Raw genomic sequence first — 288,358 nt, 5'->3', positions numbered from 1 at the left:
GGGTTTCAGTGCATCTCAGGACTTTATTGCCCTGGGAAGAGGTGGTAATGTTTCCTTTCCCTGCCTGCCTGTTTGCTTCCAAACCAAGAAGATTAAGTTTTAGAAATTGGATAGTTTGAGGCCTGCAGTGCCTTTCCTCACAAATCACAGTTTTTCTTTATTATGAAAAATACTGAGGCCGGAGAGATAGCATGGAGGTAAGGCGTTTGCCTTTCATGCAGGAGGTCATCGGTTTGAATCCTGGCATCACATATGGTCCCCCATGCCTGCCAGGAGCAATTTCTGAGCGTGGAGCCAGAAATAACCCCTGAGCACTGCCGGGTGTGACCCCAAAACCACACACACACACACACACACAAAATAATACTATGAACTTATGTTTGAAAACTTATAGAATTCCGTTTAGCATTCAGGTGAGACTAACAGGCGACTTCTCCCCACACTGGACTCTGGATCCTCCCAGCAGTGCATACACCATAGAAGGGGTGATGGGTCTGGAACCCAAGCCCACATTTTACAAATCCAATGTGATTGTGGCACTGAGCAATTCAACTACCACAATAATAATATGGACTTGGAAATCTTACCAGCTCACTCCTATTTGGAAATCCTATTCCAAAAGCAACTAGTTGAAATGTCAAATCCTGAAGTTGAAGTCTGCATTCTAAAATCATGTCTCTGTAGAGCTTTCTCTGAGAGGCATCCAGGCATGGCCACTCATCCAGGGAGAAGCTGACAGCCATGTCAGGGAAGATCATCGCATCCTGCGCCAGCACACGTAAGAGAGGGTCAGGGCCCAGGCCTACCAGGAGTCTACAAGTGAAAATGGGACCCACCAGTGCCCTAAAAAAGGCTAAGTTCTTTTTCCCTCTGTCCTTGAGAGAAACAACCATGATGACATTTTCTCCACAGTTAATCACTGGGGACAACCCAGACATGACTCTAATAAAGTCAGATCAGCCCAACATGTGGACACTAGTTTTATTTTTGTTGGTTTTTTGTTTGTTTTGTTTTGGTTTTGGTTTGGTTTTGGTTTTTGGGTCACAGCTGGAGGCACTCAGGGGTTACTCCTGGCTCTGCACTCAGAAATCGCACCTGGCAGGCTCAGAGGACCATGTGGGATGCCGGGGATTGAACCCGAGTCTATCCTGGGTCGGCTGCGTGCAAGGCAAATGCCCTACTGCTATGCTATCACTCCAGCCCCATGTGGACAGTATTTTTGAAGATTCTTAATGGTGTCAACATTGCATGCAGGCTGCCCTGAGTACATTCCAGAGCACAGAGCCAGAAGAATCTGAAAAAGCATCTCTGGGCATGGCCCACTATTTTGCATATACACTATACCATCCTGTTCCAAAATCAGACTGCTACGAGCCTAAGGAGAGAGAAGGAAAATTCAGGGTCCAATGAGTGACTCAAAGCTGTGCTTGGCATTACCAGCGTTCAAGATTCATTCCCAAATAATTCCCTCCTGGTGCAGCTAAAAATGTCTCGACTCCCAATGCCTATGCTTTCCTGAAAGATTCTTTTCTCTCCTTTCCCTCTTAGAGACACAAAGCCAAGAAGACTGCATACCAGGAGGCCTTGAAAGTGCAACTGATTTACTGAGAAGAATGTGGCTGCAGGGAGGCGGGACTCTGCAGAGTGAAGGACAAAAGAGCTGACCTGCTTGTGGGGAGGGTCTAAGCAAGAATCACTTCCAGGCATAAATTTCAGATCCCATGTGTTATCAGGAATTCCTCTTGAGTGCAAGCTCAGAATAAACCCAGAGCACCACCGATGCAAAACAAAACAACCTGAGATAACACAGCACAAAGAAACCAAATCTAAAACAAACAAAATCCGGGCCGGAGAGATAGCACAGCGGCGTTTGCCTTGCAATCAGCCAAGTTGGTTCGAATCCGGGTGTCCTATATGGTCCCCTCCACCCCTCCACCCCCACCCCCCCCCACCCCGCCCCCGTGCCTGCCAGGAGCTATTTCTGAGCAGACAGCCAGGAGTAACCCCTGGGCACTGCTGGATGTGGCCCAAAAACCAAAAAACAAAATCCACAGGAAAATGTACATGCAGAAAATAACCCTACAGGGGCTGGAGCGGTGGCGCTAAAGGTAAGGCGCGCTAGCCTAGGACAGATCACAGTTCAATCCCCTGGTGTCCCATATGGTATCCCCAAGCCAGGAGCGATTTCTGAGCGCAGATCCTCCCCTGAGCATCCCCCTGACCCCATCAAATGGGTGTGGCCCCAAGAAACAAAAAAGACAAACAAAAAAGCATAAAAAAAAACAAAGTATGGAGGCTGGAGATATAGCATGGAGGTAGGGCATTTGCCTTGTATGCAGAAGAATGGTGGTTCGAATCCCGGCATCCCAGGGTCCCCTCCTGCCAGGAGCGATTTCTGAGCTGGGGCCAAGAGTAACCCCCTGAGCACAGCCAGAAATGACCGGAAGACAAAAAAAAGACCCTACAGTGTTCTTTTCAATAAGGCAGAAAATTCTTCACTCAAAGCCCACGCTAGAGGACCTCAGGTGGAGTGTGCCAGACCCACATGGAGGTTCCTGATGGGAAGATGGGAAGGAGACATGGACATGGGAATTGCTTGGCATCTAGGAGATAAAATAAAAATAGGAGATAAAAATAAATTTGGGGGGGCCGGGTGGTGGCGCTAGAGGTAAGGTGCCTGCCTTGCCTGCACTAGCCTTGGATGGACCACGGTTCGATCCCCCAGCGTCCCATATAGTCCCCCAAGCCAGGAGCAACTTCTGAGCACATAGCCAGGAGTAACCCCTAAGCGTTACCGGGTGTGGCCCAAAAACCAAAAAAAAAAAAAAATTGGGGGGGCAGAGTGGTGGCACAAGCAGTAGGGTATCTGCCTTGCACAAGTGTCACTGGGTGTCGCCCCAAAAACAAAACAAAACCAAAACAAAGTTTGTGTGGGACAGAGGACAGTGGGCAGGGCACTTGCCTTGAACACAACTGTGACCAGATGAATTCCCTACTCTCTATCTTGTCCCCAGGAGAGACACCTGAAGCAGAGCCAGGAGTATGCAGTATGCAGAAACTTTGTGAATGAGTTGCAAAAAAGGAGAATAAATCAAAGCTCTTTCCCCCAAGTGAGGTGGAAATGATGCTTCATGGCAGAAATCCTGAGATCAAGGTCTGATTTTTCACCACCATCAGGGCCCATATTAATAAGAGCTCAAAACTCCACAGGGTCTGAGACTTGCCAGAGTGACCCAACAGTACTGAGTCAGGATGTGGCCTGAACACCAGGGAGTTTGGCCTCAAAACCAAAGACAACAAACAAGGACAAAAGTGACTTCAGGGGCCGGGCGGTGGCGCTAAAGGTAAGGTGCCTGCCTTGCCTGCGCTAACCTTGGACGGACCGCGGTTCGATCCCCCGGTGTCCCATATGGTCCCCCAAGCCAGGAGCAACTTCTGAGCACATAGCCAGGAGTAACCCCTGAGCGTTACTGGGTGTGGCCCAAAAACCAAAAAAAAAAAAAAAAAAAAAAGTGACTTCAGGGGCCGGAGAGATAGCATGGAGGTAAGGCATTTGCCTTGCATGCAGAAGGACGGTGGTTCGAATCCTGGCATCCCAATCCTGGCATCCCATATGATCCCCTGAGCCTGCCAGGAGCGATTTCTGAGTGTAGAGCCAGGAGTAACCCCTGAGTGCTGCTGGGTGTGGCCCAAAAAAAAAAATTAGTGGCTTCAAATAGCAGAATCCTGAGGCCAGTGTGTAGCACTGGAAGAAATATATCTGCCTTGTATGTGGTCAACCCAGATTCAATCCAAGGCTTAACGAATTGTCCCTGTGAGCTTTCCAGGCATAATTTCTGAGCACAGAATCAGGAGGAACCCCTGAGCACTGCTGGATGTGGCCCTCACACACACACAAAAAGAAAACACAGCAGAGTCTAGCACCCACCCCAAGGTGCAACATGGTGACCCATGATTCCTTCCATCCTTTCTTTTTTTTTTTTTTTTTTTTTTTTGTTGTTGGTATTTTTGGGTCACACCCAGCAGCGCTCAGGGGTTCCTCCTGGCTCTACACTTAGAAATCGCTCCTGGCAGGCTCAGGGGACCATATGGGATGCGGGGATTCGAACCAGTGACCTTCTGCATGCAAGGCAAATGCCTTGCCTTCATGCTATCTCTCCGGCCCCTCATGATTCCTTTCTTTTGGAGGGCTGTACTCTCCTCTGTCCCCCCCCATCTCTGAGCCCACACTCTGGCCCCTACCTGGTGGCAAGACATCAGATGGTGAGGCTTCATCTTCTCACAAATAAATTATCCTTGAAGAGCTACAGCAAGCCCTTTTTCAGGAATCCCAACAGGAAAGTCACAACTGTGAGCACCAAAGATGAGCACAACCCTCCATCCTGACCATAATTGCCTGCACTGGGTCAGGAAATGCCCAGATGGTTTACATCACCAGGCAGACCCACATGGGAAGATGTGGCCAGAGGCTCCTTCTTCTCTTGGTGATGTAGATGTGTCAGGATCTGGGTTGAGATCTGGGCTGTGAAGGGGGACAGGAGTGCTGGCCTTAATCCATATGGGATGCCAGGATTCAAACTACCATCTGTCTTGGGTCTGCTGCATGCAAGGCAAATGCCCTACCGCTGTGCTATCTCTCTAGCCCCAATCTGTTGGCACAAAAGAGAGTGCAGCTATAAGTTATGGAACTTTTTTTTTGGGGGGTCACGCCCAGCGGTGCTCAGGGGTTACTCCTGGCTGTCTGCTCAGAAATAGCTCCTGGCAGGCACGGGGGACCATATGGGACACCGGGATTCGAACCAACCACCTTTGGTCCTGGATCGGCTGCTTGCAAGGCAAACGCCACTGTGCTATCTCTCAGGGCCCAAGTTATGGAACTTTTAGCAGCATAGATGACCTTATTGTAGCTGCCTCCTTGGAAATACTAAAGATTGCCCTTTGGCGTATGTGGTGGGAAGAAAAAATCAGAACACAGAAAACTGTCAGATTTTATAATTTACACACTCTTAATGATTTCCAAAAGGTATCAGATGATATTAATTGGCTGCAACCCATTCTGGGCCTTCCAAATTATGCATCTCCCTATTTCAATGAATACTTTTGAATCTGCCTTACAGTTTAGCTTTCTTATGCAGGTATAAAACCTTGAGTGGGGGCCAGAGAGATAGCACAGCAGTAGGGCGTTTGCCTTGCAAGCGGCTGACCTAGGATCAACAGTGGTTCGAATCCCAGCATTCCATATGGTCCCTGTGCCTGCCAGGGGCAATTTCTGAGCAGAGAGCCAGGAGTAACCCATGAGCGCCTCGAGTGTGGCCCAAAAACCAAAAACAAAAAAAAACTTTGAATGATTGGCAGCCAGAAATCTTCCGATTTCTAGACAAAAGTTATGATGTTGTTATTTCAGAAAATGGCCACGAGATCTGGACTTCTTCCTGATGTGTCTGACGATGTGATATCAACCAACTTGGGCCATCTACCACCACCACCACCACAGTGTCCTCTTGTAGCTCCAGTGATTAAGAAAATGGCCAAGATGTCCCTGAGCAGTAAGTCCCAGAGGGAGCAAACCTATATCCCACCTGGACTCAAATGAAGAGATTGACTCATCAAACTGAACAAACCTTACAGCAATCAGGGATGCCAGCTACTCCAGAAAAACTGTTGGTTGTGTTCTTGTTTGTTTGTTTGTTTGTTTTTTGGTCATGCCCAGCAGCAATTAGGGGTTACTCCTGGCTCTGCACTGAAATCACTCCTGGCAGGCTAGAGGGACCATATAGGATGCCAGGGATCAAACAAACCTGGGTCAGCGGCATGCAAGGCAAATGCCCTTACCTGCTGTGCTATCACTCTGGCCCATAAAAACTGTTGTTACGTCTGATGGTGTACATTCACTGGCCTTTGGAGTGATCGGCACCTATTTTTATATTAGACATATATTCCAAATTCTCCACTGTATTAGTACTTGACTGAACTATGCTCTCATGATTCTGAGAGCTTTCCTCCGACTGGCAAGATGGATGAAACAGCATTCCCTGAGAAGAGAGGCTGTAAACATCTCATGTGGCTTCTCCACTTTGCCTATTTGCTTTAGTGGGCATGCATTCTGTCTGCAATTGTATCCACCATGGTGGGGATATAATATAGCTAAAGGGTCAGGTTTCTAATGGGACTGTTTGCTACTGTTACTTTTATATTTCCAGTATTCTGCTTATAAGCAATAAAAGAGAAACTTTGGGAGCATGGCCATAAAAGAAGACTGTGAGAATACTGCCAAGAAGCAGGAAGGAGGAGGAAGTCCTCCATGAACAAAGCAAAGCGAAAGTCTTTTTCAAAACATTCCTACTGAGGCCTGCATGAAAACTCCCTCCAAGGCTGTTTCCTGCTTACCTACCTTATTACCGCACATAGTTTTTAGATGCTCTCCTCCCCTGCACTCAGGCTTCAGCTTCAGGCTGCATTCACCCTAGAAGAGGCATCTTCGGAGAGGGAGTGTGTCTAATGGCATGAAAAATATGGTACTCTACTAGAAATATTTTGTTCTTACCTTATTTCATTTTGTGCCAGATGACCTTGCTAATTGCTTGGGATTATTTAGCTTATGATGTTCCCAGAGAGATGAAAGCTTTTCATGTATAAAATAACCTCGGCCAATAATAAAGTTGGTCTCTTGCACTATAAATGACTGTCTGTGTCCTTTATTTAGGGGGTCATTTCTCTTTTCTTTTCTTTTCTTTTTTTTTTTGGTTTTTCAGGCCACGCCCATTTGATGCTCAGGGGTTACTCCTGGCTAAGCGCTCAGAAATTGCCCCTGGCTTGGGGGACCATATGGGATGCTGGGGATCGAACCATGGTCCTTCCTTGGCTAGCGCTTGCAAGGCAGAGACACCTTACCTCTAGCGCCACCTGCTGGCTCCTAGGGGGTCATTTCTAAATCTTAGAAGACAACTCCCACACATTCAGCCCAGGGCTATCCTGGGTTCTGCTTTACTTTGATCCTAATCAGCACGACTGAACCTGGGCAGGCAGTGTCCCTGCAAAGTTTCTGATTCCCGGAAAATCTCACCGTGCTCAGGAATTACTGATGCAGGTCCAGTGATCAGAGTGTTTGCCTTCCAAGCAGGCGGCCAGGGTTCGATCTCTGCATCCCATAGAGTCCCTAAATGCTACCAGGAGTGGTTCCTGAGCAGAATCAGGAATGAGGCCCCAGCACATATGGGTGAGACTCAAAAACAGCAAACAAAAGAAGGAATTCCCAACTCTCCTCCTTACCCCATTCTCCATCAGATCTTCTGGGAAACTGAGGCTCCTGTGTGGTTCTGGGACAAGGCTTTGAGCTGCAGCCCTCATGGTGCTTGCATCAACCTATCCAGCTTCTAAAACTCTATCTTCTTGAAGCAATAGAACAGCACATAGGGCTGTGTCTTGCACAAGGACGAGCAGGGTTTGATCACCAGCATCCCATAAGGAACTCCGAGCACAGAGCCAGGAGTAACCCCTGAATGTAGCTGGGTTTGGTCCAAACACCAAAACCAAACAAAACTTTGTCTTTTGGGTTTGGAAGCAAACAGGCAGGCAGGGCAGAGACCCCCAAGGATATAAAATCTTGGGTGCACTATGAGGCCGGAGTGGTGGCACAGGTGGTAGGGTGTTTTCCCTGCATGTGCTAGCCTAAGACAGACCACGATTCGATCTCCTGGCATCCCATATGATCCCCCAAGCCAGGGGTGATTTCTGAGCACATAACCAGGAGTAATTCCTGAGCATCACCATCACCGGGTGTGGCCCAAAAACCAAAAAAAGAGTGGCTGGAGAGATAGCCTGGAGGTAAGGCATTTGTCTTGCATGCAGAAGGACGGTGGTTTGAATCCCCGGCATCCCATATGGTCCTGTGAGCGTGCCAGGAGCGATTTCTGAGCATATGAGCCAAGAGTAACCCCTGAGTGCTGCCGGGTGTCCCCCTTCCCCGCCCCCCCAAATAAAGAAAGAAAATCTTGGGTGCACTAAAACCTAGAGACAGGAGTCAAGACAAGACCTTGACCTGGGACCACTGCAGGCCCAGAGAAGACTGGAAACTCTCCTCCCCTCCTAGAGAGGCTCCAACAGAAACAGAGGGCAGAAGAGGAATATCAGAGACCAACAATTATCCCCAAACCCTGCCCCTGGCAACCACCCTAGCAACAAGACTCTTACCCTGGTGGAAAGCTTCAGCAGCCAAGTTGGGAGAAACCCTAGAAAAGCCAACTTGGAACAAAGGACTCCTATTGCCTGAGCTCTGGTGACAGCATTTCCCTTCTGACCTGGGGACTTTCAAGCTGTCAAGCTTTTAACTCTGCTATGTATATTGGAGAAGCCTGAGCACTGTCTCTGTTTCTGTCTCTCTCTAGGTGTGTCTCTATCTCTCTGTATCTCTGTCTCTGTCCTCACTGTCTCTGTCTGTCTCTCTAGTTTTGGAGCTAAACCAGATGGTGTTCAGGGCCTACTCCTGTCTCTACACTCAGGATTCACTCTATGCAACCTCAGGGGAACCTTTGAGATGTTGGGGATTGACTCAAGCTCTTTCCCCTCAATCCAGGCTTGACTTTCCTGCACTTCTCAAGTCCTGGATCTTCCCTGCGATCTCTAATCTAACTGGAGACCGAGAGAGCAAAGGGCCGACTCTCTGGGGGTATTAAGGGCTCTTCCCCATGCCAGCCAGAAACTCACCTGTGCTGGTTGGTAGGTTCTTTTGTCCGTTGTTCCTGAAACTTCCCGCATGAGATTGTTCCAGCCCGTGTCCTCCCTCCATTCCCTGCTTCCCTTAATTTTGGGGTATCAGCACCAAACTTCCATGAGGCCTTGGGGCAACCGCTCTCAAGCTGCCCCAGAATCGCCTTTTTCTAAGTTACTTCTGTCTAGTAAATAGGATTTTGGTTTTGTTTGGTTTGCTTTTTGAGTCACACCCGTTGGCGCTCAGGGGTTACTCCTGGCTGGCTGGGGGGACCCTATGGGATGCCGGGAATCGAACCCGGGCCTGTCCTGGGTTGGCAAGGCAAATGGCCTACTGCTGTGCTATCTCTCCGGGGCCCCAATACAATGTTGCTTCGTCCCCAGGAATCAAGGCAACAAGACCAAACTGTCCCGAGCTCTGTCCGTCCGGGCTGTCACCCCAGAACCTTCCCGGGGCGCCCCAGCCACTCACCTGGCCCAGACCCTGGAGTTCTGGGGTGCTCAGAGCGGTCCCTCGACCGACAGAACGAAAATCATCCCCTCCAGACTCCCCTGCGCCCGCTGGGACCCCCGACTCGCTCGCTGGTCCGCAGCGAGGGTGGTAGTTGGGACCAAACCAGAAAAAAATTCGGGGGTTCCATGACGTCACTGAGACATCTGGCCGAAGTCTTAAAGGGCCAAACGCCAGCTATGTACAAGGCAATTCCTGATGGAAGGTGAATTTTTGCTGCTTTTTTTTGTTTGTTTTTGTTTGTTTGTTTGTTTTTGGGTCACACTCGGCAGCACTCAGGGGTTGCTCCTGGCTCTGCGCGCAAAAATAGCTCCTAGCAGGCTCGGGGGACCATATGGGATGCCGGGATTTGAACCACTGTCCTTCTGCATGCAAGGCAAACGCCTTACCTTCTTGCTATCTCTCCGGCTTCTTTTGCTTCTTCTTGAGGAGGATCAGGTGATGTAAAATCCTGCGGGTCTCCGGGTCATGTTTGATGTTGTTGTTATTGGGGGGTACTCGTGGCTCCAAGTTCAGAAATTACTCCTGGGAATTTTTTTTAATAGAGGGGAGAATTTGGGGGTACACCCAGTGATGCTCAGGAGTTATTCCTGGCTCTGAGCTCAGAAAGCGCTCCTGGCAGGCTGGGGGAACCATATGGGATGCCAGAGATCGAACATGGGTCAGCAGCATACAAGACCAACACCCTTTAGGCCTGAGAAAGTATTTGGGGGGGGGACATACCCGGCGGTGCTCAGGGGTTGGTTACTCCTGGCTGTCTGCTCAGAAGTAGCTCCTGGCAGGCACGGGGGACCATGTGGGACACCGGGATTCGAACCAACCACCTTTGGTCCTGGATTGGCTGCTTGCAAGGCAAACGCCTCTGTGCTATCTCTCCGGGCCCCTGAGAAAGTATTTTTATAATTTTGTTTTTGTGCCACACCTAGCGATGCTTAGAAATTAATCCTAGCAAGATCAGGGGATTATATAGGATGCTGGGGATTGAATCCAGGTACTCAGGTCCCTGTATACTATTGCTTCACCAGGCCACAGTACTCTCTAAGTTCCAGGGATACCACAGAGAGAGTTTACCATTGAGCAAAGGCAGGAGAAAGTCTGTCAAATATAATTTTTCCTTTACATAGTAAAGATTGAGGATTAAGTGAAGGCCTTCATTCATTGCTGAAATATATAAATCATCTGTGTTGTAGAATTGTGCTAATACAGTTTAAGGGGGACGTGAAAGTCTTTCCACATTCCATACACATACAAGGTTTTACTGCAGAATGATAGCTTTGAGCTATATACAAAATCTTAAATAGAAAGTGAAGGCCTTCCGAAAAGCCTTACATTTATAAGGTTTCTCACAAGTATGACTTTTCCTATGTTGAGAAATGTTATGACAAGAACTTAAAAGACTTTCACAAAATGTGTATTGATCCGGTATGAAATTTCATATGTATGATAATGTAAGGATTTAGTGAAGGCCTTGACACTCTCATATATATAGTTTATACACACATATATGGTTTCTCTCTAGTATGCAATTTTTGTTTTGTTTTTGGGCCACACCCAATAGCATCATGTTACACATCAATCTCTGTACTCAGTCATAACACCTGGCAGACTCAGGGGATCATATGGAATACCAGGAATCAAACCAGGGTTGGTCGTTTGCAAGATAAATGTCTTACCCACTGTGCTATCACTCTGGCCTCAAATATGCATTTTTTTATGCATAGAAAATATTCAGTAGTAAATAAGGCCTTCCCACATTCCTTACATGACAGGATTCTCTCCAGTATAAAATTTCTTTTTCTTACTTTTAATAATAACTTTATTTAAGCACCAGATTACAAACATGTTTGTAGTTGAGTTTCAGTTATAAAAAAAAAGAACACACATGGGGCTGGAGAGAAAGCATGGAGTTAAGGTGTTGCCTTGCATGCAGAAGGATGGTGGTTCGAATTCCAACGTCCCATATGGCTCCCCCAAGCCTGCCAGGAGCGATTTCTGAGTGTAGAGACAGGAGTAACCCCTAAGCGCTGCCCAGTGTGACCCAAAAACCAAAAAAAAAAAAAAACACCACACACCCATTACCAATCAACCTTTCCACCACCAATACCCCCATGTCCCTCCTCCTCCACCCCCTGCCTGTATGTCTGTATTCAAGACAGACTTTCTATTTCTATTTTTCCCCTCCCTCAGGCATTCTATATTTTACTCACTACCATTCTCATGATAGTTGTTAGTGTAGTTATTTCTTTTTTTTTTTTTTGGTTTTTGGGCCACACCCGGTAACGGTCAGGGGTTACTCCTGGCTATGCGCTCAGAAGTTCCTCCTGGCTTGGGGGACCATATGGGACACCGGGGGATCGAACCACGGTCCGTCCAAGGCTAGCGCAGGCAAGGCAGGCACCTTACCTCTAGCGCCACCGCCCGGCCCCAGTGTAGTTATTTCTTAAATTTCACTCACTTTACACTTTGTGGTAAGCTTCATATCGTGGACCAGTCCTTCCAACTGTCATCTCTGTTGTCTCTGGGTATTATTACAATACTGTCTTTTATTTTTCTTAAATCCCACAGATGCATGAAACTGTTCTGTGTCTATCTCTCTCCCTCTGACTTATTTCACTCAGCATAATAGTTTCCATGTTCATCCATGTATAAGAAAATTTCATGACTTTATTTATCCTGATGGCTACATAGTATTCCATTGTGTATATGTACCACAGTTTCTTGAACCACTCATCTGTTATTGGGCATCTGGGTTGTTTCCAGATTCTAGCTATTGTAAATAGTGCTGCAAAGAATATAGGTGTTCAGAAGGCATTTTTCTATTCTGTTTTTGTATTCCTAGGAGTGGTGTCTGTAGGAGTGGTATAGCTGGATCATGTGGGAGCTCAATTTCCAGTTTTTGAGGAATTTCCATATTGTTTTCTATAAAGGCTGGACTAGATGACATTTCCACCAGCAGTGAATGAAAGTTCCTTTTTCCTCACATCTCTGCCAGCACTGATTGTTCTTGTGCTGTGTGTGTGTACGCGTGTGTGTGTGTGTGTGCGCGCGCGCGCGCGCGCGTGTGTGTGTGTGTGTGTGTGTGTGTGTGTATGTGTGCCAGTCACTATGGCATGAAATGTACCAAAATGTTGTTTTGATTTGCATCTCCCTGCTGATTAATGACATGAAGCATTTTTTCATGTGCCTTTTGCCCATTTGTATTTCTTCTTTGAGGAAGTGTCTGTTTATGTCTCCCCTCCCCTTTTTTTCATTTTTGAGCCACACCAGATGATGCTGACTATGCACTTCTGGCTCAGAAATCGCTCAGAAATCACTCAGAAATAGCTCCTGGCTTAGGGAACTATATGGGATGCCGGGGATCGAACCAAGGTCCATCCTGGATCGGCCACATGCAAGGCAAACGCCCTACCACTGTGCTATTGCTCCAGCCTCATCTTCTCTCCATTTTTTGGAGCAGCTCGGGGAATTGCAGAGTGCCAAGATCAATGCATGTCAGCCATGTGCAAACCTAGTCTTGTACTATTGCTCCCCCTGCTGTAATATCCAGTTCCCTCGGTTGGACTCTGTCTTTGAAAATTGGTTTCAGGGGCCGGGAAGGTGGCGCTAGAGGTAAGGTGTCTGCCTTGCAAGCGCTAGCGTAGGACGGACCGCGGTTCGATCCCCCGGCGTCCCATATGGTCCCCCCAAGCCAGGAGTGACTTCTGAGCGCATAGCCAGGAGTAACCCCTGAGCATCAAACGGGTGTGGCCCAAAAACCAAAAAAAAAAAAAAATTGGTTTCATCTGTGATAACCAATGTACATAAGGAAGCAGAGATTCAGAGATTTCATTCTTCATCTGTTCCATGATTTGGCCACTTTCATTAGGGACCCAATTTTATGGGGGTGCTGTTCCCTTTTCAGTGTCTCTAATTATGAATCATCTCTCTGGGGGAGGGCATTGTGGGGTGAAGCCTGCACTGATCTTCTGGTTGGAAAGAGGAACCCTGTGGAGGCTGCAAAGAGGTGTGTTTGCAGGTGCCTGTGGCAAGAACCCCTTCCCAGGCTCAGACCTGTGGTGGGTATGCAGCAGCAGGGACAGGTGAGAAATGTAGGTGCTGGGCACACTATGTGGGTCTCATATCAGGGGTGTGGGGCCTCTCCCACTCCCATTCTGTGCCCTTGATGCTGAATGCCAGAATGGAAATCACACATGTAGGACTGGATTTGAACATGGAAACTCGTGAAGAGACTAGTTATTGGACTAACCCTTTGCTGTTCCACAGGGAAACATCCAGCACTGGTGGGATGGGTGTGATCCTTCATATTGTGAAACAATTTTGAGGTCACAACATTTCCCTTAGAAAAGAAAATGTGGGGCCGGCGAGATGGTGCTAGAGGTAAGGTGTCTGCCTGTAGGGAGCCAGATTCTCTCTCACAGTCTTGGCATAAGCACAACCATCTTGTAGCAAACTGCCATTTTCTAACAGGCCTGTCCTTTAGTTGAGCTATACATTGTGTACGTGCCAACTGGCCATGAGTTGACGCAGATCAAAAGAACCATAAGGTCACACTCTTCTGGCTCAGGAAACTCAGACCTATAGATAGAGCATTTGGTGTGATAATAGGATATTCCTCAGGAAACTTGTATTAAATTAACAGGCACATGCCAAATCTTTTGAACTGAAAGATGACAAAAGTATGCTTGACAAATGATTGCATTGTCCCCTCCTCCCTTTGTGTAAAAACTATATAAGTCATGGCATTTCAAAAATAAATCGACGCCATAATCAGAATCCTTGGTGGTCCCCTTTTTCTACCCAGTTCCTTTTCAGGTGCAGACCCTTTCCACGACCATGAATAAACTGAAGCTGCTGGCCGGCACATCTGCCTTGCAAGCGCTAGCCCAGGATCAGGACCGTAGTTCCATCCCCCGGCATCCCACATGGTCCCCCCAAGCCAGGGGCAATTTCTGAGCGCTTAGCCAGGAGTAACCCCTGAGCATCAAAAGGGTGTGGCCTGAAAAACCATAAAAAAAAAGAAAGAAAGAAAGAGAGAGGGAGAGAGAGAAAGAAAGAAGAAAAGAAAAGAAAAGAAAAGAAAAGAAAAGAAAAGAAAAGAAAAGAAAAGAAAAGAAAATGTATTGTCCAGGGGCCCGAGAGATAGCATAGCAGTAAGGCGTTTGCCTTAAATGCAGAAGGACGGTGGTTCGAATCACGGCATCCCATATCCCTCCCCCCACCCCCCCAGCCTGCCAGGAGCGATTTCTGAGCGTAGAGCCAGGAGTAATCCCTGAGCGCTGCCGGGTGTGACCCGAAAACCAAAAATAAAATAAAATAAAATGTATTTTCCTAATGGGGTTATATGATTGTAGCCAAGGGAACCTGAGCAGTAGGACAGTGAGCAAGGTATTTGCCCTGCATGAACCAAACCTAGTTTTTTGTTTGTTTGTTTGTTTGTTTTTGGTTTTTGGGCCACACCCGGCGGTGCTCAGGGGTGACTCCTGGCTGGCTGTCTGCTCAGAAATAGCTCCTGGCAGGCACGGGGGACCATATGGGACACCGGGATTCGAACCAACCACCTTTGGTCCTGGATCGGCTGCTTGCAAGGCAAACGCCGCTGTGCTATCTCTCCGGGCCCGAACCAGACCTAGTTTGAATCTCAGCATCTCCATATGGTTCTTCTAGCCAGAGCCAAAAGGCAAGGCTCCAGCTCCACACCAAGCACTGCCTGGTCTGTAAAGTGAATTTTAGCTTATATTTGACCTGGATCTTAGCTCCAAATTGCTGAGTTCTCCAGGTCATGGAGAGATGGAGAGTGGAGAATTCAGCAGTTTGGAGCTAAGATCCAGGTCAAATAAAGGCCTTGCTTTTTGACTCTGGCTACAAGTCCTAGTGACATCACAGAATCCAAAGCTTTTTCCAAGGCTCCATTTCCAGGTTTGGTCCCATAAGCCAATGTTGCTGTGGATCTGAGAGTAGGGGGAGGGGGGGTCCCTGAGGGCACAGGAGGGTCCAGAGGGACAAATGTTTTTCTTGATCTCCAGGGGCCACTATGAGTGACCTGGACCTTAGAGGTTTAGGCCAGGCGAAAGGTGGGGATGGCCTGGGGAAGTTAGGGGGTGGCGACCCCAGAGATGAGACAGAGTGAGCATGTGGACTGTTTGATATTGTTGCCTTTATTCATGTGTATGAAACATGTGTGAAACAGAAGTGACTGAGAAACTGGCAAGTTGGACCAGGGTAGGGCAGCCCAAGGGATTTTTTTTTTTTTTGACACACCTGTCAGCACTAAGGGGTTACTCTGGCACAGTGATCAGAAATCCCTCCTGGCAGCCGTGGGGAACCATATGGGATGCCAGGAATGAACCTGGGTTGGCCGTGTGCAAAGCAAACACCCTACCTGTAGTGCTATTGCTTTGGCCAAAGAGAAAGAAAAATTATGTGTCTGGAGAAAATTATCCCATAGTCTGGACACAATAATAGGAGTATGATGAGGGTACCTGAGTTGGTCCCCAGCTCCCTATAGGGCCCCTCGAGCCTGCTGAGAGTATTTTCTCAATGTGAGCCAGGCATTAGCCCTGAGCCTCACAAGATACCCCAGACATGAACTATAGAAAAAAATCTATTCTTTCCAGGGTGCAGTAATAGAGGGGAGAATCACAGGTGTGCAGGCAAGTGCCATCGGGCACCCTATGTGATTCTAAAGATGTAATTGGCTCAGCTACTTGCTTTTTTTTTTTTGTTTGTTTGTTTGTTTTGGATTTTGGGCCACAGCCGGTGGTGCTCAGGGGTTACTCCTGGCTGTCTGCTTAGAAATAGCTCCTGGCAGGCACAGGGGACCACATGGGACACCGGGATTCGAACCAACCACCTTTGGTCTTGGATTGGCTGTGCTATCTCTCCGGGCCGGCTCAGCTACTTGCAAGTCAAAAGTCTTCACACTTGGGGCCGGGCGGTGGCGCTGGAGGTAAGGTGCCTGCCTTACCTGCGCTAGCCTAGGAGACGGACCGCGGTTCGATCCCCCGGCGTCCCATATGGTCCCCCAAGCCAGGAGCGACTTCTGAGCGCATAGCCAGGAGTAACCCCTGAGCGTTACCGGGTGTGGCCCAAAAACCAAAAAAAAAAAAAAAGTCTTCACACTGGAGCCGGAGAGATAGCATGGAGGTAGGGTGTTTGCCTTGCATGCAGAAAGACAGTGATTCGAATCCCAGCATCCCATATGTTCCCTCGAGCCTGCCAGGAGCAATTTCTGAGCGTAGAGCCAGGAGTAACCCCTGAGTGCTGCCGGGTGTGACCCAAAAACCAAAAAAAAGAAAAAAAGAAAGAAAAGAAAAGTCTTCACACTATATACATATCTGTGTACTTGGCATTGAACTTGCAATGGTATTTGTAGAATCAACTGCTTATGATCTCATGGTTACATGAGAGAACTGGATTCCTACATAAGACACATGGCTCAGAATGGGGCTCGGGGATTGTGGAGAAGGCTGAAGTCTTCAAAGTGAGAGAAATATTTGAGGATAATGTGAGGGCACAGCTGTTGGTGCTCATAATTTCCTCCCATATGTGTGCTCAGATGTTGATTCTTTCAGTGCTTGGGAAACAGAGCAGTGCTACAAAAAGGGACATAGTCTGGGCCCGGAGAGATAACACAGTGGTGTTTGCCTTGCAAGCAGCCGATCCAGGACCAAAGGTGGTTGGCTCGAATCCCGGTGTCCCAGATGGTCCCCCGTGCTTGTGTCAGGAGCTATTTCTGAGCAGACAGCCAGGAGTAACCCCTGAGCACCGCCGGGTGTGACCCCCCCCCAAAAAAAAGGACATAGTCATGAAAGGAAAGTGCCTTAGCCCCCTGTAAGACTGAGCTTAGTAGCTTAGTTGATGGATTCAATTATTCAAAAATTGAATGAATGGGCCAGAAGGATAGCACAAATATGGCATGTTCCATGCAATCAAATGACACTGGCTCCCCCATATGGCCACTGAACACCACGGGGATAATGCCTGAACATTAAAGCACTGAGCACCTCTCAGTGTGTTCCTTAAATGAATAAATAGAAAAATTAACCTAGAGATATTTCATTCGATTGTGCGTGCCACTCGGGGACAAGCTTCACTTCAGGAGGGCCAGGATGAAAATAACCACAGCCCCAGCTCCATCTACTAAGACTTGAGAATTGAGCAGAAGTCGTCCCACACTCCTGCCAGGTATAAGGCTTCTCTCCTGTATAAAATTTTTTTGTTTTTGTTTTTGTTTTTGGGCCACACCCGGTAATGCTCAGGGGTTACTCCTGGCTATGCGCTCAGAAGTTGCTCCTGGCTTGGGGGACCATATGGGACGCCAGGGGATCGAACCATGGTCCGTCCAAGGCTAGCGCAGGCAAGGCAGACACCTTACCTCTAGCGCCACCGCCTGGCCCCTCCTGTATAAATTTTATTGTGCATATTTAGGTATGAGGATTGTGAGAAGTTTTCCCACAATCCCATTATCCTGACATGTATGAAGTTTGGTTCCTGTATGAATTCCCCTGAACACACCAAGGCTTGAGAATTGATTGAAGGCCTTTCCACATTCCTGACAAGTATAAAGCTTCATTCCAGTATGCTTTGTTTGTTGGTTTGGTTTTTTTGTTTGTTTGTTTGTTTTTGGGTCACACTACTGCTCTGCACTCAGAAGTCGCTCCTGGCAGGCACAGGAGATACCAGGTTTCGAACCACCATCCGTCCTGAATCGGCTGTGTGCAAGGCAAATGCCCTATAGCTGTGTTATCTCTTTGGCCCCACCAGTATGAATTTTTTTGTGTACATCTACGTGTGTGGCTCAATCGAAGTCCTTCACACAATCCTGACATGTACAAAGTTTCTTTGTGCCTGTCCTGCCTGTGTGATTTGTCACAGAAACACTATTCTCCACATGTGTGCATGTCTGTGGAAAAAGGCCAATATCCAACAAATATATGTGCTTTAGATAATATTATGAGCAGAGGGGCAGGAAAAACGATATGGAGATGGGGCCGGGCGGTGGCGCTGGAGGTAAGGTGCCTGTCTTGCCTGCGCTAGCCTAGGACGGACCCTGGTTCGATCCCCCAGCGTCCCATATGGTCCCCCAAGAAGCCAGGAGCAACTTCTGAGCGCATAGCCAGGAGTAACCCCTGAGCGTCACAGGGTGTGGCCCAAAAACAAAAACAAAAACAAACAAACAAAAAAAACGATATGGAGATTCCTCCAAAAACTGGAAATCGAGCTCCCATATGATCCAGCTATACCACTCCTAGGAATATACCCTACGAACACAAAAATACAATACAAAAACCCCTTCCTTACACCTATATTCATTGCAGCACTATTTACCATAGCAAGACTCTGGAAACAGCCAAGATACCTTTCAACAGATGAATGGCTAAAGAAACTGTGGTACATATACACAATGGAATACTATGCAGCTGTCAGGAGATATGAAGTCATGAAATTTTCCTATACATGGATGTACATGGAATCTTTTATGCTGAGTGAAATAAGTCAGAGAGAGAAAGACACAGAATGGTCTCACTCATTTATGGGTTTTAAGAAAAATGGAAGACGTTTTTGCAATAATAATTTTCAGGCACAAAAGAGAAAAAAGCTGGAAGTTACAGCTCACCTCATGAAGCTCACCACAAAGAGTGATGAGTTTAGTTAGAGAAATGACTACGTTTTGAACTATCCTAATAATGAGAATGTACGAGGGAAATAGAAAGCCTGTCTAGAGTACAAGTGGGGGGTTGGGTGGGGAGGAGGGAGATTTGGGACATTGGTGATGGGAATGTTGCACTGGTGATGGGTGGTGTTCTTTACATGACTGAAACCCTAATACAATCATGTATGTAATAAAGTTGGTTAAATAAAAAAAAAATAAAGAAAAGAAAAAAATTAAAAAAAAAAAGAAAAGATAAGGCCTCCCAATTCTTTTTTTTTTTTTTTTTTTTTTTTTTTTCTTTTTTTTTTTTTTGTTTTGTTTTTGGGCCACACCCTGTGACTCTCAGGGGTTACTCCTGGCTATGCGCTCAGAAGTTGCTCCTGGCTTCTTGGGGGACCATATGGGACGCCGGGGGATCGAACCGCGGTCCGTCCTAGGCTAGCGCAGGCAAGGCAGGCACCTTACCTCCAGCGCCACCGCCCGGCCCCATAATGAATTTAACTTCTTTTTTTTTTTTTTTTTTTTTTTGGTTTTTGGGCCACACCCAGTAACGCTCAGGGGTTACTCCTGGCTATGTGCTCAGAAGTTGCTCCTGGCTTGGGGACCATATGGGACACCGGGGGATCGAACCGCGGTCCGTCCAAGGTTAGCACAGGCAAGGCAGGCACCTTACCTTTAGCGCCACCGCCCGGCCCCTCCAATTCTTTTTTTTTTTTTTGTTTTGTTTTTGGTTTTTGGTTTATGGGCCACACCCGGCAGTGCTCAGGGGTTACTCCTGGCTATCTGCTCAGAAATATCTCCTGGCAGGCACGGGGGACCATATGGGACACCGGGATTCGAACCAACCACCTTTGGTCCTGGATCGGCTGCTTGCAAGGCAAAAGCCGCTGTGCTATCTCTCTGGGTCCCTACATTTTTTTGTGTGTGTTTGTTTTTGGGGGGGCACACCCGGTGATGCTCAGGGGTTACTCCTGGCTATGCGCTCAGAAGTCGCTCCTGGCTTGGGGACCATATGGGACGCCAGGGGATCGAACCGCTGTCCGTCCTAGGCTAGTGCAGGCAAGGCAGGCACCTTACCTCTAGTGCCACCGCCTGGCCCCTGGCCTCCCAATTCTTACCAACAGGCTGTGTTCTTTACACTGACTGTATAGAAAAAGGAGGTACAGTAAATGCACCCCATATACACCTCAACCCAGGCTCTTTGCCTGGTCTGTATTGTGAATTGGAGGACCCCCCCAAAAAACCAATAATAATTAAATAAAATAACAGAAAAATAATCTCTACTTCACATGTGATCTGATCAGCCCCCACTTTCTCCATTTCTCCCTGACCTGGAGACCACAGTGGTTTGGAACACCTGATCCAAGTCAAGCAGAAGCAAAAAATTCAACTTCTGGGCCAGGAAGTGCTGGGTGCAGAGCTGGAATCTGGCCCTTTAAGACTCTAGCCAGGTGTCTCTGTGACGTCACAGAACCCCAGGCTTTTAGCAGGTCCTTATCCAACTCAGTCCCCACCGTCGCACCTCGAGTGGTGAGGGGGTCCACTCGAGCGCAGGGGAGTCTGGAGGGACGTCGAGGGGCCGCTCTGAGCGCCCCGGAGCTGCTGGGTCTCGTTCAGGTGAGCGCCCCGGGAAGGTTTGGGGGTGACAGCCCAAGAAATGACAGTTGGATCTTGTTGGTTGATTCCTGGGGATGAACTAGGACCATCTCGATGGACAGAAGAGACGGAAGAAGAGGCGAATAGGGCACGGTTCTCTTGCACGTGGGTCAGCGGGCCCGACGCCCCAAAATGAATAGGATGCGGGGTGCGAAGGGGAAGAAATATGTGATCGAGATAACACCAGGGCTTGAACAAATCTTTTGAAGAAAATTTATTTATTTATTTGCTTGTTCTTTTGGGGTTTTTTGCTAATGTCTTCGGAGGATGTGCCAGTTTGAATCTTAAGTTAGTTTTGTCTTTTTTTTTTTTTTTTTTTTTTGGTTTCTAGCTTTTTTTTATTTTTTTTATTTGTTTTTGGGCCACACCCGGCGGTGCTCAGGGGTTACTCCTGGCTATCTGCTCAGAAATAGCACCTGGCAGGCACCGAGGACCATATGGGACGCCTGGATTCGAACCAACCACCTTAGGTCCTGGATCGGCTGCTTGCAAGGCAAACGCCACTGTGCTATCTCTCCGGGCCCAAATTTTATTTTTTAAATATATTTATTTAAGCACCATGCTTATAAACTTGTTTGTAGTAGGATTTGTTATATATATAAAAAAAAAAAAGAACATCCCTTTATCTGTGCAACCTTCCCACCACCAATGTCCCATATTTCCCTCTGCCACCCCCCAGAAAAAATTTATTTATCTCAATTTATTAAATTTTTTTTTAGGCCTTTGGGCCACACCCGGCGGTACTCAGGGGTTACTCCTGGCTCTCTGCTCAGAAATCTGTCAGGTTTGGGGGAACCATATGGGATGCCGGGATGGAACTTGGACCGCCCCAAGTTGGCCAAGTGCAAAGCAAACGCCCTAGTGCTGTACCATCACTCTAACACCTTGCTGGAATTTTTAGAAGGTGGCTCCTATAAACTGGAGCTAGAAGCTGCAGCCCCCAGAGGGCAATCTGCCCCTTTCACCCTATCCAGGTCTGTTTCCCCAGAAGTGCCTGGGAGGTCCTGGACTTAATGCTCTGCAAAAGTCAGGCCTGGAGGGAGCTGGAGACCCAGGGTTCAATCCTCTGCAAACCACAATGTTCCCTGAACATTTTTTTTTTTTTTTTTTTTTTGGTGGCCACACCGGTGAAGCTCAGGGGTTTCTCCTGGGGTTACGTGCTCAGAAGTGGCTCCTGGCTTGGGGATTATATGGGCCGCCAGGGAATCTAACCATGGTCTGTCCTAGGCTAGCTCGGGCAAGGCAGATGCCTTACAGCTTGTGCCACTGCTCCACTGCTCCGGTCCCTCCCTGAACACCCTTAAGAGAGTCTGAGCTCAAGCCTTGAACATAGCAGGATGTGGCTCAAAAATAACGAGAGGGAGAGGGAGACAGACAGAGTGACACAGAGACAGAGATGGGACAACGTGTGTACTCTAGACAGACCTCTGGTCTATCCAAAGGCAGAACTCACCCGAATACACATCCCAGAGTGAAAGCTTAAGAGTCCTCAAGACTGAGGGGAAATGCTGCCACCCTGGCCCCAGGCACCTTGTGACCTTTACACCCCCCTCCCTTTTCACCTGCTTGAGTCCCCCATTGGGACTGGGTTGGGAGGTAGTTGATGGTCTTTGATATTCCTTTATTCCTGCTGGAGTCTCTGAAAGCAGGGAGGGTCCAGCATTCTCTGGGCCAGCAGTGATCCCAGGTCAAGGTCTTGTTTTCAATGTTTTCCTGGGTTTTAGACTTTATTGCCTGGGGGCTCTTCCCTGTCTGTGCTTCCAAACCTTGATTAGGTACTTGAAGTCGCTTCCTTCCATTTCATTCATATGAAAATTGTTTTTGGATGGGTTTTATCATACCAGGTTGGGGGGTGGAGAGTGTTTTCCTTGTATAGGACTGACTCAGCTAAATTCCTGACTTTGTATAGGAGTGATTTTTTTTTTTGTTTTGTTTTTGGGTCACACCCAGCAGTGAGCACTCAGGGGCTACCCCTGGCTCTACGCTCAGAAATCATTCCTGGCAGGCTCGGGGAACCATATGGGATGCTGGGATTCGAACCACTGTCCTGCAAGCAAAGCCAATGCTCTACCTCCATATTTCTCTGGCCCCTAGGAGTGATTTTCATATACTGAGCCAGGAATAACCTCTTTGAGCACCACAGGGTGTGGTTCACCCAAAAATGAAATGAAAGAAAATGCAAAGTAGAGAGAATCCTTCTATGTGCAGGGGATGTGGAAAGGCCTCCATTCACTCCTCACACTTTATTCATAGAAAAGTTCATATTGAATAAAAACCTTATATGTGTAAGGCTTGTGGAAAGCCTGAATTTAACTCCTTAAGAAATCAAATCAGAGAGAGAGAGAGATCTTACTGATCTCACGGAAAGATTGTAACATCTTATTTTTATTTATTTATTTTGGTTTTTGGGCCACACCCGGTGACGCTCTGTGTTACTCCTGGCTATGCGCTCAGAAGTCACTCCTGGCTTGGGGGACCATATGGGACACCGGGGGATCGAACCGAGGTCCGTCCTAGGCTAGCGCTGGCAAGGCAGACACCTTACCTGTAGCGCCACTTCGCCGGCCCCAGATTGTAACATCTTATTTGAAATTCCTCAGTTCCGTTACTCCTTCACTGTTTTGGGTGTGAGCTGGTGCCCAAGGTATGGCACATCAGGGGGTTTCCGGTCCAAATGCAGGCTGGGATTGTGCTTTTCTCTGGTGCACACTGCTTTATCTTTCTTCTAGAGCTTTCTGCAAAGGACCTTGCAGCTGCTCTTCAAGAATAATCCAGACTGTAGAAGATGGGGACTCATTGCCTGACGTCTTATCCCTAGGTAGGGGAGAGTGAGATTAATAAGGCAGAGATGTGGGGGATAAGTGTGCATAGCCCCCCCCCCCCAGGATTTGGTGTGACTTCTGGTAGCAGCACTGGACTGTTTCGTTGGTTTTTCTTTTTTGGTCACACTCTGGCTCTGTCACTAGGGTCATTCCTGGCAGTGCTCAGGGATCATATGGGATGCTAGGGCTCGAACCAGAACCAGGATAGGCTCTGCATAAGGCAAATGCCCTCCCTGCTGTGCTATTGCTTTGGCCCCTGGTCTGTTTTATTTATTTATTTTTTTTTGAGTCACACCCAGCGGTCCTCAAGGGTTATTCCTGGCTTTGTTGCTCCTGGCGACTATATGGGATTCGGACCACCATCTGCACCATCTGTTCTGAATCAGCTGCATGTAAGGCTAACACCCTACCGATGTGCTATCTCTCTGGACCCCATGGTTTCTCTCTCTCTCTCTCTCTCTCTCTCTCTCTCTCTCTCTCTCTCTCTCTCTCTTAGCCACTTTTCCTAGTCTTTTGGGTTTGGTTGTGGACCACACCCAGTGTTCCTCTAGCCTTTCTCCTGACTCAGTGATCTTAAGTTACCCAGGGTCCCAGACCTTATGGGGTGTCTGTGTGACCCTGATGATCCTGATCAAATCCTGATCCCCGGATTTCTACCCTCTAGCATTTTTCTTGCTTCTCCTGGGGAAAGCTCTTTTATTGAATTGTACGTTCTAGCACCTCACCCGAAAGGGGATTCTCCTGGCACTGCTCTCAGGTGTCATGGAAGCATATGGAACAGCCAAGTGCAAGATAAGTGGGGGCTGGGAAGGTGGCACTAGAGGTAAGGTGTCTGTCTTGCAAGCGCTAGCGATCCCCCGGCGTCCCATATGGTCCCCTTAAGCCAGGAGCGACTTCTGAGCGAATAGCCAGGAGTAACACCTGAGCCTCAAACGGGTGTGGCCCAAAAACCAAAAAAAAAAAAAAAAAGTTCCCTCCTGGCTGTTCTTTACATTCACCACAAAGTTCTTTTTTTTTTTTTTTTTTTTTTTGGTTTTTGGGCCACACCCGGCGGTGCTCAGGGGTTACTCCTGGCTGTCTGCTCAGAAATAGCTCCTGGCAGGCACAGGGGACCATATGGGACTCCGGGATTCGAACCAAGCACCTTTGGTCCTGGATCGGCTGCTTGCAAGGCAAACACCGCTGTGCTATCTCTCCAGGCCCAGTTCTTTTGTATTTTGCTGCCGCTGACAGGTGCCACACCAATACCAAGCCATGTCGTCTTGTCTTCACTCAGACCCTCCAAGTGGGTCAGCACACACCCTGGGTCCTTAACTTTGAACTCTGGGGTGAAGAAATTTCTGTGTTACTGGAAAGAACCCTGCAAGGGCCTTTCCTGGGTCCAATCCCTGTGGTGTTTAGTTTGTTTTACTTTTGGTTGGTGGTTTTTGTTTTTTGTTTTTGTTTGTTTTTTGTGCTGTGCTATCTGAGATAGGTTGTGGGTTTTTTGTTTTTTGTTTTTGTTTTGATTTTAGTTTTGGTTTTTGGGTCACACCCGACAGCGCTGACAGGTTACTCCTGGCTCTATGCTCAGAAATCGCCCCTGGCAGGCACAGGGAGACCATATGGGATGCCGGAATTCGAACCACCGTCCTTCTGAATGCTAGGCAAACGCCTTACCTCCAAGCTATCTCTCTGCCCCCCTTTTTTTAATGGGCCACACCTTTTGGCACTCAGTGTTTATTCCTGGCTCTGTGTTACAAAATCACTCTTAGCAGGATTGGGGGACCATATGGGATGCCGGGGATCAAACCCGAATCAGCCGCATGCAAGGCAAACATCCTACCGCTGTACTATTGCTCTGTCCCTATTTGTTTTATATTGAATTATTTGCAACATTGGCAGTTCTCAGGACTTATTCTTGGCACTGCATATAGGATTTACTCTTAGAAACATAAGGGAACCCTAATGTGTACCTGTGATTGACCCCAGTTTGGCCCTGTCTTCGCCCTCTCTAGTACTGTTGCTATGGTCCCAGGACATGCAGTTCAGCTGTTTTCTCCTTCACTCTGCAATCTTGCCTCCTTCCTGTAGCCACATTTCTCCTCAGAAAACTAGTTGCTTTTTTTTTTGTTTTTGGGCCACACTCAGGGATGCTCGGGGTTACTCCTGGCTATGCGCTCAAAAATTGCCCTTGGTTTGGTGGACCACATAGGACACCGGGAAATCAAACCACCGTCTGTCCTGGGTCAGTGGCATGCAAGGCAAATGCCCTACTGTTGCGCCATCGCTCCAGCCCCCACTAGTTGCATTTTCAAAGTCCCTTGTCTGCAGTCCTGGCTTTGAGACTCTGAGAGGGAAAAGTGCGTAAAGGATCTTTCAGAACTTTTTTTTTTTTGGGGGGCCACACCCGGTGACACTCAGGGGTTACTCCTGGCTATGCGCACAGAAGTTGCTCGTGGCTTCTTGGGGGACCATATGGGATGCCGGGGGATCGAACCAGGTCCATCCTAGGCTAGCGCAGGCAAGGCAGGTACCTTACCTCCAGCGCCACCGCCCGGCCCCCGTAAAGGATCTTTCAAGAAGGCCCAGGGGATTGAGAGTCCGGTCCTTTTATCTGCTCCAGAAGGGATTTGGTTTTTGTTTGTTTGTTTGTTTGTTTTTGGGTTTTGGGTCACATCCGGCAGCGCTCAGGGGTTACTCCTGGCTCTACTCTCAGAAATCACTCCTGGCAGGCTCGGAGGACCATATGGGATGCCGATATTCAGACCACCATCCTTCTGCATGCAAGGCAAACACCCTACCTCCATGCTCTCTTTCTATCCCCAAGCCAAGAGGGATTTGTTCTTTTTGTTTGTTTGTTTTTGGGCCACACCCAGCAGTGCTCAGGGGTTCCTCCTGGCTGTCTGCTCAGAAATAGCTCCTGGCAGGCACGGGGGACCATATGGGACACCGGATTCAAACCAGCCACCTTTGGTCCTGGATTGGCTGCATGCAAGGCAAACACCGCTGTGCTCTCTCTCTGCCCAAGAGGGATTTGTTTGGGTATATCATGAGTGCTGATTTGGACAAGTGCAAAGGGGTGACTCCTGGCTCCACACTCAGAAATCATTCCTAGCAGGCTCGGGGACTTTATGGGGTGCCGGGATCCGGTTTAGCATTTTGGGCCACACTTACAGAGGTTTTTTGTTTGGTTTGGTTTGGTTTGGTTTTTGGGTCACACCCGGCAGTGCTCAGGGGTTACTCCTGGTTCCACACTCAGAAATCATTCCTGGCAGGCTCGGGGACTATATGGGGTGCCGGGATCCGAACCACAGTCCTTCTGCAAGCAAGGCAAACACCCTACCTCCATGCTATCTCTCTGGTCCCACCCACAGAGATTTTTAGCACCTCTGCCTCTCTGCTCTGGAGTTGCTCCCTGCAGTACTCAATGAATCTAGTGGTACTGGGCATTGGCCCAGGTCTGTTTCTGTGCATGCCACTATCTCCAAGTAGAACAGTGCTCACTCATGTTGACTGATCTATTGGTATCTCAGGGGTGCCCATCAAGAGATTGATTTTGAGGCTCCCCTCCTGAGTGAAGAGGAGAGTCCTTGACTCCCTTTAGGGTGGTACAAGGTTCCCTCCTCTTCCTGGGCTCTGATCCCTCTTGTTTGTGCTGCTCAGGACAAGGTGCCATTACCTTCCTTGACATGGCCATGAACCCCCCGGGGGAGTGGCCGTGCATGGACGCCTCTCAGAGGATGCTCTACAGAGACTTAGGTAGGTGAGAGACGCCTTGGGGCTGCCTGTATGGAACACAACATTGGGGGGGGGGGAACACCATAGGATAGGAATCCAGGTTCAACCGAGAACATGACTTTGCAGATCTCCAAGGTCAAGCCCCTCCCCTTTATTCTAATACACCAGTCCCTGACTGTATTTCTTTTTTTTTTTTTTTTTTTTGGTTTTTGGGCCACACCCGGTGATGCTCAGGGGTTACTCCTGGCTATGTGCTCAGAAGTCGCTCCTGGCTTGGGGGACCATATGGGACGCCGGGGGATCGAACCGCGGTCCGTCCGAGGCTAGCGCAGGCAAGGCAGGCACCTTACCTTTAGCGCCACCGCCCGGCCCCCTGACTGTATTTCTTTTTTTTATTTTGGTTTTTGGGCCACACCTGTTGACAGTTAGGGGTTTCTCCTGGCTCTGTGCTTAGAAATCGCTCCTGGTTTAGGGGACCATATGGGATGCTGGGGGATCGAACCATGGTCGCTTTAGATTAGCACATGCAAGGCAAACACCCTCCCGCCTGCGCCACCGCTCCAGGCCCTGACTGTATTTCTTAGATGAGTCCAACTTTATAATAGTTTTAAATGTCATTTCATAGTCCTGAGAAATAGTACAGTGTCTCAGGAATTTGCCTTCACTTGTGTGACCTGGTTTGATCCCAGCTCCACTTTGATACTCCAAGCCACTAGGGGTCATCCCTGAGCACAAAGCTAGGATTCAGCTCTAACCACTGGGGGTCCATCCTCAAATTCTCCCAAATATAAGTCATTTAATTTTGGGGGTGGGTTTGGGTCATACCCAGTGGTGCTCAGGGGTTACTTCTGGCTCTACACTCAGAAATCGCTCCTCGCAGGTCCGGGGACCATATGGGATGCCGGGATTCGAACCACAGTCCTTCCGTATGCAAGGCAAATGCCCTACCTCCATGCTATCTCTTCGGCCCCAAGTCATTTAATTTTTGTAGGTTTGGGGAAAATCTTGGTCACACATGAGACTACTCAGAACTTACTCTAGCCACTGAGTTTAGAGACTCCTTGCACTGTTGTGTCAAACGTGGACCAAGGGGCCAAAGTGATGGCTCAGTGGTAGGGCGTTTGCCTTACATGCCGCTGACCCAAGACAGATTGTGGTTTGATCCCCTCTCATCCCATATGGTCCCCAAGCCAGGAGCAATTTCTGAGCGTATAACCGGGAGTAACCCCTAAGCATCACCAGGTGTGGCTCAAAAATCAAACAAACAAAAAAAGTGGATCAGCCTTGTACAAGGTGAGGCCCTCTGCTCTGTCCTAATATCCCAACCTGAATTTGAGCAAATTTGACTTAAGTTTTGCTCATAATTTGTTAAGGGCCACAAAGCATCCTTATCTTTTGGGGGGATGGTATAGTGTGGGGATCAAACCTAAGGCTCCCGAATGCAAAGCATGTTTCCCAATCTGTTGTGCTGTGTCCCCCGTTGCACTTTGACTTTTTTTTTGGGGGGGCACACCCGTTTGATGCTCAGGGGCTACTCCTGAGCTTGCAAGGCAGACACCTTACCTCTAACGCCACCTCACCGGCCCGCACTTTGACTTTTGTTTGTTTCTTTTGGGGCTACACCCAACAGAACTGGGGCTGACATCTGGCTCTGCACTCAGGAGTCAATTCTGGCAGGGATTAGTGGCTTGGGGTTTTTTTTGTTTGTTTGTTTGTTTGTTTTTGTTTTTGGCCATACCCATTTGACGCTCAGGGGTTACTCCTGGCTATGTGCTCAGAAGTCGCTCCTGGCTTGGGGGACTCTATGGGACGCCGGGGGATCGAACCTCGGTCTGTCCTAGGCTAGCGCAGGCAAGGCAGGCACCTTACCTCTAGTGCCACCACCCGGCCCCGTGGCTTGGGGTGTTAAGCTAGGGGTGCCCCTGTGCAAGGCATGTGCCCTCCCAAGTGTACTATCACTCCAGCCCCGAGGTTATATCTGGGGGCTAGAGAGACCTAGGACGGACCACGGTTCAATCTCTGGCATGGCATCCCATATGGTCCCCCAAGATAGGAGTATTTCTGAGCACATAGCCAGGAGTAACCCCTGAATGTCACTGGGTGTGGCCCCCCCAAAACAAAAAACAAACAAAAAAAAAGAAAACTAAATATATGTTTTATTCCCCCTATTTGAGGCCTGCCTGTTGCCCAGGGGGTTCAGAGAGAGAGAGAGAGAGAGGGAGGATGAGGGAAAGAGGGAGAGAGAGGGGGAGAGGGAGAGAGAGAGAGAGAGAGAGAGAGAGAGAGAGAGAGAGAGAGAGAGAGAGAGAGAGAGAGAGAGAGAGAGAGAGAGAGAATTCATTGGCCAGAGGAGGTTGGGGGAGGCCCAAGTTCAAAGAGGATTGGACAGAAAATAGCTACAAAGCAGGCAGCATTTCTCTGATGCTTTATCTCTGTTCCCCAACCCTGTGAGCAACAGGCACTGCTCTGGTTACAATTCTGGGCTCCCCTATAATAGCCCAATTTTTTGTTTTTATACCAGCATGACAAGGGGGCATTTCCTAGGATTGTGTCCAGGTTCTACAGTTATTCCATTGAGGGTATACAAGTACAACTTGCCATAACCCATGGTGGTGTTTTTGGTTACTCCTAGCTTCTACACTCAGCGCTCACCTCTGGAGCAACTTAAAACTACTGATATATCGATTCATGTTGGCTGTGTATAAATCCAGAGCTGTCCTATTGCTCCCCTCACTGTATTATCCAGGCCCCTCAATTGGGGTCATTCATTGAAACCTGGGCTCATCTGTGTGATAACCAACATGCATATGGACAGCAGAAATTCTGTTTCTCTGCTCCTTGATTCAGTCTCTTTCATTAGGGACCCCGACTTATGCACGGGGTGTATTGCCCCCTTCCCTGTCTTCTAACCCAAGAATTATCCCACTGGTTTAGGACAATATGGACTCACACCCCCCTTGATCCCTTGGTCAGAAAGAGGAGCCCCAGGGGTGCTGCAGAGAGGTGTTTTTGCAGGTGAGTTTGGGAAGAGCTTCCCTAGCTCAAACCCTGTGGGATGTGTGTTGAGCATATATGAATTGTGGGTGCTGAAGAGTGTGCGTTAGACTCCTGGATCAGGGGGTGGGGGTTCTCCTGCCAGTCCTGTTCACTACCCTTGATGCTGAGTTCCAGAATGATCAACAGCTTTGCGATCTTGGCTTTGCTCATTTTGGTTCTGGGGGCATTTAGGGCAGATCCGCAAGGATTTTGAGCCTTGCCCCATGTCTTCTCTCAGCCTGGCTTCATAGCCCTATGTCAAGTGCTCTTTTCAGGGGCAGTTGGCCACAGCTCTGCCCTGTATGTTTCCATGTTTGGGTCATTACCGGGGAGCAATTTTTTTTCTCTAACTTTTGAGGCCAGCTTGGTGGCAGGGTCACTTCTGGCCCATTCCTTCTGCAACAAATGCTGGTATGCTCAGGGAACGTTATGTGATGTGATGTGATTCGATATAGGTGATCGAATCTGTGTCCACTATTTGCTACACTATGGATCTGACTCGATTCTTGAAAATACTAAGAAATTTTTAGTTTGTGTTTCTTTTTTTTTTTTTTTTTTTTTTTTGGTTTTTGGTTTTTGGGCCACATCTGGCGGTGCTCAGGGGTTACTCCTGGCTGTCTGCTCAGAAATAGCTCCTGGCAGGCACGGGGGACCATATGGGACACCGAGATTCGAACCAATCACCTTTGGTCCTAGATTGGCTGCTTGCAAGGCAAACGCCGCTATCTCTCCAGGCCCTAGTTTGTGTTTCTTTTAGGAGCAACTCAGTGATTTTTTTCAGGGATTACTCTTGTTCTACACTTCAGAAATAGCTCTGGGCAGTTGTTTGGGGAGTATTTAAGATGCCAGGAGTTTACCTTAAGTCAACTACTTGCAAGAAAAATACCTTTCCTGCTGAACTTTCTCTTTGTCAGCCCACTCAGAAATATTTTTTGGTTTAGCTAGTTAAATCCTTCAGCAAGTAAGCCCAGCACACTCTTACTATGCATTTTGCTAAGCTCCTTATTACCATCCTCCAAATTTATCTTCCCTTTATTGTCATGTTTTAGTACCTAAAAACAACATATAGTCAGTGTTGCCTTTTCAACCAGGTTTCATTCAACTAGTTTTTGTTTGATTTTTGGTCCACACCTGGCAAGACTCAAAGGTTCCTCTTGGCTCTAGGCTCAGAAATTACTTCTGGGATCTGGAGCAATAGCACAGAAGTAAGGTGTTTCCCTAGCATGCAGCCAGCCCCAGACGAACACCAGTTTAGTTCCAGGCCTCCCATATGGTCCCCCGAGCCTGCCAGAAGTGACTTCTGAGCACAAAGCCAGGAGTAACCCCCGAGTGCTGCTGGGTGTGGCCAAAAAAACAAAACAAAATAAAAAAATAAAAAAAAACAAAATTAAAAAAGTTTATTCTGGCATGCTCATGGGATCATATGAGACACTATGGATCAAGCCAGGGTTGGCCATAAGCAAAGCAAATGCCCAACCCGGTTGTACTATCACTCCAGCCAATCACTGAACTGATTTTTTTTTGTATGTTTGTTTGTTTTTGGTTCATACCTGTCTTTGTTCAGGGATTACTCCTGACAGGCTAGGGGACCTTATGGAATGTCAGGGATTGAATTTGAGTCAGCGTCATGCAAGGCAAATTCCCTACCATATGTGCTATTGTTGTATCCTCTCAACAGGTTCTTAAAGTGCATATTTGATTTGATTTTAGAATACAGACCACCGTTTCAGAATTTGGCCTTTCAGCAATATACTTTTAGAATGGAATCTCCAAATAGGAGTGAAATGGTAAGTTGTGCATGTTCTAAGTTAATTTTTTTTTTTTTTTTTTTTTTTTTGGTTTTTGGGCCACACCCGGCAGTGCTCAGGGGATACTCCTCGCTGTCTGCTGAGAAATAGCTCCTGGCAGGCATGGGGGACCATATGGGACACCGGGATTCGAACCAACCACCTTTGGTCCTGGATCGGCTGCTTGCAAGGCAAACACAGCTGTGCTATCTCTCCGGGCCCCTCAGTTAATATTTTCATTGTGGTGATGGGATAGCTCAGTGCCCAAGCACATAGGATTTTTAAAGTGGGGTCCTTTATCTCAGCCCTGTCATCCCATCTGTGATCTTTGCACTACTGAATGGGTCCAGAGCCCAGTGCTGGGAGAAGCTGCCTATTGGTCTAATCTATATACTAAAACCAATTTAATAAGTTTTATTTAATAAATATTTATGCAATATAAATATAAATAACATAAATATAAACATATAATGTAAATATAAAAATAACTAATATATAAATAAATAATCAATATTTATTTAATAAAACCTAAAGATATAAATACTATTTTCCAACCAAAGAAATTCTGTGTAAGGAAAAGGTCTTTGGGATTGATGGAAGACTATGATTTTGGTTTGATAAAATGTTAGGTCAAGGGGCTAGAGAGAGAGCACAGCGGTAGGGTGTTTGCCTTGCACCCCATCATCCCATATGGTCCCCCAAGCCTGCCAGGAACGATTTGATTTTTTTTTTGTTTTGTTTTGTTTTTTTTGTTTTTGGGCCACACCCGTTTGACACTCAGGGGTACTCCTGGCTATGCGCTCAGAAATCGCCCCTGGCTTGGGGGGACCATATGGGACGCTGGGTAATGAACCGCGGTCTGTCCTACGCTAGCGCCACCTTCCCGGCCCCCAGGAACAATTTCTGAGGGCAGAAAAAGTTAGGTTGAGTGTTTAAACTCACTCATTTTTCAGCCGGATCCAGTGATGTGTGGGGATAGAAGTTGGGTTCATCCTCACCACTATATGCTGATCTAGAGCCCTACCTAATACGATCTGGTAGCACAAAGCTAGAGTAAACATAAACCGTGCCACTAGGGGACCCACATATATATGACAATAAATAAAAAGGGAAAGTGAAGTCATTGATCTTTGGGTGGAATATGCCTATAGTGGGATTTTGTTCTGTTTTGGAGCCACACATGGCGATGTTTAGGGGTTCTTCTGGCAAGGGACCCTATGTATTCCAGGGATTGAAATTCAGCTGGCCAACTGCAATGCATGTGCTGTCTATATTATATTATACTATACAATACTATACTATACTATATTATACTTATTATATTATAGTATTTTATATAGTATATTAGTATAAGTATAGTATACTTATTATATTATACTTGTGGCCCTACTGAGGTTTTCTCGTTTTTGTTTTTGTACCATATACAGTGATGCTCAGGTGTTACTCCTGGCTATGCGCTCGGAAATTGCTCCTGGCTCCTGACCATATGGGATTGTCAGGGATTGAACTGAGGTTTGTCTTAGTCTTGTGCAAGGCAAACACCCTGCCTCTGTGCTATTGCTCCAGTCCCCCTACTGAAGTATTGTTTTGTTTTTTTTTGGGTCACACCCGGCAGTCTTCAGGGGTTACTCGTGGCTCCACGCTCAGAAATCGCTCCTGGCAGGCACGGGGTGGGGGTGGGGGGATCACGGGACTATATGGGATGCCAGGATTTGAACCAATGACCTTCTGCATGAGAGGCAAACTCTTACCTCCATGCTATCTCTCCAGCCTTCCTACTGAAATATTTTAATGACAGATGTGGGGATTCTGCCTGGCATTCTCTCATGTGTTCAAGGCCCCACACTGAGCTCTAACCACACCACATGTGATGATGTGTTTTATGTTTGTTTCAACTTGGTGCTCAAGGTTCTGCAGAGGGATAGATTTACACTTCTGTGTTTTGTTCACTGAATTGGTAAAATAGAGATATTCTCACAACTCTGACCACTCCATATCCACGTAAGGTCATCTTGTCCTACTAGCAAGAATAAAATATGAGCAATAGCATGGAATGTAGGACATTTGCCTAGCACTTGGCCAACTCAAGTTCAATCCTTGGTATCCCAAATGGTCTCCCCAGTACCACTATGAATGACCAGTGAGCTGAGACAGGAATAACCATGAGCACCAGTGGGTGTGGTTCAAAAATTTAAAAAAAAGAGAGAAAGAAAGTAGATGTGACCAAGGAGCTGATACTGCAGAAAGTGCAGGTGCCTTGTACTCAGTTGACCCCATTTAATCTCTAACTCTTTACCATAGTTACCCTAAGTAATGCCAGGACTGGTCCCTGAGTGAAAAGCAATGAATAGCTGCTTGCCATTGCTGGCTGTGACCCAAAGACTTATAAAAGAAATGAAGTCATGATATACATGAAAGAAAAGAGCCTGGGGTCAGGGGTCTCACAGCCTTGTGCAGTCAGTCCTGACCAGGAAGTACTGTATTTAATGTTAGAGCCAGGAACCACACAGAATAAAATGGGGAACAGAACATATATATGCTGAAGTGCTGGCTAGGCTTTTCCCTATCAATTGGGATCTGTAGCAGCTACTGAAAACAGTCAGGAATAACTTCTGGGCAGGGACAGATGCCAGAATAAACACGGAACTCCCACCAAAAGGGATTTCCTGTGGGTATCCAGTAATTGGTCATTTTGGTTCTAGAAATCACCTTTCCTACCCTTCTACTCAACCACATTTCTGTAGTGGATGTTTGCCTGTCTCACCAGACATCCTCAAAAGTGAAGAATTTTTTTTTTTATGGTTGAAATTACTCTTGGGGGCTTGGTTTTAAACAAGCAGACTGTCGAAAGAGAGAGACAGACAGATAAATATCATTGGACTAACCCTCTGCTTTTTGACAGGGAAGCAGCCAGCCCCCATGGGACAGGGGTGATCCTGTACTGTTGGATACAGCAAGGAGGGAACCATCTGGCCCATACCCAGATGGTAGTGGGTACTCAGCGGGCCTCTATTCTGGACAAAGGCAGAGTAAAGAGAGCTTAGCTGTGGAACCACCGACCATTGGGTACATCACCCCTGGGACTGCTCCCTACAGCTCCTGGACACAGACCCCTGTAATGGGACCACCCTGGACAGAGCAAGCAGCATTGTTTGGTACAAGCCCCTCAAGGCAACAGATTCAAAAGCAAATTCCCCATGAAGTGGAGCCCACCGAGCGCGAACAATGTATTAGGGCCTTCCCATGTGCTCAGAATGGTGATGTGCCCTCTGACACGACCACTGGTGCACAAAATTCTTCTGACAGTCAGCAAGGTGGGCCTGTTTTGAGTCAACCTTCACAGCTGGGAGACACTAAGAAAGTCCAGAAAAAAAAGAAACGTCATACATGTCCAGAGTGTGGGAAGGCCTTTGCTTTTCCCTCGCTACTTACTATACACAGGCATATTCATACAGGAGAGAGGCCTCATAAATGTCAGGAGTGTGGCAAGGCCTTCATTCAATCCTCTCAACTTAATAGGCACGTGAATATTCATTCCAGAGAGAAGTCTTATAAATGTCAGGAATGTGGGAAGTCTTTTACTCAATCCTCAAGCCTTTTTAAGCACAAGAAAATCCATACTGGAGAGAAACCTCATTCATGCCATGTATGTGGGAAGTCGTTCGCTCGCCATGCAGGTCTTGCTGTCCACTTGAATATTCATACTAGAGAGAAGCCTTATACATGTCAGGAGTGTGGGAAGGTCTTCTCTCAGTCCTCCAATCTTTGGCATCACAAGAGAATTCATACAGGAGAGAAGCCTTATACATGTCAGGAGTGTGGGAAGGCCTTTTCTCAATCCTCAAATCTTTATCAGCACAAGAAAATTCATACAGGAGAAAAGCCTCATAAGTGTCAGGAGTGCGGAAAGGCCTTTACTAAAGCCTCAAAACTTAATAGGCATTTGAAGATTCATACTAGAGAGAAGGCTTATACCTGTCAGGAGTGTGGGAAGGCCTTTGCTCACTTGTCATACCTAAATAGGCACAAACAAATTCATGTTGGAGAGAATCCTCCTTCAGATATGAATTAGGCAAATGATGGAGAGATGCTTTAAACATGTCCAGAATGTTGGAAAACCTTCACTCACTCCTCAAAACTTTGTAGACACAAGACAATTTATACAGAAGAGAAACTTTATTCATGTCAGGCATGTTGGACATTTTGTAGACACAAGACAATTTATATAGAAGAAAAACTTTATTCATGTCAGGCACCTTTCTGTGCACAAGAAAATTCATAGAGTGAGAAGCTTTATTCATGTAGGCTTGTGGAAAGGCTTTTGCTTCCCCTCATGCCTTTGTAAACAAAAGACAATTTATTCTAGAGACACATGAGATGCGTTATGCGTGTGGGAAGGCCGTCACTCAATTTCAAACTGTTAAGTCCAGGAGAATGATGCGCCGTTCAAAGACACCAAGACCACAGTCTCATGCAATAGCAGGGGGTTTATTTTCTTACAAGCATGCAGGGGCTGCACTAGAATCCAGCATTAGCCAGAAACTGCCAGCCCTGAGCCATGAGCTTACAAGCTGTATATAGTATTTCAAACAATAGAAAGGTACAGTAGATTGATTGGCTTTAGGAAGTACATGACATCTGGCATTTGCTCAATCACATTTTTGCAAGGTACAGGTGCAAGCTTACAGGGTTAACATGACCAGATTAAAACCATGTAGGAACAGAAAGAAAGTTAAACTATAACTGGGTCTATACGTTCCCACAATTGTGAAGGGAGGTGAATGATCAGGAAACTTAGGGGAAACTTAAGTTCCCAGAATTGTGAAGGGGGGTAGGTGATTAGGGCAGTTAGCAAATCCAGGGGAAACTTTTCCTTTACAAAACATTTTCATAGATATGAAAATGGTATCTGGAGGGTCTGAGTGATCATACAGCATGTTTCTCAATGGTCTAGCACACCACTGGTTCACTTTTGCTCCCTCAAATGATTGTAGGCTCACCCAATCCCACCAGGAGGGATTTTTATTGTAGAGCCAGATGTCAAGTTGGAGTACCACAGGGTTTTGGCCACAAAAGAGATTTAAAAGAACTTTTTTTGGGGGGAGGAGGGGAGAAAAAAAAAGTTTCTTTTTTTTTTTTCTTTTGGGTCACACCCGGCAGTGCTCAAAGACTACTCCTAGCTCAAAACTCAGAGATCGCCCCCGACAGGCTCTGGGGACCATATGGGATGCCGGGATTCGAACCAATGACCTTCTGCATGAAAGGCAAACACCTTACCTTCATGCTATCTCTCCGGCCCCATAAAGGAACTTTTTTTTTAACTGGCGAGAATACTGTCATATCTAAGGAATGTGGAACTGCCTTGTTTACTTCGCATGAAAATGCATATTCAAGGCCAGAGTGATAGCACGTGTGTACAAGCAGCGAAACTGAATTAATCCCTGAGTTTCTCCATAGAAATGGCAATGTATAAAGATGGGAGTTTCACCTAAGTGCTCTCTGATGTGGACCAAAAACAAAGAAAAAGACTCCATACTAGAAAGAAAACGATTATTTTAGAGGAGAGTGAGAGGCCTTCACTAAATCATCACTATTTTTTTATTTTGGATTTTGGGTCATACCCAGCCACGCTCAGGGGTGACTCCTGACTATGCTTCAAAATCACTTCTGGCAGGCTCCGGGGACCATATGGGATGCCGGGTGTCGAACCACTGATCTTCATGCAAGGCAAATGCCCCACTTCCATGCTATCTCTCCGGCCACAATGCTCACATTTCTATGCATATAAAATTTTATAATGATATGTTAAAGATTTCCAGTTCTCTTCATAACTTAAGAAAAATCATACTAGTAAGAAACTTAATGAATGTAAAGCTTTTGTTAAGGCCTTCACTGGATCCTTGAGTATTTCTATATAGGTTAAAATTATTCTGCAATAAATCTTTGTATGTGTATGAATTGGAAAGTCCTTTATTTCCTCCTCAAATATGAGCACAATTCTGCAGCAGAGAAGCCTTTACATGTAAGGAAGGAAGGAAGGCCTTCACTTGCTTCTCAATCCTTACTATGTAAAGGAAAATTAATATTTGACATATATATGTAAGGAATGTGAACAGAATTCTCAAGCTTGACTGTTCATAAGAATGTTAAGGTATCTGCCTTGGGCCTGGAGAGATAGCACAGCGGCGTTTGCCTTGCAAGCAGCCGATCCAGGACCTAAGGTGGTTGGTTCGAATCCCATCACCTGCCAGGAGCTATTTCTGAGCAGACAGCCAGGAGTAACCCCTGAGCAACGCCGGTGTGACCCAAAAACCAAAAAAAAAAAAAAAAAAAAAAAAAAGGTATCTGCCTTGCAAGCACTAGCCAAGGAAGGACCGAGGTTCGATCTCCCGGCGTCCCATCTGGTCCCCCCAAGCCAGGGGCAATTTCTGAGCGCTTAGCCAGGAATAACCCCTGAACATCAAATGGGTGTGGCCCGAAAAAAAACAAAACAAAACAAATTTTGGGCCCAAATCTAGACTCCAGTTAGTTGGGACATTGATGTACAGCATTCCTTATGGTCTCCCTTGCACCACCAGGAGTGATTCCTGAGTGGGGAGCAAAGAGTACCTCCTGAGTATTGCCAAGTGCAGACATAAAACAAATATACTGGAGAGAAACCTTAGTCAGTATAGGAGAAATATGGGGAGGCTTCTGCTCAACACTTAAATCTTTATAGTTATGGGGGAATTCACACTGGCGTGAAGCCCCACACATGTTTGGAATAGTGGAATTCCTTGGACATTTTTTTTTTTTTTTTGGTATTTTGGGTCACACTTGGCAGCTCTCAGGTGTTACTCCTGGCTCTACGCTCAGAAATCGCTCCTGGCAGGCACTGGGATGCCGGGATTCAAATTACCGACCTTCTACATGAAAGGCAAACGCCTAACCTCCATGGTATCTCTCCGGCCCCCCTTTGGACATTTGCTTGTTGGGTTTTTGTTTTTTGTTTTTGTTTTTTTGGGCCACACCTGGTAGTGCTCAGGGGTTACTCCTGGCTGTCTGCTCAGAAATAGCTCCTGGCAGGCACGGGGGACCATATGGGACACCGGGATTCGAACCAACCACCTTTGGTGCTGGATCGGCTGCTTGCGAGGCAAACACCGCTGTGCTATCTCTCCGGGCCCACCCCTTGGACATTTGTTAAACACTCATTGATCATAGGGATCCCTGTTCCATAGGGAAGTAGCCAGCCCCAGGGGGGACGGGGTTGATCCTTTGCTATGGGACAGAGTCTGGAGGGATTGAGGACTTGAGGGACATCTGTTGTAGAGGAGTACAGAGTGAAGAGAGTTTCCTCACTACAGAGCCACCGAACACTGGGGACAGTGTGCCTGTGCTTTGCCTAGTCTAACACAGACCCCCACATTTGGGTGGAAGAGCAGCAGTATTTGCTCTGAGCTCTTCATGGGCTTATCTGTGTCAGGGATGTGGGATGGGCTTCACTTATGTTCAATCCTTTCTAGACATGTTGAATTTATACAGTTGAAGCCCCATGCATGTTGGGATGTGGGACATGCTTTATTAGATCCTTATCACAGAGCAGAGCAGAGATCAGATTGGTAAGAAACCCCTGGCATAGAAGTAGCGAGAAGGTTTTCACAGAGCCTCAACCTCTTCTCTACATGAGTTTCTATCCTGGCATATTCCTCCCTATGAAAAAATTCTGAGGTTACAACACTCCCCTAACAAAATAAAGTTTAGGGTTTTTTTTTGTTTTGTTTTGTTTTGGTTTGGTTTGGTTTTTGGGTCACACCCGGCAGCACTCAGGGGTTACTCCTGGCTCTATGCTCAGAAATTGTGAAATCACTCCTGATAAGCTCAGGATACCATATGGGATGCCGGAATTCAAACCATCATCCTCCTGCTTGCAATGCAAATGCCCTACCTCCATGCTATCTCTCCAGCCCCAAGTTCTTAATGGAGTTCTGTAACTGCAGCCATCAGGGCCTGAGCAGTAGGACAGTGGAGAATGTTTGCCTACATGCAGCAAACCCAATTTGAATCTCAGCATCCCTATATGGTCCTGAGTGCAGTCAGGAGTAACTCCTGAGCATAGCCAGGCTTGACCCCTCTAGCTCCCCAAATGAGAAATTTGCAGCCCAGCAGGATAGATGCTGTGTGAGATGATTACTCTGGCCTTGTCTTCTAACATCCCAGCCTTTGGCTTTCTTTTGTGTTAGCATGTAAGGAACTTGCACAGTTGGGATCACAATGGGACATTGGAAGAGGGTAAAGGACACTGGTGATGAGATTAATGTTCCAACATTGTCCACCTGAAACTCCATCCAGAGTGTTATTTTAACTCAGTGATTCAATGAAAAATACATGGCTGATAAGAAAGCACAGTGGTGAGAACACAGGATGTGCAAACATTTTTAGTTTCAAATCCCAGTATCCCATATTGTCCTTTATGCACTGCCAGGTATAATTCTTGAATTGCCGAGAGTCACTAGGTTGACCACCAAACTAAAATTAAGAAAAAGTAGAAAAAAAGAGGATGCTTCACATCCTGACTTCAATGTAGGATATGCAGATTCCAGGATCTTTAATACAGAAACATGATACCAACAACAGAGACTGTGTGAAAAATAAAAGTGTTGGGCCCGGAGAGATAGCACAGCAGCGTTTGCCTTGCAAGCAGCCGATCCAGGACCAAAGGTGGTTGGTTCGAATCCCGGTGTCCCATATGGTCCCCCGTGCCTGCCAGGAGCTATTTCTGAGCAGACAGCCAGGAGTAACCCCTGAGCACTGCCGAGTGTGGCCCAAAAACCAAAAAAAAAAAAAAAAAAGAAAAAGAAAAATAAAAGTGTTGGCACTACAGACAATGTCTTGGATTGGACGATCTAGCTTGCCTGGAGCCTAGAGTTGGTCTTGTGCCAGGAAACTTCAGGGGTCGGGTTTCTTTGTATTTAGGCCAAGGTTATTCCTTTCCATGTCCCTCATATTTTGGTGGGCCTATGCAAACAACAATTGCCACTCTAACACCATTTTTACTGTGCTCCTTTGACTCTAATCCTTAAAAAGCACCCACTTAAAATTTGAGGTTAACTTAAGCTAATATGCATGTACATGGAAACATAGAAAAATACTATGCCTGTAATGTTTAAGGAGTTACGTAAGTTTTATGGCTTTAGATTGCCTTGTGTGCTGTTAAGAAATATTATAATGTTGGGCCCGGAGAGATAGCACAGCGGCGTTTGCCTTGCAAGCAGCCGATCCAGGACCAAAGGTGGTTGGTTCAAATCCCGGTGTCCCATATGGTCCCCCGTGCCTGCCAGGAGCTATTTCTGAGCAGACAGCCAGGAGTAACCCCTGAGCACCGCCGGGTGTGTCCCAAAAAAAATTATAATGTGTTACAATCTGGGGACTTGAGGGACAAAGTAATTGTACATGGATTCTGTCTTATTTATCTTAATGTTCTTTGGCTGAAATTTCAAAGTTAAGATATCAGCAAGGGAACTTCTGAGAATTATGTTATGAGTGATTGTCCTTCCACTGTAACTTTACCTTGTCCTCTTTCTTTGCATCTTTGTTCTCATAATTAAAAATAAAAAATTAAAAAAAAAAGAAAGAAAAAGTAGAACAGAGTCTTTGATGTTGCTAGGAGAATGTTGGTGTTAATGGAAATAAAGAAGCAAAGAAAATCCCAGTGTTTTAAATAAGGGTCGGTGTAATTGCACAGTGAGCAGGGCATTTTCCTTGCACATAGCCAACCCAGGTTTATCCCTGGCACTCACATGGATTTCTGAGTATTGCAGGGTGTAGCACAAAAACAAAACTAAAAACAATTTCTCTCTTTAACACAGCTGATAAGCCATTTGCCTTGCATAAGGTTAACCCAGTTCAATCCCCAGCATCTTATTTGTTCCTCCAGTCCTGCCAGCGATAATTTCTGGCCACAGAGCCTGGAGTAATCCTCAAGCACTGCTAGGTGAGAAATATAACACTGTTTTTCCCTTTTCTCTGGTAAATAACAGCATAGTCCCTTAGCAACCAAGAGGATTCCCTGAGTCCATCTGGAAGTGATTTTTAGAACAATGACACAAGAATAAATCTGAGCACACTCTGCATGTGGCCCCGGAAAAACAAATGCATGAACAAAAAACATCATGCACATTGGAAAATGTATTTCCGTTATTTTCTGAGCACTTGGTTTTGTTTGGTGAGTGGGGCTTGGCATAGGCCAGGTGTTCCATTGAGTTTGTGATTTCATTTTGTTTTGCACATTCTGAAGTAGTCAGGGATTACTTCAAGGCTCGTCACAGAGGAATAGTTCCTGGCAATGTCCTGGACCCTATGGGTTGCTGAGGATCAAACCCAGGTGATCCATTTGCAAAGCAAATGCCCTCCCCACTGTACTATTGCATAGGCCCTTGAAGTATGCAGATTTTTTTTTTGTCAAACCAGACAGTGCTCAAGAATTACTTCTGGCTCTGCACTCATAAATCATTCCTGGCAGCTATAGGATGCTGAGGCTCAAACTGGGTCAGCCATGTGCAAGTAATGCACTCTCTACCTGCTGTTATAGCTCCTGGGTCTGGAGTAGGCAGGTTTTATTTAAAAATTCTCTATTAAAAAAATTGAAAAAAAATCTCTATTCATGTAGTCACAGCAATCGCATAGCAGATAGGACATTTGCTTTACATGTGGCTGACCAGGGTTTGACACCAGACATCCCATAGAGTCTGACCATCACCAGGAGTAATTCCTGAGATTGAGGCAGGAATATCCTCTGAAACACCCCCCCCCCCCGGTTGTGGCCTAAATGATCTAAGTAAATAAATACAGGTAAAAACAACAAAAACACCACAAAATCTCTACTGCACATGTCATCTGATCAGTCCCACTCTCCATCTCTTCATGACCTGGAGAATGCAGCGGTTTGGATCTATGATTCAGATTTAAGAAAAGCAAAAATTTGGGGGCCGGAGAGATATGGAAGTAGGGCGTTTGTTTTCTTTGCATGCAGAAGGATGGTGGTTCTAATCATGGTATCTCACATGGTCCCACGAGCCTACTAGGAGCGATTTCTGAGCGTAGAGCCAGGAGTGACCCCTGAGCGCTGCCAGGTGTAACCCCTAAAAAAAAAGGCAAAATTTTGCCTTCCAGGCCAGGAAGTGCCTGGTACAGAGCTGGAACCTGGCTCTTTAAGACTCTGGATGGAATTCCTAGTGATGTCACAGAACCCATTTGGTCTCTTAAACCTTTATCTCTGGGCCCGGAGAAATAGCACAGCGGCGTTTGCCTTGCAAGCAGCTGATCCAGGACCAAAGGTGGTTGGTTCAAATCCCGGTGTCCCATATGGTCCCCCGTGCCTGTCAGGAACTATTTCTGAGCAGACAGCCAGGAGTAACCCCTGAGCACCGCCGGGTGCGCCCCCCCCCCCCAAAAAAAAAACCACCTTTGTCTCTGAGAATGGGGGAGGGGGGTCCTCAAGGGCACAGTGGGTGGTGGTTCTGGAGTGATGATTTTCTCTCAGGTTGTTGAGGGGCTGCTATGAGAGCCCTGGATATACAGGGTCTTGCTTGGCCAGGTGAGTGATGGGGGGTGCCCCAGGCAGTTTTTTTTTCTTTTTTGGGGGGCACACCCAGCATTGCTCAGGGGTTACTCCTGGCTCTGCTCTCAAATCACTCATGGCAGGCTTGGGGGACCATATGGGATGCTGGGGATTGAACCTAGGTCTGTCCCAGGTAGACCTCGTTCAAGGCAAATGCCCTACCACTGTGCCATCGCTCTGCTCTCCCCCAGAGAGGTTTGGGGCTGGTGGTCCCCAGAGATGGGACAGACCGCACACGTGGACAGTTTGATATTGTTGAGCTTATTCCTGTGGATGAGCAAGGATCATTCAGTGGTCCTCAAACTATCGCCCGCGGGCCACATATTGTATTTGTAGCTGTTTTGTTTCTTCATTGCAAAATAAGATATATGCAGTGTGCATAAGAATTCGTTCATAAATTTTGTTTTAACTATAGTCAGACCCTCCAATGGTCTGAGGGACAGTGAACTGGCCCCCTGTTTAAAAAGTTTGAGGACCCCTGATTGGACAAAAGTGACTCAGAAAGAGGCGAATAGGGCCAAGATAGGGAAGTCCTAGGCTCATTGTTTGTTTTAGGACCACACCTGGAGGTGCTCAAGGGTTACCGCTGGCTCTGAGCTCAGAAATCTTCTGACAGGCTTCTGGGACCATGTGGGATAATGCCGGGGATCAAACCCAGGTCAGCCACGGGCAAGGCAAATTCCCTAAACATTGATGCTATTGCTATTTCTGACCCCTCAGAAATTCTTTTTGTTTGTATGATTAAACTATATACGAGTCCATTAGAAAGCTATTATAGGGGGTCGGCAAGGTAGCGCTAGCCAAGGAAGGACAAGGTTCAATCCCCCAGCAAGGTTGGCAAGCGATATCCAAGGAAGGACCTTGGTTCAATCCCCCAGCATCCCATATGGTCCCCCCAAGACAGGGGCAATTTCTGAGCGCTTAGCCAGGAGTAACCCCTGAGCATCAAACGGGTGTGGCCCGAAAAACCAAAAAAAAAAAAAAGCTAATATGGATTTTACCAGGCTCCTCTCAACTTATCTTCCCTTTTCTTTAGCTGATTTAGTACATGAAAACATGTATTCACTCCACTTATGTTGCTATGTTCAACCAGGTTTCATTCAAGTAGTTGTTAAGTTGCATATTTGGATTGATTTTAAAATGCAGACCACAAGTTCAAGATTTGGCATTTCAGCAATTTGTTTTTGTTTGTTTGTTTGTTTGTTTTGGAAGAGGATCTCCAAATAGCAATGAGGTGGTAAGATATGTGACTTCAAAAATCAATATTATTATTTTGAGGGGGCCAGAGAGATAGCACAGCGTAGGGTGTTTGCCTTGCATGTAGACAATCCAGGATGGACAGTGGTTCAAATCACAGCATCCCATATGGTCCCCCGTGCCTGCCAGGACTGATTTCTGAGTGCAGAGCCAGGAGTAACCCCTGAGCACTGCTGGGTGTGACCCAACTCCCCCCCCCAAAAAAAAACCCCAAAATCAATATTATTATTGTCGTGGTGGGATAGGTCAGTACCACAATCCATTGGATCTGTAAAGTGGGACCTGGGCTCCAACCATCATCCCCTCTATGATCACTGAACTACTAGGAAGATCCAGAGCCCTGTGTGGGGAGAAGTCGACTGTTATCACCTGAGTGATAGGATGATTTCTTTAAGTTTTCTGACCTAAAGTATTTCATAGTGGTTTTTCACAGAAAAGACATACTGTTATTTTTGGGGAAGTGGTGGAGAGGGAAGAAATACTGTGATTTTGATTGGATAAAATGTAAGCCTGAGTTTTGTTCAAACTCACTCATTTCTCTGCTGGATCCGTATTTCAGTGGGAAGATCTCTTGCTGTGCAAAGGGGATGGCATTCTGGGTTTCGTTCCTGCTACTATATGTAGGACGCTAAGCCTTACCAAGTGTGAGTAGCAAGTACAAGCCAAAGTAAACAAGAGCACCACTTGATGAGGATGATAGTGCCCATCCAGGAAGGATAGTGGTTCAAATTCCGGCATCCCATATGGTCCCCCGAGCCTGCCAGGAATGATTTCTGAGTGCAGAGCCAGGAGTAACCCCTGAGCATTGCTGGGTGTGACCCAAAAACCAAATGGCAATGTTTAGGGGTTCTTCCTGGCTCTGCACTCAAGAATTACTTCTGGCTGCCTCAGGGACCCTATGGGATGCCATGACTTAAATTCGGGCTGTCACCTGCAGTGCATGAGCCTTCCCTGCTGCCCTATCACTCTGGTCCCAATTTTTCTTTCAGTTTTCTGGGATTCCTCCTCCTGTTCTCCACACATGTGCTCTTTGTCTACACATAGACAGGCCACCAAACATTTGTTGTTTTATGATTTTTTTGTTTTGTTTTTGGGTCACACCCGGCAGTGCTCAGGGATTCCTCCTGGTTCTATGCTCAGAAATGCTTCTGACAGGCTTGGGACCATACGTGATGCCGGGATTCGAACCACCATCCTCTTGCATGCAAGGCAAATGCCTTACCTCCATGCTATCTCTCCTCCCCCCAAAGTGATTTCTGAGCTCCTGAGCGTCACCGAGTGTGGCCCAAAAACAAAATAAACAAACAAAAAATTTATCTTCCATGCCAAGAAGTGTCTGGTGTGCAGATGGAACCTGGCCCTTTAATAATTGGACAGAATCCCAGTGATGTCACAAAACCAAGTGCAAGGCAAATGCCCTCCTGGCTGTTCTGTAAGTTCACCACAGAGTTATTTTTTTGTATTTTGCTGCCATTCCCAGATGCCAGGCCAATACCCAGGCCCATGTCTCCTTCTTGTCTTCACTCAGGACCCTCCTAGCAGGTTTTGCACATTCCTTGGGCTCCCTCACTCTGAACATTGGGTGAAGAACTTTCTGTCTTACTGGAAAGAACACTGCTACGTCCTTTCCTGAATCCATTCCCTGTGATGTGTAGTTTAGTTTTAGTTTTGGGTTTTTTGTTCTGTGCTACCTCAGATTGTTTTGTTTTGAATTGCATTTTTTTGCAACTTTGGCCTTATTCTGGAGAGAGGATTTACTCTTGGCAACATAGGGGAGAGGCCTTTGGATTGGTCCTCATATTGCCTTCTAATTAGATGCCTCTCATTTGGTTCCTTTGGTTTTCCTGTTAAAAGATGTTTCCCCCGTGGCCGGAGAGATAGCATGGAGGTAAGGCGTTTGCCTTTCATGTAGAAGGTCATCAGTTCGAATCCCAGCATCCCATATGGTCCCCGAGCCTGCCAGGAGCGACTTCTGAGCGCATAGCCAGGAGTAACCCCTGAGCGCTGCCGGGTGTGACCCGAAAACCAAAAAAAAAAAAGAAGAAAAAAAAGATTTTCCCCATTGCCTCTTTATCTGGCTTTTTCCCTTGGGGTTGGCTTTGTATTTTTCCTTTTTGTTGTTGTTGTTGTTGTTGTTGTTGTTTTTTGGGCCACACCCGGTGACGCTCAGGGGTTACTCCTGGCTATGCGCTCAGAAGTCGCTCCTGGCTTGGGGGACCATATGGGACGCCGGGGGATCAAACCGCGGTCCGTCCTAGGCTAGTGCAGGCAAGGCAGGCACCTTACCTCTAGCGCCACCACCCGGCCCCTGTATTTTTCCTAATAAAGGCTACTCAGGTGACCTGGGAGGCGGTTGACATAATGGAGTGACTGGTTTTTGGGTGAACAACTTGCACTTAGTTTTATGTCCTGCTTTCTCTTCCCAACTTTATATGGATTATTTCTTGCGCTAGAGTTGCTTCCGGGCCTGCGTCTCTTGTCTTACCCGGACAGGGGGCATAGGAATCCCTTTCCCTCTCTGAGAATTTTGGAATGCACAACAGGGATCCTCTTGTGTGCCTGTGATTGACCCCCATTTCTCAGTCTTTCTTTTTCATAAGAGACAGCACAGTGCAGAGGACCACCTGGAATGGGGGAAAGGTTCTCACCAGATCCTCACATCCTCCTTACCCATGGAATCCACACTATAGGAAAAAAATTTCTCTACTGTGTGATGGGGCACATTTTTCACTGCTGAGGACTTTCTTCTGGCGCTGCACAACAGTGTATACACTCCCTGGGGTACTCCTGGATTTACGGGAGCTGAAGATAGATAGGCTCATATTTCATGCCATTGCATTATCTGGTACATTTTTTTTCTGTAGCCCCGATTTAAAATTTTTGTTTGTTTGTTTGTTTTTGGTTTTGGGGCCACACCCGGTGGTGCTCAGGGGTTACTCCTGGCTGTCTGCTCAGAAATAGCTCCTGGCAGGCACGGGGGACCATATGGGACACCGGGATTCGAACCAACCACCTTTGGTCCTGGATCGGCTGCTTGCAAGGCAAACGCCGCTGTGCTGTCTCTCCGGGCCCGATTTAAAATTTTTGTTTTGTTTTTATGCCACATGTGGCTTCAGTTCAGGGTTTATTCCTGGCTCTACACTCAGGGAACATTCCTAGCCAACTGTTCTACTGGGATTTGATCCCGCACTGCCTGGTGCAATCAAGTGCCCTCCCTGTGTGCAAAAAAAGGGCCTTTCTTGGGCCCGAAGAGATAGCACAGGGTGTTTGCCTTGCAAGTAGCCAATCCAGGACCTAAGGTGGTTGGTTCGAATCCCGGTGTCCCATAAGGTCCCCCATGCCTGCCAGGAGCTATTTCTGAGCAGACAGCCAGGAGTAACCCCTGAGCACCGCCGGGTGTGGCCCAAAAACAAAAACAAAAACAAAAAAGGGCCTTTCTTGTTGTACTGCAGCTCCAGCCCCATCCAGTATTCACTTTTGTTGTTGTTGTTGTTGTTTTTATTGGACCACACCAGGCAGCACTCAGGGGTTACTCCTGGCTCTGCTCCTGGCAGGCTTGGGGGACCATATGGGATGCCAGAAATTGAACCTGTGTCTGTCCTGGGTCAGTTGTATGCAATGCAAATGCTCTACCACTGTGATATCACTCTGGCCCCCAGTATTCACTTTTTTATAACATTCACATCAGCACAAAGGATATTTAGGCAACGTGTCCTTTGAGAGGAATATTCTTCCAGGTGGGTTTCTGAATATATTTGATGTGGAGAGAGTCTCAATGATTTTGGGGAAATGTATATCAGTTCATGGGAAGGATGGAAGAAACCTCTGGAATGAAATGTTTTATAAATGAGCCTGCCCCAAGTCCCCTCAAGTTTCTACAGGCTATCACCTTTATCTCTAATTAATCAAGAAAATTGAAATTGGGCCTGGAGAGATAGCACAGCGGCGTTTGCCTTGCAAGCAGCCAATCCAGGACCTAAGGTGGTTGGTTCGAATCCCGGTGTCCCATATGGTCCCCCATGCCTGCCAGGAGCTATTTCTGAGCAGACAGCCAGGAGTAACCCCTGAGCACCGCCGGGTGTGGCCCAAAAATCAAAAGAAAAAAAGAAAAAAAATTGAAATTGCTTCATGCTTTTATGAGTAAATTCCTAGTGTTTTCAAGTTGGAAAATCTCAGTAAGGATTACCTAATAGTCTTGCCTATCTTTATATCTATTAAGAAAGATTGTGCCACCTAGGGTGATGCTCAGGGATATGGGATATGCATACTGTGAAATGAGCTTGGGTCAGCATTGTGCAAGACAAGTAATTTCTGAACACTTGTTTTTTTTTTTTTGTTTTGTTTTGTTTTTTGGTTGTTGGGGTAGGGTTGAAGAAATGAGCCCACAGCAGGTAGTGTTCTTGCCTTACAAGCAATATATCTAGGTTCTTCCCTGTCTTCTCCATGGTGCAGAGCCCATGAGCCCTGAGTATCACCATGTGTGGCCCCAAAGACAAACTAGATGATAAATAAATAAGGATTAAAAACAACCAATGAGGGCTGGAGTGATAACACAATGGGTAAGGCATTTGCCTTGAACGTGGTCGACTAGGATTTGATCTCCTGGCATCCCATATGGTCCCCTGAGCCTACCAGGAGTAATTTCTCATTGTAGAGCCAGAATAACCACTTAGCACTGCTGGGCATGACCCTGGTAGGTTTAGGGAACCATATGGGATACTGGGGCTCAAACCTGGGTTAATCCCAGTTTGGCCACATGCAAAGCAAACATCCTACCCACTGTGCTATATCACTCTGGCTCTATTTTTTTTTCATTTAGTTCTATTGATTCACAAAGATCATTGACTTTTAGCATATCATATCCTACACCAATCCTACATCGGTGTTAATTCCCATCATCAGTGCTCCCATACTCCCTCATGCACCATCAACCCATTCCCTACAAGCCACTTTGACAGGCACATGGCAGAGTTCAGTGGTTCCAGCTAAGATTGTATGGTCTTTTTTCTTTGGGGGGGGGGGTTTGGGTCACACCCGGCAGTGCTCAGGGGTTACTCCTGGCTCTATGCTCAGAAAGCGCTCCTGGCAGGCTCAGGGGACCATATGGATGCCAGGATTTGAACCACCTACCTTCTGCATGCAAGCTAGATGCCTTACCTCCGTGCGATCTCTTTAGCCTCAGATTGCATGGTCTTAGTGTTGTTAGGTCTGTGCTTTGATGTAAAGCTAGACTCCTCTTTAAATCACCAGTATAATAGCTGCAACCCAGCTTCCCCATTACTTCCCTTTTTTTTAAATTTTTATTTTGATCATATTGGCTTACATATCTTTCACAGTAGTATTTTTTTTTTCTTTTTGGGTTTTTGGGCTACACTCGGCAGTGCTCAGGGGTTACTTCAGGCTATCTGCTCAGAAATAACCTCTGGCAGGCACGGGGGACAATATGGGACTCCGGGATTCGAACCAACCACCTTAGGTCCTGGGTCAGCTGCTTGCAAAGCAAACACCGCTGTGCTATCTCTCCAGCCCCTACTTCCCTTTCTTAACTTCATCCCCTCTAGATTTCTTTCTTTTTCTGTACTACTTCTTATCTTTGGGGTCTACGGTAAGCTTGGCATTCCTCTTTGATTACATTGTTTCCTCATCCAGTGATTTCTCCATATCATCTATACTACAGAGAAGTGAGATCATCCTGTTTTGTCTTTCTTCTTTTGGTTCATTTATTTTTTTTGTTTTTAGGCCACACTCAGTGATGCTCAAAGGTTACTCCTGGCTATGCACTCAGAAATGGCTCTGGCTTGGGGACCATATAGGATGCCAGGGGATCGAACTGCAGTCTGTCCTGGTTCAGCTGAATGCAAGGCAAATGCCCTACCGCAACACCACGGCTCCGGCCACTTCTTTTGGTTCATTTTACTCAACAAGAGATCTTTCCTGTGTCTGTGCTCAGGCATTACTCCTGGTGGTAGTTCTGGGGGCTATCTGGACTACTGAAGATAGAACTCGTATTAACAGCTTCCAAGAAAATTGACCTAGTCACTGTATTGTCATTTTTGCGCACTGATTCCATTTTTAAATAATTTAATTTGTCTACAACTAAACTACTAATCTCAGCCAGACAGGAAGGTTTAGGCATTTTCCTTTCATGATGCCGCACACATATTCCTGTCCCAGCACTGCTCTATCCCTCCAAACACTGCAAGAAACAACTCCTGAGCACAGAGACAGGAGAAGATGGAGAGCACCAATGGCTATGCCCACAGACATGCTGAAATACTACTTAGAAGACCCTTTACCACCAATCCTTGAGCCCCCTTCTGAGCCATGTGTCTTATGTAGGAGTCTCCAGTTCACTCATGTAACCAGAACATGAATAATTGATGTTCTAGCTGCAAATTCAATGTGATGTACACATCATTAGAACCTTCATTCAGGGGCCAAAGCTAAGTAGCACAGCGGGGAATGCTTTTGCCTTGCATGCAGTAGGCCTGGATTCAATCTCCAGCATCCTATAAGGTCCCCTGATCCCACTATGAGTAATTCCTGAACATAGCTGGGTGTGGCACAAAACCAAAACAAAAATATTTCTCTCTTGGGGGCCAGGGCTATATCACAGTGGGTGAGCCATTTGCCTTGTACATCACTGAACTGAGTTTAATCCCCGGCATTCCATTTGGTCACTGGGCATTCCATTTGGTCACTGGGCATTCCATTTGATCACTGGGCCTTAATGCAGGAGTAAGCCCTCAGCACTGCTAGGTGGGGCCTCAAAACAATCACTAAAACAAAACAACGCAAAAAGCCATAAAAAGGAAACTTTATACAGTGTGGAATGTTTTTGCCTTTCAAGTAGCTGAGCCAGGCCCATCCTAGTACCCCAGAAGGTCTCCTGAGGCAGGATTAAGTCTGAGCACTTTTGCATGTGGTACCAGAAATGCACATGCATGAATGCAAAACATACACACCTCAGAAAATGAGTGTGAATGGGGCCCGGAGAGATAGCACAGCGGCGTTTGCCTTGCAAGCAGCCGATCCAGGACCAAAGGTGGTTGGTTCGAATCCCGGTGTCCCATATGGTCCCCCGTGCCTGCCGGGAGCTATTTCTGAGCAGACAGCCAGGAGGAACCCCTGAGCAATGCCAGGTGTGGCCCAAAACCAAAAAAAAAAAAAAAATAAAAATCAGAAAATGAGTGTCCAGGGGCCGAGAGATAGCATGGAGGTAGGGCATTTGCCTTTCATGCAAAAGATCATTGGTTCGAATCCCGGCATCCGATATGGTCCCCCGAGCCTGCCAGGAGCGATTTCTGAGCATAGAGCCAGGAGTAACCCCTGAGAGCTGCCGGGTGTGACCCCCCCCAAAAAAAATAAGAAAAGAAAAAGAAAATGAGTGTCCAGTGATTTCTAAGTACTTGGTGTATGTCTGGTGGGTGGGGCTAGGGATAGGCCACATGGTCTGTGGAGATTGTGATTCTATGTTGGTTTATTTGTTTTACCACACTGATGGTACTCCAGTTTCATCATAGAGGAACTGTGCAAAGCTTCTGGACATATGTGATATTGAGGACCAAAACCGGATAGCAAGTTGCAAGGCAAGTGCCTTTCCCACAGTACAATTGCACATGCCTCGGATTTGTAATTTTTTTTTTTTGCAGGGGCACCCTAGCAGTGATTAAAGTTACTCCTGGCTCTGTGCTCTGAAATCACTCCTGGAAGGCTCAGGGAACTCTATGGGATACCAGATTTAACCAGGTTAGCCACGTGAAAGTAAATGCCCTACCCACTGTGTTATGGTTCCAACACCTGGAGTATGCAATTTTTATTTAAAAAAAATTCTCTACTTTGGGGCCAGAGCGGTGGCACAGCAGTAGGGCGATTGCCTTGCACATGGCTGACCTAGGATGGACCATGGTTCGATCCCCCGGCATTCCATATGGTCCCCCATGCCATAAGCAATGTCTGAGTGCAGAGCCAGGAGTAGCCCCTGAGCGTCACCGTGTGTGGCTCCCAAACCAAAAATAAATAAATAAAACCAAAACTATTTTAGGGCTGGAGAGATAGCACAGCGGTAGGGCCTTTGCCTTGCATGCAGTTGACACAGGACAGAAGGTGGTTCGAATCCCAGCATTCCATATGGTCCCCGTGCCTGTCAGGAACAATTTCTGAGTGCAGAACCAGGAGTAACCCCTGAATGCCACTGGGTGTGACCCAAACCCCCCCCAAATTTAAAAATCTCTACTTTTGTGGGCAGAGCAAATAAGACGTTTGCCTTGCAAGTGGCCAAATGGGCTTCGATGCCCAAAATCCAGAGTCTGCAAACCATCATCAGGAGTAATTCCTGCGCACAGAGTCAAGAGAAACATCTGAGGCCCCATGGTTGTGACCCCCCCCAAATCAAAATAAATAAATAACAAAAAAAGAAAAAACTCTATCTCAAATGTCATCTGATCAGCTCCTCGCCCCCCCAAATCAAAATAAATGGAGAAAAACAATAACAAAAAAAAAAAAAGAAAAAGAAAAAATCTACTTCAAATGTCATCTGATCAACCCCTCCTCGCCCCCCCAAATCAAAATAAATAGAGAAAAACAATAACAAAAAAAAAAGAAAAAGAAAAAAATCTCTACTTAATGTCATCTGATCAACCCCTCCTCGACCACCCCAAATCAAAATAAATAAATGGAGAAAAACAGTAACAACAACAACAAAAAAATCTCTACTTCAAAAGTCATCTGATCAGCCCCTCCTCACCCCCAAAATCAAAATAAATAAATGGAAAAAAATAACAAAAGAAAAAAATCTGTACTTCAATGTCATCTCTTCAGCCCCTCTGCGCCCCACCCACCCCAACCCCGTCTCTCCCAGACCTGGAGACCACAGTGGTTTGTATGAATGACCTATTCCAAGTCAAAAAGAAGGGGAAAAAACCACATTCCCTCTCCTGGCCAGCAAGAGCCTGGCCCTTTAAGAGTCCGGCCGGAAGTGGCTGTGACGTCACAGAGCCGGCCGCTATCATCTCGGTCCACTTCCGGGTTTGATCCGCTCAGCCGCCATGGAGCACCGGGGAGCGGGTGAGGGGTCCCCTAGGGCGCAGGGGTGTCTGGACCGGCGGTTTTTTCCCTCTCCGGCCATCGCGGGGCCGCTCTGAGCGCCCCGGAAGCCCCAGGGTCTGAGCCAGGTGAGCGGCGGGGGCGCCCGGGGAGGTTCGGGAGTGGCGGCCAGGAAGGACCGAGCGCGGACCGCTGCGTCTTGCCGCGTTGATTCCTGGGAAACCGTATTTACTGGACTAAAACGACCTCGGAAAAGGCGATTCTGGGGCCCGGAGAGGTAGCATGGTGGTAAGGCTTTTGCCTTGCATGCAGAAGGACGGGGGTTCGAATCCCAACATCCCATATGGTCCCCTGAGCCTGCCAAGAGTGGTTTCTGAGTGTCGAGCCAGGAGGAACCCCTGAGCGCTGCAGGATGTGACCCCAAAACAAAAACAAACAAACAAAAAAAGAATTGACCGATCTGATTGATGCCTGTGGGATTCGGGTGGCTCAGGTAAATTGGGGGGAAAGAGGCAGCAGCTCAGAGTGGGGAATCTGCTCTTTTCCTTCTTTGCAGCTGTGCTTCTGGGGAAAAACCTGGGAGATCTAGGACTTGGCTTTCTTTGCAGGAAAGGAAACTCAGGCCTGGATTGCAGGGTGGAGGCAAACCTTACTTTGGATTGCAGGGAGGAGGCCAGCCTTACTTTGGATTGCAGGGAGGAGGCTAGCCTTATTTAAACAAAGGGGGACCCTTATAAGGTCCCCTGAGCACCACAGAGCATAACTCAGAAAACAGAGAGCTCAAAAACATTCTAGAGTTCTTCCAAGACAGACCACAGCAGCCCAATACATATTCAAAGACTAACTTTGTAAGCTTCAAAAGTCTCCAGATCAGGGCCCGGAGAGAGATAGCACAGCGGCGTTTGCCTTGCAAGCAGCCCATCCAGGACCAAAGGTGGTTGGTTCGAATCCAAGTGTCCCATATGGTCCCCCGTGCCTGCCAGGAGCTATTTCTGAGCAGACAGCCAGGAGGAACCCCTGAGCACCGCTGAGAGTGGCCCAAAAACCAACCAAACAAACAAACAAAAAAAGTCTCCAGATCAGAGGGTCCAGGCAGCACATATCAGAGTTTTTCCCAACCTGTCCTCCCTGTGGCTCTCCACTAGGTGAGAGTCCTGTTGTTGCTTTTTAGGGTGGTTGCCAGGGGCAGGGTTGGAAGTTGTGGATGGTCTTTGATGTTCCTGTTCCTCTCCTGGCCTCTGTTCCTTCTGGAGCCTCTCTGGAGAGTCCAGACTTTTCTGGGCCTGCAGTGACCCCCAGGACAAGGTCTTGTCTTTAGTCCCATCTCGGGGTTTTGGTGTTACCCAAGATTTCATTGCCTCGGCTCCCTGCCCGGCCTGTTTGCTTCAAAACCAAGAAGATAAAGTTTGTTTTTGGTTTTTGGCCAATCCCAGCTACAAACAGGGGTTACTTATATCTCTGTGCTTAGGAATAACTCCTGGTAAGGTCCTGGCACCATATGGGATTGAACTCTGGTCTTCAGGGCAGCAGTTTCCTCCCTGTAGAGCAAAGCCAACACTCCTGACTGCTTTACAGCCAGGATCCCAACACACTTCTGCATCCCTGGAGAGAAAGAACTTCTACCTAAGTCTCTCCATGTGGGTCTTAGCTGGTGTCCAGGGGTGCAGCCCATCAGGGCATTTCAGGCTACAGTCCAGGCTCTTCTGGTCCGGGTAGGGGGTTGACTCATCTCTGGTGCTCATAGCTATGACTTTTTTTTCCAGGGCATCCAGCAAAGAGCCTTGCTGCTGCTCTTCAGGAAGAATCCTGAAGATTGAGGGAGAAGATTGTAACACACCCTCTGAAGTCCTTTCCCCAGGTAGGGTCTAGTGTCAGCTCTGAGAGGGACAGGGTTAGGGTATGTTCCTGGCAGGGGCGCTGAACTCTGTTGTTTGAAGTCACTTTTGTCCTTTGTTGTGTTGGTTTGTGGGCTGCTGCTCCCAGTAGTGCTCAGGCCTTTCTCCTGACTCAGTGCTCTTGGGTCACCCCTGGCTGGTCTCACACCCTATAGAATGCTGAGATCCAGTAATATGGAACCTGATACTGCTGAAAAATGAGACCTTGATCCCAGGATTTCTACCATGAAGCATCACGCCTGCCTTACCTAAAGAAACACTCTTTGATTTTTAGTTTCTGTCATTACACCCGAAAGAGGATTCTTTTGGCTCTGCACTCAGGTGTCACTCCTACTGGGCTCAAGGGACCATATGGGGTTCTGGGTTTCTATCTGATGTAGCCAAGTGCAAGGCCCTGCATTTCTGTAAGTTCCTCACAAAGTTCTTTTTTTTTGTTTGTTTGTTTGTTTGTTTTTTGTGGTTTTTGGGTCACACCCGGCAGTGCTCAGGGGTTATTTCTGGCTCCAGGCTCAGAAATTGCTCCTGGCAGGCACGGGCGACCATATGGACGCTGGGATTCAAACCGATGACCTCCTGCATGAAAGGCAAACACCTTACCTCCATGCTATCTCTCCGGCCCCACAAAGTTCTTTTGTATTATGCTGTTGCTCCCAGATGTTGAGAGGATGACCACACCCATGTCTCCTCCCTGTCAGAACCCTCCATGGGGGTCTGGCACACACCCCAGAGTCCCTAACTCTCTCTGAACTCTGGGTTGAGAATTGTTTGCCTTACTGGAAACTGTTGCTGGGTCTTTTCCTGGACATGCACTTCCCTATATGTCAGAGGTCTCAAACTCGAGGGCCGCAACGGCCCTCCATATAACATTTTGTGGCCCTGCCCTCGAGGAATCTTTTTTTGTTTTGTTTTGTTTTAGTTGTTTGGGTCACAACCCCTAATGTTCAAGGCTTACTACTGACTTTGCACTCAAGGATCACCCCGACTTTGCCTCCTGCGGCCCCCAGGTAAATTGAGTTTGAGACCCCTGCTGTATGTTTTAGTTTGGTTTTGGTTTTGGTTTCTTTGTGTTATCTATCTGACACTTCTTTTGTATTTAATTTTTTGCCTCACTGGTGGTACTTAGGGCTTATTATTGGATATCTGCACAGAGGATTTACTCCTGGCAACATCAGAGAACCCTAGTGTATGCCAGGGATTGACCCTGGGTTGGACCTATCTGTGCCCTCTCTGGCACTGTTGCTCCAATCTCTGTTGCTCAGGACTTGCAGTTCAGCTCTTTTGTTCTTCACCCTGCAGGGTCTTGCCTCCTCCCTGCAGCCACTTTTCTCCTAGTAAACCAGTTGCACTTTCTTTGTGACTCAGAGGGAAAAGTGAGCAAAGTATCTTTCGAGAAGGCGTAGGATTTGGGAGTCTGATCATTTTTAGCTGCTCAAGGGTGGACTTGTTTGAGGTAAACCCCGAGTGCTGATTCAGACAAGCACAGGTTTGACTCACTCACTGGCCCTTGAATTTTCCTTCTTTCTCTCATACCAAGGGAAGAGATGGACTTTTGGGGTTTGGGCTGGTGTGTGTTTAGCTATTTAGGTGACACCCAGAGGGCTTTTTTTTGGGGGGGGGGGGGTTTGTGCCACACCCGGCAGTGCTCAGGGGTTACTCCTGGCTATCTGTTCAGAAATAGCTCCTGGCAGGCACGGGGGACCATATGGGACACCGGGATTCGAACCAACCACCTTTGGTCCTGGATCGGCTGCTTGCAGGCACACGCCGCTGTGCTATCTCTCTGGGCCCCAGAGGGCTTTTTTTTTTTTTTTAGCTTCTTCTGGCTCTATGCCCTGGAGTTAGGCCTGGCAATGCTTCATGGACTAGTGGTCCTGGGCATTGTGCACAGTATGTTTGTGTGCATGCCACTATCTCCAAGAACCTTCTAGAACAGTGTTTTCACATTATTGTGGCTAGACTGGGGAATTTCTGGTGCCTGTCCTCCTGGAATGCCCATTGAGAGATTAACTTTGAAGCTGGTTCCTCCTGCATGGAGAGATGAGAGAACCTGAATCCCTTTTGGGACCTGGGACGTCCCTTCCTCAATCCTAAGGCCCATGGTGAGCCTAAACTCTGTCTCCCTCCTATGTTTGCTCTTCAGGACATGGTGACCTTCGCCGAAGTGGCTGTGAGCTTCTCTCCAGAGGAGTGGCTGTACCTGGACGCCTCTCAGAGGAAGCTCTACAGAGATGTGATGCTAGAGACCTACCAGCACCTGCAAGCCATAGGTGAGAGCAGCCCTGAGGCCACTTCTGCGGGATATACCCATTGGGGATCACGTAACCAGAGATCTGGGTATAACCTAGGGACGTGACTTTACAGATCCCAATGTCAAGGCCCTCATTGTTTTAACCCTCAGCCCCTGACTTTGTTTCTTAGATGATTCCAGTTTTATAGTTTTAAATGTCATTTCACTGTCCTGAGAGATATTACACTGTATCTATTTTTTCTTTTTCTTTTTTTTTTTTTTTTTTTGAGGGGGGAGGGTTTGGGTCAAACCCAGCAACACTCAGGGTTTACTCCTGGCTCTACGCTCAGAAATTGCTCCTGTCAGGCTCAGGGGACCACATGTGATACCGGGATTCGAACCACGTCCTTCTGTACGCAAGGCAAACACCCTACTTCCATGCTATCTCTACAGCCCCATGTACCCATTGTTTGCCTTGGACTTTGTGAAAAGGTTTGAGTCAGGTTTCACATTAATCCTCTAAGTTTCCAGGGGTCTTCTTTGAGCACAAAACTAGGAGTCAGTCCTGACACTGAAGGGTGCATCCACAAATTCTTCCAAATACAAGTCATTTAATTTTTGTAAGTTTGGGGAAACTCTTGGTCTCACCTGGGAGTGCTCAGAGCTTATTCTGGACACTGAACTTAGGGACTACTATTGGAATTATTCAGGGGTCACTTGGGGTGCTATTTTATTTTTTGGGCCACACCTGTTTGATGCTCAGGGGTTACTCCTGACTAAGTGCTCAGAAATCGCCCCTGGCTTGGGGAGACCATATGGGACGCCAGGGGATTGAACTGAGGTCCTTCATTGGCTAGCGCTTGCAAGGCAGACACCTTACCTCTAGCGCCACCTCGCTGGCCCCTTGGGGTGCTATTGATCAAACTTGGGTCAGCCTTGTGCAAGGTGAGGGCCTTCTGTACCAATGTCCTATACTGGGGATGGAACCCAGTCCTTTGCCCTCCCTACTGTGCTAATGATCTAGCCCCACAATTTTGGGGGTGGGACTTGATCAAACATGGATCAGTCTTGTACAAGGGGATTTCTCTGCTCTATACTAAGGTCCCAAACCCCCAACAAAACCAAATTGACTGTGAGCAAGTGTGACTTAATGATTTGTTTACAATATATGTATACTCACACACATATGTGTTGGCCATAAACCCAGCAGCACTCAAGGATGACTCCTGGTTCTGGGCTCCAAAATCACTCCTGACAGGCTTGAGGGACCATGTGGGATGATCAAGATCCAACTTTGGTTGGCCACATGCAAGGCAAATGCCCTACCTGGTGAGCTATCACTCTGGCCCCGTGTTCAATATTTTTTTAGAGTCCCATGGCATCAGCGCTTCCCATTCTCGTGGGGGATCAAACCTGAGGCTCCTTCATGAAAAGCATACTTCCCATTCATTATGTTGCATCCTGGGCCACACTTTGACTTTTGTTTGTTTTGGGGAGTGTCTATATCCAACAGAACTGCTGGGGCCGGAGAGATAGCATGGAGGTAAGGCGTTTGCCTTTCATGCAGGAGGTCATCGGTTCGAATCCCGGCGCCCCATATGGTCCCCTGTGCCTGCCAGGAGCAATTTCTGAGCCTGGAGCCAGGAATAACCCCTGAGCATTGCCAGGTGTGACCCAAAAACCAAAAAAAAAAAAAAAAAAAAAAAGAACTGGGGCTGATACTGGCTCTGCACTCAGGAGTCAACCCTGACAGGTCTTGGTAGTAGTGGGGATTAATCAGGGGTGCCCCATGCAAGGAAAGTGCCCTCCACACTGTATTATCATTCTAGTTTCTCTCTTTTTGTTTGTTTGTTTGTTTTGGGGAACTTCCAGAAGTACTCTAAGGTTACTCCTAGTTCTGTGTTCAGAAATTATTCCAGCATCCTTAGGGTACCATCTGGGACATGGGGATGGAAATAGGACTGCCATGCTAGGCAAACATTCTTCCTGCTGTGCTTTTGCTACAGCCCTCGCCTGCCCCCTCATTTTTGGGGGGATTGGAGTCACACCGGTAGGGCGAAAGGATAGATTTAGGGGACCATATGAAATGTGGGGGTCATCCACGTGTAAAGCAAACACCCTACCCGCTGTACTGTCACTCCAGTTCCAACACCTAAATTTAAAATTTTTGTTTTGAAGAGGGAAGGGGGTGTCGGGAAAAAGTTTTGTTTTGTTTATGGGTCACACCTGGTGCTGCTCAGGGGATACTCCTGGCTCTTCACTCAGAAATTTCTCCTGGCGGGCTCAGAGGACCATATGGAATGTCGGGGATGGAACCCAGGTCCGTCCCGGGTTGGCTGCCTGCAAGGCAAACACCCTATCGCTGTGCTACCACTGCAGCCCCATTTAAGATATTTCTGGACCTTGGGGCCGGAGAGATAGCATGGAGGTAAGGCGTTTGCCTTTCATGCAGAAGGACAGTGGTTCGAATCCCAGCATCCCATATGGTCCCTCGAGCCTGCCAGGAGCGATTTCTGAGTATAGAGCCAGGAGTAACCCCTGAGCACTTCCGGGTGTGACACAAAAAACAAAACAAAACAAAAAAGATATTTCTGAACCTTGCCATCCTTGGCAGTATTTGCAGTTACTCCAGATTCTGCACTCAGTATTCAGTACTCACCTCTAGAGTGGCTTAGAGAACTAGAGAGGGTGCCAAGATCGATGCATGTTGGCTGTGTTCAAATTCAGTGTTGTATTATTGCTTCCCCATTGTACTATCCTGCCCCTCAGTTGGACTCTCTAATTAAAACAGGGCCTCATTTGTGCAATAGCCAACGTGCATAAGGAGATCAGAGATTCTGTTCTTCATCTTTTCAGTGATTCGGATGCTTCCATTAGGGACCCAGAATCATGCACAGAGGTGTTGTCCTCTTCCCTATCTCTAACCCAAGAATCATCTCCTTGGGACAGGACATTGCCAGGTGAAGCCTGAATTGATCTCTTGGCTGGAAACTGAAGGCCTGGGGAGGCTGCACAGAGAAGTGTTTGTAGGTAAGTGTTTGAAGAATCCCCAGACTCAGAATCTGGGGTGTGTGTGGACCATCTTGAGTACATGTGAAATGTGATTGCTGAGAAGTGTGTGTCAGACTCCTGGCTCAGGAGTGGGGGGCCTCCCAGATCCTATTCACTATCCTTGATGCTGAGTCAGAATGAGCTGGAGCTTTGCTCTCTTGGCTTGCTCTTTCTGGTTCCTTGTCTGTGGGCATTTAGTTCAGATCCTGAGATTCCGAGCCATCGCCTGTACTCTGTGCTGTCAACATAGCTACACAGCCCCATTCCAGCTAAGAAGTACCCTTCTTAGCTGGATGCACCCTTGCCCTGTCTGTATCCATGCTTGCCTTTGCCATTGTATAGTTACCAAGGGTTTTTAGCTCCCCCATGAATTTTTTTTTTCTCTCATCTTTTGAGGCCTCATTAGTGGTGGTGCTCAGGGTCACCCATAGCCCCATGCTTCTCCAACCAGTCCTGGTGCACTCGGGGACCATATGTGAGGCTGGTGATCAAGCCTGAGTCCACAGTTTGTAAAGTAAACACCCTTCCCACTATACTGTGTATCTAGCCCGATTATTTTTGTTTTTGGGGGTTACTCCTGGCTCTGCACTCAGAAATCGCCCCTGGCAGGCACGGGGGACCATATGGAATGCTAGAATTTGAACCACACACAGTCCTGGATATAAGGCAAACGCCCTACCTCCATGCTATCTCTGGCCCCCTAGCCCGATTCTTGAGACAACTAAGACATTTTTTTTGTTTTTCTTTTAGGAACAACCCAGTGATTTTCAGGGATTACGATTACCTCTACTCTCAGAAATTTTTCTTGATGCTGCTTTGGGGATTGTATGGGATGCCAGAAATTAAACTTGGGTCAGCTACATGCAAAGCAGATACCTTCCCTGCTGTGTCTTTTCTCTCACCCTTTCAGAAATGTATATATTATTTATTTTTGGATTTTGGGCCATATCTGGTGACACTCAGGGATTACTACTGGTTTTACACTCAGAAAGCTTCTGGCAGGCTGAGGGGACCATATGGGATGCTGGGGATTGAACCCAGATTGGCTGTGTGCTAGGCAAATGCCTTACCTGCTGTGCTATTGCTCTGCCCCAGAAATTAATTTTTCTGGTGTGTATGGTTTACCCAGTTCACAAGTGAGCCCAGCACAAAGCTACTGTGTTCTTTGGCAAGCTCCCCATTGTGATTCTTCTAAACTCTCTTTCCTTTTCTATAAGCTTATTTTAGTACATGAGAAAGCATATGATCCCTATGTTGCCTATTCAGCTAGGTATTTTGTTCAACTAATTTATTTTTCTTTTTTTTTTTTTTGTTTGTTTGTTTGTTTTTGGGTCACACCTGGCGGTGCTCAGGGGTTACTCCTGGCTGTCTGCTCAGAAATAGCTCCTGGCAGGCACGGGGGACCATATGGGACACCGGGATTCGAACCAACCACCTTAGGTTCTGGATCGGCTGCTTACAAGGCAAGCACCGCTCTGCTATCTCTCCAGGCCCACTAATTTATTTTTCGATTTTTGGTACGCCTTACAGAGCTCAGAGGTTACTCCTAGTTCTTTGCTCAGAAATTACTCCTGTCAGACAAGGGGGCCAGAAATTGGGATTCCAGGGACCGAACCTGGGTCAGCGACATGCAATGCAAGCTCTCTCCTCCCTATGCTATTGTTCTGGCCTCTCAACAGATTCTTACATCGCATATTTGGTTTCATTTTAGAATGCAGACCTCAAGTTCAGGATTTCGCCTTCCAGCAAATTACTTGTGGAACAGAATCGCCAAGTTGGAGTGAGATGGTAAGATTTTTAAATTCTAAATCAATATTTTCAATGTTGTAGAGGGATAGCTCAGTGCCACAAACATTTGCCTTTTTTTTTTTTTTTTGGTTTTTGGGCCACACCTGGCAGTGCTCAGGGATTACTCCTGGCTGTCTGCTCAGAAATAGCTCCTGGCAGGCACGGGGGACCTTATGGGACACCGGGATTCAAACCAATCACCTTTGGTCCTGGATCAGCTGCTTGCTACGCAAGCTGTGCTATCTCTCCGGCCCTTTGTTTTGTTTTGTTTTGTTTTTGTTTTTTGGGTCACACCCGGCAGTGCTCAGGGGTTACTCCTGGCTCCAGGCTCAGAAATCGCTCCTGGCAGGCTCGGGGGACCTTATGGGATGCCGGGATTCGAACCAATGACCTTCTGCATGAAAGGCAAACGCTCTACCTCCATGCTATCACTCTAGCCCCAAACATTTACTCTTTGTAAAGTGGGGCCATGGGTTCCAACCCTGTCATCCCATCTGTGGTCTCTGCACAACTGAGAGGCTCCAGAGCCCAGTAGGGGGAGAAGTCACCTTTTAGTCTCACCTGAGTGCTAAAGTCAACTCAGTACGTTTTTTAACTTAAAAATATTGGGGCCGGGCGGTGGCGCTAAAGGTAAGGTGCCTGCCTTGCCTGTGCTAACCTTGGACAGACTGCTGTTCGATCCCCCGGTGTCCCATATGGTCCCCCAAGCCAGGAGCAACTTCTGAGCACATAGCCAGGAGTAACCCCTGAGCGTTACCGGGTGTGGCCCAAAAACCAAAAAAAAAAAAAATATATATATATATTAATAATATATCTCAGACTAACGAATTCTGTGATTTGTGGAGAAAAGGTCTTTGGAGGGAAGGAATACTGTGATTTTGATAAGGTGTTAGTGTATATTATTTATTTATCTTGGGTTTTGGGCCACACTTGCTGGCGCTCATGGGTAACTCCTGGCTCTGCATTCAGAAATCACTCTCGTCAGGTTCAGGGACCATATGGGATGTTGGGATCAAACCTGGGTCTCTAAGGCAAATGTGCTAATTTTGTACTATCACTCCAGCCCTCATAGTTCTAATGTTTAAACTTGCTTATTTGTCAGCTGGATCCTTATTCTAGTGGGAGGTCGCTTCCCACTGTGTGTTGGGATGGGAAACTGGGTTTCGTCTTGCCATTGTATGTGGGTCCATGCACCCCTCCAAGTATGATCAGGGAGTACAGAGCCAGAGTAAACATAAGCACTGTCTGGTGAAGACTCCCATAGGATATAAAAAAAAATTAAAAAGAGGGGCTGGAGCGATAGCACAGTGGTATGGTGTTTGCCTTACACGCGGCTGAACCAGGACGGACCTAGTTCAATCCCCAGCATCCCATCTGGTTCCCCAAGCCAGGAGTGATTTCTGATTGCAAGCCAGGAGTAACCCCTGAGCGTCACTGGATATGGCTGAAAACCAAACAAAATTAGAAAAAGAAAGTGAATTCTTTGATGTTTGGGAGGTATATGTTTATAGTGGGTCTTTTGTTTTTGTTTTGGCCCACACCTGCAACACTCAGGGGGTTGCTCCTGGCAGGTTCGGGGAACCATATGGTATGCCCGGGATCAAACCCAGGTCAGCCACACGCAAGACAAATGCCCTCCCTGCTGTGCTATAACTTAGGCCCCTATAGTGGGTCTTTTGTTATGTTTTGGGACCACACCAGGTGATGTTCAGCATTTCCACTGGTGCAAGATCCATTGGGATGTTAGGGATTGAAATAATTGGCCAATTGCACTGCATATGCTTCTTCTGTCCTATCACTTTGGCCCTACTAGATATTTTCTTTCTTCCTATTTATTTATTTATTTATTTATTTATTTATTTATTTATTTATTTTGAGTTTTTGAACCACACCAGCTGTGCTCAGGGGTCACTCCTGGCAGATTCAGGGGACCACGTTTTATTTTATTTTATTTATTTATTTTTTTGTGGGGGTCACACTTGGCAGCGTTTAGGGGTTACTCCTGGCTCTATGCTCAGAAATCGCTCCTGACAGGCTCAGGGGACCATATGGGATGCCAGGATTTGAACCACTATCCTTCTGAGATATACAAAGGAGATACATGTGTCCCTTTTATGTTTTAGAAATAGTCAAGAGGGAGGGTGTTGTTTCTGAGACACAACTTTGGTCTGTGATTTGGACAAGCGAAGAGCACATGGAGCCATGTCCTCCCCTTGTTGCCTGCTGAAGCTTCCGACTCCCCGAGAGGCGTTTGCTTCCTAACTGCTGGAAGTTGGAAGTTCACCAGTCCCCTCCCAGCCCCTTACAGGAACAAGGAAGCCTGGGGTCTCTTTTAAATTGCACTTCGCCAGAACCCACTTGCTGGGACCCTGAGCAGGTGTCCAGGAATAACCCTGGGGACCGGGAGGAAGGAGAGAGAAGGCTGTGGGGGCAGCCGAGGCTGCATCTTCCCCTTATGTTAGCCAAAAAGCCTATAGCTTGGAACCTTGCCGTAATGTGTTGCCTGCTGAAGCTTCAGACTCCAACCAAAAAATTACTGTAAAAGATATGTAATCCACCTTGGCCAAAACAAAAATCATTAGTACAAAAAAATGGTTAAATGTGGGGTAACAGGAGATAGGAGTGAGGGAATAAAGGAATAAAACGAGCTCCTGGACGGCTTTCAGATTATGACAAACAGATGAAACACAATGATATCCAAATATTTGTCAATATGTTCCCCGTGCGGTTTCACAATGGACAGGTTTAGTAAGGAAACTTCCCTGGTAAGTCCTATTGTGCTGCTATTCCCACCTCGTTGGCTTGCCCAGCCATGTGGCCAGGAGAAGCCCTGGAGTTCCGGAGGAAGGAGGTAGAGGGGTGCTTGGGTGACCCATGTCCCGCACCCCTTCCTAGGCCTGGTTAAAGAGGCCTTTGGCATGGCGGAGGGCTGCCAAATCCCATGCTGGCAGAACCTCCCGGCTCCCAGGAAGGAAGGAGATCCTTCGAGAGCTGGAAGGCCGGAAGGTCAGAGCCCCCACCCCAAATCCTCCCTTTGGAGCCATCTTGGAACTATTGCCAACCTGTCAGGAATAACTTTGGGCTGGGTAGATGCCAGAGAACTGGAACCCCCACCTGGGGGAACCTGGTAATTGGTCATTAAAGGTCCAGAAATCAACTTTCCTTCCCCTTTGCTCAGACTATTACCTAATGAAGCACATTTCTTTACTGGATATCTGAGTTTTTGTGGTTGAAATCATATTTGGGGGGCCTTGTTTTAAACAAGGAGACTGTCAAGGGAGATAAATCATTGGAATAACCCTCTTCTGTTCCACAGGGAAGCATCCAGCCTCAGTGGGACTGGGGTGATCCTTTGCTGTGGGACACAGACTGGAGGGAACCATCCTGGTCGCATCCTGATGGGAGTGAGGACTCTGGGGGTTTCTCTTCTGGAGAGGGGCAGAGTGAAGAGAGCATCCTCAATATGGAGCCCCAATCCTCTGGGGAAAGCACCCCTAAATCTGTTCCTCACAGTCATTGGATAAGGACCACTGTGGCTGAACCAATCTGGGATAAGAAAGCAGCAGTTTTTGCTCCAAGCTCCTCACTGCAACATGCTCTCAAGCACATTCCCCATGGCGTGGAGCCACTCGAGTGTAAGAAATGTCGGGGGAGCTTCCCATGTGTTCAGCACCTTAATGTACCCTCAGATACTCCCTGTGCACAGGATCATACTGACTGTCAACGAGACGGTCTTGCTCTGAGACAACTGTCACATCGGAGTTCCCCTAAGGAAGTCTGGACACAAAAGAAGCATCATAAATGTCGGAAGTGTGGCAAGGCCTTCCCTTCCCCCTCAGCCCTTACAGTACACAAGAAAATTCATATAGGAGAGAAGTGTTATGCGTGTCAGGAGTGTGGGAAGGCCTTTGCTCGATCCTCACATCTTATTACGCACATGACTGTTCATACTGGAGAAAAGCTTTATTCATGCCAGGAATGTGGGAAGGCCTTCTCTCGGTACTCAAACCTTACTGGACATATGACTATTCATACTGGAGAGAAGCCTTATTCATGTCAGGTGTGTGGAAAGGCCTTTGCACGCTCTTCAAACCTTACTATGCACATAAAAGTTCATACAGGTGAGAAGCCTTATTCATGTCAGGAGTGTGGAAAGGCCTTTTCTCGATCCTCACACCTTACTGCGCACATGAATATTCATACAGGCGAGAAGCCTTATACTTGTCAGGAGTGTGGGAAGGCTTTCGCTCAATTCTCACAACTTACTAGGCACATATATATTCATACAGGAGAGAAGCCTTATTCATGTCAGGAGTGTGGTATGGCCTTTGCTCGATCCTCAAACCTTACTGGACACATGACTATTCATACTGGAGAGAAGCCTTATTCATGTCAGGACTGTGGGAAGTCCTTTGCTCGATCTTCAAACCTTACTACGCACATGAATGTTCATACAGGAGAGAAGCCTTATACTTGTCAGGAATGTGGGAAGGCTTTTGCTTTCCCCTCATGCCTTTGTAAACATAAAAGAATTCATTCTGGAGATACATATGAGGTACATAAAATGTGTAGAAAGGCTTTTAATCCTGTTCAAACCTTTTCATATATATGAAAATTATATCCAGAGCCTCTGAACTGTCATACAGCCTTGCATACCACGTAACCCTCTCATCTTGTGGGGTTGCTCAAGCCTACCAGTAGACATTCCTGATTGCAGAACCAGGAATAACCTTTGAGCACCATAAGGTGTGGCCCCACAAAAAATAAATTTTGGACTGGAGAGGCGGCATGGAGGTAGAGCGTTTACCTTGCATGCAGAAGGATGGTGATTCGAAATCGGCATCCTATATGGTCCCCTGAGCCTGCCAGGAGCTGTTTCTGAGTATAGAGCTAGGAGTAACCCCTGAGCTCTGTGACCCAAAAACCAAAAAAAAATTTTTTTTTTAATTGGAGAGCATCCTGACATGTAGGGAATGTTTGAAGGCCTTGTTTTGTTTTGTTTGGTTTGGTTTGGTTTTTGGGCCACACCCGGCGGTGCTCAGGGATTACTCCTGGCTGTCTGCTCAGAAATAGCTCCTGGCAGGCACGGGGGACCATATGGGACACCTGGATTCGAACCAACCACCTTTGGTCCTGGATCAGAAGCTTGCAAGGCAAACACCGCTGTGCTATCTCTCCGGGCCCTGAAGGCCTTGTTTACTTCTGAATGTTTTCTCCACATAAGAAAATACATATTCAGAACTAGAGCAATAGCACAGCAAGTAGGGTATTTGCCTTGTTAGCAGCCAATTCAGGTTCAATCCTTGGTATCCTGTATGGTACTCCCGTCAGCCAGCAGTAATTTTTTTTATATAAAAAATAAAAATATATTTGAATTTACATACAAATTCCAGTAATAGACAATATTCAAAAATAAAAATTGGGATGCTTACTCCAGTGAAGGCAAAGACTGCAAAAGTTCGTATGAGAATAATTGTGTGTGTGTATGTGTGAGAGAGAGATTTGGGCAATTAATATTTATTATCTGTTCCAGAGACTTATTTAACTTTGTATATAGATTGGATCTAAAGCCTTGAGGATCAAAGATAAATTTATATAGGTTGTGTAAAACAATTTTTGACAACTTGGGCTTTGTGTTTTTCTTCCTTTATACTCATTTTTTATATCAATTGGAAATACTGGTCTAGGGAGATAGATACTTCAAAGCCTTGAGCTTTTATATTCATGTCTGTTCCTCAGAACGTGAAACTCCGAATACGAGATGTGAGGTTTGCATCTTAAAATTACTGGGAGGTCAGGTAATCAGAAACCTTTTGGGTTCTTCATCTTCTGGATCTATTGTATTCATCAGACAATAAACGCCAAGGCACATACATTTTTGCCCCTCTAATAAGACACAAAATATGTCTTGAAATAATTCTTTGGTCATTATTTTTGCAAAAGCATCACTTTCTAAGAACAGGAGCTTGAACCTCATTCTTCCAGTGTGTATTGATTTATCGGACATTTGCTTATTTTTGTCAATAAATAATTGCATATGAAAACTTATTCATCCTCTTATAAACATCTCGAGTAATTCAAGAACACGGAAAAAAAAAAAAAAAAACAATTGGGGCCGGGCGGTGGTGCTGGAGGTAAGGTGCCTGCCTTGCCTGCGCTAGCCTAGGATGGACCGCGGTTCGATCCCCCGGCGTCCCATATGGTCCCCCAAGCCAGGAGCGACTTCTGAGCGCATAGCCAGGAGTAACCCCTGAGCGTCAAATGGGTGTGGCCCAAAAACCAAAAAAAAAAAAAAAAAACCACAATTATTGTATAAGTCTGTGGCCAGGCAGGAGTGCAAGAAGTCGCCAGAGAAGACAGTGCCTGTTGCAAAGGCCATTTCATTGAGATTTTTCTATCAATCTAATATTTTTAGGGTTTTTCAGGTCTATGAAGGTGGGGACTCTTGGGAATTTGCACTGTGATAATGTTCAGGGACCAGCTCCTCCAGCCCCAGGGGACGAACTCAAGCGACCTCTTTGGCCCCAGTGGCAGCTCAGCAGGGCCTGGCTTTGGCTCCCTGTCTGTGTCCTCCCTCGGCTAGGAGGCCTCGGCAGCCGTGAGCACTTCTAGCAGTAATTTCTTAGTGCAGAGACAGGCATTTTGCCTGTTTACTGTTGGTTGTGGACAAAAAAAAAAAAAAAATGAATACTAGAAAGTATGTAAAATGAGGGTGGAAAGCCCTTCACTAAATTCACATTAAGCATATATGTTTCAGACTGGACAAAGATATGTTTTCTGAAGGCCTTCAGGTTTTTTTTATTTTTTGGTTTTTGGGCCACACCCGGCAGTGCTCAGGGGTTACTCCTGGCTGTCTGCTCAGAAATAGCTCCTGGCAGGCACGGGGGACCATATGGGACACCGGGATTCGAACCAACCACCTTAGGTCCTGGATCAGAAGCTTGCAAGGCAAACACCGCTGTGCTATCTCTCCGGGCCCCAGGTTTTTTTTTTTTTATAACTCAACATACGAAAAGTTCTATTTGTAAGAAACCTTATAAATTTAACAACAATGTTGGCAAGGCCTTTCTTTACTTGAAAGACTTGCATAGGTCTCCATTATCATTCTGCAATAAAACCTTGTGTGTGTATGGAATGTGGGAAGGCCTTCAATTTCTCAAACTCTCTGTATTAGAATGGTTCTACAATAGAGAAGCCTTACATATGTAAGGAATGAAGGTACACCTTCACTCGATCCTCAACCTTTACAATGTAAAGGAAAACTTATATTTTTCTTTATTATTTATTTATTTATTTATTTATTTTGGGTTTTTGGTTTTTGGGCCACACCCAGCGGTGCTCAGGGGTTACTCCTGGCTGTCTGCTCAGAAATAGCTCCTGGCAGGCACGGGGGACCACATGGGACACGGGGATTCAAACCACCTTTGGTCCTGGATTGACTGCTTGCAAGGCAAACACCGCTGTGCTATCTCTCCAGGCCCCATTTTTTTTCTTTATGTTTTATGTATTACATTTTCCTTTCCTTATGTAAAGGAAATTTTATATTTCTTACTGACATGTAAGGAATGTGGGACCAACATAGTTCAGTCCTTAAGCCAGTGCAGATACCTGCTGCATTTTCTGTCTCCTGAAACTGCCCACATGAGATTGCCAGTAGAAGTGATGAAGGAGGGCCCAGAGAGATAGCACAGCGGTGTTTGCCTTGCAAGCAGCCGATCCAGGACCAAAGGTGGTTGGTTCAAATCCCGGTGTCCCATATGGTCCCCCATGCCTGCCAGGAGCTATTTCTGAGCAGACAGCCAGGAGTAACCCCTGAGCACCACTGGGTGTGACCCAAAAAGCTAAAAAAAAAAAAAAAAAAAAAAAAGAAGTGATGAAGGAATTAAAAAAGAGCAATCACTTGTCTAGGCCCAGTCCCCCATTCCATTAGGAGATGCAGGCAGAATGGTCCAGTACGGAGGTGTAGATTCCTTATGATTGTACTTGGTTGCTAGAACCTTCCTTTCCACAGAACAGCATATGCAGTGGGGAACAGAGTTCACAGAGAAAGCACACAGATTAGGCAGGGAAAAATAGATCAAGATCTAATTGCAGGGACTGCAAAAGCCAGAGCTATACAAGCCCCAATGACCACAGAACTCATCTGACTGACTCAGACCAGAGCAGAGGGTTGGAAAGGAAGGGGTCAGTCCCAGTTACCTGAAGGTACTCCACAGAAATAACGAATTTATATGACCTTTGTCTACCTACTAGAAGAGGCCATTCAAAGGCAGGTTAGGGAGGATGACCTGAGGGAGAGACTCTTACAGTCCTGCTGATGCTGATTGTCAGATAGCCATCTGGGTAAAGGAAGACAGTCACATAGATTATTTTCGGGTGTGCTGAGAAATGGGCAATCCCCAGCACAAAGTGGTGATAACTGTCTTCCCCGCAGAAAAAAATAAAAGAAGAAAAATGTAATGTTTCAGATGCAGAGGCCAGAGCAAAACACATCGAGGAGGTATTTGTCTTACATCGAGGAGGTATTTGCCTTGCATGAAGCTGAACTGGGATTGATCCCTGGCATCCCATATAGTTCTCTGAGCTTGCAGGAGTAATTTCTGAGTTCAGAGCCTGGAGTAACTCCTGAGTGCCTCTGGGTGTGGCCAAAACAACAACAACAACAACAACAAAATATGCTTCTCAGCTCTCAGCCCTCTCAATCTGTTCTGATTCTTTTGATAACTCGGCAAGAGTGGATTATGACTACAAGAAGAATCCCTTCAGGGGGGCCAAAGAGATAGCATGGAGATAAGGCATTTGCCTTGCATGCAGAAGAACTGTGGTTCGAATCCCAGCATCCCATATGGCCCCCTGAGCCTGTCAGGAGTGATTTTTGAGCATAGAGCCAGGAGTAACCCCTGAGCGCTTCCAGGTGTGACACCCCAAAAATAAACAAAAACTAAAAAAGAGGTCTCCCTCCAAGGTATTTCCCCATATGTAGATGAGACCAGATCTATGAAAGGTTGGTTATCAAAGATTGAATGAATTCACGTGCCCTATGGGCGGCTTTGATTCTGCCCCCATTCCCTTTCCTTTGACCTTAACTTGGTTCTAGACAGTTTTCCCGTTGTCAGTATTTCTGCAATTGGCCCTTCCTGTGGCTCCACTGACATTCACCATCCGAAAGGGAAACTTGAGAGTGTCCCTATTTCTTTGCTTTTTTCTTTTGTTTCTGTTTTTGGCCACACCCAGTGGTGTTTAGGGATTACATAAACAAATGATCAATAACTGGCCCAGAGAAATCCAAAAAAAGTGTCTCTAGAGGAGTTGGGGTTGGAGGGATAACGCAGCAGGTATGGTGTTGGCCTTGCACATGACTGACCTGGGTTTGATCCCTTGCATCCCATATAATCCCCCAAGCCTGCCAGGGGCGATTTCTGAGTGCAGAACCAGGAGTAATTACTGAGCCCTGCTGGGTGTGGTCCAAAAGAACAGAACAAAACAAAACTCCTGGTAGGCCCAGTGGACCATATGGTTGCTAAGGATCAAACCCAGCTCAGGTATGCACAAGGCAAATGGCCTACCTGCTGTGCTATAGCTTTGGCCTCCAAAAGAGAAATATTTTTGTTTATTTTTGTTTTTGTGCTACACCCAGAGATGCTCAGAAACTACTCCTAGTAGGATATGGGAACCATATGGGATGTTGGGGATCGAATCTAGTTCTGCTGCATGCAAGGCAAAAGTATTCCCCACGATACTATTGCTCCAGCCTGTGTTTGAAATTTCTGGGTTTTTTTGTTTGGGTCACACCCGGCAGTGCTCAGGAGTTACTCCTGGCTCTATACTCAGAAATTGCTCCTGGCCCGCTTGGGGACCATATGGGATGCTGGGATTCGAACCACCGTCTTTCTGGATGCAAGGCAAACGCCTTACCTCCATGCTATCTCTCTGCCCCCCCTGTATGAAATTTCTGACGCAGGATGTCTGGATATCACATTGAATTTGCAGCTGTCGTATCAACTGTTCATACTTTCCTGGTTTTATGAGTGAACTGGAGACACCCACGTAAGACATGTGGCTCAGAGACTGGTGGTGAAGGATCTTCTAAGTGATATTTCAGCATGTGTGTTGGTATAGCCTTGGTGCTCTCCATCTTTTCCTATGTCAGTGCTCAGGAGTTGTCTCTTGCAGTTCTTGGGAGATAGATAGGGCGTTGCAGGGACAAAGATATAATAAGGTTCAGCATCATGACAGGAAAGTGCCTAACCGCCCTGCAAATCTGAGTTTATAGTTTAATGGATGGATTAAATTATTCAAAAACTGTAACAGTTGGGCCCAGAGAGATAGCATGGAGGTAGGGCATTTGCCTTGTATGCAGAAGGATGGTGGTTCGAATCCCGGCATTCCATATGGTCCCCGGAGCCTGCCAGGAGCAATTTCTGAGTTCAGAGCCAGGAGTAACCCCTGAGCCCCGCCAGGTATGACTCCCCCCAAATAAATAAATAAATAAATAAAATTTGAAACAGTTGGCATGAGGTTAATCTTCAGCACCTCAGATGGCCCCTGAATATCACCGGAAGTGATGCCTGAGCATAGAAACCTGAGCACTTCTCAGTGAGGCTCACAAATAAATTCATTAATAAATAACATGAGAAACTTTTGTTTGGTTGCCAGTTGCTGCACAAAATAGAGGACCCAGTGGAGAGTATAAGTATAGATTTTTTTTTTTTTTTGGTTTTTGGGCCACACCCGTTTGACGTTCAGGGGTTACTCCTGGCTATGTGCTCAGAAATCGCCCCTGGCTTGGGGGGACCATATGGGACGCCGGGGGATCGAACCGCGGTCCGTTCCTTGGCTAGCGCTTGTAAGGCAGACACCTTACCTCTAGCGCCACCTTCCCGGCCCCATAAGTATAAATTTAAGGCTCAGCACTGAAGGCCCACAGGTCAGAGAGAATGGGAGGCCAGAGCATGGGGTAGACACACAATTTATAATTTTCAACCCCTGCACTAAAGGACATATCCTTATTTCTAAACCTCATCTAAGCAAAGCAGATGTTAGATTATGCCACGATCTGGTTTTAAGAGCCCTGTTTGCTTGTTCTAGTCTATTCTGTCCTCCAAGAGACCCCTGGTGGGGGTGGGTTTCCTAATCTCATTCCCAGTACTGGACTGGATTGATCTCACTATGGGGGCCAGACAGTAGCATGGAGATAGGGTGTTTGCCTTGCGTGCAGTTTCAAATCCTGGCATCCCATATGGTTCCCTGAGCCTGCCAAGAGTGATTTCTGAGCATAGAGCCAGGAGTAAACCGTGAGCACTGCCAGGTGGGACCCAAAAACAAGCAAACAAAATAAAAGGATCAGATCTGAACTGTGTAATTGGACCTATTGTTCTGGGTCACAAATTGACCCAGTGATGTTGTGAACTTGGGCACACCGTCCCATGCACTGGGGCCTGGTGAACATGGACACCACCTCAGCTCTGTCTCACTGGCTCAGGATTCCACTGACCCTGCTCAAGATGATTGAACCTAGGAAGCCAGTGTTCCTGCAAAGATGCTGATTGTTTGGAACTCACATTGCACCAGGCCCTGGAATCCCAGATGCAGGTCTAGAATGATAGTGCAATGGGGATTTTAGGGCATTTGACTTGTATGTTGGGGGCTCAATAGATCTCAGCATTCTATTTTTTTTTGGGGGGGGGTTTGGGTCACACCCGGCAGTGCTCAGGGGTTACTCCTGCCTGTCTGTTCAGAAATAGCTCCTGGCAGGCACAGGGGACCATATGGGACACCGGGATTGGAACCAACCACCTTTGGTCCTGGATCTGCTGCTTGCAAGGCAAACACCGCTGTGCTATCTCTCCGGGCCCGATCTCAGCATTCTAAAGGGTCCTTTTGTGGCCACCTAGAGTTATTTCAGATACCAAACTCAGGAGTTAGCCTCCAGCATGAAACAAGCCAACAAAGGCATTCCTTACTGTTCTCTCCCTCTTGCTACTGCTCTCACTTCCCATCACCCATGAGATTTTAAGGTGAACTGTGGCTCCTGCCTGTCCAGGCCTGGCTCTGGAGCTCAAGCCACACTGGGCCAATCAATTCCCTTCTAAAACATTCTCTTCTCTGTTTGGAAGGTGGCAGGGAAGGATTCCCAAGGCACTGAATTTTTGCTGTTGTTGTTTTTCTGGGGGGGGGGGTCACACCCACACTCCTGGCTCTTCGCTCAGAAATTGCCCCTACCAGGCACAGGGGACCATATGCGATGCTAGGATTCGAACCACTGTCCTTCTGTATGCAAGGCAAATGCCTTATCTCCATGCTATCTCTCTGGCCCCAAGGCATTGAATTCTTGTGAAGCATTAAAATCCAGAGATGTGGGCTGGAGAGATAGCACAGGGCGTTTGCCTGGCAAGCAGCGGATCCAGGACCTAAGGTGGTTGGTTTGAATCCCGGTGTCCCATATGGTCCCCCGTGCCTGCCAGGAGCTGTTTCTGAGCAGACAGCCAGGAGTAACTCCTGAGCACCGCCGGGTGTGGCCCCAAAACAAAACAAAAAACACAGAGATGCAGGCTCAGAGAAGGCTGGACCCTCCCCCCTCCAAAGAGCTCCAGCTGGAACAGAGACTAAGAGAGGAAGACCTTTAACTAGCCCCCACCCTGCCCTTGGCAACCACCCTAGCAACCCAGGAGCGCAGTTGGGGAGAAACCCTAGGAAAGCCAACTTGGAACAAAGGACATGGTGGCAGCATCTCAACTCTGACCTGGGGACTCTCTCTCTCTCTCTCTCTCTCTCTCTCTCTCTCTCTCTCTCTCTCTCTCTCTCTCTCTCTCTCTCTCTCTCTCTCTCTCTCTCTCTCTCTCTCTCTCTCTCTCTTTTATTTATTTTTTTTTTTGGTTTTTGGTTTTTGGGTCACACCCAGCGGTGCTCAGGGGTTACTCCTGGCTGTCTGCTCAGAAATAGCTCCTGGCAGGCACGGGGGACCATATGGGACACCGGGATTCGAACCAACCACCTTTGGTCCTGGATCAGCTGCTTGCAAGGCAAACGCCGCTGTGCTATCTCTCAGGGCCCTCTCTCTGTCTTTTTCTATCTCTCTGTCTCTCTTTCTGTCTCTGTTTCTTTTTCTATCTCTCTGTCTCTGTCTCTGTCTCTCTCCTCTCTCCAGGAGAGAGCAAAGTGGTCCCTTAGGGAGAGGAAATGAGAAAATCATCCCTCCAGAATCCCAGATACCCACAGGGACCCTCTAAGCTGATGTCAGGGTCTGCAGCTATAGCAGCTGATTGGTGGGACCCCAATGCTGAGACCCAAATAAAAGAACTGGATGCTGTGACAGCGCAGGGAGTTCTGGTTCAAAGACAAAACAAAAATTGAATATTGGGCACAGAGAAAAATGCAGCGGGTCTGGTGCTGGTTTGGACGCTGACCCATTGCATTCTGCGCACCTGTACATTCCAGGGGGTACCCTCAGCAGCACAATAAAAGGAAGCTCCCCCCCCCCCACTACCACCAAGTTTGGCTTTCCTGCTAATAGGAGGGTGTGAGGATCCAGTGAAGACATTCTTCCCACTACTTGGAGCTTTCTCACATGAACAAAAAGAACTGAGAAAAGGGGGTTATGTACTTTTTTCATCACAGACACATATTCCTCCACATGTGTGATGTCTGTGGAGGTAAGCTGACACCCAGCCAATTTTTGTGTCACATTGGCGTTGTTCAGGGCTTCTTCTGGACTGTGCACTCAGGAGTCACTACTGGCCACATTAGGGGACCCTAGTGTGTACCTGGGGTTGAGCCCGAATTGGCCTGTCTTCACCCTCCCTGGCACTGCTGGCATACCTTCAGGCATCATACCTTTTGGGGCTGGGGAACCATATGGAGGTTTGAGATTAAACCTGTGACAGTCCAGTCCAAGGCAAACGCCCACCCCATTGCCTTAATGGTACATCACAAATTTATTTATTTATTTATTTATTTATTTATTTATTTATTGGTTTTTGGGCCACACCCAGCAGTGCTCAGGGGTTACTCCTGGCTGTCTGCTCAGAAATAGGTCCTGGCAGGCATGGGGGACCATATGGGACACCGGGATTTGAACCAACCACCTTTGGTCCTGGATTGGCTGCTTGCAAGGCAAATGCCGCTGTGCTCTCTCTCCGGGCCCCACAAATTTCTTTTGTATTTTCTTTTTTTTTTCCTTTATTTTTATCTTTATTTTATTTTATTTTATTTTTTTGGTTTTTGGGTCATCCCCGGCAGCGCTCAGTGGTTACTCCTGGCTCTACACTCAGAAATCGCCCCCAGCAGGCTTGGGGACCATATGGGATGCCAGGATTCGAACCAATGTCATTCTGCATGCAAGGTAAAAGCCTTACAGCTGTGCTATCTCTCCAGCCCCTCTTTTGTATTTTCTACTGCTCCCAAATAAAGACTGATGCCCACGCCTATGCCTCCTCCCTGTCTTCACTCTGGACACCCCATGAGAATCCGGCATACTCCCCCTCATCCCAAAGAATGCTGCTGGATCCTTCCCTGGCCATGCACTTTTCTGTGGGTTTTTATTTCATTTTAGTTTTAGTGACTCTGCTGTATCTCTGATTTATTTTGTATTGAATTTTTGGCCCTATTGGCACTGCTCAGGGCTTCTTTGGGGCTGATCACTCAGGAGTCACTCCTGCTCACAACAGGGGACCCTCTTTGTTCCTGGGATTGACCCCTGTTGGCCCTGTCTGTGCCTTCCCTGGCACTGTTGCTGTGAAAATGCAGTTCAGCTCTTTTGTCCTTCACTCTGCAAAGTCTCACCTCCTCCCCGCAGCCACATTTCTCTTGGAGGGCGGGGGGGAAGCTACACTTTCAAAGCCTCCTTGTCTGCAGATGGAAGCTGTTTGTTTATATTTACAGTGTTGAAAAAAAAATTCTACTCCTTGGGCCCGGAGAGATAGCACAGCGGCGTTTGCCTTGCAAGCAGCCGATCCAGGACCAAAGGTGGTTGGTTTGAATCCCGGTGTCCCATATGGTCCCCCGTGCCTGCCAGGAGCTACTTCTGAGCAGACAGCCAGGAGGAACCCCTGAGCAACGCTGGGTGTGGCCCAAAAACAAAACAAAAGAAAACAAAAAAATTCTACTCCTCATCTCTGTAGCTTTTCAGTCTCCCTCTAACTTTTTTGGGTTTTTTTATTTTGGTTTTGGATCAGACCAGAAATCACTCCTGGCAGGCTCGAGGGACCACATGGGATGCCAGGATTCAAACCACCTTCCTTCTGCATGCAAGGCAAACACCCTACCTCCATGCTATCTCTCTGGCTCTCCCTCTAACTTTAACAGGGGACACCCAGCGGTTCCTATCAATTGATTCTAGCCAGAAAGGGAGAAAAAGAAAAAAAAATCACTTCCAAGCCAGGAAGTGCCTGCTAAATAGCTGGAGCTTGGCCCTTTAAGACTGCGGGCCGAGGCCGTTTGACGTCATAGAACTGGCTTTTATTTTTTTCCCCTTCTAGAGCTGGAAGCGCCAAACAGTCTCTGCAGGACCGACAGTTTTTTGGGGTCCCCGAGAGAGTCTACGGGAAGGATTTTCTTTCCGATTCTTGAGGGATCGCTCAATCGACCCTAAGCTCCAGGATCTCGGCCAGGTGAGAGGCGGGGACTCTCCGGAGAGGTTTGAGGGTGTCGCCCCCCCCCCCCCAAATTTGATCTTATTGTTTTGATTCCTGGGGATGAACCAGGACCGTCTGGACGGACGGCACAGGCGAGTCGGGCCGGGTTAGGGCAGCCCCAGGGTGCTCGGCTGCAGCCTGGGACTCTCCCCTCTCCCTGTCACTCCAGCCCTGGTAATAGCAGGATTTTTTTTTTGTAATTCGTGTCTGAGACCACCCCCGGGGGGTGGGGGGGCTTGGCTCTTGCTTGGCTCTGCAATTACTCCAGGCAGGCCCCAGGAGACTTTATGGAGTGCTAGGGGTTGACTCAGATTTATTGATTGGGGTGAGTTCTTTAAAGATGGGAATTGTATTAAATGTAGTTACTTGGGCTAAATGCATAGTTGGGTCACATGCCTTCCACAGACCCTTGTTTTTATCCCCCAGAATCAGGTATCACCCAATGGTGGGATGAGATACCACCCAATGGTGGGAGCAGAATCAGGTACCACCCTAAGGTGGGAGCAGAATGCCAGGTCACACCCTAGGGTAGGGCACATCACCATTCAGGGTAAGGTCAGTAACATAATAATCCCATTGAAATGTTTACATACACAACACCAGGTACCAGACACAGGTCACATCATGGTCTTTAGGAAGCGCTGGGGATATTGGGATAATTTTGCTGTACAGCATGCTGTTTGCGCGCTTCCATCACAAAGGAGTGTTATATATGAAAACATTTCCATAAGGTTATTATCTTACTGATCCTACCCTATTCAGTTATTGTACCCATCCTAGGGTGTGACCGGGTGATAGGATATTGGATTGTTCCTTTCTTGATATTCCGGTCCCATCCTAGGGTAGTACCTGATTCTTGGCTATATAAGCCGGGGTCTGAGGAAGGCTGGGGCCTTTTCTTCAGCCTTATTCACTGAAGAAAGCTGTTATCTCCTGAAGCTTGACTGCCAGTGAATTTTCTACCCACCGCTATCTTGAATCCTCGGATCTGTCAACTGAACAGGGTGGCAGACGCGTGGTCCGAGCTGGAGGAGAAAGATCTCATCCTTCATCCCATCAACTTCCAGCCCCATCAAAGGCTGAATTGCAGCAAAGGAGCAGGTGCTGGATATCAGATTCGAGTTCAGTTGTGCTGATTGGACTTAGGATCAGGCAGGACCCCAAGGAGGGAGATGAGAGGTGCCCTTGCCTACCATCTCTGAGTAGCCCCTTTACCTAGGGAGGGCATTCCCAGATTCATGTCCCCAGAGGCCAGACAGAAGGGCTGCAGAGGGTTTGTGCCCAAGTCCTTGTGGCAGAGATATTGCTGGCCTGCAGGGGTGCATATGTGGGGGCTCCTGCCCCAGATTCAGCTCCTATCATGAGCTACCAGTGGATTGTGTGGGTTCTAGGAGGATGTGGGGCTCAGAACTGTAGAAGGAGGCCATTGCTCCTGTCCACATCACAGCCCCCAGGAGAGAAAGGAGCATATGTCTCTGTTTTCCCAGGTTGGGTCTGAGATGGTGTCCGGGGTTGCTGCCCATCAGGACTTTTCTGGCCCCACGGCAGGCATCTCCAGTGTGTGTGTGTAGATTCTACTCTCTTTGTTGCTCACAATTTTTAACTTTCCTCTAGGGCTTCCTGCAAAGAACTTTGCTGCTGCTCTTTGGAATAATCTAGGGGAAAAGATGGGGCCACATCATCTGATATTCTGTACCCAGGTAAAGGGGCTAATATGGGCTCAGAAAGGGACAGGGTGGGGAGGACAGAAGTGCATAGCCTCCGAGGGTTTGTGGGGCCCAGAGATATTTCAGAAAGGAATCTGGCTAGGGTGTGGTTCCTGGCAGGGGCACTGGTCTCAACAAGTTTGAACCTACTTTTGTCCTTGTTTGTTGTCTTGTGTTTGGTTTGGGGGCCGCACCAGTGGTTCTCAGGCCTTACTTCTAACTCAGTGTTCTTTGGTTACTCCTGGCAGGTCTAAGACCCTATAGAGTAGTTTCCAGGGTTGAGCACTAATAACCCTGATGTTGATGAGGAAGGAGGCCTTGATCCCAGGATTTCTGTCCTGAGCATCATTCCTGCCTCACCCGGGAAAAAGCTCTTTGATTTCTAGTTTTTGGCACCACCCCTGAAACCTCTTTCTCCTGTCTCTGCACTCTGGAGTCAGACCTACTGGGTCTGGGAGACCTTACGGGGGTGTCAGGGATTCAGCCTGTGACAGCCCAGTCCAAGGCAAGCCCCCGCTTGGGGGTCCAGCAAAATTTCTTTTGTATTTTGTTACTGTTCCCAGTTGCAAGGCTGATGATGCTCAGGCCCATGTTTCTTCCCTGTCTTTACTCCGTGGATGGGAGTCTGGCTTCTGTCCCTCCCCCCCCCCCCCAAATCCAAGAACACAGCTGGGTTCTTTCCTGCATGTGCATTTCCCTGAGGGTCTTTGTTTCATTTTAGTTTTGGTGACTATCTCTGTTTGTTTTATTTTTGTATTGACTATTTGTGCCATAGTGACACTGCTCATGGCTTCTTTGGGGCTGGTCACTCAGATGTCATCCTGGTCACATAAGGAGACCCGCTTTGTGCCTGGGATGGACCCTTATTGGCCCTGTCTGTGCCTTCCCTGGCACTATTGCTGTTGCCCTAGGATTTGCAGTTCAAATCTTTTGTTTTTGTTTGTTTGTTTTTCAGTTCAGCTCTTTTATCCTTCACTCTACTGAGTCTCACCTCCTCCTTGCAGACATATTTCTTGTCAGTAAACCAGCTGTGCTTTCAAATCATGCTTTTGTTCCGTTTTTTTGTTGTTGTTGTTGTTGTTGTTGTTGTTTTTTGGGCCACACCCGATAACACTCAGGGGTTACTCCTGGCTATGTGCTCAGACATCGCTCCTGGCTTGGGGGACCATATGGGACACCGGGGTATTGAAACGCAGTCCGTCCTAGGCTAATGCAGGCAAGGCAGGCACCTTACCTCTAGCGCCACCACACCGACCCCTCACATCATGCTTTTCTGCAGTCCCTTGTCTTTGTGGTTCTAATCGGGGAAGTGGAGCAAAGGATCTTTCTGGCAGCCCTAGATACCTGGAGTTGGTTTGTAGGGTTCCAGAGTAGAAGGACAAGACCACACAACTGGAATAAAGTTGAACACTTTAATCCATCTGCCAACAAGATTCCCCAGCCTAGCCAGCCAGGGGCCATCCCCTGAAGGAGATGAGCCCCGCCCAAGGTCATGAAAAGGATTATATAGGGGAGGGATATAGGGAGGATCCAGCTTTCTGATGATCCTAGGCTCTTGCCTAGGGGTACCTTCCTACTGCTCCCTTGTCCTTCCCTGATAGGCTACCTGGTACAGCCAGGTAAACTAAGGCAGGGTCTATGGAAATAGGTTTCTGAAGCCCCAGCATGTAGCCCACACCATGTGGTCCTTACATAATGGTGTTTCTTCCTGCTCAGAACCTAAGAAGCCTGCGTGTGGCTTTTACAAAATGGCATCCCTCCATATTTAGGTCCCAACAGGTTTATTTTACTTGCACCTTAATAGGATTGAATCTTGAGTACTCCTAATGGCATAACGCCAAGCACAGATTTGATTCACTGAATCAATTTACCTTCTCACCCCTGTGTCCTGGGCAGAGATGGGCTTTGGGGTTAGGGGGTGCTGGTCTGCATTAGCACTTTGGGCCACACCCAGAGTTGCTTATTCAGCTCCTTTGGCTCTTTACTCAGGTGTTACTCCCAGCAGTGCCTAGTGAGTCAGAGTGCTGTGATAGGCCCTTGGATGTTTGTGTGCAAAGCTACACCTCCAAGAACCTCCAGAAAGGTGTCTGCACGCCATGTTGGCTGATTTGGCTCTCTAGTATGAAAATCTGGGGACCTTCCCCTTAAGGGTGCCTGTGGAGAGAAGGATGTGGAGACTGGTATCTGGTGTGGGCAGAGAGGAGAGGCCTTGAGTCCCTCTAGGACTCTTGCAGGGCTTCTGTCTTCTCCCCAAACCTAGGGTTGTTCTGAGCCCTGAACTGCTCCTTTGTGCCGCTCAGGATATGGTGACCTTTCCCGACGTGGCCGTGAGCTTCTCCCCGGAGGAGTGGTCCTACCTGGACACATCTCAGAGGAACCTCTACAGAGACGTGATGCTGGAGACCTACCAGCACCTGCGGGCAGTAGGTGAGATGCACTGGGGCCACCTGTGTGGGACACATCCATGGTAGGGACCACATATTGGCCATGAATCAGCATTCAACATGGGTCATGACTTTAAAGATCCCCAACGTCAAGTACATCCCCATTATTCTATCCCCCCACAGCCCCAAACATTATTTCTTAGATGAGTCCAGCTTTATTGTGTTGTTTGTTTATTTATTTATTTATTTATTTATTTATTTTTTATTTTTGGGTCACACTTGCCAGCGCTTTGGGGTTCCTCCTGGCTTTATGCTCAGAAATCGCTCCTGGCAGGCTCTGGGGACTATATGGGATGCTGGAATTCGTACCACTGTCCTTCTGAATTGGCTACATGCAAGGCAAATGCCCTCCTGCTGTGCTATCTGATCTGGTCCCTGTTTAAGATCTGTTAAGGGTGGGCCAGAGAGATAGCACAGCAGCGTTTGCCTTGCAAGCAGCCCATCCAGGACCAAAGGTGGTTGGTTTGAATCCCGGTGTCCCATATGGTCCCCCGTACCTGCCAGGAGCTATTTCTGAGCAGACAGCCAGGAGTAACCCCTGAGCACCGCCGGGTGTGACCCAAAAACAAAAACAAAAACAAAAAAAAAAAGATTTGTTAAGGGCCACACGAATCAGCACCTCCCTGTGTCTTGGAGGATGGTGTAGTCCTGGGGATCAAGACTGAGGCTCTTGCATGCAAAGCATGTTCCCAGTACATTTTGCTGTGCTCCGGGCCATACTTTGACTTTTGTTTGTTTCTTTTGGGCTGCAGCAAGCATGAGTGGGCTGACATCTCACTCTGCATTCAGGAGTCAACCCTGGCAGGACTTTATGAAATCAAGCCAGGGTTGCCCCCATGCAAAGCAAGTGCCATCTCCACTGTATTATTAATGTAGCCCCTTGTTGTGTATTTTTTGTAATATTGTTTTTGCCTGTCATCCCACCTGGATCTTCCAGGTGGGGGCGATTAAGGAAAGAAATAAATAGCTTGTTGGGGGAGGCGTAAGGGGCTTTTTTGCCAGAGCTAACGCTGGTTTGTTTTGTTTTTTGGAGCTGGCTACAGACTGGTAAAAGATTCTCTTTGCTGAACCTTTGGACCCCTAATCTTTTGCCTTTGTTGATTATTTACTCCGGATATTATTACCAAGGTCTCCCCAAAAGGGGGGATGGAAGAATGGGATTTAATTTTTCTTTCTGGGTACTATTTGTGGACTCAGAAACAATCAATAAGGAGTTCAAAATCCACTAACAGCCCCTTAGTTTTGTTTTGTTTTGAATGTTTTTGGCCACTCCCAGTAGTACTGCGGTTAGCTCAGAAATTACTCCTGCATCCTCCGGGAATCATCTGGGACACCAAGGATAGAACCTGGGCTGCCGCATGAGAGGCAAACACCCTCCACACTGTACTAATGGTTCAGCCCCCATTGTGTGTGTGTGTGTGTGTGACTCCAGGGTTTCTGAGGACTCTATGCTCAGGAATTAATCCTAGCCTGTGTGTGTGTGTGTGTGTGTGTGTGTGAGTGTGTGAGTGACTCCAGGGTTTCTGAGGACTCTATGCTCAGGAATTAATCCTAGCCTCTTAGGGGACTAGAGAGCATGCATGTATCAAACCTGGGTCAGCTGTGTGCAAGACAATGTCCTATCTGCCATACTATCACTTTGTCCCAGCTCCTACATTTCAAACATTTTGGGGCCTTGTCATCCTTGGCAGTGCTTGGCAGTTGGCAGTTTTCTGAGCCTCTGGAGCAGCTCAGAAACTACAGATAGTGCCAAGATCATATGTCAGCTCTGTGTGAGCCCAGCACTGTGCTTTTTTCCCTCCCTTTCCCCCACTACATTATCCAGGCTCCTCCATTAGACTTAGTCATTGAAACCTGGTCTCATCTGTGTGATGACCAATGTGTTTATGGAGAGCAGAGATTCTGTTCTACATTCGTTTTCATTAGGGACTCAGACTCATACACAGGGTTCGCTGTCCCCTTCTCTCTCTCTAACACATGAATTGTCCGTCTGGTGCAGGACATTGTGGGGTGAAGCCTGCTCTGATCTCCTGGTTGGAAGGAGGAGCCCTGGGGAGGCTGCAGAGAGGCATGTTTGCAGGTGAGTGTGGAAAGAGCCTCTTGGGCTCAGGCTGTGGGGCCAGTATGGCGCATCCTGGGCACATGTGAAATATGGGTGCTGGATGCAGAACCAAGGTTCCCATATCAGGGTGCAGGGTTTCTCCTATTCTTGTTCGCTATCATGAATGCTGAATACTCTGAAGGGCCGGAGAGATAGCATGGAGGTAAGGCGTTTACCTTGCATGCAGAAGGACGGTGGTTTGAATCCTGGCATCTTATATGGTTCCCCGGGCCTGCCAGGGTGATTTCTAAGCATAGAGTCAGGAGTAACCCCTGAGCGATGCCAGGTGTGACCCAAAAACCGAAGAAAAAAAAAAAAAGAATAATCTAGAGATTTGCTATCTTGTCTTTGTTCTTTCTGGTTCCCAGTCTGTGGGTGTTTAGAACAGATTCTGAGATTCTGAGATTTCATTCTACATATTTGCTGTCAGCCTACCTACCATGTTGGGGTGCCTTTTACAGGAATAGCTGGATGCCCTCTGACATGTCTGTCTCCATGTTTGCCTTTGCCTTTAGATCATTACCAGGGTTTTTGAGATCCATTGTTTTCGTTTGTTTGCTTGTTTTGGCCATACCCAGTGATGTTCAGGGGTTACTCCTGGCTATGCGCTCAGAAATCGCTCCTGGCTTGGGTGACCGTATGGGACGCCAGGGGATTGAACCGTGATCCATTCTAGGCTAGTGCGTGCAAGGCAGATGCCTTACTGCTCCGCGCCACCGCTCCAGCCCCAGAAATATATTTTTTGATTGTCTGGTTTAAACCATTGACAAGTGAGCCTATCACTGTGCTTTTGTGGCCTTTGGCAACTCCTCATTGTCCTCCTCCTAACCTCTTACTTTTTTTGTAAACTGATCGAAAAATAGTATGTAATCATTATGTTGCCAATTCAAACAGATTCCTTCAACTTTTTTCTTTTTTTTTTTTTGTACTTTGGCCCATATCTGGCAGCACTCAGGTTACTATAGGCTCTATACTCAGAAATTCCTCCTTGCAGGCTAGAGGGACCATATGGCTTACTGGGGATTAACTTGGGTCAGCTGCATACAAGGCAAATACTCTCCCCAATTGCATCATCAAAATATTCTTATATTGCCTATTTGTTTTGATTTTAGAATGCAGACCATCCGTTCAGGATTTGACCTTTCAGCAATTTGCTTTTGGAACGGAATCTCCAAATAGGAATCAGATGGTAAGATTTGCAAGTTCCAAATCACTATTTTTATTGTTGTGGCAGGGTAGCTCAGTGCCACAAGCACATAGGATTTGTAAAGTAGGTCCTGGGTTCCAACCCCCTCACCACAACTGGGAGGATCCAGAGCATAGTGAAGGGAGAAGTCGCCCATTAGTCTCATCTGTGTGTTAAAGTCAAGTTAATAAGTTTTCTAACCTATGACATGAATCATATTTTTTCAGATCAAAGAAATTCTGTAGTTTGTCAGAAAACGGGCTAGGGAGGGAAGAAATACCATGATTTTTATTTAACAAGATATGACATGGAGTGTTTAAACTCGCTCATTTGTCAACTGGATCTGTAGTGGGAAAGTCTCTTCCCAGTGTGTGTGGGGAATGAAACCTGGGTTTCATCCTTGCCACTGTATATGGGTCCCCAAGTCCCACTAAGCATGATGAGAGAGCACAGAGCCAGGTTAAACATAAACACTGCCTGATAGAGAGACCCCATTCGTATATAAAAAATATAAAAGGAAATTAACTCATTGATGTTTTGGGGGAATTTGTATAGTGAAGCTTTTCTGTTTGGGGGGCCACATCTGGCAATGTTCAGGAGTTTTTCTTTCTTTATTTCTTTTTTTTTTTTTTGATTTTGAGTCATACCCGGCAGTGCTCAGGGGTTACTCCTGGCTCTATACTTAGAAATTGTTCCTGGCATGCTCGGGGGACCATATGGGATGCCAAGATTCAAACCACCGTCCTTCCTCATGCAAGGCAAACACCTTACCTCCATGCTATCTCTCTGGCCCCTTCAGGGTTTTTTCTGGTGCAGCGTCCCTTGGAATACCAGGGACTGAACCCAGGCTGGCCAACTGTAGTGCAGGTGCCATTTACACAAGCACACACACACACACACACACACACACACACACACACACACACACACACACACACACACACACACACACAGCCCCAAACTATCCTATCACTCTAGCCCAATTGAGGTATTTTCATTTTTGTTTGATTTTTGTTTGGGGGTCACACTCCTGGCTATGTGCTCAGGAAATAATTCCTGGCAGGTTTGGAGGACTATGTGCCATCCTGGATATCGAACCCTGGTCAGCTGCTTGCAAAGCAAATGTTTATTGTTCGGGCCTATTTATTGAGGTATTTTTAATGGCAGATCTGGTCATTTCTTTTCTGTTGTGTATTGGATCTCTCTTGGCCTTCCCTCCTGCATTAACAGGTCCCATACTGAGCTCTAATCAAGCCCCAAATGAGGATGTGTTTTATGTTTGTTTCATATTGGCGCTTCAGCTTCTGCTGAGGGATAGATTTACATACAGTCCCTGTCCACTGAATAGGTAAAATTGAGACTTTCTCACAGCTCAGGCCACTCCACATCCATAAAATTTGTTTGTCCTACTAGTAAAAATAAAAAATGGACTGAAGCAATAGAAAAGCACGTAGGGTGTTTATTTTGCACATAGCTCAACTAGGTAGTCCCCGATATCCAAATGATCCCCTCAGTTTTGCCAGGAATAATGCCTGAGCTCAGATCTAGGAGTAACTCCTGAGTACCAGTGGTATGACCCCCTTTTCCCCTGCAAAAATAAAGAAGAAAAGACGGGCCCGGAGAGAGAGCACAGCGGCATTTGCCTTGCAAGCAGCCGATCAAGGACCAAAGGTGGTTGGTTTGAATCCTGGTGTCCCATATGGTCCCTCGTACCTGCCAGTAGCTATTTCTGAGCAGACAGCCAGGAGTAACCCCTGAGCACTGCCAGGTGTGGCCCAAAAACCAAAAAAAAAAAAAAGAAGAAGAAGAAAAGACAAGGTCAGAGAGCTAGTATAGCTGGAAGTGTGCTAGCCTTGCAGTCAGCTGACCCAGGGTGGTTCCCTGGGATGCACAGAATCCCTGAGCAGTGCCAGGACTGATTCTGTATACAGTGCCAGGAGTAGCTCCTGAGCATTGCTGCAACCAGCAAAAAACTTAAAGAAAGCATGACACATATAAGAGAAAAATCTGGGAACGAGCGATAGTACTATGGGTAGGGTGTTTTGCCTTGCACATAGACAACCCGGCTTTGATCTGTGGCATCCCATGTGGTCACCTGAGTCTGCTAAGAGCTAGTTCTGAGTACACAGCCAGGAGTAATCCTTGAGTGCTGCTGTATGTGGCCCACCCCACCCACCCAAAAAAGAGAAAAGTCCTGGGGTCAGTGAGCTCACAACCTCATGGACTCAGACTGTCTGTCCCCAAAGTACAGTATTTATTGTTAAAGCCAGTAAATATAGGGAAGAAAATGGAAAACAGAAGAGATATTTGCTGATCTGTTGGCTATGCGTTTCTCTAGCAACATGTCTGTTGCAGCAACTGTAAAAGTGTTGGGTGTAGGGGCTGGAGCAATAGCACAGCGATAAGGCACGCAGCCAACACAGGACAGACCCTGGTTCAAATTCCGGCATCCCATATGGTCCCCTGAGCCTTCCTGGAGTGACTTCTGAGTGCAGAGCCAGGTGTGACCCCAAAACAAAAAACAAAACAAAACAAAACAAAACAAAAAAGTGTTGGGTGTAACTTCTGCGGGAGAGGCAGGTCCCAAAGTGAGCACAAACTCCCATTGAGAGGGTCTTCCTATGAGAACCTGAACATTAGTCATTCTTTCATGTGGAAAACAGGGTTTTTTTGGTTGAAATCACACTTGGGGCCTGGTTTTAAACAAGTAGACTGTCAAGGGAGAAAGAAGTAATTTAACTAACCCTAACCCTCTTCTGTTCCATAGGGAAGTAGCCATTCCCGGAGGGACGGGGGTGATCCTATGCTCTCGGACACTGTCTGGAGGAAACCATCCTACCCACATCCTGATGGGAGTAAGGAATCAGATGACATCTGTTCTGAAGGGAGACAGAGTGGAAGGAGCATCTCTGTTGTGGAGCCAAAGTCCTCTGGGCAGACCACTCCTACATCTGCTTTGCCCAGTCCTTCCATAGGGACCACCACAGTGGTGCCATCTTGTGCCAAGCAAGCAGAGGTTTTTGCTCCGAACCACTCACAGCAACAAGCTCACAAGCAAATGTCCCATGGAATGGAGCCGCCACACTGTAAGAAATGTGGGAGGGGCTTACCATGTGCTCGGCATCTTGATCTGCCCTTGGACACCCCCAGTGCACAGGATTCCTCTGACTGTCAGCAAGGTGGAAACGCTCTGAATCAACTGCCATATCCGAGTGACCCTAAGGAAAGCCAGAGACAGAAGAAACGTCATACATGTCCAGAGTGTGGCAAGGCCTTTGCTTTCCTCTCAGCCCTTAGAGTACACAAGGAAATTCATACAGGAAAGAAGTCTTATGTATGTCAGGAGTGTGGGAAGGCTTTTGCTCAACATTCGGGTCTTAGAGTCCACTTGTTTGTTCATACTGGTGAGAAGCCTTATATCTGTCAGGAGTGTGGGAAGACATTCTCTCATTCGTCAAAGCTTAATATTCACAGGAATATTCATACTGGAGAGAAGCCTTATTCATGTCAGAAGTGCGGCAAGGCCTTCGCTCAGTCCTCAACCCTTTCTAGACACAAGAAAGTTCATGTAGGAGAGAAACCTTTTGCATGTCAGGATTGCGGAAAGGCCTTTACTCTATCTTCACAACTTACTGCGCACATGAATATTCACACAGGAGAGCAGCCTTATACATGTCAGGAATGTGGGAAGGCCTTTGCTCAATATTCAGGCCTTACATGCCACATGTATGTTCATACTGGAAAGAAGCTTTATCCATGTCTGGAGTGTGAGAAGGCCTTCATTCGCTCTGCAGACCTTTTGATGCACATGAATATTCATACAGGAGAGAAGCCTTATTCATGTCAGGAGTGTGGGAAGGCCTTCAATAAGTCCTCACACCTTACTAGGCATATGAATATTCATACTGGAAAGAAACCTTATTCATGTCAGGAGTGTGGGAAGGCCTTCGGTGAATCCTCAAGTCTTTCTAGTCACAAAAGAATTCATACAGGAGAGAAGCCTTATACATGTCAGGATTGTGGGAAGTCCTTTACCATATCCTCAAACCTTTCTAGGCACATGTCTATGCATACTGGAAAGAAGCCTTATACATGTCAGGAGTGTGGAAAGACCTTTGCTTGGCCCTCAGGCCTTCAAAGACATAAGACAATTCATTCTGGAAAGACACATGATGTACGTAAAGAGTGTTAAAACCTTCAATCCTGTTCAAACCTTTTCATAGCTGTGAAAATTGTGTCTGGATGGTCTAAGCAATCGTAGAACATGGTTGGTGTTGGCCTTACGTTTATACCACTGGCCCAAGTTCTATCCATAACTTCTATCCATAACTTCCTCTAGGTTCATTCAAGCTGTCACCAGGAGTGCAGAGTGCAGAGCCAGATGTAAACTTAGAACACCACAGGGTATATGCCAATAAAAGAAAAGCAATTTTAAACTGGAAATGAATGACAGTAAATCCTGTCATTTGTAAGAAGTGTGGGAAGGTCTTGTTTACTTAAATGTGTATTCAGAGCCAGAGCAATAGCACAGAATATGTGGCCTACCTGGGTTCAATCCCCAGCATACCATATAGTCTGCCGAGTTTGCCAGGAGTATTTACTGAACACAGAAACAGGATTATCTTCAGAGTGCTATCAGGTGTGGCCACAATATAAAAAATAAAAAAAAATGCAAACTAGAGAGAAACCTATATAAAAGGCAAATGGGATGGTCTTCATTAAATCCTTAAATTATTATGCATAATGGATTTTTTTTCCTTTGATATTTGGGTCACATCCTGGCAGGCTCTGTGGACCATATGGGATGCTGGAATTCGAACCACTGACCTTCTGCATGAAAGGCAAACACCTTACCTCCATGCTATCTCTCCAGCCCCTTTTCATAACTTTCTTTTTTTTGGGGGTGGGGGCACACCCGGGGTGCTCAGGGGTTACTCCTGGCTGTCTGCTCAGAAATAGCTCCTGGCAGGCACGGGGGACCATATGGGACACTGGGATTCGAACCAACCACCTTTGGTCCTGGATTGGCTGCTTGCAAGGCAAACGCCGCTACGCTATATCTCCGGGCCCTCTTCATAACTTTCTTTTTTTTTTTTTTTTTTTTTTTTTTTTTTTTGGTTTTTGGGCCACACCCGGTAACGCTCAGGGGTTACTCCTGGCTATGCGCTCAGAAGTCGCTCCTGGCTTGGGGGACCATATGGGACGCCGGGGGATCGAACCGCGGTCCGTCTCCTAGGCTAGCGCAGGTAAGGCAGGCACCTTACCTCCAGCGCCACCGCCCGGCCCCTTCATAACTTTCAATGCAAGAAAAGTCATATTCTCTAGCTGCTGATCTCTAAACTCACCAGGGCAGACTTCAGGAGATGTGCAGAAATAAATGGCAGTGATTTTTTTTTTTTTTTTTTTTTTTTTTTTTTTTTTTGGTTTTTGGACCACACCTGGTAACGCTCAGGGGTTACTCCTGGCTATGCGTTCAGAAGTTGCTCCTGGCTTGGGGGACCATATGGGACACTGGGGGATCGAACCGCGGTCCGTCCAAGGCTAGCGCAGGCAAGGCAGGCACCTTACCTTTAGCGCCACCACCCGGCCCGACAGTGATATTTTTATCCCTCTCTCTGGCCTCTCTCTTGGATAGCTTGGGCTGCTCTCCAGTTCACTACATTTTGGTATCTTTAGGTGGGCTCCTGCAGCTGGCACTGGACCTTGGCAGGCAGGATGTGGATTGAGTACCAAACAAAGAAACAAAAATAGCCTATGTCATGGTACTGTCATGTTAAGTCATGGTGTCTGTCATTCTTTGCTCCAACTCTGGGCCTCCTGTCTGGGCCCTTGATTCAACGGGGGTGGGGGCGGGGGTGGGGGTATCTGTATAGTGAGCAACAAACATATTTGAGAGATCCAGACTTGAAAGATGCTTCGTCTCTGAAAAAACATTCCGGGGCGGAGAGATAGTATGGAGGTAGGGTGTTTGCCTTGCACGTAGGACAGTGGTTCGAATCCTGGCATCTCATGTGTTCCCTCAAGCCAGGAGCGATTTCTTTTTTTTTTTTTTTGGGGGCCACACCCGGTAACGCTCAGGGGTTACTCCTGGCTATGTGCTCAGAAGTTGCTCCTGGCTTGGGGGACCATATGGGACACCGGGGGATCGAACCGCGGTCCGTCCAAGGCTAGCGCAGGCAAGGCAGGCACCTTACCTTTAGCGCCACCGCCCGGCCCCCAGGAGCGATTTCTGATCATTGGGCCAGGAGTAAGCCAGGAGCACTGCCGGGTGTGACCAAAAACCAAAAAACAAACAACAACAACAACAAAAAAAAAAACCCATTTGATCCTGTATTCTCAGAACACTTATACAGATTCTTTCCTGTGCAAATGAAAACTCTCTAGATCACAAACTGGAACAAAAATCATTTGGCATTAAAGTAATATGAAATCATATCTAATACAAATATCACAATGGAAAAACACTAAAAAGTTAATTATAAAAAGGTGATAATACTCAAGCACTTGAATACTAAAATATGCTGTAAAATGTCTTTTCAATAGTTAAAAAATGAATTTGATAATTTATAATTCAAATTTTATTAATTGGAAAATTTTCACTGATAACCAGTATTTTGTTGCTTGTAAGTGAGATGCAAGGATATATGCAACCAACTACTGTACTCTTCAGCAATAAACAATAATAAATATGCCAACGATAAACCTATCTGAAAAGTGGGATGGTCTGTCTTTTTTTTTTTTTTTTTGGTTTTTGGGCCACACCCGGCGGTGCTCAGGGGTTACTCTGCTGTCTGGCTGTCTGCTCAGAAATAGCTCCTGGCAGGCATCGGGGACCATATGAGACACTGGGATTCGAACAACCACCTTTGGTCCTGGATCGGCTGCTTGCAAGGCAAATGCCGCTGTGCTATCTCTCCGGGCCCAACCGTGTATCTCTTAGGCCAAAGGAATTTCCTTTCTAATCTCCCAAATATTTACTGTGCCTATGCAAAAAGAAAAAGAAAGAAGAAGCACAAATTATTTTTATTGTTGTTTGTTTTTGTTTTTTGCTTTGTTTTGTTTTTATTTCAGGACCATGGTTATTGTTTTGTTGTTTTATTGCTGTGGTGCTTTTCGGTTTTGTTTGATTTTTTTTATATTGTTGCTATGTTTTTTTTTTCCTTTCTTCTCTTAAATTGATATTTATAGCCTCTAGAAGGACTCCTCCCGTTTTTTGCCTGTTAGATTTTTGCCCTCCTTTTTTCCCCTTCAAACAGAACCACATAACTTGAACCATCTTGTTCTGCCTCTTGTTTTGTGGCTAAACCCTGCAGTGTTCAGAGGTTACTAACTGTCCCCAGCAATGCTCTGGGGAACCTATCAGTTTCTGGGGATCAGATCAGGTTTGGGCCGGAGAGATAGCATGGAGTTGGGGCATTTGCCTTGCATGCAGAAGGACGGTGGTTTGAATCCTGGCATCCCATATGATCCCCCGAGCCTGCTAGGAGTAACCCCTGAGCGCTGCCGGGTGTGATCCCCCCTCCCAAAAAAAATAACTTTGGGACCGGAGAGATAGCATGTAGGTAGGGCATTTGTCTTCCATGCAGAAGGACAGTAGGTTCGAATCCCGGCATTCCATATAGTCCCCCATGAGCTTGCCAGAAGCAATTTCTGAGCCTAGAGCCAGGAGTAACCCCTGAGCACTGCCAGGTGTGATCCAAAAACAAACAAAAAAAGATCAGGTTTGGCTTCCAGCAAGCCTTGCCTGCTGTCTTATTGCTATGGCCTCTGCATCTAATCCTTTGAAATGAGAAGAACTACAAACTCCCTATTTCTCAATCTTATTTATTTATTTATTTATTTATTTATTTATTTGGTTTTTGGGCCACACCCGGCGATGCTCAGGGGTTACTCCTGGCTGTCTGCTCAGAAATAGCTCCTGGCAGGCACAGGGGACCATATGGGACACCAGGAATCGAACCAACCACCTTTGGTCCTGGATCGGCTGCTTGCAAGGCAAACGCCGCTGTGCTCTCTCTCCGGGCCCCCTTATTTCTCAATCTTATCATTTTATTTGAGACAGCTCAATGCAGAAGACCCCATGGTGTGGGAAGTATGAGGGAAAAAGCCTTCAATAGGTCCTCAAACCCTCCTTTACCCAGAGATTCCACGCTATAGAAAAAAATTCTTCACTGTAATGAGGTTTATTTTTTACTGCTGAGGACTTTCTCTTTGCATAAAGGTATACACTCCTTGGGGGTAACCCTGGGAACTTAGGGGTGCTAAGGATAGAGTGGTTCACATTTCATGCCAGTGCATTTCCAGTATTGAATTTTGTTTCTATGCCACATGAGCTGAGCTCAATGCTTGCTTCTGGCTCTGTACTCAGGGGCCATTCCTAGCTTACTGCTCTGGATGTTGATGCCTTTCCTGCTGTAATGCTGCCACTCCAGTGCCATTCAGTATTCATTCTTTATTTCATTCACATCAGCATAAAGGCTAAGTGTTTAGGCAAAGTGTCCTCTGATAGGAATATCCCTTTGCCTGAATTTCTGGATATGCTTTATGTGCATAGATTTGGAAAAACATGTATGCCAGCTCACTGGGAGAATGGAAGAAACCTCTGGAATTCTTCTGCGATACATCTTCCTCTGAGATACATTCTAATGGGAATGTAGGCCAGCCCAAGTCCCCTCAAGTTTTTGCAGGCCATCACCTCTATTTCTGTTTATTTTAGAAAATTTATATTTGGGGCCAGAGCAGTGGTGCAGTGGTAGGGCGTTTGCCTTGCATGAGGCTGACCTAGGATGGACCACAGTTCTATCCCTCGGCGTCCCATGTGGTCCCCCAAAGCCACGCAGGGGTGATTTCTGAATGCATAGCCAGGAGTAGCATCTGAGCGTCACCGGGTGTGGCCCCAAAACAAAAAAAGAAAATTTATATTTTTATAAAATTTATATTTGTATCATGCTTTTATGAATAATTCTTTAGTGTTTTCAATAAGAAAAATCTCAGTAGGGGTTACTTCATTATCTGGCCTATCTTTTATCTACTGGGGAAGTTTATGCCACATCAGGTATTGCTCAAGGGTTACTCCTGGCTCAGGAACTATGCCTGTCAGTGCTCAAGGATATGTGTTATTTATTTATTTATTTATTTATTTATTTATTTATTTATTTATTTATTTTTAATTGGGGCAGGATTGAAGAGGAGCCCACGTTCTGATTCAGTAGTTAGGGCTTTTGCCTTGCAAGTGACCCATTCAGGTTAAATCCCTGCATTTCCATGGGTCCCCTGGCTTCTGAATATAAAATCCAGAGTAACTCCTGAGCATTATGTATGTTCCCCACAGCCAAACAAGTATGACAAATGAATAAAAAAAAAAAAGTGGTCAGAGAGATAGTACAGCGGTGGGGCGTTTGCCTTGCAAGAGGGGAACCCAGGACGAACAGTGGTTCAAATCCCCGCATCACATATGGTCCCCGTTGCCTTCCAGGAGCGATTTCTGAGCAGCGCCAGGAGTAACCCCTGAACGCCACCTAGTGGTGTGGACCAAGAAAGTCTTCAGCCTCAGACAGCTCACCTTCCCCCTTTTCCATCTCGCCAAGACCTAGTGAAACCCAGCTGTGGGGAACAGCTGGTCCTATCCTAGAGGTGTGAGAATTCCCTTTTCTGGCCTGGAAATACATTAGCTGATTCCCGGTCCTTTAAGCTTCTTGCCAGAAATGGAGTGACATCAGGACCTCCTTGTCTTTTTTTTTTTTTGCCATGAACCTGGTGCCCTCAGCCTCTGCAGAGCCTGAGAGTGAGTGAGGGGCCCCCATGGGCATAGGGTAGTCTGGAGGGAGCCCCTCCCTTTCATCTTTAACCATTGCAGGAACAGTCTGTCCCAGTGAGACCTGTGGGACTGCTCAGGGGATAGAATCTAGTTTCCCCTGTGCAATTCAACTACCTTCCAGGATGAAATACTACTTTGGCTCCATATTCAGATTCACAAAACCTGGGGCTGAAGCAGTGGCAGAGTGATAGGGCGTTTGCCTTGCTGACGCAGGACAGACTGTGGTTTGACCCCCCCCCCCCCTGGTGTTCCATATGGTTCCCCAAGCCAGGAGCAATTTTTGAGCGTATAGCCAGGAGTATCCCCTGAGCATCACCGAATGTGGCCCCAAAACAAAATAAAAACCAGATTCACAAAGCCAAACAGGGTAGTTATTTAGGAAAAATGTGTTCTCAGGATAATATGGCATGGTGTCTTGAATATGCTGGATGTGGAACTAGTTGAAATAGATTTTGAACTATTTGTCATTTGTTGGAAGGTGGCAAAAGCATCTAGGGTCAGATGTTTTATAAATGGTAGGAACTTGTACAAGCCCCTGAGTCTTCCATATCTTGGCTAAGCATTACCATTGGAATTATGAAGGAAATGTTAAATTACTGCATTAAATATTTTTCATTTAGTGTAGTGATTTACAAAGGTCATTGAGGAACCGGAGAAACAGCACAGTGCCTGACATTAGCCTGACATTAGGTTGACCTGGGAGGGACCAGGTTCAAGTCCCAGCATCCTATTTGGTCCCCTGAGCCTCCCAGGAGTGATTTCTTTCTTTCTTTTTTTTTTGGGGGGGGTCACACAGGCTGTGCTCAGGGGTTACTCCTGGCTCTATGCTCAGAAATCACTCCTGGCAGGCTCAGGGGACCATATGGGATTCCAGAAATCAAACCACCAACCTTCTGCAAGCAAAGCAAACGCCTTACCTCCATGCTATCTCTCCGGCACCCCCAGGAGTGATTTCTGAGCGTAGAGCCAGTGTAGTATATGAAAAAGTTTCCATAAGATTATTCTTGGAATTGCGGACCCGGAGAGATAGCATAGCAGCGTTTGTCTTGCAAGCAGCCGATCCAGGACCAAAGGTGGTTGGTTCAAATCCCAGTGTCCCATATGGTCCCCCGTGCCTGCCAGGAGCTATTTCTGAGCAGACAGCCAGAAGTAAACCCTGAGCAATGCCGGGTGTGGCCCCAAAACAAAAACAAAAAACAAAAAAAGGGGCCGGGCGGTGGCGCTGGAGGTAAGGTGCCTGCCTTACCTGCGCTAGCCTAGGAGACGGACCGTGGTTCGATTCCCCGGCGTCCCATATGGTCCCCCAAGCCAGGAGCGACTTCTGAGCGCATAGCCAGGAGTAACCCCTGAGCGTTACCGGGTGTGGCCCAAAAACCAAAAAAAAAAAAAAAAAAAAAAAAAAAAGATTATTCTTGGAATTGTTGTATATAAAAATATTTCCTTAGGATTGTTCTGTGACTATTGCCCCACCTAGCCCATCCAGGTGGGGGCGCTGTGGAGTTGGCAATAAATAGCTTGATGGACAGGGGAAAGGGGTCCTATTTCGAAAGCTGTTTGTAGGCTGCAAGAGGATTCTCTTGCTCACTCTCTCTTTGCCCAATCTTTTACACCCTATCCTTCTTGTCTGTGTGGATTATTATTTGCTGCGGATAAATATTACCAAGGTCTCCCTCAGAAGGGGGACAAGGGGATGGGAAGTAATTTCTCATTCTGGGACTGTTCTTGGATTCACAAATACCCAACAAAGGATTTGACAGCACAGATAATATACAGAGCCAGGATTAACCTCTGAGCGTTGCCAGGTGTGGCCCCCTAACCAATCAATCAATCAATAAGGCTTACAAAGGTTATTACATTTTAGCACAATATATTTCAACATCAATACTACACCAGTGTCAGTTCCCATCAACAGTGCTTCCAGACTCTATACCCCATTCCATTTTTGCCTGTACCTTGACAGGCACATGGCAAAGTTTAGTGATTGCAGCTTAGATGTTATATTCTTAGTGTTGCTGGGTCTGTGCTTTGGATGTAGAGCTAGACTCCTTCCACATCACCAGGATAACAGAAGCCCCAACCAGCTTTACCATTACGTCTTTTTCTCAAATTTCTCCTGCCTAGATTTATTTCTTTTTTTTTTTTTTTTTTTTTTTTTTTGGTTTTTGGGCCACACCCTGTGACGCTCAGGGGTTACTCCTGGCTATGCACTCAGAAGTTGCTCCTGGCTTCTTGGGGGACCATATGGGACACCAGGGGATCGAACCGAGGTCCGTCCTAGGCTAGCGCAGGCAAGGCAGGCACCTTACCTCCAGCGCCACCGCCCGGCCCTATTTCTTTTTCTTTCCTACTTTTTTAAACTCTGTGATCAAGGGTAATCTCAGTAATCCTTGATTACATTTAATTTTTTCATCCAGTGATTCTCTGGATAAATGAGATCATTCTGCAATTGTCTTCTTCTTCTTCTTCTTCTTTTTTTTTTTTTTTACCATTTCACCTTTATGTGTAATATAAAGAAACAAAGCAAATTAACAAATGAAAATTTTCTTATTGGTATATTTAAAGAAAAACCATGTTCTATTTATTTAAATTAAAACAACCCAGGATCCCTCTTGGAGGCCTGTGAAGGATCCCACACCTGGACTCCAGCACTCTATCCATTGATGGGGACCACCCAGCCACCAGAACTCTCTTGACCTATAACATGAGAATCACCCGGCACCAGCTCTCCATTCATTTCCAGTATTGAGTCCACTCGGCAACAGCAATCCAGCATTGGCTCCACCCAGCAACGGCATTTTGTCTAATTCCAGCAGTGGCTCCACTCGGCAACAGCACGTCGTCCATATTTAATAGTAGCCATCTTGGCCACCACTTCTTTGTCCATGTCCAGCATTAGGTTCACCCAGACACTAACACTTTGTCCTTTTCTAGGATGGGATCCACCCAGCCCCAGTATCTCATCCATCTCTGGCATAGGGCCCACCAGACCACCAGCACATTGTCTTCCTGCAAGATTTTGTTTTTGTTTTGCTTTGTTTTGACCATACCCTACCACTGCGCTATTTCTCCAGTCCCTCCTGCAAGATTAAGTCCATCACACCAGAGCACTTCGTTCATCTCCAGTATAGGATATATGATGGAAAATAGACCCATAGCTGGAGGCAGGGTCTTTAGGGGACATGAGAAGAAATAGTGTCCCAAAGGCCAGTCCAGGAGCCCAGGTTGCCAGAGGGCAGTGTGAAGAGTGGAGCTCTGAAGCCAGGATCACATCCGGCCTTTATGGTGGCTTTCTGTGCCTTGAAGCCCAGCATGATGTTTCCCTGCTGGTCACTCCTCCTTGTTGGTTGTGGCAATGAAGAGGCCAAAATGGTGGAACTTGCAATTGTCTTCTTTTTTTTTTTTTTTTTTTTGGGGGGGGTTTTGGGCCACACCCAGTAACGCTCAGGGGTTACTCCTGGCTATGTGCTCAGAAGTTGCTCCTGGCTTGGGGGACCATATGGGACACCGGGGGATCGAACCGCAGTCCGTCCAAGGCTAGCGCAGGCAAGGCAGGCACCTTACCTTCAGCGCCACTGCCCGGCCCGCAATTGTCTTCTTTTGGTTCTTTTCACTCAACAAACTATCTTTTCTGTCCTTGTGCTTAGGCAATACTTTTGGTGGTGTTCAGGGGCCAAATGGGCTGCTGGGATTAGAATTTATGGTAACTGTTCCCAAGAAAATTGTCCTAGCCATTGTATTATTACTCTTGCCTACTGATTCAATTTTTGAATAATTTATTTAGTTTATAACTAAATTACTAATATCAGCCATACAGAGGGGTTAGTCACTTTCCTTTTATGATGCTACACACTTATATCTCTGTCCCCAATAGTGCTCTTCCAACAAGTGTGGCTAATTACCTTAAATACACACCATGGGGCCCGGAGAGATAGCACAGCAGCATTTGCCTTGCAAGCAGCCAATCCAGGACCAAAGGTGGTTGGTTCGAACCCCGGTGTCCCATATGGTCCCCCGTGCCTGCCAGGAGCTATTTCTGAGCAGACAGGCAGGAGTAACCCCTGAGCATCACCGGGTGTGACCCAAAAACCAAAAAAAAAAAATACACATCATGTTTTTTTTCTCCCCCACTCCAATACACACCATGTTTTTACACCCAGATTCCACACCCCACCCTCCCCTAATATAAATATCCATTTCACACCTACAATAAACTGAATTCTCCCAAATTGGCTAGTTGATGCTTCCTTGTGAGTAGTCTACTCACAAGTGACCTCACTAGTGACTTCTACATCTTGGAGTCTGTCTTCACCAGCATAATTTACAACTGGAGCCTGAACCAGAACCTGAGAAGACCCTAATGACAGTGAATAAAATGATTTCTCATGGGTCAGAGCTGTGGTCCCTTGGTGGGTCAGAGCCAGAATTCCCTATGCTAGCTTCTCAGTTTTTGTCTGATGTTGCTACACCTTTCAGTATATATCTTACTGGGGTGGTGATATACATATTGGGTGGCCTGATGTTTCTTTTGATGCAATTTTGGTGCCTCTGCATGCCTTTTTTCTCAAATATAAAACTCTCACTCAGGAATGTGAACATTAAGCTCTCTGACATATCTTCTATACTAGAGAGTAAAAGCTCCTTCCCAGTGGGTGACACATTCTTGAGATAGAAGCCTTTCCAGGGCTGATAATTTGACACTACTACTGGTATTTAAGCCACAGAAATCACCATCTTCGGGCCCAAAGAGATAGCACAGTGGTGTTTGCCTTGCAAGCAGCCGATCCAGGACCAAAGGTGGTTGGTTCGAATCCTGGTGTCCCATATGGTCCCCCGTGCCTGCCAGGAGCTATTTCTGAGCAGATAGCCAGGAGTAACCCCTGAGCACCACCGGGTGTGACCCAAAAACCAAAAAAAAAAAAAAAAAAAAAAGAAATCACCATCTTCTAGATCTACTGTCTTGATTGAGGGAGAGACCTATAATGAAATAGGTACTGCCCCTTCAAACTTAGAGGCTGAAAATGACTTAGTAGAAACACCTATAGGCCTCATGAAGCCAGCTCATCTTCTGCCCTTTAGGAAAATATTCAATCACCTTTTTGTTTTGTTTTGGTTTTTGTGTCACACCCAGCAGCACTCAGGGGTAATTCCTGGCTCAATGCTCAAAAATTGCTCTTGACAGGCTCAGGTGACCATATGGGATGCAAGAATTTGAACCACTGTCCTTCTGCATGCAAGGCAAATACTCTACCTCCATGCCATCTCTCCGGCCCCTCAGTCACCATTTTATGAGGTTCTGGAACATAGTCACACTCATCCGGTTTGAATGAATCAATATCTCATATTGCGTTGAATTCTTTTTTTTTTTTTTTTTTGGTTTTTGGGCCACACCCTGTGACGCTCAGGGGTTACTCCTGGCTATGCGCTCAGAAGTTGCTCTTGGCTTCTTGGGGGACCATATGGGACGCCAGGGGATTGAACCGCGGTCCGTCCTAGGCTAGCGCAGGCAAGGCAGGCACCTTACCTCCAGCGCCACCACCCGGCCCCTATATTGCGTTGAATTCTTACAGGCTGTAGTAAAGGTATGCTTTGAACTCCTTGAGATTTTCGTACAATAGCTAGAACTTGCATGAGTCCTTCGCAATTTTGGCAGTGGATGATGTGGCTTAGTGATAAGGCTTAGACTAAACTCCACACCCTAGGTCATTCTTTTTTTTTTTTTTTTTGGTTTTTGGGCCACACCCGTTTGACGCTCAGGGGTTACTCCTGGCTATGTGCTCAGAAATCGCCCCTGGCTTGGGGGAACCATATGGGACGCCGGGGGATCGAACCGCTGTCCGTTCCTTGGCTAGCGCTTGTAAGGCAGGCACCTTACCTCCAGCGCCACCGCCCGGCCCCCTAGGTCATTCTTGTAGGAGAATTTCAGGGGTTCAGATGACTTATTAAATGCTAAGTAGGGTGCTTGCTTCGACTGCACATATACTAAAATTGGAACAATACAGAGATTAGCATGACCCCTGAACAAGGATGACATGCAAATTCATGAAGCATTCCATATTTTTTGTTTTGTTTTTTGCTTTTTTGGGGGGGTTTGGGTCACACCCAGCAGTGCTCAGGGGTTACTCCTGGCTCCACGCTCAGAAATTGCTCCTGGCAGGCTCGGGGGACCATATGGGACACTGGGATTCGAACCAATGACCTTCTGCATGAAAGGCAAACGCCTTACCTCCATGCTATTTCTCTGGCCTGCATTCCATATTTTTAGAAAAAAATAAAAATAAATGCTAATTAGGGATGGTCAGTATGCTGATATAAAAAAGCAAGCTGCCCTACCTACCTCATGATATTTTGGCACAGATCTGTGAGATAGCTTTGTGGTCTTGAAAAAAATTTATGCCAAAGATATTCCAGGGTGGGGCTGTAATGGTGGTGCAGGGGGTTGGGCATTTGCCTTACACATGCTAATCATAAGATGTACCGCAGTTAGATCCCCCAGAGTCCCATATGGTCCCCCACGCTAGGGGTGATTTCTGAGCGCATAGCCAGAAGTCTGAGCATCACCGGGTGTGGCTCAAAACTAACAACAACAACAACAACAACAACAAAAGATATTCCAGGGTGTTTCTAAGTCACATGTAAAATTTCTGAGGAAACTGACAGATGTTATTCAGAGGCAGGTTAAAGGTTAAAGGCAGGTTAAAAAGAACACAGCAACACCTGATAAGGCAATTAGCATTTGAGAATGGTAATGAATATTTCCCAATGATCTTATGCCCTGTGTGAGAGAGAAAATGACTATGTACCTAAAAACGTGTCATGTCAAAATGTTGGTTCCATCAAAAATCAGGCACACATTCATGTTGCTGAGGTTTATTCAGCGCAGAAATGAACTCAGGATAATTAGGGTGGTCAGACTATTTTCATAAAAAATACAGAGCATCATCTAGCCCTGCCCCTTCCTTGGAGGACACCATTGGACCTAGTCTGAAGTATGGCAAGGAAAATCACTTGGATAGAAACTGCCACTCAACTGGTAATCCTGTTATGAGAAACCAGAAAAGAGGCCAGCCTCAGGCTTTAAATATTTAGGGCAGATATGTTTTTTTTTTGTTTATTTGTTTGTTTTGGGGGGGTTTGGGTCACACCCGCCAGTGCTTAGGGGTTACTCTTGGTTGTATGCTCAGAAATAACTCCTGGCAGGCTCAGGGGACCATATGGGATGTCGGGATTCCAACAACCGACCTTCTGCATGCAAGGCAAACACCTTACTTCATGCTATTTCTTTGGCTCTTAGGGCAGATGTTTTAATGGTGGCAAACTGGAGCATCTTCAAAGACACTACAGGATTTTTTCTGCACAAGCATTCTCAAGACCATTACCCAATCATTCTGCATTGGTAAACTTGGTACAGAGCCAGTCTCAAGACCCCAAAGAATCAGAACATCCCCACTAGTGCTCCTTCCCCTCAGCCAGGGTCAACAGAGCTATGATCAATAGATTCATTACAACCTACTATTGTAGGAAGTTCTGCCTTGGATATCACGTGCCCTGAGACTGTAAATGTAACACCAGCCCAGTGCCCCTACAAATTAAGAACTGGTATAAATACTCTCTTCCTGTTTGGCACTGTAGACCTGCTCCTGGGAAGACTCAGTCTATTAAGGGAATCACCGTTCATATGGGGATGATAGATGCGGATCATGTAGGAGAAATAATAATTGTCATTTTCGTGCTGTTTAGACCTTTGAGAAGGGAGAGCACATTGTCCAGCTTCAGTTATTCCCTTTATTATGGCCTTATCACTCTGATTGCCCTAGGGCTGGAATTATTAATGGTACAAACTCCCATGCCTCCGCTTATCCCCTAATAGCCTTTACTGCTAAGTTTACACAAGCAGAGCACCCATTTTTAACCCTTGAGATTCATGGCAAGAAAGTTAAAGGCATGTTTGATACAGATGCAGGGGTTTCTGTCATCTTACAACTGTGGCCCCATAATTAGGCCTTACAATCTTATGGCTTGGAGAGAATGGGTGGTATTTTACCTTCCTTCTCTGTCCCACAAAGCACAAGGCAACTAAAATGCATTGGCCCTGGGGGCCAGATAGCCACTTTCCTGCCATACATAGCTCCCATATCCCTGGATCTATGAGGCCAAGGAGTACATAATCTGTGGGGTCTGAGTCCTTGCCAAGCCCACTCTCTGGCCAGGAGAAATTTCCTTCCACTATCCAGTTGGAAGAATCTGGGATTTTCTCAGAAAGATGCCATTTGTAATTTCTTCTATAATCCATTCCTTTCCCATCCCTGATGCTCTGGTATATTCTATAAATGATTCTTTATCAGAGAAAGGTGTTATCACCGGCCTTTTACTGACCATGACAGTATCTACAAATTATAAGTCTTCCCCCAAAGTGGAACTTGCCACATTAATTAACTACTTTCTCATGTGTCCAGCTTATGGAACATGGTAAGTAGTGACTCAGGATATGTGGTCAGCCTTTTCCCTAGGATTGTCACAGCTTTTCTAAATGCTCAGAACCATGTGGTTCAGGAATTACTTCATCAACTCCAAACCCTTTTGAGACAGCATTCGGAACCCATATTGATCACTCACATAAGATCGCATTCTGGCCTTCCTCGGTTGATGGCTCAAGGAAACAAATCTGATTGCCTGTCAGCACCTGTTTTTACATCACTATAGAAGAGCATCCAGCCTTATATGAATCGGAAGCCAAATGATCCAATCCAGGGGTCCTCAAACTTTTTTTTTTTTTGGGCCACACCCGGTAATGCTCAGGGGTTACTCCTGGCTATGCGCTCAGAAGTTGCTCCTGGGTTGGGGGACCATATGGGACACCGGGGGATCGAACCACGGTCCGTCCAAGGCTAGCGCAGGCAAGGCAGGCACCTTACCTTTAGCGCCACCACCCGGCCCCGGGTCCTCAAACTTTTTAAACAGGGGGCCAGTTCACTGTCCCTCAGACCATTGGAGGGTCTGACGATAGTAAAAACAAAACTTATGAACGAATTCTTATGCACACTGCATATATCTTATTTTGCAGTGAAGAAACAAAACAGCTACAAATACAATATGTGGCCCGCGGGCCATAGTTTGAGGACCACTGATCCAATCCCAAGGAATTGAGGAGACACAGGTCTGGGAGCAAACGCCAACACAGGATATAATCCACACAGATTGAAAGGAAATAAAACACCACAAGCCTTCTCTGCTAGCAAGAAATATTAGCAGGCAGTCAACCCAGCTGTGGAAAAGGAAACCAAAAGTTGTTTCTCTCTGAGTCCCATGGTCTTTATTGGGAAGTGAAAGACCACCCCCTAGGGTGGAAAACAGGTAGGGAAGAGAGCACTCCAAAAGGTACTACAATCCAAGGGTTCTTCGAGTCCAATGAGTGACAAGCCTCAGAAAAGAATTATCTTGAATAGAATGAAAACCCAGTTATTCTAACACCTACATACAAACACTTGCTACCTTCATGTATGTTATCACATTCCATAGAGGCAAGCCCACATTTTCAGGGCATGTAATATTCACGTCATTTGAACTGTATCCCACATTGTAGCTGGAGCCAATCCCTGAGGTGTGCAGATGAATTATTGGTGGCATATGGATGTTATGCATGTAAATATTTTTTTCCAAACAAGCCATGTCTTCATGTAGTAGTTGACACTTATTCTTGTTTTATATGACTGTTCCTATGACTTCTGAAAAAGTTAAGGCTATTTGTTCCTTTTTACTACAATGTTTTTCTGTCATGAGCATTCAACATACTATCAAAATGGATAATGGCTCAGCCTTCAGTAAAACTTTTCAATAAGTCTGCAAAGAATGGCAAATCAAAAAACATCACTGGTATCCCTTAACATTGTTAGAGATAAGGAATAATTGACCTGCTTTCAGAACACTCAAAATCCAATTATTATGGGGCTGGAGAAATAGCTCAGTGGTAGGGTGTTTGCCTTGCATGGGGTTGACCCAGGACGAACTTCAGTTCAATCCCCAGCATCCCATATGGTCCCCCAAGCCAGAAGTGATTTCTGAGCGCATAGCCAGGAGTAACCCCTGAGAGCCACTGGGTGTGGCCCAGAAGCCCCCCCCCCAAAATCAATAATGAAATAGAGAAAAATGGGCATGCCACCAAATGACCTTCTACCCTTAACACTATTTTTACCAAATTTCTTTTTTTTTTTTATTTCTTCACCAAACTTCTTGAATTTATCCCCAAAAGAGCCCCACACAGATGTAAATAGACATTTTCAAAAAGATGCACAGGCTCAAAAACCAGTTAATTTACCTAGTTGGTTTAAAATTGATGCTGTGGTAACCTCATTTGAGGAAAAGGATATATTTATATTTCTACAGATGGCAGCCCCACCAAGAAACTCTGGGCCCCAGTATACCTTGTCAGAAGAATTTTCACAAATGATGAAACCATGCTACAGATTTGTGCTGAATGGGATAAGGAACCCTTTAAGCTTTCACATTCCTTCTCCCCCAAATCCAACATGGACTACCTAAGAAAAGAGAAAAGGAAACCAGTTGCAAGTCCAACAGGTAATCAGGACAAGCCAGCATGTTGCATGTAAACAGAGATTATAGGGGTTATGGGGATTAACTACATCTCCCAGAAAAGTGGGAGACATAACATGTTTTAACAGCTAGAGTCCACATTTGGGGCCGGAGTGATAGCACAACAGTAGGGCGTTTGCCTTGCAAGCATTTAACCCAGGACGGACCCAGGTTCGATCTCCAGCATCTCATATGGTCCCCCAAGCCTGCTAGGAGCAATTTCTAAGCTCAGAGCCAGGAGTAACCCCTAAATGTTGCCGGATGTGGCCCAACATGCCCCCAAAACAAACCTAAGCAAAACAGAGCCCACACCTTACTCTCCTCTAATACAAATATTTCTTCCCCAACTACAATAAACTGAGTAACTTTCTGGAAGTGACTGGTGGATGCTTCTTTGTCAGTACTCTACTCGCCCTGGACCTGACCTCACCAATGACTTCTATATCTTGTGATTTGATTTCACCATCATTATTTATAAACAAGCACTGCAAGAAACAACAACTGAGCACAGAAAAAGGAGAAAATCAAGAACATCAATGGCTATGCCACATCCATTTTGAAATATCACTTAGAAGATCCTTCATCACCAATGCCTGAGTCCTGTTCTCAGCCACATGTCTTTTTTTTTTTTTTTTTTTTTGGGTCACACCCAGCGGTGCTCAGGGGTTACTCCTGGCTGTCTGCTCAGAAATAGCTCCTGGCAGGCACAGGGGACCATATGGGACACCGGGATTCGAACCAACCACCTTTGGTCCTGGATCGGCTGTTTGCAAGGCAAACGCCGCTGTGCGCTGTGCTATCTCTCCGGGCCCTCAGCCACATGTCTTAACTAGGAGGTTCAAGTTCACTTGTAACCAGCAGAGCATGAAGAGCTGATGCTCCAGATATAAATTCAATGAGATATACACAAACATCCTGGGTCAGAAACTTCACCCAGGGGCCTAAGTTTTAGTCCAGCTGAGAATGCTTTTGCCTCACATGCAGCAGACCTGAATTTGATTTCAACATCCCATATGGTCCCCGTATCCCACGAGGAGTAATTCCTGAGCATTGTTGGGTGTGGCACAGAAACAAAAATAACCAAACAAAAATATTGATCTCGAAAGCCAGAGCTATAACACATATGGTTAGGCCATTTGCCTCACACTTGGATGACCTGGGTTTGATCCCTGGCATTCCAGATACACTGCTGGACCTATAGTTGTAATTTCAGAACACAGAGACAGGAGTAACCCCTGAGCTCTCTTGGTTGTGGCTCCCAAAAATCAAAATAAATAAAGAATAAAAACCACAACAACAAAAAGAAAAAATCAAAACATCTACTGTGGGGCCGGAGAGATAGCATAGCGGTAAGGCGTTTGCCTTAGACGCAGAAGGATGGTGGTATCCCGGCATCCCAAATGGTTCCCTGAGCCTGCCAGGGGCGATTTCTGAGCATAGAGCCAAGAGTAACCCCTGGGTGCTGCTGGGTGTGACCCCAACCCCCCCTCCCCAAATCTACTGTATATGTGATCTAAGCAGCTCCCACTCTACATTTTTCCATGACCAGGAGATCACAGAGGTTTGGATCGATCACCTGATCCAAGTCAAGAAGAAGCAAAAATTCACCTTCCAGGCCAGGAAGTAGTGAGGAGTTGGAGCCTGGTCCTTTAAGATTCTGGATGAAAGGTCCAGTGACATCACAGAACCCCACAGTAGGTCTTTGTACTGGTTTAGTCCTATCAGCCACCATAGCTTTGGACCTGAAAGGGTTGAGGGGGTTCCCACGGGCGCAGGGGGCTGGAGGGCTGGTTTTCTCTCGGGCTATCGAGGGGCTGCTCTGACCATTCTGGAGCTCCAGAGTCTGAGCCAAGTAAGCGGTGGGGGCGCCCCAGGAGGTTCAGGGGTGGTGGCCAGAGGTGGGACAGACCAAGCACGGGGAAGTTTGATCTTGTTGCTTTTATTCCTGTGGGTGAACCAGGATCGTCTGTTTTATTCTATTTATTTGGTTTTTGGGCCACACCCGCCAGTGCTCAGGAGTTACTCTTGGCTGTCTGCTCAGAAATAGCTCCTGGCAGCCACGGGGGACCATATGGGACACCGGGATTCGAACCAACCACCTTTGGTCCTGGATCGGCTGCTTGCAAGGCAAACGCCGCTGTGCTATCTCTCTGGGCCCTATTTTAAATTTTTTTATCATTAAAAAAATGTGTGTATGGGGCCGGAGAGATAGCACAGTGGCGTTTGCCTTGCAAGTAGCCGATCCAGGACCAAAGGTGGTTGGTTCGAATCCCGGTGTCCCATATGGTCCCCCGTGCCTGCCAGGAGCTATTTCTGAGCAGACAACCAGGAGTCACCCCTGAGCACTGCCGGATGTGGCCCAAAAACAAAACAAAACAGAACAAAAACAAAAAAAGATTTAGGAGAGCATAAGGACAGGACAGAGTTAGAAAAAAGGGACCTACCTCTGCGAGTATGTCCAAAAGAATTTATACCAGGAACCAAAGATAGTAGGGGTTAAGATACTTGTCATATACTCAGCTGAACATTGACCGGTTCAATACCAGGCATTACATAAGCTCCCCTGAGCATCACCAGGGGTAATCTGAGTATCATTGATTGTGGCCCCAAACTAAACCAAGACACAAACTCTCCACAGAGTTATGAAGAAGGTTTACCAATGGTCTTCAAACTTTCTCAAGGTTTAGGGAGGCCTTTGGGAAGACCCCATAGACTGAGGTGTCATTAGGACACTGATTCTTCTAAAAATAAGTCCAACACTTAATATGGGACTTTACACAATTGTTCGTTGCTTTTCACAGTCTGTGGACAGACTGATCTTACAAGGATCTCCAAAGTAGTTGTGGGGAAATGTAGCAGGAAAGAAAGAGAGTAGAAAATTCTGGAGGGGTGTATTGCTGAGTTAGGGCTCACTGTGCACAGGTTCACTGATGTTCTTGAGAACTGTATAAAGCTAGGTGATGTGACTTTTCTTTTTCTTTTCTTTTTTTTTAGTTTTTGGAAGGAAGGTAGGAAGGCAGGGAGGGGAGAAGGAAGGAAAGAGGGTAGGAGGAAAGAAGGAAGGAAGGAAGGTAGGAGGAAAGAAAAAAGGAAGGAAGGCCCGGAGAGATAGCACAGCGGCGTTTGCCTTGCAAGCAGCTGATCCAGGACCAAAGGTGGTTGGTTCGAATCCCGGTATCCCATATGGTCCCCCGTGCCTGCCAGGAGCTATTTCTGAGCAGACAGCCAGGAGAAACCCCTGAGCATCGCCGGGTGTGGCCCAAAAACCAAAAAAAAAAAAAAAAAAAAAAGAAGAAAAGAAGGAAGAAGGAAGGAAGGAGAGAGGAAGGATGGAGGGAGGGAGGAAGGAAGGAAGGAAGAAAGAAGGGAGGTAGGGAGGAAGGAGGAAAGAAAGAAGGAAGGAAAGAGGAAGGAAGGAAGGAGGGAGGCAGAAGGGAGGAAGGAAGGAAGGAGGGAGGGAGGGAGAGAGGAAGAATGTGATGTGACTTTTCACTGACCCACTGCGGAACAGGCTGAGAATTTGTATGTATAAGCTTGACCATTAGCTATCTCACCATTCTTTAACCTATAACCTATGATCTATGGATCATATATGGAGAAATGTAGGACATGGTTTTGCATGAATTGATTTGGGGAGATAAGATAAGATATAGTAAACTGACAGGCAGTTCAGAAATGGACACTGTAAAGGGAGAGAAAAGTAGGTAAGAGTAGGCCCACTATGCATTGAACAAAATGGTCAGTGCTCAGTGTTCATTGTACCAAATGTTCAAATCAGGGCAGGCAGGCATATTAGTGACCAGTAAGTGTTTCATTTATCTCTGTGACAGTTTTCTCTCACTGTGTCCTGGGAAAGGTAAGGAGCAATGCATGGGAGTGTAGACTTTGAGAACATAATTGTGGTGCTGGATAAATTGGGCATTGTTGTCAACACAAAAGAGGAACTGGGACAAAGGATATAAAGTTTTGTCAAGGTCTGATTTTTATTATTTTGATGTAAATTAATAACAGGAAGAACATCTAGAGGGGGTCAGAGCAAGAGCACAGTGGGTAAGTGCTGGGCTTACACGCAGCTGATCTGGGCTCGATCACAGGCATCCCATATGGTTCCCTGAGCCCAACAGGAGTGATTTCTGAGTGCAGAGCCAGGTGTGCCCCCCCCCAAAAAAAAAACCCCACAAAAAACAAAAATGAAAGAAAGAACATTTCGATAAAGACATATACTGTTCAAAGTAGCATAAAAACAACTTTACGGGCAGCAAGGAGAAACTCAAGTAAAAGCAGGAAGATTAGTCTGGGTACTTTTTTTGGGGGGGGGCACACCTGGCGGCACTCAGGGGTTACTCCTGGCTCTGCACTCAGAAATCACTCCTCCTAGCAGGCACAGGGGACCATATGGGATGCCGGGATTCGAACCACCATGTGTCCTGAATCAGCTATGTGCAAGGCAAATGCCCTACCACTGTGCTATCTCTCCGGCTCCACAGCCTTGTTTTTATACTTTTTGTTTCTATTAGGCAAGAACAAATGAAAGTATCTCTTCTCTGAAGCTTGTCTCACTCATTTTTGTTTTGGGTTACACCCGGCAGTACTCAGGGGTTACTCCTGGCTCTATGCTCAGAAATTGTTCCAGGCAGGTTCGGGGGACTATATGGGATGCCGGGATTTGAACCACCATCCTTCTGCAAATGCCCTACCTCCATGCTATCTCTCTGGCCCACTTTCCTTCATTCTTTGCACATAGAAGGCTACTACTCTGCCGTGTAACTGTGCTATGTCTAATAAAATTTGAGGAGGAAGCAAAGGCCTCCTCCCATTTCTGACTTAGGAAGTTTTTCTCTCCAGTATGAATGTTCATGTCTAGTAAGGATTGAAGAATTGAATTCTTTACATGAATAGGGTCTATCTATAGTATGATTTCTTCTATGAATAGTAAGGTGTGAGAAGTGCAGGCCTTCCCACAATCTTTATATACATATTTATCTTTTGTTTTTGAGCCATAGCCAGCAGTGCTCAGGAGTCACTCCTGGTTATTTGCTCAGAAATCTCTGATGGAAGACTCAGGGGATGGTAAGAGATGCCAGGGTCAAACACATGAAAAACAAAACCCAACCTGATGTGGTCTGGCCCCCTTAAATATACTTTTATTCAATATGAACTTTCTTTTTTTGTTGTTTTTTTTTGGCGTCCCTGGGTGGGCATGAGCAATATGAACTTTCATATGCATAAAATGTTGGAGTGAGTGAAGGCCTTTGCATAGTCTAAGCAAGATAAGGTTTTTTTTAATATAATATTTATATTAATCATAGTGGCTTACATATCATTGACGATAATATTTTAGGTAAAGATAAGGTTTTTTTTTTTTTGTTTGTTTGTTTTTTTGTTTTGTTTTTGGGCCACACCCAGTAACGCTCAGGAGTTACTCCTGGCTATGCGCTCAGAAGTTGCTCCTGGCTTGGGGGACCATATGGGACACCGGGGGATCGAACCGCGGTCCGTCCAAGGCTAGCGCTGGCAAGGCAGGCACCTTACCTTTAGCGCCACCGCCCGGCCCCAAAGATAAGGTTTAAGATTCAAATAAATGTCTCCCCACACTCCTGATACGTATAAAGTTTCTCTCCACTGTGAATTTTCGTTTTTTATGTTTTTTGGGTCACACCTGGTGGCACTCAGGAGTTACTCCTGGCTTAGGCTCAGAAATCTCTCCTGGCAGGCTCAGGGGACCATCTGGGATGCCAGGATTCGAACCACCGTCCTTCTGCATGCAAGGCAAATGCCCTACCTCCATGCTATCACTCTGACCCCTCATATGGTAATTTCTGAGTTCAGAGCCAGGAGTAACCCCTGAGAGCCTCAGGATATGACTCAAAAACAAAAACGAAAAAACACCTTGAGCTTACATTTCATCAAATCAAAATCACAGTGTGGGGTCAGCAGGATAGCACAGCAGTAGAGTGTTTTCGTTGCACGCAGCTGAACCAGGATGGATGGTGGTTCTAATCCCGGCATCCCATATGGTCCCCCGTGCCTGCCAGGAGTAACCCCTGAGTGCTGTCGGATGTTACTCTAAAAAGCAAAAAAAAAAAAAAAAAATTGTACTACCATACTTTCTGTCATTCTGATTTCTAGATATTTCTTTGAAGAAAATGAGAATACTAACTCAAAAAAAAATCCATAAATTCCTGTGTTTACCATGGCATTATTTACAAAAGCCGAGATAAAGGACTTCACAGTATCCATCACTGTATTAACAGTTCAAGAATATGCTGTGTTTACTGCAGTGTAATGCCACTCAGCCATATACAAAAAGGGTGTGTTTTGCTACAATTTGGATGGACTTTGAAGATATTATGTCAAATGAAACTACAGAAAAAGACAACACGATATGAATTCACTTTTATGTGTAATCTAAAACAGTGTTTTTTTTTTCTTTTTTTTGGGCCACACCCAGCGGTGCTCAGGGATTACTCCTGGCTGTCTGCTCAGAAATAGCTCCTGGCAGGCATAAAACAGTGCTTTTCAACCTGTTTTGTGCAAAGGCACACTTCTTTTCCTTCCTTCCTTCTTCCTTCTTCTTTCCTTCCTTCTTTCCTTCCTTCCTTCCTTCCTTCCTTCCTTCCTTCCTTCCTTCCTTCCTTCCTTCCTTCCTTCCTTCTTTCCTTCTTTCCTTTCTTTCCTTTCTTTCTTTCTTTCTTTCTTTCTTTCTTTCTTTCTTTCTTTCTTTCTTTCTTTCTTTCTTTCTTTCTTTCTTTCTTTCTTCTCTCTTTCTTTCTTTCTTTCTTTTTCTCTCTTTCTTTCTTTCTTTCTTTCTTTCTTTCTTTCTTTCTTTCTTTCTTTCTTTCTTTCTTTCTTTCTTTCTTCTATCTTTCTGTCTTTCTTTCTCTTCCTTCCTTCCTCTTTTTTTCCCTTCCTTCCTTCCTTTCCTTCCTTCCTTCCTTCCTTCCTTCCTTCCTTCCTTCCTTCCTTCCTTCCTTCCTTCCTCTCTCTTTCTTTCTTTCTTCCTTTCTTCTTTCTTTCTTTCTTTTTCTTTCTTTCTTTCTTTCTTTCTTTCTTTCTTTCTTTCTTTCTTTCTTTCTTTCTTTCTTTCTTTCTTTCTTTCTTTCTTTTTCTTTCTTTCTTTTTCTTTCTCTCTCTTTCTTTCTTTCTCTTCCTTCCTTCCTCTTTTTTTCTTCCTTCTTCCTTCCTTCCTTCCTTCCTTCCTTCCTTCCTTCCTTCCTTCCTTCCTTCCTTCCTTCCTTCCTTCCTCCCTCCCTCCCTCCCTCCCTCCCTCCCTCCCTCTCTCTCTCTCTCTCTCTCTTTCTTTCTTTCTTTCTTTCTTTTTTCTTTTTGGTTTTTGGGTCACACCCAGCAGCACTCAGGGGTTACTCCTGGCTCTACGCTCAGAAATTGCTCCTGGCAGGCTCAAGGGATCATATGGGATGCTGGGATTCAAACCACTGTCCTTCTGCGTGCAAGGCAAACACCCTGCCTTCATGCTATCTCTCCGACCCCGTGCACACTTTTTTCATGAAAAAAATCACGAGGCACATCACCATTAGAAAATGTTAAAAAAATTTAACTCTGCCTATATTGACTATATATAAAGTAATTATCTTGAATAGGAATCAAATAAACACCAAGACATTATTTTATAATTACTTTATTATGAAATAATAAATGATAATGATTTGGTCTATTTGTGAGCTGAAGCCACATGTTACATATGAAATTGGAATTTTTTACATAGTATACCAGACAATATCTCATGGCACTACCCCAACCCTGACCCTGGCAACCACCCTAGCAATAGGAATCTCACCTAGGTACAAAGACTCAGGGAGGCAGGTTGGGAGAAATCCTAGGAAAGCCAACTTGGAACAAAGGACATGTGTTACCTGGGGAAGTCCTTTCTGACCTGAAGACTTTCAAGCTTTCAAACTTTTTTTTTTTTTTTTTTTTTTGTTCTTGGGTCACATCCAGCAGCACTCAGGGGTTACTCCTAGCTCTACGCTCAGAAATTGCTCCTGGCAATCCCATATGGGATGCCAGGATTCGAACCACTGACCTTCTGCATGCAAGGCAAACACCTTACCTCCATGCTATTTCTCCGGCCCCAACCTTTCAAACTTTCACTCTGGTATATGTTTTGGAGAAGTCTGAGCTTTCAGGTTCTTTTTTTTTTTTTTTTTTTTTTGCTTTTGCTTTTTTAAGTGAAACTAGGCAGTGATCAGGGTTTAACCTGACTCTATAATGACTCAGGAATGACTCCAAGCAAACTCAGGGAACCCTGTGAGGTGCCAGACATAAAGTCCAGATCCCCTCTGTCCAAGCTTGACTTTTGTTTTTGTTTTTGTTTTTGGGTCACACCCGCAGCACTCAGGGGTTACTCCTGGCTCTATGCTCAGAAATCGCTCCTGGCAGGCTCAGGGGACCATATGGGATGCCGAGATTCGAACCAGCGACATGCATGAAAGGCAAATGCCTTATCTCCATGCTATCTCTCTGTCCCCAAGTTTGACTTTCTTGCAATTCTCAAGTCCCTGATGTCTCAAGTGCTCCCCAGGAGGCAGAACTGGAGAGAGAGAAAGGGGCAAATTGCCCTCTCCTCTCCTAGCTGCCTCCTCACCCCAATTCACAGGAGCCCTACCTGGGAACCCACCTGCATCGATTAGTCGGTTCTTTTCCTTGTTGTTTCTAAAACTTCCTGCATGAGATTGTTCAAGCCGTGTTCTCCTGTGATCACATGCTTCCACATCATGTTCAAGTTGTTGGCACTGAAGCCACTTGTAAGACAAGCACCCTCAGTCTGCAGGATCCATGACCCAACACGCCTCTTCCTCAGTCTTCCATCCGGCGAGACGATCCTGATTGGTCACTGGAATCAATGCAACAAGATCAAACTGTCCATGTGCCTGGTCCATCCTGTCTCAGGGTCGTGACCCTTGAACCCCCCCCCTGGGGAGCCACCTCTGCTCTTCTGGCGTAGACCCTGGAGCTCTGAGGCACTCAGGGGGGCTGAGGGCCGAAGAGAAAATTGTCTCTCCAGACCCCTGACCTGCTCTCAGGTCCACAGCTGCAATAGCAGCTGCTGGGATCAAATCCAGAAATGAACCGGGGTGGGGGTGAGAAGCTGCAGGTTCTGTGATGTCAGAGCTACCTCCAACCACAACCAGGGATTACTCCTGGCTCAGCACTCAGAAATTATCCCTGGAAGGCTTGGGGGCCATATGGGATGCCAGGGATCTAACCCAGGTTGGTCCCTGGTGGGTTGGGTCCCTGATTGCAAGGCAAATGTCCTACCCAGTTCTACCTATTGTGCTATTGCTCTGGCTCCGCCAGGCAGTCTCTTGTTTTTTTGGGTCACACCTGGCAGTACTCAGGGGTGACTCCTGGCTCAGAAATCGCTCCTGGCAAGCTCGGAGGACCATATGGGATGCCGGGATTCAAACCACCTTATGCATGAAAGGCAAACGCCTTGCTTCTATGCTCTCTCTCCCTTTCTGTCCCCCCCACCCCCCAGGCAGTCTTAAAAGAGCCAGCCAGACTCCAACTCCACACCAGGGCTTTCCTGAATGGAACATGAATTTTTGTTTCTTCCTGACTTGGATCAGTTGATCCAAACTGTACAAGTCTCTAGGATGTGGATTGTTATAATGGGGAGCTGGTCAGGCGACGTGGGGGTAGATCATTTTCCATTTATTTATGTTATGGGGGGGGGGGACACAACTGCCAGAGCTCAGAGGTTCTGCTCAGGAATTAATTCTGGCAATGCTCAGCAGATCCTATGGGATGCAGGGGACCAAACCCTGGTCAGCCATGTGCAAAGCAAATGTCCTATGAGCTGTGCTACTGCTCTGGACATAAGAGTCATTAAGTAAGTATTGCATACACCGGTGGCCTGGAGCAATAGCACAGCTCACCACTAACCTGGTTTGATCACAGGCATCTCATTGGGTTCCCATGGGTTCCCTGAACATTCCAGGAATGGTATTTAAGGGCAGAACCAGAAGTAACTCTTGATCATTGCCAGGTGTAGTCCCCTAAACAAGAATTGCATGTCCAGGGGCACAAGCAATAATAGTTCTGTGAGGATGGCATCTGCCTTAGAACTGGCTTACCCTGGTTTGATATGCAGCATCACATATGTCCAGGAGCATTGCCAAGGAAAAAATTAGCTTGTGATGATGAGCCAGGAATAATCCCTGAGTAGTGCCAGGTGTGGCAAAACAAACCAACCACAAACTCACTGACCACCTGGACAGCCCCACACAGAAAAACCCAAGCACTCAGAAATCACTGGACACTCATTTTCCGATGGGCATGTTTCGCATTCATGCATTTGTTTCCAGTCCCACAGATAAAAGTGTTCAGACTTAATCCTGCCTAAATGCTCTAAGATCATTCCCAGCTGGGCTCAGAGAATCTTCTGAAATACTCAGGCTGGGACTTAGCTCAGCTACTTGCAAGGTAAAATCCTTTCACACTGCATGAATTTTTAGTTTTTTTTTTTTTCTTGTTTGTTCTAATTTTAGTTTAGGTTTTGGCCCACACTTGTGGTACAGAAGTTAATCCTGACTTAGGGATTGGTGGCGAAGGGTAGTCTAAGGGAAAATTGAGCATTGTATAGGCATATCCATTGGTGCTCTCCATCTCCTCTATTTTCTGTGCTCAGGGGTTGTTTCTTGCAGTGCTTGGGGACAGGGATAAAAGTGTGAGATTATGAAAGGAAAATGCCTAAAACCTATGTGTTGCTGAGGTTAGTAGTGTAGCTATAGATAAATTACATTTTTCTTTTTTCTGGTTTCTGGGTCACACCCAGTGACACTCAGGGGTTATTCCTGGTTATGTGTTCAGAAATCACTTCTGGCTTAGGGGAACCATATGTGACACCTGGGATTGAAGCCAGGTCCAAGGAAAACACGTTACTGCTGTGCTATCGCTCCAGCCCCTAAATTACATTTTTTCAAAAACTGAAGCATTAGGCAAGGGGCTACAGTAGGGGAATTTTCCTTGGAAGCACCTGACATAAGAATTCATCACCAGCATCCCATATGGCCCCTGAACATCACCTGGAGCGATGATGCCTTAGCAAAAGGACAGGAAGATCACTTGAGTGAATTAAACTAAAAGAAAGACCAACACAGGATTATCTCATTTATCTGTAGTATAATCTCTGCATGAGGATGTTTAACATAATCAAGGGGGAATGTCTAGTTCACCTTTGATCCCAAAGCATCAGAAGTAGGACAGTTGGGGCCAGAGAGATAGTATGGAGGTAGAGCATTTGCCTTGCATGCAGAACGGTGGTTCAAATCCCAGCATCCCAGATGGTCCCCCGAGCCTGCCAGGAGTGATTTCTGAACATAGAGCCAGGAGGAACCCCTGAGCACTGCCGGGTGTGACCCAAAAACCAAAATAAATAAATAAATAAAATAAATAAAAGACAAACCTGTTCTTGCCCAAATCAGCACTCATGGGGGCCAGAGAAATAGCATGGAGGTAAGGCATTTGCCTCGCATACAGAAGGACAGTGGTTCAAAGTCCAGCATCCCATATGGTCCCCCGAGCCTGCCAGCAGTGATTTCTGAGCATAGAGCCTGGAGTAACCCCTGAGCGCTGCTGGGTGTGACCACCCCGCAAAAAAAAGGACAGAAAAAGGAAAAAACAAACAAATTGGGAAGCCAAGATTGCAGCTGCCGTTATCCAAGTGATGTCAGGGAGGGGGTCTAGCTCTACATCCAAAGCACAGACCCAACACTGAGAACATGATATCTATGCTGCAAACACTGAACTCTGCCAAGTGCCTGTCAAGGTGGTAGGCAGGGAATGGGGTGGGTGGGGTATGAGGGAATTGAAGGTCTTCATTCATTCCTTACATATATAGGCTTCTCTGCTGTAGATTGTGTCATCTAACACAGTTTGAGGAGGAAGTGAAGGCCTTCCCACATTCCATCTACATAACAGGCTTTACTGCAGAATGGCAATCTTAATCTATCTCTATATAAAGCAAAGGCCTTCCCAAAAGCCTTACTTTCATAAGATTTCTTACAAGTATAACTTTTCCTACATTGAGATAATTATGAACTTGAATGTCTTAAAAAAACATGTCTTTGGGGGCTGGAGAGATAGCAGAGCGGTATTTGCCTTGCAAGCAGCCGACCCAGCACCTAAGGTGGTTGGTTCGAATCCCGGCGTCTCAAATGGTCCCCCGTGCGTGCCAGGAGCTATTTCTGAGCAGACAGAGAGGAGTAACCCCTGAGCACCGCCGGGTGTGGCCCAAACCACCCCCCCCAAAAAAAACCCATGTCTTTGGTCAGTACGAAATCTCATATGCATAATTAGCAAATTTAGTGAAGGCCTCCCATCTTCCTATTATATATGATTTCTCTCTAGTATGCACTTTTTCCCTGGAGTGAGCCATATTGATAGTACACAGACCATACTTGTGGCTCTGCACTCAGAAATTACTTCTGGCAGAATCAGAACATAGGGGATGCTGAGGATCAAACCCAGGTTGGCTGCTAAGGCAAATACCTTTGATATAGTTCTACTCCCAAATATGAATTTTCTTATGCAGAGAAGACACTCAGAAGTAAACAAAGCCTTCACACATTCCTTACATGTCAGGATTTTCTCCAGTTTAAAATTTATTTTATTTTTTCAGGTGCTCAAAATCACTCCTGATTGTGCTAACAGTCATACCTATTTTGGTGCCTGCACTACCCTACAGCATGCAAGTGATGGAATCCAGGACAGTGGTGCTCAGACCCAGGAGATATCATTTTCATAGCTATGAAAATGTTTGAACACATGTGAAGGCCTTCCGCACTCCTTATGCACCTCGAGCTTCTCTCCAGAATGTTCTTATGTTTATGAAGGCCTGATAGGAAGGTGTGAGGCTTCCCCCATTCCAGACATGATGTATTCCTGTATGAAAGTCTATGCGCAGTGTATGGTAATAGAACTGAATGAAGACCTTCTCACTCCTGACATGAATAAGGCTTCTCTCCTGTATGAATACTCTTGTGCACAAAAAGGGTTGAAAAGTGAGCAAAGGCATTCCCACATTCCTGATACAGATGACGCTTCTCGCCAGTATGAAGATTCATGTGTTTAGCAAGGAATGAGGAAAGAGCAAAGGCCTTGCCATCCTCCTGACATGAGCCAGGCTTGTCTCCTGTATGAATTTTCATGTGCCTAAAAAGGAATGTGGCTCAAAGGAAGGCTTTCCCATACTCCTGACATAAGGCTTCTCTTCTTTATGAATTTTAAAATGAGCACCACCTTCAGCTCTCTGGACATGAATAACGCTTCTCACCAGTCTGAAAATTCATGTGACTACTAAGGTTGGAGGAATGAGAGAAGGCCTTTCCACACACCTTGCCGTTATGAACTTTCATGTGCACAGAAAGGTTTGAGAATTGAGTGAAGAACTTTCCGCATTCCTGACATGAATAAGGTTTCTCTCTCGTATGCGTAGCCATGTGCCTAATAAGCTTTGAGGAATCAGCAAAAGCCTTCCCACACTCCTGACATGAATAAGGCTTCTCTCCTGTATGAACTTTCATGTGCACAGTAAGTCGTGAGGATTTAATGAAAGCCTTCCCACATTCCGGACATGAATAAGGCTTCACGCCAGTATGAATATTCATGTGACTACTAAGGTTGGAGGAATGAGAGAAGGCCTTTCCACATTCCGGACATGAATAAGGCTTTTCTCCTGTATGGACTTTCATGTGCACAGAAAGGTTTGAGAATTGCGTGAAGAGCTTCCCACACTCCTGACATGAATACGGTTTCTCTCCAGTGTGAACAGTCATGTGCCTAATAAGCTTTGAGGAATGAGCGAAGGCCTTCCCACACTGCTGACATGAATAAGGCTTTTCTCCTGTATGAATTTTAATGTGCACCGAAAGTTGTGAGGATTTAATGAAAGCCTTCCCGCATTGCGGACATGAAAAACGCTTCTCACCAGTATGGATATTCATGTGACTACTAAGGTTGGAGGAATTAGAGAAGGCCTTCCCACACTCCTGACATAAATAAGGCTTCTCTCCAGTATGAACTTTCATGTGCGCGGAAAGGTTTGAGAATTGGGTGAAGAGCTTCCCACACTCCTGACACGAATACGGTTTCTCTCCAGTATGAATAGTCATGTGCCTAATAAGCTTCGAGGAATGAGCGAAGGCCTTTCCACACTGCTGACATGAATAAGGCTTCTCTCCTGTATGAATTTTCTTATGCGCATGAAGGGTTGAGAATCGAGAAAAGGCCTTCCCACACTCCTGACACGTGTAGGGTTTCGCACCATTATGGACATTCATGTGCATCGTAAGCTGTGAAGACTGAGTGAAGGCCTTTCCACACTCTTGGCATGTATAAGGCTTCTCTCCTGTATGAATTTTCTTGTGTACAGTAAGGGACGAAGAGTAAGAGAAGGCCTTGCCACACTCGGGGCATAGATGTTGTTTCTTTCCTGTCTGGACTTTCTTAGGATCACTCGGGTGTGAAGGTTGACTCAGAGTGTGTCCACCTCGCTGACAGTCAGAAGGATCCTGTGTAGTAAGAGTGTCTGAGGACAAATCATGGCGCTGAGCACATGGGAAGGTCCCCTCACACTGCTTATACGCCGGGGGCTCAACTCCACGGAGAATGTCCATGTGTTGACATGAGGGGCTCGGAGCAAACACTATTGTTTGCTTGGCCCAAGGTGACCCCACCGTGGAGGTCTGAGTCCAGGGACTAGGCATGGTGGACTCAGGATCGCTGTGCCCAGTGGACTGGGTCTCCACAGCGAGGATGCTTTCTTCATTCTGGCCCACCATAGAACAGATGAGGCCCGAGTCATTACTCCCATTACGATGCGGGCAGGTCAGTTCCCTCGAGACTGTGTCCCACAGCACAGGATCACTCCCGACCCAGCGAGGCTTTCTGCTTCCCTATGGAACAGCACACGATTAGTCCAATAACTCCTCTCCACCTCGAGTCTCTGTGTTCAAAACCACCCTGCATGTTTGATATCTATCACAGAAAAACAATGCTCCCTATGAATGGAAGTCTCTAGAGACCAGAAGCCATTCAGCCAGGAAATGGGCTTAAGTAGGTAAATAAATAATCTGACCAGAGAGGCAGAAACAATGATTTCTGGACCCTAAATGACCAACTACAGGGCACCCACAAGTAGTACTTCTTAGTGGGGTTCTGTGTTCACTCTGACCCTGCCCCTTGAAAGAAGTTATTTAGGACACTTTTGCAGCAAGATTCCAAAAATCCTTGTTAGAGAAAGCTTAGCCAACAAATCAGCAGACATCTGTTCGGTTTTTCATTTCTTCAGCATGTTTTTGGATTCTAATAATAAATACTGTACTTCGGGGCTGGAGAGTTAGCATAGAGGTAATGCATTTGCCTTGCATGCAGAAGGTCAGTGGTTTGAATCCCGGCATCCCATATGGTCCCCCGAGCCTGCCAGGAGCGACTTCTGAGCATAGAGCCAGGAGTAACCCCCGAGCGTTGCCGTGACCCAAAACCCAAAAAAACAAAACAAAAAACAAAAAAATAAATACTGTACTTCAAGGATAGTCAGGGCTGAGTTCATGAAGCTATGAACCCTGTGCACCTAGGTTTTTTTCTCTTATGTATGTCACATGTTTTATTATTTTGTAAGTGTTTGGATCAAACCCAGCTATTCACAGGGCCTATTCCTGGGTCTACACTCAGGGTTCTGTCCTGATGCTGCTCAAGGATACCAGGGACCCACCACGGGTCCAGCTGTGTGCAAGGCAAGTGCACTTTCTGCTGCTATACTAGCTCCATGATTCCTCTTCTTTTTTTTTTGAGGGGGGGGTCACACCTGGCGGTGCTCAGGGGTCACTCCTGGCTGTCCGCTCAGAAATAGCTCCTGGCAGGCATAGGAGACCATATGGGACACCGGGATTCGAACCAACCACCTTTGGTCCTGGATCGGCTGCTTGCAAGGCAAACGCTGCTGTGCTATCTCTCCGGGCCCTCCTCTTCTTTTCTTTCTCATTATTTTCTTTTGGGGTTATTTCTATCTCTGAATTCAGGGGCTATTCCTGAAAGTGCTGGGGGAACCATTTGGGAAATCAGGTATTGAACCCATGTTCACCATGCACAAGAAAAATATCTACCCACTGTATTGCTACGGTCCAGTTGTATTATTTATTTACTTATTTTTGGTTTTTGGGCCACACCTAGTGATGCTCAGGGGTTACTCCTGGCTATGCGCTCAGCAATTGCTCCTGTCTTGGGGGACCATAAGGGACGCCAGCAGATCAAACTGAGGTCCGTCCTGTGTCAGCAGTGTTCATGGCAAATGCCCTACCGCTGCACCTTTGCTCAGGCCCCCAATTTTTTTTTTTGTTTGTTTTTTTTTTTGTTTTTAGGCCACACCCGGCAGTGCTCACGGGTTACTCCTGGCAGGCACGGGGGACCATATGGGACACTGGGATTCGAACCAACCACCTTTGGTCCTGGATCGGCTGCTTGCAAGGCAAACGCCGCTGTGCTATCTCTCCGGGCCCTGGCCCCCCATTTTTTATTTTAACTAGTAAAAATGAGCTAATTGTATGAATGTCAAGTGTCCTAAGTTATGAAAATGTCTTTATTTTACTAATTCAGTGAACAAACAAGAAAGTGAAATTCTATCCCAAAAGTACCAAATTGAAACACACATAAAATAAAACTCATCCTTATTTGGGGCTTGGTTAGAGCTCAGTGTGGTACTTATGAGCACATGAGTTAAGTCCAGGTGGGCTCCACCTTACAACAGAAAAGAAACGGTCATATCAGCATTTTAAATATTTGAGCAGGGCCCCGGAGAGATAGCACAGGCACTATTTGCGTTTACTCTGCTGTGTGCTCTGATCATACTGGGTGTGGCTGGAGACCCATATACAGTAGTGAAGATGAGTCCCATGTTTTCATCCCCATGTACAACAGGAAGAGACTTTCCTACTGGAATACAGATCTAGCCAAAAAATGAGTGAATTTAAACACTGTACCTAACATTTTATCAAATCAAAGTCATGGTATTTCTTCCCTCCAAAGAACTTTTCCCCACAAATCACAGAATTTCTTTGGTCTGAAAAAGATCTCGGGGCTGGAGAGATAGCATGGAGGTAAGGCGTTTGCCTTTCACGCAGAAGGATGGTGGTTCAAATCCTAGCATCCCATATGGACCCCCCGTACCTGCCAGGGGTGATTTCTGAGCATAGAGCCAGGAGTAACCCCTGAGTGCTGCCGAGTGTGACCCAGAAACCAAAATAAATAAATAAATAAATAAAATCTTTAGGTTAGGGGCTGGAGAGATAGCATGGAGGTAAGGCATTTGCCTTGCATGCAGAAGGTCGGTGGTTTGAATCTCGGCATCCCATATGGTCCCTGAGCCTGCCAGGAGCAATTTCTGAGCATAGAGCAAGGAGTAACTCCTGAGCGCTGCCGGGTGTGACTCAAAAACCAACCCCCCACCAAAAAAAAAAAGATCTTTAGGTTAGAAAACGTATTGAGTTGATTTAAGCAGTCAGGTGTAACTAATAGGTGACTTCTCTCCATACTGGGCTCTGGATCCTGTAAGCTGTGCAGAGAGAGACCACAGATGGGATGACTGGGCTGGAAACCAAGGGCCCATTTTACAAATGATAAATGTTTGTGGCATTGACATATCCCACCATATTAAAAATATTAATTTAGGGGGCCGGAGAGATAGCATGGAGGTAAGGTGTTTGCCTTGCATCCAGAAGGATGGTGGTTCAAATCCTGGCACTCATATGATCCCTAGAGCCTGCCAGGAGCGATTTCTGAGCATGGAGCCAGGAGTAAGGCCTGAGTGGTGCTGGGTGTGACCCAAAAAGCAACAACAACAACAACAGAAAATTAATTAATTAATTTATAATTTGAAAATCTTACCATCTCACTTGAACTTGGCAATCCCATCCCCAAAGTCAATTGCTGAAAGGCGAAATTCTCAATTGGTGGTCTGCATTCTAAAATCAAATCAAATATGCAATGTAAGAATCTGTTGTGAGGCCAGGCACTAGCAGAGGGTGAAGACATTTATATTGCATGCAGTTGACCCTCGTTCAATCCCTGGCATCCCGTAGAGTCCCCTAGCCTGCCAGGAGTAATTTCTGAGCACAGATCCATGTGTAACCCATGAACACAGCCACCTGGGGCTCAAAAGCAAAACAAACACAAAATTAGTTGAATTATGGGCCATGAGACATAGCTCACAGAGTTGGATGTTTTCCTTGCACACTGCTGAGCCTGGTTTGATCCCTGCATCCCATATGGCTCTCCAAGCATGCCAGAGTAATTACTGACTACTGACCCAGGATTAACCTGGACACTAATGGATGAGGCCTGAAAACCAAAAAAACATAAATGAATAAAACCTGGTTGAATAGACAATAAAGGGACTACATGTTGTTTTCAGGAACTAAATCAGCCTACAGAAAAGGAAGAGAGGTTAGGAGTATCGCAATGAAGAGATTGACAAAGTCTACATTAGTGCTGTGCTGGGCTCACTTGTCAACCATTTAAACTACAGACAAAAATATAAACTTGAGGGGCTGGAGAGATAGTACAGCAGTCAGGTGTTTGCCTTAAACACTGAAGGACGGTGGTTCAAATCCCAGCATCCCATATGGTTCCCTGAGCCTGCCAAGAGCGATTTCTGAGCATAGAGCTAGGAGTAACCCCTGAGCGCTGCCAGGTGTGACCTAAAAACCAAAAAATAAATACATAATAAATAAATAAATAAATAAATAAATAAATAAAATAAACTTGAGAGGGCCAGAGAGGAGGCACAGCAGGGGACATATTTCCTTGCATGTGGCTGACCAGAGTTCATTCCTGGCATCCCACATACTCTCAAAGCACTGCCAAGAGTAATTTCTGAACACAGAAGCAAGAAAATCCCTGAAAATCACTGGGTTGCTCCCAAAGGAAAACAAATACAAAAATTTCTTAGTATTCTCAAGACTATAAAGGGCCAGGTCAATACCACATTGCTAGGGCATTTGCCTTGAAAATGGCTGACCCCAGACTGAACTGGGTTCAATCCCCAGCACTCCATATACTCTTCTGAGCCAGGAGTAACCCCTGAGTACTGCCAGATGTGGTCCCCCCCCCCAAAAAAATAAAATAAAATAAAGGGGCCAGCGAGGTGGCGCTAGAAGTAAGGTGTCTGCCTTGCAAGCGCTAGCCAAGGAAGAACCGCGGTTTGATCCCTCCACGTCCCATATGGTCCCCCCAAGCCAGGGGCAATTTCTGAGCACTTAGCCAAGAGTAACCCCTGAGCATCAAATGGGTGTGGCCTGAAAAACCAAAACCAAAACAAAACAAAATAAAGAAGAATTGGGCCAGACACATTGTAGGCATTATTTTGTAAGCATTTTTTTGTAAGGCATTTATTTTGCAAGCAGTGGCCCCAGTCCGATCATGGATATCACATAAAATTCTCTTAGTGCACCAGGATTATTTGAGAAACATAGGCCAGGCATGAGCCCAACCACAACCACAACCACAACATCTAATAAAGAGAGAATAAAAACAATCCTGGGGGGCCGGGCAGTGGCGCTAAAGGTAAGGTGCCTGCCTTGCCTGCGCTAGTCTTGGACGGACCACGGTTCGATACCCCGGTGTCCCATATGGTCCCCTAAGCCAGGAGCAACTTCTGAGTGCATAGCCAGGAGTAACCCCTGAGCGTTACTGGGTGTGGCCCAAAAACCAAAAAAAAAAAAAAAAAAAAAAAAGAATTCTTGGGACCTGGAGAGATAGCATGGAGGTAAGGAATTTGCCTTGCATGCAGAAGGTCGGAGGTTTGAATCCCGGCATCCCATATGGTTCCCCGAGCCTGCTAGGAGTGATTTCTGAGCATAGAGCCAGGAATAACCCCTGAGCGCGGCCGGTGTGACCCAAAAACCAAAAAAAAAAGAAAAACAATCCTGGGGAAATCTCAAAAACTCCAGTAATGATGCAATGGCAAAGACAAGTGCGGGGAAACACACAGAGGGGACCCACAGAACAGCTGCCCCTGGGAAAGACACTGCAGTTTGGGGCTGTTATCCAAACATCTGAAAGCACAGATGAAGGATGAAGGCAAAGAACCTCAGGATCTGTTCTAAATGCTGAATGATAGGGTTCCAGAAGGAGCAAAGCCACAACAGCAAAGCTCCAGATCATTGTGGGTCCCAGTATCAAGAGCAATGAAGTGGAGCAAAGGAGGCCCCACATCAAAAAGTCAACAAACACTGCTCAGTGCCCACATCCACAAGTGCTCAGAAGCTTCGCACACACCCAAGGACCTGAGCCTGGGGGCTCTTCCTGTCCTCACCTGCCAACACGCCTTCCTGCAGTCTTCCCAGGGCTCCTTCTTCCAACCAGGAGATCAATGTAGGCTTCACTCTGCAATGTCCTGTCCAAGGTTAATGGTTAGAGACAGGGAAGGGGAGGACACCCCTGTGCATGAGTCTGGGTCCCTAATGAAAAAGGCCAAATCATGAACCAAATGAAGAACAGGATTTCAGCTCTCCATACGCACATTGATTATTGCAAGGTGAGATCAGGTTTCAAAGAAAGTGTCCAACTGAGGTGGCCTGATAATGATAGTTGGGGGAGCAATAGTACAACACAGGGTGCATCGATCAAGGCACCCTCTGTGATTTCCTGAGCTGCTCCAGAGGTGAGCACTGAGTGCAGAACCAAGGGTAGCTGCAAATACTGCCAGGATGAGAAGCCTATAAAATGTCTTAAAATCGAGGAGCTGGTTGCAGAGTGATAATAAAGCAGATGGAGGGTTTGTCTTGCAATGTGACTGACCAGGGTTCAATTTAAGACATCCCATATGGTACCCCAAGCATGTAAGGAGTAATTCCTGTTCTATGTAGAGCAAGGAGTAACCCTTGACCAATATCAGGTATACCCTAAAAACTCAAAATAAAAAAATTATAGGGCTCTACCAATAGCACAGCAAGGAGAATCTTTATACTGCATGTGGCAGGCAGGCTGGTTTCCATCCCTAGTGTCCCAGGTGGTTCCCTGGGGATGCCAGGAGTAACCGTTGAGAGTTGTTACAAGTGCCCCCCCCCAAAAAAAAACCCCAAATAAACTAGGTGTTGGAATGATAATACAGCATGGAAGGCATTAAGCTTTCTCAGAGACACCCATGGGTTGATCCCCAACACCACCACATCCTGCCAGGGTTGACTCATGAGTGTAGAGTCAAATGTCAGCCCCAGTTCGACTGGATGTCCCCCCAAAAAAACAATCATAAGTCAAAAAAAAGTCAAACAAAAGCCCGGGATACAGTACAAAAGGAAAACTAGCTTTGTATGCAGGAGCCTCAGGTTTGATCCCAACACTACACCAGGCAAAGAAGATCAAAAGGGCTGATGCTGTGCAGCCTTAAATATGCAGTGAGAGGCCGGAGAGATAGCATGAAGGTAAGGTGTTTGCTTTGCATGCAGAAGGATGGTGGTTCGAATCCCGGCATCCCATATGGTCCCCAGAGCCTGCCAGGAGTGATTTCTGAGCATAGAGCCAGGAGTAGCCCCTGAGCGCTGTCAGGTGTGACCCAAAAACCAAAAAAGAAAAAAAATTGCAGTGAACAAAACTTAACTCAAACTTGTTCATATTCAAGTTGGACTCATTGGGAGTTGGGACTTGCATAGAGGAGCTGATGCAAGTTTGATCACTAGTTTCCCATGTGATCCTCGAACAATGCCAGGAGTAGTCCCTAAATCCAATGGCTGAAGTAAGCCCTGATCAATCCTATGTAGTGTCGAAGCGCGCTTCCCCAATCTTAAAAAAGAGTAAATGATGAGGCTGGAGCTATGGCACAAGCTGTAGGGTGTCTGCCTTGCACCTAGGACAGACCTTGGTTCGATCCCCTGGAGTCCAATATAGTCCCCCAAGCCAGGAGGGACTTCTGAGTGCATAGCAAGGAGTAACCCCTGAGCATCACCGGATGTGGCCCAAAAACCAAAATAAATAAATAACTAAATAAATAAAGATTAAGTGACTTGTATTTGGGAAAATTTGGGATGCACCCAGGGCTGACTCCTAGTTCTATGCTTATGGATGAGTGCTGTGGGCTTATAAGATCAATATGGAGCTGGATCAAACCAAGGCAAAAAAATACCCAACGGGGCCCGGAGAGATAGCACAGCGGTGTTTGCCTTGCAAGCAGCCGATCCAGGACCAAAGGTGGTTGGTTCGAATCCCGGTGTCCCATATGGTCCCCGTGCCTGCCAGGAGCTATTTCTGAGCAGACAGCCAGGAGTAACCCCTGAGCATCGCCGGATGTGGCCCCCCCAAAAAAAACAAAAAACAAAAAACAAACAAACAAATACCCAACAAACTGTAGTATCTCTCAGGACTGTGAAATGACATTTAAAACATCAAAGTTGGATTCATCTCAGAAATAATGCCAGGACCTGAAAGGGTAGGATAATGGGGAGGGGTGCAACTTTGGGGATCTGCAAAGTCATGTCTGCTGCTGAATCTGATCCCTGGTTGATATTTGATCCCCCCAAGGGTTTGTCCCTCACAGGTACCCATGGGAAGCTCTCACCTATGGTCTGCATGTCCTGGTAGGTCTCCAGCATCACATCTCTGTAGAGTTTTCTCTGAGAAGCATCCAGGCACAGCCACTCCTCTGGGGAGAAGTTCACGGCCACATCATGGAAGGTCACCATGTCCTAAGCCAGCACATACAGGAGGAGTTAACGCCAAGGTCACTCAAATTCCGGGAGTAGAGAAGAGTTCTCCTAGTGTCCTAAAGGGATTCAGGTCCTCTGTTCTCTCCACTCAGGAGGAACCTTCAACAAAGTCAATGTATCAATAAGTACCTCTGGATGACAGATTCCATAAATCCCTGTAGATAACATAATGTGAGAACACACTTTTTCAGAAGGCTCTTGGAAATAGTGGTAGGCACTCAAACAGACCTGGGCCAATGCCTAGGTATCACTAGGTCCACTGAGCACTGCAAGGAATAACTTCCAATGTTGAGGCAGAAGGACTGAAAAAAAGAGCCAGCCCAAATCTGCACCCAAAGTCTATCTCTGCCCTTTATACTCGAGAAAGAAGGAAGGAAAATTCAAAGGCTGGTGAATGAGTCAAACCTGTTTGTCCGAATCAGCACTCATGTTTACCACTAAACAAATCCCTCCTTGAGCAGGGTAAAATTACTTGATTCCCAATCTTACTCTTTTAAAAGACCCTTTGCTCAAATTTACCTATTAGAGCTACAAAGCCATAGGAAGGCAGACAAGTAGGCTTTTTAAAGTACAACTTGTTTACAGAAAAGAAATGTGGCTGCAGTTGTTTTTTTTGTTTGTTTGTTTTTTGTTTTTTTTTTTGGTTTTTGGTTTTTGGACCACACCCAGCAATACTCAGGGTTACTCCTGGCTGTCTGCTCAGAAATAGCTCCTGGCAGGCATGGGGACCATATGGGACACCGGGATTTGAACCAACCACCTTTGGTCCTGGATTGGCTGCTTGCAAGGCAAACACCGCTGTGCTATCTCTCCGGGCCCGTGGCTGCAGGTTTGAAGCCAAACTCTGCAGAATGAAGGTCAAAAGAGCTGAACTGCAACATAATGAGAAACAGGGACAGGGACAGATAACAGTGCCAGGGCGGGCACAGACAGGGCCAACCCAGGGTAATTCCCAGACACAAACTAGGGTCTCCTGACATTGCAAGGAGTAAATCCTTGGTGCAGAGCCAAGAATAAGCCCTGAGTACCATCAATTTGCAAAAAATCTATACAAAAGCAAACAATCTGAGATAGCACAGCACAAAGAAACCAAACTAAAACCCACAGGGAAGAGCACTTGCAGGAAAAGACCTCCATACATAGTTTCCAGTAAGGCATTAATGTTCAGAGAGAGTTAGGGACCCCAGGAAGTGTGCGAGACCCAAATTGAAGGGTCCTGAGTGAAAATAGCGAGGAGACAAGGGCAAGGGCATCAGCCTGGCATCTGGGAGCAGCAGCAAATTACAAAAGAACTATAGAACAGCTGGGAGGGAACTTTCCTTGTACTTGACTGCCCCAGAGAGAATTCAAGACACCCCATTAATTCAATCACGAAGAGCAGGAGAGGCACCTGAGTGCAGAGCCAGGAGAATCCCCTATCAGTTGTGGGGTCAAAAACCAAGTCAGGGCCAGAGAGATAGCATGGAAAGTAAGGCGTTTGCCCTGCATGCAGAAAGTCGGTTGTTCAAATCCCGGCATCCCATCAGGTCCCCTGAGCCTGCCAGGAGCGATTTCGGAGCATAGAGCCAGGAGTAACCCCTGAGTGCTGCCGGGTGTGACCCAAAAACCAAACCAAACCAAACCAAAACAAAAACAAACTCAAACAAACAAACAAAAACCTAAAAGTCAGTAATAGAGCTTTTCCCTGGGTGAGGCAGGAACGAGGCTTTAGGCAGAAATCCTGGATCAAGGATTTCATTAGCAACGTAATACAAAGTCATCTTACTAGGAAGTCAGTGCTGGAGCCCCGAACCCCATAGGGTCTGAGACCTGCCAGGTGTGACCCAAGAGAACTGATTCAGGAGCCAGGCTTGAGCAAAACTGATATGGCCCTCAAACCACACACAGCAAAGTAGGACAAAAGTGGCCTCAAATAACAGAGTCCAGTACCCCGCCCCCCAGAACAGGGCCCCCTATGCCCACCAAGAGCCACATCCCAATGCTGGAGGGCTGTGCACTCCTGTCCTCCCACCCTGTCCCTCTCTCTGAGCCCACACTCTCCCCCTACCTGGGAACAGGATTTCAGATGGTGAGGCTCCATGTTCTATCTGTATTATTCAAACAGCACCAGCAAGTCCCTTTGCAGGTATCCCTGGAGGAAAGATGCAGCCATGAATACCAGAGAAGAAAACAAACCTCTGCCCTGATGGAGAGTACCTACACTCAGGCCTTAAATACCCTAATGGGCGTAAATACACCTCTGGGCACCAGCTCAAACCCACGTTGGCAGACAAGGACAGAGGCTTCATCATCTTCTCCTGTGAACTCGGTTGGGAAATAGGCTGTGAAGAGGACATGGTAGGCTTTTCTCTACAGGAAGGAAACAGTAGTCCTGAGTCCCTGGGTGCCTAGGACAATGGCTGACTCTAGGGCTGAGGTACAACATACCAGTACCCCCTGCAGTGCACTGAGCCTGGAAATGGCTCTGCCACAGGGACTCAGGGGGGACAAACCCTCTGCTGCCCACCTGTCATGTTTCTTCCCCCAATCCCACTGCTAGCAGTGACCTGTGTGCAGGGACTAAGCACTGGCTTTGAGGAATTAAATTAATTCTCACAATCCTTACATGAGTAAGACCCCTCTCTAATGTGATTTCTTCTAGGAATACTTCGGGTGTCAGGAGTTAAGCTCAGGTCTTCCCACAAATCGTACAATACGTAAAGTTTTCATTCAATATGAACTTCCCTATGAATAAGGTGTGAGAAGCCAGTAAAGCCTTTTCCACATAATTCACAGGAAAGAATTCTCTCTACATTAAATTTTCTTTTCTTTTCTTTTCTTTTTTAGGGGCCACACCTTATCGTGCTCACAGAGGGTGATTTCCTGGCTTGGTATTCAGAAATCACTCCTGGAGGGCATAGGGAGCCCTATACAATGTCAGGGATCAATGCTGGGTCAGAAGTGGGGAAAGTGACTCTCTCAGTTATACTATAAAGCAACCCATCCAGAAAAAAAATTTCCATAGGAATGAAATGGATTGAAGAGGAAATGAAGGCTTCCCACACTCCTTAAGTACCACACCAAGGTTTGGAAGCAAACAGGCAGGGAAGGGACCTCAGGACAACAAAATCTTGAGATACACTGGGATTGAGGACAACACCTTGACCTGGGGCTACTGCAGGATCAGAGAAGGCTGGACCCTCCCTCTTCCCAGAGAGGCTCCAGCAGGAAAAGTGGCCTGAACCCTCCCTCTTGAACAGTGGCCTTAAAAGAATATTAGAGACCTTCAACTACCCCCACCCTGCTCCTGGCAATCACCCAAGTGGAAAGCCCCAGGAGGGCAGCTTGGGAGAAACCCTAGAAAAGCCAAATTGGAACAAAGGACCATGTTGCTTGCGCACTTTTAAGCTTTTCACCCTGGAATGAGTCTTAGGGTGAGCTCTACTTGAGGATAAACCAGAACTCTCTCTAGTATAAAGAACAGACACTTTCCTTCTGTCTCTTTTGTGTGTGTGTGTGGGGGGGGGGGATGCCAGGATTTAAACCACCGGCCTTCAGCATCTAAGGCAAATGCCCTACCACTATGCTATCTCTCCGGGCCCCACTCTTCTGACTCTCTTGTCTTTTTTTCCAGGCACATCTCCGCATGAGAACTCTTTGGCAGGCCCTGACTTTCCAGCAAAGCACAAGTCCTGGATCTCCCCCATTACTTCCTGGAAGCCAGATTTCCATAAGGGGGCTGCAGCCTCTTCCCCCCCAATTCGTATGAAATGGACTGAAGAGGAAGTGAAGTCCTCCCCACACTTGTTTTCTGCTTTGTTTTTGGGTCGCACCCGGCATCGCTCAGGGGTTACTCCTGGCTCTATGCTCAGAAATTGCTCCTGGCAGGCTCGGGCACCATATGGGATGCTCCCATCTGGACACTCCCCACACTTTTTAAAGTTTGGAAGCTGGCAGGCAGGAAAGGGCCCCCCAGGCAATGAGTCTTGAGAGGCACAAAAAGAAGGGATTAAAGACAAGACTGCAGGGACTAAACTGCAGACCGAGAGAAGGCTGAAACACCCCCCACCCCCTACCCCCACCCCAGCTGATCAGCTCCAGCTGGAGAGGAACAGAGGGAGACAATCAACAACCCCCAAACCCTGCCTTGGCAACCACCGTAGCAACAGCAATCCCATTCAGTGGAAAGCCCTGGGGGGAGAGTTGGGAAATAACAGAGAAAAGCTACTAGGAACCAAGGAAAGGTGTTGCCTGGGGCCTGGGGCCAAGGTGGTGGCATCTCCTCTAGAACCTGGGACTTTCCTTTTTGTTAGTTTTGTTTTGTTTTTGGGTCACACCGGCAGCTCAGGGGTTCCTCCAGGCTCTACGCTCACAAATCGCTCCTGGCAGGCTCGGGGAACCATATGGGATGCCGGGATTCGAACCACTAAGCTTCTGCAAGCAAGAGCAAACACCTCCATGCTATCTCTCCGGTTCCTGGGACTTTCAAGCTTTCACTCTGGAACGTGTTTTGAAGGGTGAGCTTTGCCTTTGGATAAATCAAAAAATATCCACAGTAGAATGCACTCACTCACTCTCCATCTGTCTTTTTCGGTCTGTTTTTGGGCCACATCCATCTGTGCTCAATGTTTAGCCGAGTCCCCTGAGCCTGCCAGGAATGAATGATTCCTGAGTGCAGAGCCAGGAGTGTCCCTGAGTGTCCCAGAGTGTGGGCCAACCCCTTACACCCCAAAAAGAAGTTCAGCTAATAATAAGTTGCAGGGGATGAAGCCTGGGTCACATGCCAGCGCCCACCCCGCCTTCCAGGCCGGGGTCTCCCAGATGCTTCCTGGGGTGCAGAGCTGGAGAGGGCGAAGGGGCAGATCCCCCTCTCAAGGGGGCTGCCCCTGCGCCCCAATTCACAGGAGCCCCCCTGGGCGCACTGGTATCCCTTGATCTGTTCTTTCCTCTCATTTTTTTTGGTAACTTCAAGCATGACTTTTTGTTCAAGCCCTTGTTCCCCCTCGACCGCCTCTTCCCCTTCGCACCTGCGCCTTGTTCAATTAGGGGTGCTGGGCCCCGAACCCCGCTCCCCCACGAGACCCTCTAGGCTCTGGGAACCCCGACTTGTGACTTTCCATGAAACTTTGGCCCCCTAAAATCGATCCTGGCTCGTCCACGCAATGAGATCCGACTGTCCCGGCTCGGTCCGGCCCATCGCTGGGGCCTCCACCCCCGAACCTCCCCGGGCGCCCCAACCGCTCACCTGCTCCAGACCCTGGAGCTCAGAGCGGCCCCCTCGAAGGCCGGAGAGAAAGTCGCTCCTCCAGATGCCCCTGAGCCCGCGGGGACGCCGACCCGCGCCCGGGCCCAGAGTTCAGGCGGTTGGCGGAACCCCAAGGCGAACAGCCGCGCGGGGGGAGGAAAGCCGTGGGCCTGTGACGTCACTGGGAGGTCCCTCCGAATTCTTAAAGGGCCAGGTTCCAGCAGGCTCCAAGCTGGCACTTTCTTGGCCTTGAAAGAGAACTTTGGGGCCCGGAGAGATAGCACAGCGGCGTTTGCCTTGCAAGCAGCCGGTCCAGGACCAAAGGTGGTTGGTTCGAATCCCGGTGTCCCATATGGTCCCCTGTGCCTGCCAGGAGCTATTTCTGAGCAGACAGCCAGGAGTAACCCCTGAGCACCGCCGGGTGTGGCCCAAAAACCAAAAAAAAAAAAAAAAAAAAAAAAAAAAAGAAAGAGAACTTTTGGGACCGGAGAGATAGCATGGAGGTAAAACGACGATGGTTCGAATCCCGGCATCCCATATGGTCCCCCGAACCTGCCAGGAGCGATTTCTGAGCGTAGAGCCAGGAGGAACCGCTGAGTGCTGCCAGGTGTGACCCAAAAACAAAAACAAAAACAAAAAAACAAAGAAAGAGAACTTTTGCTTCTTGACTTAGATCTGGTGATCCACTTTGCTGTGTTTTCCAGATCAAGTAGAGAAGGAGCGGAGGAACTGATCAGATCGCATGTGCAGTGGAGATTTAGGTTATTTTCTTGTTTTTCATATATTAATTTAATTATATATGTAATTATGTTAATCATATATAATATATTATTTATTATAGACTTATATCTATATATTATTTTATAAATATATAATAATATATAATGATATATTTGATTATATTATATATGACATAATTATATCATATTAATCCTATGATCTATTTATAGTATTTATATGTTTACTACTTGTATTATTTTAAATTTATATGATTAATGATATATTTAATTATTTCAATTAATATTTAATTAATATATATATTTACCACAACCTGAATGCTCAGAGGTTACTCATGGCTCTGTGCTCTGAAATAACTCCTGCAGTTCCGGTGCACCATACGGAGTGCCAGAAAACTACATACTGTGCGATATATAGATTGGTACCCAAAAGAGGGAGAAATGTTTTGTTTATTGTTGTTTTTGTGCCACCCCCAGAGATGCTTAGGAATTGCTCCTGGAGTGATCTGGAGACCTTGAGATGCTGGGGAGCAAATCCAGGTCTGCTGTGTGCAACTCAATAGCATTACTGGCTACATTATCATCACCTGGTTGAAGTTTCTTTTCTTTTTTTCTTTTCTATTTTTTCTTGGGGGGGGGTCCCCACCAGCGCTCAAGGGTTACTCCTGGGCTCCAAGCTCAGAAACCACTCCTGGCAGGATCAGGGGACCCTATGGGATGCCGGGATGCAAACAACTGTCCTTCTACATGCAAGGCAAACACTCTCCCTCCTTGCTATCTCTCTGGCCCCCTGGTTGAAGTTTCTAACGCAGGATGCCTCCTATTTTAATTTGCAGCTGAAGCATCCACCATTCATTCTCTCCCAGTTACATGAATGAACTGAAGATTCTTACATAAGACACATGGCTCAGAATAGGGCTCAAGGATTGGTGGGGAAGAGTTTCCTAATTTCTATTTGAGTGCATGTGGGTGAGCATAGCTATCTGTGTTCTGGATCTCCTCCTTTCTCTGTGCTCAGTCGTTTCTTGCATTGCTTGGGAGGTGGGGGGGGGATAATGCACTTCTGGGGACTGGAATATAAAAATAGTCAACATCGGGGCCCGGAGAGATAGCACAGCGGCTTTTGCCTTGCAAGTAGCCGATCCAGAACCAAAGGTGGTTGGTTCGAATCCCGGTGTCCCATATGGTCCCTCGTGCCTGCCAGGAGCTATTTCTGAGCAGACAGCCAGGAGTCACCCCTGAGCAATGCCGGGTGTGACCCAAAAACCAAAAACCAAAACAAACAAACAAACAAACAAAAAAGTAGTCAACATCATGAAAGGAAAGCGCTTAACCCCCCTGGAGGAGTGAGCACAGAAATTGAGTGGCAGGCGGTTGACTCAGGACTGCTGCGGGGTTTGAAAACCCCAGCATCCCAGAGGATGCCCCGAGCAAGAGCACAGAGCTTGCAGGAACCCCTGAGCGTCACTGGGTGTGGTCTAATCCCCCCTCCCAAATAAACTGAGTGACTCGGAGTGGAGAATAAAGAAGTGCCCGATGCCAAGCCGAGGGAGGTCCCTTTAAGACGTCGGCCGGAAGTGATTGTGACGTCACCGAACCCCAGCTACTTTTCCGCGTACGTTCCTCGCTCGGGTCCTTTTAGCGGCCACACCGCGACCCGAGAGCGGGTCGTGGGGCCCCCGCCGGAGCGGGGGGTCCTGGAGGAACGATTTCCGGCTCTGGATGCCCAGCGGCTGCTCTGATCGCCCTTGAGCGGAGGCCCCGGGGGATCGGCCAGGTGAGCGGCGGGGGGACCCCGGGAGGATCGGAGGTGGCCGGGGATGCGGCCCTGGACGCATCGGACGGGGCCGAGCGCGCGGACAGTTTGCTTTTGTTTTGTTTGTTCCTCTCATGGTCCAGGATCGCCGGGATAGACAGGAGAGACGAGAAAGAGGCGATCGGGCCGGGGATCGGGCCGCCCAGGGTGCTTGTTTTTGCAAGTGGGTCAGCGGGGGTGCAGTCCCGACGCCCCACAGTGACCTAGATCATTTTGACCTAGGTCTATTGGGGACTCGATCTCTGATCTGTCTATGGGGAAGCATGCGGTCGGGGGAGAACACGGGCTTGAACCAACCCAGGCGGGAATTTTCAGACACGACAAAGAAAAGAACCGATCGACTGATGCCGGGGGAGGCCCCTGGTGGCTCCCTAGGAATTGGGGTGGGGGTGGGGGGAAGAGGCGGCCGCCCTAGAGGGAATCTGCAGCTCTCCCCTCTCACTCTCCAGCTCTGGCACCTGGGAAGACACTGGGGGATCCAGGACTTGCGCTTTGCAGGAAAGTCAGGCTGGACAGAGAGTTCTAACTGTAGACGGAGCCCTAGCCAGCTCTGTCACCGCAGGATGTGGCCCCCAAATCAGAAAAGCTAAAAGTCGTAGGACAGAAGGTGTGTTCTGGTCTCTCTAAAGCTTTTGTTTAGCCGCAGAGTGAGCTCACCCCAAAACACATTCCATAATAAAAGCTAGAAAGTCTCCATCCACGACTGGGCTTGGAAAGATAGCACAGCAGGAGAGCATTTGCTTTGCCTGCAGGTTCCCTCCTTCCCATATGGTTCCCAGAGCCTGCCAGGAGGGATTTTTGAGTGCAGTGCCAGGAATAACCCCTGAGCTCCACTGAGTGTAGCCAAAAACAAACCAAAAAAAACCCCCACAAAGTCCCCAGGTTTGAGGGGAGATACTGTCACCATGGCTTAGGCAATGAGGTCCTTTGTTCCAAGTTGGCTTTTCTACTGTTTCTCCCAACCTGCCTTATGGGCTTTCCACTTTCATGAGTGTCCTATTTCTAGGGTGGTTGCCAGGGGCAGGGTAGGGATAGTTGAAGGTCTTTGATATTCCTCTCTTGGCTTCTGTTCCTGCTGGAGTCTCTGTGCAAAACGGTGAGAGTCCAGACTTCTCTGGTCCTGCAGTGGCCTCAGGTTAAGATATTGTTCTCAGGCCTGAGAGATAGCATGAAGGTAAGGCGTTTGCTCTGCATGCAGAAGGATGGTGGTTTGAATCCCGGCGTCCCATATGGTCCCCCGAGCCTGCCAGGAACGATTTCTGAGCCTGAAGCCAGGAGTATTGCCTGAGCACTGCAGGGTGTGACCCAACACCCCCACCCCCAATCTCAATCCCTTGGTTTTATGGTATCTCAAGACTTTATTGTCCCATGGTCCTATCCCTGTCTGTTTGCTTCAAAACCTTAATGAGGTACTTCAGGAGTCTGTCTGTGTGTGTTCCTATGGGTCTGAATTAGTGCTCACGGTGCAGCCCATCAGGCATTGCTGGCCCCAGTGCAGGCACTTCCAGTCAGTGCAGGTTTTTTTCCTCCTCAGTGGAGCTCATGGCTATGTTTTTCCTAAAGGCATTCATGCAAACTGTCTTTCTGATGCTCTTTCGGAATAATACAGACGGGTAAAGATGGGGCTGTACCATCAGAACTCCAGTTCCCAGGTAGGGGGAGAGTGTGAGCTTAGAAAAGGACAGGGTGGGAGGACAGGTGTAGCACCCCACTGTTGGGTTTGGTTCCTGGCCAGAGCGCTGGACTTTGTTGTTTGAGGCCAATTTTGACCTTGTTTACTGTGCTTGGTTTAAGGGTCATCCAGTGTGTTGAGAGCTTCTGAATCAGTGTTCTTGGGTCACCCCTGGTAGCTCTTGGGCCCTCGGGGGTATTCTGGAGACCATAAAATATAGACTGGGAAGATATTGGTAAGGAAATCTTTGATTCCAAGATTTTTGCCCTAAAGAATTATTCTTTTCTCATCAGGGATCAGCTCTATTATTGATTTGCAGTTTTTTTTTTCTTTTTAATTCCAAACTTTATTTGTTTGTTTGTTGGTTGGTTGGTTGGTTTTTGGGCTACATCCAGCAGCTCTTTGGTTACTCCTAGCTGTGCATTCAGATATCGCCCCTGGCAGGCTGGGGTACCATATGGGATGCCAGGAATCAAACCTGGATCTCTCCCCATTTGGCTTCATTTGGCAAACACCCCACTGCTGTCCTATCTCTCCGGCCACTGATATGTAGTTCTGTCACCACAGCTGATAGTGGATACTCCTGGCTCTGCATTTAGGTGTCCCTTCTCTTCTGTGTAATGGATCACATGGGGACTCTGAGGTTCTCTCTGGACCAGCCAAGGACAAGGCAAGTGCCCTCCTTGCTATCTGTAGGTTCAGCACAAAGTTCTTCATTCATGTTTTGCTGCAGTTCCCAAATGCCAGGCCAATACTCAGGAACTTGTCTTCTCACTATCTTCACTCAGGACCCTTAATGGGGATCTGGCACACTTCCCAAGTTCCTAACTGTCTAAACTCTGGGTGAAGAATTTTTTGCCTTACTGGAAAGAATGTTCCTGGGTGCTTTCCTTCATGTGGACTTCCCTATGGAATTTAGTTTTGATTTCTTTGGGCTCTGGAACCTCAGATTATTTTGTTTTGTATATGATTTTTTTTCCATGTTGAAGGTACTAAGGGCTTATTCTTGCCTCTGTGCCAAGGATTTACTCCTGGCAACATAAGGGGACCCAATTATATACCAGGGATTGACCCTGGGTGGCCTATTCTGCAACCCCATGGTTCTATTTCTCATTCCCTGTTGTTCATTCCATGCAGTTCAGATCTTTTTTTCCTTCACTTTGCAGTCTCGCCTCGACTGTGCTCCCACATTTCTTTTCATAAGGTAGTTACACTTTCAAAGCTTATATGTTTCTAGTCCCATGGCTTGTGGATCTAAAGGGAAATGTGAGCAAAGGATCATACAATTGGGAATCAGGTTGTTTTTATCTGTTCAAGGAGGGATTTTTTTTGTAGGCAAACATGTGCTGACTCAGAAAAGCACAGGTTTGACTGCAGAATCTGACCCTTGAATTTGCTTTCTTTCTATCCCTTCTATCAAGGGAAGTGATGAGCTGCTGAAGCAGATATGGGCTGCTGTGCTTGGCCTCTTGTGTATGTAGCATTGTGGGAAACACCCAGAGTGCTTTATAGCTTCTTCTGCATCGATGCTGGGGAGTTATTCCTGGCAATGTTCAGTGGACCTAGTGATACTGGGTATTGGCCCAGGTGTGTTGGTGTGCATACCACTAGTTCCAATAATCTACTTGAAGAATGTTCACACATTATGTTATGTTGGCTGGTCCACAGGGATTTCTGGAGCCTGTCATCAGGGTTGCCCATTGACATATTGACTTTGAGGCTGGTTCTTCCTGAGTGGAGAGAGCAGAGAAATTGCATCCCTTTAGGATACCAGGTGGTCCCTTCTTTACATTCAGAGTCTGTGTGAGCCTGGGCTCTTACTGCTCAGGACATGGTGATGTGCCCCTGATGTGGCCTTGGGTTTTGCCCCATGTCTGGAAAACTCTAAAAGGAAGCTCTATAGAGATGTGATGTTGGAGACCTAACAGCACTTCTGGGCTTTAGGTAAAAGCTTCCTTGGGGTACCTATGAGAAACACATCCTTTGTTAGAAATCACATATCACTCAGGGATCTGGGTTTACTAGGAGACCTAAATTTTCTATTCCCCAAACTTAAGACCCTCCCCATTGTTATGCTTCCAGGACTGACTTTATCTTAGAAAAGTCCAATTATTTAATTTAAATGTCATTCCCCAGTCCTGAGAGATAGTACATTATGTGGGGTGTTTGCCTAATCAGTTTTGATCCAGACTGTACATTGATCTCATAGGCTTCCAGGGATTATCCCTGAGCACAGAGCTAGGAGTCAGCCCTGATTACTGTGAGTACATTCCACAATTTTCCCAAATGCAAGCCATTCAGTTTTTGTAACTTTGGGGAAGCTCTTGACCACACACGGGAGTGCTCAAAGCTTTGTATAGGCACTGAGATTAGGGACTATGTCTGGCATTGTTCAGTGATCTCTTTCAGTGCTAGTGATCACATCTACATCTGCTGCTCTGTATTAATGTGCCGACTCTGAGTAAGTCCAACATTTATTCCAGAAAGTTTGACTTAAGTGTTATTCATCAGTTGCTTAGGGATGCACAGCATCAGCGCCTCTTGATTTTCTTCGGCTGGTGCAGTGCTGGGGATCCAACCTGAGGCTCCTGTTTGCCAAGGACATTTCCCAATTTCACTGTTATCTAGGCTGCACTGCGTCATTTGATGTTTCTTCTTTTTTGGTACACCCAACAGAACTCAGACTTCCACCTGGCTCTGCATTTAGGAGTCAACCCTGGCAGGGCTTGGTGGTGTTTGGGAGCCAGCCATTACCGAAGAACCTAAAAGCCTCCACACTCTATTATCACAGTGTCACAGCCTCTTGTTCTGGAGACGAAGGGAAACCTAGGGATCAATAAAGGAAGTGGGTGCAATGGCTTCAGTGATGAGAAATAGCCCATGCTCAGGAATGAGTGTGAGTCTGAATCCAACTTTATTGAATGCCACAGTGATGCTTTCTACATGATATTCACGTGTGATCCATCTTACATCTTTTCCTGCAAGATCGAAGAGATGTTATCTTCTTGTTAGCAAAAGTTTATTAATGTATACTGTTTTAGCTATAAGTTTCTTCACTACTGACAATTCACTGGCCTTTATTGTGGGTTACAAACCTTCTGAGAGATAAGCTTCAATGAAAGTGGATAGAGAAGAGTCTCTTTTGGAGAGGGGTGCTTTCCTGGGATTCCCAAAGGCGACTTTTAACACCTCAAAGTTTTTCCTCCCCACCATCAGACCCTGAGTGTCAATTCTGATGTAAATGAAAGGATTAGCAGGCTGCCAGGAGTTCCTATTAGGTTTCCTTTCATCTGAGGGAGCAAGCTGTTTAAAGATTTAGGACTTCCTTTCAATGATTAACTTCACTTTGAGTATTACAAAGATATTTTTGTTTCTCTTAATGCTAGGTTTTCCAGGTAAAGGGCTACTTAATCCAGGCCGCATTTTCCTATATTAATTCTTTAATCGGGAGGTAAATGATCTAATCTATACATACTTAGCACAGTGGAAGGGAGATTCATATTTAGGCAAATTAAATATTTGGAGCTATCAATAAGCTAAAGATTGTCAGGGAAGCAATCTCTCTTTGAGATCTGGTTTCAGTTAGCCATGCCTTGACCATTGCACGGCAGGCAAACTAGTTTCCAGTTTCCTCTAAACTGGCTGTTGTGGGGCCAGAGAGATAGCATGGAGGTAAGGCGTTTGCCTTGCATGCAGAAGGTTGTTGGTTCAAATCCTGGCATCTCATATGGTCCCCTGAGCCTGCCAGCCGATTTCTGAGCATAGAGCCAGGAGTAATTCTTGAGGCACTGCAGGGTGTGACCCAAAAACCAAATAAAATAAAATAAAATAAAATAAAATAAAATAAAATAGGGCCCGGAGAGATAGCACAGCAGCGTTTGCCTTGCAAGCAGCCGATCTAGGACCAAAGGTGGTTGGTTCGAATCCCAGTGTCCCATATGGTCCCCTGTGCCTGCCAGGAGCTATTTCTGAGCAGACAGCCAGGAGGAACCCCTGAGCACTGCTGGGTGTGGCCCAAAAACCAAAAATAAAATAAAATAAAATAAACTGGCTGTTGTATAATAGCCCCTATATTTTGTGGGGCACTCACAGCAGCAATCAAAGATTACCCTTGAGTCTATGCTATTTCTAGGGACCGGACAGTGGTGTAAGTGGTAAGGCATCTGCTTTGCCAGCAAAAGCCTCAGATGGAACGTGCTTTAATTCCCTGGCGTTCCATATAGGCCCCCAAGCCAAGAGCGATTCCTGAGTGTATAGCCAGGAGTAAACCCTGAGTATCACCTTATGTGGCCAAAAAAAAAAGGAAGAAAGAAATTATTTCTAGTTTCCCCATGGAATCTTCTGGCCCACTAGGTGTGGAAATCAGTCAGCTTGTGTGCAGGTAAACACTGTCCCACTGTGCTCCTGGTACGGCCCCAGTTTTATTATTTTGAGTATTTATTTATTTATTTATTTATTTATTTATTTATTTATTTATTTATTTATTTATTATTTTTTGGTTTTTGGGCCACACTCGGTGGTGCTCAGGGCTGTCTGCTCAGAAATAGCTCCTGGCAAGCACAGGGGACCATATGGGACGCCGGGATTCAAACCAACCAACCCGCTGTGCTATCTCTCCGGCTCCTATTTTGAGTTTTTAAGCCATACTTGATGATGGGGAGGGGTTACCCACCCTGGTTTGATACTCAAGAATTATTCCTGATGCGCTTGGGAAACCATATGACATGCCATGAATCTAATACTGGCTTATTAGTAGAAGGCAAAAGCCTACCCCTGTATTATTAATCATACCCAACAAGAAATTTTGCAGTCTTGTCATCCTGGCAGTGTTTGTGGTTATGTCAGGCTCTGTACTCAGTGCTCACCTATAGAACAAACTACAGAGGGTGTACATGGGCCCTTTTGAGCCCCGACTTGTATTATTGCTCCGTATAGTATTACCGTATTTTCCGGCGTATAAGACAACTTTTGAAACAAAAAAAAAGTCAACCGATCGGGGGTCGTCTTATATGCCAAGTATATCCCGAAAAATGTTTCAATATGCCGCTAAACGAAAATTTTCTGAATATTGCCACAAGACAAATTTTCCAACTCGATCCTGCACCAATCACTGCAAGCTGCTTGGAACCGCCTCTCTAACTCAGCCAATCCAAGGAGGCTTTTGATGCATTGCAAATTAGACAATGTTTTGGATCCGAATCTATACTGTCAAAAGCCTGCTCAGATTGGCCAGAGTCAGAGGAAGTCTATGACAATATAACCTTTGAACCTTTGCTTGTTGTGATTGGCTCACTGTGGTACATACGGTTGCAGCACAGGAACGTTCTGTCTGATACAGCGAATATTGGCCTAAACCTATGTTTTAACTGCAAAATTAGGGGGTCGTCTTATACGCCCAGTTGTCTTATACGCCGGAATATATGGTATTAAGTGTTATACGTTGGATACTTTCATTGAACCCGGTTTCATCTGTGTGATAACCAACATACATAAGGAAAGTAGAGATTCTTTTATTCATCTGTTCTGTGATTTGGTTACTTTCATTAGGGGCCTAGACTCATACACAAGGGGTGGTAGTTTACTATCCCCCTCCCTGTCTCTAAACCATGAAACTTTTCTCTGGACAGGACAATGCAGGGTGAAGCCTGCACTGATCTCCTGGTTGGAAGAAGGAGCCCTTGGGAGGCTGCCAAGAGGCGTGTTTGGAGGTCAGTGTGGGACGAGCACCAGGGTCTGGCCCTGTGGAGGAGCGTGGTAGTGTCCTGGGCAATTTGAAATGTGGGTACTGAGCAGTGTGTGTCGGAGTCTTGGATAATGGGTGTGGGACTTCTCTGACTACGTTCATAGCTATTGATGCTAAGGCCCACAATGGTCTGGAGCTTGGCTGTCTTGACCTTCCTCTTTCTGCTTCCCTGTCTGCTGGTATTTATAACCGGTCCTGTGGTTCTGCGCCTTCATCACCCGTCTATGCTGACAGAGTAGCTATACAAACCCATGTTGTCATTCCCTTTACAGGGGCAGTTTGATGCCCCTCGGTTCTATGTTTTCATATACTTGTCTTTGCCATTAGATCATTTTCAGCGATTCCCCAAGTATTTTATTCTCTCATTTCTTGAGACCTCCTTGCTGGTTGTACTTGGTGCTCACACTGGTGCCTGTGCTTCTCAAATCTTTCTGGTACACTCAGAGAACCATATTTGATGGTCTTGATCGAACCTGGGTCCCTCCTGCAAAATAAATACCAGTTCTTAGGAATATTAAGAAATTTGTTGTTTGTTTTTCTTTTGGGTACAACCCAGTGATTTTCCTGGATTATTACCCTCTTGTTTTGTTGGTTTCTGTTATGCTGCATACCCAATAGCACTAAGGGGTTACTTCTAGTTCTGTGCTCAGAAATTGCTCCTGGCAGGCTCAAGGAACATATGGCGTGCTGGGAATCGATCTCATATCTGTACTGGGTTGGCCGTGTGCAAGGCAAACGCCCTACCACTGGGTTATCTCTTTCTCGATTAATCTTAGCTCTATTCTCAGATATTACTCTTGCAATGCTTCGGGTAGTATATGGGATACCAGAAATTTAACTTAGATCAAAACTTTCAAGGCAAATCTCTCCCAGGATGTCCTAAATCTCTGTCTTACTAGAAATATATTTTTGATTTGTATGTTTGAAGCACAGAGAAGTAAGCCCAGCACCATCCTAACGTAGATGTCTTTAAGGGCCTCATTTTGATTCTCTTAATCTACTTCCATATTATGGAAGCTGATTGAGTGCCTGAAAACAATATATAGTCACTGTGTTGCCTATAACTAGGATTTAGTCAAGTCTTTTATTGGGGGGGGGTCACACCCAGCAGTGCTCAAGGGTTACTCCTGGCTCTACACTCAGAAATTGCTCCTGGCAGGCTCAGGGGGTACCATATGGGATGCCAGGATTCCAATCATCATCCTTCTGCATGCAAGGCAAACGACCTACCTCCATGCCATCTCTCCAGCCCCTCAAGTAATTGTGTGTGTGTGTGTGTGTGTGTGTGTGTGTGTGTGTGTGTGTGTGTGTGTGTGTGTGATGTTTGGCCACAACTTTATACTCAGGTTTTACTAGTGGCTCTATGCTAAAATTATTCCTGACAGACTATGGAAATCATATAGTCTGCCAGGATTTGATGTTGGGTCAGCCACATGCAAGGAAATAACTTCCCTGGTGTGTCTTCTCTTTGGCCAAATCAGAAATAATTTTTTTGGGGGGGATCACACCCGGCAGCACTTAGGGGTTACTCCTGGCTCTATGCTCAGAAATTGCTCCTGGCAGGCTTGGGGGACCATATGGGATGCTAGGATTTGAACCACCAACCTTCAGCATGAAAGGCTTACCTCCATGCTATCTCTCTGGCCCCCAGGAATAATTTTTTACCTGTATGTTGAAACCATTGATGAATGAACCATAAATTGTCATAACTGTGGCTCTTTCAACAGTTTGCATTCAGTTAAATTCTTTGTGGTTATTGGGTCAGTCCTGGCAGTGCTCAGAGATTACTCCTGACCTTGTGCTCAGAAATTATTCCTGTTTGAGAGGGGGGCATAGGGAAAGTCACTGATCCCACCAGGATCAGCTGCATGCAACGACCTCAATGTTTTGCATTGTTCTGGTTCGTTAACAGATTCTTACATTACATATTTGGTTTGGTTTTAGTGTGCAGACCTACTCTTCAGAATTCCACTTTTCTACTATTTAATTTTGGAATGGAATCTCCAAACAGGAGTGAGTTGGTAAGATTTGCAAATTCCTCATCAATATTTTTATTATGATTTTGGGGTAGCTCAGTTGTGCAAATACATAGGACTTATAAAGCACTTTTACCACATCTATGGTCTCTGTACTGTTGGAAGGATCCGGACCCAGTGTGAGAAGTTGCCCTTTAGTTCTACATGAGTTCCAAGATCAATTCAGTGATTTGTCTACCCAAAAGGTCTGAAATTATTTGTGAGAGCAAAGAAATTCTTTGATTAGTTTGGAAAATGGTTTAGGGAGAAAAGAGATGCAGTGATTTTGATTTAATAGAACATTTGGTCAAGTGCTGATACTGGTTCATGGTCAATTGGATCCGTATCCCAGTGGGAAGGTCTTTTCTCATGATGGAAACTGTGTCTCATTCAGTACTGAGCATGGTCTCCAGGCCTCACCTAGTATGATCAGGGGAATGAAGATCATTGCTTAGAGGGACCCCATAGTACAATAAAAATTAAAACAATGGAATGTGAGCTCATTGGTGTTTGGGAAGAATATACCTACAGTGACTTTTGTTTTGTTTTGGAGTGACAACTGTGATACTAAGGGTTTCTCTAGGGTTGGGCCCATTTTGGATGTCAGGAATTGATTTCGGACTAGACCCTCCTTGGTATCCTCCTATAGCCATTTCCTTGTGTTGTGCCGAAGATCCCACGTGGCCTTTAAGTTATGTGCTCATATACCTCACAATGAGCTATAACGAAGGCTTAAACAAGGAAATGTTTTCTGTTTGTTTCAAAATGGTGCTTCAGGTTCTTCTGAGGGGTAGATTTACACTTCTGTGCTTATTCACTGAAGTAGTGAAATAGGGAAATTTTCACAATTTTGGCTGTTCCATATCCCTAAAAATTTGCTTATTCTGTTACTGAAAGTAATAAATGTGCCATAGCAGTTTAAGTAGGGATTGTACATTGTGCACAGAGAATTAGGGCTCAAGACCTGATATTCCAAAAGGTCACTTCAGCAGTGCCAGGTAGGATCCCAGAGCTCAGAGCTAGAAGTAGTTGAATATCACAGGGTATGACCCTAAAATCAAAAAGAGAAAGTTAAATAGTGTCATGGAGCTAGTATAGTGGGAGTGTGCTTTCTTTCCACTAAGCTGACAAAAATCAAATCCTTGGCACCACACACCAACAGTATGAGAACTGATTCTTGAGTGCAGACCCAGGAGTAGATTCTGGCCCAGATGCTTAAAAAGTAATAATTAAAAAAAAAAAATGGGGCATTCATAGGAGAAAAAGTACTAGGGTACAGTACTTTTTTTTTTTTTTTTGGTTTTGGGGCCACAGCCGACGGGGCTCAGGGGTTACTCCTGGCTATCTGCTCAGAAATAGCTCCTGACAGACACAGGGGACCATATGGGATGCCGGGATTCAAACCAACCACTTTAGGTCCTGGATCGGCTGCTTGCAAGGCAAACGCAGCTATGCTATCTCTCCGGCCCCTAGGGTACAATCCTTATAGCCTCAGAGACTTGCCTGAGTGTCCTGAAAGCGCAATGTTTAGTTTTAGAGCTAGTAGCTATAGTGAAGAAAATTAAAATCAGAACAAATGTTTTCTGATTTGTTGGCTACACTTTTCCCTATCAACTGGTCTATTAAAGAAACTGCAAAAAGTGTTAGAAATAAGGGGCTGGATAGATAGCATACTTGTTGGGTGTTTGCCTTACAAGAGGCCAACCCAGGACCAATAGTGGGTTGAATCCTGGTATTTCATATATTCCCCCGTGCCTGCCATGGGGAATGATTTCTGAGCTGAGAGCCAGGAGTAACCCCTGATCCCCACTGGGTCTGGCTCAAATATAAAAAAAAAAAAGTCAGAAATCAGTTCGTACAAGGGGTTGATGTCTGGGTAAACACAGAATCCCCACCGAGAGGACACCCTTAGAGGACTGGTAATTATTTATTACGGTCCAGAAATAATAGTTTCTGCTTCTCTGTTCAGACTATTTGTTACCTACCTCAGCCCATTTTTTGACTGGATGCCTACCTGTCTCCAGAGACATCTACACATGTAGAAAATTGTTTGTCTGTGATGGTTATCACACATGAAGGGTGGTTTTGAACATAGAGAATCAGGGACAGAGTAGTTACTGGACTAACCCTGTGCTGTTCCATAGGAAAGCTGCAACACCCGCTGGGTCGTGCGTGATTCTGTGCTATGGGCCACAGCCTCGAGGGAACAGCCCTGCCTGAATCTTGATGGGAATGAGGACCCTGGGGTCACCTGTTCAATTGGGGGCCAGAATGAGGAAAGCGTCCTCGCAGCGGAGACCCAGTCTATTTGTGACCACACTCCTGAGTCTGCTCCGTCCAGTCCCTGGATACAGTACCCCACAGTTGGGTCACTTTCTGCCAAGCAACCAACAGTGTTTGCTCTGAGCCCCTCACTCGGAGAGGCTCACAAGCACATTCTCCATGGAGTGGTGACTCCCACATGCAGTCAATGTGAGGGGGACCTCCCCTGTGCTTGGCACTGTGATGTGCCCTCAGATACCCCTATTACGCAGGATTCCTCTGACAGTCAGCAAAGTGGACACACTCTGAGTCAATGGCCACACCCAAAAGATCCTAAGGAAGTTGGCAAAGGAGACAAATGTAATATATGTCCTGAATATGGCAAGGCCTTCACTTATTCTTCTTCCCTTATTGTACACAAGAAAATTCATACAGGAGAAGAGGCTTATACATATCAGGAGTGTGTGAAGTCCTTCACACAATCTTCCAACCTTATTAGGCACGTAAATACTCAGATAGGAAAGAAGCGTTATCCATGTGAGGAGTGTGGAAAGGCCTTTACTCATCCCTCAAAGCTTTTTAGGCACATGAATATCCATTCAGGAGAGAGACCTTATAGATGTCAGGAGTGTGGGAAGGGCCTTCCAACTCAACCCTCAAAGCTTTTTAGTCACATGAATACTCATTTGGTAAAGAAGCCTTATGCATGTCAGGAATGTGGAAAGGCCTTCACTCAACCCTCAAAGCTTATTAGGCACTTGACTATTCATACAGGAGAGAAGCCTTATACATGTCAGGAATGTGGAAAGGCTTTTTCTCAATCCTCAATTCTTATTAGACACATGAATATTCATACAGGAGAGGAACCTTATACATGTCAGGATTGTGGAAAGGTCTTCAATCTATCCTCAAAGTTTATTAGGCACATGAATATACATACAGGAGAGAAGCCGTATACATGTGAGGAGTGTGGAAAGGCCTTCAGTAAACCCTCAAAGCTTATTAGGCACTTGACTATTCATACAGGAGAGAAGCCTTATTCATGTCAGGAGTGTGGAAAGGCCTTTTCTCAATCCTCAACTCTTATTAGGCACATGAAAATTCATACAGGAGAGAAACCTTATACATGTCAGGAGTGTGGAAAGGCCTTTTCTCAATCCTCACTGCTTATTAGGCACATGAATATTCATACAGGAGAGAAGCCTTATATATGTCAGGTATGTAGCAAAGCCTTCACTCATTCAGCATCTCTTTATGTGCACATGAAAATTCATACAGGAGAGAAACCTTATTCATGTCAGGAGTGTGGAAAGGCATTCACACGAACCGCAAACCTTACTAGGCACATGACTGTTCATACAAAAGAAAAGCCTTGTACATGTCAGGAGTGTGGAAAGGTCTTTTCTCGATACTCCATGCTCATTAGTCATATGAATATTCATACAGGAGAGATGCCTACTTATTAGGATTGTAGGAAGGCCTTCACTCATTCATTATCACTTTCTGAGCACATGAAAATTCATACAGAAGTATTAAGTAAATTGATGCTTTTAAAGTAGTCTCCCTTTGTTTCTCATTTGTTATTGTATCTCAATTCCTTGGTATTTTCCCCATTGGGGGGAGGGTCATGCAGAGGGAGGGGCTTGAATTTTGGAATTGAATAAATGAAGGCAGGAAAGCTCAGTTGGGGCTGTCATCTTGGCTTGTGGTTTCGTTTGTTGGATCAACTGGCTTATGGGTGAACGGCTTGCAGTGTAAATTTTCTTGCCTGCTATTCCTTTCATGTTCTATGTGGATTATTTCCTACAGTTATCAACATGCTGTCTTCTTCTGTACTTCCTAAAAAATGGAGTTTAGTGTATCCCTTTCTCTTTTGGGAGTTTTGGGACAACCAGACCTCAACCCAACTCCCAAAGAATGCCTATTTACAAATGACGCCTGAACAGTCCTTATCTCAACCCTCATCTACAGAGTTGCATGTTTACTTGGAAATTCCACATGAGGATGCTCCAAGCGTTGATGTGGTCAATTAAATCGATGATAACATCTTTTTAAATACAGATTGGTTTATTTTTGTGTAAAGTCTTGGCATTTGGCTGGCTGTGGTCCTCAATTCCTATGAAAAATTTCCAAAAAAGGAAATTGAATCCATTCTGCCTCTTATGGAGATCCTTCAAAGAGCCTTAGCTGATTTCTCAGGAAAAAATTTTATTTCACTGTGGATAGAAGAGGGGATTTTTCTCAGAAAGATGCCTTTTAGAATATCTTCTATAATCCATTCCTCTTCCATACCTTATGCTCTGGTAAATTCTATAGATGGCTATTCATCAGGGAAAGGTGGTATCACTGGCCAGCATGGAATAGTTGACCACGCTTACAAAACTGTCAAAACTCAATTATTAAAATACTGGAAAAGCACATGCCACTACCGACCTATCTTTATAGGTCGGTATTTTATATATTTATTTATTTATTTTATTTTTTATTTTATTTTATTTTTTTGGATTTTGGGCCACACCCGGCGGTGCTCAGGGGTTACTCCTGGCTGTCTGCTCAGAAATAGCTCCTGGCAGGCACGGGGGACCATATGGGACACCAGGATTCGAACCAACCACCTTTGGTCCTGGATGGGCTGCTTGCAAGGCAAACGCCGCTGTGCTATCTTTCCAGGCCCTATTTATTTATTTTTTGGTTTTTGGGTCACACCTGGCAGCACTCTGGTGCTACTCATGACTTTATGCTCAGAAATCGCCCCCAGCAGGCTCGGGACCATATGGGATGCCGGGATTCAAACCACTGACCTTCTGCATGCAAGGCAAATGCCTTACTGATGTGCTGTCTCTCCGGTCCCTCCTTAACACTTTTTACTACATTTCTTGAATTTACCCCAAAGAGAACCCCACACAGCTGCAGGAAGATAATTTGAAGAAGATGCATAAACTCAAACAAATAACTTGTTTGGGAGAAAATTGATTGATGATAGATAGTGGGTAATCTCATTTGAGGAAAAGGATATGTTTATATTTCTATAGATGGCAAGTCCACCAGGAATGTTGGTTCCACTATGCCTTGTCAGAGCAGAATTCTCACAAATGATGAAACCAAGCTATAGATTTATGGTCAAAGGGAGAAGGAACCCTCCAAGCTGAAATGTTCCTGTTTCTTCCCAAATCTAACATGGACTACCCAAGAGAAAGAGAACAGGAAACCACTTTCAACTCCAATTGGTAATTGAGACATCAAGCCATCATATCACATTAAGACTGAGATTATGAGGCTTAGTGACTAGATTCAGATTTTCTGAATTCAGGCTGGTTGGTGTGGTTCTCAATAAATTATCTCATAATTTAGGGAACATTTGTCATATGAATACAATATTACAGTGCCTGTCTTACCCTCCGTGTTTAGTTGTTTATCTTTTTTTTTGGGGGGGTCTCACACCCGGCAGTGCTCAGGGGTTACTCTGGCTCTGCTCAGAAATCACTCCTGGCAGGCTCGGGGGACTACATAGGATGCCAGGATTCGAACCACTGTCCTTCTGCATGCAAGGCAAACACCTTACCACTGTGCTATCTCTCTACTTCCTAGTTGGTTATCTTAATTGAAAGTATTAGGAGGATGCTATTAATCGGTCAAATCTGTTGGGAATTAAAGGTAAATTGGCAGAAGAATTTGGCCAAATTATGATAGTTCTGTGGGCAGGACAACACAGTCATATCATCCCAAAAGACTTTAAGGTAACTATTGTGAATATCAGCAACCAATTTGCAGGGGACGCCAACAAGATTCACATGAACAACTTCGATTTCTGATGAATGGTCTCTACGAAGACCTGAATATATCTGATAGGCTGAAATGGCATAAAATGGAAAATAATAATCATCTCAAGGAATTAAATGCTGTGGAGCATGCTATCAGATACAATCAGTTCAGTAAGTCAATATTGTTACACATTTATAAGCCAGTTCAAACCCACATTTCAACATCTTACCTGTCACAAAACGTCTTGTACATTATTGACTTTTTTTGGGGGGAGGTGCGGCCACAGCTCGTGACGCTCAGGCGACTCCTGGCTATTCGCTTAGAAATCACTCCTGGTTTGGGGGAACATATGGGATAATGGGGGATCGAATCGCGGTCTGTCCTAGGTCAGCACGTGCAAGGCAATAGCCCTACCACTTGCTCCACTGCTCTGACACCACCTTAGTGACTTTCATGCACCTCTCTTTGCCATTAGCATCCACAAGTAAATGTACACTACAGGACTGCCTCAAGTTATTTTCCAAAGGACAATAACTGATAGACAATTACAGGTCTTATGACAGTCACTAGAGAATGCAGCAGGATTCTCTAAAAAGAAATTTAAAAATTATCATGGTGCTTTTATTTATTTTTTAAATTTTTTTTTGGGGGGGTCACACCCTGTGGCGCTCAGATGTTACTCCTGGCTCTGTGCTGAGGATTCGCTCCAGGAAGACTCAGGGGACCATATGGAATGCTGGGATTCAATCTGCGGTCCTTTCTATGTTGGCCAAGTGCAAAGAAATGCCTTACCGCTGTGCTATCATTCTGACCCCTCTACTATGCTTTTTTTTTTTTTTTTTGGTTTTTGGGCCACACCCGGCGGTGCTCAGGGGTTACTCCTGGCTGTCTGTTGAGAAACAGCTCCCGGCAGGCACGGGGGACCATATGGGACACGGGGATTCGAACCAACCACCTTTGGTCCTGGATTGGCTGCTTGCAAGGCAAACACTGCTGTGCTATCTCTCCGGCCCTCTCTACTATGCTTTTAATACACCTGGAACAACTTTCCTATGACAGCAAGAGGAAGCAAAAATTACAGAGCTATGTGTAATTCCCCTAGAAAACCTTGCTTGTCACAATATGTTATTTATTATTAGAAGAACTCTGCAATATAAAGCATTTATTAGTTTCAAATCACCATTCAAATCAGAATGGTGAACTAGACAAAGGTCACTCCTTGATCAACTGTAAAAATGCAGCAAGACAATGCTGGATAAAGTTTGCTGATTGCAATGTTTTGGCTAACCACACCTCTTCTGTGAAATATTTATAAACTTTTATCTTCCTTTTTGTTGTTGGTGGTGGGTTTGTTGTTGTTTTTGGATTTTGGATCACACTTGCTGGAGCTCAGGGGTTACTCCTGGCTCTACACTCAGAAATCACTTCTGGCAGGCTTGGGGGACCATATGGAATGCTGGGAATCTAACTGGGGTCCGTCCTGTTGGCCACGTTCAAGGCAGACAACTCTACCACTGTGCTATTGCTCTAGCCCTTCAAGCTTATATCTTCTTTTATACTTCATTAAGTCCTCTAGCAATAGATGCAGCTGCATACATTTATATTTTTACAGCTACATAAATTAAAGTAGGAGTCTACGAAGAAAGAAGTTGGATGCTATGTCCTTGCCATACAGTGCTCAATGTTCTTAACTCGCATTTCAGTGGTCATTTTAGGAGGCTTAGCAACTTTTAAAAAATATTTTGTAATATGCTTAAGACAGGATATGGAAAAGCTGATTGGTTTTTTTTTTTTTTTTGTATGATGTATTCATAATGGTTCTATGACCATGTTATAGTCAAGCCTAAAATCTTCTCAGCTCTCAGGGCCAGAGAAATAGTGCAGCTGTGAGTTTTTGCCTTGCAGGTGGCAACCAAGGAGTGACTGGGTTGATTCCCAGCATTCCATAGGGCCCCCAGCCTGCCAGGGGCAATTTCTGAATGCAGAATCAGGAGTGACCCCTGAAGATTGCTGGGTGTGGCCAATGATCAATCAAAAAGTTTAAAAAAAATTAAAATAAAAAATAGAGAACAGGAATTCTTCTTAGGTCTCTCTTTCTCTGTCTCTCTCTCTGGTTTGTGAGCCTCATCCAGCGATGCTCAGGGCTGACTCCGGGCTGTGTGCTCAGACTTTCATAGAGAGTTCAGGGAGCAATGTGGGTTGGAGGGGATTGAACATGGGCTGACCATGTCCACTGCCAGTGCCTTACACTTGTCGATGCCTAGCTTTCCTGGAAAGCACAAATCCTGACTCTCCCATGTGCTTCCCAGGAGGCAGAGCTGGAGAGAGCAAAAGAGCCAGATTCCCTCTGGGGGCTGCTGCTTCTTGCCCCCAAATCATAAGATCCACCAGGACCACACATGCATCATTTGGTTGTTTTTTCTTCTCTGATGTTTATGAAAGTTCCGTCGTGAGATAGTTGAAGATCATGTTCGTTCTCAATCACTTGCATCTGATCACATCCGCATCTTGTAGGCAAGATAGGTAATACGGGAGCAATTTCTTTGGAAGCTCCTGGGAAGAATCCTATACGCAGCCCCTGAACTCCACCAGCAGTGAGGCCTGAGCACAGGGACAGGAGAAAAACAAACACAGGATGATCTCATTTATTTATAGTACCCAAAAACACTGGACAAAGACCCGTTTTTGTTTGTTTGTTTTTGGGCCACACCTGGCAATGCTCAGGGGTTACTCCTGACTCTGCTCAGAAATCGTTCCTGGCATGGGGGACCATATGGGATACCAGGGATCGAACCCAGGTCCGTTCTGGGTCAGCTTCGTACAAGGCAAAAGCCTTACCACTGCGCTATCACTCAGCCCCTAGATGAATATAATGTAATCATGGGCATATATTGAACTCACCCTTGACCCCAGAGCATAAGAAGTAGGATAATGGGGCTGGCGAGGTGGCGCTAGAGGTAAGGTGTCTCTGCTTTGCAAGCACTAGCCAAGGATCAGAACCTCGGTTCGATCCCCCGGCGTCCCATATGGTCCCCCCAAGCCAGGGGAAAAATTTTTTTTTTTTTTTGGTTTTTGGGCCACACCCGGAAACGCTCAGGGGTTACTCCTGGCTATGTGCTCAGAAGTTGCTCCTGGCTTGGGGGGACCATATGGGACACCGGGGGATCGAACTGAGGTCCGTCCAAGGCTAGCGCAGGCAAGGCAGGCACCTTACCTTTAGCGCCACCGCCCGGCCCCAGCCAGGGGCAATTTCTGAGCACTTAGCCAGTAGTAACCCCTGAGCATCAAACGGGTGTGGCCTGAAACCCCCCCCCCCCCAAAAAAAAAGAAGTAGGATAAAATGGTGTCGGAGAGATGCACAGCGGTAGGGTATTTGCCTTGCACACAGCCGATCCAGGACAGAAGGTGGTTTGAATCCCAGCATCCCATATGGTGCCCTGTGCCTTCCAGGATCAATTTCTGTGCACAAAGCCAGGAGTAACCCCTGAGCACTGCTGGGTGTGACCGAAAAACAAACGAAAAAAGAAGTGGGATAAAAAAGGAAATAAATGTAGGCCTGATGCATGAAGAAGTTGAGAATGGAAAGTAATGGGGACTGTGGATCAAGACTTCCGTTTTATCTAATGATGTGTTCTACATCCAAAGCACTGACCCAACAACAATGACATTAGATCTGAGCTGCAACCACAGATTCTGCCACTCTGCCACATGTCTGTCAAGGTGCAGCAGGGCCGGGGTGGGGCCGAGCAAGAGGGAGTATGAGGCACTTGATGAGGGGAATGACATCAGGGTAGGATTGGTGTTGAAATATGATGTACTAATAATCAAGTTTTGCAAATCACTATAAACTAAATGAAAAAAAGTTAATGAAGCAATAACATAGCAATAGGGGGTTTGCCTTGCATGAGGACTATAACAGATTGACCTGGGTTTAATCTCCAGCATCCCATAAGGTCTCCCAAGCCAGGAGCAATTTCTGAACTCATAGCCAGGAGAAGTAACCCTGAGTATCACTGAATTTGGCCCTCCTGAAAAAACAAAACAAAGAAAAAAGTTTAATGCAGTGATTTCACATTTCCTTCATAATGACAAGTAAAAGCAATGCTAGCCAAAATGTTAAGAGACTGAGGAACTTGCGCAAGTTCCCACCAGTTATAAAAATTTTGATCACAGATGCTTCTTCTTCCTTCCAACACACCAGCCATGGTCCAAATTTCATTTCAGCTATGTCCACATCCAACATAATTATGACATCATACCAGAGGGAGGGATTTTCCTAAAGATACTTTACTAAATAATTCCCCCATTTAGTTTTGTGAATTATAAAAATCTGAATATGGGTCTGTGGTGGGAATTCTGCAGGGTTTCACACAAGAAATCAAACAGTCAAAATTCTGTATTAGACTAGGGGTATCCAGCAGCACAGCATCTTGGATCTTACTGAGTTAGCCAAGCTTCCTTGTACTGCTGCCCCACTCACTTCTATTAGCCTGAGAGCCTGAGATCAGGGTTGACTTAATTAAGGGTACTTATGTTCATTAATTCAGAAAAGATGTAAGGAAAAATAAAGAGATTTTACATGTGCACGGCATATGGAGCCCAAGTGGTAGTTCAGTCTGGAAAGTAGTTTAGCCTGTTGAATTGCACAGTGGGAACCAGATTCTATCCCCAGCTCCCCATAACATCCCACAAGCCTCATTAGAATAGAGCAGCCGTGGAATGGCCAGAGATGAAATCATGCTTCAGATCCCCTTGCAGCATCCTCAGACCCACCTCACTAGCTCTCAGGCTCTGCAGAGCTAGAGCCTGAGGGCACCAAGTTCAAGTCCATAAAGTTCCAGAAATTGACCAGTTGGAGGCCCTGATGTCCCTCCATTTTTGGCTAGTGGCCTGAAGAACCAGACAGCTGTGAGTAATGTATTTCCAGGCCAAAAAAGGGAATTCCCACACTTCTGGGGTTGGACCAGCTGTTCCCCAGTTTTATTTATTTATTTATTTAGTTAGTTAGTTAGTTTTTTGGGGGGAGGGGTCACACCCGGTAATGCTCAGGGGTTACTCCTGGCTCTACGCTCAGAAATCGCTCCTGGCAGGCTCAGGGTACCATATGGGATGCCAGGATTCGAACCACTGACCTTCTGCATGCAAGGCAAACACCTTACCTCCATGCTATCTCTCCTGCCCTTGTTCCCCAGTTTTAAATCCCCCCATTTGCCATAGATACAACACTGGGTATACAAATCCAAATCAGGTTGGCACATGAAATAATCCAGACTAGGCTGAGGGTGAAACAGGTATAGTTTGGCATTCTTCTACCTCGTATGGAGAGCGAGATGCCTGGCAAAACTATTTTTATTGAGTACAGAAACCACCCCTCAGGTGGGGAAGTAAGGACAAAGTAAAGGTAGTTAATTCAGACTATAACAACCTGTTCCACCCAGGTTTACATATAAGACACTCTCTGGGGTAAAACCAACTTGTAAACAAATAAATACAATAGAAACAACTACAATCTTTGTTTTGGATGAAACCAAGTAGTAAACAAAAGATACAAAGATATCAGGGGTGATTTTTGGTTTGGGTAAAACAAGATATTATCTAATAACTGTTCTATTTTGTTCAAAGAATTGAGAAGGGACTGAAGCAATGGCGCAGCAGTAGGGTGGTTGCCTTGCATGCGGCTGACCCATGACAGACCGTGGTTTGATCCCCAGCGTCTCTTATGGTCCCCTGAGCCAGGAGCAATTTATGAGCACATAGCCAGGAGTAACTAGGAGCATCACCTTGTGTGGCCAATAACCAAAAAAACTATTTAGAACCGGAGAGATAGCAGAGCAGTAGGGTGTTTGTCTTGCAAGCACTGGTGGTTTGAATTCTAGCATCCCATATGGTCCCCCGAGCCTGCTTGGAGCGATTTCTGAGTGCAATGCCAGGAGTAACCCCTGAGAGCCGCCGGGTGTGACCCCCAAACAAATCTTTTATCATCACGTAAGGTGGTGTGGAAATTTAAGCTGGTTACTGTTGTAGTTAAATCCTGCAATCTCCGCTAGTGAGGATAAACTTGACTGTAAAAGCAACTTAGACTACAAGGTGTATACATCATTTCAAAACAATCAGCTTTTGGGAGCCTGAGTGATAGCACAATGGTAGGGCATTTGCCTTGCACACTGCAGACCTGCGACAAACCCGGGTTCGATCCCTGGCATCCCATATGGTTCCCCCAGCCAGCCAGGAGTGATTTCTGAGAGCAGAGCCAGGAGTAGCCCCTGAGCATCACTGGGTGTGGCCCAAAAACAAAAACAAAAGAAACAATCAGCTTGTTCCATATCCTTGTCAAATGCATCTCACACTTTTTTCATAGACTGTTCTGAACATAAGCATTAGAACCTTTCCACAGATACACTTAATTCAAAAATTCTTTCTCTCTCTCTCTCTTTTTTTTTTTTTGGTCACACCTGGCAGTGCTCAGGGGTTACTCCTGGCTCCACGCTCAGAAATCGCTCCTGGCAGGCTCTGGGGACCATATGGGATGCTGGGATTCGAACCAATGACCTTCTGCACGAAAGGCAAATGCCTACCTCCATGCTCTCTCTGGCCTCTAATTTGAAAATTCTTAAATGTTCTTCCACCAAATACTTTTTATCAGTCTGGAACATCAGAGTAAGAATTAAGAATACTGAGTACTGTAGTGCAAGTATGCAACATCCAACTTCTTTTTTTGTTTTTTTGGGGCCACATCTGGCAGTGCTCAGGGGATTGAAGCCAGGTCCGTTCTGATCATCTTCGTGCAAGGCAAATGCACAACCACTGTGTTTTCTCTCCGCCCCTCAACTTTTTTTCTCCATAGACCTCTGTGTAATTTATGCAGCTGTATCCATCTATAGGCCCCACTGACATAAAAAAAAACAACAACAACAACAAAAAAGAGGATAGAAGCTGTGAAAGATTTCACAGAAGAGATGGGGATATCCAAAATTTTGTGATTAGCAAACTTAAACCAGTATTGTCTCACTGCATTTTTATAGTAGACCTGGCAGTGACATTTGTCTCTTTCACCATACATGTTGGGTAGAGTTCTAAGGAAACAAATATTATATGCTCTGACATTTTGGCTTACCTTCGTGTAATTCAATAATGAACATGAAAGGAGTGATCATTTGTGTGTAGGGCTTGATGCTCTTTTAGTGTATATAATAGCAGGCACTGTCAGTTGACCAGCAGTTTTGTTTTCTTGAGCTATTGTCCCAGGGAGGCTAGAATGAGATCTCATGTGGGTGATCAATAGGGGTCCAGAACGCTGTCTCACAAGGTAATTTCTGAGTAATTTCTGATCCATATAGTTATGAACATTTACAGAATTTGTGACAATCCCAGGGAAAAGGACAACCGCATAGAAGGACTCACCACATTTTATGGGCCTGATACATGAGAAAGTATGTAAATCAAAATGGCAAGTTTCACATGTTGGACAGACTAATAAATTGTAGACAGCATTGTGGTCAGTCAGGGGCCAGTGATACCAACTTTTCCTGATGAACAGCCATCTATAGAATATACAAGAGCATCAAGGATGGGAGAGAAATGTATTTTAGAAGAAATTATAAAAGGTGTTTTTCTGAGAAAATCCCAGACTCTTTCATCCAGAGAGCTGAAGGACATTTCTCCTGAGAAATCAGCTAAGTCTCTTTGAAGAGCCCATACAGAGAGTCAAAATGTATTCAATTTTCTCTCTCTCTCTCTCTTTTTTTTTTTTAAGTTTTTGGGCCACACCCGGCAGTGCTCAGGGGTTACTCCTGGCTGTCTGCTCAGAAATAGCTCCTGGCAGGCACAGGGGACCATATGGGACACCGGGATTCGAACCAACCACCTTTGGTCCTGGATCGGCTGCTTGCAAGGCAAATGCCGCTGTGCTATCTCTCCGGGCCAGTATTCAATTTTCTTTTTCGGAGTAGGCAAGACAATGACATGGGATCGTATGAAAATGCACACAGTCTCCCTTTAATTACCAGAACAGCTCTGGATTCCAAACACACACTATGGTACTTAAAGGTGTTAGCTATACAGCATTGCCTTTAACAATGCTGGCTCAGGTTCAGTTCATCCCACATCTCTGAGCACTTACTGGCATAGCTCCTGATCACAGCGTCAGGAATCAACCCTGATCATCACCTGATGTGGCACAAAGTCACCAATAGATATTGCAGATATTGCAATTATTGCAGATTATTAGATAACCCCCACTGAGATTTTTCCCAATGGAAAACATTAGAAATTTACTCTTAAATGCCTGAACCCAAGGCTGGAGAGATAAGATGGAGGTAGGGCATGTGCCTTGCCTGCAGAAGGACGGTGGTTCGAATCCCGGCATCCCATATGGTCCCTCGAGCCTGCCAGGAGTGATTTCTTTTTATTTCTTCTTCTTTTTTTTTTTTGTTTTGTTTTGTTTTTGGGTCACACCTGGCAGCGCCCAGAGGTTACTCCTGGTTCTACACTCAGAAATCACTCCTGGCAGGCTCAGGGGACCATATGGGATGCCGGGGTTCGAACCACTGTCCTTCTGCATGCAAGGCAAATGCCTTACCACCACTCTATCTCTCCAGCCCCGCCAGTAATAACTCCTGAGCACTGGCAGGCCAGTGTGACCCCCCATCCCCCCAAAAAAAAACCACACACAAAAAAGCAAAGTCATTTTAGTTTTCTTGATTAAATAGAGATATGGATTATGTCCTGCAGAAATGAGAGGGGATTCATAGATGACCCACATTCTCACCATTTATAGAACATTTGATCCCAGAAGTTTCTTCCATCCTTCCAATAAGCTGCTATACATTTTCCCAAATCCACTTATGCTCTTCCACCTAGAAACATTCAAAAACCCAATCACAGGGAAATTCCTCTTAGAGAACACATGGCTTATGCTGATGTAGCCATATTGAAAAAAGGCCTACCGGCTTTACTATCAGTCTGGCACAGGGAACCTAGGTTTAAATACTAAGGAAGTTGTGGATGTCACCCACCAGATGGATCTTTGGATGAGAGGTAGCTGTCTACCCAAAGTACATTTAACTGTGAAGTTGGTACAATGACCCATCTCTGGCTACTGTCACAATGTGCACTTAATGAAAAGCAAGATACGAAAAACATTATTGTGGACATAGAAAGTGTGCAAGTCAAGGCTGGTGTGGGTTTTTTTTGTTTGTTTGTTTGTTTTTCGGTTATACCAGGCCGTGCTCAGGAGTCCTGAGCCCAGAAATTGTCCCTGGCAGTGTCGGTGGATTCTTGGGTTGCCAGGAATGGAACCACTGTCCATGTCCTTGATGGGCTAGCCCCGTGCAAGGCTAACGCCTACTGCTGTGCTATCTCTCCGTCCTGGTGTGTTTATTTCTTTATGGCATGGAACTCTAGTGCTCCAATTTTCCTGATTATTTTTGTAATTGACATTCTAGTGAAAACAAATGCATAATTTACTAAAAGCTGAGTGAGGGCCTGAGTGGTGGCACAGCGGTAGGGTGTTTGCTTTCTCTAATGCTCCAATTTCCTTGATCATTTTGTAATTGAAATTCTAGTGAAAACAAATGCATAACTGTACTAAAAGCTGAGTGAGGGCCTGAGCGGTGGCACAAGGCTGACCTAGGACCTACCGCAGTTCGATCCCCCAGTGTCCCATATGGTCCCCCAAGCCAGGAGCAATTTCTGAGCACAAAGCCAGGAGTAGGGCCCGGAGAGATAGCAACAGCGGTGTTTGCTTTGCAAGCAGCCGATCCAGGACCAAAGGTGATTGGTTCGAATCCCAGTGTCCCATATGGGCCCCCGTGCCTGCCAAGTGCTATTTCTGAGCAGACAGCCAGGAGTAACCCCTGAGCACCGCCGGGTGTGACCAAAAACCAAAAAAAAAAAAAAAAAAACAACAAAAAAAAAAACAACAACAACAACAACAAAAAACAAAGCCAGGAGTAACCCCTGAGCGACACCAGGTAAAAACAAAACAAAACAAAACAAAAATAAATAAAAGTGCCTGATGCCACGCTGAGGAGGTCCCTTTAAGAAGTCTCTGGACAAAAAAAATAAATAAAATAAAATTTAAAAAAGGGCCGGAGAGATTGCATAGAGGTAAGGCGTTTGCATTCCATGCAGAAGGTCGGTGGTTCGAATCCCGGCATCCCATAGGGTGCCCTGGGCCTGCCAGGAGCGATTTCTGAGCTTAGAGCCAGGAGTAACCCCTGAGTGCTGCCAGGTGTGACCCAAAAGCCAAAAAAAAAAAAAAAAAAAAAAAAGTCTCTGGACGTAATTGTGACGTCATCGGACCTCACCATCTTTGGCGCTTCCGTTTCCTGCTTTGGTCCTTTTGGCGGCTCCACTGCGACCTGAGCGGGTCGTGGGGTCCCCGCAGAAGCGGGGGGGTCCTGGAGGAACGATCTTCCTCTCCTCTCCCGCCGTCCAGCGGCTGCTCTGAGCGCCCTTGAGTGGCGGCCCCGGGTCTGGCCAGGTGAGCGGCAGGGATCCAGGAGGGTCGGGGGTGGCCGGGGATGCAGCCCTGGAGTTTGAGGAAGGTGGATCTTTTGTTTGCTTCTGGGTTGGGGGCCACACTCGGGGACGCTCAGGGGTGCCTCCTGGCTTGGGGGACCCTATGGGACACCAGGGGATCGAACCGCCATCCGTCTTAGTTTAGCGCATGCAAGGCAAACAGACAACCCGCTGGCGCCACCGCTCCAGCCCCGGACAGTTTGATCTGTTGCCTTTATTCCTGTGATGGTCCGGCTCGTCTCCATAGACAGAAGAGACTGAAAAAGAGGCGAGTCGGGCAGCCCGAGGACAGTAGTTTTGCACGCGGTTGAGCGGGGTTCAGTCCCGACACCCCACAATGATCGAGATGCGGGAGGCGACGGGGAAGCGGCGGTCGAGGGAATTTTCAGACAAGACCGAGGGAAGAACAGATCAGGTGATGCCGGGAAGGCCCCTGGTGGCTCCTAGGAATTGGGTGGAAGAGACGGCGGCCCTAGAGGGAATCTGCCCCCTTGACTCTCCACCTCGCTCCTGGGGAGTCATTGGGGGATCCAGGACTTGAGCTTCCCAGGAAAGTCTGGCCTGGCAGAGTTCTGACTGCAGAGCCCCTCTCCCCATAAGCCCTGATCCCCGCAGGATGTGCTCACCCCCAAATACATTCCATATTAAAAGCTAGAAAGTCTCCAGGACTGGGCCGGAAAGATAGCACAGCAGGAGAGCATTTGCCTTGCCTGCAGGTTCCCTGATTCCCATATGGTTCCAGGGTTCCCTGTGCCTGCCAGGAGGGATTTCTGAGTGCAGAGCCAGGAGTAACCCCTGAGCTCCACTGGGTGTATCCAAAAACAAACAAAAACAGAAAGTCCCCAGGTCTGAGGGGAGATAATGTCACCAGGTCCCATGCATAGAGGTCCTTTGCTCCAAGTTGGCTTTTCTAGGGTTTCTCCCAACCTGCCTTCTGGGCTTTCCACTTTCATGAGTGTCCTATTTCTACAGTGGTTGCCAGGGGCAGAATAGAGGTGGGGTAGTTAAAGGTCTTTGATATTACTCTCTTGGTCTCTGTTCCTGCTGGAGTCTCTGTGGGAAATGGGGAGAGTCCGCCCATCTCTGAGCCTGTAGTGGCTAGAGGTAAAGATCCTGTTCTCAATCCCTTTGTTTTTATGTACCTCAAGGCTTTATTGTCCCAGGGTCTCTTTCCTGCCTGTTTGCTTCCAAACCTTGATGAGGTCCTTCAGGAGTTTCCTAGGAGACAAAGAGTTTCTGTCTGTGTGTGTTCCTATGGGTCTAAACTGGTGCCCAGGGGTGCAGCCCATCAGGCATTTCTGGCCCCAGTTCAGGCACTTCCAGTCAGGGCAGGGGTTTTTCCTTCTCAGTGGTGCTCAAGGCTATGTTTTTTCTACAGGGATTCATGCAAACTGCCTTTCTGCTGCTCTTTCTAAATAATACACACTCGTAAAGATGGGGTTGCATCATCAGAACTGCAGGTCCCAGGTAGGGGGAGAGTGTGAGCTTAGAAAAGGACAGGGTGGGAGGACAGATGTAGCACCCCATCTTTGGGTTTGGCTCCTGGCCAGAGCATTGAACTCTGTTATTAAATTAAATTAAAATTGAGGCCAATTTTATCCTCCTTTGCTGTGCTTGGCTTAAGGGTCACCCAATGTATTGAGAACTGGCTTCTGGGTCACTCCTGGTAGCTCTCGGATCCTCTGGTGTTCTGGAGTCCATAAAATATAGACTGGTAAGACGTTGCAAGGGAAATCCTTGATCCCAGGATTTCTGCCCTAAAGAATCATTCCATTCTCATCAGGGATCAGCTCTATTACTGATTTGGAGTTCGTCACCACAGCCAATAAGGGATACTCCTGGCTCTGCACTCAGGTGTTCCTCCTATTCTGTGTAATGGATCCTACAGGGAGTCCGAGGTTCTCTCTGGACCAGCCAAGTACAAGGCAAGTGTCCTCCTGGTTGTTCTGTAGGTTCAGCACAAAGTTCTTCAGTCGCGTTTTGCTGCAGTTCCCAGATGCCAGGCCAATACCCGCGCTCTTGTCTTCTCGCTATCTTCACTCAGGACCCTCAACGGGGTTCGGGTTCCTAACTGTCTAAACTGGCTGAAGAATTTTCTGTCTTACTGGAAACAATGCTACTGGGTCCTTTCCTGCATGAGGACTTCCCTGTGGAATTTCGTTTTGATTTTTTTTGGCTCTGGAACCTCAAGTTATTTTTCCCATGTTGAAGATACTAAGGGCTTGTTCTTGCCTCTGTGCCGAGGATTTATTCTTGCGATATATGGGGACCCAATTATATATCAGGGATTGATTGACCCTGTGTGGGCTATATGCAATCTGCTGGCTCTGTTTCTCACTCCCCTGAATTCATTCCATGCAGTTCAGATCTTTTGTTCTTCACTTTGCAGAGTCTCGTCTCACCTGTGCTCCCACATTTCTTTTCATAAGGTAGTTGCACTTTCAAAGCCTTTCAAAGTTTGCAGTCCCATGGCTTGTGGATCTAAGAGGGAAAGGTGAACAAATGTTCATTTGAGAAGTCATAGGGATTGGGAGTCAGTCATTTTTATCTGCTCAAAGTGTGTGCTGATTCAGAAAAACAGTTTGACTCAACAATCTGACCCTTCATTTTCCTTTTTTTATCCCTTCTACCATGGGAGGTGATGAGCTTTAGGAGCAGATATGGGCTGTTGTGTATGTAGCATTGTGGGAAACATCCAGAGTGCTTTTTAGTTTCATCTGCATCGATGCTGGGAGTTATTCCTCGCAATGTTCAGTGGATCTAGTGATACTGGGCATTGGCCCAGGTATGTTGGTATGCATACTACTATTTCCAAGAACCTACTTGAAGAATGTTCACACATCATGCTGACTGGTCCACAGGGATTTCTGGAGCCTGTCACCATAGGTGCCCATTGACATTGAGTTTGAGGCTGATTTTTTCCTGCATGGAGAGAGCAGAGAAATTGCATCCCTTTAGGAAACCGAGTGGTCCCTTCTTTACATTCAGAGCCTTTTCATTCAGACACGGTGATGTGTCCCTGATGTGGCCGTGAGTTTCTCCCAAGATGAATTGCTATTGTCTGGACACCTTTAAAAAAGGTCTATAGAAATTTGATGCTGAGACCTACCAGCATCTGTGGGCCATCGGTAAGAGCCTCCCTGGGGCACCTGAGGAACAGACCCTTTATTAGAAATCACCTACTATTCAGGGAACTGGGTTTACTAGGAAATCTAAGTTTTCAGCTCCCAAAATGGCCCTCCCCATTGTTATGTTACCAGGTCTGACTATATCTTAAGAAGTCCAATTTTTAATTTTATTTATTTATTATTTATTTTGTTTTTGGGGTCACACCTGGCAGTGCTCAGGGGTTACTCCTGGCTCTAAGATCAGAAATCGCTCCTGGCAAGCTTGGGGGACCATATGGGATGCCGGGATTCGAACCATCATTCTGCTGCATGCAAGGCAAATGCGCTACCTCCATGCTATCTCTCTGGCCCAATTATTTGATTTTAAATGTTATTCCACAGACCTGACGTGAGAGATAGTACATTATGTGGGGTGTTTTCCTTGGCCTCTGTGAACCAGTTTTAATCCGGTCTGCACATTGATCTCATAAGCTTCCAGGGATTATCCCTGAGCACAGAGCTAGGAGTCAGCCCTAACTACTGCGGGTACCTGCCACAATTTCCCCAAATGCCAGCCATTCAATTTTTGTAAGTTTGGGGAAGCTCTTGACCACACATGGGAGTGCTCAGAATTTAGTATAGACACTGAGCTTAGGGACTACTTCTGGCATTGTTCAGTGATCGCTTTGGGTGCTAGTGATCAAACCTGTGTTTGCTCTGTACTAACGTGCCAACTCCCAATAAGTCAAACTTTTATTCGAGAACGTTTCACTTAAGTGTTGTTCATCAGTTGTTTAGGGCCACACTGCATCAGCACCTCTTGATTTTCTTTGGCTGGTGCAATGTAGAGGGATCAAAGCTGAGGCTCCTGTTACAAAGGACATTTCCCAATTATACTGTGATCTAGGCTGCACTTTGTCATTTGATGGTTTCTTTTGTGGTACACCCAACAGAACTCAGGCTTCCATCTGGCTCTGCGCTCAGGAGTCAACCCTGGCAGGGCTTGGTGGTGTTTGGGAGTCAGCCATTACCGAAGAACCTAAAAGCCTCCACACTCTATTATCACAGTGTCACGGCTTCTTGTTCTGGAAACTAAGGGAAACCTAGGGGTCAATGAGGAAAGTGGGTGCAATGGATTCAGTGATGAGAAATAGCCCATGCTAAGGAATGAGGTAAATCTGAATCTAACTTTAATGAATGCTACAGCGTTGTATTTCTATATGATTTTACGTGTGAGACAGCCTACAGCTTTTCCTGCAAGGTCAAAGAGATGATAGCTTCTTGTTAGCAAAAAGCTTATTAGTATATACTGGGGTTTTTTTGTTTTGTTTTGTTTTTGTTTTTTTTTGGGCCACACCTGGTGGTGCTCAGGATTTACTCCTGGCTACCTGCTTAGAAATAGCTCCTGGCAGGCACGGAGACACTGGAATTTGAAACAACCACCTTAGGTCCTGGATCGGCTGCTTGCAAGGCAAATGCCGCTGTGCTATCTTTCCTTTACTGTTTTAGCTATGAGTTTCTTCACTACCGACAATTCACAGGACTTTATTGTGGGTTCCAAACCATTTGAAAGATAAGCTTCAACTAAAGTGAACAGAGAGGAGTCTCTTTTTTGAGCATGATGCTTCCCTGGGATTGAAAAGGCATATTTTAACACCTCAAAGTTTTTACTCCTAGGTCAGTCTCTGAGGGTCAATTCTTTTTTTTTTTTTTTTTTTTTTTGGTTTTTGTGCCACACCTGGCGATGCTCAGGGGTTACTCCTGGCAGGCACGGGGAACCATATGGGACACCGGGATTCGAGCCAACCACCTTTGGTCCTGGATGGGCTGCTTGCAAGGCTAATGCTGCTGTGCTATCTCTCCGGGCCCTGAGGGTCAATTCTTATGTAAACGAAAGGATTAACAAACTGCCTGGGGTTCCTATTAGGGTTCTGAGGGAGCAGGCTGTTTAAAGACACAAAACATTCTTTCAATGCCTAACTTCACTTTGAGTATTACAAAGTTAATTTTTTGTTTTTGTTTTTAAGTCATACCGGGCAGTGCTCTGGGGTTCTTCCTGGCTCTAAGCTCAGAAATCGCCCCTGGCAAGCTCAGGGGACCATATTGGGATGCCAGGATTCAAACCACCATCCTTCTGCATGCAAGGCAAACGCCTTACCTCCATGCTCTCTCCGGCCCCAAGTATTACAAAGTTAATTTTATGTTTTTCTTAATGCTAAATTTTCCATATAAAGTTATATTTAACCTAGGCCGCATTTTCCTATATTAATACTTTAATCGGGAGGTAAATGCTCAAATCAATACACACTTAGCACAGCAGAAGGGAGATTCATATTTAGGCCAAATAAATGTTTGGAGCTATCAATAAGTTAAGATTGAGATATACCACTCTACTTGTTGGGAAGCAATCTCTCTTTGAGATCTGGTTTCAGTTAGCCATGCCATGACCATTACACAACAGGCAAACTGGTGTCCAGCTTCCTCTAAACTATGGCTGTTGTATAATAGCTCCTATATTTTTTGACAGGGGGAGGGACACTCACAGTAGCTCTCAAAGATTGCCCCTGGGTCTATGCTCAGAAGTGACTCCTAGCTTCCCTGTGGAGCCTTCAGAGCCACTAGATGTGGAAACCAATCAGCCTGTTGCATCCAAGTCAACACTGTGCTATTGGTACAGCCCCAATTTTTTTATTTTGAGCTTTTAGGCCATACCTGATGATGGTCAGAGGTTACTCCTGGTTTGAAACTCAAAAATTACTTCTGCCGTGCTTGGGGAACCATATGAACAGCTATGAATCTTACACTGGTCTATCACAGTAGAAGGCAAAAGCCTTACCTGCTGTATTGTTATTCAGGACCAGCCCCTTAGTTTCAAGAAATTTTGCACTCTTGTCATCCTGGCAGTGTTTGCGGTTAATTCTGGCTCTGCGCTCAGTGCTCACCTATAGAACAGCTCAGAGAACTACAGAGGGTGTCATGATCAATGCACATTGGTCCTTTGTGAGCCCCTACTTGAATGATTGCTTCCCCACAGTATATTGCTCCTGGCAGGCTTGAGGGACCACGTGGGATGCCGGGATTCGAACCACTGTCCTTCTGCATGCAAGGCAAACGCCCCACCTCCGTGCTATCTCTCCAGCTCCCTATGTTGGATTCTTTCATTGAAACTGGTCTCATCTGAGTGATAACCAACATGCAGAAGGAAAGCAGAGATTCTTTTATTCATCTGTTCCGTGATTTGGCTACTTTCATCAGGGACTCATACACAAGAGTTGGTAGTTGCTGTCCCCTTCCCTGTCTTTAAACCATGAAACTTTTCTCTGGACAGGTTAATTCAGGGTGAAGCCTGCGCTGATCTCCTGGGTGGAAGAAGGAGCCCTTGGGAGGCTGCAGAGAGGTGTGCTTGGAGGTGAGTGTGGGAAGAGCCCCAGGGTCAGGCCCTGTGGAGGAGTGCTGTTGTCTTGGGCAATTTGAAATATGGGTGCTCAGCAGTGTGTCCTGGATAAGGTGTGTGAGGGTTCTCTCCAATTCATGGCTATTGATGCTAAGGCCCACAGTGTTCTGGAGTTTGGCTGTCTTGATTTTCCTCTTTCTGCTTCCCTGTCTGTTGGTATTTATAAACAGTCCAGTGGTTCTGCGCCTTCATCACCCTTCTATGCTCTCAGGGTAGCTACACAACCCCTTGTTGTCATTCCCTTCCTAGGGGCAGTTTGACTCGCCTCTGTTCTGTGTTTTCATATACTTATCTTTGCCATTGGAGCATTTTCAGTGAGTCCCCAACTTTTTTATTCTCTCACTTTTTGAGACCGCCTTGCTGGTGTACTTGGTGCTTACACTGGTGCCTGTGCTTCTCAAACAATTCTGGTGCACTCAGAGAACCATATTGGATGGCCTTGATCAAACCTGGGTCCCCTCCTGCCAAGTAAATACCAGTTCTTAGGAATATTAAGAAAAATCTTTTGTCTGGTTTTATTTGGGGGGGGGGGGTTTGTTTTTGTTATGCATCATACGCAATAGCACTCAGGGGAAACTCCTAGTTCTGTGCTCAGAAATTGCTCTTGGAAGGCTGGAGGAACTTAAGGGATGCCAGGAATAGATCCCAGGTCTGTACTGGGATCCTGTACAAGGCAAACCTCCTATTGCTGTGCTATCTTTTCCTACATTACTTAACCTAGCTCTATTCTTAGATATTACTCCTAGCAATGCTTTGACTAGTAAATGAATTGCTAGAAATTTAACTTGGTTCAAAACTTGCAAGGTAAATCTTTCTTAGGCTGTCCGAAATCTCTGTCCCACTAGAAATGTATTTTTGATTTCTATATTTAAACCACAGAGAAGTGAGCCCAGCACCATCCTAATGTGGACGTCTTTAAGTTCCTCATTTTGATCCTCTTAATCTAACTTCCCTATTATGGAAGATTATTTAGTTCCAGGAAACAATATATAGTCACTTTGTTGCGTACTCAACTAAGTTTCATTCAAGTCATTTTTCTGTGTGTGTGATTTTTGGCCACAACTTTAGACTCAAGTATTACTAATGGCTCGTTGCTATTATTCCTGACAGGCTATGGAAATCATATAGTATGCCAGGATTTGATGTTGGGTCAGCCACATGCAAGGAAATAACTTCACATCTGTGTCTTTTCTCTGGCCCACTAAAAAGTAATTTTTTTACCTATACATTAAAACCATTGATGAGGGGCCGGTCGGTGGCGCTAAAGGTAAGGTGCCTGCCTTGCCTGCGCTAGGCTTGGACGGACCGCAGTTCGATCCCCTGGTGTCCCATATGGTCCCCCAAGCCAGGAGCAACCCCTGAGCGTTACCGGGTGTGGCCCAAAAACAAACAAACAAACAAAAAAAAACATTGATGAATGAGCCCATGATACTGTCATGACTGTGGGTCTTTGAACAGTTTGCATCTTATTAAATTTTTTTGTGGTTTTTAGGTCAGTGCTGGCAGTGTCAAGGGTTACTTCTGACCTTGTGCTCAAAAATGGTTTCTGTTTGGGGGCTGGAGAGATAGCATGGAGGTAGGGCATTTGCCTTGCATGCAGAAGGATGGTGGTTCAAATCCTGGCATCCCATTTGGTCCCCTGAGGGCTGCCAGGTATGACCCTCAAACAAAAGAAAGAGAAAGAAAGAAAGAGAGAGAGAGAGAGAGAAAGAAAGAAAAAGAAAGAAAGAAAGAAAGAAAGAAAGAAAGAAAGAAAGAAAGAAAGAAAGAAAGAAAGAAAGAAAAAGAAAGAAAGAAAGAAAGAAAGAAAGAAAGAAAGAAAGAAAGAAAGAAAGAAAGAAAGAAAGAAAAAGAAAGAAAGAGAGAGAAAGAAAAAGAAAGAAAAAGAAATTATTCCAGTTTGAAAAAGGGGGCATAAGGTATGTCAGTGATTCAACCATGCAGGATCAGCTGTATGGGCCAATGACCTCAATGTTTTGCATTGTTCTGGTTCGTCAACAGATTCTTACATTACATATTTGGTTTGGTTTTAGTGTGCAGACCTACTCTTCAGAATTCCACCTTTCTACAATTTCATTTTGGAATAGGAACTCCAAACAGCTGTGAGATGGTAAGATTTGTAATTCCTTATCATTTTTATTGTGGTGGCGGGATATCAGTGGTGCAAACACATAGGACTTATCAAGTTGGGTCGCTTAACACATCGCATTTACCACATCTATGGTCTCTGTACTGTTGGAAGGATCTGGAGCCCAGTGTGAAGTTGCCCGTTATTTCTACATGAGTGGCAAAATCCATTCAATGAGTTATCTACCTGAATCATAAATTATTTTTCAGAGCAAAGAAATTCTGTGATTATTGTGGAAAATGGTTTAGGAAGGGAAGAGATGCAGTGACTTTGATTTAATAGGTCAAGTGTTTCTACTGGTTGATTGTCCATTGGATCTGTATCCTAGTGGGAAGGTCTTTTCTCATTGTAAGTAGAGATGGAAACTGTGTCTCATTCAGTACTGTACATGGTCCACAAGCCTCCTCTGGTGTGATCAGGGAACACAAAGCCAGGGAAAAGAATAGCACTACCTAGAGGGACCCCATAATACAGTAAAAAATTAAAACCATGAAAAGCGAGCTCATTGGTGTTTGGGAGGAATATGCCTACAGTGACTTTTGTTTTATTTTGGAGTGACAACTGTGATAATAAGGGGTTCCTCTAGGGTTGGGCCACGATTAGATGTCAAGGATTGATTTCTGACTAGACCCTCCTTGGTATCCCCCTGCTCTGGGTGTAATGAGCTATTAAAATTCTGATAAGGCCATTTCCTTTTGTTGTGCCTAAGATCTGACCTGGCCTTTAAGTTATACGCTCATATGTCGAACACTGAGCTGTAACGAAGGCTTAAACAAGGATATGTTTTCTGTTTGTTTCAAAATGGTGTTTCGGGTTCTCCTGAGGGTAGATTTACGCTTCTGTGCTTTTTCACTGAAGTAGTGAAGTAGAGAAATTTTTACAATTTTGGCTCTTCCACATCCATAAAATTTGCTCATTCTGCTACTGAAAATAATAAATGAGCCATAGCAGTTCAAGTAGGGATTGTACATTGGGCACGGGGAATTAGGGTTCAATACCTGATATCTCAACAGATCACTTCAGCACTGCCACTATGATCCCAATGCTCAGAGCTAGAAGTACTCTCTGAGCATCACAGGGTATGCCCTCAGAATCAAAAAGAGAAATGAAGGGGCCAGAGAGATAGCATGGAGGTAAGGCATTTGCTTTGCGTGCAGAAGGACGGTGGTTCAAATCCTGGCATCCCATATGGTTCCCCGAGCCTGCCAAGAGTGATTTCTGAGCGTAGAGCCAGGAGTTACCCAAAAACCAAAAAAAAAAAAAAAAAACAACAAAGGAGAAAAGAAGACAGGGTTATGGAACTAGTACAGTAGGAAGTGTGCTTGCTTTGCACTAGGCCACCAAAGAGCAAATCCCTGGCACCCCCACGAGTTACCGCAGTAGCATGAGAACTGATTTTCTTTTCTTTTCTTTTCTTTTCTTTTTTTGAATAATCCTCAATACATACTTAAGTACATAGATCCTTCTAGATGAATGTGCTAATTTGAGTTAAGCATAACATCTTAACCACTTTTGCAGAATTGTATAATGAACCAAAGACTTGTACATGCAAGGCATGCACTTCAGTATTGAACTATATTCCCATTTATAACTGAGTTTTGAGTGCAGACCCGGGAGTAGACTGAACATATCTTAGTTTGGCCCAGACGCTTAAAAAGTAATTTAAGGGGCCAGAGAGATAGCATGGAGTTAGGTGTTTGCCTTGCATGCAGAAGGACTGTGGTTCGAATCCTGGCATCTAATATATGGTCCCCCAAGCCTGCCAGGAGCGATTTCTGAGCATAGAGCGAGGAGTAACCCTTGAATGCTGCCGGTGTGACTCAAAAACCGGGGGAAAAAAGTAATTTAAAATGGAGCATGCATTGGAGAAAAAGTACTAGGGTACAGTACAGTAGCCTCAGAGACTTGCCCGAGTGTCATGGAAGTACAATATTTATTGTTAGAGCCAGTAAACATGGTGTGAAGAAGATGAAATGAAAATCAGAACAAATGTTTGCTTATTTGTTGGCTATACTTTTCCCTATCAACTGATCTATAGAAGAACGTGCAAAAAGTGTCAGAAATAAGTTCTGGACTAGGGCGAGATGTCAGATTAAATACAGAATCCCCACTGAGAGGACACCTTTGTGGGACTGGTAATTACTCATTTAGTGTCCAGAAATAATAGTTTCTGCTCCTCTGTTCAGACTATTTGTTACCTACCTAAGCCTATTTCTTGGCTGCTTGTCTATCTGTCTCCAGAGGCATCCACACATGTAGAAACGTGTTTGTCTGTGATTGTTATCACACATGAAGGGTGATTTTTAAACATGGAGACTTGGGGAGAGGCTATTGGACTAACCCTGTGCTGTTCCATAGGAAAGCTGCAACACCCGCTGGGTCGTGCGTGATTCTGTGCTATGGGCCACAGCCTCGAGGGAACAGTCCTGCCTATATCTTGATGGGAATGAGGACCCTGGGGTCACCTGTTCAATTGGGGGCCCGAATGAGGAAAGCGTCCTCTCTGCGGAGACCCAGTCTATTTGTGACCTCACTCCTGAGTCTGCTCCGTCCAGTCCCTGGATACAGTACCCCACAGTTGGGTCACTTTCTGCCAAGCAACCAACAGTGTTTGCTCTGAGCCCCTCACTCGGAGAGGCTCACAAGCACATTCTCCATGGAGTGATGACTCCCACATGCAGTCAATGTGAGGGAAACTTCCCCTGTGTTTGGCACTGTGATGTGCCCTCAGATACCCCTATTACACAAGATTTCACTGACAGTCAGCAAAGTGGATACACTCTGAGTCAATGGGCAAACCCAAATGATCCTCAGGAAGTTGGGAAAGGAAACAAATGGCATATTTGTCCCGAATATGGCATGGCCTTCACTTATTCTTCTTCCTTTATTGTACCCAAGAAAATTCAGGCAGTAGAAAAGCCTTTTACATGTCAGGAGTGTGGAAAGGCCTTTTCTCAATCCTCAATGCTTATTAGGCATATGAATATTCATACAGGTGAGAAACCTTATACATGTCAGGATTGTGGAAAGTCCTTCAATCAATCCTCAAAGTTTATTAGACACATGAATACTCATTTAGGAGGAAGGCCTTATACATGTGAGGAGTGTGGAAAGGCCTTCAGTAAACCCTCAAGGCTTATTACCCACTTGACTATTCATATTGGAGAGAAGCCTTATACATGTGAGGAGTGTGGAAAGGCCTTCTCTCAATCCTCATCACTTATCAGGCACATGAAAATTCATACAGGAGAGAAGCCTTATACTTGTCAGGAGTGTGGAAAGGCCTTTTCTCAATCCTCATTGCTTATTAGGCACATGAATATTCATAGAGGAGAGAAGCCTTATACATGTCAGGAGTGTAGCAAAGCCTTCACTCAGTCCTCATCGCTTTATGTGCATATGAAAATTCATACAGGAGAGAAGCCTTATTCGTGTCAGGAGTGTGGGAAGGCCTTCACTCGATCCTCAGATGTTCTTAGGCATATGACGATTCATACAGGAGAGAAGCCTTATACATGTCAGGAGTGTGGAAAAGCCTTTTCTCGATCTTCACTGCTTGTTAGACACATGAATATTCATACAGGAGAGAAGCCATATACATGTCAGGAGTGTAGCAAAGCCTTCACTCATTCAGCATCTCTTTCTGAGCACATGACCATTCATACAGGAGAGAAGCCATATACATGTCAGGAGTGTGGCAAGGCCTTCACTCGATCCTCAAACCTTAATAGGCACATGACTGTTCATACAGGAGAGAAATCTTATGTATGTCAGTAGTCTGTAAAGGCCTTTTCTCAATCCTCAATGCTCATTAGGTACATGGATATTCATACAGGAGAGAAGCCTACTTATTAGGAGTGTAGGATGGCCTTCACTCATCATCATCACTTTCTGAGCACATGAAAATTCATACTGGAGTATTAAGTAAATTTATGCCTTTTAAAGTGGTCCCCATTTGTTTCCCATTTGTATTGTATCTCAATTCCTTGGTATATTCTCCTCCTCTGGAGGGGGCGCTTTTATTTTGGAATTGAATAAATGGAATGCAGGAGAGCTGACCTGGGGCTGTCATCTTGGCTTGTGGTTTCATTTGTTGGATCGACTGGCTTGTAGGTGATCAGCTTGAAGTGTAAATTCTCTTGCCTGCTATTTCCTCAAGATTCTGTGTGGATTAATTATTTCTTGACAATTATCAATTTACCATCTTCTGTACTCTCCGGACAGAGGGTATAGGATATCTATATCTATATAGGATATCTCTTTTGGGAACTTTGGGACAACTAGACCTCCACCGAACTCCCAAAGAACATCATTTACACAGGAGAGAAACCTATTTATGTTGGGAATGTGGCATGGCCTTCACTCCTCACTTTCTGCACACATGAGAATTCATAGAGCAGAGAAGTCTTATTCATGTCAGAAGTGTGGGAAGGCCTTCACAGAATCCTTATCAGTTTCATGGCACAAGAAATTCACGAAGAGAGAAGCCTTATTCAAGTCAGATGTGTGGAAAAGCTTACACTCAATCCTCAATCCTTTTCTGGACACATAAAAATTCATACCAATCAGAAGCCATAGTCATGTTAGGAATGTGAGAATTCTTCAATTAAATCTGCAAAACTTATTTGCATATTAAACTTCATACAGGAGAGAGTTTTATTCATGTTAGTAGTATGGGGAGACTTTCACTTATTCATCATAGCTAACTAGGCACATTAATATTCATACAGGGGAGAAGTCTTATACATGTCAGGAGTGTGGAAAGGCCTTAGCTCCACCTTCAAAGCCCATTAGCACATGAAAATTCATGCATTAGAAAAGGGTTATTCAAGTCAGGAGTGTGAGAAGGCCATCACTCAATCCTCAAACCTTACTACATACATAAATATTTCTACAAGTGAAAAGCATTAAATGTCACATATCTTATACTCCTACTCAAGCCTTCAAAAACATAGGAGAATGCATAGTGTAGAGAAATATGTGGTTCATAAGGGGTGTGGGAAGGTTTCCACAGCTGTCCAAACCTTTTTGTAGACATGAAAATGATGTGTGGAGGGTCTGAGTGTTCATAAAAATGGTGTTAACCTTGCAAACCTCTGGCCTGGGTTCAGTTCTACACAGAGTTTCACAATATCAAAGTTATGGATTCCCCATAAAAGAACCAGGAGTTACCTTTGAGCACCATAGGGTGTAGGACCACAAAATTAAGATAAACTTATAGTTCTTTTGTTTGTTTGTTTGTTTTTTTGGCCACACCCATTTGATACTCAGGGATTACTCCTGGCTAAGCACTCAAGAATTGCCCCTGGGTTCGGGGGACCATATGGGACGCCGTGGGGGGGAGGATTGAACCGCGGTCCTTCCTTGGCTAGCGCTTGCAAGGCAGACACCTTACCACCTCACCGGCCCCTAAGATAACTTTTAATGAGACAGTCCTGGATTGCAGGAATGTGGGAAGCCCTTGTTTACTTCTGAATGGTTTCTCTACATAAGAAAGTTCATATTTTGGACTAGAGTATAGCATAGTGGAAAAGGCATTTGCCTTGCTAGCACCTGACCCGGGTTTGAAACTCAGCATTCCATATGGTCTCCCAAGTCTGCCAGGAGTAAAATCTGAGCACAGATTCATGAATATTGCATCCACATTCCGATGTGGCTCTGCCAAAAAAATATATATACCAGATTGAAATATCAAAGGGAGGTTGGAAGTTCTTCACTAAATTCACATTCTTTTTTTTTTTTTTTTTTTTTTTTTTTTTTTTTTTTTGGTTTTTGGGCCACACCCGGTGACGCTCAGGGGTTACTCCTGGCTATGCGCTCAGAAGTCGCTCCTGGCTTGGGGGACCATATGGGACGCCGGGGGATCGAACCGCGGTCCGTCTCCTAGGCTAGCGCAGGTAAGGCAGGCACCTTACCTCGAGCGCCACCGCCCGGCCCCTAAATTCACATTCTTATGCAAATGAGATTTCATATTGGACAAAGACATTTTCTGAGGGCCTTCATGTTCATAATTCTCTCAATATAGAGAATACTTGTAAGACACTAAGTGTAGGGCTGGAGAGAGCACAGCGGGAGGGCTTTTTCCTTGCACACAGCTGATCCACTGTGGACAGGTTCAAATCCCGCCACCCCATATGGTCCCTCATGCCTGCCAGGAGCAGTTTCTGAGTGCAGAGCTAGGAGAAACTCCTGAGCACTGCTGGGTGTGATCTGGATCTGCAAGTATGGATCACTCCAGGCAGAATTCTCTCAGCTGTGCTCAAGCAAGTGCCATTCCAGCTGTACTGTTGTTCCAGTCTCTCCCATTTTTGTATTACAGTCTCATCCACATAAACCGTGTGTTTAGACAAAGTGTTCTCTGAGATGAACATGTCTGTGACTGGGTTTCCGAATATTTCTATGTGGAATGGAATATACATTTTGGAAAAATGTATATCAGCTCATTCAAGGATGGAAGAAACCTCTGGGGTCAAATGTTCTATAAATAGTTGGAATGGGGGGCATCCACAAATCCCTTGGTGTTTTTATTCAGGTTATCATCCATAACTCTACTCAAGAAAATTAAATGGCTTCATGTTTTAAGAGTAAATTTCTAGTGTTTCCAGTTGGGAAAATCTCTGTAGGGGTTACCTAATAATCTGCTCAATCTTTGTATGAATTCAGAGAGTTTGTGCCACATCAGGCGATGTTCAGAGTTTACTCCTGACTGCTCAGGAACTATACCTTTCAATGCTCAGGGATACAGGATAGGGATATTATGAATTGAACCTGAGCCCGCATCATATAAGACACTACTGTATAGCCAATAATGTTAAGTACCCTTATACTGTATATGGAATTGGAAGCTGTGCTGGTAATTGAAAGTAGAGTTGGGCACAAGCCTAGTGGGTTGTGTGTAGCATATCAATGCATTGTCTATTTCATAAAAAGGAGGGCTAGAGAGATAGCATGGAGGTAAGGTGTTTGCCTTGCATGCAGAAGGTCAGTGGTTTGAATCCTAGTATCTCATATGGTCTCCCAAGCCTGCCAGGAGTGATTTCTGAGCATAGAGCCAGGAGTAACCCCTGAGCACTGCCGGGTGTGACCCAAGAAAACTCCAAAAATCAAAGGGAAAAAAAACAGAAATTGAATCCATTCTGCTTCTTAGTGAGGCCCTTCAAAGAGCATTAGCTGATTTCTCAGAAGACATTTCCTTTAACTCTCTGGATAGAAGAGTGGATTTTCCTCAGAAAGACGCCTTTTAGAATTTCTTCTATAATCCATTCCTCTTCCATATGTCATGCTCTGGTAAATTATATAGATGGCTATTCATCAGTGAAAGGTGATATTACTGGCCGTCAGGGAATAGTTGAACATGCTCACAAAACTGTCAAAACTCAATACTGGAAAAGGGGCCGGAGTGGTGGTGCTGGAGGTAAGGTGTCTGCCTTGCAAATGCTATCCTAGGATGGACCACGGTTCGGTCCCCCTTCGTCCCATGTGGTCCCCCCTAGCCAGGAGCGATTTCTGAGCACATAGCCAGGAGTAACCTTGAGCATCAATGGGTGTGGCCCAAAAACCAAAGAAAATTTTTAATAAAATAAAATACTGGGAAAGGTACAGACCACTACTGACCTCTCCTTAACACTACTGACCTATCACTGGCCAGTATGGAATAGTTGAATATGCTCACAAGCTGTCAGAACTCAATTATTAAAATACTGGAAAAGGGCCCGGAGAGATAGCACAGCGGTATTTGCCTTGCAAGCAGCCGATCCAGGACCTAAGGTGGTTGGTTCGAATCCCGGTGTCCCATATGGTCCCCCGTGCCTGCCAGGAGCTATTTCTGAGCAGACAGCCAGGAGTAACCCCTGAGCACCACCGGGTGTGGCCCAAAAACCAAAAAAAAAAAAAAAAAAAAAAATACTGGAAAAGGCACATGCCACTAATATAAAAAAAAAGGGGGAGGCCGTAGAGATAGCATGGAGCTAAGGCGTTTGCCTTTCATGCAGAAGATTGGTGGTTCAAATCCCGGCATCCCATATGGTCGTCCCGTCCGTGCCCCCCCCCCCCCCCCGAGCCTGCCAGGAGTGATTTCTGAGTATAGAGCCAGTAGTAACCCTGAGCACTGCCGGGTGTAACCCAAAATTAAAAAAAAAAAAAAAAAGAATGTTGGTCCAACTACCTATGCCTGGTCAGAAGCAGAATTCTTTTTTTTAATTTAAAACTTACTTTATACACATCAATTGATTAATATTGGCAGATAAGAATGCCTAAAAATGAGCATATTCTTTTTAAAATATTGATGACATATTTTCTTTCTTTAATTGAGGTGCTCTCAAGCAGTGCTCAAACACCACAGGGACCCCTCTGGTAACTCTCAGCCACCTGGTCAATGGTTCCTTATCAGGATTCTAGAAAGTGGGCCATACAGGCCCTGTAGAATCCAGGAACTGCGTGTGGATTCACCTGGAAGTGCTGGAGACCTCCAGGGTACCCCTGGTGATATTTGGGGGACCATGAAGTGCCAGGAAACAAGCCTACGTTAGGCTTGGCAGGCATGGGGACCATATGGGATGCCGGGATTCGAACCACTGTCCTTCTGCACGCAAGGCAAACACCTTACCTCCATGCTATCTCTGTGGCCCCAGAAGCAGAATTCTTACAAATGATGAAACCAACCTATAGATTTATGCTCAATGGGAGAGGAACCCTCCAAGCTCTAAGTTCTTGTTTTTTCCTAAATCCAACATGGACTATCCAAGAGAAAGAAAAGGAAATCACTTTCTTTTTTTTTTTTTTTTTTTTTTTTGTGGTTTTTGGGTCACTCCCGGCAGTGCTCAGGGGTTACTCCTGGCTCCATGCTCAGAAATTGCTCCTGGCAGGCACGGGGGACCATATGGGACGCTGGGATTCGAACCGATGACCTCTTGCATGAAAGGCAAACGCCTTACCTCCATGCTATCTCTCCAGCCCCCAGGAAATCACTTTCAACCTCAACTGGTAATTGAGACATCGAGCCATCATGTGATAACATTATGACTGAGATTATTTGGACTAGTGACCAGATTCAGATTTTTGATTCAGAAACACTGAATTTTGGCTGGCTGGTCTGGCTCTCACTAAATTATCTCTCATAATTTAGGGAATATTTGTTGTATGAATACAATATTACAGTGCCTGTTGTGCCATACGTGTTTAGTTGATTATTTTAACTGAAAGCATTAGGATGCTATTAACAGGTTAAATCTGTTGGAACTTAAAGGTTAAATTGGTAGAAGAAGTTGGCCAAATTATGATAGTTCTGTGGGCAGGACAGCACAGTCAGATCATCCCCAAAGACTTTAAGATAACTTTTGTTAGCAACTAATTTGCAGGGAACACCAACAAGATTCACATGAACAACTTCTATATCTGATGAATGGTCTCCATGAAGACCTGAAAAATTTTGATAGGCTGAAAATAAAGAGGAAAATAATAATCATCTCGAGGAATTAAATGCTGTGGAGCATGCTATCAGTTACAGTCAGTTCAGTATGTCTGATATTCTTACACTTTTTCAAGCCAGTTCAAATCCACAGTTCAACATCTCACCTGTTACAAAATGTCTTGGACATTAGTGATTTCATGCACCTCTCTTTGCCATTAGCATCCCAAGTAATCTACAGGATTGCCTCAAGTTATTTTGCAAAGGACAATAGCTGATAGACAATTACAAGTCTTATGACAGTCACTGTAAATACAGCAGGATTCTCTAAAAAGATAGAAATTTGGATATTACCACTGAGCTTTTATATCTGAAACAATTTTCCTATGAGAGCTACTGGAAGCAAAGATTACAAGCTATGTGTAATTCCCCTAGAAAACCTTGCTTGTCACAGCATATTATTGATTCTAAGAAGAACCCTGAAATATAAAGTTTATTTTGTGTTTCAAATCATCATGGTGAAATAGGCAAAGGTCACTTCTTGGTCAACTGTTAAAATACAACAAGACGATGCTGGATAGTATGCTGATCGTGATGTTTTGAATATCCCAGCTCTCTGAAATATTTATAAGGTTATATCTTCTTTGCTGTTGTTGCTGTTATTGTTGTTGGTTTTTTTTTGGGGGGTCCACACCCGGTGGCACTCAGGGGTTACTCCTGACTGTGCTCAGAAACCGCTCTTGGCAGGCTTGGCAGACCATATGGGATGCCTGGAATGGATCTGGGGTCTGTCCTCTTGGCAAGTCAAATGCCCTACCTATCACTCCAGCCCTTAGAAGCTTATATCTTCTTTCATACTTCACTATGTCCTAAAGCAATAAATATAGCTGCGTACATTTTTTTTTGAAGCTGCATGAATTAAAACAGATGTCTATGAAGAAAGAAGTAGGATGCTATGCACTTGCAGTACAGTGTTCTTAACTCTTATTTCCGTTGTCATTTTAGGAGGCTTAGCATCTTTTTTTTTTTGGTTTTTGGGCCACACCCAGCGATGCTCAGGGTTTACTTCTGGCTGTCTGCTCAGAAATAGCTCCTGGCAGGCACGGGGGACCATATGGGACACTGGGATTCGAACCAACCACCTTTGATCCTGGATCAGCTGCTTGCAAGGCAAACGCCACTGTGCTATCTCTCCGGGCTGGCTTAGCATCTTTTAAAAAGGATTTTGTAATAGGCTTAAGACAGGATATGGAAAAGTTGATTGGTTTATGTATGATGTATTCATAATGGATCTATGACCATGTTACAGTCAAGTCTAAAATCTTCTGCTCTTGACAGCTTTCTATTTTCAAGCACTTTGACCCATTTACCATTCCAGATGGGTCAATTTTATAGCTGTAACATGTTGATCAATCATTTATGTGTGTGTCTTGACCACACAGATAAAGGCTAATGACGGTCTGTGTTGTACATAATGTCATTCTGTGTTTTACATAGCTTTGCTACATTTTCCCTCTTTCGGTTGTCATTCAGCAAAACCTTTTGTATAGTTTTCCTATGCTCATTTATCCTAGACTTGTTGCTTTTCCTACTGTACCCCATTTGCTCCTATAGCTCAACATCCTTTGTGCCCTGGAGAAACACCCCACACACACTCATTTTCACCCCCCTTGCACCATTTCAGCCTCTCTCATTCCCTTGGATTGCTACTCATGACCAAAATCACCTTTTTAAATAGGTCCTGACTTTAGGACTAATCAAGGCCTGACATTTTTTTTTGGGGGGGGTCACACCCAGCAGTGCTCAGGGGTTACTCCTGGCTCTATGCTCAGAAATCGCTCCTGGCAGGCTTAGGGGACCATATGGGATGCCAGGATTCGAATCACCGACCTTCTGCAAACGCCTTACCTCCATGCTATCTCTCCGGCCCCAAGACCTGTGACTTAAGCCAGAAGCTGCAGGGAATCATTGATACTTCCATCCCATCCTTATTATTCTCAGCCAACACATTATTCCATAGCTAAACTAGTCCTTTTTAATCATACCACCTTGAACGTGTTCCTAACAGAGTGGGTAGAATGTGTATTTTTCCTTGGAAATAACATTATTACTTTGGGTTGGATTCAGGAGACAAATGGTGGAATATGTATATTTCAGGATATATATTTATTTACAAACAATAATATTGACTTGGATTTGATTCCACACACAAAAGCAGAATGTGTTTTTCTTTATATGTATTTATTGGGCAGCAATGTTGATACTACAGGGATAGTGTACTATAGACTAGTCATAGTCCCAATATTATTTTGTGGAAATATCCTTTTATCCTTTTTTGAATAGACCGAATTAAATGGGAAAAATCTTCTGAAAGAGATGAGTTTCCATTTATTAGATATAGGAACTCCAAAATTTTTATGTTCCCAGGATGTAGAATTATCCTGTGGGGTTATACAAAGACTGATCTGAAGCCTGCAGTGGAAAAGTGTGTCAAGATGTTTCCTGGGAAAAGCCACCCGGCCCTCAATATCTAGGTTAAAATTTTGTAGACCAGGTTTACTGCCTGTGCAAAATAACAATTAACACTGTGCTCTAAGCCCTAATGTGGGGTTCCCACCTCTTGGGGAGGACAATATAGTACAGTGATGGCTAACTTTTTTGAGCTCAAGTGCCCAACCTGTCGTACAAAACCAAAGAATTTCCTCAAAGTGCCAGCATGTCAATTAAACCTTAAAACAAGATTTTAGTATCTAAAAACTCTTTATAAAGTTGCCTAAACTATTGTAACATCATTTTTTTTTTTTTTTTTTTTTTTTTTGGTTTTTGGGCCACACCCGGTAATGCTCAGGGGTTACTCCTGGCTATGCGCTCAAAAGTCGCTCCTGGCTTGGGGGACCATATGGGACGCCGGGGGATCGAACCGCGGTCCGTCTCCTAGGCTAGCACAGGTAAGGCAGGCACCTTACCTCCAGCGCCACCGCCCGGCCCCCGTAACATCATTTTTTAAAGGTTGGAATCTTTGTATTGTCAGATAATCAATTTGATTCACAATCCTTTGGTTTTCATTTTAATGTATTGGCAATTTATAATGTTTTTATGATTTCGTTCAATTTAATGAATTTAGGAAGAATTTGATTCAGTTACACAAAATACTTTAAATGTATTGGTCACATAACATGTCAGATGTATCCTGAGTAAAAGAAAGATAAACTTCTTAAAACTGTTAACTGTGTCAAGACTCGGTGTGTATTCCCGAAGAGTCTATACATTTTTTTGGTAATATTTATAATCAAATTTGAAAACAGTTAAATCATTAAATTTCTAATAATATGAAAAGAAAACAAAAGAGCTTTCAATTAAACTTACCGTTTTTATTGGAAATTCCAGATTGGAATACAACAGGGCCATGTAAAGTCCCTTTTTAAAATAACATCTTTAGGGCCTGGAGAGAGAGCACAGCGGCGTTTGCCTTGCAAGCAGCCGATCTAGGACCAAAGGTGGTTGGTTCGAATCCCGGTGTCCCGTATGGTCCCTCGTGCCTGCCAGGAGCTATTTCTGAGCAGACAGCCAGGAGTAACCCCTGAGCACCACCGGGTGTGACCCAAAAACCAAAAAAAAATAAAAATAAAAAAGATAACATCTTTAAATAATATTTATTTTTTTGGAAAAATTTTTATTGGAAATTCCAGATTGAAATACAACAGGGCCATGTGTCCCTTTTTAAAATAACATCTTTAAATAATATTTAAATAACTCAGTGTCTTAACTGCAAACTGAAAACACTGCTTCATGTAAATATATGCATTGGGCATGTTCTGAAAAAAATTAATGTGATTTTTGTTATTGCATGCATGCTGATAACTTGTCAGTCCTTGGCTCATAGTGCATTAATTTCAGAGCAACACACGCAGCACTCATGCCATCCGTTAATCTGTTTCTAGCATCAGATTTTATATGATTCAAAGCCGAAAACAGCTGCTCCCAAGCATAGAATGACCCAAACAAAATAAGAAGAGCAATCCCAAGTGCTTTCATGGACTTCAGATTGTCTGGCCGAGAATTCCATTCTTTTTAGGATTTCATTTTCAGAACTGCTAGCAGTAATTTCGTTTGTCACCTTTTCACACTCAATACATTCAAGAGCCCACACATATTTACTTTTCTAGATAGAGCTTTCTTGAAATTCCAGTAGCTTCGTTTCGAAATTTTGAATATCCAATCACTGTAAGTAGGAAAGATTAAGATCTTCAAATGAGGGGCCGGGTGGTGGCGCTAGAGGTAAGGTGCCTGCCTTACCTGCGCTAGCCTTGGACTGACTGCGGTTTGATCCCCCGGCGTCCCATATGGTCCCCCAAGCCAGGAGCAGCTTCTGAGCGCATAGCCAGGAGTAACCCCTGAGCGTTGCCGGGTGTGGCCCAAAAACAAAAACAACAACAAAAAAAAAGATCTTCAAATGTGGACTTTTCTGGGGAAGTTATAAATGAAAGGGTTGTCTCCATCTTATGAAACTGAGAAAATCTTTTACTAAAATTCTCCTTTTCTTTGGCTACAATGGTGCAATATGCTTTGTGGGTTTTCTGGGTTTTTTTTTTTATGACTGTCCACAAATGTTGTAAAATTATCCAAATGTGAGTACTCTACTTGCCCAGGATTCGACCTCATCAGTGAATTCTCCATTTTGAGATCTGACTTCTACAGCGTCCTTTCTAATGCTGATCAGGGGCCACAGTGATAGCATAGTGGAACGGCATTTGCCGTACATGCTGCCCACCTGGAACGGACCTGGGTTCGATTGTTGACATCCCATATGGTCCTTCAAGAATGCCAGGAGTATGGCCAGAAGTGGGTTCAGGTGGACTCTTAGTGGTCCTCAGGCTTCCCCCCTACCTCTCCCTACACTAATGGAAATGCACTTTGGGAGGAGGGCAGGCCGTTTTAGTACTGGTTTATGTTGGGACAGTCACTGGAATTTTTTTCTCTTTATCTTCCTATTGATAGTATTGTATGCATATATTTTATATATCCATAACATCCATCTTGTATTGTGACCTTGATACTGCCCTACAAATCTCATTTCTAATATTTTACTGCCTCAGTCCCAACCCTTATTTCCCCCTATCTTCTCAGTAGGTGCAGCTCATGACATGAAGCTCACCACATAGAGTGATGAGTGCAGTTAGAGAAATAACTACACTGAAAACTATCATAACAATGTGAATGAATGAGGGAAAAAGAAAGCCTGTCTCGAGTACAGGTGTGGGTGGGGTGGGGATTAGATAGATCTGGGAAATTGGTGGTGGGAATCCTGCACTGGTGAAGGTGTTCTTTACATGACTGTAATCATACAACTACAATTATATTTGTAATCACAGTGTTTAAATAAAGATAATTTATATAAAAAAAAAGAATGCCAGGAGTGATTTCTGAGCACAGAGCCAGGAGTAATGCCTGAGCATAGCCAGGTCTATCCCCAAAACAAACAAAACAAACAAACAATGCTAATTACTTTTGTTGTTGGAGCAGAGTTGAAGATGAGCCTATGGTTCTCACTCAGGAGGTAGTGCTTTTGCCTTGCAGGAAACCATCCAGGTTCAATCCCTGCTTCTCATGGGTCGCCTGACTCCTGAGTGCAGAATCTAGAGTCACCTGAGCATCAACATCTGTGGCCCAAAAGAAAAATGGGAATGATAAATGTGTAAAGACAAAAATAAATTAAAACAATAATGACCAATGAAATATTATGGATATCTGAGATGGGGTGACTTTGAGCACAATTATTTTATTGAAGTTTGTTGTAGTCTGGTCCTGATAGGTGGGTGGTGTTTGCAAATGAACTTTGGTGATTTCTTTCCTAGTGGAACTTCCTGTCTCAGGCAATGCATCTTCCCCTTTTTCCATCACTCCAAGACCTGGTGAAGCTCATCTGTGGGGAACAGCTGATTGAAGCCCAGAAGTGTGAGATTTGTCTTTTCTAGTTTGGCAATGCATTAATAGCTAATGCCTGTTTTTTAGGCCTCTGGTCATGAATAGTGACATCAGGATCTCTATCGTGATCAATTTCTTTTTTTTTTTTTTTGGTTTTTTTTTTGGGGGGGGGGGCACACCCGGTAGTGCTCAGGGGTTACTCCTGGCTCCATGCTCAGAAATTGCTCCTGGCAGGCATGGGGGACTATATGGGACGCCGGGATTTGAACCGATGACCTTCTGCACGAAAGGCAAACACCTTACCTCCATGCTATCTCTCCGGCCCCGTGATCAATTTCTTGAAATTTGTTTGGACTTGAAACTGGTGCCCTCAGGCTCTAGCTCTTCAAACTTGAAAGTAGTGAGGTAAATTGCAGGCATCAGGGATCTAGAGAGAAGAGTTCACCTCTGGCCACCACAAGGCCACTATGTCTTAGTGAGACCTGTGGGACCTTCTAGGGTTCCTGGAATAGAACCTGGCTCCACCTGTGCAGTTTATCAGCCTTACAGGCTGAACTACCACTTGGGCCTGTATTGAAATACACATATAAATTCCCTTTACATTTTCCTTTCATGTTTTTTAGATTAATTAGCACAAGTACCTTAATGAAGTCAACCCAGACCCTCTGTGATTTTTTTTTTAATTTTTTTATTTATTTTTTGTTTTTTGGGTCACACCTGGCAGTGCTCAGGGGTTACTCCTGGCTCTATGCTCAGAAAATCGCCCCTGGAAGGCACGGGGGACCATATGGGATGCCGGGATTCGAACCACCATCCTTCTACATGAAAGGCAAATGCCTTACCTCCATGCTATATCTCCGGCCTCTCTCTGTGATTTGTTAAACTCTGGCTACCAATAGTGGTGGTGAATGCAGCAGTTAAAGAAAGCTTGGCTAACTCAATGGGATCCAATATGCTGCTCAACATCCCTGCCAAAAAATGCAATTTTGGATTCCAGGGTGGTATCAAAGTGATAGGGCATATGCCTTGCATGTGGTCAACCTGGAACAAACCAGGGTCCTATCCCTGGCATCCCATATGATCCCCCAAACCAGACAGAAGTGATTTCAGAGCGCAGAGTCAGGTATCTCTGGTTCTTCACTGAATACAACAAACAGTGTGTACAAGTTACAAGTCTGCTCAACAGGTGGAGCTTTCCACCCTGATTTATTTGCTCTCCCACATACAAGGACCATGTAACATTGTAAGTGACTAAGCTTATGGAGTCGGACTATTCCCTGTTGTACTTACAGCTTCCCTCAATGCTAATAACCAGATAATATACTATTGACTCAAAAATAACAGATCATTTTTCAGAAACATTCAGAACTGATATTCATCACTCACATGAGAGACCACGCAGATCTTCCAGGACCGTGTCTCAAGGGGATAAAATTGCAGATCAGTTGGCCATGACTATATTTCAGACACCTTCTGTAAAACATACAAGTGCCTGCCGCCTGCATGTGAACTGTTATATTCCACAGAGTCAAGCCAGACAAATTATAGAGGATTTTTATCATTTGCACACGTTTAGATAAAAAACACAAATTGCAGGAGAGAACCCTCAGTGATTATAAACAAATGAACTTTGGCAAGTAGATACTACTCATGTAGACATTTTCCCAAAGAAACCCTATCTCCATGTGGTTGTGGACTCTTATTCTAGTTTTATATGGGCCATACCTATGACTTCAGAGAGATTTAAAATTGTACCTTTTTACTGCAGTTTTTTTCTGTGATGGGAATTCCATATTGCACTAAAACAGAAAGTAGCCCCACTTACACCAGTAAAACTTTTCAATTGTTTTGTAGAGTGGCAATTTAAACATATCACTGGCATTCCCTACAATCCTCGAGGACAAGGTATAGTTGAAAAGGCAAACAGGCAGGGGCCGGGCGGTGGCGCTAAAGGTAAGGTGCCTGCCTTGCCTGCGCTAGCCTTGGACCGACCGCGGTTCGATCCCCCGGTGTCCCATATGGTCCCCCAAGCCAGGAGCAACTTCTGAGCACATAGCCAGGAGTAACCCCTGAGCGTTACTGGGTGTGGCCCAAAAACCAAAAAAAAAAAAAAAAAAAAGAAAAGGCAAACAGAACTCTAAAAACTCAATTATTAAAATACAGGAAAAGAAGCTTGCCTCCGACACAACTTTTATCCATTTTTTTGGTTTGTTTTAGGGCCATACCTAGTGATGCTCAGGGGTTACTCCTGGCTGTGCGCTCAGAAATTGTTCTTGGCTTGGGGTTCAAAGCACGGTCTTTCCTAGACTAGTGCGGGCAAGGCAGATGCCTTAACGCTTGTGCCACCACTCTGGCCCCAGGACTTTTATCCTTAACTCTACACTATACTACTTAAATCTACCTCAAGGAAAGTCTTTTCAGCTGCCAAGAGACACTAAAAAAAAAAAAAAAAAAAAAAAAGGTGCTCAGGTGCAAAACACAATTGATTCACCGGTCTGGATAAAAATCAATAACAAATGGATTGCTGGTAATGTCCTCATTAAAGGATGTGGGTATGCTATGTTTCCACAGATGACAACCCTGCCAAGAAATTCTGGCTTCCACTATGCCTTGTCAGAAATTGGATTTTCAGGGCCAGAGTGTTAGCACAGCAGTAGGGCATTTGCCTTGCTTGCAGAAGGACGGTGGTTCAAATCTCGGCATCCCATATGGTCCCCCAAGCCTGCTGGGGGCAATTTCTGAATGTAGAGCCAAGAGTAGCCCCTGAGTGCTGCCAGGTGTGACCTCCCCCCAAAACAAAACAAAACAAAAACAAAAAAACAAACAAAAAAAAGAAAATAAATTGGATTCTCAAAGATGAAAACACTCAGACACCTGTGAATGTTAAGATTGAAAAACCTTCTTCAGCTCAAACACAGAACACTCGAGACGATAAGAAAGATTTGCTAAAACCTCCTCAACAGTATCCGTGACAATGAACTTCACACCTTACACTGAGGCCAACATTGTTAGGCTTTGGAATGACCAGTCCTAAATCTCAGTGCAGAACATGAGAGTGAGTCCTGCTCTCTCTGGACTTAGGAAAACTTACGAAACTCTTGCTACATGAACTTAATACTACAAAGCCTATAAAATATTCCAAATTTGGGGCACAGCGGCATTTGCCTTGCAAGCAGCCTATCCAGGACCAAAGGTGGTTGGTTTGAATCCCGGTGTCCCATATGGTCCTCCGTGCCTGCCAGGAGCTATTTCTGAGCAGACAGCCAGGAGTAACCCCTGAGCATCGCCGGGTGTGGCCCAAAAACAAAAACAAACAAAAAAAATCCAAATTTGACAGGTTATTTTCATCAGATCTATTAGAAGAAGGACATTAACAGATTAAATCTTTTGGGAGATAGAGGCAAAATATTGAATAATTTAGCAAAATTATCAAAACCTTGTGGGATGGAATCATAGGTATATCAATCCCAAAGACTTTAAGATGATTATTGGTGGACCAGAGCAATAGCACAGTGGTAGAGTATTTGCCTTGCACACGGCCAACCCAAGATGAATCCCAGCATCTTATATAGTTCCTGAACCTGCCAGGAGCGATTTCTGAGTGCAAAGCTAGGAGTAACCATGGAGCATCACAGGGTGTGACCCCAAAACAAAGATTTTTTGCTGTGCTATCTCTCCACCCCGGTGTGTTTATTTCTTTATGGAACCCTAGTGTCCCAATTTCCCTGACACTTTTGTCATTGAAATTCTTTTAAAAACTAAGTGCATAATTGTACTACAAGCTGAGTGAAAGAAGAAAAATAAAGAAGCGCCTGATGCCATGCTGAGGCGGTCCCTTTTAAGACGTGGCCCAGAAGTGCTTGTGACGTCATTGAACTGCCAGCTACTTCTGCTCTTCCGTTTCCTGCTTTGGTCCTTTTGGTGGCTCCTCTGCGACCTTAGCAGGTCGTGGGGGTCCATCTTAGTTTAATGCGTGCAAGGCAAACCGCCCAACTGCTTAGGCCACTGCTCTGGTCCTGGACAGTTTGATCTTGTTGCCTTTATTCCTGAGATGACCTTGATCACCTTGATTGACAGAAGAGCCTGAGACCTGAGAGAGAGAGAGAGAGAGGGAGAGAGAGAGGGAGAGAGAGAGAGAGAGAGAGAGAGAGAGAGAGAGAGAGAGAGAGAGAGAGAGAGAGAGAGTCAGGTCATGGATGTTGTAGCCCGAGGGCGTTTTCATGTAAGTGGGCAAGGAAGGGGTTCAATATTGACACCCCAAACGATCTAGATGGGGATGCGATGGGGAAGCTGGCAATTGAGCGAGAACACGCAGGAATTTTCAGACACTACAAAGGAAAGAACAGACCAAGTGATGCCCGTGAGGCCCCTAGCCAGAGTGGCTCCTAGGAATTGGGAAAAAGAGACATTGGCTCTAGAGGGAATCTGCCCCCTTCACTCTCTCATGCTCTGGCTCCCTGGAAGACACTGGGAGATCCAGGACTTGAGGTTCACAGGAAAGTCAGGCTTGACAGAGAGTTCTGACTGCAGAGCCCCTCACCTCGTCACCCCAGATCACCATGAGATGTGGCCCCAAAATAAGAAACGCTGAAAATCGTAGGACAGAATGTGTGTTCTGCACTCTGTAAAACTCTTGTTTATCCAAAGTGAGCTCACCCCAAAACACATTCCATAATAATAGCTAGAAAGTCTCCAGGACTGGGCCAAAAAGATAGCACAGTAATTGTCCATTTGCCTTGCCTGCAGGTTCCCTTCTTCCCATATAGTTCCCTAAGTCTACCAGGAGTGATTTCTGAGTGCAGAGCCAAGAATAACACCTGAGCTCCCGTGCTTGTATCCCCAAACAAACAAAAACAGAAAGTCCCAGGTTTGAGGGGAGATACTGTCACCATGGCCCCAGGCAATGAAGCCCTTTGTAGTAAGTTGGCTTTTCTAAGGTTTCTCCTAACCTGCCTTATGGGCTTTCCACTTTCATCAGTGTCCTATTTCTAGGGTGGTTGGCAGGAACAGGGTAGGTGGTAGTAGAAGGTCTTTGATATTCTTCTCTTGGCCTCTGTTCCTTCTGGAGTCTCTGTGGGAAATGGTGAGAGTCCAGACTTCTCTGACCCTGCAATGGCCTCAGGTAAAGGTACTATTTTCAATTGCTTTGTTTTTATGGTACTTCAAAACTTTATTGTCCCATAGTCCTTTCCCTGCCTGTTTGCTTCCAAACCTTCATGAAGTCCGTCAGGATTTCCTAGGAGACCAAGAAGTTTCTGTCTGTGTGTGTTCCTATGGGTATGAACTGGTGCCCAGGGGTGCAGCCCATCAGGCATTTCTGGCCCCAGTGCAGGCACTTCCAGTCAGTGCAGGGTTTTTTCCTCCTCAATAGTGCTCATAGCTATGTTTTTTTCTACAAGGATTTATGCAAACTGCCTTTCTGCTGCTCTTTCAGAATAATACAGACTGGTTAAGATGGGGCTACACCATCAGAACTCCATTTCCCAGGTAGGGGGAGAGTGTGAGCCTAGAAAAGGACAGGGTGGGCCCGGAGAGATAGCACAGCGGCGTTTGCCTTGCAAGCAGCCTATCCAGGACCAAAGGTGGTTGGTTCGAATCCCGGTGTCCCATATGGTCCCCCGTGCCTGCCAGGAGCTATTTCTGAGCAGATAGCCAGGAGTAACCCCTGAGCATCGCCGGGTGTGGCCCAAAAACCAAAAAAAGAAAAAAAGAAAAAAAAAGAAAAAGACAGGGTGAGAGGACAGGTGTAGCAACCCAGCCTTGGGTTTTGGTCTTAGCCAGAGTGCTAGACTCTGTTGTTTGAGGCCAATTTTGTCCTTGTTTGCTGTGCTTAGATTAAGAGCAACCCAATGTGTTGAGAATTGGCTTCTGAATCAGTGTTCTTAGGTCACCCTGCTAACATTATTTAGTGATCACTTTGGGTGTTAGTGACCAAATCTGGATCTGCAGTTCTGTACTAAAATGTGCCAACTCTCAATAAGTCCAACTTTTATTTAAGAAAGTTTGACTTAAGTGTTGTTTATCAGTTGCTTTGGGCTGCACGGCATCAGCGCCTCTTGATTTTCTTCGGTTGGTGCAGTGCATGGATCCAACCAGAGGCTCCTGTTTGCCAAGGACATTTCCCCATTAAACTGTGATCTAGGCTGTATTGCGTCATTTGACAGTTTCTTTTGTGGTACACCCAACAGAACTCAGGCTTCCATCTGGCTCTGCACTCAGGAGTCAACCCTGGCAGGGCTTGGTGGTGTTTGGGAGCTAGCCATTACTGAAGAACCTAAAAGCCTCCACACTCTATTGTCAGTGTCACAGCCTCTTGTTCTGGAGACGAAGGGAAACCTTGCGATCAATGAGGGAAGTGGGTGCAATGGATTCAGTGGTGATAAATAGCCCATGCTCAGGAATGAGTGTGAATCTGAATCCAACTTTATTGAATGCTACAGTGATGTATTTCTACATGATTTTCACATGCGAGACCGCCTACATCTTTTTTTTTGCAAGGTCAAAGAGATGGTACCTTTTATTGGAGTGGGGGGCCACACCCGTCTGATGCTCAGGGATTACTCCTGGCTAAGCGGTCAGAAATTGCCCCTGGCTTGGGGGGACCATATGGGACGCTGGAGGATCAAACCGCGGTCCTTTCTTGGCTAGTGCTTGCAAGGTAGACACCTTACCTCTAGCCCCACCTCGTCGGCCCGATGATACCTTCTTGTTAGCTTATTAGTACATACTGTTTTATCTATAAGTTTCTTCCAAACAGACAATTCACAGGCCTTTATTGTGGATTACAAACCTTCTGAAAGATAAGCTCCAATGAAAGTGGACAGAGAGGAGTCTGTTTGAGGCAGGTGCTTTCTTGGTATCCAAAAGGCATATTTTAACACTTCAAAGTTTTTACTCCTAGGCCAGACCCTAAGTGTCAATTCTGACGTAAATTAAAGCATTAGTAATTTTCCAGTTGTTCCTATTAGGATTCCTTTCATCTGAGGGAGCAGGCTGTTTAAAGAATCAGGACTTCTTTTCAATGATTAACTTCACTTTTTTTTTTTTTTACCAAGCATTTTTACCCCCCAACAGCCTTCCCTCTCCTTCCTCTCAAACTCCGGGGTTATCCCTGTGCACCTGCCCAGGGGTCCAGTGAGATGGGTGCCCAGGAAGAGTTTAAAGGGGACCCCAGGCTTTCCCAAACTCCCACCCGGCAAAAGAGGGGTGGGTGTGGGGAAGTCGCCAGCAACTTTCCTTCCAAACAGTGTCCATTCTCAAACCACGCGGGGCTGTATCTATTGTATAGATAGTTTAATAGGATATCATAGGGTTTAATCTATGTTTACAACATACAGAATGTCTCTGTTGTATACTTTCCTCCCTCCCAGCACCTTAGAAGCTCATTTCTAGTCCTTTACTCCCTCACCACCTATTACCCCACATTTAACTGTTTTTACCTCAGTTTTGGCTCCTCACAAAGCAGATCATTATCCCCACTCAAGCCAGCTGCCAACCAGCTCTCTAAGTGAAATAATAGAATTTCAGCCTTTGAAAAAACCAGTAGTGTGTTCCTATTTATCTACTCTCAGCAGCCTCCTAATCCTCCACTCTCCACTGTGTACCTGTGCTTGTTACCATACTCGGTTTCTGAGAAGTCCCTACTCAAAGACATTTCCTGATATGGGGTTGCTAGGAGTCGTTTTGCATACTCCAGACTGCCAAATCACAGACCAAAGTGGTGTCCTGGATTCAACACCCTCCCCCCGACTATTTCTAAAGACATAAAAGGGACATGTGTATCTCCTTTGTATATATTAGATGTACTCTCTTAACAGCTATAACTCTTTTTTGACTGCCCTCTTGTAACTCCACCCTGGATTTAGGTGTATCTACCCGAGACCTGCCCATTTCTGGGAGGGGTCTTGGGAACCGGATATTACGTGTAACCTTGCCTGCAAGACCCCTCCCATTCCGGGGAGTGGTCTTGGAAGGTTATATAAGGCCTTTGACCCAGGGGATTAGTCTTTTGGTCTTTTACCAGCATGAAGGTCAAAGGGAAGATGGTTGAAAAAAGTTAAGATGCAGGGCTAGGTAAGAATGACTGAATGCTCAAAAAGGTTATGATATAGGCCACACATGTGGTGGATAACATTACCAGGAAGCAAACCTCTACATCAGGGATCTTAAACTCAATTTGCCTGGGGGCCACAGGAGGCAAAGTCAGGGTGATCCTTGAGTGCAAAATCAATAGCAAGTCTTGAACATTGGGGGTGTGTGGCCCAAACAACTAAAACAAAACAAAACAAAACAAAATGTTGTATGGAGGGCCGCAAGCGGGCCGCGAGTTTGAGACCCCTGCTCTACATGGAAAAATCCTACCACTACCCTGGTATTGACTTACTCCAAAGAGTGCTCTCTTAACACCCAGACTTCTTTTTTTTTTTTGTTTTTTTTTTGTTTTTGGGCCACATCCGGCAGTGTTCAGGGGTTACTTCTGGCTGTCTGCTCAGAAATAGCTCCTGGCAGGCACGGGGGACCATATGGGACACCGGGATTCGAACCAACCACCTTTGGTCCTGGATCGGCTGCTTGCAAGGCAAACACCGCTGTGCTATCTCTCCGAGAACAGCCAGACTTCTTAGCACAGCAACAACTTGCTTGCAAGGCAGAGCACTCTGCATCTAATGATGAGGTGAAACAAGAGGATGCTCCTTATCATCCTGACTTCAATGAAGGAAATGCACAGAAACCAGAATCTTTTTGTGTGTGTGTGTGTTTTTTTTTGGGGGGTCACACCCGGCAGTGCTCAGTGGTTATTCCTGGCTCCAGGCTCAGAAATTGCTCCTGGCAGGCACTGGGGACCATATGGGACGCCGGGATTCGAACCGATGACCTCCTGCATGAAAGGCAAACGCCTTACCTCCATGCTATCTCTCCGACCCCGAAATCAGAATCTTTAACTACAGGAACCTGATACCAACCAAGGCTAATGTTGTGAAAAAATTTCACCAGGACCACAGAGAATGACTCAGGGGTTTGACAACCTAGTGTGTCTGGAGCCCAAAGTCTGATACCAGAAAACTTCAGGAGTAAGATCACCTTGTATTTAGGCCAAGGTTTTTTTTTTTTTTTTCATTCTCTCCATATTTGCTGGACTTACGCAAACAACAATTGCCACTCTTACACCGTTACTATTATATTTTAAACTCTTATCCTTTAAACACAAAGAAGAAAAGCTTAGTAAACTTTAAAAAATAGAAGTAACTGTAGTTATATGCCTGCCTTGAATACAGGCAGGGATGGGAAAGGGGGGCATTGGTGGTGGGAATGTTGCACTGTTGAAGGTGGGTGTTCTGTTAATGACTGAAACACAACTACAGTTGTGGTTGTAATCATGGTGCTTAAATAAAGAGTTTATATATAAAAAAAAAAAGAAGACATTTTTGTTTCTCTAAGTTTTCCAGGTAAAGGGATATTTAATCCAGGCCACATTCTCCTATATTAATTACTTAATCACGAGGTAAATGTTCAAATTCATACACACTTAGCACAGCAGAAGGGAGATTCATATTTAGGCCAAATAAATATTTGGAGCTACTTGTCAGGGAAGCAATTTGTCTTTGAGATCTGGTTTCACTTAGCCAAGTCTTAACTATTGAATAGGAGGTAAACTGGTTTTCAGCTTCCTCTAAACTGGCTGTTGTAAAATAGCCCCTATTTTTTTTTGGCGGGGGCAGGGACACTCTCAGCATCTCTCAAAGATTACCTTTGGGTCTATGCTCAGAAATTATTCCTAGCTTCCCCTTGGAACCTTCAGGGCCACTAGGTGTGGAAACCAGTCAGCCTGTCGCGTTCAGATAAACACTGTCACACAGTGCTATTGGTAAGTCCTCACTTTTTGAGTTTTTAGGCCAGGGGTCTCAAACTTAATTTACCTGAAGGCCACAGGAGGCAAAGTCAGAGTGATCCTTGAGTGCAAAGTCAGTAGTAAGCCTTGAACATTGGGGGGTGTGACCCAAACAACTAAAACAAAACAAAAAAGATTCCTCTAGGGCAGGGCCACAAAATGTTGTATGGAGGGCTGCAACCGGCCCGCGGGCCACGAGTTTGAGACCCCTGTTTTAGACCATAAATGATGATGGTCAGGGGTTACTCCTGGTTTCATACTCAAGAATTACTCCTTAGGTGCTTCAGGAATCATAATAATTGCCATGATTTTAACACTGGTCTGTCACAGTAGAAGGCCAAAACCCAGACCCTTGATTTCAAGTAATTTTGCAGTCTTGTTATCCTGGCAGTGTTTGCGGTCATTTCGGTTCTGGACTCAGTGCTCACAGCTCAGAAACTATAGAGGGTGTCATGATCGATGTACTTTGGCCTTTTGTGAGCCCCTACTTGTATTATTGCTCCCCCGCACTTTAAAACTTAAAAAATAAAATAAAAGTAACTGTAGTAAAATTCCTGTCTTGAATACAGGTAGGGGATGGGAAGGAGGGAGTATAATCAAGCACTCTGTGTTTAATACTTTCATTGAATCTGGTCTCATCTTTGCAATAACCAACATGCTGAAGGAAAGCAGAGATTCTTTTATTCATCTGTTCCATGATTTGGCTCCTTTTATCAGGGACCTAGACTCATACACAATGGGTGGTAGTTTGCTGTTCTCTTCCCTGTCTCTAAACCATGAAACTTTTCTCTGAACAGGACAAATGAGGGTGAAACCTGCACTGATCTGGGTGGAAGAAGGAGTCCTTGGGAATTGCAGAGAGGTGCGTTTGGAGGTTAGTGTGGACGAGCCCCAAGGTCAGGCCCTGTGGAGGAGTGTGGAAATATCCTGGGCAATTTGAAATGTGGGTGCTGAGCAGTGTGTGTCTGAGTCCTGGATAAGGGGTGTGGGACCTCTCCTGTTCCCATTCATAGTTATTGATGCTAAGGCTCACAATGGTCTAGCAGTGGTCCTCAAACTGTGGCCCGCGGGCCACATATTGTATTTGTATTTGTTTTGTTTCTTCATTGCAAAATAAGATATATGCATTGTGCATAAGAATTCGTTCATAAGTTTTGTTTTTACTATAGTCAGACCCTCCAATAGTCTGAGGGACAGTGAACTAGCCCCCTGTTTAAAAAGTTTGAGGACCCCTGGAGGCCTAGAGCTAGGCTGTCTTGACTTTCTTCTTTCTGATTCCCTGTTTATTGGTACTTGTTGATATTTATAACCTGTCCTGTGGTTCTGCACCTTCATCACTCATCTATGCTCTCAGGATAACTATACAACATTTTGTTGCCATTCACTGCTCAGGGGTAGTTTGACGCCCCTCTGGTCTATGTTTTGATATACTTGTCTTTGCCATTAGATCATTTTCAGCGATTCCCCAAGCATTTTATTCTCTCATTTCTTGAGACTGCTTTGCTGGTTGTACTTGGTGCTCACACTGATCCCCATGCTTCTCAAACAATTCAGATGCACTCAGAGAATCATATTTGATGGCCTTGATCGAACTTGGGTCCCCTCCTGCCAAGTAAATACCAGTTCTTAGTAATACTAAGAAACTTGTTTTGTTTTTCTTTTGGGTACAACCCAGTGATTTTCCCGGATTACTCTTTTTTGGGGAAGTTTCTGTTTTTGGTATGCAGCATACCCAGTAGTACTCAGGGGTTACTCCTAGTTCTGTGCTCAGAAATTGCTCCAGGCAGGCTGGAGGAACATATGGGATGCTGAGAATCGATCCCAGGTTTGCACTGGGTCAGCTGTGTGCAAGGCAAACACCCTACAACTATGCTATCTGTTTCTGGATTACTGTTATCTCTATTCTCAGACATTACTCCTGGTAACGCTTTGAGTAGTAAATGGCTTGCCAGAAATTTAACTTGGTTCAAAACTTCCAAGGTAAATCTCTCTCAGGCTGTCCTAAATCTCTGTCCCACTAGAAATGTATTTTTGACTTGTATGTTTAAACCATAGAGAAGTGAGCCCAGCACCATCCTAATGAGGACATCTTTAAGTTTCTCATTTTGATCCTCTTCTTCTTCTTCTTCTTCTTTTTTTTTTATTTTTTTTTTTTTGGTTTTGGTTTTTGGGTCACACCTGGCAGCGCTCAGGGATTACTCCTGGCTCCAGGCTCAGAAATTGCTCCTGGCAGGCTTGGGGGACCGTATGGGATGCCGGGATTCGAACCATTTACCTTCTGCATGAAAAGCAAATGCCTTACCTCTCCGGCCCTCATTTTGATCCTCTTAATCTAACTTCCCTATTATGGAAGCTGATTGAGTATCTGAAAGCAATATTTATTCACTTTGTTGTCTATTCAACTAGGTTTCAGTCAAGTCATTTTTGTATATGTGTGTGTGTGTGTGTGTGTGTGTGTGTGTGTGTGTGTGTGTGTGTGATTTTTTGGCCACAACTTCAGACTCAGCTATTACTAATGGGTCTTTGCTAAGATATTATTCCTGACAGGCTATGGAAATCATATAGTATGCCAGGATTTGATGTTGGGTCAGGCACATGCAAGGAATTAACTTCCCTGCTGTGTCTTTTCTCTGGCCCACTCAGAAATAATTATTTTCCTGTATGTTGAAACCATTGATGAATGAGTCCATAATATTGTCCTAACTGTAGCTCTTTGAACGGTTTGAATTCAGTCAATTTTTTTGTGGTTTTTGGATCAGTCCTGGCAGCATGAGGGTTTACACCTGACCTTCTGATCAGAAATTATTCCTATTTGGAGAGAGGGGCATGGGGGATGTCTGATCCAACTATGCAGAATCAGCTGTATGGAAGGCCAAAGACTCAATGTTTTGCATTGTTCTGGTTCATCAATAGATTCTTACATTACATATTTGGTTTGGTTTTAGTCTGCAGATCAACTCTTTAGAACTCCACCTTTCTACAATTTAATTTTGGAATAGGATCTCCAAACAGAAAGATGGTAAGATTTGCAAATTTCTAATCAATATTTTTGTTATGGTGGCGGGATACTCAGTGGTGCAAACACATGTGACTTATAAAGTGAGGTCCTATAACACAGCCTTTTTACCACATCTATGGTCTCTGTACTGTTGGAAGGATCCAGAACCCATGAGTGGCAAGTTCAATTCAATTATTTGTCTACCCGGATGTCTCTTCCTCCTCCTGCCTCCTCCTCCTCTTCTCCTCCTCCTCCTCCTCCTCCTCTTCCTCTTCTTCTTCTTCTTCTCCTTCTTCTTCTTCTTCTCCTTCTTCTTCTTCTTCTTCTTCTTCTTCTTCTTCTTCTTCTTCTTCTTCTTCTTCTTCTTCTTCTTCTTCTTCTTCTTCTTCTTCTGCTTCTTCTTCTGCTTCTTTTTCCTTCTTCCTCCTCCTTCCTCCTCCTCCTCCTCTTCTTCTTCATCATCATTATCATTATTATTATTATTTTGGTTTTTGAGTCACACATGGCAGTGCTCAGGGGTAACTCCTGGTTCTATGCTCAGAAATCTCTCCTGGCTGGCTTGGGGGACCATATGCAATTCCTGGGATTCGAACCACCTTCCTTCTGCATGCCAGGCAAAAGCCCTACCTCCATGCTATCTCTCCTGCCCTTTAGATTTTTTTTTTTTGGTTTTTATGCATCGCACCTAGCAGTGCTCAGGGATTACTCCTGGCTCTATGCTCAGAAATCCCTCCTGGCTGGCTCAGGGGACCATATGGGATGCTGAGATTCGAACCAATGACCTTCTACATGAAAAGCAAATGCCTTACCTCCATGCTATCTCTCCAGCCCCTAGATTATTTTCAAGAGCAAAGAAATATGGATTAGAGAGATAAGAGATGCAATGATTTTGATTTAATATCACATTCGTTTAAGTGTTTATATTCGTTCATTGTCAATTATATCCATATTTCAGAGTGAAGGTCTCTGGAGATGAAAATTGTGTCTCAATCAGTACTGAACATGTTCCCCAAGCCTCACCTAGTGTGATTAGGGAACACAAAGCCAGAATAAACAAGGGACCTCATAGTACAGTAGTAATTTTAAAAAATGGGGGGGGGGGGCGGAGAGGTAGCATGGAGGTAGGGAGTTTGCTTTGCACGCAGAAGGATGGTGGGTCGAATCCTGGCAACCCATATGGTTCCCCAAGCCTGTCAGGAGCAATTTCGTAGAGTAGAGCCAGGTTTAACCCCTGAGTGCTGCCTGATGTGACTGAAAAACAAAAACAAAAAAATTTAAAAAAAAAAATAGAAAGTGGGTGTTTGGGAGGAATATGTCTACAGTGACTTTAGTTTTGTTTTGGAGTGACAACTATGATATTAAAGGGTACCTCTAGGATTGGGCCCATTTTGGATGTCAGGAATTAATTCTGGACTAGACTTTCCTCAGTATTCTCCTGCTTTAGATGTAATGAGGTATTTACAATTCTGATACGGCCATTTCCTTTTGTTGTGCTGAAGATCCCACTTGGCCTTTAACTTATACTTTCTTATGTCTCTCACTGAGCTATAACCAAGCCTTAAACAAGAACATGTTATATGTTTGTTTCAAAATGGTGATTCAGGTTCTCTTGAGGGATAGATTTACACTTCTGTGGTTATTGACTGAAGTTGTGAAGTAGAGAAATTATTGCAATTTTGGCTCTTCCACATCCATAAAATTTGCTCATTCTACTACTGAAACTAAAAAAATGAGCCATAGTATTAGCATTTCATGTAGGGATTGTACATTGTACATTGGGAATTAGGGTTCAGTACCCGATACTCCAAAAGGTTACTTCAGCAGTGCCAGGTATGATCCCGGAACTCAGAGATAGAAATAATCCCTGAGCATCACAGGTTATGGTCCCAAAATCAAAAAGAGAAAAGAAGACAGGGTCATGGAGCTAGTACAGTCAGAAGTGTGATTGCTTTGCACTAGGCCGCAGTGGTTGGCAACCTTTTTTTTCAACTGAGCCAAATCTCGCCAAAACCACGATTGAAATCTATTTTGAGAGCCACACAGGGCTCGCACTGACAGAGGCTAGGAGCAGAGTCCTGACTCCTGGAGCCCGGCACACAGAAAAGCCAAATTAAAAGTGTAAAGAGCCACATGTGGCTCGCAAGCCACAGGGTGTCGACCACTACACTAGGCCGACAAAGAGCAAATCCCTGGCACTCCATGAGTTACCTGAGCAGCGTGAGAACTGATTTTTGAGTGCAGACCTAGGAGTAGAATGTGAACATATCTTAGTTTGGCCCAGACGCTTAGAAAGTAATTTAAAATGGGACATGCACAGGAGAAAAAGTACTAGGATACAGTACTTATAGCCTCAAGACTCCACCTGACTGTCCTGAAAGTACTATATTTGTTAGATCTGGTAAATATGGTGATGACAATGAAAATCAGAACAAATATTTGCTGCTTTGTTAGCTACACTTTTCCCTATCAACTGGTCTATAGAAGAAACTATAAAAAGTGTTAGAAATAAATTCTGGCGAAGAGGTAGATGTCAGAGTAAACACAGAATCCCCAGTAAGAGAACATCCTTGTGGGGACTCATCATTACTCATTTAGTGTCCAGAAATAATAGTTTCTGCTCCTCTGTTTAGACTATTTGTTCCTACGTAAGCCCATTTGTTGGCTGGATGTCTACCTGCCTGCAGAGACAACCACACATGTTGACACTTGTTTGTCTGTGATGGAGATCACACATGAAGGGTTATTTTGAACATGGAGACTCAGGGAGAGAGAAGCTATTGGACTAACCCTGTGCTTTTCCATAGGAAAGCTTCAACCCCCACTGGGTCATGTGTGATTCTGTGCTGTGGGCCACAGCCTCGAGGGAACAGCACTACCCGTGTCGTGATGGGAATGAGGACTCTGGAGTCATCTATTCAATAGGGGGCCCGAATGAGAAGAGCGTCATGACTGCAGAGACCCAGTCTATTTCTGACAACACTCCCGAGTCTGCTCTGTCCAGTCCCTGGATTCAGCACTCCACAGTTGAGTCATTTTCTGCCAAGCAATCAGCGGTGTCTACTCTGAGCCCCTACATTCTCCATGGAGTGGAGACTCCCACATGCAAGCAATGTGAGAGGGACTTTCCCTGTGTTTGGCACTATGATGTGCCCTCAGATACCCATATTATGCAGGATTCCTCTGACACTCTGAGTCAATGGGCACACCCAAATGATCCTAAGGAAGTTGGGAAAGGAAACATATGTCATATATATCCTGAATATGGCAAGGCCTTCACTTATTCTTCTTCCCTTATTGTACACAAGAAAATTCATACAGGAGAAGAGGCGTATATATGTCAGGAGTGTGGAAAGGCCTTTTCTCAATTCTCAATTCTTATTAGGCACATGAATATTCATACAGGAGAGAAAACTTATACATGTCAGCATTGTGGAAAGTCCTTCAATCAATCCTCAAAGCTAATTAGGCACTTGACTATTCATACAGGAGAGAAGCCTTATACATGTCAGGAGTGTGGAGATGCCTTCTCACAATCCTCATCGCTTATTAGGCACATGAAAATTCATACAGGATACAAACCTTATACATGTCAGGAGTGTGGAAAGGCCTTTGCTCGAGCCTCAACACTTATTATGCACATGAATATTCATACAGGAGAGAAGCCTTATACATGTCAGAAGTGTAGAAAAGGCTTCAATCATTTATCATCGCTTTCTGTGCATATGAAAAATCATACAGGAGAGAACCTTTATTCATGTCAGGAGTGTGGGAAGGCCTTTACTCGATCCACAGATGTTCTTAGGCATATGATTGTTCATACAGGGGAGAGGTCTTTTACATGTCAGGAGTGTGGAAAGGCCTTTACTCAATCCTCAACGCTTACTATGCACATGAATATTCATACAGGACAGAAGCCTTATGTATGTCAGGAGTGTAGCAAAGCCTTCACTTATTCATCATCGCTTTCTGAGCACATGCATATTCATAGAGCAAAGAAGCCTTATTCATGCGAGGAGTGTGGGAAGACCTTCACTCGATCCTCGAACCTTTCTAGGCACACTACTAATATTCATACAAGAGAGAAGTCTACTTATTAGGAATGTGGGAAGGCCTTCACTCATTCATCATTGCTTTCTGAGCACATGAAAATTCATACAGGAATATTAAGTAAATTGATGCCTTTTGAAGTGGTCCCATTTGTTTCCCATATGTTACTGTATCTCAATCCATTAGTCTTTTCCCTACCCTAGTGGAGGGACTTAAATTTTGGAATTGAATAAATTGAAGGCAGGAGAACTGAGCTGCAGCTGTCATCTTTGCTTGTGGTTCCATTTGTTGGATCGACTGACTTGCAGGTGATCAGCTTGAAGTGTAAATCCTCTTGCCTGATGTTTCCTCAAGATTCTGTGTGGATTAATTATTTCCTGTCAATTATCAACGTACCATCTTCTTTACTCCCCGCACAGGGGGTATAGGATATCCCTTTCTCTTTTGGGAACTTAGGTACAATCAACCATACCTCAACCCAACTTCCAAAGAACATCTATTTATACAGAAGAGAAGCCTATTCATGTTGGGAATGTGGCATGGCCTTCATTGATTTCTCATCACTTTCTGAACACATGAGAATTCATACAGGAGAGAAGCCTTATTTATGTTAGGAGTATGGGAAGACTTTCACTCACTCTTCAAGCTTACTAGGCACATTGATATTCATACAGAAGAGAAGTCTTTTTTTTGGGGGGGGGGATTGGGCCACACCCAGCGTTGCTCAGGGGTTACTCCTGGCTGTCTGCTCAGAAATAGCTCCTGGCAGGCATGGGGGACCATATGGGACACCGGGATTCGAACCAACCACCTTTGGTCCTGGATCGGCTGCTTGCAAGGCAAACGCCACTGTGCTATCTCTCCGGGCCCAGAAGAGAAATCTTATACATGTTAGGAGTGTGGAAAGCCTTAGCTTCATCCTCAAAGTTCTTTGGCACATGAAACTTCATACATTAGAATAGGATTATTCAAGTCAGGAGTATGAGTAGGCCTTCGCTGAATCCTCAAACCTTACTACATACATGAATGTTTCTACAAGACAGAAACATTAAATGTCATGTGTGGGAAGGCTTATACTCCTACTCAAGCCTTCAAAAACATAAAGGAATGCATATTGTTGAGAAACATTGGCTCATAAGGAGTGTTGGAAGGTCTCTACAGCTGTCCAAACCTTTTCATAGATATGAATGATGTCTGGAGGGCCTGAATGCTCATACAAAATGGTGTTAGCCTTGTAAACCTTTGGCCTGGGTTCAATTCTATACATCTTGTAGAGTTTCACAATCTTTTTTTTTTTTTTTTCTTGCTCACACCCAGCAGCGCTCAGGGTCACTCCTGGCTCCAGACTCAGCAATCGCTCCTGGCAGGCTCAGGGTATCATATGGGATGCCAGGATTCAAACCACCGACCTTATGCATGCAAGGCAAACACCTTACCTCCATGCTATCTCTCCGGCCCCAAGTTTCACAATCTTTTTGTTTTATTTTGTTTTATTTTTTTTTTTTCGGTTTTTGGGCCATACCTGGCAGCACTCAGGGGTTACTCCTGGCTCTAGGCTCAGAAATCACCTCTGGCAGGCACAGGGGACCATATGGGATGCCAGGATTCAAAGCACCGCCCTTCTGCATGAAAGGCAAATGCCTTACTTCCATGCAATCTCTCCAGCCCCAAGTTTCACAATCTTAAAGTTATGGATTCCTTATAACAAAATCAGGAAATACCTTGGAGCACCATAGGATCTAGCCTCACAAAAATAAAAAACTTTTTTTTTTTTTGGTTTTTGGGTCACACCTGGCGGTGCTCAGGGGTTACTCCTGGCTGTCTGCTCAGAAATAGTTCCTGGCAGGCACGGGGGACCATATGGGACACCGGGATTCGAACCAACCACTTTTGGTCCTGGATCGGCTGCTTGCAAGGCAAACACCGCTGTGCTATCTCTCCGGGCCCCTAAATAAACTTTTAATGAGACAGTCCTGGATTGCAGGAATGTGGGAAGGCCTTGTTTACTTCTGAATGATTTCCCTAGATAAGAAAGCTCATATACTGGACTAGAGAATAGCGTAGTGGAAAAGGCATTTGCCTTGCTAGCAGCCGACCTGGGTTTGAACCTCAGCATTCCATATCATCTCCCAAGTCTGCCAGGAGTAAATTCTGAGAGCAGAGTCCTGAGTATCACATCCACATTCAGGTGTGACTCCACCAAAAAAAAAGGCTTTCACTAAATTCACATTCTTAGGAATATGAGATTTCATACTGGACAAAGACATTTTCTGAAGACCTTCATGTTCATAACTTTCTCAATATAGGAGAATCAATACTTGTAAGGCACTAAGTGTTGGGCTGGAGAGACAGGACAGCAGTTGGGCATTTGCCTTGCACATAGGTGGATGCACAGGGTAGATGGATATTGGAATCATGGCATCTCATATGGTCCCCTGTGCCTGCTAAAAGCTATTTCTAAGTGCAGGGCTCTGAGCGTTGATGGGTCTGGCCCCAAACAAAAAAAAAAAAACGACAAACAAACAAACAAAAACAACCCTAAGTGTAAGGCTTTGGTATGGTCTTCACTTTATCCGTAAACTTCTGTATATAGGTAAAAATTTTCATTCTGCAGTAAAACCCAATTTAATGGAATGTGGGAAAACCATCCCTGTCTTCTCAAATAATTAGACAATACCATAGAGAAGACATGTAAAGAATGAATAAAGTCCTTTAATGGGTCAGCACTTTTATGTAAAGAAAAATTAATAGTTGATATATATATATAGTTGATATATATATAAATATATTTATATATATATAAATGGAAGGTGGGTACACATAGTTCAATACTCAAGCTTGACTGGCTATAAGAACATTCTTACTTGTGAGAACTTGTTTATAGTTGGTTGAGCATTTGCCTTTCTGGTGTGATGCGCAAAATCTCACAGAGTCCCTCCTTCACAGCCAGGAGTGATTCCTGAGTGTAAAGAGAATAACACAGTCTGAGCATTGCATGGTGTGGACAAACATACTGGAGAGAAAAATTATTTTTACTTATTTATCAATTTTATTGATGCTTTGGATGGATGATGTTGGATAATTCCCCATTTTGTAGAAATATTGGTTCGGTGTGGTTTGGAGCTTTGGCTATAAGTAGGTTGTGGACCAAAGTGCCAGGGAAATTATTCGATTATATTCCTGCCTTTTCATTCCCGGATACATTCATAAACATTACTGGAGTTTCCATTTGTATAAACATTGTCCTAATAGGCATGTGGATCGACTGGGTATTAAAGGATAAAAAGGATAAGAGTTCTGAAACACATCTCATTTCAGAAGACAAAGGCATATTTCCTGGGGGCCAGAGAGATAGCATGGAGGTAGGGTGTTTGCCTTGCATGCAGAAGGATGGTGGTTCAAATCCCGGCATCTCATATGGTCCCCTGAGCCTGCCAGGAGTGATTTCTGAGAGTAGAGCCAGGAGTAACCCCTGAACGCAGCCAGGTGTGACCCAACCCCCGCCCCCCCCCCCAAAAAAAAAAGGCATATTTTCTGTAAGATCTTAGGCACAAGTAAAAGGTTTAGAAACTGGCAATTTACCAATGATCTGTCGTGCTACGCTAGAAAATCTGACTCAAGCAGAAGGGCTAGAAAGTTGCAATCATCACGTATCTCTAATACTAGCCCACAACCACAAATACTAAGTTCACAGGCTTGTCTGACCTCCATTAGTAATGGAGAGATAAATGCCATACAATCTGAGGTTGGGTCAGAAATTAAATTACCACTCCTCTTCCCCCATGAAGACCTCACAGGAAAACTGGTATTGATAACCCAGACTCAGATTCCTCTCATAGGGAGAATAAACTAACATATATGCCTTTAGACATGGATTGAATAAACAAATATACAAAAGTATGTTCTGAACATGGGCCAATATCGGCATTTTGTGTCCAGCTTCTTCAGTTTTGGTGTGAAAAAGCACCTTGGACTTTCACAGTTTTTAGACAATTGTTAACCTATGTTTGAGTACTCCTCGGTGTGTACAAAGGGAAATGCTTTATGCTGAGGGAGTTAAGGCAAAGATTTTATAGTCCAGATAATACCAAAAAAAGTGGTATCAGGGCTAATACATCATATGAGCTACTGATGGAAAAAATGAGTTTTCTAATGCACAAAAACATACAATATTATCCCCAGCGTGTTTTAGATATTGTCAAGAGCATTGCTTTGAAGGCTTGGGGTTGAATTTATCCATTAGAAGAATATGCCTGAAGTTACATCTAAATAACCCAGGGTAGCCCTGAGCCCTATACAGAATTCATAGGGAGGCTACAAGATGCTCTTAAATGACAAAAGAAAAATCAGACTGCCCCAAAAGATTATTGAGCAATCTTTAACTTTTGAAAACACTAGTGAAACAGCCAGATGATTTTGCGGTCCATCAGGGCGTTAAAAGATCTAATGGATCTACCTTCAGACATGTAGGTGTGAGGTCGGAAAGATAACATGGAGGTAAGGTGTTTGCCTTTCATGCAGGACAGTAGTTCGAATCCCGGCATCCCATATGATCCTCCTGTGCCTGCCAAGGACAATTTCTGAACATAGAGCCAGGAGTAACCCCTGAGTGCTGCCGGGTGTGACCCAAAACAAAAACAAAACAGACATATAGGTGTTTGTTAGTAACCCCTCAGTCCCTTTCCCCCACAACCCCTTGATGACAAATGCAGCTATGAAGTAAATTCCAGGGAAACAATCCCAGGGCATTGCCCCAGATGTGGAGGATGATTACACTGGTAAAGATTGTTTTACACCTTTACATCGTATTGCAAGCTACTAGGAGAAAGGTCAAAACACAACCCTGTGAACTCACATCTGCTGTTTACATTGAGGAAAGACTAGGCATTGGCATAAAATTGCAGAATGCTTTTCTTTTCTTTTTTAATTTTTTATTTAAGCATCATGATTACAAACATAATTATGGTTGGGTTTTAGTCATAAACAGAACACCACCCCCTTCACCAGTGCAACATTCCCACTCTAAATGCCCCTTTCTCCCTCCTTCCCATACCCTGCCTATATTCGAGACAGGCATTTTTAAATTCAGTAAGCTGTTTTTTTTTCTTTCTTAAAGGATAAATGTCAAATAAAATACAGTAGTAAAGGTGTGAAAGTGGCAATTGCCGTTGTTTGCATAGGCCCAACAAAATATGGGGAAAATGGAAAAAAAATTTGCCCTGATTACAAGAAGGCCTCACCCCAAAAGTTTATTGGCATAAGATCAACTCTGGGCTCCAGGCATACCAATCTGTTCAACCCCTGAGTCATTCTCCATGGTCCCGGTGAAACTTTTGCACACTTTAGCTGTTGTTGGTGTCAGATTCCTGTATTTAAAGATTCTGGATTCTGTACATTTCCTTTGTTGAAGTCAGTCTGATGTGGAGCATCCTCTAGTTTCACCTCACCATTAGATGCGGAGAGACCTGCCCTGCAAACAGATTGTTGCTAAGTCGTCAGGGTGTTGAGAGCACTCTTTGGAGTAAGTCAATGCCAGAGCAGTGTTAGGGTCTTCCCTGGTAGAAGTTTGCATCCTGGTAATGTTATATAGACATTTGTGGTTGTTTCCATAGATGGTATATATTGTTCAGGGGTTTATGGGCAATGCCCATTCTTCTGAGGCTTAAGCCAAGTCATTATGCCAATGTTCAGGGTATAAGGCCTAACTGCATTACAAAATTTGTGTTCTTATTTTTATTAGATAAGAATTTGTTTGAATATGTATTATTTTCCCATTTTAATGTGCCTATGCAAAAGAGAAACAATGGCATAAGGTATTGTTGGTGCATCTGGGGGCTGAGGAATCAAGTCCAACACTCCCCTTAACTTGGTTCTAACATGAATTTTATACAGAGATATTCTTTTTTGTTTTGTTTTGTTTTGTTTTGTTTTTTTGGTTATACAGAGATATTCTACCAGCATTGCTTATTGAACAGATCTCAAAGGGGAAAAAGCAAACAAACAAATAAACAAAAATAACCAGTAGGCAAAATTGTCACTATATAAGAGGATATTCAAAAAAGAGTTATAGGAGTCCCGGAGAGATAGCACAGCGGCTTTTGCCTTGCAAGCAGCTGATCCAGGATCAAAGGTGGTTGGTTCGAATCTCGGTGTCCCATATGGTCCCCCATGCCTGCCAGGAGTTATTTCTGAGCAGACAGCCAGGAGTAACCCCTGAGCACCGCCGGGTGTGGCCCAAAAACCAAAAAAAAAAAAAAAAGAGTTATAGATGTTAAGGGAATACATCTGAGATATACAAAGAAGATACACATGTCCCTTTTATGTTTTAGAAATAGTCGGGGTGGGGAGGGTGTTGTTTCTAGGACATCACTTTGGACTGTGATTTGGCCATCTGGAGTCTGTAAACAACTCCCAGTAGCTCGTATCAGGAAATGTCTTTGAGTGAGGGATCTCTGATAATGGTTATGGTAGCAAGCACAGGTATCCAATGAAGGGAGTTGGAGGATAGGAGACCGTTGATAACAGATTGATAGAAACAGAATTTTGGTTTCTTCTCAGGCTGAGAGTCTGTTTTTTTTTCATTTTGGGAGCTGGCTGGCAGTTAACTTGAGAGAGGCTAATAATCTGCTTCATAAGAAGCAAGAACTGAGGGTAAAAATGGTTACATGTGGGCCGGGAAAGATAGCACAGTGGCGTTTGCCTTGCAAGCAGCCGATCCAGGACCAAAGGTGGTTGGTTCGAATCCCGGTGTCCCATATGGTCCCCCGTGCCTGCCAGGAGCTATTTCTGAGCAGACAGCTAGGAGTAATCCCTGAGCACCGCCGGGTTTGGCTCAAAAACAAAAAACAAAAACAAAAACAAAAAAAAATGGTTACATGTGTGGTGATAGACAGTGAAGGTGAGAGTAAAGGACTAGAAATGAGTCTGTAAGGTGGTGAGACAATGGGGGAAGGGAATAATATAACATAGACATACTGTATACTGTAAACATAGATGAACACATATGAAAACTTATTTAACTATACTGTAACGCAAAGTGGATTAAACTATATGATATCCTATAAATCTATATAAATTTTAAGAGGTTTGAGAATGGGGATTAGTGGGAAGGGAAGTTCACCAGTCCTCTCCCCAATTCACACCTATAGTGCAGGGTGGGGGTTGGGGGAGGCCTGAGGTTCCCCCCCCCTTTTTTTATTTTTGGGCCACACCCAGCACTGTTCAGAGGTTACTCCTGGCTGTCTGCTCAGAAATAGCTCCTGGCAGGCACGGGGGACTGTATGGGACACCGGGATTTAAACCAACAACCTTAGGTCCTGGATCGGCTGCTTGCAAGGCAAATGCCGCTGTGCTATCTCTCTGGGCCCGATAGGTTCCCTTTAAACTGCTCGCTGGAACCCACCTTGCTGGCACCCTGGGCAGGTGGCCAGGCGTAACCCTGTGTTCTGGGAGGAAGAAGAGAGAAGGCTGGGGGGGGGGGGCAGCCGGAGGCTGCATGTTCCCCTAAGCTTGGCCAAAATGCCTACAGCATGAAGCCATGCCATTCCCTGTGTTTCCTGCAGAAGCTTCTGGCTCCCAGAGAGGAGTTTGGGTCCTTAATTATGCTGGAAGTTGGAAGTTCACCAGTCCCCCACACCACCCCCTTGTGCAACAGATTGCTTTTCAATACTGCTTCCTTGGGGGCCAAAACCTTCTATGCAGGGAAATTGGCAAAGGGCCAGTCTCTGACCCCTCAAAATCAGGGACCCCTCCCACCAATAATTATGCTTACTGGTATAGACCAAGAAAACACTGTTGCATAAATTATCTCAACATGACGACTTCCAGAAGAGGAGCTCTCAATATTCCATGCTCTCAAAATATAACCATCGCTCCTGACTAATGTCCTTACAAGTTGAGAACTGGGATAAAAGGACCCATCACACCAGACACAATCAGTTTGATTATAGGAAGTCGTTTTGACTATCAAAAGCATAATCGCATAGCCATTCACTTGGGAATAATAGACTCAGACTCTCTTGCTGAGCTTACTGTGGTCCTAAAGGTGTCAGTATCCTGAACATTCAGAGAAGGAGAAGCTATTGCCCAGCTATTGTTATTACCCTGTACCATGACTGAGAAATCAGAAGTAAGATGGATAGGTAATTTTGGTTGTACTAACCCCAGAGAATATACTAACCCCTTGATAGCCCTAATTACCAAACTAAAGGAAGAAAATCCTATGCTAACCCTTGAAATTCAGGGCAGGAAATTCAAAGGCTTTTTGGCTTCTGGAGTGCAGGTTACAGTGATTTCTCTCAAGGACTGTCCCTAAGACTGGCCTCTTCAAAAAATCCCATAAAGAATACCACTTTAACATGTTTGTAACCAAGGTGTTTAAATAAAAAATATTAAAAAAAATAAAAAAGAATATCCCTTTAAAGAAAAGGAAATAGGCAAAGTTTTGGAATCTTCAAGCAAAGTGACAGGTTCATGGTATGTAACGGCCCTGAAGAACAGCAGGCTATAATTCAACCACAAGTGGCCCAAGTTTTTACACTTTGTGGGGACATGCCTTGCATAAGTAGACAGTGGTGTGCAGAATTTTATATTCCCCTACTCCTAGAGACCCCATATTGCCCACTGGTTCAGAGACTCAAAAAATTTACTAGGGGCTACTACCATTAAAGATACATCACTAATAAAGATAGAAAGGAGATCTAATGATCCGGTATGGACAGGTCTGTGGCCCCACAAAGTAAATGAGTTAGAGGTCCTGAAGCAAGTAGTGGATGAACAGTTAAAACTAGGACATAGGGCCGGAGAGATAGCATGGAGGTAAGGCGTTTCCCTTCTATGCAGAAGGTCATCGGTTCGAATCCCAGTGTCCCATATGGTCCCCCGTGCCTGCCAGGAGCAATTTCTGAGCATGGAGCCAGGAATAACCCCTGAGCACTGCTGAGTGTGACCCAAAAACCACAAAAAACAAAAACAAAAACAAAAACAAAAACTAGGACATATAGAAATCTCTTTTTTTTTTTTTCTGAATGGAACTCACCTCTATTTGTGATACAACAGAAATCAGGGAACTGGAAACTTTTTTTTTTTTTAACTTTTTTTGTGGGTTTTTTTGTTTGTTTGTTTGTTTTGTTTTTTTGGCAGCGCTCAGTGTTTACTCCTGGTTTTATGCTCAGAAATTGCTCCCAGCAACCTCAGGGGACCATATGGGATGCTGGGATTCGAACCACTGACCTTCTGCATGCAAGGCAAACGCCCCACATCCATGCTATCTCTCCGGTCCTGGAACTGGCAACTTTTTGTTTTGTTTTATTTTTGTTTTGGGTCACACCCTGCATCATTCAGGGTTTACTCCTGGCTCTATGCTCAGAAAATCGCCCCTGGCAGGCACAGAGGACCATATGGGATGCTGGGATTTGAACCACCGTCCTTCTGTGTGAAAGGCAAATGCCTTACCTCTGGCCCCATTTGGGCGGGGGGGTGGGGGTGGAACTGGCAACTTTTAATAGAACTAAGAGCTGTGAATTTATCCATGAACCCTATGAGTAATCTGCAGACTGGCCTGCCTTCACAAGTAGTCATCCCAAAAGATTGGCAGTTGGTAATAATAATAGATTTTTACCATATATCTATTCATCCAGAAGATAGAAAACATTTGCCTTTTCTGTTCTGTCCAGCAACAACCATGCCAACTTGCTATTATCAATGGAAGGTGCTCCTCCCAGGGGATGAGTAATTCCCCAATATTATGTCCATTGTTTTGTGGATAAAATCACAAGTCCTGTTAGTGAAAAGTTCCCTCAGGCAATTATATGTCATTACACTGATGACAGTTTGTTAGCCCTGTCTAATCAGAGAGACTTAGTCAGTTATATTTGTTTGTTACTGACTGTTCACAGGTTGCAGGGTTAAAGTAGCCACATAAGAAAAATCTACACTATGTCACCATTTCAATATTTGGGTTTCATATTGGATCAAACTTTGGTTCACCCTCCAAAGATCTCCATTAAGTAGAAAGACCTAAGAACTCTTTTTGTTTTGTTTTGTTTTTGGGTCACACTGGCTGCAGCGTTCAGGGGATACTCCTGGCTCTTCCCTCACAATTTGCTTCTGTCAAGCAGCTTATGATACAGGATGCCGGGAATTGAATCTGCATCCTTCGAGAGTTGGCTGTATGCAAGGCAAATACCCCTACTGCAGTGCTATTTCTCTAGCCCTTGATTTCAGTACTCTTAATGACTTTCAAAAGCTCCTGGGGAACGTTAATTGGGTCTTCCCATCCCTTGGTATCTCAAATTCTAATCTGGACAATCTTTTCCAAATCCTGGAGAGAGACCTTGCCTTGAATAATCCAATGTAATTAACTCTATCAGCTCAGAAAGAATTGGATTTTTTTCTTGGACAGACCCAAAAATTCCTATCTTTCCAGGTTTATACTGAAGAGAAGGTGTGGCTTTTGGTATTTTCAACTCCTAAATTACGTACAGGCACTATCTCCCAGATATCTGGGCCTTTGCATTGGGTTTATTTACATAACAAGCAACCTCTGTCCCATTTAGTACTGATCTATGCCCTTCTCATCAAAGAAAGACCCAGAACAGTTTCTTTTTTGGGGTCACAGCTGGCAGTGTTCAGGGGTTACTCCTGGCTTTCTGCTCAGAAATCACTCTGGCAGGCATGAGGGAACCATATGGGATGTCAGGAATAACCCCTGACATGTCCTTCTGCATGCAAGGCAAATGCCTTACCTGCATGCTATCTCTCTGGCCCCAGAACACAATACCTACACAATAGTACTGCCAATTCCTATATATATATATATATATATATATATATATATATATATATATATATATATATATATATATATACCCTAGGAACACAAAAATACAATACAAAAACCCCTTCCTTACACCTATATTCATTGCAGCACTATTTACCATAGCAAGACTCTGGAAACAACCAAGATGCCCTTCAACAGACGAATGGCTAAAGAAACTGTGGTACATATACACAATGGAATATTATGCAGCTGTCAGGAGAGATGAAGTCATGAAATTTTCCTATACATGGATGTACACGGAATCTATTATGCTGAGTGAAATAAGTCAGAGAGAGAGAGAAACGCAGAATGGTCTCACACATTTATGGGTTTTAAGAAAAAATGAAAGACATTCTTGCGGGCCCGGAGAGATAGCATAGCGGTGTTTGCCTTGCAAGCAGCCGATCCAGGACCAAAGGTGGTTGGTTCGAATCCCGGTGTCCCATATGGTCCCCCGTGCCTGCCAGGAGCTATTTCTGAGCAGACAGCCAGGAGTAACCCCTGAGCACCGCCAGGTGTGACCCAAAAACCAAAAAAAAAAAAAAAAAAAAAAAAAAAAAAAAAAAAAGAAAGACATTCTTGCAATAATAACTTTCAGACACAAAAGAGAAAAGAGCTGGAAGTTCCAGCTCACCTCAGGAAGCTCATCACAAAGAGTGATGAGTTTAGTTGGATAAATAACTACATTTTGAACTGTCCTAATAATGAGAATGTATGAGGGAAATTGAGAACCTGTTTAGAGTACAGGCGGGGGTCGGGTGGGGAGGAGGGAGACTTGGGACATTGGTGATGGGAATGTTGCACTGGTGATGGGTGGTGTTAAAAAAAAAAAGTACTGCCAATTCCTATCAAAGAAAATAAATCCATATTACCCACAGTGAGTCTTTTCAAAGGGATTTTTTAGATTTTTTCAGGAGAAATTTCTTCCTGTGCCAGAGCAGTGGTGCAAGCAGTAGGATGTTTGCTTTACACATGCTAACCTAGGCTGGACCACAGTTCTTGCCCCTGTGTCCCATATGGTCTTCCAAGCAGGAGCAATTTCTGAGCTCAAAGCTAAGAGTAACCCTGAGCATCACAGTGTGCCTCAAAAACCAGAAGAAGAAGAAGAAGAAGAAGAAGAAGAAGAAGAAGAAGAAGAAGAAGAAGAAGAAGAAGAAGAAGAAGGAGGAGGAGGAGGAGGAGGAGGAGGAGGAGGAGGAGGAGGAGGAGGAGGAGGAGGAGGAGGAGGAGGAGGAGGAGGAGGAGGAGGAGGAGGAGGAGGAGGAGGAGGAGGAGGAGGAGGAGGAGGAGGAGGAGGAGGAGGGGTATCCAGCAGCACCTCCTCTTGAATCTTACTGAGTCAGCCAAACTTCCTTGTACTGCTGTCCAACTCACTTATATTAGCCTGAAGGCCTGAAGGTCAGGGTTGACTTAATTAAGGGTACTTATGCTAATTAATACAGAAAAGATGTGAGGAAAAAGTAAAGAGATTTTACATGAGCATGCCCTATGGGGCCCAAGTGGTAGTTCAGTCTGTAAAGTAGTTTAGTCTGTTGAGTTGCACAGGGGGAACCAGATTCTATCCCAGGTTCCCCATAAGGTCCCACAAGCCTCACTAGGATAGAGCATCCCTGGGGTGGCCAGAGATGAAAATATCTAATACGAGTTATCAAGTCTCTCTCTCTCTCTCTCTCTCTCTCTCTCTCTCTCTCTCTCTCTCTCTCTCTCTCTCTCTCTCTCTCTGTTATCAATCTTGTTTATTTTTTCGAAGAACCAACTTCTGCTTTCGTTGATCTTTCGGATATTTTTTGGGTTTTCACTTCGTTGATTTCTGCTCTAAGCTTTGTTATTTAATTCTGTCTCCCTATTTTTGGTTCCTTTTGTTGAGCACTTTCTAATTCTATGAGCTGCATCATTAAGCTATTCAGGTATGCCCCTTCTTCCTCCCTGATGTGTGCTTGCAAAGCTATAAATTTTCCTTGCAGTACTGCTTTTGCTGTGTCCCACAGGTTCTGATAGTTTGTGTTTTTATTATTATTTGTTTCCAGGAAAGTTTGATTTCCTCTTTTATTTCATCTCAGACCCACTGGTTATTTAGTATAAGGCTGTTAAACTTCCAGGTGTTAAAGTTTTTCTTCTGTGTCCCTTTGAAGTTCACATATAATTTCAGAGCCTTATGGTCAGCGAAGGTAGCCTGCAATATTTCTATCCTCTTGATATTTCTTTTTTTTTTTTTTTTTGGTTTTTGGGCCACACCCGGCATTGCTCAGGGGTTACTCCTGGCTGTCTGCTCAGAAATAGCTCCTGGCAGGCATGGGGGACCATATGGGACACCGGGATTCGAACCAACCACCTTTGGTCCTGGATCGGCTGCTTGCAAGGCAAACACCGCTGTGCTATCTCTCCGGGCCCCCTATCCTCTTGATATTATGGAGGTATGTTTTATGTGCCAGCATGTAGTCTATCCTAGAGAATGTTCCATGTACATTGAAGAAGAATGTGTATCCAGGTTTCTGGGGGTGGAATGTCCTATATATATCTACTAGGCCTCTTTCTTCCATTTCTCTTTTCAGGTCTAGTATATCCTTGTTGGGTTTTAGTCTTGTTGACCTATCAAGTGTTGACAAAGCCGTGTTGAGATCTCCCACAATTATTGTGTTGATATTGATATTCTTTTTCAGATTTGTCAACAATTTTATTAAATATTTTGCTGGCCCCTCATTCGGTGCATATATGTTTAGGAGAGTGATTTCTTCCTGCTCTACATACCCCTTGATTAATACAAAATGTCCATCTTTGTCCCTTACAACTTTCCTGAGTATAAAATTTGCATCATCTGATATTAGTATGGCCACTCCAGCTTTTTTTTGGGTGTTGTTTGCTTGGATGATTTTCCTCCAGCCTTTCATTTTGAGTCTATGTTTGTTCTGACTATTCAGGTGCGTTTCTTGTAGGCAGCAGAAGGTTGGATTGAGTGTTTTTTTGTTTTGTTTTGTTTTTTGTTTTCTTTTGTTTTGTTTTTTATCCATTTAGCCACTCTGTGTCTCTTAACTGGTGCATTTAGTCCATTGACATTGAAAGAAAGAATTGTCATGGGATTTAGTGCCATCTTTGTGTCAAAGTTTGGTGTGTCTGTTGGTCAGTCTTGTCTTTTTTGTTTGTTTGTTTGTTTTGGGCCACACCCGGTGGTACTCAGGGGTTACTTCTGGCTTTCTGCTCAGAAATAGCTCCTGGCAGGCACGGGGGACCATATGGGACACCGAGATTCGAACCAACCACCTTAGGTCCTGGATCGGCTGCTTGCAAGGCAAACGCCACTGTGCTATATCTCCGGGCCCGGTCAGTTTTGTCTTAAAGTAGGTCTTTCACTTTTCTTTTAAGGCTGGTTTTGAGTCTGTAAAGTTTCTGAGCTTTTGTTTTTCTGTGAAGCCAGGTATTCTTCCTTCAAACCTGAATGTGAGTTTTGCTGGGTGCAGTATTCTAGGCGAAACATTTATTTAATTGAGTTTTGTCACTATGTCCCACCACTGCCTTCTGGCCTTGAGTGTTTCTTATGACAGGTCTGCTGTAAATTTCAAGGATGCTTCCTTGAATGTAATTTCCCTTTTTGATCTTGCTGCTTTCAGAATTCTGTCTCTATCTGTGGGATTCATCATTGTGAGTAGGATGTGTCTTGGGGTGTTTTTTCTGGGGTCTCTTTTAGTTGGTACTTTTGGGCATGCAGGATTTGATCACATGTATTCTTTAGCTCTGGTAGTTTCTATTTAATGATGTTCTTGACCCTTGATTCTTCCTGGAGATTTTCTTCCTGGTTCTCTGCGACTCCAATGATTCTTAAGTTGTTTCTGTTGAGCTTATCATAGACTTTTATTTTCATCTGTTCACATTCTTTGACTAATTTTTCCATTGTCTAATCATTTGCTTTAAGGATTTTTTTCAATCTCTTCTGCTGTATGGAGTTTTTATGTATCTCATCTTCCACAGCACTAATTCTATCCTCAGCTTCTGTTACCCTGATGAAGAGCTTATCCATTCTGTTTGTCAATTTGTCTACTGAGTTTTTCAGACCTGTTCTTTGGTCTGCTATTTTAGTTCGGAGTTTTCTGATTTCTGTCTTCATATTTTCTTGGTTCTTATTAGTGTTCTGTTCAACGCAATCTCTGCTTTCTTTGAGTTCTGTGAGCAGCCTCCATATTTCTTCTCAAAACTCCATATTTGAGAGACTGACTAGTTGGTTGGCCGTTTTCCAGTCATCAGAGTTGTCATCTTCATTCTCTATGTCTGGTGCTAGCCTGCGTTGTTTCCCCATTGTCACACTTTATTGTGGGTTTTTATACCTGCTGTGGTGGTATTCATTGGCTAAATGATGTGCTTGGCCACGCTCCTCTGGCTCCACCCTTTCTGGGCAGATAGGTTTGCCTCCAAAAAAGGGGAGCCCTCCGTGGATGAATCCACACAGAGGATCAAATCTTAGGCCCCAGCACGCAACAGAGAAAACAGTCCAGAGAGATATGCTGGGCTTCAGAAATCCAGCACAGTTCCTAGTGTGATTTTTCCTGCGTGTTGCAGTGGGGTTCATTCATTAGAAAGAGCACATGGCCGTGAAGTGAAGTGGAGCAGCTGTGCTCTTCTTGAGCCCCTAGGAGAGCGGTTTTGCTGGGCCCTTTACGGCCCACTCACGAGAGGTTCAAGACACAGGACAGGAGAAAAACACGCACAGGCAACACTCACAGTCTCTCGCAGTTGGGAACCAGTCGCCAGAGATGAAATCTTCCCTTCAGATCCCCTTGCATGCAGCTGATCTAGGACAGATGGTGGTTTGAATTCAGGCATCCCATATGATCCCTGATTCGGCTAGGAGTGATTTCTGAGTGCAGAGCCAGGAGTAACCCTTAGCTCTGCTGAGTATGACCCAATAACAAAACAAAAACAATTCAAACAAGTGAAAAACAAAACTTTAGCATTAAGTCAAGTGGTGAGGAAATTTAAGCCAGTTGCTGTTGTAGCTAAATCCTAGCAATTGCTGCTAGTGAGGATAAACTTGGCTGTAAAAGAAAATTAGACTACAATGTGTATATATCTTTTCCTTAACTATCAGATGTTGGGAGTGACAGCCGGAGTGACAGCACAGTGATAGGGCATTTGCCTTGCACACTGCTGAACAGCAACAGACCCGGGTTCAATCCCCGGGATCCCATATGTTCCTGTAGCCCACCAGGAGTTATTTCTTTCCTTTCCTTTCCCTTTCTTTCTTTCTTTCTTTCTTTCTTTCTTTCTTTCTTTCTTTCTTTCTTTCTTTCTTTCTTTCTTTCTTTCTTTCTTTCTTTCTTTCTTTCTTTCTTTCTTTCTTTCTTTCTTTCTTTCTTTCTTTCTTTCTTTCTTTCTTTCTTTCTTTCTTTCTTTCTTTCTTTCTTTCTTTCTTTCTTTCTCTTTCTCTCATTCATTCTTTCTTTTTTCTTTCTTTCCTTTTTTTTTTTTTTTTTTTTTTGGGCCACACCTGGCGTTGCTCAGGAGTCACTCCTGGCTGTCTGCTCAGAAATAGCTCCTGGCAGGCACGGGGGACCATATGGGACACCGGGATTCGAACCAACCACCTTTGGTCCTGGATCGGCTGCTTGCAAGGCAAACGCCGCTGTGCTATCTCTCCGGGCCCCTTTCTTTCCTTCTTTCTTTTTTCTTTCTTTCCTTATTCCTCCCTCCCTCCCTCCCTTCCTCTCTCCCTTCCTCCCTCCCTCCCTCCCTCTCTTTCTTCTTTCTTTCTTTCTTTCTTTCTTTCTTTCTTTCTTTCTTTCTTTCTTTCTTTCTTTCTTTCTTTCTTTCTTTCTTTCTTTCTTTCTTTCTTTCTTTCTTTCTTTTTCTTTCTTTCTTTCTCTCCTTTCTTTCGCCCACATCAGGTGATGCTCAGGAGTTACTCATGGCTATGAGCTCAGAAATTGATCCTGGCTTGGGGAACCATATGGGACACCAGGGGATTGAACCACTGTCCATCCTAAGGTAGTGCCAGCAAGGCAAATGCCTTACCCTTTGGGTCACTGGAAGTCCATAGCCAGGAGTGATTTCTGAGAGCAGAGCCTGGAGTAGCACCCAAGTACCACTGGGTGTGGCCCAGAAACAAACAAAAAAAAAAAAACAAAAACCAAACAGCATTTTCCACATCCTTATCATATACATATCACATTTCATTTCATTAAGCATAAGCATTTAGCATTCATTCAATAAGCATTAGAATAGTTTCACAGATACACTTAATTTGAAAATTCTTAATCATTCTTCCAACAAGTACTGTTATCTTAGTCTAGAACATCAGAATTTCTTTTCATAAACTTCTCTAAAGAAAATCAGAAGAACATTTCTGCACCCACAGCCCGACTTCACCAGGTCTGGAGAGATGCAGAAGTGGGAAGGTGAACTGCTTGAGACTGGAGAAGTCCTCAAGTTCTAGGAAAGAAGTGACAAAGGTTTCTTTGTAAACCCTCCACCCACTAGAACCAGGGAAGCCTAGCCCACAACAAACCTCAATAAAATAATGGTGCTCAGAGTCACTCCTTTTCAGATATCCATGATTTTTCACTGGTTATTATTCTGATCATTTTTTGTCTTTATTTATTTATTATCTTTGTTTGCTTTTTCTAGACCACACATGGTGAATCTCAGGGTGACCCTAGGTTCTGCACTCATGAATCATGGGGCTCATGAGATGTAGGGACTGAACAAGGTTGATGGCTTGTAGGTAAGATCCCTACTTGCTGTGTTAGAACTTGGGCCCTTTTTTTTTTTTGATCCTGCCCCAACAATCAAATGAGGGTGCTCATCATTGTAAATGATGCTAATGAAGTCAGATCCAAAGATATAGAAGTCACTGGTGAGGTCACTACTCACAAAAAAAGCATACACAAGTCACTTCTAGAGAGTTACTAAGTTTATTGTAGGTGGGAAATGGATATTGATATTTGGAGAGATTGATATTTGGCTGTGTACTCTGTGTCAGTTAGTTAGGTAGGATGTGAGAGGGGTCTGGGTGAAGAATTCTCTGCCTTATGGGAAAAAATGTTGCTGGGTCCTTTCTTACATGTGGACTTTTCTGTGGAATTTTGTTTTGATTTTTTTGGGCTTTGTAACCTCAGTTTGTTTTGTTTTGTATATAATTTTTCCCATGATGGAGGGTTTATTTTTGCCTCTGTGCCGAGGATTTACTCCTGGCAACAATGGGGGCACAATTATATACCAAGGATTGACCCTGGGTGGCCTATTCTGCAACCCACTGGCTCTGTTTCTCTGACCCCTGCTGTTCATTCCATGCAGTTCAGATCTTTTATTCTTCACTTTGCAGAGTCTCACCCTGTGTTCCCACATTTTTTTTTACATAAGCAAATTGCACTTTCAAAGTCTATATGTTTGCAGTCCCATAGCTTGTGAATCTAAGAGGGAAATGTGAGCAAAGTTTCATTTGAGAAGTCATAGGGAATGGCGACAGGTCATTTTTATCTGCTCAAGGTGTGTGCTGATTCAGAAAAACAGTTTGACTCAACAATGTGACCCTTAAATTTTCCTTCTTTCTATCCCTCTACCAAGGGAAGTGATGAGCTTTAGGAGCAAATATGGGCTGTTGTGTATGTAGCATTGTGGGAAACACCAGAGTGCTTTTTAGCTTCTTCTGCATCTATGTTGGGAGTTACTCCTGCCAATGTTCAGTGGGACCAGGTATGTTGGTGTGCATACCACTATTTCCAAGAACCTACTTGAAGAATGTTCACACATCATGCTGACTGGTCCACAGGGATTTCTGGAGCCTGTCACCAGAGGTGACTATTGACATATTGACTTTGAGACTGGTTCTTCCTGAGTGGAGAGAGCAGAGAAATTGCATCCCTTTAGGATACCAGGTGGTCCCTTCTTTACATTCAGAGACTTTTTTATTCAGACACTATGATGTGTTCTGATGTGGCTGTGAGTTTCTCCCCAGATGAATGACCATGTCTGGACATCTCTCAAAGGAAGCTCTATAGACATGTAATTACTGGAGACCTACCAGAAACAGTAGGCCATAAGTAAGAGCAATCACTGCAATACACAGAGTGAGTTTTTGAACACAACAGAAATGAGCCGGAGAGATAGCATGGAGGTAAGGCATTTGCCTTCCATGCAGAAGGTCATTGTTCAAATCCCATGTGGTCCCCTGATCCTGCCAGGAGTGATTTCTGAGCATAGAGCCAGGAGTAACCCTTGATTGCTGCCAGGTGTGACCTCCCCCCCCCAAAAAAAAAAAAAAGAAAGAAAAGAACAGAAATTTGGAAATAACCACCTGTGTTTTTAATACATATGAAATGCTTTGCTTTTTTTAATTTTTTTTTTGCCACACCCTGTGATGCTCAGAGGTTACTCCTGACTATGTGCTCAGAAATCGCTCCTGGTTTGGGGGACCATATGGGAAGCCAAGGGAGAAAGCCTCGGTTTGTCCTAGGTTTGCAGGTGTAAGGCAAGTACTCTAACGCTTGTGCCACTGCTCCGGGACACCACCTGTGTCTTTAATACATTTGAAATTCTTTGCCTATGTTGGCAAATGGATGAAAAACTACAGACTATGTAAACTTTCCTCCTGAAGACTTTAATTTGTCATAGATCAACACTAATTTACAAAACAAGCCTGAGAAGTACAATTATTATTATAATTTTTCTTTTGGTTTTTGGGCCAAACCCAGTGATGCTCAGGGTTTACTCCATTTCTGGTTATTGCCTAAAGAACCAGACTATAGCTAGTAATGCAATTACAGGCCAGAAAAGGGAATTCCCATACTTCTGAACTGGACCAGCTGTTCCCCATTGTAATATTCCCCCCCCCCCCACACACACACCATGTGGCATGGATCCAACCCTGGGTGAACAAATTCGAATTGGGGTAGCACATTAAATAATACAGACCAGGCTGAGAATGAAACACATATAGTTTGGCACTTTTATTCCTTTTATGGAGAGATAGCTGCCTGGCTAAACTTTTTATTGAGTACAGAGATCTCACACACACACACACACACACACACACACACACACACACACACACACACACACACACACACACACAGCCATATTGGGAAGTAAGGACAAAATAAAGGTGGTCGGGGCCGGGCGGTGGCGCTAAAGGTAAGGTGCCTGCCTTGCCTGCGCTAGCCTTGGACGGACCGCGGTTCGATCCCCCGGTGTCCCATATGGTCCCCCAAGCCAGGAGCAACTTCTGAGCACATAGCCAGGAGTAACCCCTGAGCGTTACTGGGTGTGGCCCAAAACCCCAAAAAAAAAAAAAAAAAAAATAAAGGTGGTCAATTCAGGTTATATTAATCCTGTTCCACCCAGGTTTACAGATAAGACTCTCTCTGTTTGGGGTAAAACCAAGTAGTAAACGAACAAATACAATGGAACCCACTAGAATCTCAGTTTTGGATGAAACCAAGTTGTAAACAAAAGATACAAAGAAACCGGGGATGTTTTTTTGGTTTGGGTAAAACAAGGTATAATCTAATAACAGCTCTTTTTTGTTCAAAAAAATTGAGAGGGAAGCTAAGCAATGATGCAGCCATAGGGTGGTTGCTTTGCATGCAACCTGACCTAGGACAGACTTGGGGCTCCATCCTCCAGCCAGGGGCGATTCCTGAGCATAGAGTCAGAAATAATCCCTGCTCATCACCTGCTGTGGCCCACCCCCCCCCCCTAAATAATTTCAGAAAGGTACCAAAGTTGTGTTCTATTGTTCTCTGAAAGAGGTGGGAACCCCCAGATCAGAATTGATAAAAATGGTTGTCAAATTGCATAGGCGAGGTAAAAGCTGGGGAAATAAAAAGAGAAAAACAAAACAGTTTTGGGGGCCTGAGAGAGCGCAGCAGAGGTAGGGCATTTGCCTTGCAAGAGCCAGACCCAGAACAGACCTCATTCAGTTCGACCCCCCAGCGTCCATAGGGTCCCCCAAGCCAGGAGCGATTTCAGAGCGCAGAGCCAGCAGGAACCTTTGAGCGTCACCATTGTAGCCCAACTCCCCTCACCCCCCAAAAAATGCTGAGTGAAAGAGGCAAAAATAAAAGTAGTGACTGATGTCCAGCTGAGCATGTCCCTTTAAGACGTCTGGGAGCAATTATGAGGTCACCCAACTCCCAGCTTTTGCTTCCTTTTCCTGCTTCGGTCCCTGCAGCTGCTTCACTGCGACTTGAGCTGGTCGTGGGGTCCGCGCGATCGCAGGGGGATCTGGAGCAACGATTTCCCTCTCCGGCTGTCCAGCGGCTGCTCCGATCGCCTTAGAGGCCAGGTGAGCCGCGGGGGACCCCAGGGGGGTCGGGGGTGGCCGGGGATGCGGCCCTGGAGGCAGACGGGCCGAGCGCGCAACTGTTTGGTTTCGTTCCTTTGTTCCTGTAATGATCGTGGATCGCCGGGATAGACTGAAGGGACCGAGAAAGAGGCGAGTCGGGCCTGGGATCGCCCTCGGTACTTGTCTTTGCAAGTGGGTTATCGGGGTGCAGCACCGTCTCCCCACAATCTCATAGATATGGAAGGCGACGGGGAAGCGGGCGGTCGAGGGAGAACAAGGGCTTGAACAAGCCCAGGCGGGAATTTTCAGACACGATCGAGGGAAGAACAGACCGAGTGATGCAGGGGAGGCCCCTGGTGGCTCCTAGGAGTTGGGGGGAAGAGGCGGCGGCCCTAGAGGGAATCTGCCCCCCCACCCCGTTCACTCTCTCCAGATTTGGCTCTTGGGGAGTGACTGGGGATCCAGGACTTGAGTTTTGCTGGAAAGTCAGGCCTGGCAGAGAGTTTGACTGCTGAGTTCCAGCCAGCCCTAATGGCAAGATGGGGCTCCACATCAGAGAAAGAGCCCCCCAATACACATTCCATAATGAAAACTTGAAAGCCCCCAGGTCTGAGGGAGATGCCGCCAACATGGCCCCAGACAGTGGGTCCTATTTTCCAAGTAGGCTTTTTCTAGGTGTTCCCCAACCCGCCCTCCTGGGGCTTTCCCACTTGGTTCAGAGTCCTGTTGCTAGGGTGGTTGCCAGGGTCACGGTGGGGGGCAGTTGAAGGTCTTTGACATTCTGCCCTTGGCCCCCATTCCTGCTCTGAGGGGTGGGGTGCAGCCTTCTTTTGGCCTGCAATGGCCTCAGGTCCATGTGTTCCCAAACCCTTTGTTTTTGGTGTATCTACAGATTTTATTGTCCCGGCGTGCCTCCCTGCCTGACTGCTTCTAAACCTTGATCAGGTACTTAAGGATTGTGAGGAGTTGGAATGGAATTTCCTTTTCCATTCATTTCATTACTATGACATTTTGGGTGGGGGGGTTTGAGTCACACCCATCAGTGCTAAGGGGTTACTCCTGGCTCGATGCTCAGAAATCACTCCTGGCAGACTCAGGGGACCATGTGGAATGCTGGGATTCAAACCACTGCCCTTTTGCAGGCAAAGCAAATGTCCTGCCTCCATGCTATTTCTCCAGCCCCTACTATGACACTTTTTTTTTTTCTTGGATGGGTTGCTCTGTAGTACCACTGGATCCTAACACACCACTGACCCATCATTGGTCCCTGACACTATATAGAGTTCCCCATGCCCTGCAAGAGTGATTTCTGAATACTGAGCCAGGAATAACCCTCTGAGCACCTCAGGGGATGGCCCAAAAAATAAATTGAAGAAAATTTCAAAGTAGAGAGAATTCTTTCATGCGGGTGACATGGAAAGGCCTACATTGTTTCTTCCACCTTATTCATAAGAATATTCATATTGAATAAAAATGATGTATGGTTTTTGAGGAAGGTCTGATCTTAACCTCTGACACCATACTATCCCTAGAAGAAATCGTGTTGGAGAGAGGGCTTATGTAAAGATTGTGAGAATTGATTAATTGAATTTCTTACTTTCTTTAATTCCTCATAGCCAGTGAATAGTTCTACATTGCATAAATAGCTGTCCTAGCAGTATGTGTAAGGAAACCATATGAGAGGTGGGCAACAAGCGCTAAATACTCCTGGCAGAGGCACTTCCAGGCTCAGTGCAAGTGACCATTTTACTGCTAGTTTGCAGGAGGCAGTGATGAACTGGACTTCTGCCTCAAAGTCAGCCCCTGCCCTAGACTCCCAGGGACTCAGGAGTGAAGTTCCTCCCTGTAGAGCAAGGCCAGTATTCCTATTCTGTTCACATCCTGATCCCAACCCCATTCTGTTTTCTAGGAAAGGACTTTCTATCTGTGTATGTTCTCATGGGCCTGAGCTGGTGCCCAGAGGTGCGGCCCAACTGGCATTATTGGCCCTTGCAGACTCTTCCTGTCAAGGCAGGGTTTTCTTCCTCTGCAGTGCTCACATCTGTTTCTTTCCTGTAGGGATTCATGCAAACTGCCTTTCTGCTGCTCTTCTGGAATAATACATACTAGGGAAGATGGATCTGTACCATCGGAAGTCCAGTTCCCAGGTAGGTGCAGAGTGTGAGCATAAAGGACAGGGTGGGGGGGGACAGGAGTGTTCAGCCCCCACATTGTCAAGCTGTGGCCCCTAGCTAGGGTGCTGGACTCTGTTATTTGAGGCTACTTTTGTCCTTGTTTGCTGTGTTTGGTTTAACGGCCCCCAATGTGTTCAGACTTGGCTCTTGAAACAGTGTTCTTGGGTCACCACTGGCAGGTCTCAGACCCTTTGGGGATTCTGATGTCCATAAAATATGTATTGGTAATATGTTGCTAAGGAAATCCTTGATCTCAAGATTTCTGCCCTAAACCATCATGCCTACCTTATCAGGGATCAGTTATATTACTGACTTTTAGTACTGGCTCCAGTGCTGATGGGGGTTTTCCTGGCTCTGTCCCTCCTAATCTGCAGGATGGATCATATGGGGAGTGTGAGGTTATCTCTGGGCCAGGCAAGTACAAGGCAAGTGCCCTCCTGGCTGTTCTGTAGGTTTAGCACAAAGTTCTCTGTTTTGTTTTTGGGCATACCCCGTGACGCTCAGGGGTTACTCCTGGCTATGTGCTCAGAAATTGCTCCTGGCTTGGGGGAGCATAGGGGATGCCTGGGGTTCGAACAGTGATCTGTCCTAGGTCTGCAGCAATTTGTATTTTCCTGCAGTTCCTAGATGCAGGCCAATACAGGCACACTCGTCTTCTCTCTATTTTCACTCAGGACCCTCAATGGGGGTCTAACAAGCTCCCCAGGTTGCCTAATTTTCTAAAATCTGGGTGAAGAATTTTTGCCTTACTGGAAACTCTGTGCCTGGGTCTCTTCCTGCATGTGCATTTCCTTTGGGTTTTAGTTTTGATTTCTTTGTGCTGTGCTACTTCAGCTTCTTTTATTTTGTTTTTTTTTTTTTTTAGTTTTTGGGCCACACCCTGTGACGCTCAGGGGTTACTCCTGGCTATGCGCTCAGAAGTTGCTCCTGGCTTCTTGGGGGACCATATGGGACGCCGGGGGATCGAACCGAGGTCCGTCCTAGGCTAGCGCAGGCAAGGCAGGCACCTTACCTCCAGCGCCACCGCCCGGCCCCCAAGCTTCTTTTATTTTGTATAGATTTTTTTTTTCTTCCAGGTTGGCTATACTCAGGGCTCTACACTCTGTTAACTCTGCTCCTGGTAAAGTGAGGGAACTCAAGTATATACCAGGGATTGACCCTGGTTTGGCCTTGTTTGAACCCCCTGGCTCTGTTTCTCCACCCCTGTTGATCATTTCATGCAGTTCAGAACTTTGGTTCTTCACTCTGAAGAGTTCACCTTCTCCCTGTTCATACATTTCTTTTCAGAAACAAGTTGCACTTTCAAAGCATATAGGTCTGCAGTTCCATGGCTTGTGGATCTAGTAGGGAAATGTAAGCAAAGGGTCATTTGAAAAGTCACAGAGATTGGGAGTCAGATCACTTTTATCTGCTCAATGAGGGGCTTTCTTGGATGTAACCGTGTGCTGATTTGGAAAAGCACAGGCTTGACTCACAAACTGACCCTTGAATTTTTTTTTGTTTTTTTGTTTGTTTGTTTGTTTGTTTTGGACCACACCCAGCAGTGCTCAGGGGTTACTCCTGGCTGTCTGCTCAGAAATAGCTCCTGGCAGGCACCGGGGGCCATATAGGACACCGGGATTTGAACCAACCACCTTAGGTCCTGGATCGGCTGCTTGCAAGGCAAACACTGCTGTGCTATCTCTCCGAGCCCGACCCTTGAATTTTACTTCTTTCCCTACTACCAAGAGAGGAGAGGGCCTTTAGGAGTAGATTTACACTGGTGTGTGTGTGTAGCATTTTGCGAAACACCCAGAGTATCTTCTGCTCTATGCAGGAGAGTTACTCCTGGCATTATTCAGTGGACCTAGTGATACTGTGCATTGTCCCAGGTGTGTTTGTGTGCATACTACTATTTCCAAGAACCTACTTGGGGAGTGTTCGCACATTATGTTGGCTGATGCTCAGGGATTTCTGGCACTGTCATGAGAAGTGCCTACTGACATATTGACTTTGAGACTGATTCTTCCTGAATGGAGAGAGCAGAGGAACTACTTCCCTTTAGGAAATGGGGAGTTCCCTTCTTTACATTCAGGGACTGTGTGAGCCTGAGCCTTTAAACCTCATGTGTGTGCTAGCTGAGGACACAGTGACCTTCCTTGATGTGGCCGAGAGCTTCTCCCCAGATGAGTGGCTGTACCTGGACAGCTCTCAGAGGAAATTCTATAGAGATGTGATGCTGGAGACCTACCAGCATCTGCGGGCCATAGGTAAGAGCCGCCCTTTGGCACCTGTTGAAGAACAGACCCTTCATATCAGTCAGGGATCAGGGTTCTATAGGAGGCCCAAAGTAGTTACCCAAAGTGAAGGCCCTCCCCATTGTCTTACCCTCCCAATTCTGATTTTGTATTTTAGAGGAGTCTTATTATGTAATTTTATTTTTGTTTTTTTGAGTTTGGGCCACACCCGGTGACATCAGGGATTACTCTTGGCTATGCTCTCAAAAGTCTCTCCTGACTTGGGGTCCATATGAGATACCTGGGGATCAAACTGCAGTCTGTTCTGGGTCAGCAGCGTGCAAGGCAAATGCCCTACCATTGCGACAACTCTGTCCCCTAATTATGTAATTTTAAATGTAATTTTATAGTCCTGAGAGGTAAAAGATTGTGTGGGGCATTTTCTTTGACCTCTGTGAACCAGGTTTGATCCAGGCTGCACATGTATCTTATATTTTTCAGGGATTATCTCTGTGCACAGACCTAAGAGTCAGCCCTGACCACTGTGCTTACATTCCACAATTCTCTCAAATGTAAGCCATTTAATTTTTATTTATTTATTTTTTTTTTAGTTTTTGGTTCATACCTGGCAGTGCTCAGGGGTTACTCCTGACTCTACACTCAGAAATCACCCCTGGCAGGCATAGGGGACCCTATGTGATGCTGGGTTTCAAACCACCATTCTTCTGCAGGCAAGGCAAATGCCTTGCCTCCATGCTATCTCTCTGGCCCTGCCATTTAAATTTTTTTTTTTTAACATTTATTTCTTTATTTAGGTTTTTGGGAACTCCAGGGTCACTCCTGGCTCTGTGCTCAGAAATTGCTCCTGGCAGGATCAAGGGACCATGTGGGATGTTGGCAATCGAACCCAGGTCAGCTACTTTAAAAGCAAACACCCTACCTCTGGTCTGTCATTCCCACCTCCACCCCCATTTAACTTTTTGGAAGATTGGGAAGCTCTTGACCACACATGGGAGTGCTCAGAGCCTAGTAAAGCCACTGAGTTTAGGGATTATTTCTGGCATTATTCAGTGATTACTTGGGTTGTTAGTGATCAAACCTGGATCAGCTGCTCTGTACTAGTGTCCCAATGCCCAATAAATCCAGCATTTATGAGAGCAAGTTTGACTTAAGTGTTGTCTATCAGTTGTTTCGGCAGACATGGTATTAGCGCCTCCTGATCTTCTTTGGCTGGTGTAATTCGTGGGATCAAACCTGAGGCTTCTGTTCCCAAAGGACGTGTTCCAGTTAGACTTGTTCCAGGCTGTACTGTGTAATTTGACAGAACTTAACCTTCTATCTGGCCCTGTACTCAGGAATCAACCATAAATGTCTCTAACCCTGAATCATTCCTCTGGACAGGACAACGCAGTGTGAAGCCTCTGCTGATCTCCTGGTTGGAAGAACAAGGAATCCTTCGCAGTTTGCAGAGAGGCATGTGTGGAGGTAATTGTCGAGCAAGGCCCAGAGTCAGATCCTGTGGAGGAGTGTGGTAGTGTGTGGGATGAAATTTGGGTGCTGAGCAGTGTGTGTTGAGTACTGGATCTGCAGGACCTCTCCTCTCAAGTTCTTAGCTCTTGATACTAAGGCCCATAATGATTGGCGCTTGACTTTCTTGACTTTGCTCTTTCTGCTTTCCTGTCTGTCGGTCGATATTTATGTTCTTAAACTAAACTCTACAACCGCATATTGAGGTTCCCTTCTCAGTGGCAATTGGACGCCTCTCTGTTCTCCATCTTAACCATTAGATTATTTTCAGTGATTCCCCAAGTATTTTTTTCTCTCTCATTTCTTGAGATGGCCTTGCTGGGTGTTCTTGGTTGCTCCTCGTCCTGTGCTTCTCAACCAATTCTGGTGCCCTCAGAAAACAGTATGTGATTGCCTTGATTAAATCTGGGTACACTCCTTCAAAGTAAATGCCACTTTTTAGGAATACTAAGGAAAAACTTGTTTTCTTTTGGGAGTAACCCAGTGATTGTTATGGATTACTCTTACCTTTATTCTCAGGTGTTACTCCTGGCAGTGCTTTGGGTAGTATATGTGTTGCCAGAAATAGAAATCCCTCCCAAGCTGTAATAAATCTCAGTCCTACTAGAAATTTTTGTTTGTTTCTTAGGTCACTCACAGGATCTCTCAGGGGTTACTTGCATTCAGAAATCACTCATGGCAGGTTTGGGGGAACCATATGCAATTCCAGCAATGGAACTGGGGTTCTTCTTGTATTGGCAGCATGCAAGGCAAATGCCCCACCACTGTGCTGTCACTCCGCTCGTATAAATATATTTTTGATTTTATGTTTAAATTGCAGAAGAGTGAGCCCAGCAGAACCCTAATGTGGATATTTTTATATTCCTCATTTTGATTCTCTTAATCTGTTTTCCCTATTCTTTTTTTGTTTGTTTGTTTGTTTGTTTTTGGACTATACCCAATGACACTCTGGGGTTACTCCTGGCTTTGTGCTTAGAAATTGCTCCTGGGGGCTGGAGAGATAGCAATGAAGGTAAGGCATTTGCCTTGCGTGCAGAAGGACGGTGGTTCAAATCCCGGCATTCCATATGGTCCCCGGAGCCTGCCAGGAGCAATTTCTGAGCGTAGAGCCAGGAGTAACCCCTGAGCACTGCTGGGTGTGACCCAGAAACAAAAAAAAAAAAAAAGAAAAGAAATTACTCCTGGCTGAGGGGATCATATGGGACTCTGGGGGATTGAACCGCGGTCCATCCCAGGTTAGCACTTGCAAGGCAGACGCCTTATTGCTAGTGTCACTGCTCCGGCTTCATGTTTTCCCTATTCTTTAAGCTGAGTGAGTATCTGAAAACAATAACCAATACATAGTCACTTTGTGGCCTATTCAACCAGGTTTCATTCAACTCATTTTTTGTGTGTGTAGTTTTTGGCCACAACTGCAGTCTCAGGTGCTACTTCTGGCTCTGTGCTCAGAAATTATTCCTGGCATGCTATGGGAGTCATATTGAATGACAGGTCATTGATGTCAGGTCAGCCACATTCAAAATACCTTCCCTGTTGTTTCTTTTCTTGGCCCACTCAAATTTTTTTTAGTACTTTTAAAAACTGGTGATGAATAAGCCCATACTATCATTATAAGAGTGACTCTTCGACCAGTTTCTATTCAGTTCTTTTTTTTTTTTTTGCTTTTGGTGCTCGGGTTTTACTCTTGGCTCTGTGCTTGGAAATCACTTCTGGTAGGCTCAGGGGACCATATGGGAATCTGGGAAGTAAAGCCAGGCCAATCTCAGGTCGCCAAGGCAAATGCCTGACTGCTGTGCTTTCTCTCCAGCCTTGCACTCAGTTAAATTTATTGTGGTTTATCAATCAATCCTGGCAGTGCTCAGTAGTTACTCCTTGCTCTGTGCTCAGAAAATTTTCCTGTCAGGAGAAGGGGACATAAGGGATATCAGAGACCCAACCTGGACCAGCTGCATGCAAGGCAAAGCCTTCCCCATTTTTCATTTTTCTAGCCTAACAACAAATTCTTACATTGCATGTTTGGGTTGGTTTTAGTATGCAGACCAGCAGTTCCGAATTCCACCTTCCTACACATTTCTTTTGAAAATTTGGAGGAGTGATTGGGTAAGATTTGCAAATTCCAAATCAATATTTTTATTTAGTTGCAGGTTAGCTCAATGGTGGAAACACATTGAACTTATACAGTGGGGCCCTTTAACCCAACCCTTTTACTATGGTCACTGCACTGGCAGGAATATCCAGAGCCCATCACAAGAAGTTGCCCGTTAGTCTCACATGAGTTCAAAAGTCAGTTCAATGATTTGTGCACTTGAAAGGTCTTAATGTTATTTTTCAGAGCCAAGGAATTCTGTGATTAGTGTGGGAAATGGTTTAGGGAGGGAAGAGATACAGTGATTTTGATTTGATATAATATTAGGTCAAGTGTGTCAACTAGCTCATTGTGAATTGGATGTGTATTCCAGTGGGAAGGTCTCTTCTCACCGTGCGTGGCGATGGAAACGTGGATCTCATTCAGCACCGTACATGGACCTTGAGTCACACCAATTATGATCAGGGAGCTCAAAGGCAGAGTAAATGAAAGCACTGCCTGGTGGGACCCCCTAGTATAGAAAAACTGAAAAAAAAAATAAAGTCAGCTCATTGATATTTGGGAAGAACATGCCTAGAGTGAGACTTGTTTTTGTTTTGGAGTGATAACTGCAACACTCAAGGGTTCCTCTGGTGTTGGGCCCATTTTGGATGTCTGGGATTAATTTCTAACTGGACCCTCCTTGCTGTCCTACAGCTCTGACTTTACTGAGTTATTAACATTTATATATGGTCGTTTGCTTTCTGTTTTGTGGATCCCACCTAGCCTTAAGTTATATACTCATAGGTTCCAAATTGAGCTATAATCAAACCTCAAACGAGGATGTGTATTTTGTGTGTTTCCAAATGGTGTTTCATGTTCAGCTGAAAGATAGGGTTATACTTCTGAACTTATTCACTGCATTAGTAGAACAGAAATGTTCACCATTGTGGTCTCTCTCCAGTCTTATTATCATTTCTTTTTTTGGGGGGAGGGGTTTATGGGTTACACCTGGCAGCGCTCATGGGTTACGCCTGGCTCTGTGCTCAGAAATCGCCCCTGGCAGGTTTGGAGGACCATATGGGATGCCGAAATTCGAACCACCATCCTTCTGCATGCAAGGCAAATGCCCTACCTCCAAGCTATCTCTCCGGCCCCTCTCACTGTCACTTCTAAAATTTCTTGTATTCGATTGTCCAAGCCTTCACTCTACCTGAATCACGTGCTTCAGCATCAAGTTCATCTTGGGGTGTATTTCATACACCTTGACCACAATGTAAGCACCACCCTCAGGCTGCCCTATTCCCAGTTTGATGCACCTCTTTCTCAGTCTCTTCTGTCCATCAAGATGATCCTGAGGAATCCACAGGAATAAAGAAATAATATCAAACAGTTCATGGGTGCACTGAGACACTGGTGAGGACTTTCTTCTAGCTCTGCACTAAAGGAAACACCCTCTGGGTAGCCCAGGAGCTTAAGGTTGTATTTTTTTCTTGACCCCACATTCAATTTCTGTTCTGTCTTGGGGCCAAATGTGGCTGTGCTCAGCTCTTACCTCTGCTCTGCATTCTGGAGTCACTTGGACCAGGCTCAGGGCACCATTGGCAGAAGACCAGAGCCACTTCCGGGCTGAGTACAGGGAACATCACTGCTACTCCCATCAGCTACTGTCCTGAGTCCCAGAGGCAATGTGGGTCCCTTGGTGAATCTGGAACTCAGGAGTACAGTTTCCTCTCTTATCCTGGGAGGACAGACTGATGCACTGTTAGCACCACAGCTGAATCCATAAACTAAGCATCTTAACATTATTTTTATTTCTCTCTGTCTCTCTCTTTGTCTCTTTCTACCCTTCCTATGTATGTATGTGTGTTGGGGACAAACCTTGCTGACCTTAGGTTACTCCTGGCTCTGCTATCCGGAATCTCAAGTCATCCATGTGCAAGCCAAAACCACTACCCTCTAAGCTCCTGCTCCATTCACTCTGCTTTCTTTTAGATATTTTTATTGTTTCAGTAGTTTCGTTGTAGCCACAGAGAATCGATGCTTTTGTTTGGGTTCCTCACAGTGGTGGTTGGCAGACCACAATGCAGAAGGGAATGAGGGGTATGGTGGGTGTTACAAACGATTGTGAGGCTTAGAATTTTTCTCGAATCTGCACTCAGATCCATCTTTTCAGGGATGGGGTATCCAAATGAGGCCCAGGGATCAAAACCACATCAGTCAATTGCAATGCATTTGATTACATTTTTTTTATTTAAACCAAATTGCACTATTTAAAGGGCAGGTATTATATAGTTGATGACAATACATTGGATTTCAGAGATATTGGAGAGCAAAATAATTCAAAAATAGAAATTAAATTAAGAGAATAAAGAACAAAAAGTACAGTGACAAGCAAATGTGTGAAAATCATTAAGCCTCCAATGACAAGTTGCTAGCTGACCATCCTGTTCCTTCCTTGGCTTCTGACCATTAGCTGCACAGAACTATATGGCTGTGTTCCTCTGGGGATGAAGTTGTCTCTCGGCTACATTTGCACACTTGATTTTGCATTTTTGCTGCAAAGTTTAGAAAGTCAGGGCCAGAGAGATAGCACAGCAGTAAGGTATTTGCCTTAGACACAGAAGAATGATGGTTCGAATCCTGGCATCCCCTGAGCCTGCCAGGAGCGATTTTTGAGCGTAGAGCCAGGAGTAACCCCTGAGCGCTGCCAGGTGTGACCCCCCAAAAAAAACCAAAAATACAAAAAAAAAGAAAGAAAGTCAAGCATTATTAATGATATTGGGGTCTTTGTAGGGTGTGTTTTCTGCTGCCCGGTCTTAGGAAGTATGAGAAATTGGGGCCAGGGTGCCCACACTCACTCCCCAAAATCGCTGGATAATACCAGCGATTTCCAGGACTTGAGAATTGCAGGAAAGGAAAGTCAGTTCTGGACTTCAGAGAGGTAGTTGGCTTTGCATGTGGGTACCTGGGTTGGATCACTGGAACCTCATAGAGTACCCCAATGTTGCTTGGAGCGATCCCTGAGTGCCAGGAGTAAGTCCTGTGCACTGCAGAATGTAGAAAGCTTGAAAGTCCTGATTTCAGAGGTAAGATGCTGCCATCATGTCCTCTGCAACTCATGGCCTTCCTTCCAAGTTGGCTTTGTAGAGTCTCCCAACCTGCCCTACTGTGGCTTTTCCCAGGGTAAGTGTCCTGTTGCTCAGGTGGTTGCCAGGGGCATGATTGTGGTAGTTGTTGATCTTTGATAGTCCTCTCCTGGCCTTTATTCCAGCAGAGCCTTTGGGGTCTATGAGTCCAGAGTTCTCTGGGCCTATAATGGCCCCAGGTCAAGATCTTTTCTTCAATCCTATCTCTGGGTTTTAGTGCATCTCAAAGCCTTGGGGGTTCTTTCCCTGCCTGCCTGTTTGCCTCCAAACCAAGGAAATAAACATTTTAAAAGCGGAATGAGGCCTTCAGGCAAACTGGAGTTTGAGCTAAAAGCCCTGTCCCAGAAGCTCACAAGAGCCTCAGAAGGGTTGGGGCTGGAGAGCAGTTGGGAATCACTTTTTTTGGTTCACATGGAGCAGCACTCGGGTTACTCCTGGCTCTGTGCTCAGAAATCGTTCCCGGCAGGCACGGGGACCATAAGGAATGCTTGGATTCGAACCACTATCCTTTTTGAATTGGCTGCATGCAGGGCAAATGCCCTACTCCTGTACTATCTCTCTGACCCCCGGAAATGAATTTTTGTTTTTGTGCCTTGCCCATTATGTGTTCAGGAATAACCTCTTGTGGCTCAGGGGACCATGTGGGATGCAGAATTGCAACCTGAGTCCCCCGCGTGCAGGGAAAATGCCCTCCCTGTTATACAATGGCTTCAGCCAGAGTATTTAACATTGTCCATGAGTTCAAGGCTGGTTCTTCCTGAAGACAGAGGGGAGAGGCCCTGAACCACTTTAGGGCCCTAGGAACTGGACCACCTTTATTTGTGGGCTGGCTTCGGACGTAGAGTGGCTGTGGCTGGACACCTCTCAGAGGAAGCTCTACCGAGACTTGATGCTGGAAAACAACCATCACCTGTGGGTCATCAGTGAGAACTGCCCTGGGGCCATCTGTGCTGAATATACCTGGGGGAGACCCCAGGATCAAGTGTGGATCTGGGTTCAACAGGGGACCTGTTCTCTGTAGATCCCCCAAGGACAAGTATCTACCTATTGTTCTAACCCCCAGACCTTGCTTTATTTCTTAGGGGAGTCCAACTTTATAGTTTTAAATGTTATTTCACAGTCCTGAGGGACTATTTGTTGGGTGTTTGCTTTGGCTTGATTCTGGCTCCACACTGACCTGTATGGTTCAAGGGGTCATCCCTGAGCACAGACTTTGGAGTCAGCCTTGAGCACTGTGGCCCAAAACTCCTCCTGTAATATCTCATTTACTGTTGGTGAAGGGGGGTCTCTTAGCTACCCCAGCTCAGACCTCAGAGATCACTCCTTATATTATTCTGGACACTTGGACTGTAAGTGATTCAACCAGAGTATTCCTTGTATAAGGTGATACCTACCTTCTGTACTATTGTCCCAAACTCCAAAGAGTCCAACTTGAATGTGAACAAGTATGACTTAGTTTTGTTCATGATTTGTTAAGGGCCCCACGGCATCAGTATCTCCTGATCTTCTTGGGGTTTATTGTAGGCATAAATTCATATCCCCTAATTATGTGTTGGGCTGCCTACTGGCTCAGCCCTCAGGTATCATCCTGAATGCATTTGTTGATGATGGGAATAGAGCCAGGATTGCCTCCATTAAAAGGTGTCCTCACCACTGTATTATTACTCCAGCCCCTTCTTTCCTTTTCTGATTTTTGTTTTTTTGGGACATACTCTGTGACGCTCCTACGTTTGCACTAAGAAATTAGGCCTGTCAGGTCAGGGGACATTATGTGATGATAGGAACTGAATCTGCGTCAGCCACATGCAAAGAAAATGCCCTTCCCACTGTGATATGTATTGCTCAGATCTTGTTTGTTTCTCTTTTGGGACTGATGCTCAGGAGTTACTCGAGGCTCTACCATCAGGAATTACTCATCACTCAGGGCAAGAAAGAAAGAAAGAAAAAGAAAGAAAGAAAGAAAGAAAGAAAGAAAGAAAGAAAGAAAGAAAGAAAGAAAGAAAGAAAGAAAGAAAGAAAGAAAGAAAGAAAGAAAGAAAGAAAGAAAGAAAGAAAGAAAGAAAGAAAGAAAGAAAGAAAGAGAAAGAGAGAGAGAGAGAGAGAGAGAGAGAGAGAGAGAGAGGGAGGGAGGGAGGGAGGGAGGGAGGGAGAGAAGGAGGGAGGAGGGAGGGAGGGAGGGAGGAGGGAGGGAGGAGGGAGGGAAGGAAGGGAAGAAGGAAGGAAGGGAGGAAGGAAGGGAGGAAGGAAGGAAGGAAGGAAGGAAGGAAGGAAGGAAGGAAGGAAGGAAGGAAGGAAGGAAGGAAGGAAGGAAGGAAAAAGAAAAGAAAAGGAAAAAAATTACTCATGGCAGTGCTTTGGGGAGTATATGGGATGCTGGTAATTGAGCTGAAGTCTGCCTCTTGCAAGGCAAACACCCTCCCTGCTGTGCTTTCTCTCTGGCTCACTCAGAAATAGTTTTTGTCATTGACGAGTGAGCCCACGACAAAGCTAATGTGATTTTTGCCAAGATCCTCACTATCATCCTCCCAAACTATTTTCCCTTTTCTGGAAACTGATTTAGTACCCCCTCCTATGTTGCCGCATTCAAGTATTCACAAATCTTTGTTTGCTTATATTTCTGCGTTTGAGCTACACCTGGAGGTGCTCAGGTACTCAAGGCTTAGTCCTGGCTCTGCATTTCCCTGCAGCTAAGCACCTGAGCAGGGGAGGGGTGGGTTCCCAAAGGTACAGGAAGGTTGGGAGGGATGATTTTTATTTCTGACCATCAACGGGCCACTCTGAGCACCCGATATCTGGGGTCTCAGCCAGGTGATCAGGAAAAGCCCCGGGGAGGTTCAATTGTGGAGGCCCCCAAAGACAGGGCTGGACCAAAGAGACTGAGAAAGTGGCAAGTCAAGCCATGGGAGGCACCTGCATTGTGGCCAAGGGAGTACAATATCTGCACCCAAAAATAAACTTGATGCTGAAGCCCATGATCCACATAGAATGTGAGTTTGAATAATCACATGCAGGAAATTTTAAAACGTGTGTGAAAAGAACCAACAAAGCTGATGCTGGTAGGCTCCAAGTGACTCATATGAATTATGAGGAAAGGCAGCAGCCTTGAGAGGGAAACCTGACCCTTTGGCTCTCACCAGTTCTGTTTCCTGGAAGCATGCAGGTGACCCAGATTCCATCTCCATCACCTAATGAGGTCCCCTATGGTTGCTCCGAGTGATTCCTGACCACAGAGTACAAAGTAAGCCAAGATGACCATCAGCTTTTACAAAACATTAACCAGAGAGTCAAACACAAAGTCACAGCACACAGGGTTGGAGTAGTTGAGGGTCTTTGATATTTCTCTCCTGGCCTCACTTCCTGCTGGAGTCTCTCTGGGAAGAGGCCCAGCCTTTTCTGGGGGCTGCAATCGACTAGGTCTTGGTTTTATTTGTCCTAGGGGCTCCTTCCCTACTTGCTTACTTCCAAATCAAGAAGATAAAGTGTTTTCTTTTGTTTTGGGGCCACATCCAGCTACACTCCAGGGTTATTCCTGGCTCCTTGCTCCAAAATTATGCCTCTCAGGCTCAAAGATACTAGATGCTGGTGATAAAAAACAGGTTTGAACCACGGCATCCCATCTGGTCTCCTGAGTCAGCCAAAAGTAATTTTTGGGGACCATCATCTGTTGTGCTCTGAGCTCAGGAATTACTTCTGGCAATGCATGGTGGAACCAATGGGATGCTGAGGATCGAAGTTTGGTCGACCATGTTCAAGGCAAATGTCCTGTTCAATATGCTATTGCTCTGACCACAGAGTAGTTTTTTTTTTAATTAAAATTGCATATTCCAGGGACCTATTCCATTGATTTGGATAGCTCAGTGCTATTAGCACATAGGATTTGTAAAGAAGACATGGCCACGGACTTAGTACAGCAGGCAGTGCTATTTCTTTGCACTTACTTGACACATCATTCCCTAGTTTCCTTTGAGCACCGGACTGAGTGCAGAGCCAGGGATATCCACTAATTACTGGTAGTCCTGGAGTCACAACATTTTTGTTAAAACCAAGAAAGAAAGTGAAAACAGAACAGATAATTAACCAGATCTGTGGAACTACTGGATTTAGTTTTTCCCTTTTAACGGGACATCTAAAGAGGCAGTTTGGGGGGGGGGGGGCATACACCAGGCCCATTTGTTCCCCTAAACCAAACCAAAGCAGAACACTAGTTCTTCACAATCACACATACACAAACAGCTCAAAATGAGCGGTGGAGTGGTTTCAGGTTGGTCCCCTCACTGGTCCCCTCACATCCTGCAAAGTGCCCATATCTTCTTATTGGGGTGAGGCCTAGTTGGAACATTCTATTCTGCGCATCGCCTGAGCTATAAAACAACACCTGCTGTACTCGGGTGCCACCTGGTGGCCACTCTTTGATGGTGCAGTCGCAGGAGTACATCTGGCTGAGGGCAACCTTCTGCTTGGGGTGCTAGAGCTGGCATTTCAGATCAGTGTCACAATCAGCATAGGCACCGCTGTCATGGTAGTGTGTGCACAGAGTCTGATGGCTGAGACTTGTATCTGCAGGCTTGAGCCCATTTTCTGGCCTTTTGAGACTGCAAGCAGCATTTGAAGGTTGCAACCTCCCGAGGGTCAACCAATAAGTCTCCAGAGCAGGGTGACGGCCCTTATGAGCCAAGGGTTTTCCACAATAGACCATCACCTGAGGTGGAGCAAAACAAAGCAAGACTTGGAAAATAGTTTTTTCTTTCAGGGCCTGGAAGTCAAAGGCAGATGCCTGCCAGAACATCCCAGTATCTGGAGGATAAATGATTTGTTTTTTATTCTTTCCTTTTATTATTATTATTATTATTATTATTATTATTATTATTATTATTATTTATTCATTTCTCTTTACTTATTGAGTCAAAGTGGCAATGTCTTTGTGTCAAGTACCGTGTATTAGGCTCTTTCCTCACTCAAAGACCAGATGTCTCATGCATCTCTAGGGTCTAGTCCAGGCACATTATATTGTCCCAGAACTCTTGCAGGAGTCAACACTCAGCAAAGCTAAATTCCAGAACAAAACAAAAGAACATCTCCTACATCTCTGCTGGAGGCCATAGTTCCCCCAAACCTTGGCTTCATAAACCCTCATGTGGATATCAGTGGATGAGTCCCTTTTGCAGAGCCACTTCCTGAGTGTAGCCCCCAGCTGCTGCTGGCTTGCAGGGCTGCTAGTATGCAGTGTTCCTGTCCCAGGGTCAGCCCTTGTCCTGGGCTCCCAAGGGTTTTGTTGGGCCCAGGGCTGATGCTGTGCTAGGGCTGTAGAGGAAGGCAGTGGTCAATGCTTCTGTTCCCATCATAGCACTCAGGAAGAAAGACGTATCTGGCTGTTTTTCTCCATGTTGGGTCAGCTAGTGCCCAGGGGTGCAGCCTATCAGGGAGATTCTAGCCCCAGGGGAGAGTCTTCCAGTCAGAGCAGGGGATTGTGTTAGTCTCTACCACTCACACCTGTGAGTTTCCTCCTGGGCTTACTTCAAAGGGCTTTGCTGCTGCTTTTAAAGGAATAATCCAGGAGTGAGAAGATGGGAACACATCCTCTGAACTCCTGTCCCCAAGTAGGGGTGAGTATGGAATAGAGAGAGACTAGGTGGGGGACAAGAATGTGTAGCCCCCCTGGGCTGTTGCTCAGGCATTATTCCTGGCTCAGTACTCTAGATCAACCTTGTCTGACACTATGGAGTGCCGAGATCCAGGGTTGAACTCCTGGCAATATGAACCCTGATGTTGGTGAGGAAGGAAACCTTGAGTTCAGGATCCTGCTATGAAGCATCATTCCTGCCTCACCCATGGAAAAGCTCTTTGATTTATTTTTATTTTTTGTCCGCAGAGTTAATGGGTTTATTCCTGACTCTGCACTTGACCATCACTCTGCAGAGTCTCGCATCCTCCCTTCAGCCATATTTCTCCTCATTAAACTAATTGTACTTTCAAAGCCTCCTTGTCTGCAGACTCCTTGGCTTTGTGGATCTAAGAGGAAATGAGAACAAAGGATCTTTCTGGAAGCCAAAGCTGAGCTTTGTCCTTGGGCTCTTGAGACTTGGAGAGTCATTTTTACCTGCACTAGGAGGAATTTTCTTTAGGGTGAAAAGTGAATGCTGATAACTACAAGCACAGTATTGAGTCACTCATTCAACCATAAGTTTTCTATCTTGCTTCTTGGGCACTGTCAGAGTCAGGCTTTGGAGTTCGGTTGAGCTGGTGTGTGATTAGTATTTGGGACCCAACCCATAGTGGATTTTACAGATCCTGCTGGTTCTGTCCTGGATATTGGCCTTGGAAGGACTTTGTGCAAGTTGTAGCTCCAAAAACCTATAGAATAGTGTCCACAGGGCATGTTGGCTGATCTGACTTCCTTACAGTGATAACTGGATTGTCTTCTGGGCATGCCTATGGAGAGAAGGACATGGAGGATGGTTTCTCCCAAGGCATGGAGAGATCCTTGAGTCTCTAGGGTCCTGGGGTCCTGCCTTCAGCTTATATCCCAGGTTGCAGTTGTCCCTGACTCATCCTGCGTGGCTGCTCAAGATGCCCTGACTTGGGCCCAGAGAGATAGCACAGCGGCATTTGCCTTGCAAGCAGCCGATCCAGGACCAAAGGTGGTTGGTTCGAGTCCCGGTGTCCCATATGGTCTCCCGTGCCTGCCAGGAGCTATTTCTGAGCAGACAGACAGGAGTAACCCCTGAGCATCGCCGGGTGTGGCCCAAAAACAAAAACAAAAAAAAGAAAAAGAAAAAGATGCCCTGACTTTCCCTGATGTAAGTGTGAGCTTCTTCAAGAATGAATGACTGTACCTGGAAGATTATTAGAGGAAGCTCTACAGAAACATGATACTAGAGATCTACTAGCACCTGCAGGCCATAGATGAGAGCCCCCTGGGGTGCCTGTAACGACCAATCCCCTGGTAGATTGAACCTGAGTTGACCACATTCAAGGTAAAGGGAATACCAGAGTGCTATTGGTTTGGCTTTGTGACTTAAGTTCTCTTCGTGATTTTATAAGTGCCAGAGGGCAGCAGAGACTGGGGTAACCCCATTGCTTCTTGGGGCATTATGTGGGACAGAATCTAATCTGAGACTCCTGCATGCAAGCTATCTTCCCCAATTCATTGCTTCCAATCCTGGGCACTGTTTTATTGTTTTGTTTATTTTTCTGTGAAGGTCGCACCTAGCAATTCCCAGGGCTTTTGTGCCTGACTGGCGCAAGCAGTAGGGCATTTGCCTTGAACAAGCTAACCTAGGAAGGACTGGGGTTCGATTACCCGGTGTCCAATATGGTCCCCAAAGTCTGGAGCGATTTCTGAGTGCATAGCCAGGAGTAACCTCTGAGTGTTACCGGGTGTGCCCCCCCGCCAAAAGAACGAGAATGCTGGCCTTCAACATGAAGGGAATAGCAGATGGCACAGATGGCGTCCAGAGCTTTCATCCTGTATGAATCGTAGCAACCCCGATTTCCCTGAGTTTCCAGCTCTAACCATCTTGCACCATCCTCTGCAAGAAGCTGAGTTTTGTCCTTGGGCTCTTGCGCCTTGGAGAGTCGGGTATCAATCTCCTCTTTCAAGTCCTTGGGGCCCACGGGGATACAAGGGCCCCTCGCGACTGACTTCATTGCAAAGTGCAGGACCTGCCTCTCAACAAAGATGCACAGCAGCACAAGCACCAGCTCCAACTAGCATGACAACGTTCACCCTGGCCCACCAGTGACTGTCGGGAGCCGTATCCCAGTCCCACCCTCGCCGCCTGGCTCTTTTCTCTCTCGCCTGGCTCCCGCAGAGCTCCTCGGGGAGGTCGCCCAGGGAAACGTCCAGGACTCTGCCTGAAGACCAGGCGACGCCAAAGGGCGGGAAAAGTGTGACTTCTGAGCTCTTGGTTGGATTTTGGGGGGGAATTTGTTGATTAAAAGGGTAGCCTAGGGGCCGGAGAGATAGCATGGAGGTAAGGCGTTTGCCTTTCATGCAGGAGGTCATCGGTTCAAATCCCGGCATCCCATATGGTCCCCCGTGCCTGCCAGGAGCAATTTCTGAGCCTGGAGCCAGAAATAACCCCTGAGCGCTGCCGGGTGTGACCCAAAAACCACAAAAAAAAAAAAAAAAAAAAAAAGGTAGCCTAATATTTCCTCCTCTCTGTAGCCTAATATCACCCTTTCTCTCAGCCACGTTGCTCCCCAGGGATTGGGACGACTCAACCAAGTCCAGCAGGTGACATTCATCCAAGCCCAACGGGGTCAGTCCCAGCACCTGGCCCTTTAAGACAGGCGTGTGTGTGTGTGTGTGTGTGTGTGTGTGTGTGTGTGTGTGTGTGTGTGTGAGATGACACCCCACTGGGGCTTTGTGAGCTGTGACGTCACCACATCTGGGTCTTTGTCTCCGGGCTGGAAGCGCCCAGGGGCCGCCATTGTGCACTTGGACGGTTGTTGGCAGTTTCCTCGGCTCTTGGGAGTCCGAAGGGCGACTCTCTTCCGGGCTGCCGAGGGGGCCCCCTGAGCCTCGAGGTCCAGGGTCTCCGTGAGCGGCGGTGGAGTCCCGGGGAGGCTCTGGGAGGCGGCCCAGAGACGGGATGGACCAAGGAAGCGCACACTTGGGTCTTGTTGCTCCCATGTCTGGGGATGAACCAGGGACCAGGAGGACGGGAAAGAGACAGTTGGGGTCCGATGCCTTTTCGCAGGTGACCTCCCTTCTGTCTTGTCGCTGCAGCCCATATCGGGATGTTTCTAAAGTTCGACTCTGGGGTCCACCCTTGGGGGTGCTCAGGGCTGCTGCTTGGCTCTGGCTTGGGGATCACTCCAGGCAGCCCCCAGGGGATCTTATAGGGTGCAGGGGATCGAATCAAGTGGGTGGGGGCGAGTACTTTAGAAAGGTTTGATTTGGGGATGGGGAATTGTGTGAAATATATGCTAATTTTGGGTGAGTGGAGAGTTGGGCCTCAACTACCGGGATGCAGGGGTACTTGGGGCCTGATGGGCAAAAGCCTTCCTGGATATTCTTTAGTCTCCTCGCCCAAGACCTGTTGGGTGAGAAGCTCCAAGCGTCAGGCACAGGTTACATCATGGTCCTTTGTAAGCTCTGGGGATAAAAGGATAATTTTGCTTTACAACTCACTCTTTGGCTCTTTTCACAGATGTTTCCTCAAGTTGGATGCCAGGTTCAGATGTGCTGTGCTAATCAGGTTTAAGATCAAGCAGGACCCACAAGACGGCGCTGAGAGTTACTTGTGATGACCAGTTTATAAGGTAACCTTGGTCCTAGGAGGGCAATCCCAGGTCCAATATCCACTCCCCTGGCAGGTTTGTCACCTTTGGGTCCCTATGGTAGTGTCACTTCTGGCCAGAAAATAGCATGAATCCCCTAGTCTGTGTGGGGCACCTGGAGGATCTGGTGTTCAGGCTATAGAGAGCCTGTGTTCCTGTTCCCATCACAGCTTCTCTAACTCAGAGTATCTGGCTCCATTTCCCCAGGTTGAAAGAAGCTGGTGTCCAGGGCTTGGACCATCAGGGCGTTTCTGGCAACAGTGCTGTCACTTCCAGTCAGGGCAGAATAGCAGCTGCTCACGGCTGTGACTTTTCTCCAGGGCTAACTGAACAGGTCTTTACTGCTGCTATTAAGAAATAATTCAGGAGGGAGAAGATGGAAACAAACACTCTGACATCCTGTATCCAGTTAGGAGTGAGTATGGGCACAGAAAGGGACAGGGTGGGGGACAGGAGTGTGCAGCCCGTCAGTACAGAGGGTTCCAGAGATGTTTTAGGAAGGAATCTCGCACGCTGGATTGACTCCAGTCAGTACCACTGACCTCTTCTGTTAGAGCCTCTTATGTCCTTGTCTGTTGTGTTTGTTTTGGGTTCCACACCTGATGGTGCTCAGGCCTTACTCCTAGTCAGTGCTCTTGGGCCACCCTTGTCAAGTCTCAGACACTATAGAGTGCTGACCCAGGGTGGAACTCCTGGAAATAAGGACCCTGATGTTGGCGAGGCAGGAGACCTTGATCTGAGGATTTCTGCCATGGAGCATCATTCCTGCCTCACACATGGAAAAGCACGTTGATTTATGTTAATGTTTTGTCCCCACACTTAATGGGTTTATTCCTGACTCTGCACTTGACCTTCACTCAGCAGAGTCTTGCCTCCTCCCTTCAGCCATATTTTTCCTCAGTAAATTAGTTGTACTTTTGAAGCCTCTTATCAGCAGGCCTCCTGGCTTGGTGGCACTAAGTGAAATGAGAGCAAAGGATTTTTTGGGAAGCTATAGTTATTTGGAATTTGGTCGTTTTTTACCTGTAATAGGATGGATCTGTTTCAGGGTGAATTGTGAGTGCTGATAACAAGAGTGCAGATTTGAATCACCCACTGAACCATGAATTTTCCTTCGTATTCTTTTTGCATTGTGCAGAGACTGGCATGGGGATGGATTGGAATGGTATGTGTTTACCATTTTGGGCACCTCCCAGAGTAGACTTTACGGATCCTTCTGGTTCTGTGCTTGGGTTTGACCTTGCTGTGTGTGTGCATAAGTTCACCTCAAGAACATTCTAGAATAGTGTCCACAGATCATGTTGGCTGATGGGACTTCCTCGAAGTGAATCTCTTAGCCCATCTTCTGCGGGTGTTGTCGGTAGAGAGTACATGGATACCGGTTCCTCCCAAGGCAAGGGGCTTTGTCCTTGAGTGTCTAGGGTCCTGGGTATCCTGCTTCAGTATAGATTCCAGGTGCAACTGTCTCTGACCCCCTCCTGTGTTGCTACTCAGAATGCTGTGACCTTCCCCGATGTAGCTGTGAGCTTCTCCCAAGATGAATGGCTGTGCCTGAACCCCTCTCAGAGGAATCTCTACAGAAACGTGATGCTAGAGACCTACCAGCATCTGCAGGCCATAGGTGAGAGCTCTGCTGGGGCATCTGTGAGGGCCGATCTGATAGGTTGAACCTGGGCCAACCTCAGGCAAGACAAAGGGCCTACCACAGTGCTGTCATTCTTGTCTTGTGTAAAAGTCTCTTCATAAGCTCATAAACACCAAATGGCAGTCAGAGACTGGGGCAGCCCCATTGCTTCCTGGAAAATTATGTGGGAAAGGGATCTCATCTGAGGCTCTTGCATGCAAACTCTGTTCCCCAATTCATTGCTTCCTATCTTGGCCAGAGTTTAACTGTTTTGTTTATTGTTTTGTGTTGGACCATACTTAGCATTTCCCAGGGATTTTGCCTGCTTATGCCTGTACTCAGAAACACTGCTGGGGTAGAGAATAGCATAAAAGACAGGTTGTTTGCCTTGATAAAAGCTAACCTGGGTTCAATCCCCAGCATCCCAATGATCATCAGAGGCTTTCTAGAGTCAGTTCTGGTCACAAGGCCCAGAGTAATTTCTGAGCATCGCCAAGTGTGGCCCAAAATCAATAAAGAGAAAACTACTTTGGGCATAACGAATCCTATATGTGGTTCCAGTGTCCTTATCGTTCTCAGTCTATGCAAGGCAAGTACTTGCCCCACGGTACTATTGTTCAAACCCTTAATATTTTTTTGTTTTGTTTTTTGGCCACACCCAGCAGCACTCAGGTGTATCTCCTGTATAAGCACTCAGAAATTAGGCAGGCTCTGGGGGTCAAATGGGATGCCAGGGATCGACTTGTGTGGGTTGGCTGTGTGCAAGGAAATGCCTTATTGCTGTGCTATCACTCTGGCCCCCGACCCCTTATTTTTGTAAGACATGATTGGTCTTGCAAACCTTAGTACTGGTTGAGATTACTTCTAGCTCTGTATTCTGTGTTCATTTGACAAAGGGCTCAGGGAACTATAGAGAGTACCAAGATTGATGCATTTTGTCCGAGTCTGAGCCCATTTTTGTCCTATTGCTGCCTCCTTGTTGGACACTTCAATTTCAATCTGGTCTCGTCTATGCAGTAAGTAATGTGCATATGCAGAGCAGAGGTTCTGTTCTTTATCTGTTCCGTGATTCAGCCTCTTACATTAGGGACCCAGAATACACCTGAGGTGCTATCCTCTTCCCTGCCTTTTACCTATGAATGAAACCTCTTTGCCAGGGCATTGTGGGGTGAAGCCTGCGCTGATCTCCTGGTTGGAAGGAGGAGACCTCGGAAGGCTGCAGAGAGGCATGTTTCCAGGTAAGTGTGGCAATAATCCCCTGACTCAGACCTACAGAAATGTGGGTGATGAGCACTTTCTGTCAGGCTACTGGATCGGGGTGGTTTTTTTTTTTTTTTTCCATTCCCATTCACTGCCTTTGCTGCTAAGTTCTGGAGTTTGGCTGTTTTGTCGTTGCTCTTTCTGGTTCCCTTTCTGTGGATGGTTAAAACAAGCTGAGATTCTGTGTCTTTATCTACCATCTGTGCTCTCTGTCTGGTTGCAGAGCCCCATGTTGGGGTACCCTTCTCAGCAGTACCTGGATGTCCCTCTGACCAGTTTTCCTATACTTCCCTTCACCATGAACTTTAGCAGGGTATTTGGGATTCCAAACAAGGGACTCGTTTTTCCTATTTTTGATACCTACTTATTGGTGCTGTTAGGGTTTAATCCTGGCTCTTCAGATTAGGTCCTAATGGTCTCAGGTGCCATTATGGGATGCTGGAGGTGAATGTAGTCCACCACTTGGAAGGTCAACACCTTCTCTGCTATACTATGTATTGACATGATTATTTTCAGGGATACACCTGATTGTGCTCAGGGGTTACTCTTGGCTGGCAGGCCTATATAGGAAGCCGGGGATTGAAACAGAGTCTGTCCTGTCACCCGAGTGCAAGCATACACCCTATTACTCTGCTTCCACTCTAGCCCCAAACTGTAAGAAATTTTATATTTGTTGTATGGAATGAATCAGTTATGCTAAGAGTTACTCTTGATCTGCACAAGCTAATTACTCCTTGCATGTCTTTAGGGAGTATATGAGAAGCCAAGAATAGAACTCAAGTCAGCTAGTTTCAAATAAAACTCCCTCACCGCTGGGCTTTCAATCTGTACCACTAAACATGTTTAATCTGTTGCCAAGGGAAAGCTGAACTGAGCTATTCACTGCAATCCTTCTGACTTCTCTTTTCTCTAAGCTGATTTAGTACCTTAAAACATGTATTCACTCCATCACTTTTGTTGCATTCAACTAGGACTCATTCAAATAATATTTTTGGGGAGGATGTTGGGACACAACCCATGGCAGTCAGGGTTACTCCTGGCTCTGCACTTAGACATTGCTCTTGACAGGCTCCAGCAACCATGTAGGATACTGGCAATTGAACCCAGTCCATTCTGGCTTGGCCACGTGAAAGGAAAATGCCCTATCACTGCTATCTGTTTGGCCCATTCAACTAATTCTTCTTTTTTTTTTTTTATATTATGTTTTTGGGGCAGACCTGGTGACACTCAGAGGATTATCCTGGCTATGCTCTCAGAAATTGATCTTGGGTTGGTGGACCATATAGGAGGCCGGGAATTGAACCCAGATCCATCCTGGGTCAGCCACATGCAAGGCAAACACCCTACTGCTGTGCTATGGCTCCGGCCCTAGCCCATTCAACTAATCCTTTTTTTTTTTAAGCCAGTCAAATTGAGCAGTGGGGGGTTATATACCACTTTTTATGATACTAACATTAATAAGTTCTGATAAACCACTGCCATCAGACCAGCCTCATTAAACTAATTCTAAGATTGCATATTTCTGTTGATTTTAGATGGTGGACCACAAGTTCCGATAGTGGAATTTCAGCAATTTCCTTTTGGAATGGAATATCCAAAAAATTGTAAGCTGGTAAGTGTGGCAAGTTCCAATTCATTATTAAGATTGTGGTAGTTGGATACTCAATGCTGCAAGCACATAGTATTTGTAAATTGGTGTGCCGGCCAGGAGCTTCAGTTTATTCCTGGTCGTGGAAAGGGTCTGCACCTGAAAAGGAAATGGATGGGAAAAAGGGGACCACCAAGGATTCTGATTATGGTGTTGATTTATTTTTGAAATGCCATAACTTATATAGTTTTTACACAAAGGGAGGAGGAGACAAGCATACATTTGTCATCATTCAGTTCAAAAGGTTTGGCATGTGCCTGTTAATTTTTTTTTAATTTTTTATTTTTAATTATGAGAACAAAGATGCAAAGAAAGAGGACAAGGTAAAGTTACAGTGGAAGGACAATCACCCATAACATAATTCTCAGAAGTCCCCTTGCTGATATCTTAACTTTGAACTTTCAGCCAAAGAACATTAAAATAAAACAGAATCCATGTACAATTACTTTGTCCCTCAAGTCCCCAGATTGTAACACATAATATTTCTTAACAGCACACGAGGCAATCTAAAGCCATAAAACTTACGTAACTCCTTAAACATTAGAGGCATAGTATTTTTTACATTTCCATGTATATGCATATTAGCTTAAGTTAACCTCAGATTTTAAGTGGGTTTTTTTTTTTAAGGATTAGAGTCAAAGGAGCACAGTAAAAACAGTGTTAAAGTGGCAATTGTTGTTTGCATAGGCCCACCAAAATATGAGGGTCATGGAAAGGAATAACCTTGGCCTAAATACAAAGAGACCCTACCCCTGAAGTTTCCTGGTATAAGACCAACTCTAGGCTCCAGGAAAGTTAGATCGTCCAGTCCAAGACATTGTCGTAGTGCCAACACACTTTTCACAGTCTCTGTTTTTGGTATCATGTTTCTGTATTAAAGATTCTGGATTCTGCATATCCTACATTGAAGTCAGGAAGTGGAGCGTCCTCTCGTTTCACCTCACCATTAAAGGGCAATGCAGGAAGCCCTGTCCTGTAAGCAGGTTGTTGTTGTTAAGTCTTCTCAGTGTTAAGGGAAGTCTCTTTTGAGCAGGTCGATGTCTGAGCAGTGGTAGGGTCTTCCATGATAGAGGATTGCTTCCAGGTGATGTTATAGACAAACTTGAATGTTTCGGAGATGGCTTCCTTGCTTCAGGGGTGAATGGAAAATGCCCTTTTTTCTGAGGCCTGTGCCAGGTCATTATGTCAATGTTCAGGGTGTAAGGTCCCTTTGCACTACAAGATTTGTGTATTCCAATCTCTATTAGATAGGATCTTATTTGTATGTATAGTATTTTCCCATTTTAATGTGCCTATGCAAAAAAGGAGCAATGCCACGTGGTGTTATTGGTGCATATGGGGGCTATAAGAACAAGTCCAACTAGTAAGACTTACAGTTGTCAGAGAAAAAACACAAAATATTCTAAAGAAATACGTGTCCATTTTATGTCTTTTGAAACAGTTTGGGGTTGTTACACACAATGCACGGTTTTAGTCTGTGATTAGGATTGTGCAATACTGAAGTTAAAAAGAGTAATGTGGGTTAGTGATGTTTGGGGGTGGTGAGAGAGTTAAGGAGTATAAATGAGCTTTGTAGGGGTGTGGGAAAGGGCAGAATACAAAATGGATATTCTGGATATGCAAAATATAACATAAAGATAAGGGATATGGGCCCGGAGAGATAGCACAGCGGTGTTTGCCTTGCAAGCAGCCGATCTAGGATCAAAGGTGGTTGGTTCGAATCCCGGTGTCCCCTATGGTCCCCCGTGCCTGCCAGGAGCTATTTCTGAGCAGACAGCCAGGAATAACCCCTGAGCATCGCCGGGTGTGGCCCAAAAACAAACAAACAAAAAAAAGATAAGGAATACTCTTAATATATGCAGTGCGCGCGGGGGCACTAGCCCCCGCATGGTTTCCCATATGCAGAGTGGTCAGAAATTGCCAGTGACAAACTTAGCGCAACCGAGCAAATCTCAGCACACCCCAAGTTAGGACCAACCATTTCTGGTCGCCTGGGCTGCCACCCCAGAAGGCCTGGAGGCCGGGGGCAGAAGAGGGGAAGGCTGGGGGCCTATCAAGGCTCCCAGTGCACTTAAGTTAGGGAGAAGGACTTCCACATGCCGGCTAGAGCTAGCCTCCAGCTCAAGAGAGGATCGAGAGAGAGCCGGAAGCCAGGATCTGCCCACCCCACACCCTGTGCCCTTCCCACCCTAGAGCTGAGGGAAGGGCGGGGAAAGCTTGGGACCCCATCCAGGAGGGACCCCCCGACACCCACCTTGTCTGGCCGCCTGGGCTGCCACCCCTGAAGGCCTGGGGCAGAAGAGGGGAAGGCTGGGAGCCTATCAAGGCTCCCAGTGCACCCATGTTAGGGAGAAGGCCTTCCACATGGGGTCTCCCCTAACCCCATGCTGGCTAGAGCTAGCCTCCAGCTCAAGAGCATGCCTGTTAATTTAATACAAGTTTCCTGAGGAATATCCTATTATCACACCAAATGAATCTGGCTCCTTACAGTTCTCCCTCTCTAGTATAGTAAAGCGGAAGGGCAGTACAAAGTTATGGGCAATGTACCTGTCTTAGGCTACCTGGGTTGCTACCACAAGGGGCACCTGAGAGAGGGACAAGTGTTGCATCCACCTTGTGGGCCCAAGCTAATCCCGTCGTGGGCAATATTGCAGCCAGTCCCACCAGGGAGAAGCCTGATCTGCAAGTCTGAAATTCTTCAAAATCTATAGATTCAGATGGAACGACAGCCAATTGCTGGTAATGAACTGCTACATGCTTTTTTGTGGCACTGTCCTCTTGATGTTTAACAAAATCTGTTAATTTTCTAAATGCCGATGGCCCAAATGAGATAAGGCAGAGAAAACCCAATAAGGGTCCCATAATGTTGGGAACGAGGGTAGTGAGCCATGGAGAAGTTGAAAACCAATTTTTGTACCAGGACTCACTTCCATTCCAGGAATGATTCCATTCCTCAAGGCTTTTTTCTAGCTCTTTAACACTATTTCTAACAATACCAGTCTTTATAAAAACAGCATTCTTCCTTGAGGGCCGCACAGACTCCCCCCTCTTTGAAAAAGGCGAGGTTGAGACCGCGACGGTTTTGCAAAACCATTTCTGTGCAAGGAAGAACAGTGATTGTTCAAGAGCATTAAGACCAGTTTGAGGGGCCAGGAAGGTGGCACTAGAGGTAAGGTGTCTGTCTTGCAAGCACTAGCGTAGGACGGACCGCGGTTCCATCCCCCGGCGTCCCATATGGTCGCCCCAAGCCAGGGGCGATTTCTGAGCACATAGCCAGGAGTAACCCCTGAGCATCAAATGGGTGTGGCCTAAAAAACAAAACAAAAAAAAAATGACCAGTTTGAACAGTTTTGATGTCTTGCTGAACCTTTAGGGAGAGAAAGTCAAAGTTTTGTTGAGAAGTAACTAGGGCAGCAATGCCAGTGCTAGTGCCCACAGCACCAAGACCGAGAACAGCAGCAGGAGTAATGGCTAGAAAGGGCTTTGGGGGAGTGATACCAGAGAAAGTCATTGGGGGAACGAATAGTGAAATGGGGGAGAAGAACAACAAGGACACAGTAATCATGATCCTTAAGGAAAGAAGGAACAATAATGTGGGGGTTAGGCCAGAGGAGCAAGCGAAGAACAGAAGTGCAGGGGCAATGAGATATAAGGATTGAGGAGAGACAAACAGGTTCAAGTTCCAGAGGGAGGAGCATAAGGGGGCCAAGGAGACAAAGGCTTGAGCCAACAACTTGGCCGAGGGTAATGGAAGCAGGGTGATCAAAATCCCAATGGAGGGAAGAAGATGTATTGGAAAAGAGTAAGTTGTCAGAGAAAGAAGCAATGCCTTCATAAAAAGGTGGTTGATCAGAGAAACAAATCCAACAGTGATCATAATGGTGGTCAGACAAAGTAACGGCAGAGGCATTAACCAGATCAAACAATAGTTGTGCAGAGGAAGGGGGCACAAGGGGCATGGTGGGGTGAAAGTAGGGGGAAGGAGTGGAAGAAGGGAAAGGGGTGCAGGGAAGAAAGGGGGAAGAAGGAGAAGAGGGGGAGGAAGAAGGGAGCGGTAAAGGACAGGGCAGAGAAGGGGTGGGGGTCATGAAAGAATGGATTAGGGCCAACAGCAATGTGTTGGTATTGGGGAAAGGATTGTTGAAGGCGAATGGTGAAAAGAAGTCCAGCTGCAGAAGGCTTTCTGTAAAGTCTGAGTCCCCATGTAAGACCAGTGGAAAACTTAGTATAATTGTATCGGGCTTTGTCAGTAAAGGAGATCAAAAGGGGATTACGCCAGGCATGAGCACATTGTCGAGCAGTCTGGGGACCCAGAGTTTTCTTTTTGACAGTAATGTAGTCTGAATTGGAGGTAGGATTCCGGTAACCATCCCCAGTGGTTTCACAGCCCCATGAGGCACAGAAAAAGTCAGAAACGTCTCCACACTTGTAATTCCAGGAACGAGGATGGTGATGTCCGGGGCAAACATAGATGGCAGTTTCACTGATGTCGGAATGACCGTTGGTGTTGCCACAGTTTGACGCTTCAGAAGCAAAGGCAAAGGCAGAGGCAACATGAGCCGAGGGGGGTTATTTAGGGTTGCCCATGACAGCAGTAACATTGACCTGGCGTGGTTGAGGCCATAAATGAGCGGGAGTGCCCCACCAAGGTCCGGCGCAGAGGGCGAGTGCGCAGAGGTCGACTTCCAGTGTACGGAACCTGGGGAGCGCTGCAATAGTTGTGGAAGAGTTGACAATATCACCAGCCTGGTTGATAACTTGCCAGGTATAATTGTAGATTTGATATTTGCCTGGAACTTTGGCGGCAGTGTCAGCCATCAGGAGGTGGAGGAAAGGCAGCTCAAAAAGAAGCAGAAGAGCTGGAAGGAGAGGAGGTGGCATCCGCACTCGCAGCTGGAGTATCGGGGTTGGTTGGAGGGCTTGTAGCAGCATATGAAAGAGTAGGGTTAACCTCAGGGCAGAGAACTCTGGGTGAGTTAAAGAGCTTGATATGGCATTCAGGGAGCCAACGAGTATTGTTGGAAATGGGGTCGTGGACACAGGCATGTCCTTTGCCCCAAATGAGGACTGGGTGAGGTCCTTGCCAGGATCCTGTAAGTGGATCCTTCCAAAGGACTTGTTTAAATGAGGTGGCAGTGACAGTGTGCCAAAGTCTGTCCGCGGCAGATTGGCCATCTTGATCATAAGAAAGAAAATTAAGAACAAAAAGGGCATGACTGAGCAAGGGGCGGGGGTTGCCCTTGCGGGGATAGAAGGAAAATTGATTGGAGGAGAGTTTAGTTAGCATGGTTTTAAGAGTTTGATTGGCCAGTTGGGTTGTGGGGAATGCCAAAGATTTGTTTGATGTGCATTGCAGCACAGAAGGAACGAAATTTTGAACTGGTGTATTCAGGGCCATTGTCCATTGTAATGGCTGAGGGTTTGGGCAAAACAGAGAGGCAATGTAAAACATGGGAAATAATATGTGCAGTACTTTCGCCTGTTTGAAGAGACGCACAGAGAAAACCACTGTAGGTATCCACAGTAACATGAATGTATTTGAGGGACCCAAAAGAGGTAAGGTGAGTAACATCCATTTGCCAGAGCTCACCAGGGGTGAGGCCACAGGGGTTCACTCCTAGGTGTGGCTCAGGCAAGAAGGAAAGGCAGGTTTTGCACTGCTTAACTATGTCTGGCCTGCTCACGATTAATCTTGAAATGAAGGCGTAAGGTTTGAGCATTAAGGTGATGAAGAGAATGCTCTTGTGTGGTCAGTACAACAGGATCAGATTGCACCGTAACTGGAAAAGTCTGTGTGGCAGCATCAACAAAAGAATTTCCTTCAGTGAGGGGTCCAGGAAGAGTGGAATGAGCCCTGATGTGGGCAATGAAAAAAGGGGGAGGTGCGGGAAAGAATGAGCCGCTGTATGTGGGAAAATAGAAGAGAGGCATTGGTTGATGGTTTGATGAAAGGGACCGTTTCTAACAGGGGGACAGAGGTGGCTATATAGGAACTATCTGTATAGAGATTAAAGGGTTCATGGACCGTGGAGAAAACTTGCACAAGTGCTGCAAGTTCCACTAGTTGTGCCGAGGAATAAGAGGTTTGGAAGGAGAAAATTTTTGCATTAACTCTATAGGCCACTTTGCCATTAGAGGAACCATCTGTAAATATAAGAGCTGCGGCTGTAATGGGCTTGGCTTTAAATAGTGGGGAAGGCCACAGGCGTGAGTGTGAAAAACTGGATGAGCTTATTGGGGGGATAATGGTTGTCTAATCTTCCGGGAAAACCACAGACAAAGGCAGCCCAATCATCCACCATCTCCGTGAGCCACTGGACTTGGGCAGCCATGTTTAGAGTAACAGCAACATCAGGGAAACGGCCAAAAAGCCGAATGGCATGCTGGCAGCCAGCTTGCAGCAAGGAGACTACAAGTGAGGGATAAGAGGAGAATACTTTAGGGGGAGTGGCAGGTAAGTGTACCCAAAAAAGAGGATGTTCCTGCCACAAGAGGCCTGTGGGAGAAAATGAGGAAGAAAAAAACAGAAAAAACAAGGGTTTGTCAGGGGAAAAATATGAGACATGTTGTTGAGCAATGGCTTGCTCAACCAAGCGAAGAGCCTGTGGGGCAGCTGGTGTTAGTTGCCTCGGAGAATTAGGATTCGAGGGCCCCTTAATATCAAAAAGAGGTTTGAGTTGTTCAGTAGACAGGCATAGATAGGGTCTGAGCCAATTAATGTCTCCTAGCAACCGCTGGAAATCATTAAGTGTGGACAGGTGCTGTGACCGAATGGTGGCCTTTTAGGTGGTGATGCTATGTGGAAGGAGTTCAAACCCTAAAAAGAGCTGGGGGGGGGGAATTGCTGAATTTTCTCAGGGAAGATAGTATATCCTGTGGAGCGGAGGGTGGTTATAAGTGAGGAGGAAAGAGAGGAAAGTTCTGCCTTTGAGGGAGCAGCGAGAATATCATCATCCATATAATGAATGATATAGGCATGAGGGAAGGTGCTGTGAAAAGAGTCAATGAAAGAGGCAATGAACTTTTGACAGAGGGTGGGACTATTGGCCATGCCTTGGGGCAAGACCGTCCACTGTTCTCGGGGAGAAGGACCTGCACAATTAGTAACCGGGAGGCTGAAAGTGAAGCGCTCGCAATCATCTGGGTGAAAAGGAATGGAGAAAAAGCAGTCCTTAAGGTCGATAACAAGTTTTACAAAATGAGAGGGAATAGCTACCAGAGAAGGCAATCCTGGTTGGAGGGCACTCATTGGAGCCATGGTGGAATTGATAGCTCGGAGATCATGTAAGAGCCTCTATTTACCAGACTGTTTTTTGATGACAAAAATTGGGGTGTTCCAAGGAGAAGTAGGAAGTTGGAGATGTCCAGCGGCCAGCTGCTCCTACACAAGCAGTGAGGCTGCTTCTAACTTCTCCGAGGTGGGTGGCCTCTGATTCACCCAAACAGTCTTGTGGTCAAGCCAAGTGATCTTATCTGCTGTGGGAGTTGGGGGTGCAGGAAGAACCATGGCCGTTAGGGAAAAGGTTGGGGCTTAAAGCCCAATCCGGCTCGATCAAATTTGGGTATGGAGTTTAGTGCCTTGGTCATAACCTGTTCAGATTTATCAAGGCCTTTGCCGGGGACATAACTCTGATTAAACATCTGGTGGAGGACAGATTTGTTTTTACAGTTAACAAGGTAGACATTCATTTGTTCAAGAATATCTCTGCCCCAGAGATTAATAGGGAGGTCAGTAATGATGTAAGGTTGGAATGTGCCAATATCGCCGTCAGAGTCCTCCCAAGTTAAGATCTTGGCGCTCTGCTTAACCTTTTTGGGGCGGGCAACACTGGTAATGATGTCCCAGGTGGGGGCTAGAGGCCAAGAGGAGGGCCAGGTAGAAGGGGACATGCAGGTTGTGTCTGCACCAGTATCTAGAAGCCCTAAGAATTCTTGGCCCTCAATTTTGAGTGAAAGAAGGGGTCAGATGTTAGTGAGCGCTTGGATCCAGTAAATGTTGATATCAGAGGAACCAGGGACAGAATCGCCACGTTGGTGCTGCTGGGCAGGAAACGAAATGTTAAGGGGAAGTGGCAGCGACTGAGCCAGACGCTGTCCCTGGAAAAAGGTGACCGGGCCATATAATGTGGTGGCAAGGACCTTGATTTCTCTGGTGTAATCTGCATCAATGATGGAGGAGACGACTATGAGGCCCTTGATAGTTGTAGAGGCCCTGCCAAGAATGAAAAAGTAGACACCGGGGGAGGGGGGCGGTGGACCGAAGACGCCAGTGGGGATGACTTGGACACCATCTTGGGGGAAGATGGTGAGGGAGATGGTGGAATACAGATCAAAACCAGCACTGCTGGGGGAAGCCCGGGAGAGCATCGAGAAATCAAGATATGGTTTGGACGGGGAAGCTAATACTGGTTGGGGGGGGCCATATTCCATTGATGTTGGGTTAGAGGGGGATGTTGGGTTAGAGGGTTGCAAAGGTGTGGCATTTGAAAGCCCTGTTGTGGAAAGAAGGATTGGGACAATGTGGCCCAGACTAGGCCCCGTAGCCCGTTTCCCGACAGCGGCTGGAGAGGCTGACTGGTGATATCTGTTTTAGAGCAACAAAGATTATGGGACGGGCGGTGGCGCTAGAGGTAAGGTGCCTGCCTTGCCTGTGCTAGCCTTGGACGGACCGAGGTTCGATCCCCCGGCGTCCCATATGGTCCCCCAAGCCAGGAGCAACTTCTGAGCGCATAGCCAGGAGTAACCTCTGAGCTTTACCGGGTGTGGCCCAAAAACCAAAAAAACCAAAAAAAAAAAAAAAAAAACAAATAAAACCCAAACAAACCACAAAACAAAACAAAAAAAAAAAAACAAAGATTAGACCAATGAAAACCCTTTTTGCATCGGGGGCACACCGTGGAGGGTATAGCAGGACGCGTGGTGGAAGGGCCTGCAAGGGCAGCTCTGACTGGGGCAGTTGCGGGCAAAGTGACCTGGATTTTTGCAAAGGAAACAGGAGCGCCCTTGTTGTGGTGTGTTTTTATTTAAGACAGCTCCACCCGCAACTCCAACGGCTTGTGAAAAGCGAGTAGCAATGGGGTCAGCATCTTGACAGAGCCTAATCATCTCATTTAAAGTCTTATGAATATCTCTACAGGCAGAGTTTGCATTTTCATATGCAAGTCATTTCACCAGATCATTATCGCAAGCCTGTTCACCCAGGGTGCACTTGGTCTCTTCTGAAAGATGACTAATGAACTCAGTATAATGTTCCTGAGCATGCTGGATTATCTGGGAAATAGGTGTCAAGGGAGATCCCTTACAAGGGACGTCCCTCCAAGCAGCCATAGCGGTGGCATGAGTGAGTCCCAGAAGGTTATTAGGGAGTCGTGATTGTTCATGGCATAAGGGCTAACGCCACACATTTGCTCATAAATTTCTTGAGAGGAGTGTGGGAGCATAGGGTTAACATCAGCCAAGAAGCAACAGTGGTTCTCGAAGTGTGCTTGCCATCCCAGATATTGTGGGGGAGTGAGGACTGCCTCAGCTATCTTATGCCACTCTTGGCATAAAAAGACCCCCTGGGCAAGGCTATCTAAAATGCATTGTGTAAAGGGGGAGTTAGGGCCATATTTTTCCACGGCGCATGGAGATCTGCCAAGGTTTTATGCTGTAAATCACAGTATTCTCTCAAAAGCTGATTGGCGCGGTGCTCATTGCTGGGTGCAGGAGCTGGAGCTGGGGCTGGATCCGGGGCATGGGCTAGAGCCGAGGCAGGAGCAGTGCCAGCTGCCTCTTCTTCGTCCCCTCCATCCTCGGGAATGGGGGGCAGCCCAGCTTGACGGCAGCCAAGGCATTGTCAGCCAGGGCAGGAACTCCCTCCGGGACAGGGCTGGGAGAATGGGTAATAACGGGGAAGGTGAAAGCAGAATTAGAGAAATATTTGCTGTGTGAGAGTGAGCTTCCGCCTACAGTTCAGCGAGGTGGCAGAAGCGTGAGACATGGTTTTGAAGAGCAGTTTCCTGATAATGAAGTGGATCTGCTGCAAGATTAATAGGGGGAGGGTTTTTGGAATAAGTAGGAGGCAAAAGCGGCGGCGGAGGAGCAGAAGCAAGGGAACTCGGTGGCCGGTGGGAGTGACAGTAGCAGGTCGCCTCATCCTCATCCTCCAAATTGGCTGCATCACGCGGATCGAGGGGAAGGTCAGAGAGAACAGGATAGATCCTTTTTAGAGGAGGGAGTGAAGAGAGTTCTGAAAATGGGGAGACTTGACAGGAGTGACTAATGAGCGGGGCAGGGGAGGGAGGGGCAGATGGAGAGAAGTGGCGGAGAGCCACCGAAAGGAGATGTTTGTGTTTTGGATCAGTTTCTGCAGCTTCAATGATGTAACAAATGAGGCTCCAGTAAGAGGAGAGAATGTTAGAAATATTGTCATTATGAAGACCCTCCTCTGCAAGGAGGAGATTAATTTTGCCACGCTTGGCTACTAATCTGGGCTGTTTTCCCAGGACCACTAATAGAGAACCAAGGACATTTCTTATAAAGAGAATTCCAAGAGATGTTTCTTTTTAACTCATACCTTTTTCCTTGAGAGTTTGCTTGATGCCAGCTATAAACTGCGCCACTTTAGACAATTCTTGACCCATTCTTATAGGACACAATGAAAATTATGTGAGATCTTACCTTCTCCAAGCCTTCTGGAGAGGCCCCTAGGGTACTTTCGGTGTCCGGTGGAGAGCCATTTTCCACGCTGCACGTTGGGCGCCAACTGTGCCAGCCAGCAGCTTCAGTTTATTTGTGATCGTGGAAAGGGTCTGCACCTGAAAAGGAAGTGGGTGGGAAAAAGGGGACCACCAAAGATTCTGATTATGGCGTCGATTTATTTTTAAAATGCCATGACTTATATAGTTTTTACACAAAGGGAGGAGGGGCAATGCAAACATTTGTCAAGCATACATTTGTCATCATTCAGTTCAAAAGGTTTGGCATGTGCCTGTTAATTTAATACAAGTTTCCTGAGGAATATCCTATTATCACACCAAATGCTCTATCTATAGGTCTGAGTTTCCTGAGACAAAAGAGTGTGACCTTATGGTTCTTTTGATCTGCGTCAACTCATGGCCAGTTGGCACGTACACAATTCAACTAAAGGACAGGCCTGTTAGAAAATGGCAGTTTGCTACAAGATGGCTGTGCTTATGCCAAGATTGTGAGGAGAATCTGGCTCCCTACAAATTGGACCCTTTGGTTCAACCCTTTGATGTCCTTAATAATCTCTGCAGTGCAGAGTATCCTGAGAATTGGTTTGTGTTGCAGATCATCCCTGAATGAGGCTGGTGATGGTGGAATGAAGGATGAGATTCTTTCTCTTCCAGCTTGGACCACGCATCTGCCACGCTATTCAGTCAGCAGGTCTGAGAGTTCAAGATAGGGACGAGTAGAAAATTCACTGGCAGTCAGGCTTCAGGAGATAATTAGCTTTGTTCAATGAATAAGCCCCAGCCTTTCCCAGACCCTTGCTTTTATAAGCAAGAATCAGGTATCACCCTAGGGTTGGAGCAGAATACCAAGTAAGCAATAATCCAATATACTATATCACCAAGTCACACCATAGGGTGGGTCACAATTATTGATTAGGATAGAATCAGTAACACAACAGTTTAATGTCTAGCTTCTAATATAGTCCACTAAACCTGCCAGGATAGATTTCTGAGAGCAGAGTCAAGAATAAACTCTCAGCACCATTGCATGTGGCCCAAACAAAAAACAAAAACAAGGAAACAAATAAAAAACGAATGTGGAGAAATTCAAGGGAGAGACAAGTAACTCAACTAACCCTCTGCTGTTTCACAGAGAAACAGCCAGACCCAGTTGGATGGAGCTGATCCTGTGCTGCGTGCCACAGTCTGGAGGAAATTGTTCTGCCCATATCCCAATGGGAGTGAAGAATCAGGGGGCATCTGTTGTGAAGTGGACCAGAGTGAAGAGAGATTTCTTACGCCAGAGCCAGTGACCACTGTGCAAAACTCCCCTGAATCTGCTCTGCCCAGTCCCTGGACACAGACCACCACAGTGGGACCATTCTGGGAAATGCAAACAACTGTGTTTGCTCTGAGCCCCTTACAATCTCAGGCTAACCAGCACATTACCTGTGGAATGGAGCCACCTGAGTGTAAGCAATGTGGAGGGGACTTTCTGTGTGCCCTGCACCTTGCAGTTCCCTCAGACACCCTCAGTACAAAGGATACCCCTGAGGGTCTGCGGGGTGGATATGCCCTGAGTCAACCTTCATGCCAGAGAGACACTAAGGAAGTTCAGAAACGAGAGAAGCAAAATAAATGTAAGGAGTGTGGGAAGGTATTTTCTCAATCCTCAAGCCTATATAGGCACAAAAGAATTCATACAGGAGAGAAACCATATACATGTCAGGAGTGTGGGAAGGCCTTCATGCAATCCTCTGGCCTCCATAGGCACAAGAAAATTCATACTGGAGAGAAACCTTATAAATGTCAGGAGTGTGGGAAGGCCTTCACTCTATCCTCACATCTTAATAGTCACAAGAAAATTCATACTGGAGAGAAACCTTATACATGTCAGGAGTGTGGGAAGGCCTTCAATCAATCCTCACACCTTAATAGTCACAAGAAACTTCATACTGGAGAGAAACCTTATACATGTCAAGAGTGTGGGAAGACCTTCACTCAATTCTCAGGACTTCATATTCACAAGAAAATGCATACTGGAGAGAAACCACATGCATGTCAGGAGTGTGGGAAGACCTTCACTTTATCCTCACGCCTTAATAGTCACAAGAGAATTCATAGAGCAAACAAACCTTATACATGTCAGGAGTGTGGGAAGGCCTTCACGCAATCTTCAGTTCTTTATAGTCACAAAAAAATTCATACTGGAGAGAAACCTTATACATGTCAGGAGTGTGGAAAGGCCTTCACTCAATCCTCAGGACTCTGTATTCACAAGAAAATTCATACTGGGGAGAGACCTTATACATGTCAGGAGTGTGGGAAGGCCTTCACGCAATCTTCAGGTCTTTATAGTCACAAGAAAATTCATACTGGAATGAAAACTTATACATGTCAGGAGTGTGGGAAGGCCTTCACTCAATCCTCAGGACTCTATATGCACAAGAAAAGTCATACTGGAGAGAAACATTATACATGTTAGTAGTGTGGGAAGGTGTTTACTCAATCCTCAAGTCTTTATATATACAAGAGAATTATATTGGAGAGAAGTCTCATGCATGTCAAGAGTGTGGGAAGTCCTTCACTCTGTCCTCACACCTTAAGAGTCACAAGATAATTTATACAGGAGAGCAACCTTATATATGTCAGAAGTGTGGGCAAACCTTAACTCAATTATCAATTCTTCTCACATGAATATTCATACTGGAGACAAGGCTTGAACATGTAAGTATGTAAGGCAGTCTGTTGGTCTCCAGACTTCTCTAAGAACAAAAGAATGTATAATGGAGAAAAGGCTTATATCTGTTAGGTGTGGGAAGGCCTTCACTATCTTTAAGACTTATAAGCAGTAGAATATTAAAATAGGGAAAAAATTAAATGTACTTGTTGTTTTGGAATGTCTTCACTTACTTCCCAGACCTTATCAAACAGCGAACTTCATACCTGATACAAACCCTCTCCATATATATATATATGGATTGTGGGACGGTCTTCATTCATTCTTCAAGATTCACAGCTATTTAAATATCCATTATGGTCAGAAACCTTATACAAGTAAGAAATGTGTGAAGAGTTTCAGTTGATCATACCTTACTAGGCACTAAATCATTCATACTGAAGCGGAATCTTATGCATGTAAGGAGTGTGGGAAATCCTTTGAATCTCCCTCATACCTTAGGAATGGTAGCAGAATTAATTCTGGAGAGACACCTGAGGTACCTCAGATGTGTGGGAAGATCTTTAATTCCTCAGATCGTTTCACATATATGAAAATTATATGTGATGTCTCAGAACATAGTTAAACAGGGATGTGGTTTTTTCCTTCCACACCCCTGCACCAGTAAGATTACTAGCAATCTGAAGTAACCACATAGTACCCAAATGTGTGGCTCAAAAAAGAAATAAAAATGAATTTGAACTGGAGAGAATCTTTTATATGTCAGGAATAGGGGCAAGATTTTGTTTATTTCTGAATGTTTTCTCTGTAGAAGAATCAGCATTATGGAGAGAAACTATTATGTACAATGTATGTGGGAAGGTCTTCGTTGATCTTCAAACCTTGCTTTAAATAGGATGGTCCATGCAGCAGAAAAGCTGCCTACACTTAAGTAATTTAGGAAGTTAATACTTTAATACTCAGTGCATTATAATACATACTACGAGAGTGGCATAATGCCCTTTTTCAGCCAACTCAGATTTGATCTTCAACTTCCCACAGGGTGTTCCATGCAGGACCAGGAGTGACTCCTGAGTTCACAGCCAGTGTAAGTCCTGAGCATTGAGAGGTGTGGTCCAAAAATAAATTCCAAGATGCATATGGGTTATAAACCTTAATAAGAAGGTAAGGTGGGCCCGGAGAGATAGCACAGCGGTGTTTGCCTTGCAAGCAGCCGATCCAGGACCAAAGGTGGTTGGTTCGAATTCCGGTGTCCCATATGGTCCCCTGTGCCTGCCAGGAGCTATTTCTGAGCAGACAGCCAGGAGTAACCCCTGAGCATCGCCAGGTGTGACCCAAAAACCAAAAAAAAAAAAAAAAAAAAAAGGTAAGGTATTTTGGGAGACCTTTACTCAGAGTTCAGACTTCAGTAGTTATGGGAGATTTCACAGTGGTGTGAAGCCTCACACATGTACTGCATTGAGGAAACCCTTTGACATTTGCTCAGCAAACCACCTAGGAGGGTTTAGAAGCCCTACAAGTGACATGGTTTTGGCAAGCTGTCATTCAGCTTCACACCTAATTGTATGGTTCATATCTCCCCTGGTGAAACAAATTTATTATCCACATTGGGTGCACAAAAGCACCCTTGGTCTTATTGTGTGTGAGGTATATGGAGGCCTAAATAATATTTCTCTTTTGTACCTGTTTTTCTGTCTGCTTTTTCCCCCTCCTTCCTTTTAGGAGAGGGACACTATCAATAAATTCAAGCTGAGGCTGAGAGGAAGGAGCCTTTTGCTGCAGGCTTGCTAGCTCCTGATTTGGAGCAGCTGGCTAGTAGGTAAATGGCTTTGTCTTTGATGTTCTTGCCTCGTTTTACCCGCTTGTGTGTGTGGATTATTTACCGCAGCAAGTGCCTTCCCCATTGTACAATTGCTTTGGCCCCAGCAGAGAACAATGAGAAAAATTGAAAATCTCCCATTTCTCAGACTTTCTGCCCACATGATTGTGCATGGTTGTTTTGGGATCATGTATGGTGATGTTCAGGTGTGTTTCTTGGTTAAATTCGTTTTTATAACTCATCAGAGGTGTCAGTGTTCAAAACAGGATCAGTGCCTGTGAGCAAACTACTCTCCTCTTTATCCTGTGGTTTTAGCCTTACTGAGATATTTTCTTTTTTCTTTTTTTTTTCACCAATGAAAGTGACTTTTCTTTTTTTCTTTTTTTCCCTTTATTACATCTTGATTACATATATGATTGTGATTAGGTTTCAGTCATGTAAAGAATACCCCCTTCACCGGTGCAACATTCCTACCACCAATGTCCCAAATCTCCCTCCATCCCACCCCACCCCCACCTGTACTCCAGACAGATTTTCCAGTTCCCTCATTCATTCACATGATTCTGGTAGTTCTCTGTGTAGTTATTTCTATAACTGCACTCAGCACTCTATGTGGTGAGCTTTTTAAAGTGAGCTGGAAGTTCCAGCCCTCCTCTCATTGTCTCTGAGGATTGTTGCAAAAATTACTTTTATTTTTCTTAAAACCCTTACATGAGTGAGACTATTCTGCGTCTCTCTCTCCCTCTGACATATTTCACTCAGCATGATACATTCCATGTACATCTATGTATAGGAAAATTTCATGACTTCATCTCTCCTGATGGCTGCATAATATTCCATTGTGTATATGTACCACAGTTTCTTTAGCCATTCGTCTGTTGAAGAGCATCTTGGTTGTTTCCAGAGCCTGGCTATTGTGAATAGTGCTGCAATAAATATAGGTGTGAGGAAGGGGTTTTTGTATTGTATTGTGTTCTTAGGGCATATCCCTAGGAGTGGAATAGCTGGGTTGAATGGGAGCTCAATTTCCAGATTTTGGAGGAATTTCCATATTGCTTTCCATAGCAGTTGGACTAGATGGCAGTCCCACCTGCAGTGGATGAGTTCCTTTCTCTCCACATCCCCGCCAGCACTGATTGTTCTCATTCTTTGTGATGTGCGCCAATCTCTGTGGTGTGAGGTGGTATTTCATAGTTTTGATTTGCATCTCTCTGATGATTAGTGATGAGGAGCATTTTTCGTGTGCCTTTTGGCCATTTGTATTTCTTTTTTATCAAAGCATCTTTTCATTTCTTCTCTCCATTTTTTGATTGGATTAGATTTTTTTTTCTCGAATAGCTAAAGCACTCCTAGGGAAAAGGAAAATGGGAGGAAAATATTACTTTCCCCAACTTTAAACTGTACTACAAAGCAATAATTATCAAAACAGCATGGTATTGGAATAAAGACCGACCCTCAGATCAGTGGAATAGGCTTGAATTCTCAGACATTGTCCCCCAGACATACAATTACCTAATTTTTGACAAAGGAGCAAGAAATCCTAAGTGGAGCAGGGAAAACCTCTTCAACAAGTGGTGCTGGCAGAACTGGTTAGCCCCTTGCAAATAAGCGAACATAGACCCCCAGTTAACATCATGTATGAAGGTAAAATTCTAATGGATTAAAGACCTTGATATCAGACCTGATACCATAAGGTATATAGAACAACACATTGGTAAAACACTCCATATTGAGACTAAAGGAATCTTCAAGGAGGAAACTGCACTTTCCAAACAAGTGGAAGCAGAGATCAACAGATGGGAATACATTAAACTGAGAAGCTTTTGTACCTCAAAAGAAACAGTGCCCAGGATACAATAATCACCCACCGAGTGGGAGAAACTATTCACCCAACACCCATCAGATAAGGGACTAATATCCAAAATATATAGGGCACTGACAGAACTTTACTGAGATATTTTCACTGATTGCCAAATGATTCTTCTAGCTCCCTGAAGCATTTTTCCTGTGACCAAGAACAGAAATCCATAAAGGCTTACTCTTACTCTGATCTCAGAAATCAATGCTGGCAGGCTCCAAGGACCACATGCAATGCAGGAGATCAAACCACCTTGTGGCCCGTTGCAAAGCAAATGCCCTGTCTTGTGTGCTCTCATACTTCTGGCCCAACTCTTTACATTATCTCATCCCTGAGTGTTTGGCTTTGATCAGCTTTGATCTGTCTTAGTTTTGATCAGCCCTGTTTCTAATGAGGACCAGATCCTCAAAAAGCAACCTAGAGACTCACCTGTAATGAGAACTCTTGAATTAAAACATTTCTGGGTTCTAGTTTCGTCTTTAAGATAAATTCTAAAATATTTCGTGAAAATAATGCAAATGCCTGTGTCCACTTCAGAGGGATCATTATCTGCAATACAGTTAAATGGATGGAAAATGGGTAACAGCAATCTGCCAAATTTGAGCTCCCATAACCCCCTGGGATTATGGTCCTCTGTTTCAGGCTGAACAGTACTGTAAAATAAGCAGTTCTTGAGGAAGAGGTTGGCTGGCAATACTGGTATGAAACTGCTTCACATTAGAATGCTAGGGCTGTGTTCCTCTTCTGGGGAGATGAAGATGTGCAAACTCTGGTCAGGAGTCTGTATTATATCTACCATGTGTCCGAATGGGTGATTTGTACAGAACACAAATTCAGAGTGTGAGTGATGACTGCATCTGTGGGAGAAGATCTTTAAGCAGTATTTCTGAAGACAATGGGCTAGAGGGGACTAAAGTTGTTAGCTAAATACCTTTTTTGGGGGGGGGGTGTCACACCCGACAGCACTCAGTGGTTACTGAGCTCTAAAATCAGAAATCACTCAGAAATTGCTCCTGACAGGCTCAAGGGACCATATGGGATGCTGGGATTCAAACCACCAACCTTCTGCATGCTATCTTTCCGGCCCCAGTAATAGTCTTAAGAGAAAACAGGCTCACACTCTAAAACAGCAACTTCACATATTGAGCAAAAATGATAAGGCATGAGTGGGTTTAAAAACATCAATATCGAGCCCCCTATTTCTCACATTCCCGTGAGAGAACACATCTAGAATATATGTAGGAGCACTGAGGATGTAATGTCCGAGACAGACAGCTGTTAAGTTTCAGAAATTCCCAGCTTCCCTTTCCAATGTTGAATGTCACTGAAGCCACAAGAAAGGCTAATTGCAGAAATACTGACAATGGGAAAACTCCGGAAACAAGATAAGGCCAAATTAATAGGATTGGGGTCGTGTCAAATTTTTGTTACACTTCAGATTCATTTGTTCGATATTAATCTTCCTATCAGATATACATATGGGGTAATCTTGGACGGAGCGGTATTTTGTCATAACCCACTAAGTGTTATTCTCTTGTTCTAGTATCACAACACGGGACGGTCACTGTTCAAGAGAATCATAATGAGGGCCAGAGCATAGTGCCTTCAAAGAGCTGATTCACAACGGACCTGAGTTTGATTCCAGGCATTTCATACAGTCCCCCAAACAAGTCAGGACTGATTTCTGAGTGCTGAGCTAGGAATAACCCCAGAGCATCCCTGTCAACACGATCTTCCAAGAAGCATCATGTTGATCCAAGGCTGCTGAGTATGGCCCTAATGAAACCATGAAAAGAAATGAAGTCAGGGAGCCAGAGTAATCTCACTGCAAGGAGGGATTTTTCTTGCATGTGTATAACCAGGGTTCAGTCACCATTATTCCATAGGGTTCTAAGCCTACTAGGAGTAATTTCTTAGCATAGAGCCAGGAGTAACCCCAAAATGCCACAAGGGATGTCTCATAAAACAAAAACAATTACAACCAAAGTACTTAAATCATTTATAAACTTTGCAGAGGGGTCCAGGATGGCTCTCTCCTATGGCATGCAGGAGTCAGTAGATTTTCCGCATCACTTCTGTGCAGAACTTTCTCTGAGATGTGTCTAAGTGTGGCCACTACTCTAGGACGAAGCTCAGGCCCACATTGGGAAGAGTCACTGTGTTATAAATCAGCATACAAAGAGGTGTCAGGTTCCAAATTTACCCTAAAACCTGGGTTGAGAATGGACTCTTCATGGCTCTAGATGGTCTTAATGTCTCTTCCCTCTGCCTTTACAAGGAACCTGCCTCAACAAACTTTTCCATAATGCACCATAGAGAAGAATGCTCTAACCTGAATCCAGGGAAGTCAGATCACCCATCACATGGGCTCTATTATAGAGGGTTCTTGGAGGTGTGGCATTGTTAAAAGACATCTCAGGGCCAGTCCCTATCAGCACTTGGTCTACTGAGCACTTCTGGGAGTAAAACATGAGCATAGAGCTAGGAGCTCAGTAAGCAACAGCAGTTGGGTGGTTGCCTTGCATGTGACCTATCCAGGTTTGATTCCTGCTATTCCATAAGGTTCCCCCAGCCTTTGGGGTGCAGAGCAAGGAGTAACACCTGAGTAATACTGGGTATGGCCAAAAATAAAAAAAATTCAACTCAGGTGTGGCACGAAAATTAGACTTTGCCCAGGATAAAAGTGATGAGAAGGAAAAATCCAGGGTCCTGTGAGTGACTCAATCCTGTACTTGGAGTTCTCAGTGCTCTATGGCCATCCCCAAGCAAATCCCTCCTGGAGGAGATAAAATGACTAGACTGCAAACAATGTATGCCTTCCTGAATGATCCTTTGCTTTCTTTACTCTTAAAGGGAAAGCCATGAGACTGCTTACGAGGAGGCTTTGAAAGTACACCTGGTTTAGTGAGAAATGAGGCCAAATGGAGGAGGTGAGGCTGTAGAGTGAAAGACAAATAGACTGAACTGCATGTCCTGGGATCAGAGCAAGAATCAATCCCAAGCACAAGTTTAGGGTCCCAGATGTTGCCAGGTTTGACTCCTAAGTGCAGAGCCCTGAATGAGTCTTGATCACCACCAAACTCATAAAATTCACTACAAAAAAAAAATCACGAGATGCAAAACACATATACACAAATAAATTTAATTGGAAAAAACCCACAAAGAAATGCACTTGCAGAAAGGACTCAGCCACATACTTTCAAATAAAACAGGAAATTCTTCACCAACAACCTAGAGTTGGAGACCCTGTAGGGAGTGTGCCAAACTTTCATGGAGGTCTTGAATGAAGACAGGAAGGAGTCATGTGTGCGGGCATTGGCCTGGAGTCTGGAAAATCAGTAAAATTTTAAAACAAACTTTGTGCTGGACTGACAACAGTTAGGAAGACTTGAAGAGGACTGTGACAGGATGAGTCTCTGAGACCCCACATGGTCCCCAAGATGAGCATGAGAGTGAGCTTAGTGCAGAGCAAGGAGAATCCCCTCCTGTATGTGGTGTCGATAATGAGAGGAAAAAAAATCAAAGAACGTTTTCTCATATGAAGCAGGAGTGATGCTTCCTGGCAGAAATCCTGGGGACAACATTCCATTGCTCATCAACATTAGGGTCCATATTACTGTTGCAATACTGCCCTTGATGGGGTTGACTGATGGAGGGATGGAGGATGAGGCCTTTCTCCTCCAGCTCGGACCATACAACTGTTACCCTGTTCAGCCGGCGGTTCTGAGGTGAATGCGGCAGGAAGAAAGCTAACAGGCAGTCAGGCTTCTGAAGAAAACAGCTTTTATTCCATGGAAGAGGCTGAAGCCAAAAGACCCCAGAATCATCCCTATGAAAAAGCCCCTCCCTTCCACAGACCTTTGCCTTTATACCCCAGAATCAGGTACCACCCAATGGTGGGAGCAGAATCAGATACCACCTTAGGGTGGGAGCAGAATACCAGGTCACACCCTAGGGTAGGGCACAATCACAAACAGGGTAGGATCAGTAACATAATAATCCCATTGAAATGTTTACATACACAATATATTTCCAAGAACTCAACCCTGGATCTCACAGCCCACCGGGACTGTGTGCAATGTCGTAAGTGACCCAACAGCACAGAGCCTGGAGTGAGGGCTGAGAACCAGTGGCTTTGACAGAAAACCAAACATAATAAATAAGGACCAAGTTGGGGCTGGAGAGAGCATGGAAGTAAAGCATTTGCCTTGCATGTAGAAGGATGGTGGTTCAAATCCCAGCATACCATATGGTCCCCTGAGCCTGCCAGGAGCAATTTCTGAGCATAGAATGAGGAGTAACCCCTGAGTGCTTCCAGTGTGACCCCAAAACCAAAAAAATAAAATAACGTAGGGACCAAGTTGCCTGGAACAGCAAATTCCAAGAGCCATTGTAATAGTACTACAGGAAGGGCATATTCCTTGCGTTTTGTCAAACCATGTTCCATCCACAGCATCTCGTATGGTCAACTAAGCATGCTTTCTGAACACAGAGTCAGGAGGAACCCCTGAGCACTGTTGCATGTGGCGCAATGCCCCCAAAGTCCAGCTTCTAACCCACCCCTACCAAATGTTACACCCAGCACAAAATTCCTACCAGAAACATCTCTGAGCTATGTTTGCCCTGTGGGTGGCACAGTGCTTTCCCACCACTGTATCCCTTTCTGAGTCCACACTTAGCCCATACATGGGGACAGAGCATTAGAAAGTGCAGCCCCATCTTCTGCCTGGACTATTCCATAAGAGCATCAGCAAGGACCATTGTAGGAAGCCCTGCAAGAAAGTCACAGGCTTGAGCCATAGAGAAGCCCATCACGCTGCCCTGGTCAGAAGTGCCTGCACTTGGGCTAGAAATGCTGCACACCATCTCAGATCCACATGGGTGAACACAGCCATAGACTCCTTCCTCTCCTGGGAATTCAAAAGTGAGTTCGGATCCTGGCCTTGAGAGGGACAGGAGTGCTGTCTTAGCTCTACAGGGAAGAAATGGCAGCCTTGAGCCCTGCTTCTACTCTGGGCACCACACAGACCTTGGGAGCCCAGTATATAGGTTGACTCTGGTGCACCATCTTTACAACTTGCTCTGCTAGTAGGCTGGCAGCAGTGCAGTCCCCTGCTGTTAGGCCAGAAGTGGATCTGCCCCAGTACTCCAGGTAGAAATATCTTACTGCTCACTTATCTGGCCTGTGGGGATATGGACCTGGGTTAGATTCCCCTTCCTGGCTTTAGTTTCATCACCCCAATTTACATGAGCCTATTGGGAGGGACCCCACCAATATTCATTGTTTGGTAGGATCTATTCATTGCCATTTCTAAAAATTTCCTCTTGACATGGTTGTAGCCCATGTTCTACCAAAACCATATTATTTTGGGGTGTCGTCATAGATCTTGCTTGACCACAAGCCAAGTGCTGCCCCTAGTCTGCCCTATAGGTGTCCCACCCACTCTTTCTTAGTCACTTCTGTCCATCAAGATGATCATGGTTTATCCACAATAATAAACACAACAATGTCAAACTGTCCTTGTGCTAGGTCTGTCCCTTTGAAGTTCAAAGCGAGATTGGATGGCCAAGCCTGGGTCCAGACTATTGAGTCTCTTGGTTTCCCTAAAAATCTGACGAGGATGTGACATGTACATGTGGCAGCAGGAAAGAGAGAGGAAAGTGAGTCTGGACACCTTCCTTGTTTTCTTGGATTTATGTCACACTCATCAGTGCTAGGGGCGAATTGATGACTTTGGGCTCAGGAACCACTCCTGTTCAGCTCAAAGGGATCCTCTGGGATGCAGGAATTTAACCCGAGTTCTGAATGATCAAGTCAATTGCCCACCCTACTTTACTATCACTCTGGACTAGCATCTGGGATTCCAGAGCATCGTACAAGTGCCAAAACATCAGTGCCTTTGCAGTGATACTGACTGCTTGGGTTCAATTGTGCTCAACAGGTTCTGGGTAAAGCAGCATGCCGTGGGGTCCTGGACCAGCAAAACAGGGCTGCAGTGGTACCAGTGTTCATCAGCATCTGAGGGGACCCAGATTCCTAGCAGACACAGGCCTATGTGGCATTCCTGAGTAGAGGTTTCTGTTTGTATTAATTAATTCATTTTTATTGGGCCACACTGAGAGGTGATCATGGCTCAGTGGTCAGGCATAACTCCTGATGGTGTTCAGGAGCAAGTGGGTTGTAGGGGATCAACCTCATGTCAACAGCCTGCCAGAATAATCCACTATCTATTTGAATTATCACTGTTAACAACTGGTTCAATGTTTTAGTTTGTTTTTGTTTTGGGTTTACACCCCACAGAATTCAGAGGTTACTCCTGGGTCTGTGCTTAGAAATTACACTGGCATTATTGGGGCACCACATGAAATATCTGGCATCGAAACTGGGTCATTTGCATCATGGCAAATGTCCTAGCCATTGTGCTATCATTCTGGTCCCTGATTCAATTTTGGAATAATTTTTTTCTTTTTAATTTAATGGGGGGGGAATTCCTAGCCTCAGACAGGTTGCACTCAACTGGTGCAAATCAGCTGGGAGAACTGCAATTGGCAATGGTTTGAGTCACAACAGAGGGATGGACAGGGGCAGCCCTTGGAGCAAGAGAATCAGGGGTCTAGAACTGGGCTAGACGTGGGCAGCTGGAGAAGCCAATCCAAGGGCAGTTAAAGTTAAGGAGGCCATTTTTGAGGAAGTGATTTTCCCCTAAAACCAGTCCCTCTTGGTGAGGTTCGCCAGAATCTGCTGAGGAAAACATCTGGATTCCATTCAGTTTGGGAAAAGAAGTTTGTTTGAAGTCCTTGTTCTCCGTTTACATGACTGACTCTGTCTCTCTTTACATGTATATGTATATATATGTGTGTGTGTATCTATGTGTATATATGTGTGTGTATCTATCTTTGTGTGTGTGTCAATTTTTGAATAATTTAACACATCCACTAAACAACTAAACTTAGTCTTCCAGGAATTAACGTCTTTTTCTTTCATGACGTTGAACTCTGTTAAATCGCTATCCCCAGCAGTACACTCTTCCCCAAGCAGTTCAAGAAACATCTACTGAACACAGAGACAGGAAGAGGTGGAGAGCACCAATGGCTATGTCCACTGACATGCTCAAATATTGTTTCTACTTATCACTTAGAAAGCTTCACCCTTCACCCTTCACCGCCATTCCTTGAGCCCCATTCTGAGATACTTTTGTAGGAAGTAACCGGGAAATCATGAACAGTGCATGCCATAGCTGCAAAGCCAATGTGATGCACACATACAACCTAGTCAGAAAGTTCATAGCATCTGGGAGGCTTTTGACTTTCAAGTAGCTGAGCCAATTCCATCTTTAGGAATCAATAGGGTTCTCTGAGCCCAGCCAGCAGGGATCCTAGAGCACGGAGGCTAAAGAACTCTGAGCATTGCTGCATCTAAACCTGAAACACAAGTACATGAAAGCCAAAATAATGCACATGGTACGAAATGTAAATTTTGAGCACTTGGTTTGTGTTTCGTGTCTGTAGTTGCAATTTTGATTTAAAAAGTGTAATCCCCATTTGTTTAGCCTAACAGTCACCATCTTTCTAGGACACTGTTACCTCCAGTATTTGGGATCACTGATTCAACCAGAAAAAAATATTTCACCTTCCAAGCCAGGCAGTGCCTGATCATTTCTAGGGCCTGGCCTTGCAAGCCTCTGGCCAGTTGTGCTGTGACATCATGGAATCCTGGGCTTTGAAGCACCAAACGGCTGCCTTTGAGTGGAGAGGGAGGATTGTTGGGGTGTCCCCTCAGGCGCTGGGCGTCTGGAGGAACGTTTTTCCTCTCGGCTGTCCAGGGGCCTCGGAGCTCCAGGGTCAACCAGGTGAGCGGCGGGGGTGCCCAAGAGCATCGGGGGTGGCGGTGCCCTTGATGGGCTGGACTGGGCGTGTGAAAACAGCTGGGTCTCCGTGCTTTTATTGCTGCAGCTGAACCAGGATCTTCTGGGTGGACAGAAGAGATCGAGAAAGAGGCGAGCTGGGCCGGATAGGGCACCCCGAGGTGCTTGGCTGCAGCCTGTAATTCTGCTCTCTATCCTGAAGCTCCAGCTCAGAAATTTCAGGATTTTTCTCTAGATTCATGGCCAGGGGCCACCCTGGGGGACTCAGGCTGATGCTTGGCTCCGCGGTCTGGGATCACTGCAGGCTGTCTCAGGGGACCATGTGGGATGCCAGGAATCCAAACGGGTTCTTCCGGGTCAGCCGCGTGCAAGGCAAACCTCAGGGCAACATTTGCCAGTAGGGCAGCAGAGGGTTTGTCCTGCTTACGTCCCTGTTGCAGAGCTCTTCTGGGCCACCTGCAAGGGTCGGCGCTGCTGCTGGCCTGCAAGGGAGTGCTGTTGTGCAGGGCAACTTTCCCAGAAAACTTCTGTCCTTAGCTTCCAGTGGCTGTGTGGGGCCTGAGAGAAAGTGGGCTCAGGGCTGCAGCTTCATCCTTTGTATTTTGAGGCCAGGGCTTGCACTGTTAGCACCCTAGCTGAGCCCATTCATTCAGCACTTCAGATTTATTTTAGTCTCTCTTTGTGTTTTTGTTGTTGTTGTTATTGTTGTTGTTGTTGTTGTTGTTGTTGGCGGCAGGGAGTCAAATCCTGTGGCACTCGGGTTATTCTTGGCTCTGCTGTCACGAACCTCAGGTCAGCCTGTGCAAAGCAAATCCCCTATCTGCTGAGCTATTGCTCCTGCCCCAGTGTTGCAAGTCAGCCCTTGAAGAGGTTAACTGATGGAAGTATGGAGGATGAGGCCTCTTCTAGCTCGGAGCACGCGTCTGTCACCCTGTCTAGCCAACGGTTCTGAGGTAAAACGGCGGGTAAACAGCTTGTAGACAGTCAGGCTTGTGGAAATATTAGCTTTATTCAGTGGACAAGACTGAAGTCCGAAGACTCAGCCTCAGTTCCAGCAAAAAGCTCCTCGCCTTCCACAGATCCTTGTTTTTATCCCCCAGAATCAGGTACCACCCAATGGTGAGATCAGATACCAACCAATGGTGGAAGCAGAATCAGGTACTACCCTAGAGTGGGGGCAAAATGCCAGGTCACACCCTAGGGTAGGGCACAATCACCAATCAGGTTAGGGTCAGTAACATACTAATCCCCTAAAATACTTACATACACAACAATTCCCCCGTTTGTTTTTAGTAAACAAACAATATTGTCTACAATTATTAAAGGAAAAACTAGTCAATAATAAAAGAGTGGCTGTTTGCATAAGCGCATCACAGGAAAATGTAAAGAAAAATTTCTAACCTAAACACAGGGTGTCTAAAACCAGAAACATGTATCAAGGAATCAACTACAAGCTCCTGAGAAGATAAATCTAAGACGTACATAGATCCTTCGAAAAGATGCCAGAAAGGTTGTGTAGCAGGCAAGAAGAAACACCTTTTCTTTATTGTTGTTGTTGTTGGTTTTTGGGTCACACCTGGCAGTGCTCAGGAGTTACTCCTGGCTCCACGCTCAGAAATCGCTCCTGGCAGATACCGGCATTCGAACCAATGATCTTCTGCATGAAAGGCAAACGCCTTACCTCCACGCTATCTCTCTGGCCCCATTTTCATTCAAGTCCAGGTAGACCAGAAAGCCCATTTTTGAGGGCATTAAACTAGGCTTTATTTCGGAGGAAGAGGCACACACACCCCCTGCACAGTGGGTAACCACTGCAATGATGATCAATAGGTATCTGAACGTAATCCAAGTTCTGTTTTTTTTTTTTTTTTTTTTTTTTGGTTGTTGGGACACACCCGGCTCAGGGGTTACTCCTGGCTGTCTGCTCAGAAATAGCTCCTGGCAGGCACGGGGGACCATATGGGACACCGGGATTCGAACCAACCACCTTTGGTCCTGGATCAGCTGCTTGCAAGACAAAGGGATTCGAACCAACCACCTTTGGTCCTGGATCAGCTGCTTGCAAGACAAACACCGCTGTGCTATTTCTCCGGGCCCATAATCCAAGTTCTTAATCCAGGCTGAAGTCCATATGATGTCCGAAATTGATGTCGATTATTTATAGATGGGAGCTTAAGTCACAAACCAAAACAAAATATTTAAGGCAGAGACCCTCCCTGTGTAAATAAACAACTTGAGGGCCCATCCAAAATGGATGGAACCTCCTATAAACCTAGTATTTTGCCTATGATGCGCCCACACAAAAAAAACCTGAGAACAGACAAAAATATCATTTAGGAAATTATAGACAACAATATCTAACTCACAAACCTAAAATGAAGAAAGCAAAAACCCAAATTTAATACATCAATTCCTAAGATTAAAAACTAAAATAGAAAAACATTAATTACAATAGTCAAAAGAAGTGTAGTACCAAATATAACTTCAAAGGATTACAATTATAAGAAAAATACAAAAGGTGAAATTTCTAGAGTCCAATACCAATCTGTAAAGATGAGGGGTCTGGAACTCCAAAAAGACCAGCAAAAGACACTTGATGGGTCTGGAAAAGTGGGTTGAAGCCTTGTACAGGAGATACCATCAAGCTGAATGAAGAAGGAAGGCCAGTACAGTCATCCATGTGTTGGGGCATCCCCAAACATTACATCATTATCAACATGAGTTGGTTGGGCTTCTGCATTTCCTTTGGGATTGGTGCAGTCTTGGGGTAGCCATTGTAGAAATGGTCAACAATAGCACTGTGTATGTGGATGGAAAACCAGAAATTCAGATAGCACAGTTTTAACTGGGATCCAGAGACTGTGGGTCTTATCCATGGATCTTTTCTCTGGAGTCACATTGTGACACAAATTCCAGGTGGCTTCATTTCCAACAAGTTTGCAGCATATATGGTGTAAAACTCCAACAGTCACGGATTTCTTCCTCAGGCCAAGATCAGGAGGCTTGTAGTTGTGGATGAAGAAGATGAGTTGCACATGTGAAGGGAATCCTGAAAATTAAATGTTAAGGACTAGGAAGAGAGAAGGAAGGATAAGGAAGACTAAATTGGGGAAGATAATGTTAGGAAAAAGGGAACTATATACAAAATATGCAGAACAGACAGACACTAAACAAGACATACACATACAGACTTCACAAAAAATATGGCTATAACACTCACTCATACTAAAAAATATTTGTTGGAAAGGATCCAAAATAGAGCAAAAGAAAAAAGAATTTAGCTGAATAAACTAAAAGCACCTTAAAATTTAATAGCCGGCAAATGTTTATTTAAATCATTTCAAATTCAAAAAAAAATTTTTTTATGGCAGAACAGAGCAGATCTGAAAGTGAATTTCATGTGTAATACAAACATGGAAAACTCTACTATAAGTGTATAACTGTATATATACCAAGTTATTGTATAACAGTAACTCTATGATAATCAATCATAGGCAAGAAGCACTATGAATAAAGTCCACCTAAAATTATCATTATGTCAGCATCTTAAAACCTAAATTGAGAAAAATAAAGCAATGATGTTAAAATAAAAAGAGTGAAAGTCATTAAATGAGTATACCTAGAAAGAAAAACAACATTAATATGACGAGAAATTTCTCTTTCAGGTGAACCTTGACTAAATTAATATGTAAAATTTTATGATTAACAGATCTAGAGCAATAATGAAATTAAGACAAATACATCATACAAGGAAACACATTGGATTTTCAATCCATATTCATTGATCATGCCTGTGGAAAGAATTCTAGAGCATTAATAGCAACCAATAAGGAATTGAAATGATTATCTGGTGTTCATTGTAGATCTTTAAGAAGTATAAAACAGGGGCCGGGAAGGTGGCACTACAGGTTAGGTGTCTGCCTTGCAAGCGGATGGACCGCAGTTTGATCCCCCGGTGTCCCATATGGTCCCCCAAGCTAGGGGTGATTTCTGAGCGCATAGCCAGGAGTAACCCCTGAGCGTCAAACGGGTGTGGCCCAAAAACCAGAAAAAAAAAAAGAAGTATAAAACAGGATGTATGCTGCTGTGGATTTCACCAATGTATTAGGGACTTTTTTGATCTTCTTGTCATCAAAATTGATCCAGTGTTGTTTTGCAGCAATTTTACAGTATGAAGTTCAGTGCCCATAGTGAACTTTACCATAATGGTTTGACACTGCTGATAAGTTGTATTTCTTAATCTTGCTTTTATTCTCTGAAGTGCATTCTACTAAATTGAGGTCTTCTAAAGGAAAATCTACATAAGTATGCAATTTTTTATTTGTTTGCCATCAAAAGCAAAACGTTTCAAGTGTATTATAAGTACTGGTGACAATTTCCATAAGTACGTTTTCTTTGAAAATCCCTTCTAGTTTTGCAGCTGTTGCACAGAACTTTGTTGTCATCCCTTAACTCTTCTTTAAAAAATTCAGAGAGGCATTCCTGTAATGTACATTTATCTGTAGAAGTAACAGCCAGAGACAAATGAACAAATGTCTCATAAACCTCAGCCTTTTGGTGGCATGTGAGACACTGTAGTATAGATTTGAATTGTCCTTGAAAGAGATCATAAATAATAGATTTGTGAGTCTTTTGGTGTTCTGGACTAAATTGTTCATAATTTTCATTTTCCATAAGATGTGTAGTTTTGTCTGTCATTAGATTTACAGTAAGCAAGTCCTGATGTAGTCCCTCTATTAGGAACATCAGTAGTTCGTGTGGATCCTGCTGATTGTGTCCAGCAAACTGGTCATTAAGTAAACCACTTTGAAGCTTTCAGGGTTAATATATCTATGAAATCTATTTCCATGGTTTTGATGAGCCGACCAAATTCTTCGGTTAATTTACCTTCATGCCCCATCGGATTTTTCTTGTTCATATCCTTTTTATAATGATCTTGATGAAAATACTGAGTCAAGTCTGAAATATTATACAAGCATTGCAATATTGAGTTTATGTAGCAAGAGTTTTCTATATTTTGGAGCCCAGTTAAGACAGGTTCCTGTCTTTCCTTTTGCATCTCGGAGTGTAAGGGTTTATCACTACCATCAGTCTCACTCAATGTATGGTGTATGACAGCTAAATCCTTGTCCCTGCCCCATAGGCCTCAGCAATATTACTGCTGATAGTGTCTGGAGTATTCTGTTTTTGCTCTGAAGGGGAGTTTATAGTCTGAACCTGATCATTTGTGCTAGCCCAATTTCTAACAAGGCGTAATGGAACCCAAAATTTCTTGGGAGGGTTGTCATTTGTAGAAACATAGGCATAACCCCTTCCTCTTAGGAGAAGATATCCAGCTATCCATTTTTCATCCTCCTTGATCCAAATAGGTTTATGGGTTGTTTCTTGTCTCTGAATATCTTCTTTAAAATGTCTTTCCGCTGCAGTGTAACTTTCCCCTTGGGGTAAGTTTAAGTAATTTAGTGTGATAAGTGTCAAAGATAGCAAATCTGTTGGTGGTAAACCTCTTTTTCTATTTTTTTGAAATTGAGTTTTTAAGGTTCGGTGAGTCCTTTCTACAATGGCCTGTCCCCTACAATTGTAAAGAATTCCTTTGAGATGTCTTATCTGCCATTCTTTACAAAAAATCAAAAGTTTTGCTAACATAGGCTGGCCCATATCAGTTTTTATAGAACATAGAATACCCATCACAGAAAAACATTGTAAAAGAAAACTACAAGCAGCCTTAGATTTTTGAGAAGACATGGGAATTGCCCACATAAAACGAGAAAAAGTGTCCACCACAACATGAAGATAAGGTTTTCTTGGAAATAAATCTGTTTGAGTTATATCCATTTGCCAAAGTTTGTTAGACTGTAAGCCTCTTGGGTTTGCTCCTGCTATGTGAGTCTTTTTTGTTAACGGTGCACATATGTTGCAGTTTTCTACAATTCTCTAGCTTGCCTCCATGGAATTTGGTAATTCACATGTAAACGGCGAGCATTTGTGTGTAGGGCTGAATGTTCTTCTACAGGTGATTTAAATATAGGCATTGCTAGCAAGTCAGCAGTTTTATTTCCTTGAATCATCAGTCCTGGAAGACCTGAGTGGGCTCTAATATGGGTGATGAAGATGGGCTCAGTTCATTTTTGAAGAAGCTGCTGTAATCATTTAAGTAAGTTCTGTATAGCATTAAGGGAAGCAGTGGCTATCACATGACAAATTTACCACATACAAAGAATCAGAAACTATATTCATGGCTTCAGATACATTTTCTAATAGGTAAATTAACGTTGCTAATTCAACTTTCTATGCAGATTTATATTTGGTATCTATGGTCATATTAATGTTGTCTCCGCTTATTCCTCCTTTTCCATTTTGGGATCCATCAATGTAAAAAACCTTGGCATTGGGAATAGGGGAATCCCGAACAATTGAAGAAATAACAAACTGAGTTTTCTTTAAAAAGTCCCAAGTTTTTCCTGCTGGATAATGGGAGGATATTTCTCCTGTGAAATCTGAGAGGGCCCTTTGTAGAGATTCATTAAGAGGCAATATTGATTCAATTTCCTTTTTTGGTATTGGCAAAACTATTATATCTGGGTCAAAACTTGTAAAGATATAGATCTGAGTCTTGCCTTGATAATCTCTAGAATCAGTTGCAAGTAGGGGACCACTGAGCGAGGCTGTTTGTTATGTAAATACACCCATTCCAAAGGTCCTGACTGTTGCATCAAGGCCCTATGGGGATTTCTATAGTAGAGAAGATTAACAGAAATACCTTTTCTCCTGGGATGAATCTTAAGAGAAACAATTTTTGTAATCTGCTCAGAAGATGTCCAATTTATTTTTGGCAGCTGTTGTTAAGTTTCTTGGGCTATCTAAAGCAGGGTCACCCTCCAACATTTTAAAAATGTTCATAACATTCAAACATGTTCAAAAAATGTAGATAACTCTGCATTTGGGATTCCTAGTGCAGGGTGGAGCCAATTTATGTCACCTAAAAGTCTCTGAAAATCATTAAGCGTTCTGAGGTTTTCTTTTTTGATAGAAATTTTTTGTGGACGTATAGACGTCTGGTCCAAAATAAAACCCAAATATTGATACGGTGGCATTATTTGTATTTTTTAAAGCTATTTTCAGTCCTGATGTTTGTAAACAATCAGTAACATAAGAGTATAAGTCCTGTAAATCTGTTTTATTGTTCATTGTGAGCAAGATATCTGTATAATGCAATATCATGGCTTGAGGAAATTTTTCATGAGCAGGGCTCAAAACCTTATCTACAAAAAACTGACACATGGTTGGGGAATTCAGCATGCCTTGGGGAGAACAGTCCATTGGAAATGTCTGCAGGGATGGGTATTATTGAGAGAAGGAACTAAGAATGCAAAAAGTTTTTTATCATCTGGGTGGATAGGAATATGGTAGAAGCAGTCTTTCAGATCAATTATAATTAGTGGCCATTCCTTTGGAATAACTACAGTTGATGGTAAACCAGTCTGCAATTTGCCCATAGGTATCATGGATAAATTTACAGCTCTAAGATCCATCAAAAGTCTCCATTTACCGGATTTCTTTTTTATTGTGAATATAGGTGAATTCCATTGAGAAAAAGATGGTTCAATATGTCCTAAACTTAGCTGTTCCTCCAGTAATTCTGTCAGCACCTTTAATTTATCAGTTTTAAGGGGCCACTGACCTGTCCAAATTGGTTTGTCAGATTTCCATTTTATTTTTATTGGTGCTGGTATTTTTACGGTAGTGGCCCCTACTAAAATTTTTGGGTTTTTAAATCAAAAGAAGGTTCGGGCTCTTCTGGAGCTAATGGGATGTGGAATTCTGCTTTCCACTATTTGTGTAGGTCACAGCCCCAAAGGAATGGTGAAAATTGTCCCACATGAGGTCTGATTATTGCTTTTTGATTTTCTGGGCCGTAAAATATCATAGTCCTCATACTCAACAGACAGGAGCTCAGGCCTCCTATTCCTTCTAGTGAATACGGGATTTCCTGAAGAGGCCAATTTTCTGGCCATTCTTTATCAGAAATTATGGTAACCTGAGCACCTGTATCTATCATGTCATCAAAGGGTTGCCCTTCCAAGTGAAGTTTAATCATTGGGTGTTCATCTTTACATTTAGTAACCAGAGCCACGATTGGGTTTTGAGCAGCACCCAGATCTGTGCTTCCAAAACCTCCAATTCTAGTCTTATCTGAAGTCCCAAATTTGACATAAGCACTATTACTATCTGGTCAATCGCTTCTCCTTTTTTAAAGGTCCATGTAACTGGTACAGTAATAAGTACAATGATTTCTCCCATAGAATCTGAGTCAATGACACCAGTGATTACTGATATACCCTTTATGTTGAGAGAACTTCTGCCAAGAATCAAACCCATCGTATCTGGGGGTGTTGGACCCACAATGCCAGTTTCTAACATGTAAGGGCATGCTCCTGGGTAAATAGTAATGTCCTCTGGGCATAATATGTCTAATCCGGCACCCCCTGATGTGGAGTGAATTAATTCCCTTATCGTGATGAATTTTCTTGGGCTGGGCTTCAAAGGATTATTGTCTGTGAGCTTAGCCCCTGATTTGGAAGGGCCTGGGGGGAGGCCCTGTGGGTGTTTCCCTGCATCTTGTATGTGTGTTCTTGAGGAGCTGAATTTATAAGGAAACGGCAATTTCTTTTGATATGCCCCTGTTTTCCACAATGGTAGCAGGCGATTTGCCTCCTGGGGACTGTGTTGAAACCTCTACTTAGGTTATTATCAATGAGGTTTCTGGATCTGCAATCTTTTGCCCAGTGGCGACCCCTTTTGCATTTTGGGCAAATACCTGGTTTACGGAAAGTGTCCTGTCACCGAGGGGAGTAAGGCATTGTTCCCTTGGTAACTGGGAAGGTTTGTACTGAGTCTAAGTGGGGTGGGGGTTGGGGTTCCCCATAGACATTTCGACAGGTATAAAGGTAATCATTCACATCTGCCTTTTCATTTAATGTATTCAATACTAATCTACAGGCCGAATTTGCGTTGTGATAAGCCAAAGATTTTACTAGGAAGTTTCTCATCTCATCTTCGACATGTAACTTCAGAGCATCTTTAATCTTACCTACAAACTCTGCATATGACTCATAAGGGCCTTGGGTAATTTTAAAAAGTTTCCTCTACCAATGTTGTTAGAATCAATTTTTTTCCCATGATGACAATGCAATATCCCTAATTAAATTTAAGATTTCTTTAGGTAAAGCTGCTTGTGTCTGAATATTTGCAAATTGATTTTCTGCCATCAATAATTCATATGATAGAGTAATACCTGCCACTTGCTTTTTCGTACCATCCGGGCTATATAATTTAGCTTTTACGCCTTCTGAATAGAACATTTCCCATTCAGTTCGCTGTTTAGATGACAGGCATATTTCAGCGATTCTTTTAAAATCATACAAAGTCCAAGATGAGTTATGACTCCAAAGTCTTAATAACTCCATACTGTATGGCGATTTTGGCCCATACTCTTTACATGCTTTTTTTAAACCGATCTAATTCTTCCATCTGATAGGTACATAGTTAGAAACATTTACCCCATGTAAAGGGGATGAGGCCAGATTTGCAAAATTACTTTGAATAGAGCTCTGAGACCGAGCATGTGGTTCATCATCTGAATCTGCACTGCTGTGCGATTCAATTTTGTAAATAGAACGAGACCTCCCTTCTGAAGTTAGCACTGGAGGTTGATCATTGTCTGAGTCACCACTGTCATGCTAGAATCAAGCTTAAATTTTCAAGTTGTTTTTCTTCCAGCAAAAATTTCTATATTGTTGATGGTGGGGCTGGATTCGTCAGCCTGCACCTTGGTCTGAGTTTTCGTCAGATCGATTTTCTTGTTATCCATACTGGTTTTAGCCTCACCATTTCTACACTTTCTATTTCCCAAATACCAGCCAATAACTATGCTCACAGTAACAATGTGAGCCAACAGAGAAATTCCACAAACTATGACGGCTGGAGACAATGCAATTTTCATTTGAAATATAGACCACAGCCATCCAACTGCAGTGATTGTCCTTAGATCAAAACCAATTAGTTATAAACAAAATGGAATAATCCACTTGTATACTAGAGAACCAATGTGTACAAAAAAGGGTGGCAGAATCCACATGACTAACCACGGAAACCATTTAATGGTCAGCAGAGGAAATTTCCAATGAAGTATTTCACTTACAGTTATTGAGGGTCCAGTTCAGCCTGTTTGGGCGTCATTATGTTGCAAGTCAGCCCTTAAAGAGGTTGACTGATGGAGGGACGGAGGATGAGGCCTTTCTCTTCCAGCTCGGAGCACGCGTCTGCCACCCTTTCTAGCCGATGGTTCTGATGTGAAACGGCGGGTAAACAGCTCGGAGACAGTCAGGCTTGTGGAAATATTAGCTTTATTCGGTGGACAAGACTGAAGTCCGAAGACTCAGTCTCAGTTCCAGCAAAAAGCCCCTTGCTTTCCACGGACCCTTGTTTTTATCCTCCAGAATCAGGTACCACCCAATGGTGGGATCAGATACCACCCAATGGTGGAAGCAGAATTAGGTACTACCCTAGGGTGGGGGCAGAATGCCAGGTCACACTCTAGGGTAGGTCACAATCACCAATCAGGTTAGGGTCAGTAAGGAGGGAAGGGGACCACACCTATAGGTGTTCAGAAGTTACTCCTGGCAGTGCATTCATAAATCGCTCCTGTCAGGCCCAGGGGACCAATGGGATACCTGGAATCAAACCTGATTCCATTCTGGTTTGGCTGTGTGCAAAGCAAATGCCCTACCACTGTGCTATCACTCCAGCCCCTACCATTTTCAATTTTTAAAAATGTGCATTATATGAAAAGCATGTATCATATAGTTAATGCCATCCACTGAGCTCAGAGACAGGAGGAGTTGCAGAACACCAATAGATATGCCCATAAACATGTTCAAATATTGCTCCCACTTAGAATGGTCCGTTTAGGACCATTCGCCGAGCCCCATTTTGAACCACTTGCCTTATGTAGGAGACTCCAGCTATGTGTACTGTGATGTCACTCAATCAGGGGATTTGTCTCCTGAATTAGAGGCACCAAAGGGCCTCTGTGTAGAGTGAAGGTTGTTGGGGGGTGGGTCTCCATGGGCACATGGAGGTCCAAAGGAATGATTTTCTTTCTGGCATCCTAGGTGCCTCTCTGAGTGCCCCTGAGCTCCAGGGTTTCTTCCAGATGAGCAACAGGAAGGCCCTGGGGAGGTTTGGTTCTAGTGTCCTCTAGAGTGCTAGACCATGCATGTAAGCAGTTGGATCTTCCTGTTATTTGTTTCTGTTTTTATGGCCACGCCTAGAGTGCAGCTGGGACTTGACTCCTTCCTCCTCTGTGCTGGCTGAGGATGACCTTCCCTGATGTAGCTGTGTATTTCTCCCAGGATGAGTGGCTGTGCCTGGATACCTCTCAGAGGAAGCTCTACAATGTAGCAGGACAGCCCCTGAAGAGGTTGACTGATGGAGGGATGGAGAATGAGGCCCTTTTCTTCCAGCTCGGAGCACGTGTCTGCCACCCTGTCTAGCCCACGGTTCTGAGGTGAAACGGCGGGTAAACAGCTCGCAGACAATCAGGCTCGTGGAAATATTTGCTTTATTCGGATGGACAAAACTGAAGTCCAAAGACTCAGATTCAGTTCCAGCCAGCAAAAGCCCCTCGCCTTCCACAGACCCTTGCTCTTATAGTCCAGAGTCAGGTCCCACCCAATGGTGGGATCAGATACCAACCAATGGTGGAAGCAGAATCAGGTCCTACCCTAGGGTGGGGGCAGAATGCCAGGTCACACCCTAGGGTAGGGCACAATCACCTAATCAGATTAGGGTGAGCAACATAGTAATCCCCCAAAATATTTACATACACAACAATTCCCCCTTTTGTTTTTAGTAAACAAACAATATTGTCTACAATTATTAAAAGAAAAATTAGTCAATAATAAAAGAGCGGCTGTTTGCATAAGCGCATCACAGGAAAATGTAAAGAAAAACTTCTAACCTAAGCACAGGGTGTCTAAAACCAGAAACATGTATCAAGGAATCAACTACAAGCTCCTGAGAAGATAAATCTAAGACGTACATAGATCTTTCGAAGAGACACCAGAAAGGTTGTGTAGCAGGCAAGAAGAAGCACCTTTTCTTCATTTGTTGTTGTTGTAGGTGGTGGTGGTGGTCGTTTTTGGGTCACACCTGGCAGTGCTCAGGAGTTACTCCTGACTCCACGTTCAGAAATCGCTCCTGGCAGATACCGGCATTTGAACCAATGACCTTCTGCATGAAAGGCCAACGCCTCGCCTCCATGCTATCTCTCCAGCTCCATTTTCATTCAAGTTCAGGTAGACCAGAAAGCCCATCTTTGAGGGCATTCAACTAGGCCTTTATTTCGGAAGAAGTGGCACATACACCCTCTGCACAGTGGGGAGCCACTGCAATGATGATCAATAGGTATCTGAACTTAGTCCAAGTTCTTAATCCGGTCTGAAGTCCATAAGATGTCTGAAATTGATGTCGACTATTTATAGATGGGAGCTTAAGTCACAAACCAAAACAAAATGTTTAAGGCAGAGACCCTCCCTGTGTAAATAAACAACTTGAGGGCCCATCCAAAATGGATGGAACCTTCTATAAACCTAGTATTTTGCCTATGATGCGCCCACGCAAAAAACCCTGAGAACAGACAAAAATATCATTTGGGAAATTATAGACAATAATATCTAACTCACAAACCTAAAGTCAAGAAAGCAAAACCTTAATGTAATACATCGATTCCTAATATTAAAAACTAAAATAGAAAAACATTAATTACGATAGTCAAAAGAAGTGTAGTACCAAATATAACTTCAAAGGATTACAGTTATAGGAAAAACAACAGATGTAATTTCTACAGAGTTCAATACCAATCTGTAAATATGAGGGGTCTGGAACTCCAAAAAGACCAGCAGAAGACACTTGATGGGTCTGGAAAAGCGGGTTGAAGCCTTGTACAGGAGATAACATCAAGCTGAATGAAGAAGGAAGGCCAGTACAGTCATCCATGTGTTGGGGCATCCCCAAGCGTTACATCATTACATCATAAGTTGGTTGGGCTTCTGTATTTCCTTTGGGATCTGTGCAATCTTGGGGTAGCCATTGTAGAAACGGTCAACAATAGCATTTTGTATGTGGATGGAAAACCAGAAATTCAGATAGCACAGTTTAACTGGGATCCAGAGACTGTGGGTCTTGTCCATGGATCTTTTCTCTGGTGTTACATTGTGACACAAATCCCAGGTGGCTTCATTTCCAACAAGTTTGCAGCATATATGGTGTAAAACTCCAACAGTCATGGATTTCTTCTTCCCGCCGAGATCAGGAAGCTTGTAGTTGTGGGTGAAGGAGATGGGTTGCACATGTGAAATTCTGAAAATTAAAATGTTAAGGACTAGGAAGAGAGAAGGAAGGATAAGGAAGACTAATTTGGGGAAGATAAAGTTAGGAAAAAGGAAACTATATACAAAATATGTAGAACAGACAGACACTAAACAAGACATACACACACAGACTTCACAAAAAATATGGCCATAACACTCACTCATACTAAAAAATATTTGTTGGAAAGGATCCAAAATAAAGCAAAAGAAAAGAGAATTCAGCTGAATCAACTAAAAGCTCCTTAAAATGTAATAGCCGGCAATTGTTTAGATAAATCATTTCAAATTCAAAAAAAAATTTTTTTTTTATGGTTTTGCCTAGCAGATCTGAAAGAGAA

At 45.3% G+C, this 288,358-nt stretch overlaps 3 protein-coding genes, 2 long non-coding RNA genes and 2 other non-coding genes across 9 annotated transcripts; 6 read left to right on the top strand and 1 right to left on the bottom strand.

Annotated features, from left to right (window-relative positions):
* Positions 1 to 19,970: 19,970 nt before the first annotated feature.
* LOC126031955 (small nucleolar RNA SNORA51) lies at positions 19,971 to 20,104 on the top strand. The gene has a single exon (XR_007503759.1). It is a non-coding gene; the product is annotated as a small nucleolar RNA SNORA51 (small nucleolar RNA).
* Positions 20,105 to 55,550: 35,446 nt separating this feature from the next.
* Positions 55,551 to 263,246, top strand: LOC126031149 (zinc finger protein 383-like). The gene is made up of 7 exons (XM_049789435.1): positions 55,551 to 55,649; positions 57,827 to 57,953; positions 247,936 to 248,016; positions 249,574 to 249,650; positions 261,519 to 262,211; positions 262,296 to 262,332; positions 262,585 to 263,246. The coding sequence occupies exons 2-7, from the start codon at positions 57,830 to 57,832 to the stop codon at positions 262,848 to 262,850; spliced, it is 1,278 nt and encodes a 425-aa protein (XP_049645392.1). The 5' UTR covers positions 55,551 to 55,649; positions 57,827 to 57,829; the 3' UTR covers positions 262,851 to 263,246.
* Positions 60,845 to 66,405, top strand: LOC126031206 (uncharacterized). The gene is made up of 3 exons (XR_007503254.1): positions 60,845 to 60,943; positions 62,676 to 62,752; positions 66,069 to 66,405. It is a non-coding gene; the product is annotated as an uncharacterized LOC126031206 (long non-coding RNA).
* Positions 101,594 to 101,697, top strand: LOC126031737 (U6 spliceosomal RNA). The gene has a single exon (XR_007503567.1). It is a non-coding gene; the product is annotated as a U6 spliceosomal RNA (small nuclear RNA).
* On the bottom strand, positions 119,491 to 121,165 carry LOC126031152 (gastrula zinc finger protein XlCGF57.1-like). Its single transcript, XM_049789440.1, has one exon. The coding sequence runs from the start codon at positions 121,027 to 121,029 to the stop codon at positions 119,491 to 119,493; it is 1,539 nt and encodes a 512-aa protein (XP_049645397.1). The 5' UTR covers positions 121,030 to 121,165.
* LOC126031150 (zinc finger protein 239-like) lies at positions 144,056 to 203,902 on the top strand. Of its 3 annotated transcripts, XM_049789438.1 has the most exons (4): positions 144,056 to 144,100; positions 146,080 to 146,156; positions 173,748 to 175,107; positions 203,649 to 203,902. In XM_049789438.1, exons 3-4 carry the CDS (start codon positions 174,049 to 174,051, stop codon positions 203,697 to 203,699), a joined length of 1,110 nt encoding a protein of 369 aa, XP_049645395.1. In that variant the 5' UTR covers positions 144,056 to 144,100; positions 146,080 to 146,156; positions 173,748 to 174,048; the 3' UTR covers positions 203,700 to 203,902. The 3 variants fall into 3 exon arrangements, with proteins under 3 accessions (XP_049645395.1, XP_049645394.1, XP_049645393.1); XM_049789437.1 differs by lacking the exon at positions 144,056 to 144,100 and having other exon boundaries at positions 146,022 to 146,156; positions 173,743 to 175,107; XM_049789436.1 differs by lacking the exons at positions 144,056 to 144,100; positions 173,748 to 175,107; positions 203,649 to 203,902 and adding an exon at positions 148,295 to 149,970 and having other exon boundaries at positions 146,048 to 146,156.
* On the top strand, positions 245,058 to 246,770 carry LOC126031203 (uncharacterized). The gene is made up of 3 exons (XR_007503252.1): positions 245,058 to 245,136; positions 245,475 to 245,569; positions 246,649 to 246,770. It is a non-coding gene; the product is annotated as an uncharacterized LOC126031203 (long non-coding RNA).
* Positions 263,247 to 288,358: the final 25,112 nt, after the last annotated feature.

Source organism: Suncus etruscus, chromosome 15 (genome assembly GCF_024139225.1).
Source record: "Suncus etruscus isolate mSunEtr1 chromosome 15, mSunEtr1.pri.cur, whole genome shotgun sequence".
Classification (NCBI taxonomy): domain Eukaryota; kingdom Metazoa; phylum Chordata; class Mammalia; order Eulipotyphla; family Soricidae; genus Suncus; species Suncus etruscus.
This window is presented reverse-complemented; position numbering and strand designations above follow the sequence as displayed.

Bases quoted from the DNA above. Each gene is read 5' to 3' on its own strand.
- LOC126031149 (XM_049789435.1), top strand. From the start codon at position 57,830: ATGGTGACCTTCGCCGAAGTGGCTGTGAGCTTCTCTCCAGAGGAGTGG. The intron at 248,017-249,573 runs GTAAGTGTGGCA...TGTTGATTTTAG, and splicing joins GCAGAGAGGCATGTTTCCAG to ATGGTGGACCACAAGTTCCG. The intron at 262,212-262,295 runs CTTAATAGTCAC...CAATCCTCACAC, and splicing joins CCTTCACTCTATCCTCACAT to CTTAATAGTCACAAGAAACT.
- LOC126031152 (XM_049789440.1), bottom strand. From the start codon at position 121,029: ATGGTGGGCCAGAATGAAGAAAGCATCCTCGCTGTGGAGACCCAGTCC.
- LOC126031150 (XM_049789436.1), top strand. From the start codon at position 146,130: ATGGAATCTCCAAACAGGAGTGAGTTG. The intron at 146,157-148,294 runs GTAAGATTTGCA...GCTGTTCCATAG, and splicing joins CTCCAAACAGGAGTGAGTTG to GAAAGCTGCAACACCCGCTG.